The 253,955-nt window shown below is 42.7% G+C and overlaps 3 protein-coding genes and 3 long non-coding RNA genes across 20 annotated transcripts; 2 read left to right on the forward strand and 4 right to left on the reverse strand.

Moving 5' to 3' along the window:
* Nucleotides 1–6,026: 6,026 nt before the first annotated feature.
* On the reverse strand, nucleotides 6,027–94,078 carry HIVEP1 (HIVEP zinc finger 1). Of its 9 annotated transcripts, XM_083518917.1 has the most exons (11): nucleotides 88,404–89,195; nucleotides 87,193–87,276; nucleotides 86,608–86,700; nucleotides 85,617–85,746; nucleotides 40,097–40,150; nucleotides 27,063–32,965; nucleotides 21,826–21,956; nucleotides 19,681–19,856; nucleotides 17,311–17,412; nucleotides 8,926–9,440; nucleotides 6,027–7,825 (listed from the first exon to the last, which is right to left on the reverse strand). In XM_083518917.1, exons 4-11 carry the CDS (start codon nucleotides 85,660–85,662, stop codon nucleotides 6,632–6,634), a joined length of 8,121 nt encoding a protein of 2,706 aa, XP_083375043.1. In that variant the 5' UTR covers nucleotides 85,663–85,746; nucleotides 86,608–86,700; nucleotides 87,193–87,276; nucleotides 88,404–89,195; the 3' UTR covers nucleotides 6,027–6,631. The 9 variants fall into 9 exon arrangements, with proteins under 9 accessions (XP_083375043.1, XP_083375049.1, XP_083375047.1 ...); XM_083518923.1 differs by lacking the exons at nucleotides 87,193–87,276; nucleotides 88,404–89,195 and adding an exon at nucleotides 93,960–94,076; XM_083518921.1 differs by lacking the exons at nucleotides 87,193–87,276; nucleotides 88,404–89,195 and adding an exon at nucleotides 93,187–93,534.
* A 2,104-nt stretch (nucleotides 94,079–96,182) lies between these two features.
* On the reverse strand, nucleotides 96,183–129,356 carry LOC310714403. Its single transcript, XR_014529706.1, has 4 exons — nucleotides 129,239–129,356; nucleotides 109,191–109,359; nucleotides 99,591–104,282; nucleotides 96,183–98,661 (listed from the first exon to the last, which is right to left on the reverse strand). It is a non-coding gene; the product is annotated as an uncharacterized lncRNA (long non-coding RNA).
* A 185-nt stretch (nucleotides 129,357–129,541) lies between these two features.
* ADTRP (androgen dependent TFPI regulating protein) lies at nucleotides 129,542–145,267 on the forward strand (the record flags this gene model as incomplete). The annotated part of the gene is made up of 6 exons (XM_083519716.1): nucleotides 129,542–129,703; nucleotides 132,857–132,991; nucleotides 136,163–136,264; nucleotides 141,585–141,700; nucleotides 142,876–143,027; nucleotides 144,003–145,267. The coding sequence occupies 6 exons, from the start codon at nucleotides 129,542–129,544 to the stop codon at nucleotides 144,047–144,049; spliced, it is 714 nt and encodes a 237-aa protein (XP_083375842.1). The 3' UTR covers nucleotides 144,050–145,267.
* On the reverse strand, nucleotides 134,740–136,156 carry LOC310714522. The gene is made up of 2 exons (XR_014529864.1): nucleotides 135,976–136,156; nucleotides 134,740–135,296 (listed from the first exon to the last, which is right to left on the reverse strand). It is a non-coding gene; the product is annotated as an uncharacterized lncRNA (long non-coding RNA).
* A 4,665-nt stretch (nucleotides 145,268–149,932) lies between the features above and the next one.
* TMEM170B (transmembrane protein 170B) lies at nucleotides 149,933–181,224 on the reverse strand. 4 transcript variants are annotated; one of them, XR_014529638.1, is made up of 5 exons: nucleotides 180,508–181,224; nucleotides 175,897–176,067; nucleotides 172,952–173,186; nucleotides 150,426–150,674; nucleotides 149,933–150,373 (listed from the first exon to the last, which is right to left on the reverse strand). XR_014529638.1 is itself a non-coding variant. In XM_083519763.1 (3 exons), exons 1-3 carry the CDS (start codon nucleotides 180,782–180,784, stop codon nucleotides 173,056–173,058), a joined length of 579 nt encoding a protein of 192 aa, XP_083375889.1. In that variant the 5' UTR covers nucleotides 180,785–181,224; the 3' UTR covers nucleotides 165,079–173,055. The 4 variants fall into 4 exon arrangements, 1 of the variants encoding a protein (XP_083375889.1); XR_014529639.1 differs by having other exon boundaries at nucleotides 149,933–150,674; XR_014529640.1 differs by lacking the exons at nucleotides 149,933–150,373; nucleotides 150,426–150,674 and adding an exon at nucleotides 157,357–157,612.
* Nucleotides 181,130–238,753, forward strand: LOC310714405. 4 transcript variants are annotated; one of them, XR_014529708.1, is made up of 5 exons: nucleotides 181,130–181,251; nucleotides 184,953–185,078; nucleotides 187,458–187,583; nucleotides 235,611–235,775; nucleotides 238,580–238,753. It is a non-coding gene; the product is annotated as an uncharacterized lncRNA (long non-coding RNA). The 4 variants fall into 4 exon arrangements; XR_014529709.1 differs by having other exon boundaries at nucleotides 184,953–185,033; XR_014529711.1 differs by lacking the exons at nucleotides 187,458–187,583; nucleotides 235,611–235,775; nucleotides 238,580–238,753 and adding exons at nucleotides 187,832–188,014; nucleotides 188,531–188,970.
* Nucleotides 238,754–253,955: the final 15,202 nt, after the last annotated feature.

Raw genomic sequence — 253,955 nt, forward strand, 5'->3', positions numbered from 1 at the left:
GGCTTTGCATGGATTCTGGTTTGCTTTTCTCCTGGAGGCCTTTGACCTTCTAATCCCCCTGAAATAATCCTCCCCTTCCCCCTGTCTGTTTGTTTGTTTTTTCACTTCAGTGCATTTTGAAGAAGTTCACAGTTCCTTCTTGGATAGCCCTAGGTGTTTATAAGCCCTCATTGTGGCTCTTTTGCTCACACTAACTGGTAATGGGCAGGGGTCCATAGGGAGCCTGATGGAAGGAAGCAGAGAAGGCTGTTCGAGGCTGTCTTTGCAAAGCTGCATGTGGTTGAAGTTCTGTACATATGTGGTTTTAAAGGGATTAATTTCCAGTGCTAGTCCTGCTCCGGCAAGTAGTCTAGGAACATTGAACATAGATGTGTAGTGTGCATGTGTCAGATTACAGCAACAGCCCTTCCAAACCCCTAATCTTGTTGAAGATGTTCGTAGACATTGCAGACCCTACAGGTGTATAAACTGGATGGATGCAATTAGGACCCTGTTTGTTTGTTTGTTTGTTTGCTGTTTTGCAGAGTCCCTGATCACATGCGGGGACTGTTTAAAAAGCCTTCTACTGAACATATATAGGGCAGTCTGGGGTCTGCTGTCCTGATCCCAGTCTGCCCCCACCCCTCCAAGCATAGTCTTTTGTCCTTTTTCTTCTTCTTTAGAACACACTTTGAAACATTTTTTTAAAAAAACGTCCAGAAGGCTTTTTATGATTGTCTGCTAATGATGCTGACTTGTTTATTTTGGGTGTATGCTGCCTGTTACCATCTGGTTTGTACTGATTATATTTTATTATCCTAGCTGTCAGCTACTTTATGATTTATTTATTTTTAAAAGAGATAAATATGTAAATAAAAAAAGCAGGGCTTTGGTCTCTTTGATGCCACACCACCACCAATTGACCAGTCACAGGGCTCTGGCTGCTCACCGTGTATTCAGTACTGAGCCCCAAACTTGTGGTGCTCCTTCCCAGCTGCTATTAGACAGGCACTCTCCATGCTGAACTTCAGGCACATGACTTCAGACCCCATCTGCACTATACATTTAAGGCAGTATCATACCATTCCAAATAGTCATGGTTTGCCTCAAAGAATCCTGGGAGCTGTAGTACCTTGGTAAGGGTGCTGAGAGTTCTTAAAGGTAAAGGGGACCCCTGACCATTAGGTTCAGTCGTGACCGACTTTGGGGTTGCGGCGCTCATCTCGCTTTATTGGCCGAGGGAGTCGGTGTACAGCTTCTGGGTCATGTGGCCAGCATGACTAAGCCGCTTCTGCCAAACCAGAGCAGCGCACGGAAACGCCGTTTACCTTCCCGCCGGAGCGGTACCTGTTTATCTACTTGCACTTTGACGTGCTTTTGAACTGCTAGGTTGGCAGGAGCAGGGACCGAGCAATGGGAGCTCACCCCGTCGTGGGGATTTGAACCGCCGACCTTCTGATCTGCAAGCCCTAGGCTCTGTGGTTTAACCCACAGCGCCACCCACGTCCCTTGCTGAGAGTTCTTAGGAGACCTCTATTCCCCTCACAGAGCTGGTTTAATAATCCGTTCCTCTTCCCAGGTAACTCCCAGATACCAGGGCAAATTATCACCATATCATCTCATAAAATCCAACAAAATAATTTAAAACAAATGAAAGACTGCATCAGACAACAACAGAGGTTGCCCCACAGAATTATTTAGCTGTTAAGGACCAGGGTAGAAAGTTGCATCTTAGCAAATGACAGAAACTATTTAACAAGGATGCTTGATGCATCTCTGTGGGGAGAGAATTCCACATTTTGGGAGCTGCAAGAGAGACTGCACTCTCCTCCATGCTGCCCAGAGTGGAGGAATTACCAGGAGGTAATCTGCCCATCTTGACACCTGAAATGGTCCATAGGGAAGGAGGTGGTCCTTCACAAAGGACCAGACTGATGCAGAAGCTAGGGAAGGCCGGTGGAGTGGGGGGGATTCAGTTTTTCTCTCTGTTTCTCATTTTTCCAGTCTTAAATGTGGTTTTCCACATTGGTTTGTGATGTGTTTTTTAAGTCAGTGAAAATCCATCTACAGTTGAGTGTGGATATCTCCTAATATGCACATTTTATATGCAACTTTGCCAAATAGACAGAGTTTTACAAAGTAATTCCCCCTCAATATAACTAGAGAACTGCACTGCAAAAATTTGGGGAAGTGTGGAATTGTGAAGGATGGCTGCGTTTCAGTTCATGTCTTTTTTTGGAAAAGAGCAAATTAAGTAAGTTCACCTTTAAAGGTGACCTGAAGCAAATTTCTCCCCCATCCCTAGTAGATTTCTACTATTACCACTAAATTGTGCCACGAAAAACAGACGAAATGTAACAATGCCACCATATTAACTGGTTTCTCCAAATTTGAGAGAGGGGGAAAAGACGCACACGTGTTCCAGACTGTATCTCCAGCTTTAGACTTAAACTATTTTTTCTGGCTTGGATGCTTTCTGGAGCTTTGTGTTTTGAAAGTTTTAAAAATAATTCTCTCCCAAATGTTCACACTCAAGCCTGCAACTCCGTGAATGAATTTAGAAGGAACCTCTGCTCCCCAAGCAGCTGCTAGTTTCTTGAGTGCTGCAGGGGATCTTATTAAAAATAGTACATTTACATGAGAGCTGCTACTGCGGTGCTTCTTTAAAGGTTTGCGGGGGAAGAGGTTTGTGCTGAGCTTTTTTGAATGACCAGTTATTTCAGTGGCTCAGCTCTAAGAATGACTGCCTCTGGATCCAAACCTCTTTAATGATATTCGAGATCAGCAGATGGGGTCGGGAATATAAGAAACACCAAAGAAACGTATATTTTTGATCTCACACCATCTGAATTGATCGGGTCTCATGTTTCTCAAGCCAGTCATGTCTTATTGGTAAAATAAGTTGACCAAAAAAAAAGAGTTGACAAAATATGAATGGACAACAAATTCCTAACATATAGGCACGAAGAAGTGAGGAACAAGGGGCTCCCAGCAGGGAGTTAGATGCACAAGGCCTGAATCGTATACCACCACATTTTGCTGTCTGTGGGTTGTATTCAATGTATTCGCACTAAGTCACTGGTTCTATCAGTGCAGTTTCCCCCGATCTGGAGCATATATGGGGGGGCGGCACAGGGTGCATCAGTGGGAGGGGGTGATGGTCCTATTGCTCTATTTAGGCAGATCCTATGTTCATCAATATTCTAGGATCAAACACTCATATCACATTCAAAGTTAAGAATCATCTGGATTTACTTGTGCTTCCAACAGTTAAGAAAATCATAAGCTAAGGATTTAGCCTTCACTTTGGCACTACTAGGATATGTCCTGTTCCACCTCCCAAATTATGCTCCCTTGCAGATTAGGCTCCATGCACTCACGCTTTCTGCCCTGCCTTTACATAGAAAATGCCTAAGAAAAGGAAACTGCACAATAAAAAGTTACCAATCAAGAGAACAACAAACATAATATGCAATAATACAGCAAAAGCAAGGTAACAACTAGGAGAACAGCAGCTAAAAGGTAAAGATGTTTACTCAACGCAATCCCTCCAGAATTGCCATCTTCCTTTTTATTTGAGGTGTTTCTCCATCTGCCCTGAAGGAGGTCCAGAGGGTGGCAGCACAAAAGTAGGCCTTTTCAGTGGTAGCTCCCTGGTTCTAGAATGCTCTCTTTAGGGAGTCATTGGCTACTGTTAGATGCTAAGCAAAAACATCTTTTTTCGGCCAGGATTTAGGCCTTTAACTTGGAGAGTTTAGATATTGTGGCCTCTTTTAGTGGATGGGATATGCTAGATTGCTTTTATTTATTAAAAAAAATGTTTTTAGCTTTCGCTTTTAGCTTGATACTGGTTTTAATATTTGTATTATATTGTAAGTCGCTTTGAGTTTACGTTTTGTAAAAAGAAGCAACATGCAAGTAAAATTAATAATAAAAACGTTAAGTCATTATGACAAAAGCAGCAGCTTCTTGAGATACAAGTGACTTCATACAAACTAATGTTACTTACCTCTTTGCAGCAGCGGTGAATCAAACAAGCCTTAACATTTGACCTTCTTGACCAAAACAAACGTTGTATTACAAAATCAAGCTAAGCATGCCTGGCTAATGAACTCATCTCGAGATAGGCTTTTCCTTCCCTGAGTGAACTTTAGGAATGCAGCATCTTTTCCCTTTTTCGCTTCAGAGGGAATCTCTGTGTGAATATTTCTACACTCAGATGCACCAGAGTTATTCACAACTTGCTGGCCAAACCTTGCTGTCTGCCCCCAGACAGACCCATATTAGTGTAATCCTGGGAAATTAGTGGTGGTTCTTTTTTAAAATCTAAACATCTGGTAAGAGTCCAGAGCATCCAGATAAAAGGCAGTTCCACTGGATTTTTGACGTTAGATGATTCACACAGGTAGGGGTGGTTGAATCTATTTGAATACTCTGAGTTCCTTATTTCTCCAACCTAAAATTTGTTGCTCCACATTTCCAAAGCAATTCATGATTTTTGAAAGAAACCATCATGAAAAGTAGTCAGCATTTTAGTGCAAATTTCTCCCAGTAAACAGGTTTTTATATGCAGTTTTTACTAATATAGTAATATATCCATTAAAAAGTGATTTTTCATGATTGTAATGCATTGTTATTTACAGAAATATATGCATTTTACTGCCCCTAGTCTCTGTATTTTTCTGCACATTGTTTGGCTGGAGAACTACATCACAAAATTGGGAGAAGTGTGGATTTCAAAGGATTGGTTTGAGAAGTGGCTTCTCATTAAAATGCAAGCACAGTCACATTTCTCTGCCATCTTTCTTCCTCCTCCATTACTTTGAAGATGGGGGTTTCCTACATATTTTAAGCACTGCAAGTAATGCATGACTGCTGGAGCTATGGGAATAGAATTAAGCAAGGGACCAAAGGCTGCATGCATGAAACTAAATCCATGCAAGAGAGAAATTCTTCTGTTTGAATATTCAACAAGTGCTGGAAGGGGTTCACTCCTCCTAAAAATGAATGGTCACACATTGGGGGTACCCTTCGATCGGTCTTAGACCTGCATTTTCAGACCTCAATTGCAGCCAGGCATCACTTTCTTGCATGTGTGTAATTAGCCTGCATCTTATGGCCTCAACTGTGATGCATTTTTGGTGAAAAGTGTTGCTGCTGTTGCTCTTCATGAAATTTCCAACTTTATTTCACAAAGGCAAGAGGCTGTAACTGCAATTTCTAGGATAATCAAAGATTAGGCATTAGTGGCAGATTTCGCTTATCATCTTTAGCAATTCACAAAGGTTATGTAATATATGATACAGAAAGTCTCTCCCCCCCCCTCCGCTGTCCCCAACTGCAGTTTACAAATCTATATGATGACTATTCACTGTCTGCTCCTTCTGGGATAAAAAGTTGGTGGGAGTACATGCTTCCTGCTGACTTGCATCGCTGAGAATGAAATAAAAAGTGCTTTCAAAAAGGAAATACATTCTTATTGTCTAAAATATTCACCTGTGAAAGGCTCTTTGGAAACTACAGGGGGAGCTTGAGAAGATTAGCAACTGGAAAAAAAGGGCTGAAGCAACATGGTTTTCATTTACTCTTGTGAATGAAAAAAGTGAGACACAAAAGCTATTCTTTTCTTTCTTAACCATATTTTAATTTAATAAAACATGGCTTTATGCTTCTGTTTGACAGCAAACATAAGAAAAATAACACAAAGTTTTTTTCATAGTCACAAATGTAAATTTGCTTTCTTGTGACAGGCAAGCTTCAATTAAAAATAGCTTTAATTTTACTTAAAGAACAGGTACCTTGAATATGAAAATTAGGAAACATGTCCCTTACAAGAAAAGGAACATTTGTTCCTTGTGAATGTTTCTTTTAAAAAAAAAAAATGGTGGAAAGAAGGAAAAATGCCGCTACTGAAACTACTGCTAATAGACAGTTCATCCATTTTCTAAAGCTTTTAAAGAACCTAATGGTTGGGGGGGGCCCTAAGTGGGAAGTTAATTATTTCTTGCTGGCTCACTTGCATGAAGAAGGCACAACTTGAGCAGTGATAAAGTCAGTAAACAAAAATTTTACTGAAATAATTCAATAACACAGATACGGGAGTTTGTTTTTAAGTGTAAAGCTAAAGTCATACACAAGAAAGATGGACAGACCCTTTCCCCAAGACTAATATGGATACAATAAATATGGAGTTGTACATACTCAAATCTGTACACACAAACTTCGCCCCACAGCCATAAAAATTTACATTTAACAGTGCAACATATAATTTAATCATTTATTTCATCCGACGTAAGATTTTTTTATTTATTTTGTTTTACTTACGAAACACAAGTAACTACTTGGTTTTAATATACATATAATATATATATAATTTTGACAATCTGTACAGTATTCTAAACATAAAACTCCAAAAAAAGGCACAATTGTCTATACAACATGTACAAAAATGGCCGGAGCTGACAAGAAACAACAATTATTGGTCAAAAATTCATGATTGCACAAAGATTAGTAATGAGTTTGTGTCAGAAAAAAAATGTGCTTTAAGTAAAAGGGAGGTTTGCAAGAAAACCTGTAAGTGTTACTTTAAAAAAAAACGAAAAACAAACACACACGCACACACACACACAACCCAACGTAAAACCAAAAAACCCTAGGTTTCTATTATAAGTCTGTCCTCATCGTCGCTGCTGCCGTCACTAAACTCCACAGTATTTTGCCTCTCGGGCAACCCTTTCCGCCTATGCGCTTGTCTATCTAGAGAGACAGTCCGATGTCTGGGGCAATTGGGTAAAACGTCAGAATTCACCTTCATAGGAGGCTCTGAAGCAGAAGCCTGTTCGACCTGAACAGAATTGATATTGCACTTTGGTTTCGTATGACTCTGTGAGTCAGGCTTTTCAGTGTCCAGTTTACCCGGGCTATCGTGCCGTTGGTACCCGCTTGAAGGATCAGCCTCCAAACGACTTTCAATGCTGTACTGCTGGTCGGTGGGTCCCACCTGAGATGATGTAGCCCTGGTGACTGGAGCAGCAGCAGCAGCATCGCCAGCGACACTCGCAGGACCCTGATGTGGAGGAGTTTCGGAGGCCTTGCTACTAGAAGCTGGTGTTTCTGGAATGCCCTTCCCATCGGCAGTCACAGGGCTGACCGAAGGGATTAAAGTCGGCAGTGCTATGTTTAATATTTGCAGACCTGGAATGTGCGTCTGAGGGCTTGAGTTGCTCTGAGGGGAAGGGTTTGCAGTCAACACTTGTAGGCCTACGGCATTCAACGTTAATCCCGAAGGGTGTATTTGCGGAGTGATGTTGGTGTTCGTCAGGCCTAAGATGTTCACCGTCTCCATGCTCAACGACGGAAGAGGCTGCAGGGTTGGTGCGCTCAGGCTCTGGATTCCCGGTACATTGATCTGGCCTATTGGGATGCAAGGAACAACGCTGTTCACTTCAGCAACGCTGAGATGATTTGCAGTGCCGGACATTGCACATGCTGGGTCGCCAAGTGCACTTGTAGTTCTGTGGATCACGCTAACGGCGGGAATAGTGAGCTGTACCGGCCCAGCCTGAATGGGGAGGAAAGTCGAGTATGTGGCCAAGCCAGCAGGTACCACATGGATTCCCCCCACTGGAATCATCCCGTAAGGGGTCTTGGTTTGTTGCTGCGAGTGCAAAGGGAGGTGGCTAAACAGGTGAGTCTGAGGAGGTGCTGATTTCATGATCTGTTGCTGATGCTCCTCAGGCTTCTGCGGTTGCATTTCTGGGAAAGGCGAGGCCATTGAAGGAACAACCATGGAGGTTTGTGTACTCCGGTCAACGGGTGGAGAAGGAAGTCTTGTAGAAGTTGTGCTCTAGTGTAACAAAAAGAATAATATTTTAAAAACCATCAGTAAGAAGATACAACCAGTTCAACATTGTCTAGCCTTATTTCTTAAACTGTGAAAGCAGCCAACCACAGGAGAGTTGGGCATCCGCTAAAAAACATTCCTCCCTAAGTGCTGCGGGTTGATTATTTTTGACAGATTCTGCTGGGAGTCCTGTGTTTTAGTTCCATTTGTGGCTCTTCTGCTTTGAACATTTAGAGCATTCTTTGCCCTTGGCAGCCCAGATTGCTTCCTCTATTGGCTAAAGTAGAGCCACCTTTGTTTCAAGTTAAATACAAGAAGGCCCAAACCATTCTCTCCCTTCCTCCATCCCAACACAGCTCAAAAACCTCTTCTCTAAAAGAGGTAAGTTTGCTAATATTCTACTATTGTTAAAAAATTTACAAGTCAACCAGAATGTGCTCTTTCAGTGCATTTGATTTCCAAAGAGTCACATAGGTCATGCGGATATAGAGCAGCTTTAAAAGTACATGGGGGAGCTCTGTTTCCAAGCATGGGTCAAGCCTGGCTGAATAGTAGTTTCTGAGTATTTATACATATATATAGATATTTATGTAAAATACACATGGCTATATAGTTCTACAACAAAGAGTTACATGCAGTCACAGCAGTGTATTTATTGGGAGACTAAATCCCGTTAAATTCACTGTGCCAACGGTCCATGGCTAATGCACAGAAGAAATTGAATCGTGCAGCCCATTTTCACTGAAATCCTTCTAGGTCAATGTACTTAACAGACAAGAACACGGGTAGCATTATTTGCCTCCCAGCAATGAACTTGGAAGTGTGTGTGTTAATCTGCTCTACATGAAGCATGTGTGTTACTCTACCAATGGCTACTAGCCATGATGGCTATGTTCTGCCTCCTCTGTTGGAGGTGGTATGTCTCCGAATACCAGTTTCTGAGGATCAGCTGTAAGGAGAGCCCTGTTGTGCTCATGTCCTGCTTGTGAGCATCCCATATGGGCATTTGCTTGGGTCTTTTGCAGGGTTCAAGTTAATTCTATACTTTGTGCAATTGGTGCACAGATTACACCTAACACAAGTGAACTGAATTATCTGCTCACCTTGGAAGTTACTGTCGTAACAGTAGGAGCAACAGCAGAACTTCCCAATGCTTCTTCTGGGTAGTCCACGTACATCTGATGGCATGGAGACTTGGGAACAGTCTCAGAGGAGACAGCAGGATCTGTGCTTGTTGCTCTGTCTTGCACATTTCCTTCGTTTGCTTCTCCAGGGACAGCTGTAACCAGTGGCCCTGAGCTCCTGCAGTTCGACTGCACTGTACTAAGTACCGTCATCTTTGTGAGAAGTGCTTTGGGCAGGCCATCCATAGAGTCTGTGTGAACCCCAGCAAAGCAGTCTGCAATTCTGATTTCTTCATCAGCGCTTGAGATCTCCTGAGAAACATTTCTAGATGGATGATGTTGTGGGCTGGCTGAAACGGAGGGAGTGGCAGATAAAACTGATTCAGCTTGGCTGTCTTCGTCATCATCTTCATTATCATTGTCATCGTCATCTGGCCCTTCTGAATCCTCTGCATCAAATCCGGACCGATCATAACCCAGCCGCTGCTTTTCACCTATGAGAGGGCAAAATTAAATGCACACATTTAGAGCCTAGTAATGTTTAAAAATTATAACAAGAGGGATGTAGTCTTTTTCATTTCCCAACTTAACTGCATGTTAGTGCTCTTACACACATAGCACCCCATTCAGTAGGAGCTCATCTACTATTAGACCCCTTAAAAATAATAATTAAAAGTGCCCAGCACAAAACCCCTGAACCTAATTGTAATCTGACAGGCTTTGCCAACCTTAGAGAAGCTACTTTGACTGCAAATTTCATTCATGTCTGCCAAAAGGAAAACAGTCATCTTTTTCAAATTATTATTTCCTAGTAACAAATTGGAGGGGGGCAGAGAGGAGCGGGCAAAGCCTTGTTTCGGCAGGGACAGACTCTGAGGCCAGGCTGGCTCAAACAACCCCACAATGCCTTGGACTGAGATGGGCTGCTTCCCAAAGTACTGAGCAGGGGTCCAAACTCTGTGGTCTGTGCATATCCCTAACAGTTTTGCACTCATGCATTTGTGAATATAATTTCTGCACATCGTGTTTTAACTCCCTTATATGCATGAGCTGGAACAAGCCCAAGAAAAGCCCCTTTTCTTGGTCTTCCTCCTCCTGGGTGGCTGGAAAAAAGGCTTCTATGGTGGTCAGCTTCACTTTCCACAAGCCATAGCCTATCATAATGTATGAATGAGAGATCGTGGTTTACAACAAAGTCTGGTTGGTTAAACAACCCAGCTTCATATCCCAATGTTTTCTATCTTTCTATCTTTTTTTTTGCTGAACTATCTGAAATGTAAAGAACTTACAATCTATTGCTGTTAACAGAAAAGTTACTAAGGAAAGACTGAGAACTTTGATCACACAGCAGAAATGCTTTCACACCCGAAGGCCAGGAACTTATAGATTTCAAGTAGGAAGAGAATTAAGCGCAGGTTTCAATGTTTACTTTTCTCCCCTACAGCTTTTAAAATTAAAACCTCACTTTACCAAGAAAGAAAGAAACCCCAAACACCTTAATTCAAACTGTAAGTTTTTATAGTTCCCAGGTGCTCAAGCTCATTCTATACAGGAACCACTCACAAATCTATTCTAGTGACTTTTAAGAGACCATAAAATATGGATATGTAAATGAGGGAAGGGTTGTACGTTATCTTAAAGGTGATTTTCTACAGGTGTTGCAAATTACAACCCAGAACAAGAACTTTCATTTGAATTGCTTGTCCTCCACAGTGTAACATGTGACTGCATTCAACTGACAATCAAAACATTAAGTACAGCAACAGTCTACATGGTTGCTTGGAGAAAACAAGAAGGAATGATAAAATATTTCAATTTGAATTAGCTAGGAGGGAAGTTAAATTACAACAGCTGGGGGGAAAGACACATGGATCCTGCACAATTGAGAAATGGCTACTTATTGCTTACAAACCTAATTCTAAATCATCTGAAATGATGAAATGACCTTTACGTATATTGCTACTTGTATCTGCCATGACAATTCTGAAAATAAGAATAATCCTTTAAATGCAGCACTGTTGGGCAGCAGTAAATTGTGAAGCTCTCTTCTTGCTGCAGGTGTTTCCACTGATGTCTATAATAAGCTGCTAATAATGGTGTTCGAAGACTTTGAAGCCTTTTCTTCCCTTCCCACTGCCAAAGCAACCCTTACAGCAGAGCTAAAAGCATTCTGCTTAAAATTATCAGCAAAACATTAACGGCTTCTGTTAAGCATTAGCAAAGATTGACAAACACACTTGTGTTCAAGATATGGTACGTATACAAATGGATAAAACAAATGGTGTAGTACAGTACTCGCGTCTCTTATATTTTTCAACTATTTTGATAGAGCTAGCAAAGCTTTATTCTGTATTAAGGCTCTTTGCAAACCTCAATAAATTGTGGCATGCTATTTTTTTTAATTAAAAAACCCCATGGAAGTGGAATCAAAACTTTTAAAACACTGTTACCCTCATTTTATATAGCCATTAAAACATAAAATCACCTACAGAATATCAAAATAAAGGTGTACAGCTACCAAGAACTATTTCATTCTGTATTGGTAAAAAACAAGTCCACTGCAAAACACTTGACTGAACAGCAAAAGAGCCGTGAACAAGACAAAAGGAGGATCAGGCAATGGAAAAGTAGTAAATGGCAAAACTATATTTAGTCCTGATATACCCAGCCAAATACAACTGGCTAGTCAAGGAACATCACAAGCATATTCTCTCCCCCCACCCTGCTCCTTCATTAGTTGTATCTATATTATTTAGACCCAACATAGTGCCCTCCATAAGTTGCTGGGCTCCAATTCCCAATCAGCATGGTCAAGATCATGAGCTTATGGATAAGGATAAGGATTTTATTTATGTTTAGTATGAAGTATACATTTTTAAATAAGGGGCAATGATGACAAACTTCCAGAAGAATAAGTCAAAGAAACTTATTAGGCAGCAGCAGTCACATTAGCACCAGCAACAATGGCACCATATTTGGACACTATCCTTTGAGGAGATAGAACTGGACATGGTGTAACGCCCAATTTAGATGATTTTAAATAGGTTGGTATGTCTTCATATCCTCTAGTATAAACAACATCTACTGTCATGGAAAGATCTTCTCATCCATTGTTTTCAGCTTTCAAAGCAGGCCTTATGGAATCTCAGAATGGATACTTTGACAGCCATATCTATTCTAGAGACCAGTTTTGGTAATACAGGAGTCTTTTCTTTCATACACATAATTGACTATACCTAACCACTTAAGATTACACTTACTTTTAAAGCCTACTGACCAAATTATTTATTTTGATATTATTATCTTTATTGCATCACAGACTTATACTGACATCTGCTGGGGAAGCCCAGACTGGAAAAACCTAAAAGCCCCTGTTGATTAATAGGCTTTGATGTTTGCCTTGAAATGATAATAAATAAAGGGCTTGATAGCTGCAGAAACTCTTTTTCATAAAAAGGAGTTTAAAGAGATGTTTGAATGACTCCCTACTGACTGCTCTGTGCAGGCCTGCATTAAACAACCCAAGCCCTTAGTCTTCTCCACCGCTGTCTGAGCACCTGGCAGATACAGATCTCCCCACATAACTGTCTTGGTGGGGAATTGCAGCATACCCCATATCCATATCATAGGCTATTGCTGAAGCTACAAATAAATAGGATTATCTACAGTGGTACCTCTGGTTACAAACTTTATTTGTTCCGGAGGTCCGTTCTTAACCTGAAACCATTCTTAACCTGAGGTACCACTTTAGCTAATGGGGCTTCCTGCTGCCGCCATTTCTGTTCTCATCCTGGGGCAAAGTTCTTAACCCAAGGTACTACTTCCGGGTTAGCAGAGTCTGTAACCCAAGGTGTTTGTAACCCGAGGTGTTTGCAGAGGTACCACTGTACTGCCAGTTCTCTGCTGCTCCTCAAGAGTGTATCTGCACAAGATTATCTTGTAAAGAACAAATAAGGATCATATTCTGTTGATTTAGAGTCCATCTTTATACATTTTTTTTAAAAAAAAACCTGGTCAGAGGGTTTTGTTTAACGGCCGAAGTCCTTTTGTTAATTTACTGCTGCTACCTCTAGATGCCAGTAGCTGCTCCTCCAGGCCTGTGCACCAACTGGCAACTCTTATAACTTGAACCCCCTTCTCATAATGTCACTGATTGCCTTCCCATGTGCATTTACATGCAAAATACAGCTACCTTCATATCCTGCCAGCCATATGTTTCCATTATTCAGTTCTCCTCCTCCATTGGCCACATCCTTCTTTCCTGGCCAAAATGCAAGAAAATGGCTGATTCCACACTCCTGCACTGACAATTTTAGGGGGCGGCAGCAATGTTGAGGTATGATGTAGCAGCAACTCTTTGAAGGTCAGACCATTTCCCCTAGCCTCCTAACCCTGCAATAAATCTATAAAGGTCTTGTGGACCACAATAGGGACACTAAAAGGGCCTGCTAAGTCTCCTGGGCCTTATGTTTGACAGCTCTGCCCTAAACATTAGGAAATCAGTTTCCCTGATAAGCGCCTTTAAGCCGCGATCCTTAACATACTTACATTGAAGAATGTCAAGTTCTACCAAACAGGACATTCCCCCTCAAAAATGTACATAGGATTGGGGCGTTAATCACCTAATTTAGAGGAGCACATAATGAAAACTTGGGCCAGCACTGTGAAAACTGATATCCCTAAGCTGAAGTATGTCACACTGAATGGTTCACCTGGTCTGACAGCATAGTTCAGAAGCCAGCATTCCAAACATAGTAGCCCTGTATTTTGGGCGTAAAGGGCATTCTTTGGATTAGGAGATGAAAGATGCAAGAGTGATTTGGAACATAAAAGGTGAAACTAAGTGGTATTCACCAATACCCAAATGGTGGCAAATCCAAAAACAAACAAAGAACACCACCACAATCCACCCAGCCCAGTTGCCATAAACCCCCAATTCATATAGTGCTGAGAAGCCTCATGGAAAATAAATGGAATTGGTAGAAGCGTTGTTAAAAGAGCTTCACATAAATGCTCTTCACAAGCTATATTTGGCCCCTTCTGCCAATTGTCTCTGGCAAACCCACATTCAAATTCTGTGCAACCTACCAAGTTTAGAATTAAAGCTATTACACTATACTGCCTTTGGCAGTGAAAATCAAACAACAGAAATCCGTGTGTGTTGGAGACAAGTTGATACGGTTGTTTTAATTTCTATTATGGTTTTAACTGCAGTCTGTTCCTGTCAACCCAAAATTTTGCTACTGGGTTAGAACTCGAGAAAGAAGATACTCAAGAGTTTTATGTATCAGTGGATTTTAATTAAAAGCAAAATTATTAACATTTTCATCCACTCTGATGATGAAGTATTGCAGGAGGTCTAAAAGCTTCCAGGATACTTTAAACTATAATTTGCTCAATAAAAATACTGGCAGCAATTCAGAGAATTGCATGTGAGGCAGAATCAGATTGTTGGCTGCGAACAAAGAACAAAAAGCCATTCCATAGCTTACAGTGGGAAAGCTCTAACTATGATCAAGATCCTCATCTTGTCAAATTGTGACCACTGCAAGCCCTCCAATAATCTAACACAGCAAACTTGAGAAGGAAGCTAGTATTTTTTTCCTTTAAGGTAGAGGTCTCCTTGCAGAGACATGAAAGTGCCTAGTGGGATACTTTTCAGAATGCACTGCTTCTATGGTTTGTCCACTTGTTTTAAACTACAGTGGTACCTCGGTTTAAGTACTTAATTCGTTCCGCAGGTCCGTTCTTAACCTGAAACTGTTCTTAACCTGAAGCACCACTTTAGCTAATGGGGCTTCCTGCTGCTGCCGTGCCGCTGGAGCCCAATTTCTTATCCTGAAGCAAAGTTCTTAACCTGAAGCACTATTTCTGGGTTAGCGGAATGTGTTAGCGGAATGTGTTACCTGAAGCTTATGTAACCCAAGGTACCACTGTACAGGTATCATAGTGACACTGTAGCCAAGGAGGAACAGCTGCTTGCACCTGACACCTTGGGATACAACAGGATACATGCACAGGTATTTCCCGCCAAATCTCACAGGAAGTCCCCAAACCATTAAAAAAGATATGGAGAGTTAAACAGCAGTCTCATAATTCTGTAGCACAACTGTCTACTGCATCAAGTGGAGTACAGTATCATTTGACATTTACAATTTCTAAAGCTAAAAATAAATAAAATAAAATAATAATAATAATAATAATAATAATAATAATAATAATAAAGCCTAATGACCAATACAGCAGAAATCCAATTGGCCCAGTGGAAGTTTTAAAATATATGGAAAGTATTATTTTATGGCCCTTCACCTTTTTGTCTGCAACCTGGGAATCAGAGAAAAATGTTGAAAGTGACAAACATTAATGTAAACAATGTATTGCTGTTCTTGAGCATAGGAGTATCCATCATCTGTTGGGTGTCTCCTCTTTCACTGCCTGATCTATTGTGCTGTACCCTCTCTTCTTGCCTCCATTTCACACACACTCCTCCCTCCCAGTTACCTGCTATTATTGCTGCCTTATTTGTGCTGAACCTCGTAATTGAAGGGCCCATAAATCAATTGTCAAATTACAAAGCATGACTGTTGCCCTATTACTTCTATCAATAAAACAAAGTTCAATTTGCACTGTAAAAAGGTAAAAATTGCTGAGTGCACTAAGAAGTTATGCCAATTGAGAGTACACCTCTCCTACATCTTTAAGAACCGAATTCACATCAATTCATAGTACTCTGCTATTGGCTGCCAAGAAAGACCAAGTACATTAATTTTTTTACCCCTTCTACCTCTTTCAAATAACATACACCACTCCACAATAAACCATTTGACACAAATCAGAAAAATACTTTCGGGGGGGGGGGTATCCCCCAGAACAGAAGCAAAGGTATCATATATCATACTGACAAAAGCACGCACCAAACTGACTACACACTGTACCCATGGTTTGTTCTTGGGGAGGCCTAAACCACAAGCCTGGATTCAGATGACACGCTAAACCAAGGCATGGCTTATCTCAGCACGGTGCAATAGCAAGACAACTAAGGAAGAACAGAGTGGTCAAAGTCTCCACCTTGGAGGCCTAAACATTTACAAATTGTGCTAAGCCATACCTTGGTTGAAAGTTGGTTTAGAATGCAAACCTAATTTTAATGTCCTTATTTTATTTATTGAATTTCAAAAAGGTCAGCAAAATAATGAGCATCTTTTATTACAACCATGTAATAATTTTGATGTTCATACCCCATCGTTATGACAATATAAATTTGAATGAATTAGAATGCATTTTTCACAGATAGGAACTGTGCCACCCAAACAAAAATGTGGTGTGACATGTATCCTCTTACATACTCTATTCTTCTCCAGCATTCTGGGGATTGTGCCAGTTCTCCAATTAAAATTCAGTGCACAGTAAATCCTACAGAAATCATTGCAGATGAATAGTGCTTGGTCTACATGAAGTGGAAGAGTAGACCATACAACTCAAGACTTGAGGTGGACAATGCAATTTTTGAATGCTCCCCTAAGAAAGAAAGAAAATCTACTACCTTGGAGATTGAGACTTATCCTTTCTATGCTAGTTCTTTACTAGCAGGGAAGTTAAAAAAACAACAACAAACCCACAAAGGATAATTCAAAATCAGTATCCCCGCCCTCCTCTCCATCTCCTAAAAGCAAACAAATCTGCAGCCAGAAACAGCTAAGCCCATTCAGTTCTGTTAACTGAGAATTCCACCACCTTATTTGGGGCTTGTGAATAAATAAGACAATTACCTGCAAATTTGGCTAATGTATTCCTCTAGACTTTTTACATGGATGTAATCAGACTACTGGCACTAAAAGGCTGAGGCCCAGTATAAGGAGCCAATTGATACACATATTCCATAGTGCATAGTCCCTCTAATATGTTGTGGGGACATGATCCATTTGTATCTGCTCCAATAACTGAACAGTAAGTGGAATGCATAGGATCTGTTCAGATGTTAATTCTACTCCCTTCCCTTTGAATCTCTGTACATGGCGACATTATTAAGTGTAGAATATATTGGCTGAATTGAGAGATAATGAACATGAGTTCTGTTGTGATTCAAATGAGATCTGGCTTCAGAGGAATCTCATACACGTATATATGTAGGATCTCCTGGTACTGACACTACAGTATATGTGCGTAGGGACTGAGAGGACAGTGGGATCCCAAATATCTTCTAGAACCTTATCATACAGGGAAAGTTAGTAGGTGAGTGATAACTGATAGGGCCTGCTCTGTGAAAGCAATCTAATAAAAGGTTTGAACAGAGGAAGGAAAATATTTAGAAAAGAAAAGCAAATACATGAAAAGTTCTAAATATAAAAAATTGAATTTTTTTACCGTATTCTTCTACATCCTGATCATCTATTGATCCTACTGAGACTCCCAGATCCATGCATTTTTTGCTATGTGCCTTGGACTTCATATGTTTTGTCAAGTTTCCTTAAGAAAAAACAAACAATGCATATTTTTACCAAAACCACATGACCGTAACATTCAGCATGTCACTCTCTGCAGCCAATGACACTTGGGCCATTATTTATCTATTCTTTTATTTAAAAGGTTAACACAAAGCTTTTACAAAGCTTCCAGAGCAGTCACTATAAACATAGTTTATACACACAAAATATATAATAGCATGTTAAAAATCATAAAATTCATTTGAAAACTTGGGAGAATAAAAAATGGCCTTGGGTTGTATCCAGCTAAGTTATTGTATGGGCAGAACAATTTCCACTCATGTGGTGGAAATTCCCTTCTCTCTCCTCCTCCTGGGTGGCCCTGCAACCCCCAAATCTGTTCAGGGTCCCCCCACCCACCCTCTGGAGCAGATGGGGGAGAGTGCGAGGAGGGGAAGTTCCATTGTGTGAATGGAAGACCTGCTTGTGCAATGACTTTGTTGGTTTCAACCCTTTGGCTTTTAAATAAAGTTAATTTAGATTCAGCTCGGCTTTGAAGATGGAACTAAGTGCAGTGGTAGACAACATGTCTTAACACTGAAGGCTATATCAGAGAATGTTGCCTGGTCAAACTATTGTATTCATTCCTAAGAACGATGTATTAACTCTTCTTTTTTAAATGAGGAGTTTCATGATGTAATATAATTTAGGAAAACAAGTTCCAATTTGCATTAAAAAATAGCTTCAACAGATGTTCTGCTATTTTCAACAAAAGACAACATTGTAAGAGTTCACAATGATCTAAGAGACTAATAGTGGTAAAATACCGGTACTTGCTAGGCATTTTCTCTTCTGCCATGCTGCTGTTGAATGAACATATACTAAAATGGCAGAAGATGGATGTGGTAAGAACTGATGTAATGGTGTGTATTGTTTCTCCCATGGATACAAATAGAAGCTCTCAAAGATTTAATATATTTGATATCTTGTTTGGTGACTTAACAATGAATGACAGTATTGTTCAGAAAGTCAGAAAATGACTTTTGCCCGACGGCTGCAACGTCCATTTTGTTAAGTACATACATAAACATAGTAAGTTTGAGCTTGGCCAGAATTTAACCAGGAAGCTAGTAAAGGAAGGCAGTGAAGGCTACATACAAACCATTTTTGTGGCACTTCTCTTTTGGAATAGTTTCATTAGATTCTACTGAGAATGGCAGTGTAATAATTCTAAGAACAAATCTTACAGTGATATGGAATGCATATTAATCTACAATCGTATGAAATGTACAGATTATATTTATGTTACATATATGCCAGTCTTTATTATTAATATTGACATGAGCAAAACGTCATTATGTTGAAGCCCTCATATCTATTTCATCAAAATTAAATCATTTTAATTAATTTTTTAATATTTAGGCTTATAGTTGAGCATATGCACACAAGCATGCCATTAACACCAGTGCCCGCTAAATCTGCTCACAGGATAATCCATGAGTGGAGGCAGAATGATTTAATACTGAGTTCCTAGTATGCAGAAGAGTTGTACAATATTCATGACCTTTTATTTATAAACATCTTAGTAATGTCAGTTCAATGAAAACTAAGAAACAAGGTAAACAGTGGCTTTTCCAAGCCTGAAATAATGAGTATGTGACAAATCTAGAATCTGAACCTATTTGCATAAAAATGGTATCTCAAAACCAGTTCTGAAGGTGTGTCTGCTTAGCAGCTGTACATGCTGCCAATTAAAACACAATGTGTCCTTGAAAAAGACAAACTTTTTCTCTTCTGGGACACATCCTTGTCCCAACAATTGGTCATGCAAACTTCACAGCCTTCATCGGCCTCATAACTATCTGGGTACTTGGGCAAGGCATCATCAGTCAGGACGGAAAAGGGAAGTCAGTCAAATTCACACCAGTATGAAACTCAAAGGTGGAAAATGTTAAAATGCTTTCCTGCAGGATGTAATGTATGCATCTACCACCTTCCCTGCAAAGGGGCTTTTGACTGCTCATTCCCCACCCCGTCCTACCTCCCACCTTGCCCAATCTGATCTAATGAAGAGTTCTGGAGAACTTGAAAGCTTGCATTTGAAAGTGTTACATTTTATCTGGTCTAAAAAGGATATTGCCCTTGCTCTAGGTTTTGGAATATTTCTTATAAGCCAACCCGGCTCTCCTTTTATTTTTGCAATTTGTTTAAGTTCCCACAGCTTTATTTCATACTTCCAACACGCTTATTGGAAAAGCAATTGTCAGCAGGTTGAAAAAGAAAATCTGTGAGTCATGACAAGCTCACTTACCTTTAGTTTTGAAGGAAAAATTGCAATAGTTGCAGTGATAGGGACGGACGTCTGTGTGCGTGCGAATATGTTTCTTCAACATACTGGGCTTTTTACAGCGTATTCCACATTCTTCACATATATATTTTCCTCTTCCTCTCCCACGAACATAGACATATTCTTCATTTGACTTGTATCTAATTTAATCAAAACATACCAAACTATTGCAAGCGACAGTGCATTACAGGTCAGGACAGGTCGCACACTTAATTCCAGGACACAGGAACTACCCACCCACAGCACTTCTGTCTTAACAGGGTTCAGCCCTTCAGAGCCTACAGACCAGGAGTCAGCAAAGTTTTTCAGCAGGGGGCTGGTCCACTGTCTCTCAGACCTTGTGGGGGGCTGGACTATTTTTTTTGGGGGGGGGGGGGAAATGAACAAATTCCTATGCCCCACCAATAACCCAGAGATGCATTTTAAGTAAAAGCACACATTCTACTCATTTAAAAACACCAGGAGGCCCCACAAATAACCCAGAGATGCATTTTAAATAAAAGGACACATTCTACTCATGTAAAAACATGCTGATTCCCGGACCATCCGTGGGCTGGATTTAGAAGGCGATTGGGCCGGATCCAGCCTCCGGGCCTCAGTTTGCCTACCCATGCTACAGACAGTCCAACACCTTAAAAGCCTCTTCTGATTCCAATAGAATGGAGAGAGAGCCACATATCATCAATGTTTTGATGGCGCTATCCTCCAAATCCCTGGATGGCAGCTCCCAAAGGTTTTATATAGATGTTAACTAGCACAGGTAGCTGAACGGACCCACGTGAAATCACACATTCTAAAAGCCGAGCAACAATATCCTAGTACTACTTTCTGGTAGAGATCCTGGTAAGAGCAGAAACCACAGTTATGGTTTGCAGGTCCTGTTTTCTAATCACAATGCGTTCCCAGGAAATTGTTCATTAGGTGAGCATTCACAAAACAAGCTGACAATTTCCATTACAGTGGTACCTCGGGTTAAGTACTTAATTTGTTCCGGAGGTCCATTCTTAACCTGAAACTGTTCTTAACCTGAAGCACCACTTTAGCTAATGGGGCCTCCTGCTGCCGCCAGAGCACAATTTCTGTTCTCATCCTGAAGCAAAGTTCTTAACCCGAGGTACTATTTCTGGGTTAGCAGAGTCTGTAACCTGAAGCGTATGTAACCTGAAGCGTATGTAACCCGAGGTACCACTGTATTTTCCAATGGGAACATTTCTAATCCATGATCTCTCTCCCCTCCCCCACCATGGGTTTGTCCTAAAATGGCTGCAGCCAACCAGCAAAAAGAGGGGAAAACTTATTTGCCTGATCTCTCCTATTCCTTGATGTGTCTCGTTCTCTCTCCCACATCCTTCTCTCCGTGGTTACTGCTTGAAAATAGTTGCCATTGACCAGTGAAGCACAAACAAGTAAGGAAGGGGGCAAACTCTGGTTGTTTGGATATCTGAATCAGCCATGCATGTAGCGATGTTTGGCCACAATTCTTTATGTTCAGTTAATGGAATGTGCAGATATTGAGTGTTCTGATGGCGGGAGCTGCATGTTCCTCCAACCACCACCTCCAAGTCGGTGCAGAAGAACACCACTGCCAATACCATCAAAAGCCACTGAGAGGTCAAGGAGAACCAACAGGACGACACACCCTCTGTCTCTGTCTCGAACGAGCTTATAAATCAGGGCAACCAAGGCTCAGACTTCAGATGGCAACTTACTGTTTTGTTCCAAATCACCTATGGCCTACCAGGCAAGCAGTGATGAACTGGTTTCACCTGGTAAATATTTGTAGGAAATTAGTTATTCAAAACTAAGGCTCTTTGTGTTTTGGTTTCCATTTGGGATATTTGACTCCAAGCTCACTAAAAATTCAGTTTGAAGAATTAAGTGTTAAAACACCAGGAGAGAAAAATAGCTATGTGGATGGGAGGCAGGGAATACTGTGGAGCAAGCAATTTTGAACATACCAAACCATTTTGGTTGTTTGTATGACTAGAATCTGGATCACGATCTAATCAGGTTCACAATAACACCTTTTTCTACTGAGCTACCAGGAGAGAATGACTTCCATACAAAATATTAATAAAATATTGCATTACTTTTAGGGGGGATACTTACCCTCCATCAAATATTTTCACTCTTCTTGGCTCACTTTTGGCTAAGGAATTATCATTATCTTGACCAGTGCTTATTTCAGAGTTTTCTTTATTGCTGAATTCCCTTGCTGCCTTTTGTTTAACTAATGCCCGCTGAAAAAAATGTAAATTGTTACGTTTCTTATTATAAGCAGATTAAAGTATCTACTGAACTAGTATTGCTAGTGAGTATCTGGCAAAATAGGAGTTGAAAATTACCATTTTCAGGCACAGTTGTTTATGTGTTGACAATACAACTAAGTTTTATTTTTGTGACAATTGCTACACCCAATTCAGTATGCTCAATAGAGGGAGAACAGGAAGAGAAAGTAATTACAAAAATGTTTATATGGTTATATACTTGAAAGAACATGTGTGTATGTTTTTGCCCAGTAGTAGCCGTCTGTACATGATTTAGGAGATACGGGGTGGGGGGGGGGAGAGGAAGAGATTCCCCAATGCAGTTTTTCAAGCTTATATCTACTGCCAGAGAAAATTAGTATACCAGTTGTATCAGAAAGTATACTGCATTAATATACTGCATTTAGGCTATACAAATAAAAAAACAAAAACAGTTTGTTCTGCAGCTTTCAGTCTGTTTTACAGTTCTAGATTTTTCAGTCTAGTATCTATCTTGGAACCACTCCCAAGGACACCCCCTCTGAACATGCTCAGTTTCAACCCTCCTCAAGAAACACATTTGAATTGGGGCTACTAGGTAGCAACCACATAAAGGTATCTTACACTCCTTCCCCTTTTGTTTATACTGTCAACATATACTGTAATCTATATATTGGCAGTAAGAATACAGAAGGCAGTGGGGGAAATAGAACAAAAAAAATAATAATAATTTCCTAAATAGGAGGCATTGGTCTAAACCCACAAATTCCCTTGTTTTTATAAATGCAACCTCTCCCTGGGCTTGGGGATTTTGTTTGAATGGCACAGTGTAACTGTGAGTGTTTCTGGCTTATCCAGATGTTCTATCTCCAAGTGTGTCTCATAGACACACCTGAAACAGTTGTACGATCTGATGCAGTGGCTGTGGACTGGCATAATCAATGTGAAGTCTTGCCCAAGGTCATTATTATCACTCCCTTGGGTGTAAGGGTGCTTTTGAAGGAGCATGACAGATAGATTGACAAGCACCACTGTACTCCTGTCTCAATCTGCTGGTCTATTTCTGGCCACCACACATAAACTACATGCTACTCTCTTCAAACAATGCCAGGATGGACTTCATACAACAAATTCAGCACAGCAGAAATTGCATAGTACTGGTAGTACAACCACCTGCGAGCCCAATAATATTCATCCATCCTGGATAGCCAATGACTCCCTACGCTGATAGTTAGGGTGTTCACATGTGCTCTCCCCTCCCCCCCCCCGCAATCCATCCATTAATTATCTTCACCCTCTAAATAACAGAGAATCTTGGTCAGTCACCCGTTTAATCTTTGCGGGATCGATCAGGCATGTGGATAGCAGTTCAATAAGAAAAACAGTTTCAGCAGGCTGAGGTACTGGCTTTGATCTATCTGGCAGTGGAAATCTGCTAAGGGGATCAGCATTATCCAGGGCTTGACCTGGCTTATATTCAAATTTGTAGTCCTATGCAGGCCACGTCAAGCCCATCTCAGGATTCTAGCAGGCAGCACTGGCTTGTTCTCTCCCTGCAGACCCTGAAGAGGTTTATGATCAGATTGTATGACAAAACACCTGCGATCTAGATACGAATGGGATTTCCTTTCAGCAGAAAACACTGCTAACTCTTTACATTCTAGTTGTGAATAGTTTTCTCCCCCTGCTAAGGCCAGTGACCTTGATGCAAACTAATGGAGTGTTTTGATCCAGTAGGCATTTGGTGGGCTAAAAGTGATTCTTGAGAAGAATTGGAACCTGTTTAAGTCCTCCATGCTCCTTATTCCTTATAATGCCCACAAAGGACCTACTTTGTCTTGTGATGCTTTGCCATATGAAGTTCTTGATGGTTATTATAATGGATAAGGATCTTGGATGACTTAAATAGGTTCCATTTTTGCCTTGTGGCCACTAGGTGGCAACCACATAGCATTCTCCTTGATTGACGCCTCCCCCATTTCTCTTAGTACTGGACAAACTCTACACTGACAAGCATTTATCAACTGAAAACTAATCCTTATAATCCCTCCATGACTGTAAAATGGCCAATTATTTGTCATTCAACAAACCTGTTGAAATTAATAGACAAGTAACTTAAATCCATTTATTTCAATGGGTCTAGTCTGAATATCAGTAACACTGGCTATCTCCCCATGGACCTGCTCTGCATCCAGCATCACAAAACTGTTTATGAGACATCTAGTGACAATGTAGACAAGAAATCCTGGTTTGTTGGATTCAGCAGAATAGGTCATCATGGATTTCCATCTTCTGAACAGATAGCAGAAAGATCACAGGAAGCATAAACCTCAAGTCAATGTAGAACACAAACTTTTGATGCCTTGCAGTGAATTAGACATTAAGTGCTAACCATACTGTACATGTTGTATATTTCAATGGTATGACTTATACTGATGGGGCTAGCTGTGAACATCAACTAGGAACATGCTCTTTTTGCTGCTGCATAGCTGATGTCACATATGACATCAGGTTTGGGGGAAATGGTCTTGTGGATTATATTAGGATCCCCATGGGCCTGAGGTTCTCCACTGTTGGACTATACCAACCAATACAGGAAATTTCATGCAACAATACATAAACTTTAACAACACTACTGAGACTTACACATGGTTTCAGAAAATGAAACATCACAAAAAATGAACTGTTCATGTAAATCACCAGTAATGTTCATTTTTACACCACCTTGTTAAGATTCAAGTAATCAGGACAAATATTTTTAGGGGTTACATGACCAGCTGGCTTTTTTGGTCAACTATTCCACATCTCAAATAAATTTGTCTTGAGCATCAATAGCTGATAACTTTTCAGGCCAGTACAGAGGTGGTTATACTCCTTCCTCATCTCTTAAATACTGTGAATGGGACAAAAATTAAATGAACAAATGAAGCCAGGTTTTTTTGCTTAACAAGGATTGAAGCAGGTTAAGGACCTTGGTTAAGTGAGGAACTTAATCTTCGCTTTAGCCAACACTGGCTCCAACATATCCAAAACTGTAGCTAAAGCGTGAGAAGAGGTAACTCCTGATCTCTTACTTAAAGATTATGTCTGAACAAGCTCTGAATACAAAATTAAGATTTTCCCCAAATTCTCTTCTGCATTCATGGTCCATAGCTATACTTTATAACTGGTTACAATGCTAAAAATTTCCCTGTTTGCATTCTGAAAAACCCTTAAATAGTTGCAATGACAACAGATGCACAGTCTTTAAATGTGCATAGTCAGATGTAAGATTTGGAAAGCTTCGCTGCTGTTCATATGCATCAGACTACCACACTTTTTTTTCTGAGGTAGGGGAAATTTATGTTGGATGTGTACTTAGAATCATAGAGTTGGAATAGACCACAAGGGCCATCGAGTCCAACCCGCTGCCAAGCAGGAAACACTATCAGAGCACTCCTGACATATGGTTGTCAAGCCTCTGCTTAAAGACCTCCAAAAATATATGTTTTTCTGATAGTGAAATACAACAAAGGCCCACATTCATAGATACAGCATATGGTCCTGGCAGAAAAACTGCAGGTAGTTTCTGAAAGGAGGTTTTTCTCCATTTAGAGCAGCTGCAAAACAGCATCCTTTATAGATTTATTTGAAGGAGAGCTTAAATTCTCTTCTTCCATTTTCAGACTTGCACTAGAAAATGAACTAATGACACCAATTATCAATAACTGTGTTTTACTGCTAAGATTCACCGGCTCTTGTACTCTGGTGAACATCTAGAGCTTTGTGTATGCAGGGCCTGCCCTATTCTTTTCCAAGTCAATAAATGCTCAAAATGTGCAATGTGAATTTCCTATTGCATTTGTAGAGCATTTCTGGGCTTCTAGACCTTGTGTGAGGTCTGGTCATTCCTTCAAAATCCCTAAATGGCACATCCTACTACAAGGAAATACATAGTTTTAGATGCTACTCCTCATGTTGTAAGATCTGCAGGTGAAGTATTAGACTGGGTCAGAAAATAAGAAACATGAGCGCAGAAGAGAGGCTTATTCAATGGAAGTTCCACAAGTGACAGATTACATGATGTAAATACAGTTACTGGAATATTAGATATTGGGATGAAGTAAATATAAAAGGATGGATGGGGATCATTGGATGCAGGAATTTCTTCTGTGAGCACAAGTGGATGAATGCAGAAAGGGATTTCACTGTCCCACCAGTTTTCAAAACCTAAAAATCCAACTTTGGGTTTTTTTTAGGATCAGGCAGGGATTTCCATTCATCTATTCTACCAGCTTCGAAATTAATGCCCACATTTCTCTGTAAAATAAATTCTATTCAATAATACAACTCCCTGAAAATTCTTCTCTCTTTATACAATTTTTCTTCAAGCCAACGCAGCACAGTACTATAATAAGATGTAAGCTTCATTAAGCCCCAATAATAAAATATTTTAAAGAAAAGCAGCCCATGCATGCTTTTTGTTTCACAGACTCATGACAAAGCAGAAAGTCAATCTTGTTTAAGCTATATGCACAAAATGCCTATTGCATTTTAGTGCAACTAAAACTTTCCTCTTCTCTGAGGTTCATGTAGCTAAACCTCTTGACCCCAATGAAGTGTTCATACAGAAAACTCCTCTGCAGTTCTGACATGACAGAACACTGCTATTCCTAAAGGATCTCAGTTATGTGTCACTGTGTGTAGGCCTTGCCCTGTGGGGAAATGAGCTGTGAAGAAGTATGAGACACCTTAACTTTACATTCCATGAAATTCAATAGAGGCATTTTAAAGAATAATATTAGCTCTTTTGGGAATTTCAAGTGTCCAAACAATATCAAAAAGCTCTTTGCAGAAGCACCTGGCTTTCTGCACAAATTTTAAAATTAGGATATGGCTTTCATGAGATGTGATAAACCTCTAAAATTTTAGGTAGGTAAAGATAGCTCAACATTTATATAGTGATGCAATAAAGCAGTATTAACAATGCACCAACAGAGTTCAACGAGTTTTCCTCCCAAATGCAAATAAGTTATCCTCATTTTTAAGAGCTTACATAAATACTTTAGTATAAACACTTGAATTCCCCCTCTTAAAATAAATATGTTTTATGCATAGTACCTTAAGTAAGTTGTTCTTCCACTTGCTTGAGTAGACCAGTATGTCAGATCTGAAGTTGGTACTTATTGCTAGAGTATAAGATGGTTTTCCAGCTTTCTGTTTTGAATCCAGAAGGGAAAGAGCAAGTTTTGTCGGCAAACCAAGTGGATTGGGATTGTCAGGACTGACAGACCAAGAAGAATAAACTGAAGTCTTTTGGTCATTTTGCAACAGGTGCACAGGCTTCCTTTTTAACAAGTAACACCATGTAAAATTTGTTGTAGTCTTTAGGCTTGGAAAAGATAATCGCTGTATATCATCCGCATTCACGGCGGACAAAGCGGCTCCAGATTTTGCTTGGCTCAAAACACTGGACTGCTTATCATCATTCACTTCTGGGGACATCCTCTCTTGACTGTTATCTGGAACCTTTAGAAAGGAAGTCTGAATATTTAGTGAAGTAGATTCAGCTGACTTTCTGACTGCAAACCTTCCAGTTTCAGAGATCGATGGGTTATCATATTCTAAAGGCTCCTTTATGAGTGAAGAAGCCCCACACTGAGCAGATTCAGCTGAACCAGGCAGCAGAAGATCTGACGAATTACCAGCTCCAGTGCTTTTATCATCTTGATCTAATGAGAAACCTTCTAGGGGCTCAACTGTGCAGATCTGCCGCACTAAGAGTGGCTTTTTTTGCTTGTTAGGTTCGCCAGCCTTTACGGTCAAAGGATGCAGTGACATAGCACCTGTAGTGCAAGCAGCTCCACTTTCATCTTTAACACGCTTCTGGTGTTTTTCCATGGCAATGTCTAAACTATTGGCTGGCGAGAGCATGCGCTTACTTGAGGCTGTGGCTTCCTGCTGAGGGAAAAGTCCACCAACTGGCACTTTCTGAATCATATTTGAGGACCCCAGGGAAGCTGAATTTTTGCTTTCCGTCCCACAAATCAGATTTTCAAACACAGATGCTGGCTGCGAACTTGGCAAACACCTCAGATGATCTTTGTGGGATTTTGGCAGCTGAGTTTGATCTTTGACTGTTGGCACTGATGCAGTGTTTATTTGACAGAGAGACTGGTTTACCTGATCCCGTGTTACCAAAATTTGAGGGAGGGGTGCAACAGCAGCCAAACCATACGATGGAATATTACTGTGAATGCGCACAGGGATGAAGGGCGCAACATGATACATCCCACCACTGCAATTATCGGGAGCAGTTCGTTGCAAGGGTGGCGCCACATATTGCTTGGACACTTTGTCGTTCAGTTTAGTATGTATTTCTAATGAAGACCCAGTCTGCTCTGTGCCAGCTGCACCTGGAAGACCTAAAGGATATTGCTTTCCTATGTGCAATGCTTTAACTTGAAGCTGATATTTGGGAGCAAAACAGTCTTCTTGCATACTATGCTGACCAGCAACCATGCTCATGCTTTTCTGAGTTCCAAGTGCTGATCCCTTGAAAGCTGATTGGGAATACTGACTGAGTGAAGCTTGCTGACCAGGATGATGTAAACTAGAGCCTAAAGACTGTTCACTAGAAGGCAGGTTAAGAGAGTTGTTGCTCTTCACTGACTGCGACTCACGCAAAGGCTTGATGTAAGTCTGGGGGTGCTGAGAACTTGAAGACAATTCCTCGGGTTTCCCAGAGCCCTGCAACCTCTGCAAGGACACTGAAGAAATATCTGCTGCAGGACTTATTTGAAAAGAAGTACTTGACATGACATCAGGCTGGTTCTTTTCTGGAGCAATATTTAAAGATATTTGTCTTACAAGGGGCCCCCTTCTCCTTTCTAACAAAGGTACATGTCCACTGCCAGAAGTCAGTTTAGAAGTAGATATCTCTAGAAGTGAGGCAGGCTTGGATGGAACTGCACTTCCACAGTCAAATGACTTGCTTCTGTAATCGGCAACTTCCATGGACGGCTGGGTGCAGTTAATTTGCTCAGAAGCAGCACGTCGCATTTCTCTGAAATGAGGACCAGGCACACTAAGCGTATTTGAACTTGTAGGAATTGTAAGGAATTCCAAGGATTTATTTGTAGGCTCTGCTTTGGAAGCACTCTCATTCTTAGATACATCATCTTTATCAAAAGAAGTTGAGAAACTAGATGCACGTGACAAGCTACTCTCCCGACTGAGACTTCTAGAAAGCGTAGATTCAAAGCTCGACTCAGCAGAAGAATGTTCCATTTCAGCCAAGCGAATTCTTTTCTTTTTGGGTGGAAGTTTTTCTGTGGGTAGCTTTGATAAGGTTTCACTACGCTGCGGCCAGTTAAATTTTTCTGTCTTGTCCTGATCACTGCATTGGCTTTCCTGATCTCTATCAGGCTCCTCTGTCACCAGTATTTCAGGAACCTGGATGTTATGCTGGCGAACAAGTCTTAGTGGCTGCATTGGTGCACTCTTTTCATGAGAAGTGACTTGACGTTCATGCAGCTGAACTCTTGAGGCTTCTGCTACTTGAGGATGGTGGGAGGCACTCAGGAGAGAATGCTTCTCCTCTTGAGCTATAATGGTACTCAAGGAATGGAGCTTCACAGCTTTGTTAGCATCCTGAAGGGAAACTGGTGATACCCTTTCAAATGAATCTGATTTTTCAAATGAACTAGGTCTGCTTAAGGAGTTTGTGTGCTGAATTACTGAAATCCCGGCCCCTTGTCTTTTCAGTTCTTTTTTTTCTGGTGCCACTGGAACAGCCTGCTTCTCCCCATGCAACCTCATCTTTGGCCCCACAGTCTGCTCTGCGCCATGAGTCTCCAGCTCATCTTGTGCCAGTTTTTGTAGGGAAATACTACGTGAACCTAAAACAGTGGCAGTGTGTTTGGAGACACTGATTGTATTTCCGAGTTTGTTTTGACACTCTGACCCAGCTATGCTCTTTGACAAACTACTACTTGCATCATTTGTCTGCAGTTCATCATCATCATCTCCCACACTTTTCATTTTCCTCCTTTTTCTTATCTGAGATGTCTGCTCCCAGACACCAGTTGAAGTGGCAACTCGATAGTGAAGAATTTGGGGTTGTGTACTGTTCAAGACCGTCTTGTGCTCAGAATCTCGTATAGCTGCCTTGGTTTTTGGTCCATGTAACTCTGAACAATAGAACTTTTTGTGGTTTTCAAAGTTTTCCAGTTTTCTATATCTGTTTCTGCAAGTCTCACACTCAAACATTGTCCCTCGGCCTTGGTGTGACTTTTTTTTATCCATAGTTGACCCTTGGACAAATGATTTGCTTCTTGACATTAAAAATTCACTTGATGTGTTGCATCCATAACTTTCATCTACAGATCGTGTTTGTCCAAAAGTGTGCCCTTCACTGACCGAAGAATCTTCTATTGCTGCTTGCCGAACAAGGGTGCGAGGGTGTCCGCCTTGGAGCTGTGGAGTAGCAGGTCCTGGCACAAAGACATCATCATACAAGGAGCCAATTTTATCATCAAATGACTGACTTCCACGTAGGGGGTGAGGGGGAGGTATTACATTTGTAGGTACAGCTGAATAACTGGTAGTTGGCATAGAATTACTTCTGGTTATAGGTAAACAGTCAAGAGTTGGTACAGAAAGCAGAAAAACCTGCTTTGACTTCTCAGTAGGTGTAAAAGGAGACTTTGGTATATCAGAGCTTGAGCTAGTCCTTCTACTCATAGGCTTTAGGTCAAACTGAAATGAGTCTTTAAAAATGTAGGATTTTGGAGAATCAATACTACCTCTTCTTGAAAGGGATGTTCTCCGTGGCTTCACACTATCCAACTGTTTGTCATCCACTACAGCCTCATTATCAGATATTATCTTTGAAATGCGTTCTTCAAGCATTTTTGTGGCCAGAGGTGGTCTCATCTGGCCAGATGAAAGCAAGGTCTTGTCAGCACAAATGGTTTGCACAACAGATGCCACAGTGGTGCTCATTCGTGGCACACAACTTTTACTTGAGTCTTTTTCGGAAGAAGGCAATCCTTTCATAAATGGAGCTGGTGGACTCATGGTCTGATCTGCACTTTCTGAACGTGAAAAGTAGCCTGAATCAGTGCTACCTAAACTTCTGGGGCTCAAGAGACATTTTACTTGCTGATCCTGAGAACAATCTGTCGCCTGCTGTCTTTGTAGTTGCGCATGTATTGCTGTCCCTACAGGGGTCCCAAGCTGTTCCTCGGAAACGCTTGTTTCAGTTTTCTGATGTTGCTTAGCATCAGATTCATTTACCAGCACATGTGTTAAATTTGGTTTCACATTTGTTACTTTCAAGTCCCCTTGTTGTTGTGTTTTAGAAAGCGTAGAGGTGGGATCTGCTACTTTGGGGCTATCTGGTCTCAAAGGAGATACATTAACAGGGCAAACAATCACCTTGGGTAAAGCTGTCCTTGGTTGCACAGATGAGTCCTGAAATGAGGAGTCACCCAGCACATATTCCGGATTTCTTAAAGAAATGGGACTACCTTTGTGCAATGAGTCAGAATTGGAAGGTATTTTCACTACATGCACAGGTTCAATTTCTAATGATCCTTGGTCTTCTTGTCTTTCATCAGCTGTGCCTTCATCATCACTGTCACCACTTTCTTCCACATCTGAATGGATGCTAAGTGCTTTGTCAGATTCATGGGAGAGAAATCCACTAGAATCTGGCTGGAGGACAAGTCCAAGTTTGATAGCATGAGCATGAGACTTCTTGTGCTTATACAGATTGCTTTTGGTCTTAAATGAAAATCCACAAGTCTCACAAGGATATGGTCGTTCTCCTGTGTGGGAGCGGATGTGCTTTAGGAGAACACTGGGCTTGGCACAAGCCCTATTACAATACTCACAGACATATTTCCCTAATTTTTTAGGCTTCTGGACTTTTAGAAGGTTACATATTTGTTCTACACCATGGCTGACAACTGAAGCTATCTGGGCTGAGTTGTACAAGGGAGCTATAGATAATTGGGTCGTAGAGCTAGAGGGATGAACTGACAACGGAGATTTTGCTACTAGCTGGTTTTGAGAAAAAGCCTGAGTAACAGAGGATTGGGGGCTCATTATTGAAGAGGTTACTGCTATGCTGTATATATTCTGGAGTTTGAGATTTTCCAGGTTCGGCTGTTGCACCAGAGAATTAGTGAAGCTCTGACATGGAGCAATTTGTTGGTTTTGTTGCCCAGCTTTAGCAAGAACTTGCTCTTGTGAGTGATCAACTGAGGGCATCTGTGCTTGTTCACTCTTCCCTGATGTTGCTACATGCACAGTCTGTGAAGTGCAAGGAAGAAATTGAGATCCAGCTACAAATTCTGGCTGCACCAAAGCAGCTTGACTTTGGACACTCAGTGTATTGGATGTGAGACAAGAAGAGGCGCTTGCAGTTTTATTTGGTCTCAGTTTTTCTATTTGCATCCCACTGAAAGGGCACTCTTGTGCTAAGGTGTTCAGCTCAGGCTCCATAGCTTTCAGTAAGACATCGAATGCAGTATTTGTACATGAGGATGAATGACTACAATCAACAAAAGTAATACATTCATTATTGTCAGCCTTGGCTGCACTTGAGCTAGTGGAACCCTTCTTCACTGGTAAGTTTAACTGGGATGAACTGTGGTCTTCTACTGGCCATTTATTCAAGTCCAAGGATTGAGGTAACAGAGACAATTTGGGGTGCACCGAAGTCTCAGATTTGGACGTTTTAATAGCTACCTCACTGCTAAGCATCCCCTCATTTTGTTTGTTTTGTTTCCCATTCTGCGTTGCCAAACTGTGCACTTCTTTTAGGAGCTCTGAAGTATCAGGAAGGATGTTAGACAATGAAGAAGGCTCTTCTGCTTTTTCTTTAGGCTTTGCCCGAGCTGGAGTTCTCAAAGGCGATTTTGGTATTTTCGTCAGGTGATTCTCAGTTACAATCTTTTTACGTTTCACACCTTTAACTGCGTCTGTGCTCCCTCTTGTAACAGCCTTGGAGATTTCTGTCAAACACAAAGAAATAAAAGTCAAATGGTGATTCTGCAAATATTATCAGCATCATTTACATAGTACTTTCAACATATTAAATGTTACCCAACCTTTACCCACACCTTGTTACCTATTTAATGCCATTCCATTTAGCAATATAGGAACTGAGGCAGAAGATAGTAATTTGCTCAAGAGCACCTAAAGTTCGTGAGTCTGAGCCGAGTTTGAATTTAATACAGTAGTGCCCCGCAAGACGAATGCCTCGCAAGACAAAAAACTCGCTAGACGAAAGGTTTTTTCGTCCGCGATTTGCCTTGCAAGACGAATTCCCCTATGGGCTTGCTTCGCAAGACGAAAGCCCATAGGGAAATCTCCGGGCAAGTCTCCGCCAGCAGCGGCAGAGCTGCCGCTGCTGGCAGAGAGATCCGCGAAGCCTGGGCGCGCTGCGCGCAGGCTTCGGCATGCCGGCAAGTCTCCGCCAGCAGCGGCAGAGCTGCCGCTGCTGGCAGAGAGATCCGCGAAGCCTGGGCGCGCTGCGCGCAGGCTTCGAGATGCCGGCAAGTCTCCGCCAGCAGCGGCAGAGCTGCCGCTGCTGGCAGAGAGATCCGCGAAGCCTGGGCGCGCTGCGCTCAGGCTTCGGGATGCCGGCAAGTCTCCGCCAGCAGCGGCAGAGCTGCCGCTGCTGGCAGAGAGATCCGCGAAGCCTGGGCGCGCTGCGCACAGGCTTCGGGATGCCGGCAAGTCTCCGCCAGCAGCGGCAGAGCTGCCGCTGCTGGCAGAGAAATCCGCGAAGCCTGGGCGCGCTGCGCTCAGGCTTCGGGATGCCGGCAAGTCTCCGCCAGCAGCGGCAGAGCTGCCGCTGCTGGCAGAGAGATCCGCGAAGCCTGGGCGCGCTGCGCTCAGGCTTCGGGATGCCGGCAAGTCTCCGCCAGCAGCGGCAGAGCTGCCGCTGCTGGCAGAGAGATCCGCGAAGCCTGGGCGCGCTGCGCACAGGCTTCGGGATGCCGGCAAGTCTCCGCCAGCAGCGGCAGAGCTGCCGCTGCTGGCAGAGAGATCCGCGAAGCCTGGGCGCGCTGCGCACAGGCTTCGGGATGCCGGCAAGTCTCCGCCAGCAGCGGCAGAGCTGCCGCTGCTGGCAGAGAGATCCGCGAAGCCTGGGCGCGCTGCGCTCAGGCTTCGGGATGCCGGCAAGTCTCCGCCAGCAGCGGCAGAGCTGCCGCTGCTGGCAGAGAGATCCGCGAAGCCTGGGCGCGCTGCGCACAGGCTTCGGGATGCCGGCAAGTCTCCGCCAGCAGCGGCAGAGCTGCCGCTGCTGGCAGAGAGATCCGCGAAGCCTGGGCGCGCTGCGCTCAGGCTTCGGGATGCCGGCAAGTCTCCGCCAGCAGCGGCAGAGCTGCCGCTGCTGGCAGAGAGATCCGCGAAGCCTGGGCGCGCTGCGCTCAGGCTTCGGGATGCCGGCAAGTCTCCGCCAGCAGCGGCAGAGCTGCCGCTGCTGGCAGAGAGATCCGCGAAGCCTGGGCGCGCTGCGCACAGGCTTCGGGATGCCGGCAAGTCTCCGCCAGCAGCGGCAGAGCTGCCGCTGCTGGCAGAGAGATCCGCGAAGCCTGGGCGCGCTGCGCTCAGGCTTCGGGATGCCGGCAAGTCTCCGCCAGCAGCGGCAGAGCTGCCGCTGCTGGCAGAGAGATCCGCGAAGCCTGGGCGCGCTGCGCTCAGGCTTCGGGATGCCGGCAAGTCTCCGCCAGCAGCGGCAGAGCTGCCGCTGCTGGCAGAGAGATCCGCGAAGCCTGGGCGCGCTGCGCACAGGCTTCGGGATGCCGGCAAGTCTCCGCCAGCAGCGGCAGAGCTGCCGCTGCTGGCAGAGAGATCCGCTGGGAAGGAATCCCTTGGACCCCCGCCGGACTTCAAAAGAGCTTCGGGAAGTCCAGCGGGGGGCCAAGGGATTCCCTCCCAGCCGCCCGCCTTTAGAAGCGCTCGGGGGAACACCTGCCCCCGCCGCCCCACTTCGGAAAGCTGTTCCGAAGTGGGGCGGGCAGGCGGGGACACCCGCCCCCGCCGCCCCACTTCGGAAAGCTGTTCCGAAGTGGGGCGGGCAGGCGGGGACACCCGCCCCCGCCGCCCCACTTCGGAAAGCTGTTCCGAAGTGGGGCGGGGGGCGGGGACACCTGGCCCCGCCGCCCCACTTCGGAAAGCTGTTCCGAAGTGGGGCGGGGGGGGCGGGGACACCTGGCCCCGCCGCCCCACTTCGGAAAGCTGTTCCGAAGTGGGGCGGGGGGCGGGGACACCTGGCCCCGCCGCCCCACTTCGGAAAGCTGTTCCGAAGTGGTGCGGGGGGGGCAGGGACACCCGGCCCCGCCGCCCCACTTCGGAAAGCTGTTCCGAAGTGGGGCGGGCAGGCGGGGACACCCGCCCCCGCCGCCCCACTTCGGAAAGCTGTTCCGAAGTGGGGCGGGCAGGCGGCGACACCCGCCCCCGCCGCCCCACTTCGGAAAGCTGTTCCGAAGTGGGGCGGGCAGGCGGGGACACCCGCCCCCGCCGCCCCACTTCGGAAAGCTGTTCCGAAGTGGGGCGGGGGGCGGGGACACCTGGCCCCGCCGCCCCACTTCGGAAAGCTGTTCCGAAGTGGGGCGGGGGGGGCGGGGACACCTGGCCCCGCCGCCCCACTTCGGAAAGCTGTTCCGAAGTGGGGCGGGGGGCGGGGACACCTGGCCCCGCCGCCCCACTTCGGAAAGCTGTTCCGAAGTGGTGCGGGGGGGGGCAGGGACACCCGGCCCCGCCGCCCCACTTCGGAAAGCTGTTCCGAAGTGGGGCGGGCAGGCGGGGACACCCGCCCCCGCCGCCCCACTTCGGAAAGCTGTTCCGAAGTGGGGCGGGCAGGCGGGGACACCCGCCCCCGCCGCCCCACTTCGGAAAGCTGTTCCGAAGTGGGGCGGGGGGCGGGGACACCTGGCCCCGCCGCCCCACTTCGGAAAGCTGTTCCGAAGTGGGGCGGGGGGCGGGGACACCTGGCCCCGCCGCCCCACTTCGGAAAGCTGTTCCGAAGTGGGGCGGGGGGGGCGGGGACACCCGGCCCCGCCGCCCCACTTCGGAAAGCTGTTCCGAAGTGGGGCGGGCAGGCGGGGACACCTGGCCCCGCCGCCCCACTTCGGAAAACTGTTCTGAAGTGGGGCGGGGGGGCGGGACACCTGCCCCATCCGCCCCACTTCGGAAAGCTGTTCCGAAGTGGGGCGGGGGGCGGGAACACCTTCTGAAGGCGGGCAGGGGGCGAAAGTCTTTGTCCCCCCTGCCTGCCTTCCCAGGGGCTTTTAAATCGCCCCGGACAGCGGAGAAGTCCTCCGCTGTCCGGAGCGATTTTAAAATGCCGCTCGCCAGCATTTTAAGATAGCCCCGCACAGCGGAGAAGTCCTCCGCTGTCCCAGGGTTTTTTAAAATGCTGGGGGTGGGAAGAAAAGCCCTTGTCCCCCCCCCCCCAGCCTTCAGAAGAGGTCCGGGGACAGACTGTCCCCGGACCTGGTCTGAAGGTGGTTTCCCTAGGAACGCATTAATTGATTTTCAATGCATTCCTATGGGAAACCGTGCATCGCAAGACGAAAAAACCGCAAGACGAAGAGAATTGCGGAACGAATTAATTTCGTCTTGCGAGGCACCACTGTACAGCATTTCACTGAACCGCACTAGTTTTAAGTACATTCTTAATTTACAGAATTTGATTCAGAGACCCCTCCCAAACTTATTTCAGTTCTTGTACATATTAATTATATTCCATTTTCATCATGTTTTCATTACCACTATACAAACCATTTGCTCAGTTAACTGCATTAAATATGAATGAAATTCATTAGGATGAATCTTGGTCCAACAATGTTCCCTCCTCATCTTGTCTCTGGGTGTGCTCAAGAGTAACTCCATTAAAACCAATGCTTTTCACTCACGATTAACTTTATTGATTTCAGTGGGTCTATCTTGAGTGGATAATATAGATACTAGTTCACAGTTTGGACATTCTGGTCCTTGGTCCCCTCGAAAATCTATTATACAGGCCCTAAGGCTGGTGATATATTGATAAGATTGTCCAAAAATGGTTTGAAGTCCATATTGAGATATTGGTTTCATAATTTTTGACCTGTCGATATATTGTGAATCATGAAGTGTGTGGGTGTGGGTGTGAAAAACCGTGAAACCAGCTAATGCCTTTACACAGCTCCATCCTTATTTTGGACATTGTTATATATCACAAAGTTCAGCTGGTGATATATCATAATGTTGAAAACCGTTCACCTCTACACAGTTCCATCCTTATTTCAGGCATCATGATATATTGATATATCACAATGATTAACTGGAGAAATATTGTGATGTTGAAAACCAGTTATCGTCCAGCCTTAATGGGCCCACCTTCAGCACATGGGACTGTTTCTAAGCTGCTCTATTCAAATGGAATACTTCGTCAACAAGAAATACTACGGCAGAGATGGGGAACCAGTGGTTCTCCAGTGTTGCTGGACTCCCACCATCCTTGATGGCTGTGACTGCTGGGAGCTGGTGTTCAACTATATTTGGAAAGCCACATGTTCCCCATTCCTAAGAGAATACAAAACATAATTCTGCAACCAAGTCTTCATTTGAGTCAGGTGGGGAAGGTAAATATCTAAAAGTCATTTGCACTTCTGGCCTCTAGACCTTTAAAATATTCACTTGAAAACATTTGAATGGAAGAGTTTCTTTTGTTGAGACGTACTCAGCAAAAATCAGTGCATTCATGTATTCTTTCTTCATATTTAAGACAGAATTGTCAGAATAGCTTTGAAAGATTAAGTGCTAAATTAAGCACACTCAGTGTGTTTTCTTCTCTATTGTCAAAACAATCCCAGCTCTGCTGGGTCTGGCACCCGTTACTGATTTACTGAGTAGATTTCAGCAGTGAGAGATTTAAAGCATATGCACTTACAAATGTTATGTTTTCTTCAAGAATCATCAGCAGAAATTAACTTCTCCATTCAGACAAGAATTTAAGAGCAGTGATGTTGAATTAGAATCCTAGGTCAATGGTATAGAAATGACTAAGACACATAATTTAGATGGGGGAAAGGCAGCTGGGACTGGATATCAAACAAGTTGCAGGAAGACATGGCCACAGTGAATACAACTGTGGACAACCCAATGCTTCTTCCTCAGGCACAATATGTTTCAGCCTAGAAAACATGTAAAGTTGAGCAGTCAAAGGAATGAGGACAGACTGAAGTGGGGCATCAATATACAGATTCACCCAACAAGAAACAGAATGGGATGAATGAAACCTGACTGAGACAGAAGGAACAACCAGCTTGCTGTAGCCTAGTTACATTGGGTGAACCTGATACCTTTCAAGAATTTATTTTGCTTTTAAAATTAAGCTATGATCTGGGTTAGCAGAAATGGACAACAGTACATATTCATGCATGGAGAAACCCAGTGATGTATAAAATAAAGGATTTGATTACCTAGATACCCTTTAAAGTATGAGTTATCTTTACTGGGCCATCACTGTCAATGTGGCACTAAAATAAAGGTATTGCTGTATGTAGAGGTAGCTAAGGCTTATGTCAGTTGTGCCCTACTAAAAGTGCAAAATAATATAAGTTATTCTAGGTGATGGAGTTTTATTCAGTACTAACAAAATGCTGTAAGTTATATGTATTTGGAGGCAAGGCTTGTATACTGCTGACAAATCACATTGAACTTCCTTATGCAACCTGTGTCAGTGAGAGCCAAGCAATCCAGTGTTAGATACAGAGAGTACATTTTGTGTTTAAACCTGGTAATAATTTGCAATGTAAAAGACCATAAACTAAGGGCTGATTTCACTTTTTGTGCTCTGGGACATATAACCAAGTATTCAATATATGCTGGCCCTTACAAGATGTTTGGAATCAGGGGAGAATGTGTGTCTTAAATTTAAAAGTCCCGAAGCTGTAGATTGAGCCCTTTCTGGCAGCTGCCTCAAAAGGGTTTATTTGGGTGTATGTGTGTTTTTAAAGAGACATATACACAATTCAACACTAATAACCTTATGCAGAGACCTCAGGATGGAGGCCTTAGCTTCCTTCCCTTTCAGAGCTCCGCAAAAAAAAATTCCCTGTGACGATCATTTACCAGTAACAGGTTTTTAGGACACTTGAATGAAAATGGTCAAAATTTAAATTCCAAATCAACGCCCAGGTTTTCAAGACTATTGGATGCCGATGATGGAAATACAGTGGTGCCTCGCAAGATGAAAATAATCCGTTCCGCGAGTCTCTTCGTCTAGCGGTTTTTTCGTCTTGCGAAGGAACCCTATTAGCGGCTTAGCGGATTAGCGCTATTAGCGATTTAGCGGCTATTAAAGGCTTAGTGGCTTAGAAAGGGGGGGAGCGAAAAAAATCGCAAGACTCGCAAGACGTTTTCGTCTTGCGAAGCAAGACCATAGGGAAATTCGTCTTGCGAAGCGCATTGAAAAACGGAAAACCCTTTCGTCTAGCGGGTTTTTCATCTTGCGAGGCATTCGTCTTGCGGGGCACCACTGTACAAAATAATCAGTAAGGAACATGGTAGTAACAACATCAACATATTCCAAGCAGCTAAAAGTATTCCAAGCAAGTTCAAAATGACGCAAATATGGAGAGAACTTTAATAATTATTAAACTAAGTTCTTTCAGTCCATTTAGCAAGAATACTTTGAGGATAAGGTAATAAGATTGCACCATCAACAGCTGCTTAAAATTTAGGGAAGATAAAATTATCACAGTTAGTTATTAGGCATTATAGCTAAGTGAAACCCCCATCTTCTTAGACCTTCTGCTCCTGAACAATTTCTGGGGGACAAGAACAAGAGAGGCATCTGATTGGCTACTGTGGGGAACAGGAGGTCGGACTGGGCTAGTCAACATGGTGCCCTCCAGGTGTTGTTGGGCTCACATTCCCATCAGCCGCAGCCAACAAATCCAATGGTCAGGAATGGCTGGCCACTGTACTATATCTGCAATGTGAGTTGGTGATGGTCTTTCATTATTAGTATTATTTGCATATCAATATTTATTATTATTATTATTATTATTATTATTATTATTATTATTATTATTATGGGATTGCTGGAGAAAGACTGCAGGAAGAGAAACAGTGGTGTGTTTTACCTTTCTGTGAGTCTTCTGTTTCATTAAGTTCTTTTTGTGCTTCTTCAATTTTGTCTAATGAAAACAAAAAGTAAATCAGAAAAAAGAGGGGAAAACATACTTTGATCACAAATGGTTTTAATTTCTTCCCCTCACTTTGTTGAATAAACACTTGTAAAAAACAAACAAAAACAAAAACAAAAAACCCACCACCCTCTTTTTAACATTATGGAACAGTTTACCCACCCTCATATACAATGCGAACACTGTTCGTTGGAGGTGTAAGGAAGGCAACCAAAATGATTGATGAACTGGAACAACTACCCAATGAGGACATTTTAAAAGGCTTGGGGCTTTTTGGCTTATTATTTTTTATCATTTATTTTTATTACATTTCTATCTTGATCTCCCCCCCCCCCGCAAAGAGAGACAAAAGCATAGACAAAATGGTAAGTGGGGGGTATTGTGGAAAAAGCAGGTAAGTACATAGATGTGAAGGCACATAAACAAACCAGGAAAATTGGTTTGTCATCTATCCACCCCAAATTTTCTGGATTATTTTCCAGGCCTTCACATCTTTAGACAGGGGTATGCTTTTTCATCTCTTATACTGCACAGTACTTCTTCACACAACGCATAGTCAAACTATGGGATTTCCTCCCATAAGGTGTTGTGATGTGTACCAACTTGGATGGCTTTACAAGGGAATTAAGACGAGCTCATGGTGGATAAAGCTATTAATGGCTACTAGTCATGATGACTATATGTTACTTCCAGTGTCAGAAGCAGTATGCATCTGAATTCCAGTTGCTGTGAAACATGAGGAGGAAAGGGTTATTGTGCAAACAACCTGCCTATGGGCTTCCTGTGAGAAGAGAATGCTGGACTAGACAGGCCTTTGATCTTATCTAGCAGTGCTCTTATGTTCTTAGGGAAAACCATCCTGCTCCGAAAGCTTAGGCCATGCAGCCCATTTAAAACTACATTAATATTAATGTCAATTAGCGCAGCCCATTAGTGGCTATGCTTCTGGCTACAAGTGTATGTCTGAAGAAATAGGGCTTAATAATGTATCCATGAAAATACTCAGGCTGTAATAAAAATCCAGGAGGCAGGAGTTTCACGTTAAGGAATAATCACAAAGACTGATGCTATTCAAATACATAATGTGGGTGGGATTATGCGGTGCTTTCAGAGGATGTAAAAGATCAGAATGTGACAAAGGAAAATAGGTGGTTACAAATATATGTAGGGTTCAAGCAGTTTGGGATTTCAATCACTGATACTTAAACTACTGGAGTAAAATCTTCAAAGTCTTAGTCCTGAAAATAAGAGGTGTCAGAAGTTAAGGTTCCTTACATCTGGATTCTACAGGAAAATGTTACCAGATGTCAAAATTGCAAGTAAGATATAAACAGTAGGGAAAAGGAGAAAAACTTTAAAAGTTCTCTTCTGCACATCTTTGAAAATCTAAATGAACATAAGGTTTAAATCAATGCCTCTTTTTCTGAGCAAAACAGCGGGAAACGCCTCAAAGAAGTCCCCGTAAATTTACTTGGAAAAGATCAGTAAATGCTAGTATACTTATGATGCCTCAATCACATTTATTCTGGTATTGCCCAGAGTGACCTCAGTATATTAATGTACTGATCTAAACCTTCACGCTGGTACAGCATCCCACTTCAGGTTATGGTATCAGCCTCATTGTAAGCACTTTCTGCCTTGATCCAGAACCTCCTTTAATAAGAAAGTAATATTCTGACCCATCTGTGTTCACTGAATATTAACTGTCTCTTTCCTGGTTCCGATTATGGCAGAGAACAGATATGATGAAAAGTGGGTTAGAAATAATGGTATTATAGAACTGTAAAGTTGGAAGGGACTCCAAGGGTCATCTAGTCCAACCCCCTGCAATGCAGGAATCTCAAGCAAAGCACCCATGAGTGATGGCCTCCCAACCTTTGCTTAAAAACCTCCAATGAAGGAGAGTCCACAACCTCCTGAGGGAGTCCATTCCACTGTAAATAATTAAATATACATACATAAATAAATGGCTACCATTATTTGTTGTGTATGTTTTCCAAGTGCTTCTGTCCCCAAAGGGCTCCCTTTCTCAGTGACTTTTCAGCACTCCTTGTGAAAATGTTTAGCTTTAAAGTGCCCTCTTTCCTATTACAATAAAGTGACAGAAGCTTTGTTTTGATCCAAGCCATGGGGTTTCTAAATAGTTCAGTGAACACTTCTGAAGAAACTTTATTATTCCTTATTATTTGATTTTCTAGTTGCCTTACAGTCCCTGTTCTAACTCATCCCCATGACAACCACAGAGACAGGTTGCTATCCTTTTCATATCACCTTACAGAGACCAAAGAAGACTTGTTCAAGGTCATCCACAAAATCCCTGTCTGAGCTGGGATTTGATTCAAGACCAGGCACTTTTTCTGTATATGTGAGTGTTATAATCTCATTTCCAGAGTATGTTAACACTTATAATTTTTATTATTTAGATTGTGGTAGATTGCAGTAGTGGGGGAAAGACTGTTGAAGATTTGGATTTAACAATTAAAAAGTTTTATGAACAGTAAAAACAGACACACAACCTGTAAAGAAGATTATAATTTGGGATGATCAAATCCAGCAAAAGGAAACCATACCTCAAATACTGATGTCCACTGTGTTTCAATATCATTGCAGGTGTGTAGGGCAGATACAATGACAGTATTACATATCTGTTCAAAACTCCTTATACATCACCAATGATTTCTGATGGCAGTCGAGAGCACAACCCATTCCAAAGTGGTCGTCACTTAAAAACAATTAGGGTACGGGGGAGCCGTTGTATTCTGATACCCAAAAAGAGCTAATTTTACTGTTATTAAGGAAATTACCTGGCCGCTCAGAGGAAACTTATGCTAAACACCTTCTTGCCAATAAAGAACAGGATATCATCAGGCCTGTTGCAAAATTCTGTTTTATAGCACCAAGGACAAGGCAGTTGTGGTGACAGTGATGGCCAGCGAATGAGTACTGATTTTAATCACTGGGATACAGATTTTAGTGAAGGAGTGTTATTTTTAATGTAAATAAGTTTATAGGGCAATTTTAATTACATCTGCTTCTTCATGCAGATGTGGCATAAGTTGTTGTTGTTGCTGTTAATTTGCTGTCTGGTCTTTGACCACAATAAAGATTGATTGATTGATTGATTGATCAGGGGTAAGGGACCTTTTCCAGTCTGAGGGTCACTGTCCCTTCTGTGAAACCTTTCGGGACCACATGCTGGTGGGCAGGCATGAACAGCAAGCAGAACAACAAATGTAATTTTTATATATGCACAAGCTAGGTTCTATACCCTCTCTCTCTCCTGCATTCAAATAATCAGTAAGCATTATCAGAGTTCATTCTAGCCAGGCTGTGGGTTACTTCACCTGGGTTGTGAAGGAAGGCCAATGTGGGGCATGGCCTGGGAAGAGCTCTTTTACTGTTCTTTCGAATAATGTCCAACACTTTGGTACCCTTTACCTGTGTGTGTTCTAGGAAAAGTATATCAACAGTAGAGCAATAATTTCACTTCACAAGTCTTAATAATGATGCTGCTGTGCTGGTATAGCCTTTGTAAGTGTCATTTTATCTCGGCATCATTTTGTCAACTTGCGCTGAGGTTTTTATGTTGCATGTCACCTGTCTTTCTTGCAGACAGTCTGCTGCCTAGTTCGTGATTTGCCATATTATGCTTGTGAGTTCAATTTATTTATCTCAGCTGAAAGCATTTAAAATCAACAGGGGCACATCAGTACAGCTTTCCAGTTTGCTGACATCAGTTTCTGGCTGAACCTCTAAAATGTCAGCACTGTTGAAATTACTTCTGAGTAGCCATTTAGAGGATTGCACCTTCCTTTTTATCCATGTAAGCTCTAGACCTAACATACACCATGATGCTAGTGTTCAAAATTTGAGTTTTTAAGTTTTTTGAGAACGACCTTTGGCAACCTGGCACCTTCCACATCTTTTGGACTACAATCTCCAACAGCCCTAGCCAGCACAGGTTGGTGAAGGCTGTCCTTGTGTTTCCAGCAGATAGAACAAATTACATTAGCAGTAAATAGGAACAGTAAATGAGCAAAACACATACAGTACTTCCAACTTCCAGTGCCCATATCGCCTATGCCGAATTGTAAGGATGACAATTAGCAACAAAAGGTAAAAGATGTATTGGGAACTGCACTTTCAAACTAGCAGACTAATGAGCAAAACAATTAGTCTCTAAATGCTAATTTGTACTGCTGGACAAACATTTGTTATAGTTAAGAACAGAAGCCAAGGAAAAATGTGTCCCTCCTATGTTCCGTATTTCTGCTTGTGACCTTGAATGAACTCTATACAAGAAAACATGTGGACTGCCCACGTAAGAGCTAATTTGCAGCTGATAAGCAAGCATAATCATTCAGAGAGAATTTGAGAAAAGTGGACTCGAAAACTTGACTGAACTCTGAATCGGAAATGTGAAATGTTTTGGTAACATTTTTGTTGTTGAAACAGTGATAGATGAAACTACAATTTCTGGGAAAGCTAAACAGCAACATTTAACAAGTAACTAGTCTCATATATACAAGTTATTTAAAGCAACAAAAACAACCTAAGTAGACCATTGGACATAGGCCAGTGACGATGATACCAATGTAACTATGTTGTCAAAAGAACTGGTCTTATATGTGATCTTGGCAACCAGAACAGTAATTGCAACTCAAGGGAAAACAGCTCAAAATATTACACTGGACGCTTGGTACCACTTACTGTACTCTGGAATAAATCTATAGTGGAGGAAACCAAGCATGATCTGAGATTTTGAAAAGGACTAGAAACTCCAGACACTTTTTATTCCTTTATGACACACACAGCAGAATCATCGTTTTCAAGACAACCCTCGTCACAAGCCTGGCAAATCTGGAACTAGACTTGATGATTTGATAAAACTGATAATCTTTACATGCACTTCATATGCAACTACACACTCTACGTGCCTATTTCTTAGTTTTGTTTCTCATCTTTTAATTTTTGTCTGCTGTTTTAATAAAATGAAAAAGTTATCGAAAAAGGAAAAAGATAAATCACTGCTCATTCTCATTGGTTTAGAAATGGAAACTGCAGCATCTCCCTGAAAGACACTGTGTCTGTGTTAATTGTTTTTTAAAATCTGAGGACAAGCAGCCATTGGGCAAACGACATGGTAGCAAAGGTCACTCGTTGAATCATTAGATTAAGACATCCATTTACAGTACACAAGTAGCATTACATAATGGCTTTACTTCTCATTACTGAGAGCAAGTCTTATTTGTTTCCCAGAATAGGATTTGTTACTATATTCAGTTCAGTAAGATATTAGCTGTGGCAACAAATGTTTTTTATTGATAATTTACTTTAATATTATTTCAATAGTATAAACTACTCACAAAACTTCAAGGGGGGGGGGGGGAATCACACATGATAATGTATCAATCTATCTCCTAAATGACAAGTGTTTGAGAATAATGATATCTGGATGATTCCCAGGCTATAATCATGATTCCACTTGAGCTCATAGGAGTTCTAACATTGATTACAGTAGCAATAGGAATGATTCTTTGGTGTTTAAGAATGCACAACCAGGATGTACATCTGTGCGGGTTCCTTCCTGTGCTTACATTTGCTAACTTATTTTTAATTATATAATAAATCCTATTTGTGAAACTACAGGAATGAATTTCTTGGTGACATTATAGTCTCTCCAAAGCCAGGTAAGCTACCTGCAAAATGTGTAAACCAGCAAAGTAAAAACAAGCAATGTGACTTTTTATACAGAGCAGAAGGTATCAAAATGCACCTACATAGGTCAGGCAGGCATCTGCACAATTTATGATGGAAAAATTCCTACACGTGTACTGGCATATTAATGATTTTGTTAAGTATACAACCTCTGTTACTAAGATGGTCTCATGTCTCTGTGCTTTGAGACTCAAGAGTCTGGTTGAGCTTGTATTCAAATAGCAAGAAGGCTGTCATGATTTCTGGATTCAAAAGCCTTCTCTGTCCTATTGATAGCAGGTTTATCAGGCCCCACATGGATTGGTAAACTCATTATCTTCTAATTTTTGAGGGTTCTAAGTTCTGCCTTATGTCAAAGGTTCTTCTGAGAAGAGGAATAGCAAAAACCTGTCTACCACCTAGGTCTCAAATATCAACTTTTGGTACCTTAATTCTTGAAGATGTTGTCCTAAGGGAGAAAAGGATGTTGTTTTTAAGAACTGCATTAATAGCCTATCTGAAGGCTTAATTATGTTTTTGATGGTGGAGAAAATTAATTAGTACCTGTATAGTTTCAAGGGGAACTGTGTTACAGTTGGCCATGATCACAGTATTATTACTTTTTTTGCCCACCTTTCCTCCTGGAGCTCAAGGTGGCTTACATGATTCTCCCCCTCCCCATTTTATCCTCACAACAACCCTGTGAGACAGACTAAGCTGAGAGACAGACTGTGAATGGTCCCAAATCACAGCTGAGTGGGGAGGGGGGTTGAATCCTGGACTCTAACCACCACACTAAATCTAGATTTGAATTATTTCATACATAATTTTACATAAAAAATAGTCCCCATTGCTGCTGGGTGGCCTTTCAGGTGGAGTTCATTTTCAAATACTAACATGCCACATAAATGTGATATTCATCCATACAGCTTCCCTTTTCCCTATAGAGAAGACAACTTTGCTTTCTAATTTGAATATATACAGTGGTACCTCGGGTTAAGTACTTAATTCATTCCAGAGGTCCATTCTTAACCTGAAACTGTTCTTAACCTGAAGCACCACTTTAACTAATGGGGCCTCCTGCTGCTGCCACACCGCCAGAGCCCGATTTCTGTTCTCATCCTGAAGCAAAGTTCTTAACCCGGAGTACTATTTCTGGGTTAGCAGAGTCTGTAACCTGAAGCGTATGTAATCTGAAGTGTTTGTAACCCGAGGTACCACTGTATTATGCAACTTTGCTTTCTAATCTGAATATATATTATGCAACCTACTTGATAACAATCAAGTGCACAGCACAGACGTATCTTACAATCCTACTAACACACATTAAAGTTACCTTGAAAACTGGCCCTCAGTTCAATTTTATTAGCATTCAAGAACATACACCAAGCAGTCTCCAACCTTTCACATATGAAAACAGGGGAACTCCTGTATTCAAATGAATGGGGCTACAGTATCAGCCCAGTTTAGGCCAATAGTAGGCTGAACACAAAAGCAGGCCAGAGAAAATCCAGGCTTAAACATGCCAAAATCATAAAGTGGGAACTAAACGCACAGACAAGCAGGTGGTTCATTTTATTAACAAAAGTTGCAACCCATGTAATTTGGATTTCATTTGTCTCAGTGGAAACATATGTTTGGGCACCATCAGAATTATAAATATACAGTATCTCACAAATGCTTTACAGAATAGCATGGTAGGCATAGTCAGTTCCTTTGGGGTGCCTGCTTCCTGGGCTTTAGCTACCATGTGTGTTTATCAGTACAAAAAACAAAAATGATTTAAAAATCAACAGGCACTTGGCTTGCTATAGCATCTCCAGGTGAGAAGGGTGGAGAACCACCCTGCTAAAATTAGGCAGAAAGGAGGACCGAGGACAACTGCATGTTGAAGGTGCATCACAAAGAGTCCACCTAGAGCACATGGAAAGAGAAGGCCTAATTCTATGAATCTCACTTATGGAATTTCTTAGGCAAAAAGAGGAAAGTATCAGATTCACTATGATCAAAGTGGCTACCTGGCAAAGCTAAATAGTCCAAATCAAGAATCTGCCAGCTATTCTGTACATGAAATACAAAGGGCACTGACTATTTTGGAGGCTTTTCAGAGGAATGTTTTACTACTTCAGTGTGTGTCCCCCCCCCCCTCCCGGGTAAAATTGTAAATATTTGTGTAAGCTTCCCAGAGCCCTTCAGAATAGCCCTATCAATTAGTCTAAACAAACAGTTGTGTGCACATAAAGCAAGCAAAGGTTTCCATTAATGACATTTACATCTATATCTTCCATCCCAAAATGTTCCAAAGACAGGACAGAGTGAAAGAAAATGGTGCATCAGGCTAATATCTGTAATTTTATTGTTGTTGTTAAGTTATTAACCACCTTAAGTACAGTTTCTGTAGAAAGGCAGAGTATAAATTGTAACAAATTAAGTTATGAAGGAGGAGAATTACACTGAATACATTTCCCTATCCTACTATAAGCATACATAGAAATGTTATTACTGCATTTGGTCCACCCCAGATAGGTCACTTTGGTGTTGCAAACACAGCAAAAACCACAGGGGAGGCAGCAGTTATGAGTTACCAGTCTCTGCAGCCACAGTAGGTGATATAATTCTTCAGTGGTTTGACTTCATCCTCGGTAGTATGGCCGTCTCTCAAGACAGACAGATGCCAACAAAAATTTGATGCTATTCTTGGTAATCCAGCAAGGTGTCAGTGGTCTGGTTTGCACATAAACCATTGGTTAATATTATGTATGAACCTCACCCAGCAAATTAACTATGATTTATTAGCTATGGTTAAGGCTTGCTTGTTAATCAAGGTTTGCTGGTTGATAAACTTTAGTTACAGTTAACCGTAGCTTATCATTTTGAGAACGTCCTCCTTACCTATGGCTAAGGAGCTGTCACCACTCAAAAGCAACAAAAGCTGTGATGCAAGAGTGGGGGGAAAATGATTATTATTTATTGAATTTATATACCATCCTAAACAAGGAGGTCTCAGGGCGGTTTACAGAACAAATTCAAACCACTCTCAAGGTTGGACTGCTCTTGCTACAGTTTTTAATTATTATGTGATGTACAACCTGAGGTTTAACTCTGGTTAATATTAACTACGGTTAACATTTACCATGGTGTTGTTCTGTGTGAACCAGGCCTGAATCTGCTAGTCACCCAACCCTCATTACTAACAGACCATCAGGAGGAGCTTTCTGGCTTAGCATTACAGTCATGTGGCTACCCCCTAGCCACAATGATAATGTTATTTGCTTTAGTCAAATATGCAGGGGTTTCACATCACTGGCCACTACCTATATTTTCAGATGCTTGGTAATTGCAATCTAAACGGAGTATTTAGAACTGCACTTTTAGTGATTTGTCACAGGTTGAGGGGAAACAGATGGGCTCAAACAGATGGTGCTTCAAGAATATCTTGAAACTCTCAGACCGTCAAGATGCATAGGTTCTCTATTTTCAGCAAGTGCTCCCCCATTCAAGGGACTACATAACCATAGTAACGAGCCTGCTGACTAGGTACCACCCAAAGCCTGTCTATGCAAGAGTCCACAGAAAAAACCTTATCCCTCTATTCTTCACAATTACTTAAAACCTTGCACAACGAGCCTTTCCTTTTCTCCCCATTCATTCTAACCGGCAAATACGAATTCAAACATATTTTTTAAAAGGTCCAAATGTCTGCAAAAAGAACAGAAATTGTTAAGCACAAATTGTAAGGGGGTGGGCGGGGAGAACCCTATGGCAATCATCTATTTGTTAAGACTAATGCATTTGGTGCATTAGATTTATGCCTTTTGCTTATTGTGTTTTGTATTTGAATGTCTAGAGCACACAAAGCCAACGTAGTGTCCTCTAGATATGCAACTGACCATGCTAGCTGGCCCAGAGGAGTCCAATAATATCTGGAGGGCAACACATTGTCTACCCCAGGCCTAGGGATTCTTCATGCTTGTTTTAATTCTGTTTCTCCAAACAGGATTTCCTACACCATTGTGCTAGTATTTATATTTTAAAAATCAGAAGATTAGCTTCCCCCCGCCACCAGTCATACATAACACACTGACAAAATTCTGAAGCCTAAACCGGAGATGGTTCACGTTAACCAGAATAATATAACTTGGTTCTAAATCCAAGTGTAGTGTAGTTATTATAAATTAAGACTTCTCCCATGCCTATTGAAGTATTTGAAAAAGTTGTAAACTGCATGTATAACGTGCATGTTTTACTTTAAAGGTAGGATTTAAAGGCTATATTTGTGTACAATACAGGCATTAAAGATGGTATCCAAAACAGACCTGACTGCAGAAACAAAGAAACCTGTACCACCTTAGATTTACCACTAGGAGTCAGCTTTGTACAGGTCAGAATGAGCACCAGGCTGTAATGTACCTAATATATGAAAAATAGTGAATAAGCTAATAGTACTGAGCATTTAATTAGAATTTTTTTGTACACAATTCTGTCGTCTTCCTAGTGCTGTAGAGAGATTATTAGTCTACACTCGACTGAGCTCTCTTTGCCAAGAAAACTCTTAAAGTCCTCATCTGGTAGAATTCATATGCCAATTCAGAAGCAGGTCATGTCCACAACTTAGCTTAAATCTGCTTGAGACAGAATGCACAAAGTTTGCTTTGAGACTAAGTAACTTGCCCAGTCTGGTACAGGAATAGTCCTGGAGCAAAACTGGTTGTTTCAGTTGCAGAAAATTCTCTTTGCAGGGAAGAAAGGGGTGCTTAACTCTCCCCTCTCAGGCATTTTCCCAGTTTCTACTTATTCCTGGCATTAGTGCTATAGATTGGTGCTGATCTCACAAACATAGGTACAGAACTTGGGGGAGAGGAAGCATTTGGGAGAAAAAACGTGGCGGGGATTTAAAAAAAAATCCCAACCTTTCTCTGCAGTGAGAAAAGACTTTCGAGCTAATGCAGGCTTCCTCAACCTAGGCCCTCCAGATGTTTTTGGTCTACAACTCCCGTGATCCCTAGCTAGCAGGACCAGTGGTCAGGGATGATGGAAACTGTAGTCTCAAAACATCTGGAGGGCCAAGGTTGTGGAATCCTGAGCTAATGATTACATGCCCAAACATTGCAATGTGTAGTTTGATTTTGTTACGAATACTGCTGCAGTTCTAATAAATAAATTATTTATTTATTTATTTATTTATTTCTACCCCGTCCATCTGGCTTTGTTTCCCCAGCCACTCTGGACAGCTCCCTACAGAATTAAAAAGCGATAAAATATGTAACATTAGAAACTTCACCAAACAAGGCTGCCTTCAGATGTCTTCGAAAAGACAGATAGTTGTTTATTTCCTTGAAATCGGATGGGAGGGCATTCCACAGGGCAGGTGCCACCACCAAGAAAGGCCCTCTGCCTGGTTCCCTGTAACCTCACTCTCTGCAGCGAGGGAACTGTCAGAAGACCCTCGGAGCTGGATCTCAGGCTGAATGATGGGGGTGGAAACGCTCCTTCAGGCTCTTTAGGGCTTTAAAGGTCAGCACCAACACTTTGAATTGTGCTCGGAAACGTACTGGGAGCCAAGTTCTTGATGGTTACGTTTGACATGATGGCCAGCAAGCTGAGCAAAACATTGGACCTATACTAAAACCCCAATACTCTACAAAGGAGAGGTTATTCCTAGGAAGAACACTCTTGTTCCAAAACCCATTTCCATACAAGTCTCACTAAAGCAGTAAGTTACTTAGCAGCAGCTGTTACATGAGCACACCATGAATATATGTGTACTAGCTCTAGCAGAATCATGGACGCAAGTACATTAAAGCTTTACTGAAAGCATCTCTAGCTCTAACTGCCACCATAAGCATTACCACAGCCTCTGCAGCTCCTTCATCCATGGCTTCAAGGTTTCTCCTCTCCAGGGAACGATGAGCTCTGGCATCATGAACAGATATCAGAACTCCAAACGTGTGCACACATACACAAGCATATATTTATAATGGAACAATAAATATAAAAAACTTTGACACAGGTGGCTGAGCCACCAAGTTTCTGAAGCTGCTCTAACCCTGATCACAGCGAGCAAAGGGAAAAAGGAAAGTAATGTAAACATTTTTTTAAAAAATGCCAGCAGTGTTATGCTTCTTTATACCCAAAAATAAAAATGTGGAATATTGTCTACTAAGTCTTATGAATACTTTGGGATAATGCATGTGACATCATCACTGATGTTGTCTGACATGCTTAAAAAAATGTCAAGCCTGCTAGAGTTGTTTCTTAGAACGGGTGATTTTATTCACACATGAACAGGCAAAAGTGGGGCTCAAAAGCATGAATGGCAAGTAGTATGGTCCAGGACAACGCAAGATAAACTTAAAAATTGTCACAGGCTCTTTTTTGTTTTTGTTCTTGTTGCTATTTTGCCATTTCTCTCTCAATACCAATGTTCTTTTCTATAAGTACATACAAAATGTTAACACTCCCATGCATCTGATGGGAGTGCACAAAGTGTATGAAGAAGGGGATTCTAGTGCACAAAAGCTTTTGCCACAATCTATTTGTGTTCAACGCGCCACAAGCCTTTGTTGTTTTAATATGTCATGGAGAATGCCATGCTAGAAATCTTCTCCCTACGAAGCCCAGCTTGTGTAGGAAGCCTTTTCAAATGGGAAATCGCTCAAGAATTCCAAAGTGGTAGTGAGTCTCCCAAGGGCTGTACCATGCAATTTCCCCCCTCAAAAGTACAGACTGTCTTTTACCGTTGGCAGAAATGGGAAAGAGAAGGAATCGTGTTGGCACTGCGTTTAATTCCAGGGGTGGAAAAGGTAATAATTCTGTTGCAATTGCCACTGAATTACCCGTGCTTCTAGAAGGCCAAGATGTAGCCACTCCCTAGGAACTCCCTTTGGCTGATTAGGTTCCCATGCCCTTTTAAATGTGTTTGTGGGAAGGGATAGGGGGGTTATTTGTGTGTGTGTGTGTTCTTGTTTTTATTATGTATTTTGTGTTTTTATGTTGGGAACCATCCTGAGATCTACGGATGAAGGGCGGCATATAAATTTAATAAACAAATAAATCATAAATAATAGGGTAACAATCACCAAATGGAATGTCTAGTTGCCATTTTGGGGCCAGCTGGCTCAAAAGTCGTATTTTTAATACAACTGAAATATCCCAGATAAGATTCTAAATGATGTGTTGTTAGTGTGTGAAAACAGAAAAGAGTCAAGGATCCCCAGGCATGCACCTCCAGATGGTGGAAATGTCAGGTGCCATCCTGGCACCCGGGAATCTTCACTTGGTTGCAAATGGCCAATAGCCAGGTGCAAAATGTGCCTGGTACCTGGCAAATTTCAAACAGTGTCTCAAAGTGATTGAAAATATAGTAATATAAATAAAATAGTGACAAATATAAAAACAGTTAAAACAATTGCATTTATAAATAGACTTTGAAACAACAACAGCACATGCTTAAAATCAATTCAAATCCCAGTTGGGATAAGGATTTTAAGAGGTTTGTTGAATGAAGAATACTTTAAGCAGGTGCTGAAAAGGCAATAAAAATGCATGTGTAATATGCATCACCGGGGGGGGGGGGGCGTGTTTCCAAAGGATAGCTGCTGTCACACTAAGGGCCTGATTCCGACATCACACGGAATAGACCTCCTGAATAGGATGGTATTTGCAGAATGCCCTCTCTTGCACAAGGCAGCAATCAGTTGTGTGTGTAAGGGATGAGGTGATCTTTTAGGCAAGATGCTAGTGACAGGAGTATCATTCATCCACTAGTGGAAAGGCTCTCCTGATAAAACATGCATTTTGAAGTTTATATCCTACCTTTCTATTTTAAAAAATTAAACTCAAGGCACTTATCAAACATAGAACTAAAACTAAAAACATTCCAAACAAATGAAACAGGAATTATTGGATAATATAGGTTAGAGTCCACCTTAGGGCTTACCCTGTGGTTGCAGTGGAGGCAAAGAAATCCTCCTTCTCTGTCACCATTGTACCTGCACAATTAGCCAGCAGAAGCTATTAGTTGTCCTGTGGACTTTGATAATATGATTGACTAGGAGCTCTTCTTCAGGAAGACATCTGCAAAATGTGGGGGTTGCACCCTAATCTCCTGAAAAGGTTCTTTCCCCCTGTAACTGATGAAAATGTAGGTACAGAATGACCAAATTTAACATTCATGGTTACAAAAGGAGTTAAAAGTAATTGGTAGTCCAGTACATGAAATGTGACAATAGAGTGGAAAACAGCTGGCTATGAGAGTAGATTGAAGGTGCCAATAACTTCCAACTCTTGATGGGCATTTTTATGATCTGGCCCAAACCTGAGTGGAAGACCTCAAGGAAATGCAATTTTCTATTTGATTTCCAGATTACCAAGTAGTAATCTTTCTAATGCAATTTATAAGTGTTACCATTGAAATTTAAGCTTTAGCTGAACAAAACAAATGGCAACAGAATAAAAATATGAAGGGCAACAAAGCCCAAACTGATTGCTAAGCTGAACAGAACAGAACAGGATGCCTGCCTCTATTTAACAGTTTATGCTGAGTGGGTTGTTGTTGTTTTTACTGTCACTTCATTAGCAGTGTATCTATATAATCAGCAATGTTAATTTGCATAAGCAATATATATTTCGTATTAGACTTTTGTATATGTTCACAGCTAAAGCCAAACCATGGCCAGAGAAGATGCCAACTTTATCTGTAACAGTACATATTGGGCTTAAAAAAACCCAGTTTATTACAACATATGTCTAAGTCTTTTCATTACTTTTACATCATACAAATTTTCTCACTCTTCTCCTCCGACTCATTCACCAGGCACACCCAACATGAACTAAAACAGACTGTATATGCAATAAGTATATGATGAAATATTACTTTCAACATGGTTCATCAGATCTTAGTTTTAAAATATTCCAATCATGTTAATCGATTAAGGCACCCTAAGCATCAAGGCGTCTTAACAGCTGTCAAGGCAGAATTCCATAGAGAATGTGCATGGAATTCCCTTCAGACAAGTTTGCAGGCTGGCAAAGGATGGAGAGAACAATCTCTCCCACCTTTACCAGCCCGTGTCTTCTCTCCTGGCCTTGGAGGAAGGGAAATAGAACATCACTGGATTGTCCAAAGAGCAATGGATTGATCTGCAAGTCAGTTGTCAGCTCACTGAGCTTTTATGCATATAAATCAAGTGGGCTACTGAGAAGTGCTCCATGATTCCTCCACCACCCTGTTGTGTTTCTAGTTCAGCCAGTGCCTGCTTTTTACTCATAAGAAGGGCCCACATTGTGATTAAAAAGCAAGCAAGTAAAAAGTGTGCAGCAAGTAATTTGTGGGGGGCTAACTAGCAAGTTCCGCTGATTTTTGGCTTCATCCTCTGAAGTCTACTCTTATGTTCTCTAACTCACAATTGTTTGAACACACACACATTAAACCAACCCACCTTTCTCCAGTCCATTGACCAGGAAACTTCTTCTAAATTGATTAGTTCAATAAATTTATATTTGTGAGATCATTCATACAGTATGCAACTAAATCAAAGACAGGAAAGGGGTAGCAAGTGGTGACAATAGGGGCTTGATATTAGGTAAAATAGGGAAAAGGAGAAGAGGGTTTCTTTTATAAGGCCTTAAAGGGTTGATATACTTGATAAATTGTTCTGTTTCAGGAAAAAAGATGGTGCTACAACTAACAGCATAATTTTACATGTGTGCCTGGAAATAATCCCCATCAAATTTAGTGGATTATGCTGCATACAAAGATGCCTGCAAGATGAAGAATAACTAACACAGAGAGACCCTGGAGTATTGATAATCTGACACGTTAATAAATGTTATTAAAATGGACCAAGCTTCACAAAAGGATAAGATACACTGGTCACAATGTTCATCTGGTTATATAACTTTCTCGAACTCATAACAGATGAGACATGAAATTCCCAGAAGACCCCGTTTATTAAGCTGATCGCTCATTATCTATTTGACTTTATAAAAAATTAGGTCAACGGCCTCCCCAAATGATAATGTAATCTAGAGAAACACCTTGACCAATTACCCTCACGTGGGAGGAGATGGACAGATGGCAGGGAAAGTATGCAGTTCTTATCAACTCTGACCTGGCTGTGCTGTAATTAGACTAGGACATAAAGCATTTTCTTAATTGTTCAATCAGTACCACTCACTCATCATTCTAATGAGTGTTTTTCCTGTTCCAGGAAACAGGAGTTGTACATTTTCCATGTACTTTTTGCTTACCCTATTGGTCAGAGTATGTTATATGTCTGTATTGACTCTTCCCCACCCCTTTTCTTTTGACCAACATAATTCTGGGTCATGAATAAACCGTTGGCATGGATAGAAATGTCAATCTTTATGAGATAATTTGGGCAGCAGTCAGTTGTGGCAATGCTATTTTAATTTAGGGATGCTAACCATGAGAAATTTGCAAATTTCCCTACTATGTGAAAGGCTAAATTAAAAGGACACCAAGCCCCTGTGCCCCACAAGTACCTTGCAAATCAGTAATAAGATCTCCAACAAACTTGTAGTTTCACATGCCCCTGTATGAATTTCAACTCTTGCTAGACTCAGATTTTTAACTACTAAAAATATGTACACTTTCTTCATGTTCCACAGAATAAGAATATTTTTGCTCACATTTTAGCTTTTAATTCACAAATTCTATCAGCACTTTTTCTGAAGAGGCACTTCAGAATTTGAAACTTTGGGGAGTATGTTCGGGGTGTGTGTGCAAGAACTGGATTTCTAGCTTCTTAAAATGGCCTAGAGAATGGCAAGTGCATTGACCCAGGATGACAATATTTGTATGGAACACTAACCAGGCACTTTTTGTTTCTAAACTATAGCAAATAAATTCCCTGTAATTATTTGTTTTTCATTAGCTCATCATGCAGTCTAGGTACAATTTGTTGTTGTTTTTTAATTAAGATGAAGTTCTAATACGTTCTGCTAGAATGCCAGAATTCACAATTTACTATTTGCTATTCAATCTCAATTAGATCTGCAGAACTACCCCTTCAAATATATAACATGGACAAGGGCCTTCTACAAATCCATTAAGCTTCAGAGGAACTTTGGAACTAAATCAGGAGATGTGTCATGCATTGCTTCCTTTCCACAGGAAGTATTTACTGAAATCCTACACTGTCAAAGGTCACTGTCAAACAAACAATTCATTCTTTGCTTTCAGCTGCATAGGCCTACTGCAGCCAAAAATAATTTTAAGGTCAAGTAACACAATCTTGATTTTGATCCATTTGCCAAATAACTCCCATAACCCTAGCTAATATTCAGTCAAAAATACTTAACAAGAGATGTATTCCAAGAAAAGCTAATATCATAGAACCGTGTGTCCTTAACAAGCGTTGTAGTAGAGTATCCTGGCTTTGGAAAATGTTATATTTAAAACTTAATCTTCCAAAGGTAACAATATAAAACAGACAAACTGGAGCTGTAAAAAAGGAGCTAGTCGATAAAAATAAAGTGGTGCTATGTTTCATAGAACTACAGCACAATATCCCCCATCACATCACTGAAGCAGAACAGTTGGATATTAACCTTTAAATAGCTGGAAAGAATTACACCACCAAGCACCAACCCCCACAGTATTTAAAATGGTAATATTCCTAATACTAGTTTTATACTTGAAGAAGTATCTGCAGAAGTGATAAATCTGATTGTTACTTAAGTAACTTGTTGAATGACAAGTAAAAGCAAACATTCTGCTTTTAAAACAATTATCTATTAATAATATCAGTCACTTTGCTATATCATTCCACCATAACCAAACTGTTCCTTCTCTTCTCTTCCATACTACCTAGATCATGAAATATTGCATAACACTGCTGCAATAAATCAAAGAGTTTGTGAGCCACCTTCTTGCTAAGATTCATGCACCTTTGTCAACATTTATTTCATCCTTTTAGAAGTATTGTCTATTAAGATATTCAATATGGCTGGAGTGGCTGGGCAAAAAGTAAAGCAACTTTGAACATTTATTTATTGTTAGATTCTTATTCATCTTCTTTCCAGCTATAAATACCACCTATTTTACCGAGAGAATTTCAGAAGTCTACACTTGTTACTCTCCCTCGCTATATATTACATATACACACTGCACAAATTCAAATAACACTTTTGACATGGAGCACTGGAAGGTTTCGTCAACAAGCAGCATGACACTATTTCAAACAATTTTAGTACAATAAAGTCCTACTAGTGACTGTTTGTATATAGACAGTGGATTAATCTCTACTATGCATTTCACAAAATCACACCTGCACTGTCTACAATATATCTCAATATTTGTAGTAAGGAAAGCAAAAGCTTTCTATATCCAGGATAAACTGTCTTTCAAAGCTAATATGCTTAACCTGCAGTTTCAATCACACTGGGAAAAGATCGGGCGATTAATTGTCACCAACAGGAACAACAAGGTTATAACTAATGTACAGTAAAATGTGCTCTCAAGATTATTGCCCGCCATTCCATACCTTTTTCCATCCGATTGCCACCATTCCATACCATTTTTCATAGGATAATCAGAGGATTAATTTAGTGTTTTGCATTCACTTATATAGCAAATGAAAGTGGTACGAATTTGTCATATGCTTCGCAGGTTATACCCAGGAATGCCCAAGCCACAAGATATAAAGAACTGATTTTGATTAACATCAAAACAATTGAAAAACATTCCTAACTAATTTTAGATACATAAGGCCAGTGTTCTGTTGTTGTTTCTACTGTTACTATTTCAAGAGATAGCTACTGGAGAAAAAGGTTACAGGGAAATAATTCCTCCAGACTCATAATAAATTTGAAGGCAAGAATGTTACTCACAACTGGAGAACTCAGAGCTTTAAAAAGATCTGATTAGCAACAGCTATTCTTGTTCTAATGCCCAGTCAGAGCCCAAGTATATGACTGAAGAATTCAAAAAATGACCAGAAAAACTTACCAAAGCAGACAAAGCCTTCCTCTGTTCCTTCTTCCATTCATGCTACAAATCTCTCAATGACTAGCTCTTGGGCTGGCACAACATTTGCTGCACTGAGATAGTGTTTACTAACAGCCTCCACATAAATAGAGATTTATTTCGGGTTACGTGCACTTATATTACAGCATAAAACTTTCACTATAGGCAATTACCAAATGTAGCCTCTTATGAGATTGAAAACAATTAAACTATCATCGTAAAATCTGCAATTTTAAAGTTTGACCATGTGATAGCCAAATCTATAACAAGTACAAGATAGAGGCGACATAGGTGTGCTCTCCTTTTCCTTATACCCACCACAATATTGCAAACTTCTCCATTTTACCCAAGGAATGCAACATTGTTTAAGAGACACCCACCAACACAACAATTCATAATCCTCTCCCTTTTGAAACTAACTCATATGCACGGCTTTATTCCTTTCCCCATATTCTATTACAATAGAGCATTTGAACAGTCACATTACCCAACAGCTGACAGGTCATTCCCCATTATCAGTGCCATAATACACCTGAATTGCCCTGCCACATCTCATGCTATATTCGGAGAGCAATTCTAAGACGTAATCTCTCACAGGCTTAGGGATCCTAGGAATCCTCCCCCGCTATCTCTCCATGGCAACAGTAGCTACAGTAGAGACGGTCCACCTCTTACGCAAGCGAAAGGAATATGAAACACTGCCAAGAGGCCACAAATGCCAGCAGTCAAAACATTACCCTCACCCCTCCCTATTTAATTGTTGCCTTAAAGAAACAGCAGTCTATTTCTTTTTGTTTTCTTAGTGTTGGAAACGCACACACAAATCTGCATTTGAGCAGATGGAAGAAAGCATACCAAAAGATACTTGCAAATTAGGGCTGCAAGCACTTTCAAAGTAAATAAACCACGTAAAGGGGAAGAACTCTCCTCCCAAAATGCTTCCAGAAATACACTTCCCTTCCTGAAAGAAACACTTGGGTACCAGGCGCTTCAAATCAAATATATTGTATCCTTTATGTGTGATTATATTAATACAATCTGCTATAGTGTGTTAAAAGATTTCAAAGCACAAAACCAGAAACTGCATTTATATTTGAACTTGACAGAACAACACCTACTGAATTATTATTTCACTCCAGATGTTGTTGGTCTCCAGCTCCCATCAGCCCCAGTCAGTGTGTCCACTGGTCAGGGAGTGGTAGAGAACATCAGGAGAGCAACAGATTTGGAAAGGTTGAACTTGCAGACATCAGATGTTCTCACAAGAATTTGCCTAAAATAGAATGTGGAGTGAAAGGGAAGTCCCAATTCACACTGTAATTTACCTACAAAAGATGGTCTGTTCATTCTCACCTGATGAAAATAAACTGCTCTCATCTGGCCACTCATTATCTGACCATACTTTTCCCTATTAGTCATGAGTATTTCGTTTATTTACCACTTTCATTTTTGTGAGGGTGGAGTTGAAGCAAGGCAGTGAAGCAGAAAGGAACAAAACTGGAAAAAGAGAAGACAAAATTGTCCAGTGTTCAAGATCCTATATTCCCATACTTAAGTTGAAATTCTGGGAGTAAGCCCTATTGACTTACTTCTGAATAGACATCAATAGGGCTGTGGTGCTAACCCAACAAACTGCCATGGCACTGACCCACAATAAAGGCCCCGAGGGACGCGTGTGGCACCGTGGCTTGCCGATCGGAAGGTTGGTGGTTTGAATCCCCGCAATGGGGTGAGCTCCTGTTGCTTGGTCCCAGCTCCTGCCAACCTAGCAGTTTGAAAGCACATCAAAGTGCAAGTAGATAAATAGGTATCGCTCCAGTGGGAAGGTAAACAGTGTTTCCGTGCGCTGCTCTGGTTTCGCCAGAAGCAGCTTAGTCATGCTAGCCACATGACCCGGAAGCTGTACGCTGGCTCCCTTGTCCAGTAAAGCGAGATGAGCACCGCAACCCCAGAGTCGTCTGTGACTGGCCCTAACAGTCAGGGGTCCCTTTACCTTTAAGAAAGGTCCTATATGGCAGAAGTGGGGAAGTGCCGGCTTATCAGCACTAAACTGGGCCCGCCATGTCTCGCAATTCAGTTCACAAGACAGTTTTTGACAGGCCACAGGTGCACAAATAGAAATTAAAATTTGAAGAAAACCCATGAAGATGCTATGCATGTGGAATTGCTTAAATGTGATTTAAATTCATGTGGCCACATGATGCAAGGAGCCTTAAAAATGAAATATTTTTATGGCATCGGTGCCAGTACTGTCAATACGCTGATGACACTCAGCAATCTCTCTGTGTCATCTGATTAACAAATTACATGAAGCTTAATCTAAGATCCTATTCACATTTCCAAGGGCTGATCTATATTATAGTTTACTGCAGAACAGGATGAACATTCCTGGTTCCTCAAGAACTGAATTAGTTTCGACTGAAATGGTATGCACTTTCTTGGAATAAAACCCACTGAATATTTCTAAGTAAACCTGGATAGTCATGAGGTGGCAGTATACTTGAGAAGACATGGCCTGGCTAAAAAACTGATTTGGAGAAGAATGTACAATAATTGGAAGCATGTACACCATAGGTTCAGGTGCGGTCAGACTCAAAAGTCAGCTCTTTGTTCAGAAGTATTTAGCTCCTAAATGCAGTTTCCAGCAGCTGGAAAGATATTAGGATGTCGTGGAAGAAAAGTTTGCATACACCAAACCACAGGCAGACACAACATGAATTAAGCTGGTCAACTATGTCAAGCTGCATTCTACCACAAGTAAGTACATAAATATATATAAAAGAAAAACACTTGGCTTTCAATCTGCATCCATCTCCCAAACTACTTGGATACACAAGCATGCCAAATTTTAACAGAAACCTAGAACATCACAGCAAGTTATGTTTTCCTCCATAAGTGAAAGTACAGTTTTGACACTTTCAAGACAATCCTCAACACACACACACATATGTCAACACACACAGAATTTCCTAGAATCCTAGAACTGTAGCACTGGAAGGGACCCTGAGGATCATCTAGTCCTAGCCCCTGCAATGAAGGAATATGTAGCTGTGCCAAATGGGGATTAAATCTGCAACCTTGGCATTATCAGCGCCATGCTCTAAGCCAGTGTTTCCCAACCACTGTTCCGCGGCACACTAGTGTGCCGCGAGATGTTGCCTGGTGTGCCGTGGGAAAAATTAAAAATATTTTTTTTTTTTGTAAAAGTCAAATTAGGTCCTAATCTATCCCTCGAGCGCCCCTTGTCCGTTATTGTGACGCATGAAGCGTGTTCCCGCCCACTCCCCGCCCTCCCTTGCTTCTCTCTCTCTCTCTGTGGCGCTCTCCGCCACTTCCTGCTGGGCATGCGCAGCTCGCCTCGCGCTTCCGCTCCGGCCCCTCCTTCCCCCGACTACCCCGCCGCTCCATTCCTTTCTCTTTCTCGCGTGTCAGAGAGCGGCGGCGCGAGCGCGACGGTTCCCTCAGGGCTGACGGAGGGCTCGAGGAGGAGGAGGCAGGACGTGGAGGCGGAGAAAGCGGGGGCGGCCACCCCCCACCTCCGGCTCCAGGCCCGTGTAGAAAGCTGAGGGGGAGAGATAGAGGTGGGCGGCGGCGGCGGCGGCGGCCACGACCAACCGCCACAGTAGTTGTAGCGGCGGCGACGGCGAGCAGGGACTCCCGCTCTCTCTCCGTCGTGTCTCTCTCTCTCTCTCTCCCAGGCCCATCCGTTGAGTCTCCCGCGCGCCTCGGCTACAAGATGAGCATCGAGATCCCACCGGGTCTGACTGAGCTGCTGCAGGGCTACATGGTGGAGGTGCTGCGGCACCGGCCGCCGGACCTGCTGGCCTTCGCCGCCGAGTACTTCGCCAAGCCACGCTCTCCTTCCTGCCTCGCTTTGCTGCCTCCTCCCCCCCACCCCCAAAGCTTGGAGGTTCCCCGGCGCCGACCCGCAGGTTTGACCCCCTTCTCACATCTGTTCGCGCTCCTTGCACGGAATGGGGCGGATGGGGAGGAACGGGGCTCGCCGCTGCCTCCGCTCGCCCTCCCCCCCTCCGCCGGCGGTCCCGCGATTCTTGGCTTTTTGGCGGTTGGCACAGAAGGAAGGCAAGGGGGAGGGGAAAAAATTGAAACTTACACTTTCATGCGTCCCTCCCGGCGTGACGCTGCGCGCTGACGTCACGGGGCTGTAATGGTGGTGTGCCTCGAGATTTTTTTCATGAAACAAGTGTGCCTTTGCCCAAAAAAGGTTGGGAAACACTGCTCTAAGCAACCAAGCTTGTATGTTTAACCTAAGCATTAGGGTTTACTTCTTCAGTTAAGAAAAATAGTTATGACTGCTGTTACTCTTCAAGTTCACATTATTTCACTTCAATACGACATTTCTTCTGAATTCACCTCTTTCATATTCTGCAGCAAATGCTTAAGCCTCAGTTCTGGGGCAATTAAGTTCTTTGATCACTGCCCTCAGTTTAAACACTAAACAGAGGCTTTAAACAAACACCCATCTTTATACATGCCTCTCACAGAGATAAGGTTAACACCATTTTAATATCACAAATGAAGTTAAAGGAATAATTTCCTAACCTGTGCTCCATTTACCCACCTAAACACTTGTTCCTTTTAACTCTGCCAGCTGTTATAATAACACTGTGCTGCATTTCCCCAGTTAGTGGAAAAATATAAAGAAAGCAGACGGGTATTGCAGTGTGGTTCCTGACCAGGAATTGGAACCCTGTGCTATGCTGGATACCAGATTCTCACTCCCTATCTGGCTTTCCTGCTTCAACTTTGCAGCACTTCTCCATTTACCCAACCAAGGAATTGCAAGCCACTACCATGATAGCTTTGGTAATGGGTCTTTCCTTAAAATCTGAACTTGGGAGAGATTAAAAAGTCAAAAAGGCTGAAGTGAAAGAATACAACCCCCATAGTACTTCAAACAACACATAAGCAAAAGGGCAAGCAGGTACAGTTTACCATAGTATCTGTCAGGTCTGACATGGAATACAGATAATAACAGTATCATCTATTATTATTATTATTATTATTATTATTATTATTATTATTATTTTGTTGAAGTCTATCTTAATGAATATTATTGTAAGGTGTAGAAATCCCATTTAGAATATTTTTTCGTTGTATTATAACTTCATGTATTGACTGACATTGACAGGTTTTATCATCACTAAAGTTTATCACCTTATTATCGAAGATTTCAAAGCTCTCACCCACTTCTGAACGCAAACTGAAAAGAGTTATGCGCTTCTATTCAGATGAATGGTCAAATCCATTAACACACTATTTACATTATCATTTATCCCAAACAGAACGGAAGGTCATTCAACAGGGCCTAATCCTACCAGGCCAAGAACAGATGGTGCCCTCAGAACAGGAAGGCAAAAAAATCCAAACTTCTGTTGCTTCATATTCAGAGCAAAATTTACTCATGCTGATAGAGTCTGCATACCCTTAACTATATGGGTCGGTAGCCTGCTAAAAAATAAAAAGAAATCAATGTTGGTGTTTTTACTCTACTCCCTTTATTACAAATATTAATGTGTTACTGATAAAACCTGCTTTGATTTATTCTGCATCTGTTGACAATTCTTGCATTTATTTGTAATAATGTTCTACTTGCAGGCTTTAAAATATTTAATATATAAAGCTTTTATAAATTTATTTTGAGGCCATGAAACATTGCCTACTCCACACAAAGAACTAAAAAGGTTTTGTGATGCAGAATCAGCAAAGAAGGTATCTTTTACTGGACCAACATTTGTTTGTTTGTTTGAAAAAAATCAGCAAAGATACACAGAATTAAATGAACAATTTTAAAGTATGAAAATATACACATTCAGTCTTGCAACTTTTTTGTGCTAAGAAGAATGTTCATTCTGCCTGATGAAGAGTTTTACCCAAAGATCTTTAAATAGTTGGTTGGCCCAAAGCACTATCATTCATACAAATCATGAAGTAAATTAAGTAGAAGGAAGCAAAAAGCAGACCAGGAGGACTGCACATTCAATAGAAGCATATTTATTAAATTAGATTACATATGTTGCCAATGCAAGTCCAAGATTCATAGCAGTTGTAGGAGGTGATGCTTTCATGAATACATAATAGGTTCTAGTCAGTGTATTGCGTTTTTGGATCACAATTCTATGCATTGCTTAATTGAAAGTAAATCCCACAGGAGTTCAATGATGATGAATCCCAATTTTAATTATAAAGTTCAATGAGATTTACTCCCAGGTAAATGGGACTAAACACTACTGCAATCAGTGGAATTTACTTTGAGTAGACACGCATAGGATAGCACTATCTAAGATAAAATATAGGTATGTCTATGAATTTTAGCATCCCAACAACTCTACATTTTAAAGTAAGTTTTGCCTTGGGCATATACACCTACTTAGCCAAGTCACTCCATACCAAGAGGAACTGTATAATTTTGCTAAATTTCCTTCTCAATTGTTTCCAGCAGCCTTGAAACCATATACTTTTGGTCTTTACATAACTTCTGAGAAGGAAAACAAGTTTATCTTTCCTCGCTATAGCATATGATGATTCATTACAATATTACTTTGTCAAAACAGCTGTTTGGTGAAAATGCCTTCCGGTGAATTTTTGCGTTATCTGCCAATATCTGAACCATACTGGAGGTGCTGTTGTAATCTCTTGCCCAAAAGATGGTGTTAAATTTTCTGCCAATGGAGAGCTAGTATGTGGAAACATCAATTTGTCACAAACAAATTGTGGATAAAGAAGAGGAAGCTGTTACAATAGAGATGAATGAGCCAGTCCAGCAGACTTTGACTTTAGGGTTCTTGAACTTCTTCACCATAGCCACACAGCACACAGCTGTGTCCTAAAATAACCTTAGTTTTCTGCAGATGTCCCAACAGTTGCTGAATATAAGATAGTCATGGGACATTAGAAATATTATTTGGCTCCCAAGATTGAAGCTCAAGAAAATTCTTAAGAATTTGATGGAAAGAAGCAAGGTTTATGAAAGATGAGCCTAGGCTGGAAGCCTGTGCCCCATTCAATCTTGGTGCATGGAATTATCACATATGCAGCTGGGCCCAATTTTTGATAGTCTCATGTAAATACTGTTTCCGCCTATTATGCAAGTCCTTTCTAAAACAGTCTCTCCCTGCCCCCCACAACCTGTATCTTTTAGACCTTGCTTTTATAACGAAACTTTTACTGCAGAACAGCTGTACAACATTTAAGGAGTCAAGTCACTTCTATGGCAATCGCTTGACAGTGAGGCTGCTGTTGACTTCTAAAAATAATAGTCATAGAATTATAGAACTGTAGAATTGGAAGGGACCCTGAGGATCATCTAGTCCAATCCCCTGCAATGCCAGAATATGCAACTGTCCCATACGGGGATCAAACCTGCAACCTTGGCATTAACAGTACCATGTTCTAACCAATTGAGCTATCCAAGCTAGGAGATACTGCATTTTAGCTATTTGCCTTGAAACAGAAGCTCTCAAAAAACAAAAACTTGTTAATAAAGAATATTCAGTTATAAAAAACTAACCACAACCTGATACAAAAGACAAAGTCATACCCAGAAACATCCTTTCAATCTAATATAGACACACTTAGCACTACCAGGAGCAGTTGAAGCTTTAAGATACTGTTCGCTGCTATGAAAGATTTCATGTCTGCAGTACCTAACATTCTATGATTCACAATGACATTAACATTAGGGCTCCCTCAGACTCTCCTCTGAATTAGATGCTGTCATCATCAGGCATTCCAGAAATCAATGGCGGTAACCACATTTGCAACAAGGAGCTCAACTTCAGTGTGCATATATATAGATATATAAAATTACTGAGTACTGTTTTCTCTTTCCCCTCCTACTCTTTATGAAAATAAAAAAGATGGTGCTCCTACTAGTATTTATCTGCAATATTTTAATGCCATTTCTATAGGTAAATCTGTCAAGGCAGTTTTAAAAACTAAAAACATAAAACCACTTTATACAGGGTCCAAGGCAATTCCTTCCCTCCAACATAATGACAGGCTTTTCTAAAGGTCGAAAGTAAATAAAAACCTGTCTGGTCAGTTAAGATCTCTACTATACCAACAGTACATAGCAGTGGGGTGCTTGAGGGGTCTTTTGAGGGGGGTGAACCTTATTCCTCCCCCCCCCCCGCATCCTAGCTCCCACTGGAATATCACTCACCCTCTTTAAAAATCAGGTCCCACCCTCTACCCACTTCTCTGCCTTACATATAAAAAGGGCAGACTGGTGAACAACCAGCCATGTCCACCCCAGAGTCAAATGGAATTTCAGGCCCAGCTATAAGACATTTAAATTATTCAGACACAAAATACTTAAGCTATTAAACATCCCCAAACAGAAATACAGTATACAGAAAGAAAGAATTTGGATTCTTACATTTGTTTTCCATAGTATGGGTCCAAGAACAATAATCAGAAGCTGCATGCTTAACACACTAAGCAAGTCTCTTTAAAGAATATATCACATATTTTAAATATTTCATTCTGCGTTGGCCATCTTTCCTTCAATCAATACACAGAACTTCCCAAATATTTTAATCACACCAAGCCTAGCTTGGAACATTTGATTTGCTAGCAGCATATTTTCTTCTAAGTATAACTTTCTACTTGAAAAAAAAGAACTGTTCATGCAATAAATCTTAAAATTGACACAGAACTGAACACAACAGCACTGAGCGCAACATTTTCCACAAGCTATACAAATACTTGCTTCTCAAGGCATAGGGCTGGAGACTGTTTTGCAAATTTGGTGACAAAACAAGTTATTGCTTTGCAGTGCCCACAGTACTAAGAAATACATTGTAGGTGTGATTGTCTACAATTTTGCCTTTGAAAAGAGGCAAGTTACCGCTTCTAGCGTTCCCTCAGTCTTTAAGTTAGTTTATATTTCCAGTGTAGTCCACATAGTTGAACAAGTTCCCCATTACTCTTTTGCATCTGGGCTGCCAGAGTTTCAGGTGCTACAAGAGAACACAGTCATGCTACTAAAAACAGCTTTCGGTTTTCACCAGCAGATGTATATGTCTGTGTGACATTATATTTTAATTGGCTGGAAGAAATGCTGCCATAAGTACTGCTCCACTACTTCATCTGGGTGACTAGTAAACACTAGTCTAATTGTGTGCTTTTGTCCTTTCGTCCAAATTTCTTGAAAACGAAAGCAGTGATGGGAAGACGTCTATTAAATTAAGATTCCAGTAAAGCTCAAGGTACTCCTCCCACTAACTACAGAAATTAGTATGAGTAGCTTCTACCAAATACCCTCAGGCTAAAAGAACAGGAGAAATCAGTGAAACAAGCCTTGCTTTATAAAACAAGAAATACAAATGTAAGACACTCTCAAATTGCACCAAGGTGATAACTATCTAAGCAAGTGCTTTTCATAAATACCGAGGAGAAAGAGTTATCTGGTGTTTCACAGAAGCAACAGATAATGGAAATAAAGACTCTGCAAAGTGCTATGCCAAGCTCCTACAATGATGTAAAATGCAGGCTGATCCTTAAAAGCAGATACAAAACACAAGGAAGATTGGCAAAGGGCTAAAGCTCAGAGACAGAGCACATACATTATTTTCAGAAGATGTCAGGCTTGATTCCTGGCATTTCCAGGTAGGGCTGGGGAAGACCTCTATGAAACCCTGGAAAACAGCTGCTAGCAAAAAACAGTGAGTTAGAAGGACCATTGGTCAGACTTGCTCTAAGGCAGCTTCTATGTTCCTATGATAAGGTTACCAGATTTTTTCCAATGAATCCGGGGACACTTTTCAACTTCAGTAGGAATGATAGGATTTTGTCAGGCAACTGATTTGTAAACCCGGGGACTGTCCCAGGGAAACGGGGACATCTGGTAACCTTACCCTATGAAGCATATTCCAACAGTTTTGCAGATGACTCATTTGACAGTTTGCAAAATACAAACTATAAGGGTAGATTGCAAAGGTTGGTCAGTGACTTCAATGCTATTAAGAGCTGTCTTCCAGTAAGCAACCCCACAAGCACATGCTAAGTTGAAAAAGTTCACACTCTCAATTTGCATGCATCATAACCCCATTGGATATTGAATTCTTTTTTGTTTGTTTCAAAACATCTGAGTGATGCCGATTTTTCCTCTGCCCTAGTTGATTTACTTTGTGAGGAATTGTGCTACGGCCTGACTTGCACTGTTTTGCCAACAACCTTTTTACCCAAGGTGTTACAAGAATTACCTACGTTTAGATACAAGTCATAATGACACAAACCTTTTGGGTGAATTTATGCAGAACTAAATTTGATGATATGTGGCAAAGATGCAATATGGAAGCAGCCATTTGCATGGAATGCTTCAAGTCCGACTGTACACAGTAATGTGATGAAATCACATTCCATATCAATAATAATAATAATTTTATTATTTATACCCCACCCATTTGGCTGGGAAAAACCAGGAGATGACAAGCTGGAGTCTTGCCAGACACCTACAATGTGGCAATGGATTCAGATGAATGGTCACCGAAAAAAATCCTATGGTGGCTTCACTATCACTACTGCCTGTCTCTCATTTCTTGACCACCAGTAATCCTGGCCCTAGCCTAGAATGTTGGTGCTTAGCTGCCTCAGGAATCAGCTTTGTTCATATTCCTAGCATTGAGTTTGGTAAAAATACTGCAGCGGTGTGAAGAAAGAAATAGTCTGCTAAGACTGCTGATCGAAAGGATAAAATAAAATAAAATTCAGTACCCATGGCTAACAAAGCCATTCTAAGCACAGGTTTCATGAGTGCCCAAGATGGAGCCAAGATGAACAGTAGCATATCCTACGCTCATACTCTTACTAACTGAACTTGGGGAAGGATTTGGAAGGAAGAAAAGCCTGAAAAGAAGCGACCTACTTTGTCAACTTGCAAAATGCTTCAGTTTTCAGATCAAACTACTACAATGAAGAAGGGAAAGTCTGCTCAGGCTCCCAAGAGAGACTCTGCACTTTCCAAATAAAATTAGGTACAAACTCAGTATTATTGCTCCACATACAGAGTAAATTGAGTACAGTGGTACCTCGGGTTACAGACACTTCAGGTTACAGACTTCGCTAACCCAGAAATAGTACCTCGGGTTAAGAACTTTGCTTCAGGATGAGAACAGAAATCGCACGGTGGCAGCGCAGCGGCAGCTGGAGGCTCCATTAGCTAAAGTGGTGTCTCTGGTTAAGAACAGTTTCAGGTTAAGAACGGACCTCCAGAATGAATTAAGTTCTTAACCCGAGGTACCACTGTATATAACAACAGAAATGGAAATGGTTTGGTTCAATAAAGGATCTGTGCAATCCATGAGCTTGCCTAACCAAGCTCAGACAAGTTTCCTGATCTAACAGAGCTAAAGCTTAGGCAGAGTCCTTTTCCATAACTCCCTCTCCCAGATCACCCAACCTTCCTACTATTGCATGGACTTGTAGCCAGACACACAAAGAGTCTATAAAGTACTCTGCCTAAATCATGGTTAAGTCAGGTTGAAAACTTGTCCAAGCTTGGTCTGAGCAGTTAAAAAATCACAATTTTTCTTCGCTCTTATGGGACTGTTCAAGGACTACAGAGTTCCCAGGTGTCTTTAGAAAAATCAATCTTTGGGGGGCTTTTGCTCACATGTTCAGAAACTGGACAGATGTCGTTGGGGGATGCTTTTCAACAACAAAACCTAAAATTAAAAACCAAATACAGTTTTGTCTTAGCTCTACTACACAGGATGCAGGCTGGACCGTTCAGTTGCCCAAGGCAGTGATGAAAAATCAGAAGAACTAGGTTAGGCATTAAAGATAGCATTTCTGTAATTCTCCCAAGGCAGCTATGAACAAAGCATGCAAATGAAGTCAGAATCTTTTCAAACACTTTCAAACTGCTCAGCCTTTAAGCAATTAAAGGAAACTATAGAGGCAAGCAACAGCTCTATAAAACCACAAATACACTCATCCTTGATGTGCTTTCTTTGCAGTTCTATTCAGAATCCCATGAGGTGCTGATCTGTCTAAAGTCACCTAGTTATGAAAAACTGCCCACATGAGAACATTTTCAGCTATGCTATCAAAAGAGAGAGACCATCAATTCACAACAAATACATTTTTTTAAAAATGGACACAAAATAGATTTATCTAATAAAACCCTAGAGAATGCACTTCTGAAAGTAATTTCCCCTATAAAGTAATCTTAAAAAACACCCACTAACATGCTTTCCCTTGTTTTCTGCCATCTTTCCAGCATAGCAAAGGGTGGTATCATTGGTCATGCTTTCCTATATTCTGGTACTGTATCTAACCTCCACACTTGATTACCATGGGACTGCAGTTGAAGACTGCCTAGAATCTACAGGTGCATTTTGTACTACCTGAGATTGGATTGGCTGTTGGGAACATATATTTAACTTATGCTTAAATAGCTCCACAAGCTCATTTCAAAGCACTACTGTTTACCCTTAAAATCCCTAAGCGGCTTGGGATCCAGGTACCTAAAGGACTGTCTGCTTCTACATCAAGCTGGAGAGGTCCTTCTCTGGGTGCCCTTGTGATCAGGGAGAAAGCCTCTTCTGCTGTGTCATCCCATTTGTGGAACTCTCCCTGAGGAACATCACTCAACACCTACTTTGATGTCTTTTCAGGGCCAGGTACAGATTTTTTTTAATTTATCTTCCCTGGGCTTTATCATCCAAGGAGTTTATCACTTGGTCCTTTTTACACGACACTTTTGTTTTGTTTTATTGCATTTCTATTATTACTTTGTAAACTACCCTGGACATTTTAATAATAATGGTACAGAAGTCCAATAGGTAAACTTTTGAACCAGAAGACTAAATAGAGCCATACATACAGTCATGTATGCAAACATGAATAGATTGTGGAGAGCTGCTGTGGAACAATGAAATAAATAGGAAAGGATCAGTGTATATTATGGGTATGCTATTCGCACAGCAGTTAAGGTAGTGAAGGAATGGTGGCCTGTCAGATGTTTTTGGACAACAACTCCAGTTATCCCTGACCACTAACTGTGCTCACTGGGGCTGATGGGAATCCAACAACATCTGGAAGGCTGCCACAGGATCCTCATCTATGGGGTAGGGAGTAATTCACCACTGTGAGCAAAACTGCCTAAGAAACAGCCAATGAAGAGAATATAATATTATTATGGGAACCCCCACACCCATCCTACATTGCTAGCGTATGTAGCAGTTCATGAATGTACCTTCTAATAAAATGTTCACACCTACAACAATATAAAAACCCCAGAGTACTGTACTCTCCATAAAATCGCAGAAAGTACTCTCCAATAAATCCTCAATACATCTACCATATAATTCCCCTAGATCAGGGATAGCTAACCTGTGTCCCTCCTTGTGTTTATTGGACTCCAACTTCCATCAGCCCCAGTCAACATCACCAATGGACAGGAATGATGGGAGTTGTAGTCCGACAGCATCAGCAAAGCCAAAGGTTAGTCACCCAAGCCATAGATCATGGCTGGAGTATAAATATTTAAATTCTCCAGGTCTCCCCAGATTTTATCTTCCTAGTCTTGTGGGTTCTGGAAACCTACTGATGGAAGGAAGAACTGCTACAGCATTGCTTTGCTAGACCAGCATAGTGTCAAAGTGGTTGGCAGATTTTTATCTCCATAAATAAGGCACAAAAAGGCACACATGGACCCAAAAACTCAGACTAGGAGGCAAAGAGAAAAGAGAAATCTTGGGAAACCCATCAGCTGGTATGTAGCATTGGGGGAAATGCAAAGAGCAAAGTTAAATGAGATTTTTTTCCTCCCTTCCCCTCATTCCTCTCTGTTTGCTTTGCTACAAAGTTGCTGTTGCATAAGCTTCTGAAGAAAAGGTCAGGGAAGTTCCACTACTTCAGCTACGAATCATATTCTACAAGGAAGAAAACTGTAATGACTGTGCTTATATGGCAGGCGAAGTTCACCCTTTAGAAAGCAGTACTTAAATGAGTCTTGAGAGAGAGAAAACCCAACTAGCATCTCAAAACACGTCAAACGAGTAACATATTAAGGAGAAAACCAAACTGGTCAACTCTTGAGATTCTGGCCCACAACATCTGGCACCACACTGGCTACTCCTGCCCTGAATTTTTGTATATTCCTTCTATCCCTTTGATTTTTAGTATTTGCTGTTTATCAGCATAGTTTTAAAAGTGTTCTGGGAACCCACACTTCATTTATAATGGAACAGAATCAACTATTTGATTCAAGAGGAACTAGATGTTTAGAGACAGAATTTGGATAATTTCTCAAAAACGCCAAGAGTCTTTCATTTAGAAAAGTCCCACCCCCACCTTGCCATCCTAAACTGTCTTTGTTACTATTGCCAATGCTGAGTTTCTAAAGCCTGAGGGAAAGAACACTGATTAGTTATAGTACTGGCTCAAGAGACACATTTGCAGCAGTGTTTACTAGAAACGCAGGATTCAAATTAACATGCAGGTACAAGTCCATGACTGTATCTAGCTGCCTGTTTCTTAAACTGTGAGGTGAGCCTCCCTAAGGACGTATGAGTAGTTGCTAAGCAAAGAAAGAGAATGAGGTAGAAAAAGGAATAGAATGCAAGAAGCAGATTCCAGAAAATATATAGGGGTGGGGATGGAGAATAACAGAAATAGATTCTCTGCTAAAAGAACATAATTAGGGGTATAAGGAACTGCATTGCGCGGTTGTCTTTCCTCCCCATCAGAGTATGCAACTGACTGCCATTGACTGTTCATGATCTCCAGCTCTCCCATCAACTACTGCCTGATTCTTTTCCATTGCAAATTATGGGAACTGAACTTAGGGCCTTCATCATGCTCCATGTCCTCTGCAACTGGTCTAGTTGCCATGGGGGCGGGGGCGGGTCGGCAACACTTTTATTATTTTGGTAAGCATGAATTAATACACAATTCACATAAGTGACACATTGTTAATAACACATTTTTAACAGAAAATGTTAATACATGTTTAATTTGGTGCTTACAATAAAAATATTGCTACCATACTACAGTATTCAAAGCACTCTACTCTTCATTGTTAAACTCCTTAAAATATTGTCTATCCTTAACATATACTTAGAGGCTTCAAAACATATACATTTCAGTAATCCTTGAGTGTCAGCCAGGTGCAAAAAAAATGGCACCCAAACTTTTTGAGGTGCTTGCAAATGGAGAAACTTTAGGAGCTAAATGCGCCTGGCGCCCTGCTAGTTTCTAACCCTGAATGGGGACTAGGATCCTTGCAGGGCAAGCTAGTTAAGAGGTTCAGCCCATGTTAAGACCTGCTGAGATGAGTAATACATTTCTTTCCATGGGGAGTCCTTGTTTCAGAGTCCCCTTGATTGAGCGGTCATGTCTTGCTGAATGAAGATGTTTCCTGGCTATCTGAGTCTCTGTGCATTTGCTGGAGTAGCCCCTGTTGTCCCCACAGCTAATCTTAAAACCCTTAGCAAGCCCCACAGTAGGCAAAGGATTCCTGCACTGCAGGGAGTTGGACTAGATGACCACTGTGGTCCCTTCCAATTCTATGATTGCATGGACATCAGAGTTGTCAGCACTATTTAAATTAGCCCTGACTAGATTTCTATTTTTTGTAATGATACCCACATTTAGCACCATGAAACTGCCAGTTCCGGATATGTATACAAAAAAGGCTTAAGCAAACAAAGCAAAAGAAAAAAGGGGGAAGCATCCTTCATCTCAAAGAATTAAAAGTCAAGAATTTGTTTTGTATTGTTTTGCTGTTTGGGTTTAATTCTTTACTTGTGTTGTATCTTATATTTTATTCTGTGAACCACCCTGAGATCTTTTGATGAAGGGCAGTATGACTGATTGATTGATTGATTGATTGATTGATTGATTGATACATACATACATACATACAAACACACACACACATTCTGTTTTCTCAAGAATTGAGAGATGGCCCTATGGAATCCCATGGCCAATCACAGCTTTTCCACAAGTTAGGGGGTCAAATCTGCAAAGAAAGATTTAAATAGCAACACATGACATTTCCCCTACGTGTGCATGCCAGGGTGTAGGAGAACATCAGCACAGGGACCTATACAAGCACTTTACACAAGCCTATTTTGCACTCTAGAACTTCGTTTGTCTCAGACACAATGACCCAATTAAAAAATGAGTTGGCAGACACAGACAATCTAATATGAAATCTAACCCCTTCCTATGGAGATTATAGAATTCTCCATACAGTAATCTTGAGGCCCAGAGCTGCCCTTAACCTATAGTGTACCTAGGAATATTGCATATATATTTTTTTAAAGAACAAAATAGAGAGAAGCTCCATAATCAATTCTGGTTGTTGGAGGTGGGATGACTCTGACAGAGACTGCAACTGGGAAGGGTTAACCCTTCCCTCCCCAGTTGCAGAGGATAGCAACTATCTGGGGTGCAACACCTTTCCCACATAAGCATTTAGGAATGAAAGCTTTATTGCTATGGGGGGGGGGGGCACAGAGAAGCAGCAAGGAGGGGAGGCTGTGGGACCAGACTGGCAAGCCCCACAGGCTGCATTCAGGCCACTGAAAACCCATCTCTCCCTTAAAAGCTGCTTAAGCAGCAGCGCAGCAAACATGTTTGTTCTGCTGCTGCTAAAAAGCATAGCAGCAGACTGTGAGACTGTTGCCCAGAGTTGTTTACAGATAGTTAACCTTTCCTGGAATGACATACATTAGGATATTGCGAATCTACAGTCTGGAACAAACATCATCCTAATGCAAAAGCATATTCTTTCCTCAACTGCAGACAGGCCTTTAAGTGGTACCTCTCCCTTGTGTTCTTTTCAAGGGCTTCCTCTTCATTCCTCTCATTTCTGAGAAGGTACAAAACAAAAAGCAAGTGTTTGTAGGGTTTTAGATAGCACAGACTTCTTTTGCTCTACCACATTAACACCAGAACTGAAACACTGATTATTTCGGCTTTCCCATTTTGGAATGAGGGCTTTCCTTTGCTCCCTGCTTTTCTATCCTATATTCCCAATTCAAAACAGGACCACTGTGCTATAATTCTCCAAGCCTCCCAATTCAGAGAGTTTCTACTAGTACAAAGTTTTCCTTGAATATTCGGGGTGATCTCAAAATATACATACTTGTTGACTCTCTTCAATAAAATGACTGTTAGAAAGGAACTTGAGGTGCTTTCTTCGAGCCTCAATGAGGCTTTTGGACTCTTGATTTTCCAAGTTTTCATTAAAAAAAACCCCATAAACTATTATTGGTCAGGAAGTTACTTGGGAAATTTAAATTTATTCTCCGAATGTACTTTTTCCAATTCTCAGGGAAAGTGTTACTCATTATTTCTCCAGCTTCACTACCAACAAAGCCTTTACGATTCTCATGAGGCATGAACTGCAAAAAGAAACCACCTTGTTAAAATTTTGCAAGTGCTTTTTAACTCTTTCCCCAGTGTTCTTGATTAATAAAACCACTGACTGTTTAATATTATACCTCGTTTCATAACAAAATTTCAGTGGAAAACAGAAGGTCTTTGAGACAAATTGTACACAGCTTTGAGAGATATACAGCTTATGCAACAAATCCACAAAGAGTCATAGGGCTAGCCTGCATGACTTCAAGCTACCAATCTATTATTGGGGGCACAAGTCCTACAGTGACCATCACACTCTGCAAAACTGACTCTATACATCATACAAGACACAGGCAGAGATTTTGGGAGATCAATGGCATTACAGGCACAACTGCTTTGACACAACACCTGTAGGGGGAAAAAGATCCTCTCATTTATATAAAATTTTGTTACAGAACCTAAAAGCCTTGAATATTTATTGTGGCATAAAATTTCATAGACTACAGCATCTCACTGGTTTACAAAAGCTTATGCAAAAATAAAAATAAAAATCAGTTTTTAGGATGTCAAAATGCTAAGTTGTTTTTGCTGCAAAAGACGAATACAGAAACCCATCTGAAACTCATTTTACAAGTTATTTAGCATTAGAGTTCCGCTAATAAATATTCTCTACCGTATTTTTTGCTCTATAAGACACACTTTTCCCCTCCTAAAAGGTAAGAGGAAATGTGTGTGTGTCTTATGGAGCGAATGCAGGCTGCGCAGCTTTCGCTGCAGCCAGGAGAACAAGAGGGATCGATCCCTCTTGCTCTCCTGGCTTCAGGGATAGCCGCTGAAGCCAGGTGAGGCGCTTCGCTGGAGAGGTGCTGCGCAGCTTTCCCTCTCTGTGCAGTACCCCTTCAGTGAAGCAGGAGAAGAAATGGAAGGGGCTCCGCTTTTCCTGCCGCTTCGCTGAAGGGGCGCTGCGCACAGAGGGAGAGCTGCGCAGCACCCCTTCAGCAAAGGAGGAGAAACGGAGCCCCTTCCATTTCTCCTCCCGATTTGCTGGAGAGGTGCTGAGCAGAGAGGGAGAGAATATTTTTTTTCTTGTTCTCCACCTCTAAAACTAGGTGCGTCTTTTGGTCGGGTGCATCTTATAGAGCGAAAAATACAGTGCCTATGAAGAAGAAGAAGAAGAAGAAGAAGAAGAAGAAGAAGAAGAAGAAGAAGAGTAGTAGTAGTAGTAGTAGTAGTAGTAGTTTGGATTTGATATCCCGCTTTATCACTACCCTAGGGAGTCTCAAAGCGGCTAACATTCTCCTTTCCCTTCCTCCCCCACAACAAACACTCTGTGAGGTGAGTGAGGCTGAGAGACTTCAGAGAAGTGTGACTGGCCCAAAGTCACCCAGCAGCTGCATGTGGAGGAGCGGAGACACGAACCCGGTTCACCAGATTACGAATCTACCGCTCTTAACCACTACACCACACTGGCTCAATGAGACAAGCAACCCCTCCTAAAAGCTGGACCACTGGCCCATTTAAATGTTTCACAGTCCCAGTTGGCCTTGGCATTGTCTTTTGGAGGAAAAGAGATATAGAAATTTAGAAGTTTAGATACAGAAATTTAAAAGAATGAAGATCTTCAAATCACATGAAGCGTTAACGTTTAAGTATCCAGTCCAGGACAACTTGAATAAGAATGGATGTGAGGTAGTGGCTAGGAGCATGAATCTTGCGTCTCTGCTCAGACATGCACCACTGATCTCAGGGAAGCCACTACGCCTCTCAGCTGCAGCTCTCCAGGATGACAACACTGTTATACACGTCAGCAACGTGTTTAACACTCCAGTGATGCCCATGAAGTGCTTGGAGCTCTTGGTAAAATGAATTATACAACCTGTATTTTTTAAAAAAACCTGTTCCTGTTTTAGCCCTACATCTCAATTCTACTCTTTCTGTTGAGTTGCTATTATTCATTCATAGTGGTGAAAGAGACACCCAGTTCTTCCCAGCCCTTACGTTGCCTCTTCACACACATTCTTCTGGGTCCTGAGATCTGGCCTGAAAAGGCTCTATGAAAACAGTACACACATGTCAATATCTGAAATAAAAATATTGATCCTAACAGGACTAAATATTTCCCTCCAGACTGAAGCACAGATTTTGCAATAGAGCCTAGACCTGATCCATTGCAAGCACAGATGGGGTTGCATCAAGATGTTCTACAGTATGTTCACTCCAAAACTGAAATATGTTTATACTGGAATCAGACTGCCAAAAAGAGCCTCCCTAGCTTTAATATTAAACAACAATATTTTAAAAAGCCCTTGTCTATATAGGCTGCCAGTATACATATATATATTTTCCCATGTCATGACATTTTTTCAGCTTTTGCAATATACATGTTCTCTTTTAGCTGAGTGTTAACGATGCTAAATAAACGTTAATTTCTAGAGGCAAGACTGGCCAAGTAACGTGACCAAAAAACCCTGTTTGGTATACTGTACTGATCAAATAACGGCCCACTGGCACACCTAATCCTTCAGACGATTTTTGCAACCCATTCCACAGTCCTTCCTTTGGTACACAGTGAAGAGCTCAGCCAGTCCAGGATCAGTATTTTTAGTCTAGGCAGCACCATGCCCACAAAAAGGGGCAGCCTTTTATTTTGTTCGGGAAATAGCACTACCCAGATTACAAGTGGGGCAGCAATCCCTCCTGCTGCTTTTAGTATGGACAGTGCTTCTACCAAAGGAAACAAAATATGCACTGTAGAGACTTGCTCATCATTTCCAGCCTGCCGGACACTAATCACAATGCTACAGATGCTTCTGGGTCATTGGAAATGCTTCCACTCAACCCCAAAGAAGGCAGCACACTGCTTCTCAAGAGATGGGAGTAAAGTCCCATGCAAAATGACAACACTGCTACCCTGTTCTCTGCCAAAAGGAGCTGAGGAGAACACCAGCACCACCAGCAGGCATCCTGAACAGATTGGCCTTTGTGCATCCAGCCTCCCAGGCCGTAGGTGTATTAAACTTATAGTAACTATACCGGAGAGGTTTGTGCTACAGTGAAATTAAATTCTGAACGACTGCAATGAATTATTCACCAATAATGGGCATATTCACCTATAAATGCATATTAACAGTGTTCTGGTGGAAACACAGAATTGTAGGATCTGGAAGGGATGCTGAGGGTCATCTAGTCCAACCCCTTGCAATGCAGGAATCGCAAACCTCAGATGGAGGAGAGTCCACCAGCTCCCGAGAGAGTCTGTTCCAACAGCTCTTGCTATCTTAAAGTTCTTCCTGATGTTTAGTCAGAATCTCCTTTCTTCTAACTTGAAGCCCATGGTTTAAGTCCTACCCTTCAGAGCAAGAAAAAACAAGCTTGCTCCATTGCCCATGTGACAGGCCTTGAGATAGCATGGCAATCATATCTCATCTCTGTTTCTTCTTTCCCAGGTTAAACATACCCAGCTCCCTCAACCGTTCCTGGTAAGGCTTGGTTTCCAGACCCTTGGTAATCTTTGTTACCCTCTTCGGCACACATTCCAGCTTATCAATATCCTTCTTAAATTGTGGTGCCCAGAACTGGACACAGTATTCCAGCTGTGGTTTGACCAAGGCAGAACAGAGCAGGACTATGACTTCCCTTTACTGGGACACTATACTTCCGTTGATGCAGCCTAGAACAGCGTTCACTTTTTCGCTGCAGCATCACACTGGTGACTAAAGTTAAGCTTGTGGCCTACTAAGACCCCTAGATCCTTTTCCCATGTATTTGTGGCAAGCCAGTTGTCCCCTATCTTATATTTGTGCAGCAGGTTCTTCCTAAGTGTAGAACCTTACATTGTGCCTACTAAAATTCATTTCATTACTTTGAGCCCAATTCTCTCTCTCTTTTAAAATAAGATTTTATTAAAGCTTTATCAGAATACAATGGGATAAAAAACCTAATCTAAAGGGCTTTTTTATTTATTTACTTGATTTAGGGGGGCACCTGCCGCCACCACCCCAACTACGCCCATGCATCCTTCTCTAAGTGCTCACAGACTGACTGATAAATTATCTGTTCTAAGACCTTTCCTGGTATTGATGTCAAGCTCACCAGTTGGTAGTCACCTAGGTCTTCTTTTTTTCCCTTTTTGAAGATGCCTCCAGTCTGCAGAGATCTCACTCATTCTCTAAAAATTCTCAAAGATTATAGACAGAGGCTCTGAGATTACTTCTGAAAGGTCCTTTAGTACCGTTGGGTGCAGCTCATCAGGCCCTGGAGGTCTGAATTTACTGAAAGTAGCTAGGTGTTCCCTTACCACCTCTCTTCTCCTATCTTTGGCTGCAGCTCCCTCCTTGCCTCCTTTATTCTGTTACCAGCAGGTTGGGCATTGCTTTCCTTTCAGTGGAAGACAGAGTCAAAGTAGGTGTTGAGCAAAGATACCACCAAAGAAGGTAGCATTTTAACAGTTTCTCTTAGCTTTTCTCAGCAGCCCAAATAGTTACCCATTAAATAAATAAATGCAAATCAGTACAGTACATACAAATCAAAATGCATACATCCAAAAGGTTTTTTTAACCTTTTGGGTTTTGGGGTTTTTTTAATGCAGATATAGTAACATAACATGCTAAAGTGAGGACTAACTGAAGATAGGATAACTTCCTGATTCCTGAATGACCAAAGCAGCAGGAATTCTTATTTGGTTGGTTGTTAAGTCTCTTTGGGTTGCCCTGGGCAAAAAAAGCAACTGACAAATTTAATCAATCCATCAATCAATTAATAAAATATTTGCATTGTGTCAGATGCAAATAGCATGCAGTAAAATAGGCAGTATACTACCTATATACAACGGCTGTTAGAAAAGATGACGGTGCACTGTACACTCAATTTCTAATGTGTTTAATCAGTCTGCATTTTTCATATTCCACTGCTATTTCACTCCATGTTTCCATTTACACCCACATGTATATATAACTGCCAGCTTATGACTATACTTTATGCATCTGATGTCATGGACTCTAGTCCACATAAGCTTGTGCCATAATGAATTTGGTAGTCTTTAAGGTACTGCACTACTCTGTCATTTTATATTTGACCTTACAGACCAATACACTTAGTCACTTGTTCAGTCTGCACTTCAGTCAGAACTTTTTAGGCCAGTTAGATTTCATTAACTCAGCAGTTATCTTTAGACCCAAGAAACAGCAAAACAAAACAAAAATACTGCAGGATCTGCAATCATCAATAAGAAGGCTAACAAATACTGGGTTTTGGCTTTAGCAAGAATATTTTGCACAATATCCTACGGCGTACAAATGGAAAATCTGAGAAATTTGCTTTCCTTCAGCTCGGCCAGTATTTTCATAGGGGGAAAAAAGTAAAACTGCGAATGAAGTGGAAAATGAATTGATGGGGGGAAATGACAGCAGAAAATCTTCACTTCTATTTCAAATAAGAATCATTATACAAAAATTTCTTATTAAGTATATATTTACTCAAGTATATATTTACAGAACACTCTAAAAGCAATTTATTATTTTGAATAACTGGGTATTTATATAAATTGGTCTGAATGACTGCATACTATAAATGCTATAATGTTTTCATGATTTTAACACAAAAGGCTTAGGCTATAATCAGGATTATATACCGCATAGAATCTTGAAGAATGTGCAAGAACCTTCTGTTGTAGCAGAATTTACCCTTTCTTAACCTAGCAGTTCGAAAGCACGTCAAAGTGCAAGTAGATAAATAGGTACCGCTCCGGCGGGAAGGTAAACAGCATTTCTGTGTGCTGCTCTGGTTCGCCAGAAGCGGCTTTGTCATGCTGGCCACATGACCTGGAAGCTGTACGCCGGCTCCCTCGGCCAATAAAGCGGGATGAGTGCCGCAACCCCAGAGTCTGTCACGACTGGACCTAATGGTCAGGGGTCCCTTTACCTTTACCCTTAACATTAGCAAGAGATAGAATATTATTGTTTTAATTCTGTAAACTGGAATGGAGGCTAAGGGATAGTGATTTGCCTCCAGCTATGCAGGTAAGCACCAAAAGCCAGAAACAATGGGCACCTCCAAATTTTACCTGGCAAGCAAGATTGCTTCAATAAATGCTGGTGTACATGGAAGCAAGCCTTTGGGATGTAATGGGTTTGAAATTTAGCAAATTTAGCAAACTGACAGACTTCTGATGAAGACCTTATTGGTGAGTGTAAGATATTCCTATAGGATAAGCAGAAATATCCCAAAAATATTATAAAATACTTGCATTCAGAAAGGAGTTTTAGCATCAGGGAACCTTGTAAACAAGTTTTCTCTAGTACAGTGACTATTTTAGTACTTCGTGCAGCCTTCCTATTTTTTTTATATTATTAGAACAAATGCAAGCTAAAAAACAAAATGTTTAAAAGGAAAAAATAGTGTCCTACTGAAGATTAAACAATCCAAGTTTATACATAGCCCACTTACATTCCATTTTGCTTATCTGACACAACTTCAATTACATGTTTTCTTGGTCTCCTCTGATTAATATACCGCACACAAATACAACATAGCTGATGAACTCCCTTCCCAAAAGGTAGTTGCAACAGGCAAGTTTGTTTATTAACATAATATACAGTGTGTAACCTTAAAGCATCATAAAAACTCTTCTGTAGTTCTTAGAATTTTTGTTGACTAAAGACTTAAATCACTTGTTAAAATTAGGAAACTATAAAGCATTGCATCCTTGTTGGCTTAACAACTTTAGCTCAGCAAAATATGAACTTAAGACCTTTTTTCAAGTGTCAAGTTTACACGTTTGCCACTTTAAAAAGCAATGCAATGCAAGTGCAAGACTCCACTGAGGTAGCATTAAGTGTCAACCTGCTAAGTGCCTAAGGGTAAAATCCTAATCACACATACTACAGAGTAAGCACCAGAACAACACAGTGGGACTTACTTCTACGTAAATATAGATTGCATTGCACTGAGTTTATGGAATAATGTCTTAATTCGTCAGCTGACATCATGAAGCATTTGAGACATAAATACAGCATGAGGACACATAAATGTGACACATAAATATTAATGAAAGCAAAGGCTGTTAACAGAGATCCTAAAAAATCATGCAAATCTGCTTATCAGATCCAGTTATCTCAGTTGATCTTCCACAATACACTGTTCTCAGAGTGGCCAATATAATCAGGATTTGAAAAATTCTAGATGCCTCAATAGACAGGTCAACTGGTAATTTGGAAATATTCATTTGACTGTATGCAAGGCTTGTAGCTAAAAATGGTACACTTGCTGCCTATGAAACAGAAATGTTTTCCAGCTCCAAACACAACGTATGTTTTGCAATGTTCCACTGACAGAGCAGACAGTGCCCCACACCCCTGTTCTCTGGCTGACAGTGCTTTTGATCTAAAAGCTAGGAAAAACTGGCCACAACGACCCTTTCCTTTCCTTTTTAAGATGGTGCAATATTCATGCTACAAGTAGGTTCAAAAGCCAAAGAACCACTTCAGTCCCTATTAATATCCCATATGCCCATAATATTTAACTCACAATATATAAGTATATTTCTGAATGGTTCCACCCTAGGGACTTGAGGCAACTTACAGCATATTAACAATAAGGAGTGTGAAGTAAGATAATTAGTTGCCACATAAAACCAGGTTAAAACTACTCCACTGTTGGTTAGGCTCCAATCTTCACATACCAGGCCAAATCAGAAGTTACATCACTTTTAGAAGATGCTTGGATTCAAACTCTAGTAAATGCCCAGTTACATTAAAAAGCAGAGTGCTTGTAAATTGGGGTTGGAAACCCTTGAGAGTTTTATGTAAGCTGCTGGATCCTGTGAGAATTCAGCGAACCACAACTTCACTTAAAACACATGCCTTGCTGTCCCAAATGGTTACAGATTTCAGTATGGACACCTTGCTGAAAATGTTGCCCAGGTGTTGACAGTATACACTGAAGTGAAAAATCCTAATATCTGAGTTACAGTTACACGGAGCAGATGGCATGTCCCATCTTTATCTAACCACAATGTCAAAAATAAGAGATTATACAGTGCATAAACATTACAGTGGCATTAGAGGCACAGAGATTCACAGGTGAAAATGTTTAGAATCAGAGTGCTAATCTCAGTGAACAAATTTGGGCTCAAGTTTATACCAAGAAGATTTGCTCAATTTAATGAATGACAGCTGTAGAGCAGCATGGCAGGAATAGCTTTTGAACATTAAAGGAAGTGACTGAGAAGGTACAGGGAATGGAACCAGTACAAAACCAAGCTTTGTAGATGATTTTCTTCCATCCTCCAACAAGATTTTTCACTGCAGTTACTTAAATCAACTATCCAAAATTAATTTAAGCTCACTGGCCCTAATCTGGAGAGCTATGTGTGTGATGTACCTAAACACTTAACACATGTTCAAGGCTCATCAGCCAGACCAAGAGGAAGAAGGATCTAATTTAGTTCCCACCCATCCAAACAAGGAGCTGTGTGCACTGTCAAAACTGACAGTACTGGAGATCTGCAACTGCGTGCATGGCTACTAAATCCAGCAATGGGAACTGCACATGTAGCCAATCACTGCTGAATGCAGGGCCAGGAAATCTTATAAAAATCCAGGTGACTTTGGTGGCATGTGTCCTATCATCTTTGACTGTTCCTTCAGCACAGTTTAACTGAAAGCTGGGTGGCTTCTGAAAACAGCAAAATCTATTTCAAATGCCACAGATGCTTCAAGAAAAACCTTAAGAAAGCTTATACTCAGTAAATGTCAGGCCACATACCTGTTTGGACTTTAGCAGAAACCTGTGAAAATTTGGCACTCTAATAATTACGCTTTAATAAAAAGAAGTTATATCTTATCACCAAGACCAGAGAAGTGATAAACTATCCCATTATCATCAGTGCAGTTAAACAGAACCTACTTCATTAACATGCATGGAAAGTTTCTACCAGTCTTCACAAATTTCAGGCTACTTACTATGAACCAGCCAATAGAAATACAGAAGAACCAAACAGATAAGGGAAAGAGAGAGAATTGGTATTTCAACTACCTATCATCCATGTGTGTAAAATGCTATGAAACTGAAGCTGGATCTAGGAAAAAGCCCATGTTGAAAGTTTTGAGTCTGTGTGTTTGAAAGAAATGGAATTTGGATGACACTGCTAAAATGTAATTTAAGTTATTTAAGCCCACTGATTTCAATGGGTACACTATGAATATGTCTTAGATATCATTCAATGAACATTTCTTCTAAATTATTTTAAGTACAATGATCAATACAGTATATGCAAGCACTTCTACACTGTACTTTAGCCTGCATTCACCAGGCAATTCACATCAACACAAGAAAAGCAATCTAATTTGTTAAGGTCTATGATGATTTGATTTATTATTATTATTATTTGTGTATTTTTATCTTACCAAAGCAGAACTCTTTTCTTACCTCTCAGATTTCTAGGATTTATTTGTTTTGTTCGAGGCATTCTCATCCAGTCATAGGCGGTTTTCCAAAAGTGGAGAATAGACCGAAAGCAGCTCCATAAACATGCCAATGGGGTCAGTCAATCCACATACTGGGGGGAAAGATGATAAGATTAGGCAAGGTCATAAGCAGCAGATCTAGAACTATCATGTTGATTTAATGAATTTACCATGGGCTGCTATTAATCACATTAGACTGGGTTAAACTTTTTACACACACAAAAGTCACTATTTCATACTCACAAGTTCAGACAGAATATTAGTGGTATGCAAAATCATTTAGAAATATATATCTCAATCAACTATCCCCCTCCAGTAGCATACAAACATTTAGAAATGCCACAAAATGACTAAAAATAGAACTATGGCATTATTCTAGCTTTACCACTTAACATGCTTTATTTATAAATACTAAATCACCCGCTCAAGTCAGGACCATGGTTTAAAACCACACTTGCAACTTACCAAATACATTAATCCTGACTTACTAAAATCAATTATTTAGAACAATCCCAAACTGAGTCAACTATTTTGGTAAGAACTAAAATAGTTCTACTTGTTGCAATTCATAAATAATGTAGTATCTGGATAGGCTAGCCTATTTCCACTGTCACTGAGCTATGCCTTGGCCTTCGAAACTTAACAGATGCAACTATAATGATGCTAAAAATGTAGTAACTCCCTGCTCAATTGGACCAAAGGGTCATCAAATCTAGAATACTCCTTCCAACAGGCATCTGTTTGACAGCTTTTGGAAGCTCCAACAGGGCATGAAGGAAAAGTATTTCTTACAGCATCTAAAATGTTGTGGTCCAAATATTTAGTATATAGACCTAATGAGGCATCCAACTCAATCATACAATTTTGTCTGGCTACTGTTTTCCAGCATCTCACACACTATCCCAAGACAAGAAGTGCTGACAACCAAATCCAGATATTCATAGATTGCATACCCTATTGAGCTACAGCTTTTCCTTTAAAGTGCACATGCGATAGGTGACAACCTGAGTCTTTTTTCTCTGGCAGGGTCCCTGTGCCTTTAAGAGCTGCAACAAGAGCAAGAAAAAGGTGTGATGGAGAAAGGTAGATCTGAAGAACAGAATACCCTAGAGATAACAAGCTGACAAATGAAACAAGGTAGGATGAATTCACTATATACATTTTGAAAACAAATAATTTTCAATATTTATATACCACCTAATAACAAAGTTCTGAGCGGTTCACAAAATTTTAAAACATAAAATACAATAGGAAACAAAAATCTATCACAGAATAAAACTAGCAACAGAGAATGACATAAGTACAACAAATGTAAAAAAAGCAGAAAAATAATATTCATGACTGGAAAATGTTGTCATCTGGCACCTAAAAACGTCATCATGTAAGCACTAGGCAGACCTCTCTGTGGGTGCAAACCCTGAAAAGGCACTCTTTTATAACTTAGAGCTAAGCAAATATTTGCTTAGACACACATTCATTTCTTGCTTAATACAAATACTCATTGTTTTGAAGAAGGAATACTACTCTAACCCCCACACCATGCCACAGAAACACAGGAAGAGCCTGCTGCATCAGATGGTCCCTTCTAGTCCACATCCTGCTCTCACAGTGGCTGATGATACCTGCAAGCTGGACATGAGTGCAACAGCACTTTGCTCACCTGCAATTATAATACAGGTAAAAATACAACAGCAACTGTGTGTAAAAAAAAAAGTCACAGGATCTCTGCTTTGTGAATTGCTAGGCTCGCCCTACTGGTCTTTGGAAAGCATGTTACAAAAAGTTAAGAGGGCTCTATTTATGGGTAATAAGTTGAAACAGGAAGATCTCAGAGGAAGACAGAATGTCCTTTTTTGTTTTTGTTTTAAATGAATGAGGGCTATAAGCAGTCAACCGGAAAATAATGAAGCAGGATGCCCAATGTCTGCACCTAACAGGCACACTGTCACTAACATCATGCAACATTTATTCATGGAAAGGACTGCAAATATAACATGTATCAGACTCCTTTCTCTTGGGTGCTATTCTTTTTAGCTGGATGAACCATTTTTATTAATCTGTAATGCTTAGGATAGTAAAATCTTTACAAAATGTTTAGAAAACTGGGTGAATGAATAATGAATAAACTGAGGACCAGCAAAACCTCAAGGGGGAACTCAGTGTCCCTTGTTCCCTAAAACAACTTTTGGGAGGCACAGCTCCCCAATCATAGTAGTGCAGGGAAGAGAGAGTGGTTTTGCAGCTGGCTGCACAATTCCCAGTCTGAGCAGTATAGTAGGAATTACTCCTTTTTCCTCCTCTTGTTGAAGGGGTGAAGAAAAAAGCCCTGGACATGTCAACTGTTCACCCTTTCAATGTTTTAACTGACTGGAATAGTTAAAAGGTGAGTCAGTTATTCAATGTTATTTTCCTGGGGCTAAACTGCACTAAGTTCCCCAAACTCCCTTGATGGGACACTCTCTCTCTCTCTCTCCTATTACTCTGTCGACTGAGCAAGCCCCCAACCAGGAAGACTCCCATCTTGTGTATGGGTAGATCTGAGGGGTGCTATGTGATGTCAACAACCTAGAACAAATAGCAATGCCTACAAATTTCAGTCTCCTACTTAACCTTCAGTACCACTGGTTAATCAAGCCCAACTACTGGATCACCAGCAATTAATAATAAGAACTGGCATATGCTTGCTTAACAGTAATAATTCAGGGGTGTTTGAATACAACATACAAAAAGCACATTACATAATATTTACACTTTAAAAGTAGTACTTCCGTCGGCCACCAGCAGGATCCTCCTCCCACCTTCTCTTTTCAGACTCTGGGAAAGCATAGCAGGCGCAAGACAAACAATCCTTTTAAATACGAAGAGATCAGGGATCTCTTTTTCCGTATTCATTAGTTGGGGGAGGTCAAAGGGAAGGACGGGAGAGGAAACCCTGCTTTGTTTAACAAGACAGTGTTACGGAAAAGATGGAAATGAGAACGAGAGAGACGCAATGACGGCGGGTAGCCCTGCGAGCAGTACTGTTGCAAAGGGAAAAACATGAATGAATAAAGAAAGAGGGTGGAGCTTGGGAAAACCCCTCTGCAACGCTGCACTGAACAAAGCACAGCACACATGCCAGGAGGTGGAGGAGAACGAGTGCAAACCGGGACCGACCCAAGGGAGGGGAGGGATCATCAAGAATGCCTTCTCACCACAACACAGCAAAGCCCAGGCGCGAAAGGCTACCTTGCAGGATTTGCAAGCGCCAGCGAATACAAACGCACGCAGCCGGGAAAAGGACAGGAGCAAACAGGAACGTGCACGCAAATGCAAGCAAACACAAACCTCGCCAGCCGGAGCCGCCAAGGCAGGCTTCTTCCAGGGCCCATCGCTTTCGCCACCCATCCCCCGACTCTCCCCTGCCCCGCAGCGCTCCTTATTAAGGGAGACTTCGTGGTGGGCTGCGTCTGCCCCCGCCGTTGCAAGCAGAAAGGGCTCAGGAGGCGGCTCTCCAGTCTTATAGCGAGGATGTTTGCACAGCGTGCGTGCGCGCCCGGGTCCCTTCTCTTTCTCTCCCCCTACCCCGCCTTCCACCACCCTTCCTGGATCCCCCAGCAAACCTGCTCAGAAGGCAGCCGGAGCTGCTGCTGCTCTTGCTGATGGCGGCGGCGCTGGCGCGAAGGAGCAGCGGCCGCGGCGGCGGCAGCAACAGCAGCAGCTGGGAAGCTCGGCGACCCCTGCGCGGCGGCGGTGGCGGCGTCTGGGATCCTCCTCCACTTGACAACCTCCAACACAAACATGACCCGGCGCTAAACCCCCCTCCCCAGCATCCTCTTCTTCCTCCCCCCCCCCCGTCTCTCAGACACACACACACAGTCTTCACCACAACCTGATTCCGCACAGACACAAACACGGCAGCGCCCCCGCCCCCACACGCGCAGGAGGAGCACCGAGATCCCTCTCTCTCCACGCAACTCTGGCCCCAGCCAGCTCCTAAGCATGTCAAGATGGGCCAGCGAGACGGCTGTCCTCGTGAAGGGGCCTGGAAGTGGGCGAAATCTCATCCCCGGCAGGTCCCCGAAATCTCCAGCCAGCCTCCAGCCCATTGTTCACCCTCCACACCCGGTTCTGATCCGGCGTCAGGTGGCTGCACCGCGGGGCCAGCTCTGCCCTCTCTTTCCTCGGCAGCCCCGGGGCCCTCGCCAAAAGCGGAGCCGTCGAGGAGAGCTTTCATTCTTCCCACGCCAAGTCCCACACCTTTCCCCCCACCCCCTGCGTGCCAAGCGCCACCGATTCTCCTCGCACATTCTCACCAACCAACCCCCCCCAGCTTCTTCCTCCGCTTTCGAACCTCACAGTCGCCGCCTGCCTCCGTTTCCCTCACCACATACACACGTTCAGTAGTGTAACGCGCGTGTCAACTCGGCTCCCGCTATCTACACAGATAACAATCCCTGCACCTCGCTCCCCCTGAGGAACGTTTCAGAAATTAAGTCTCTCCACACCCGAATACTTTTCCTTTCACTCCACACAGCGTCAAGTGCGAGTGCACCCACTAGTGTTTTCCTCCCCTCAGAGAGACTCCGAATATCCCGCCATTTCGCAAATACTCTACGCGGCCACGCTTCGGTAGAAAGCCTCCCCCCGCCCTCGTTCCCAACCTTCCTCAGGGAACTTGTAACTCCTCTGTGGGGTGCCCTTTGCCCAGCCCCACAGCGCTGACCCCCCCCCAAGAGGGGACTGTCCCCCGCCTCCTCTCTGACAACGCAAAACCACCACACACCGTCGCCGCCCCCTCGCTTCCATCCTTCGTCTCCCCCAACCCCAAATTACTCAAACCCACCTTCCCAGCCCCCCCAATAAACCTCTTCTCCTCCCCCCTCAGAGAAACCCTGAGATGTGAAAGGGGTGTGTGAGAGGGAGTAAGATACTGTTGTGGGGGGGGTCACACTTAGGCACCAGGTGAGAAGCAAGTCCCTGATTACAGGGGCCGGGGGGAGAGAAGGTGAAGAATGGGGGGGGGGGCATATGTGGGGCAGGCACCGTGTTGCGGGCGAAATTAGGGTCTGGGCACCCGAGTTTAAGAGATAAAGGGGAGGAAGGCGGTTGTAGGGACGAACAAGCTGGAGTAGTTGGGGGGGGTGAGATGTGGGGCGTTGAAGGAAGGGGTCAATGGGCGGGGACGCGCCGGAAGGCGAGGGGGGCTGGGCAGGTCTCTCTGCTGCTGTTTCCCCCTTTTTTCTTTCTTCCTCCCCCCCCCCGCCCCGTCTCTCCGCGCCCCCCGCCACCCGCGTTACAAGGAGGGAAGGGAGGCGAGCGCGCGACCGGCGGCTGCACCTCCGCCCCCCTCCCGTGGGGAGGGGGGAGGGGTGAAGGGAGGGCGAGGAGATAATTGGAAAAGGGGGTTGCTTTACCTTCCCTCACTTTCTATTGCAGGAAGCGGGCCGGGTGACGTCAGCGGGTCTCCCGGGCCCCGCCCCTTTCGCCCTGTCTGCCTCGCCGAGGAGCGAAAGGGGAGGGGCTTGGCGGAGGGAGGGGGAGGGGTCGCCGAGGGGGTTTCCTTGTTTCCTCACTCGGGCGCGTCGAGAAAGGGTAGAACCGAAACTAAAAAGGAAGAAGAAAAGTTTATGACAGGAAGGAGGGGGGAGGGGGGAATTCCTTCCTAGCCCGTCCACTTCCGCAACGCAGAAAGGTTTCAGAAGCTTCTAGCGTTTTCACAGCCGCGCGCCCCGACGCTGGGGGAAGGTCTGGTTAGGAGGGTTGCTGAGCACCTTCTGGGGCTTGCAGTGCCCTCTGATCAGGTGTCTTGCGGCACCTTCAGAGTGATCATTGGCGTCTATTTGGGTTAGTATCCCAATCCCCCCCCGAAAGTTTTTATTAATTGGTTCTGGCCGCCCTCACATCTTTTCAACAGGTATCCCCGAAGCAAGTGTTCGTACTGGAGATTTCTAAACGATAAAGGCATTAAAAAAACCCAACAACCTGCAAACTAGTTAAAAGAACATAAAGAGTGTTTTGCTAGATCAGATTAAAGCCCACCATTCTCTTTAACAAGAAAGCCACCAGTCCACAAGTGTGAACTACAACAGTGGGGAGGGGTGATTGTTTTACATGCATAAAATCTAGCATAGCCTTGAGTTAAAAGCATAGGATTCCACGCTAGATTTTTCAATGTCAGAACACAGGGAAGAGCAAAAGATCGGAAATTGTGGAAACAATGAAACACCAGTAGTAGGTGCCAGCGTTGGGTAGCTTCTGCTGTTAACATCAGTTATGTCTAGCACACTAAAAATATTGTAACTCACCTTGAACGTTCAAGAAATGAGTGGGATAGAAATCAAAATAAGTAATAAGCAAGTATGTCATTTTATGCATTATAAGGAAAATGTTAGGATATATAGGGGTAGACAGCAGGCTAATCACACAACCCTGTGAGGCACTTATATTTGAGTGAATGCTCCAACCAGACAGCTGAACCAGGAAAGGATACATTTGTGAAGCTGAGATCAGATTAGGCCAGCAAATATAGATGCCAAGTTTGTTACCTGTAAGGCCTTGGTGGACAGAAATTCAGAATCAAGGTGAATTGTGTCAGACCACAAGACTAACTCCCATGACTCCTGACTACTGGCCAATAGGAGTTGGAGGGCACCATGTTGGCTAGCCCTGAAAGTGAGAAACTGTGTCATGCAGTACCTAAATGTTTATGCAGGTGACCCCTTTATCTTAAAACATGGAACAGTCCTGCCCAATGACAATTTTGAAACCTGTGCCAAACTGCAGTGTCTACACTGCAAGATTGTCAGGTTCTGAAGGGAGAGGCACCTAAACTTTTCTCTTAGATCAGTGTTTCCCAAACTTGGTTTTCCAGCTGTTTTGGGACTACAATTTCATCATCCCTGACCACCAGTCTGCTAGCTAGGGATGGTGGGAGTTGTAGTCCAAAAACAGCTGGAGACCCTAGTTTGGGAAACCCTGTATTGGATCAAGGGCAGGCAATCTGTGGCCCTCCAGATGTAGCTGGACTCCAACTCCCATCAACACTAGCCAGCAAGGCCAATGGTGACATCTGATGGGTACTTTAGTCCACCCATTTCCAGACGGCCACCGGTTCCCCATTTGTGTGTTCAACCATAGCACTCCGGAATATGAAAAATATTCTGCAAAAGAAAATACTTCCCTTCCAGTTTGTGTTGCTATTGTTGAAAGGGGAGGGCGCTTCCACAGGCTTTTAATATCCTGCTATTAGTGCCTTCCAATATTTATTCTGCGTCAGCCATATCTTAGAGACAGTAGAGTGGACCATATTCTGTTGCAGATGGTGCTAGCTTCAAATACCACAACAGAGTGAAGTCAGATAAGGCATAATTTCTGCAATTGCCACTGCTTCCCATTGCGACCACAATAACCAATCCCCTTCACACAGAGCACATGGCATGGCATTGACGTAACCAGAATTTATGTTTGCGGGCGCAGGCCTTTTGTTGGGGGGGGGCAGAACCCTGCTATCTGTGACTTAATTGGTCAGTTAGTTAAGGATTTTTATTTACCTGATTTAGGGGGTCAGCTGCTGCCCCCTTTGCACCCCTCTGGCTACACCCATGTGGCATGGCACGTTTCCTCCAACCAAAGTCTAGCTGCGCTCCGTGGGTCTCCCTTCCCGGCCCCAGCTAAGCGGGCATAGGATCGTGCTTCGGAGACCCTGGCAAGTGTTCCTAAAGTGCACCCCCTCAGCCAGGGAAATAAAGGCTTGAAGCAGTCAAGGCAAAACCTATCTTTGCCTAGAGATCGCAAAAGAGGGGGGGGGGAGGCGGACGCAAAATCACCCAGACAAAACTCGACGGGCAAAGTTCTTCCCAAGTAAACGGAGCCTCCCGCGCAGATGCCCGTCGCACGCCCCCCTGCCGAGGCCCGTCCCTCCAACGCAGCCACACGCGCACCCTCCCATGTATGCACATAGCTGGGGCTGTTGCTGCTGACGCGGAGATCCCGGAGGTTCCTCCTTGTTGCTGCTGGCGGGTCATGCAGGCTGCGTCCCTCCTCCTCCTCCTCGCCGCCGCGCCTCCTCCCCCTCCTGCTTCCTCTTGCCCTCGCTGGGTTTTCCCGTTCGCTCCCAGCCACGCTGAATCCCCTCCTCCTCCCCGTGGCAACAGACCGAGCAGGCGGCGGCGGCCAGAAATACACACCCCACAATGCAAGAGGGCGCCTCGTGGGTGAGGGCGCGCAAAGCCCGGGGCCCCCACCACCACCGCCACCCAACCCCCCTCCCGCTCCCCTCCAGCCTCGCCCAGCCCCGGGCCGCGAAACGCAGAAATAAACTCACCCCGGGAACAAAAAAAGAGAAAGGGAAAGTCCGCGCTGGGTCTCGCCGGGGAAGTTTTCACAGAAAACGAGCAAAGCCGAAGGCAGTCCCCTTCGCGCTTGGAAGTGGGCGTGAGAGGAAATACGAAGGGGAGGCGCCTAAGGCTCGCTTTTCTCTCTGGCTCGCTCCTACCCGCGCTTGCTCCCCTTCTTTGGCCCTGGCCGGGGTTTCTTGGCTGCGCTCCTTTGATTGGTTTGTACCCTCTGCTGTTTCTAGGGTTGGAGCGAGTCGGGGGGCATCTGGGGCGGTTTCTGCGGCTTCCTTCCATGGTAGGAGACGAGGGGAGCAGCAGCCACGAGAAGTCCTTGCTAAGCAGAAAGCATTGTTATTTTTCCAAGAGAGGATTCCTGCAACGCGTGGCCTCGGGTTTGCAGCCGACTCGGTTGCATGATGCTAACGGTCCTAGCACTGTTTTAAGAGTCATCAGATTATATATGTGTGTGCGTAGAGAAAGAGAGAGTAAATTAATGCTGGTACATTTCCAAACAAATCTCAAAAATTACTCCTATACAAGGGTTTACATTTCCCCCCTTTTAACTTGCTTAAAATATTATTTTATCCTGTCTTTCTGTAAAATGGCCAAGGCAGCTAACAGCACCCAAAGCCAATAAAGGGATAATTTATTTCAAACTTTCATTCTGCACAGATTTTGCATGGCATAATATGATTTATTTGTGCCACCCCAATCTGAGTGGGCCTAGATTGCAGGGGTTCCAGCTGCTTACCCAGGGTCCGTGGGTTTTTTTTGGAAATGAGACACAGTGGAGATTGTGTTGTCTTTAGGACAGTGTTTCCCAACCTTTTTTGGGCAAAGGCACACTTGTTTCATGAAAAAAATCTCGAGGCACACCACCATTACAGCCCCGTGACGTCAGCGCGCAGCGTCACGCCGGGAGGGACATGAATTGCTAGCAAATTACATAATCACCTCCTTGAGGGCTGGCTCATCTTCTCCAAAGGCAGAACCCCATTAATTAACAGCACAGACTCACACCATAGCCAAGACGAGGGGGGAAAACCTCAGTCATGCACGGTCATGCACATGTGGGGGCTAAATGAGGACGAAGACCGGGCAGAGAGCAGGGTTCAAATCACCCCACCTGGCCAGGACAATCCCTGGGTGCTCCCTTGGGCCACTCGCCTGACCCACCTCGCAGGGCTGTTGTTGCGAGGATAACACGGGGAGAACCACGCGCGCCCCCGGGAGCTCCTTGGAGGAGAAAGCGGGTGATGAATGCAATGCACGAAATATATGAGAGGCGACCAGGTTTTGCAGGTGAGGGGCCCCCGCCAGCCTCCGCTTCCAACACCCGGCGCAACGACGCCGAAGTTTCCCCCCGGGCTCGGCTCGGGGAGCAGCGCTGCTCCCCCCCGGCTCCCCTTCGCCCTCCCGGCTCTCTCTGCCGCCCACTGGGGACCCCCCTCACCTGCCAAGTCCGGAGCGCCGGTGGAAGTTGCATGCATGCATGCAGGGCGCCGCGTTGCCATTGCATTGCACTGCACTCCATGCAACGCCTGCACGCATGCATTGCCTTGCACGCCCGCCAAGGGGTCTCCCCGCGGTCCGATGCGTCCCCTCCGGCGCGGATGCAGCATTGCAAAAATAACCCCCCCCCGACGCAGCCCTGCCGCTCCGCCTCCGCGGGGATCCCCGGGCTCCATCCTGCCGCCCGATCTCTGCGGGGGCGCAGGCAGGCTGCGCGGGGTCTGCGCGGAAGAGCCCCTGCCCGCCCGGCCACCGCCGCTGCGCTCATTCCATGGCCGGGAGAAGAGCGCTTCAAACAAAACGCCCGGCCCGCCAGGCCACGCTGGGAAAAGTAGTTCGCGCACCCCGCGCAGGCGCGGAGCCCAAGGGCGAGGGGACTACGGATCCCGGCAGCCCCCGCGCCGGGGACGGAGGGGGAGAGGCCGGGTGCATGGATGGAGGGACGGGTGGGCGAGCGAGTGAGTGGCAGCCGCCAAGCCTTGGCCGAGAGCCAGGAAGGGCCTCCCCGGAGGAGGAGGAGGGAGGCGCAGAGCGGGAGGGAGGGAGGGAACCCCAGGGGTCATCTAGTGACGGCGCCCCAATCGAAAATTTGACTTTAAAAAAAAAAATCTTTCGAATTTTTTAATTTTTCCCGCGGCACACCAGGCAACATCTCGCGGCACACTAGTGTGCCGCGGAACAGTGGTTGGGAAACACTGCTTTAGGATACACGGTTTATTTACACATGTATACATCCTGAGCCTACAATGGAGGGGTTCAAAGCATTACACTCCAAGAGGGTCCTGTGTCTCCTATTGCTGCAACCTCCGATTCAAGCAGGCAGCTCACATTGTGCTCTGGTTCCCCTCTCCAGCTTGCTGCGTTTAACAGACTGCCACTATTTTTCCTCCAGCTGCTATCATCCTCGACTGTGATCCTAGGGACTACTACTCTCCTGCCAAGTCTAAAACTCCACTTTAGAGGCCTTTGTCTTTCTAAGTTATTCTAAGTTAAGGGAGACCCTCTCCCCATTTGCTCTCTGGCACAGAGACCATTACCAGGCTGGCTTCTGGCTTGTATTTTAACATGCTTGAACCTAACATGCAATTCTGAATCTTTCCCCATGCATTTGCATGATGGTAGCACACCTCTTGCAACCCACCTTGGATCAAGCCACAAGTTAAAGACCATTCCGTTGTGGACAATACTGAGCTAGATAGACAAATGGTCTGACTCAGTCTAAGGCAACTTCCTACAATAACTTGCAGTGATTCCCAGGATTTCAGAAGGTTCTCTCCCACCCCTCTCTAGAGAAGTGTGATTTTTTGCATGCAATGTTCCACAACTCAGCTTCCATGGCCATTCCTGACTAGCTTCTGAGTAGAAATGGTTAGGATTGCACTGTAAATTAATTATATAGCTATTATAAATAAAATAAAAGTGGATATGTACCAGATTATCTCTGGTTAATGCATGCATGCTGGTGTTATCTTTAAAACCCTCTACAATTAGGGTCAGTCATCTGAAGGATTCCTTCATATAAGTCTGCTCCTACATTAAAAACTTTGAAATCCCTGCTTGTGGACCCATCAATACTATTGGTTAGGTTGGTTGGTAGGCACAAGAGGCAAAGTCTTTTTTAGTGGTGATCTCCCACTCCACCCCGACTTTGGAATTCCCTCCCTGCTGAATTGTGCTGGCCTCTTCTATATAAGCCTAAATGGACCACCAAAACTCATCTCTTCCAAGATTGCTTTTACTTAAAAGATTTTAGGTGTTCATTTTTGAAAGTGCTTCTGTTTAAAATGGTTTTATACTAACTTACTGAACTGTTCCTGGTTATGCTTTTGTGTCTGCTCCAATCCTGGAAAAAAAAACCACCTTAATTGTACCTTCTCTATATAGGAATATAAGTTTACCTAGATGGGTAGAATAAAACCTGTCAGTTTCAGACATCCCATAACATCTCAACTCTCATTCTCTGGTATTTTGGACTGACTGAATTTTCCTGATACTGTACAATTAAGTAACCTGTTGCCATCAATAAATGGGCCCAATCACAACCGTAAAGGTCTGTTTTTGTCCCTGTATAGAGAGCCAAGCTCTTGCCTTTGTGCAAGACCCAGCTCAGTGTTTGCATTAATCATACAGGGGCTGCTGTATTCTTTCTCTTGTGAGCTAAGCCATTTTCAGGTGCTCTACCTCATGTGAAAATCTGTCGCTGGTCACATTACAGTTGGCATGCCTGCAGCCCTCTGCGTGCTCAATCCCAGCTTTTGCAGGAGCGAGCCCTTTCTACTTACGCAGCCCCCCCCCCCCCCGCAATTCAGAACCAGTCTCCCAGGGTTCTGAATTGTACAGGGAGCCTCCACAAATAGAACAGGCTTCCTGCTGCAGAGGTTCAGCCCCAATGCATAGAAGGCAGCGAGAGCAGCCCCAATGACAGGATGGTGGAGCGGCCAGGGAGTATGCTTCTATTCTCATTACGGTAATCAGGCAGGAGGCGGGTTGGGCGGGGGGAAATAGGCCTCAGTCTAGTCATGCTCTTTTCTGTTTTGTTGGGGAACATTTTATACACTGATAATTGTAAATCTCAAAAGTAAAGAATGAGTTCTACAACATAATTCCGTTTATTCAAGAGGCTCAAGAGATTTCTCAAGGCCTTCACATGAATAAAGTAGATTAGGATTGCTCTAGACATACGATTTGAAAAATACTTCCATTCACATTTTTTGAAGTATTATGGCATTGAGGGTAAGCTTCGTGTTAGGCAGCTTTGAGACTGGAGGCGGGGAAAACATGAGGTTACAGCAGTTGGAGGTTATCGTTTAGGGGGAAAGACAAGGGGACAAGATAGAGGTGCATATTATTACACATGATGTTGAGAAAGCAGAGATTATTGTTGCTGGCATTTGTCGATCTTGAGAGACAATGGAGTGTGCCTCTGGGGGTGAAGTCAAACTGCTGTGTTAGCAGCACCAAAATGACCTTCCCAGGACGCAAGCCTGGGCAGTGTGTATAGAGGTCCTGGGCTGCCCAGATGACAAGACCCCCCTCTTTGCCTCATTGAGGTGGTCCAAAGGAAAGCAGAGCAAGACGTTTGGCAACAGCTTGGCTGCAGGAGATGCTGGAATGAGGGACTCTACTTCAGATTTGTGTACGTTTTACTCCTTAGTCTTTTCTTCTCCCCCAGCCACTCTTGACCTAAGGATCTTTTAAAATGGAAATGCAACATTAAAAAGTACACAAGCATTGGAATGCGGGTAGCTGTGTTGCACTTTACTATAACGTCAGAAGCAATATTGAAGACATTCCTATGAAACATAACCACCAGCCATACAACATTCACAGCCTCAATGGATGCACTGGATCTCTGAAGGATTGTTTTCTCCCCAGCAACAAATTTAGAGATGAGTGCAACAGGCAGTTTGATTTATAATTAATTTGGCATCTCAGATTAATCTTCTTGATGTCTGCTGGACATCCAGAAAATCAATCTAGGATTTTGAATTAATTATGAAATTAGGTCAGGCTCATTGAATCTCAGGGCTGATTCACACACAAATGTATCATCACTCGATTGCCCGTATCACAGGGAAGGTGGCATCAGCTGATACTCAAACTTCTGTCTGCAGTGTTAGCTTCACAGTGACAAGTGTATGTGGAAGTCACCTCTTGGTGTTGCAGTTAGTAAGAGAAGTGCGTATGTGAACTATCTCAGAGATTACATTTGCTTGTGCCCAAGCCTGAAGGCATCTCATCAAAAACTATCTTTACAACACAGACCAACCTATTCTTGACCCCAGTCCCACGGTTTATGGAACATCTGATGCCCTAAGAATGAAGTAGACCCAAGCATTACATTAAAATATACATTTGTATTCCTTTAGTATTAATGGCCTGTTTAAAAAACCCAAGACCTTACACAGCATCATTTTCCCCTGGCAAAATTCAGTCGTGTGTGGAATTCACATTTCTTGTTTTCCAGTGTTTTATATTTTATCTCTCAGACCTCCACTGATTTCTCAAGGTATATAAACTAGATTTCCTCTGAACTTTAGCTTTTCCTTTCAAAAGCTCACATTTCCGTCTGTATTCATGCCCATATAGCATCTAACACAACTTACTGTACTTTTTAGCCATGGCATTTGTCTGGCTTTTGTTTGTTCAAGTTACTCAATCGACAGGTTCCTCAGCAGGTTTTGTAGCATTTCAGTGCACTCAGAATGTATCCAGTCCAATCATCCACAGTCTGTACCAAAAACATTAGTATTGAGATGATAATGTATCAGATAGAGGAGAGCTGGGATGCCCAAATATTGCTATGACAGGAACAATTTAGATATATTTTCCCCATGATTTTTTTAGAAAAATCATTCTGTGGCATTAGCTTAAAACAGTGTTTTAATGCTATACTTTGCTTTCATCTCTTGACCAGACAAACTCATCAAGTGCCCAAAGATAAAATCATTGAGCGACTCACAGAAAAGCCCCAATCAGTTCCATAGAAATCTTGTGACTTCAGTAACCCATCAAGATCAAAATCTTTTTTTCCCCACAGCATTGATTTTTCTTCTGCATGTGAACAAGGACAATGATTTTAAAGCTGTAGCAGGGGCAGGGGGAAAATGGCTAGACTCTTCTACCATATTTGTAATTTTCATTAATCGGGCACTTAACATAGTTGTGATAATGGAAAACATAAGGCAATTTTTAGTAAACGCTCCTTGTGAAATGCCAGACATGCAGAGAAAATGTATGTTTCCTGTTACAAAATTAAATGTTAGAAATGAAAAGGTTTGCAGCCTATCTCTCTCAAAGTGAAATGCAGGCCCTAAATGGGTGTCTTGCTGTGGTCTGTCAGAAAGTGGTAATAAGCTGTTTTGAAGGGCTGAGCCTGCATGTTTGTGCCATTTCCCACAGTTTGTGTTATAAAGCTGCTAGCTGGTCTTCAATTAGCTAGAGAGGGGGAGTATTAAAGCACCGTACAAGTGTATGATTTCATTTCAGACCATCTTTGCATCCCTTTCTCCGTAACTGTTAATTTATTGCAATGATTTAGTACCCTGACAGTTTTACTACACCTAACATTTGTTACTACACCAGTAATACACTAAGCATTGTAATGGACACAGATGAACCCCACCATCCTTGCCCTTTAGGCTTCTGAATCTGATTCAGTACTCCGCATTGTTTTGCATTGTATTTTTAATAATGGCTGATATTCACCTGCAAGCAGAACAGACTGCAAACAGATTGAGGCTTCCCTTTTCTTTCTTCCCTGCCTTTAATCTCCCATGTGATCTCCCAAAACCTGTTCTAGGGGGTTGGGTGCCTTCTGGAGCAGAAGCAGAAGCCCCATTTCATGAGTGGACTTCCACTCACATCATGCTGGTTATCTCTCATTCTATTTTATACTTTTTGTTTGGGTGAACTGCCTAGAAAACATGTTACTGGGCAGCCATACCTATATAGTATGTAAGTAATTTCCTACACACCCACGCCTTTTTTTAAAGTTAGATTGGCTCTCAAGTTCAGTTCTGTTAACAGACAGGCAGTGCCCCTCTTAAGTCAATAGGGGAAATGTGTAATAAACTTTCACCAATGCCAAACCGACCTCCCCACCTTAGCTATTCAGTTGCAGAAAATTGTGCAGCCACAGCAAAGTGGGCAGTCAAAGCAGGAAGCAATGCCCCACTTTCTATAAACATTCCCTGTAGACTGGCTAGAAATTCCTGAACTAGTTTGGCTACCAGAATACAAGAAGGGTTCCCATAGGAGCCAGGGCCGGCCCATGACATTTTGCTGCCTGAGGCAAAGGACAAGATGGTGATTCCTTGCCTGGTACTCTGCCCACATATACATTCTATGGGTAGCATCATCCAGCACACCTGTGTGAAGCATGTTACTTAGGGGGCATGGTCAGAGACGTAGCTAGGGGGGCAGGAGGGCATACTGGGCATCACTCACCCAGGGGGCTTCACTTACTGTGGGGCCTGCAGTGCGCCCGAGCCCCCCGTCTCTCCTGGGAGTGACACAGTGGCTCAGGCACCTGCAGGCTCCGTGCTGAGCGGGAGGCAGCAGGCGGACTCCATGGGCCCTGCCTTGGGTCCCCTTGCCCAGTGGGTGGCTTGCCCTGCCCCTGGGCACACGCACCACCCCAGGCACCCAAGTGGCTTGCTACACCACTGGGCATGGTCGTAGCCACGGTTCAAGGGAGGCAGCTGTCCCCCTCCAAATTAATAAATAAAAATGCTTAACTAAAAGTAGAAATAATCAGAATATTTGAAATGTTCTCTGAGGTCACTTAAATGATGGTGCGGCACATTCTAGTGACACAACTGACAACCCAACTGAGCAATGGGCATGGCTTCCGTGAAATGACCAATCGTGTCACAGGTAGCTGAGTTCTGGAAGTTTATCATAGTTTCTGGCATTTTCTCTTAAGAGTGTGCACCTACAGGGTTTGTCTAGAAATGACTGTAAGTTTCTCACAGCCTATTTATACTGCAAAAAACCCTCAGACCTCAGCCGATGATATAGTTCAGTTTATTCAAGTTCACAATTTGGATCAGTGCAGAGCTCATAGCTAATGTTTGTTGTGAACCAGTGTTTTATTTCATTATAGTGTAGTTTCCTGGCTATCATTGGTGTTCAAACTCCAACCATCAGCCTACCTAGGACACGCCAATTGTTTAGAAATGGATATAAAAACGTTGTTTACTGCCTCTCCCAACATAAATCCTGGCTGCACCTATGTTAGGGGTGCAAGACAGGTTGCGTGGCTCATACAGTTCTATCCTACAAGAGAGAGGGAATGCCCAGGGGACATGGGAGAAACAGGCAGGTGGCTGCTGCCCCTGCCCCACATTACCTGCCACACGAGGCAGTTGCCTCTCTCTGCCAAATGATACGGCTTGCCCTGACAGAAACTGATAGAAACGATAAAGGGCATGATGTGTTTGTCCACAGACAGCTTTCCAGGTTATGTGGCCACATGACTAAACCGCTTCTGGAGCAACGGAACACTGTGGGTTAAAGCATGATGAGAAATTGAACTCAGCATATAAGATCAATTTAGAGAAAAAGTGTTCATAACTTAAGTCCTATGTTTCATTTAGAAGCTGTGAGTGGGAAGTGGAAAAGAAACTACATTTGCCACCCATCCCTTAATTTAAAATAAAATGAAATCAAAGGACAGGACAGATTGCATAACAGCAGCAAGCATACCAGACGAGGCAGTAAAATAACCTGGAAATTCCTAGCGGAAATACAGCAGGTAGAATATTTAGGAAGTCAAAACTTAAGTAAAACCAAAAAACGAGCTAAATTCTCCCCTCGGCTTTACCTTTATGTGTCTCTGAACTAATCACTGTAATGAGCATTAGGAAGCTCATTTTAATGTGTAAGCTGAATCAACCCACTCAATCAGTATCAGAAATATCAAGGAAGAGGAATCTGTGGGCAGGAAGAAAGCGTTTATGTTACGTCACCCTTGTCTTATAAAACTGTATGCATGCTTAGAAAGTTCATGTATTTGTAGGGGACTGGTTTGGCTTTTGGGGAAATTCCTGGTGCCCATGATGTTTAAATTGTCTCATGAGCAGACCAATAAAATTTCTGACATTTTCAACTCTGCTGGTAATGACTATTTAGAATCAGCCAGTAGTCTTTTTATAGAATAAAGCCAGGCTAAACAATTTTCCTGCAACAACTCCTGTTGGTACCTAATGCTGAGCAGGAGGAACAAGTTACACTGCCATATCTTCAGCTGAGCCGGAGTTGAGCTGAGCCAAGTCAACTCAGATGGAAATCTGCTGTATCCTAAGCTACTCATCCCAGTGGATCTTGCCATGGGATTGCTCCCTGAGCCTCTGAGAAAGCTCCTCTCTGGATGCTCATCTACTGCCACTTGGAAAACACTGAAAATATAGTGAAAAGATGACATGACTACATGCTGGCTTAATAGCTGTCAGTATGTCAAATTACTTTGATGCCCCTTCTAGGTGTGCTCAGGACAGGAGCACCTGTTACCCAGCCCTCCTTACATTTCTGGTCAATGGGATCCTGTGGGACAGCTTAACCTGTTGGGGCAGAAGTGGCTGTTCCACAGTCATTAATACAACTTTCCACGTGATTGTAACATTTTGTAGAGTTATATTTTGTTTGGGTTTTTTAGACAGAGGAAAGACCTTAACCAACCATTCTGTGACCTTATTATGTCACATGTATAGAACTGGCATTGCAATGCATGTCCCCTCCCCACCCTCCAAAATGAACCAATGGTTTTAGAAAATCGAAATCATGAATGCTGAGAGATAGGCACTTATGCCTGATTCAAACTCATCTTTTCCCAATACAGCTAAGTGCTATTGGGTAACAATAACTTCTACCATGGTTGGAAATTTCCACAAGTGTATGGAAAAGCAGTAGGTCACACAGCAGAGTAAGATCACGTGCAGAGGTTTGGACAGAGGTTGAATATTATGCAACCACAATTTTCCTTATTGTACATCCATAACTGCCAGTTGCATACCATAACTGTAGTAATGATGTTGGACGACAAGCAATTGCTTTAACTGTGCAATTATGCTCATAACCACGTGAAAATGTTTTACATTAATAAACTGTTAATTAAAAGCAGCAGAGGGAACTGCAGGATACAACTTACATGAACTCATGAAAATATGTAACCTTTGACAGCTATGTTTCTAGGGCTGCAGCAATTTTTTGCCTAAGACATTTTTCAGGTTGAAAGGGAAGCTTATGGCGGACAGAAAATCTTGTGCACCATGCCCTTTGCTTGCTTGTAGTTTCTCCTAATAAAATACATTTTTAATGTTATGTTTACTAATATATTCAGTTTTAGGCACACTTCCCCCAATATTCTTTTGTGAAACATTGCTTGGCTAGAGAACTACATTGCAGAATTCAGATAAGTGTGAATCCAGAGGGTATGGCTGGATTTCAGGTCATATTATTTTGCAAAGTGCAGATTTGATAGATTAGGCTTTAAATGGGAATTGAATTGACTTTCTTCTCCATCCCCAGTCATGACAAACTGAAGTCTGTTGATTTCAGTGTGCCTCCTTTGAGTACGACTTTGCCAGATATTGTATTGAAATATTTCCCCATTAACAAGCATGGTGTGTAAATAGTTAAGTGATTTAACAACATGACCGACAAGTAAAGTCTAGAGTTCCATTATGTCATCCGCAGAATATTCATTTCCAGTTTACTCAATTTACATTGACTATATGGTATATTTGGTTGGAGCTATTACAATTTGTCAGTTTAATCATACTGGTTTGCCTCTGGTTTCCAAAAAGACATCATTTCTGGAGTATGAAACAATGCAGATCTCAAGCGTAATTTGGATTGGTTTGGAAACCTGGCTGAAAATTAAAATTAAAAAGTGCACGCTGTTTTCCACAGATCATCAAGGATGTTCAAAATTTATCAAAGCCGTTTAGCTACAAATGTGCTTTCCTATAAAATTCTATACCATTGCAAACAGTGTCATCCTAATTGAACGGTGGCAGCCCAAGCTGGAACACAGATGTTAATGGGAGATGGTGGCCAAAAGCAAGAGAAGATAATGTTATCTGTCTCTCTCCCTGGTAACTTGTGATGTACAAGAGTTTTCCTGCCCCTGTGTTGCTTCATGGTGTGCTGTTTGTGAAAAAGGGAAACTGGGAGTGTGTTGATGTTGGGTGTTTTACTGCGTATTGTTGTGGGTGGTGGAAGGGTAGATGAGAAGATGTGGGGCTGATACTTTCTGGTTTCACCCTCAGAATGGCTGTACTCATGCAACTTACAAATGCACACCAGTGAAGGGTGTACAGTAGCAATTCATTAAAACACACAGCTACAAGAATGATGCCAATGTGAAAAACATTAATTAAGTTTAGAAATACATAGAGTGGATGCAAGTGTTCACTAAACACCTGGGGAAGTAGATAATTTACATCCACAACCTCAGCCGCATAATAAATCCCCCAATTCAAATCTCTTTAGACTGTGACTCTCAATAGATTTCTAAAAATGTACACTTACGGAGTAAACAGAATGCCTAATGGCTTCCAGCAGCACATCAGATTTGTTACACTTATGGGAGGTCTGGCTATCAAATATTCATGCCTGCAGCTCTTATGCAACACTAGGAACTTTTTCACTTGTGAAATAAATAAAAAAGTTCACCAGATGTAGGAGATAAAGGGATTGCTTTATCTGACATGGATGACCAAGTTTTCATATGGATTATTAATGTTGGGAAAACTCTGAAGGCATGAGCTAGCAAACATTGCTCTTACAGAAGTCCCCATAATGAGGATGTGAAGACTCCTTGGCAGGTACATAAAGTTAAAGGGACCCCTGACCATTAGGTCCAGTCGCGGACGACTCTGGGGTTGCGGCGCTCATCTCGCTTTATTGGCCGAGGGAGCCGGCATACAGCTTCCGGGTCATGTGGCCAGCATGACTAAGCTGCTTCCGGCGAATCAGAGCATTGCACGACAACGCCATTTACCTTCCATCTGGAGCGGTACCTATTTATCTACTTGCACTCAGTACATAACAGTGAGGTTTATAACTACCACTTTATTTCTGGCAAGAAAAGGCCTGCAAAGAAAAGCAGGTGGAAATTAAGCAGCAAAATATATCCATCATCTTATTTTCCTGCCATTAAATGAAACTTGAGCCTTCCCGTAAAAAGAAGTGGCAACTTTCCTAAACCAGCCTCCTGCTGAAGCCAATGCATGAGAGCCATATTGGGGAAGAGGATCGTGCAACAATTTCCACAAAATAGTTAACACTGCAGATCAGTAATCCTTCCATAATCTGAAATATTGGCTCTGTGCCAAACACTGTGCTTTCATATACCTCTGAGGAAATTATGGCCTTTCAGTTTGTGGAAAAATAGAAAAGCTTTCTTCCCCTCTTTCTTTTCTTTAATAAGTAAAATATCAAGCATTTTGCACAAAGCAAACTAATCACCTAGAAGAGAAGGCAAAGTATGCAAATAAACCTTTCCGCATGGCTGGGCAGGTCTATTCAAGGTACAGTTGGGGACAAGAAGTTGATTTTGTCAGAATGTATAACTATCTCATCCTCTCACTTTTCCTACCAACAATTCAACATAAATGATATGGTATCAAAAGCACAAAAATGCATTAATCTGTGCATTAACAAAATAAATCCAGGAAATAGATAAAAAGTAATGCTTTTAAAGGAAATCAGCCCTGAGTGCTCACTGGAAGGACAGATCGTGAAGCTGAGGCTCCAATACTTTGGCCACCTCATGAGAAGAGAAGACTGGAAAAGACCCTGATGTTGGGAAAGATTGAGGGCACAAGGAGAAGGGGACGACAGAGGACAAGATGGTTGGACAGTGTTCTTGAAGCTACCAACATGAGTTTGACTAGACTGCGGGAGGCAGTAGAAGACAGGAGTGCCTGGCGTGATCTGGTCCATGGGGTCACGAAGAGTCGGACACGACTAAACAACTAAACAACAACAAAGTGCTTTTTAAAAACCAGGCAGGATAATATATATACTAGCATTGTCAGGATTTTAAGCCTGAGTTGTAAACATTTGGTTTTACCAATCTGAAATAAAGCTTCAGAACTCTAAAGATGTATATGCATATATGTAAACACACACACACACACACACACACACCTCTGCAGATTTGAAGTTTTAATTCAGTTTGGTGAAATCAAATGTTCACAATCAGAGCTTTTTTCCATCCAGAACTCACTGGAACTCAGTTCCGGCACCTCTCAGGTGGGTGCCAATGCCATTCTAAGAGAACAAGGGAGGTGTTCATGGTCAGTTCTGGCACCCTTTCCCCCTGAAAAATAGCACTGTTCACAACTCTGGTTACTAGAAATCCTGGCATTTCCTAAAAATGAAGATCTTAAGAAGTAAGGAGACCCTTCATTTTTTGTCTAAAGGGTCATGGGTAGGGGAAACCTATGACCCTACAGATGCTGTTGGCCCTCCCATTATCCCCAGCCAGCATGCAAAGGCCAGGGATTATGGAGTTGTAATCCGACATCTGGATAGACGGGTTCCTCACCCTGATGCTGCTGAACTACAGCTCCCATCAGCCTCGGCAAACATGGCCAATGATCTGGGATGATGGAAGTTGTAGTTTGGCAACATCTGGAGGGCCAAAGGTTCCCTACACCTGCTTTAGGTTAATTGAGGCCCTGCAGCATGAAATAAATTAATAAATTTAGATACACACAAAAAATGGAGGAATCCCAAAATGGCTGCATGTAAGGAATGGATTAGTTGACTATGACAAATAGCACACATGAAGCAAAAATGTAAGGTAATGTTTATTCAGCATTCTTTGATTGCTCCTTTCAATATATTAAACAACAGAACAGGCATGTATAAACTATTTATTTTGCAAGGCAGGTGGCCTGATTCATATCTCAGTTGTGGCAAAGTACTTGGATTTATGCAGAGCAAACCTATTCTTGAGTTACTGTGCCTGAGGAGGCATAGGTCTTGCCTCCAGTGTAGCACTATGTAAGCCTCCTGTCAGCACAAGGATATCTGCTTGCACAACAGGACTTTCCTCCTCTCTCCTTCCCCAGCGTCACCCCTAAATCCGTTCTGGGGTTCCCCCAACCCTTTAAAGCAGGCATAGGCAAACTCCGACCCTCAAGATGTTTGGGACTACAATTCCCATCATCCCTGACTACTAGTCCTGTTAGCTAGGGATGATGGGAATTGTAGTCCCAAACATCTGGAGGGGTGGAGTTTGCCTATGCCTGCTCTAAACCACATTTGGGAAGGTTGCAGAGGGAAGAGATGGAGGAAACGCCTGTTGCACAAGCAGGTATCCTTGCGCTAATGGGATGAGGGAGCTGCACACTGCCCATAGGCCTTACTGGAAGCCCCACTATGCTGGTGGAATGCAAGGTATGCTTCTGGCACAAAAGGTATCCAACAGAACACTCCAATTTGCCAGTGGAACACTCTGTCAAATTCCGTCCCATTCCTCTGTCCAATTAAAACCCACTTTGCTGTCTGGGCAGAAGGCTGGGACTTCCCCGCAAATGGCAGAGAGGAACAGGTGTGGGTGGAGGTGAGAACAGAACAGTGACTCAAGAGGGGAAGCACCAGCGGCAGCTTTCTGACACTGTCATCTACTTTCAGGAGGTGTAGACAGAGCAGACATTTCCCAATAAAAAATAAAAATAAATGACCATATTATCTGAAGAGTGGGAGCTGGGATAGCCAGAAATTTATCCTATAATACACTAAACACATCTGTGGGCCTAGACAAAACAATGCAGCTGTCCAGTGGGTTAGACAGCAGTGCAAAACAACATGTGAAAACAATATTTATCAGCATTTGAAAGGCAATTGCTACTACAGCTGGCATTACTCTCATACTATTGTAGTGGCTAGAGTGTGACCTTGTGATAAATGCTGCTCTTTGTGTTCTTCCTCCTACCCGCAATCACTTAAGAGGCGAAGGCTTCTCCTCCCTTCACTACCAAGGTGACCACTGCGGAAGAGGAATTTGAGCTCAGACACAGGCAGTCCACATTTGGTGCAATGTTTCTAAGTTTACCCATCTCCCCTGCCTTCACTTTGGAGGGGAACGAAGACCACGAGGAGAGGGATTTGGACCAAAGGGTGTACTGCCTGAGTAGTTAGGTTCTCCTGCCTCCCATGAACACTTCAGAAGGAAGGAGAGGGCTTACCGCATTTTATCTCTGAGGCAGTAGAGATGATTTTGCTGGTCTTTACATTGGCTGAAGTAAGCATTCCCTGATGGTCAAAGTAAGGCACTTGTGGGGCGCAGGCCTCCTTATATTTTCATTTAATGGTAGCAGGTAGAAATCTTCTTCAACCATTCCTTCATCCTATGTACTAAACAGAAAGGAAGCTATGAATAGGATAAAAACAACAACACTGGGGCCCATTTTTCTTTTTTATTTAAGAAAAAAATAGCTGGCATTTTATCATAAAAAATACCAAACAAAATCTCAAAGCAATATACAAAACAGAAACCAATCTGATGAAAACCTATTTAAACTATATTTTACTGTTCCAAAAGTAAGTGACAGAAGCCCAGGATTATCCTTGTGAGAAAGGTCTTCAACAGGTGCCAAATTCTTCTCTAGAATGCTAGAACCTGTTTAAGCTGTTATTTGTGGTCACACAGGCAGGGCTTTTTTTTCAACAGGAACTTGCTGGGCACCACTGCCATTCTAAGAGAACAAGGGAGGTGATGTGAGCGGATGATGTCAGCATGCCGAGGCAACATGCTGACGTCATGTGTGCACCTTGTGCACAGTGCTCCCCCCATGTGCACACGCCGCATGACGTGTTGACGTTAGCCACACGCAGACCGCAGGGCGGGTGCAAGTGACATGGGCACACTGCGCAGGCTGCGCTAATAAGGTAAATATGTTGTGCAGCATGCACATCTGGCTGCTGCAGATTTAGGGGAGCTGGTTGAAAATTTTGGGCCCCCGGTCACCCTAGATGGCGCATATGATCAGGTGCAAAGGAGGAGAAATAATTCCTATCTTTGACACCTGGCTGGAAAATAAGGAGTGCAACAGGTACAGCTTTTTTCACCAGCAAAACATGAATGTGGGAAGCACACAAGCAGGACAAGCTGAGCACAACAGCACTCTCCATCCCTGCGATTCTCCAACAAGTTGCACTCGCCAGTGTTTTTCTTTTCTTTACAACTACTAAAAGCTCTGACCCTTGGCCATGCTGGCTGGGGCTAATGGGAACTGGAGTTCAACAACACTTAGAAGGTCACAAGTTCCCTATCCATGTTCTAGAACGAGAAAAGGGGGGGTTGGGACACAGAACAGACAGTAAAAAAAATTAAACAGGACATTTCCATTTTGCAGGCTGGTGTCAGTGGCTTACTTTGGGCTCTCAAATTTCAGCGGCGCTCTGTGCAATGCTAAAATTCAGCCCTCCATGTCCCCCGCTCCATCCTACAGCATCGTGGAGCCCCCTTCAGTGTGGCGCCCAGTGCGGTTGTGCTACCCTAAAAGCGCATCTGCTGGTGTTAACTCTGATCTGAAAATGACTGATAACATGTTAATAATTGGCAAGGGAAAAGTTCAGACTCCTGGGTTCCTGCTCCAGCATATATTTTTGGTGTGCAGCATTTGAGTGATTAAGTAATCCTACACCTCAAACATAAAATGGGGCTATCGGTGCCTAGTCTCACAGAGGTAATCATATTCATGGGATTCATGCATTGTGGCCGTACGGCTACTCAAGCTGAGCGCCAGATACAGACGCTCACAAGGAGTAAGGGCAGAGAGCCAGCGGAAAGCTCTTATTACAAACAGGTGAAACCCAGATTTGTTTCAACATGAGAGGAAACTGAATTCAGCCCAGCAGTAAGTTGTCCCAGTGAACTTTGCTCAAGGTGCAGCAACCAGGGGGAAACACAACACCAGTGGAAATCCCCTCTCACTAAAAGGAATGAAGGCTCTTTAAGTGTTTAACCACAGTGCTGTGTCAGAAAGAGGAATGTCCCAACTTAGCCGAGAGGATCAGCTCCACCCGGCGGTGTGCAGGGAGAATTTCAACCCTAGCTTTGGGAAGCTAGGGACCTCTGTGTGTGAAATCCCGTATCAGGCAGCTTGGCAAACTCCAGAGAGACATCTTGGGAGACAAACAAATGGCTACAATTCAGCAGAAGTCACAAACATCTACGAGGGGGATTTCGCGAAATAAGAGCATGCCTGACAATTTGCTGACACAATCTTAAGAGACATTGTTGAAGCAGAACTGTTACAAACAAAACTAAATGCTATGGGTTCGTATTTGAAAGCAAAATAAAATTTAACAAATAACCTCATCTCTTTTCTAGGTGCAATTATAGCTGCAATGTTTTGGCAAATGTTTGCCTATCACTGTTAAATGGCTGTAAAACTATTAATATTATTATTTTTAAGGGCTTTTTAAAAGGCCCTGTACAAAATAATAATATGTTTAAAATATGTATTTAATTCTAAGGATAGAACACATTACAATAAATGTAAGAGAAAATACTGCAAATACAAGATTTCTAAGGCTAGTATCTCTAAAGCACTTTCAAAGTAATTATTATCTAATAAAAATGGTCTCTGGGAAGCATTGTACAGCACATCATAAATAAACAATTAAATCATAAAACTATGAAATACAATTTTTAAAAGCAGCATTAAGTGGGTGGGTTTCCTTAGATTATGATTACTGATTAATGTTGAATATCAGCCTTAAATTAGTACTGTGCTAAAAATTATTCTGCATTATCCATCAATTAATGAGAAAAGAAATTGATTTAAAAATTATTAAAAGGGAGAGAAAATGCCAGTGAAATTTTCATGGGTGGCTGCAGGGAAATTTCACACATACTTCTGAAGTGGCCAAGGGTGTTTGTTTGTTTCCTAAAATGTATATACTGCTTGATTGTAAACAAACAAACAAACAAACAAACTTTAAAGTGGTTTACAAAAAGATAAAACAAATTCACACACAAAAAAATCACCAGTACACTTTAAAACATTCAAAAGCTAAAATACTAAAATGGATTAAAATTACCTCAACGGTAAAGGTAAAGGGACACCTGACCATTAGGTCCAGTCGTGGACGACTCTGGGGTTGCGGCACTCATCTCACTTTATTGGCCGAGGGAGCCGGCGTACAGCTTCCAGGTCATGTGGCCAGCATGACTAAGCCACTTCTGGCGAACCAGAGCAGCGCACGGAAACGCCGCTTACCTTCCTGCCAGAGCAGTACCTATTTATCTACTTGCACTTTGACGTGCTTTCGAACTGGCAGGAGCAGGGACCGAGCAACGGGAGCTCACCCCGTGATGTGGATTCGAACCGCTGACCTTTCGAATTGCTAGGTTGGCAAGAATGTTTCTAGCAAGCACCAAAAAGAGTACAGTGAAGACACCTGCCTGATCTCATTAGGCAGGGAGTTCCACAGGTGCCATCACACTAAGCAACTGAGTTCTTATAAATGTAGAACAAGTGTTATGTGACACTAGTGCCAATTCATTCTTTCATTTCGCCAATTGAAGTGGCCGAGTGACACACGCAGGGTAAGGCAATCCAGTCCTAAAATTTTTAGGTATACCAGTCCTAAGCTGTTAAGAGCTTTATATGCTAACAGTAACACCTGGTACTTGGCTCAGTAGAAAACTGGCAGCCAATGCAACTCCCTGAGCATAGGTGTTATATGCTGACAGGGCCTCACTCTTGTCAGCAATTGCGCTGCAGCATTCTGCACTAACTGTGCCTTCCGTATCAAGCACGAGGGAAGCCCTATGTAGATCACACTGCAGCAATCCAGTTTTCTAATTACCAATGCATGAACTATGGTGGCAAGACTTTCCTGGTCCTGGAATGACCGTAGTGTCTATCTTTACATCCATTCAAATATGCCACCATTGGCTGAGTGGGACGTCAGACCAGCTGATTTGCAATGGCTGCAGAAGAAGGAGAACAGGGAGCAAAAACAAGAGTGCCTGTGGTACTTATAAGGAAGTGACAAAGACTTACGTGCCTGAAGATGAAGTAGATGTTCTGGCAAAAAAGAAGGTACTGTATTTTAATATGGTTTGGACAGCTAAAGTTTCAAAATGAAGGACTTTTATGTAAATACTGTCCCTAGATGCCTGTCATTTAAGGACCATATTTACCCGAGTCTAATGTGCCATTGAATCTAATGTGCACCTCAATTTTCAGAACCTTGAAACAAAAAAAAGTATTTGCTGGTGAATGTAAATGTGCCATTGAATCTAATGTGCACCTTTCACGACATAATTTGGCCAAAAAAAAGGTGAGCATTAGAATCGAATAAATACGGTACTTAACACCCAAACCTAAACAGTCTAGTTTCTCCCCCTTCCATTTTTCCAACAGCATGTTATCAGCTTTCCAATTGCACATACAGTGGTAGCTCGGGTTAAGTACTTAATTCGTTCTGAAGGTCCGTTCTTAACCTGAAACTGTTCGTAACCTGAGGCACCACTTTAGCTAATGGGGCCTCCTGCTGCCGTGCAATTTCTGTTCTCACCCTGAAGCAAAGTTCTTAACCCGAAGTACTATTTCTGGGTTAGTGGAGTCTATAACCTGAAGCGTCTGTAACCTGAAGCGTCTGTAACCCGAGGTACCACTGTATTTTTCATCAATGGCCAAAGGTGGATTTAGGGGAGCATGACCAGTGCTGAGCTGAGAAGGTGCCACAGGGGCCTCTGCAACAATGACTTAGAACGGGAGGCGAGAGGCAATGGGGCATCAAATGTGGGTGTTGCACAGGGTGCCGCTGCAATTTTATAGCCCAAAGCCCACCACTGCAACTGCACACTCAAAAAAACCTGCTTGTGGACTTCCCATGGGTTGGCTACTGTGAGAAGAGGATGCTGGAGTAAATGGACCTTTGGTCTGATCCAGTAAGTTATTCTTGGGGTTTTTTTGGTACTCAAAATTTGGCATTGCCACTGTGGTTCAGCATCCTGGATTAGAGCTCTCATTGCACCTGAACCACTGAACAGCTTTCATTGGAAATAAACTAAATGACAGGATGTTGTTCTTAATCCCTGACTCCCACACATTCACTTGCGTTGCTGTGATCATTTCCTGGGGGCGCTCGGAGGAAGCACTTTGGTACAATCCTCTAACCACTTTGAGCATCTTTTGTATGATTTTTAGCTGTGACTCACACACTCCTAAAAGCGTGTGGGGGAGGGGGATGTAATGCAACAGCATGTGTATGTTATTGACTCTATTTTCTTGGCATGAGAATTGCAGGTGAAGAGACTTAATCACCAACTATGGGGGATTCGCATAACAAATTTGCAAAGGAGGAGCGAACAATCAAATTAAGAAGATTTCCTTTTTCTTTTCTTCATGAGGAACATATTCAAGAGGTTGCTGGCAATGCATTGCTGTTCCACTTTCCCTTCCATAAGTAGGAGAGTGCTCAAATGCTGCAAACTTCTTGTTGTTGTTTCAGTTCTGGTCTTCTCAGATCCATTTCCCTTCTTTTTCACCCCCACAATCCTCAGCCTCATTTGCTGATCATTCTGATTGGCTGTGTGACAACAAGACATGCAATTTTGTCAGGGTCACCACACCACTACACCCAGCGTGAGAGCCAGTGGTGGTGCAGTGGTCAGAGTATTGGACTAAGACCTGGGAGACCAGGCTTCAAATCCCCACTTAGCCGTGAAACTCACTGGGTGACCTCAGACCAGTCACTCACTCTCAGTCCAATCTACCTCACTGGGTAGCATAAAATGCTGTGAGAATAAAATGGGGAGGAGGAGTACTATATATGCCACCTTGAACTCCTAGGAAGAAATGTAAAAATAAAGTAAAATTTTATTTTAAAAATTGTCCATGACACTCAGAAAGAAAATCACAGCCAACTGCATTTAACTGCAGTATGAGCAAGCAAGGCTAGGGAAAGTGAGGCCAATGGATAATGGCACCACAAGGATGTGAAGAAGTAGCAGACAAAGGAAACAAAATGAGCAGAACAGCCTTGAAATGATTAATACTTTTCAGCATTTTGTCCAAATGTGCTCCTTCCCGAGCAGCTATCAAAATCAGCGACCTGGCAGACCCATGCCCCAAAACATTTCTGAGTTCCCTTTTGGCTCTGAAGGTTTCACTAGGCATTGCCCACATAACTAGAATATTTGCAGGTCTAGACACTTGTTTTGCTTCTTCTAATGGAAGCAGAGATTTGCTAGATGCCGGGATCAGTGTCAATTATTGTGCTTTTTCTGCAGTTGTGCAGTATTACAGGATACATACAGTCCTGCCTTTGGCCTACAGGGGAGAAGGAGCAGTTCCTGGCAACGCACCTCCGTTCCCATTGATTCACAGATGTTGCCTGGTGGATCTGGTCACAGGTGTGATACAAATTTGCCGTGATGTCCAAGTGCTACAAACACTCTTCCCTCCTGGCTTCGTTCTTATAGCAAAGAGGCTGTTAGGCTATTGCAATCCCGACTTCGTGTTCCATTTGACCAGACAGAATCATCTTTGACTCTTCTGACAGCTTGCCAGTTTCCAGAGAACCACACAAGAGCAAAGACATTGCTGTATTAAGTGACCACACTCGTCGGTCCAAACACAAGCTGGCTGGCAGGTTAAATTTTTCAGCTGTCTCTGACAGGGCCACTTTAAGTTCTTACTGCCTTTGTCGGTTTGCATCACAGAGCTAGCATTGTTTAAATGCAGCACGTTATTTCTGGCTTGTGTGATTCAGAGAGCCCAGCCATTCACACAGAGAAAGCTACAGCATGCCTATGCCACTGCCTCTTATTTTCATGGCATGGGAATTGCCGCTGAAGGGGACTAATCATCAGGTACAGCAGATTTGCTTCATAAATTTGCAAATTAGGAGTAAACGATCAAATAGCTTCTTGCAGCTTTAAATCGCATGGCTCCTGCTGACTTTAAATGGGAGTTTGTGCCATGAAATAATAACGTTCCTACAGTTGTAGAACACCTTTATGCGGGAAAATAATCAAACAGCGCCGCACGCTTAACTTACCAAGTTGGCAGACTATACAGGCTTCTGTTTGCCTAAGAAAATAAAATGTCGGGGGAGCCCATGCATAGGCATTTCATATTTGCAGGAGTGAGGGTAGTACCTAGGCTATAAACCATTGGGAAACACATAGCTACACTACCACACGCTCCCACATTTCTCTGATGAAAATAGGGATGTCCTATTCAATAATAATAATAATAATAATAAATTTATTATTTATACCCCACCCATCTGACTGGCTTGCCTCAGCCACTCTGGGTGGCTTCCAATATATAAAAACATAAAACACAAAACATTTTTTAAAAAATTCCTCCACAGGGCTGCCTTCAGATGTCTTATAAAGGTTGTATAGTTACTTATCTCCTTGGTTTGGGGGGTCACATAACTCCATACCCTCCAACATTTCTCTGATGAAAATAAGGATGTCCTAAGGAAAAGCGGGACATTCCTGGATCAATTCAGAAACTAGGACAGCTTCTGTAATTCTGGGACTGTCCCTAGAAAATAAGGACAATTGGAAGGTCTGCACGACAAACTTAAACTGAGTTAGCCGCCATGCTGTCTTTCAATAATAAACTTAGGGAACTGTAGCTCCATTTGGATAGCTAGGGACCTCTATCAGAGAACTCAGCACCTTCACTGAACAACTGTTCAGGATTCTATAGGGAAACCATTACAGCTAAATTTATAGAAAGCCCATGTAAGTCTTATACATACTGTATATGCCCACCAAAAGTCTGTCCCACTTGATGCCTGCCTGATTTACACAAAAAAGAATAGTGCAATAATTCTGTCGAGCCATGCTGAACCCCACACCCTACTCTCCTTGTCCGCATTCTATTTTCGGCATTTGCATGGAAGTTAATACTTCAGAAACCAGGTACTCATTCACTGCAATTCCCTTGATACAGCCTGCCTTTTATGAGGGCAGAGAATATAGTGCACAGTGTACAAAATGCATGGTATAGTGTCCCCATGCTCGGTTTGCATATAGAAAACCCACGTTAACATCTCTGCTCAGCTGTGAAGCTTACTAGGTGACCTTGTGCAAGTTTCTATCTCTCAGTCCAACCCAGCCCACAAGGTGGTTTTGAGGCTGAAATGGTTTTCTATATATTTTGGAGGAAGACTGAAATATAAATGAAATTGTCAGGTAAATTCTACTTCAGGGGTAGATCATTTCAGCTGCAAAAATAAATGCAAAGTGAGGGCACATTCTGTAGTGGTATGTAAAGTAATGCTTAATACAGACTTGCTGAGGAACGTGCAGCTTTTCAGCTGCCACCCAGTGAATCCATAGCCAAGATGAGTTTTGACTGAAATAATTCTACACTCAGCATTCAGTCCAGTAGGCACTCTAGGTCTCCAATTAATTTATACTTAATAAAATGGGAATTAAGAGCAAAATGCCCCTTTCCAACTGTAACTTTAATCACTTCTAATTTGACTGCAGTTATCACTGGCTATATTTTCTCTGGGCATTAACTTCTAAAGCACCTCGCTTTCCCAGATTTCACAAAACAGTGGATACAGACGGTTCAAGATGGAAAGGGAAAGCAGCTCAGCAGCCAAGGAAATGCTGTGCAACTCTGGTTCTGGTTCTTGGGAAATCAATGATGGTCACGCATCCTCTTTGAGGCATCTACTTTTAGGAGTCCAGCTCTTTAGAAGCTGCAAATAAACAGCCAAGTGAACTCAAATTACATTTTTTTAAGGGGGTGGGAGGGGTGAAAACAAAGTCTTGCCAAACAACCCGTGGTTCATTTTCTCCTTGGAGAAAAAGGAGGCGGGGGGGAAGGGAAGGTGGGAGCAGATTGCAACATAGCTATGAAATTGCTTTAATAGTCTCTGAGGAAACAACTGCAGTAAAAGGGGATTTCTTGGAGGGCCAAAAAGCTTTATAACTTTGGCTCTGTCCAAAGCCTCCTGAGTGGATATGGCTCTCACTTCTTTGCTGCAACATTACAAACTCACATTTCTATGGGGGCACCTTTGAAAAGTTGGGTTTGAGTAACTGGCCTGAGGCTGGAAGCTCACTTTGCTGCGTTTTGTGAAAATCATGTCCTGCCTTGAGTTGACAAATACTGAATCACAATGAAGTTTCCTTTGGTTACTTGATTTACCCCTGCCTTGCCTGGCACCTGATGTGGAATGGATTCAGATGACCATCTGAGAGTTAGTGCATCCATAGTTTGTGCATTTGCAATAACCCTGTTCTCACACTGAGGGTTCTGGAGATGGTTCTTGCCTAGCTTGTAAGTTGCAATCATTTGTTCTGCAACGGCCTGTCCTTCACTGGAAAGTCTGCCTGTAAACTGACTATAACAGTTTGCCCTTAAATAAAATACTTAAATGTTTCAGCTCACAAAGGATCTTGCTGTACGTATTACAGAATAGCTGAGACTCTGCATTATTGATGGCAGTTAGGGGAGCATAGGAGGAAAATAGTGCAGCAAGCACACCAAACAGCCTTATATTATGTCCCATCTAGCCCCATGGTGTGTCTACACTGTGACTAACAGTAGAGCTCTAGGGGTTCAGGACTATTTCCCTTGTCCTCCATGGAACTGAAGCCATGAACTGAACATGGGACCTTCTGCATACGAAGCATGTGCTCTGCTATTGAGTTACATGAATGCATGTACAGTGGTACCTCAGGTTACATACACTTCAGGTTACATACACCTCAGGTTACAGACTCCGCTAACCCAGAAATAGTACCTCAGGTTAAGAACTTTGCTTCAGGATGAGAACAGAAATCGTCCGGCTGCAGCAGGAGGCCCCATTAGCTAAAGTGGTACCTCAGGTTAAGAGCAGTTTCAGGTTAAGAACAGACCTCCAGAACGAATTAAGTTCTTAACCCGAGGTACCACTGTAAATGCATGGCCACTGGAGTCAAAATGCATCTGCACCCCATTACTCAATTTAACAAGGAATGGGTGGAACCATCTGGTTCTGTTTTGCAAAGTTCTGGTGGGCGGGAGCAGAATGAGATCATTCCACTCCAATGAAATTCTGGAGTAGACCTTAGAATCAGGACTGACTTGAAATTCACTCTACATAAACATCTTGCTGCCTACGTCGATGTCTGACAGAGTGAGGAAAGGTATGTTCTAGCATATTCAGGAGCTATGTTAGACCCTCTCCCATACAATAGCCAGATATATTGGCAAGAGAGTCTCCTTTAGGGTCGCCACTTGCTCATTTGAAAGCAGCCCTGTACTAGGAAGTTTTTAATGTTTGATGTTTTGCTGTGTTTTTATTACGTTGGAAGCCACCCAGAGTGGCTTCTGCAACCCAATCAGATAGATGGGGAATAGGTAATAAATTATTATTATTTATCAAAAAATAAAGAAAATGCATTCTCCACAAAGGATCAGGTCAGGTCAGGTCAGGTCAGAAATATCCCAATAAGTTTAACATACATAATTATTAAATTAATATTTACATAAATACATGCATATTTTAAATAAAATGTTTATTTGTTTCTGCCTACCCAAACCATACCTTTACTCTTTTACCTTTTCTGGTTTACATTATATATATTAAAAATCAATATTGCAGCAAACCCTTTTGCCAGTTTGGTAACAAACCAGTGTAAAGTTGTTTGATTTTAAGAGGGTCAGATTAGCTCACAATTTCTACACTTTTTGTAGTACGCAAGTGAACTTGTAAGCATTCTTACTTTTCTCTTAAAACGCATCTCAGAATTGAACATGAAAGTACAATAAGTACAATAAGACTTACGGACATCAAAGTTTAAGGAGACCCATTTTGTTTTGGCCTTTTGTATTCCTACTGAGCTTCATTCAAAGATTTAAATATATTATCCCCTGCATGGGCACAGCCAAGGGGGCAGGGAGGGGCAGCTGCCCCCCATCAATTAAAAAAAAGACACAGCAAACTGAGGTTCTGCTCCCCCCAACAAAAGGCCTGCCCCCCCAAAATCCAGGCTAAGCCCATGATCCCCTGTGTAGCTTTGCATTGATACAACAGCAGATATAATAAGCGCCACTCATAAACCTTTCCCTATCTAGCTGGAGTGCTTTGATTCCCTTGGCATGCTTATTGCAAAGAACTAACACTGCTAATTCATTAGGTGGCAGTGAAGTTCTTTCTTGCTGCAAGGAATGCTGTGGATAAAAATCTTTTTTACAGGCCTTCCTAGGTCATGTATCTCCGCCCCCAAGTACAATGCAGTTAGGTAATTAGAGCCTTTGGACTTAATAGCCTTATCCGCTCTTCTTAATTTTAGTTGGCAACATGTATTGCATCCTTTCCTTTAAAAGGTGGTAAGCCAGCCCTGGTGTGTTCAGAGACTCTCCTAAGGTGAACCCAGAACCTCTGTCCCAAAGTACTGCACTGATGGCACCAATGCACACAAGTTCAATCTAGCACCAGTAACACCCTCTTCTAGCCCTGGATAAGAGTACAGTGGTACCTCAGGTTACATACGCTTCAGGTTACAGACTCCGCTAACCCAGAAATATTACCTCGGGTTAAGAACTTTGCTTCAGGATGAGAACAGAAATCGTGCTCCGGCGGCACGGCCGCAGCAGGAGGCCCCATTAGCTAAAGTGGTGCTTCAGGTTAAGAACAGTTTCAGGTTAAGTATGGACCTCCGGAACGAATTAAGTACTTAACCCGAGGTACCACTGTACCTTGCTACAGGGGATATGGTGCCTAATGCATTTTTTTAAAGCCAGAAAATACATGAGTCCAGCTCTGGAAAGGAGCAAAGGGCGCAATCCTAAACCCACTTACATTTGTCTTACTTTTGAGGCAAAAGGCATAGAATTGTGCCAGCAGCCTCTACCTTCTCAGTAATGACACCCACCCTGTGGAACGCCTCCCATCAGATGTCAAGGAGATAAATAACTATACAATTTTAGAAGAAACCTGAAGGCAGCCCTGTATAGGGAAGTTTTAAAAGTTTGATGTTTTATTACACTTTTATATCTGTTGAAAGCTGCCCTGAGTGGCTGAGGCAATCAGAAAATGTCCCAGGGCCAACACAAAGATTCATATATTTGGAATTTCCAAAGGAAATATTTTTGCCATGTTTAATCCACTTTTGAATTTTGGATAGAACAACAGTTTGTGCAAGATGTCTCTCCCTTCCTTCCAAGGTCTTGGGTACTGATCACAAAACACACACACACACTTGTGGGAGTGAAGTGAATGTATGTTCTATGATTCTATTGGAGGTTCTTATGGCCATCTGTCATGGATGCTTTAGCTGAGATTCCTGCATTGCAAGGGATTGGACTAGATGACCCTTGGGTCCCTTCCAACTCTATGATTCTATGTACCTGTAATGTTGACAACCATGCATTTGATGAAGTGGACTTATTAGTTTTTGAGGTGTCACACAAGACTTTGTTGTTATAAAAGTTAAAGGGCTTTTGGTGCCATTTTAAAGGAAGACGCAACGTTAAGCAAAAGGTGCCAAGTACACAGGAAAACTAATTACTGGTGCTGCATAATCTTGCATAGTACAGTATTGTAAATACAGAGCTTTAAAAGAAGTACTGGTCAGAGATGGGACTGCAGTGGACACAAGGGGCACCAATTTGTCGGCAGAGTTGCAGCAGGACACTATTCTTGCTTTAAGATATGCTTCTGAGAACCACAAAAAACAGATATGAGACTTGTAGGCCAATAACAAATAAGATGCTGCATCACATGACATAAATATTGTTTTTCCTAACCCTTTTCTAGACTTGGTAGTGAGATCCTCAACTGAAGATGCCAGTAACTGAGCTAGAGCTTCAACTGGTCCAGACCCCGAATCTACCTTCGACTCCCGAGCTGCATCACGGGCCTCCCTTTCACATTGGATTTATACTTAATACTGGCAGTAATGCATGTTATTAATCCTAAAATAGCAATTCACTGAGCAATATACATAGTGTTAAGTCAGAATTACTACTAAATGAAAACCAGTGCTGCAACGTGGCAGGAGAAAGGCACAAGCATAAGATTGGTCAGAAATATGTATCTTAATAAATAATAATAATGAAAAATATATGCCTTTCTCCTACCACATTGAAGCACTTGTGGAAACTGATAAAATGAAGATCTCCTCAGAACACATCCTAGTCTAGACACACATGAACTGCCCCTTTTCGGTCTGGTTATCTGAAGCTGGAATCCATTCTTCTTTGGCGATTAATCGTTGCCGAGTAAGATTGTCTTCCATGAAAATGGTCATCGTAGTGAGTCCATAAGTGACCGTGGAGGCCAGCTCTGGATCCACACATCTTTCCACAGTAGGGAAATAGGTTTCCGGGTGGGAGTTGATCATGGTGAGGGTTTGCCAAACGTGCCTTCCTCCTAGCTCATTTCTCCTTTTTGCCCTGAGTTCATGCTTCTTCAAAGTCCACAACATCTTTGGTAAAGGCTGTTCTCCAAGTGTTTTCCAGTTATCAGTGCTTATACTACCCTGTACATTTTTAAAGATTTGCCTTGAGAACATCTTTAAACCTCTTTTGTTGTCCACCATATTTCGCTTTCTATTCTTAAGTTGGGAGTAGAGTAGTCGCTTTGGAAGACAATAATCAGGCATCTGAACATGACCAGTCCAATGAAGTTGATGTTGATGTTGAAGAAACATTGCTTCGACACTGGTAATCTTTGCTTCTTCCAGTACACAGACATTAGTTTGCCTGTCTTCCCATGTGATGTGTAAATTTTTTTGGAGATACTATTGATGAAATCTTTTGAGGAGTTAGATGGAGATGACGTTTATAAGTGGTCCACGTTTCGCAAGTGTAACGTTGGTAGTACAATGGCTTTGTAAACGTGCATTTTGGTTTCCCTGTGAATGTCCTGGTCCTCAAACACTCTGCACTTCAGTCGGGAGAAAGCTGCACTCACAGAGCTCAGGCAATGCTGGATTTTGCCATCCATGTTGGCCCTTGTGGAAAGATAACTGCCCAGGTAGGAAATGAGGTCGACATTTTCCAACGTTACACCATTAAGTTGGACTTGCGGCGCTGCAGAGGGGTTGTTTTGTGGTTGCTGGTGTAGCACTTTGGGGTTTTTTGGATACTGAGCAATAGGCCAAGCTTCCGTAAGCCTCTTCGAAGATATTTAGGATGGTTTGGAGGTCATCCTCTGAGTGTGCACACACTACATTGTCATCAGCATACTGAAGCTTCATGATGGAAGTTATGGTAACCTTACTCTTTGCTTTCAGCCCACTTGGATCCTAGTCTACACATTCCTTATAGTGCCCTTTTTTGGTCTGGTAATCCAAAGGTGGAATACAATATGGTGGAAAACAGCTTTGCTCTGACCCACCTAGTATGGGCTTGTGATTCACCTGCAGGTCACAACTCACTTGCTGAAGACCTGTGAAGGGGGCTTGAGCATGAAAAACATACCCCAGCACTAAGAAACAAATAACTTCTACCTCTAGCCCAGGACTGAGTATTGTGACTGGCAGTGATGCATTAGGGTCTCAAGCAGAACCTTTCAACTAAAGGCCACAGGATGTGTGTGAAAAGCATGTGCATCATAACTGAGCTATAGCCTTTGACCCGTGAAACAAAAATTCATTCCCAAAAACCGACGAAAGAAACTTGTAGGACAAGTTTGCTAAGATCAGGCTCGCTGCTTATTGAGGTCAGCTGAGAGAACAGGATGCTTAAGTGGAGCGCTTGAACAAATGAAGAGTCAGGCTGTTTTAATCAGAAAGAACATGGGAGAATTCAGAATGGCTGAGGAAAATATTGATTTGCTAGCCCTGAACAAGCTTTCTCCTTTGATGATTAATTCAGTGACTAAAAATCTATAAGAACAGCCAGAATTTGCTGGTAGGAAGAAATCTGAAGCATGTGACAAAGAAATCTAGGAATCTTTGAATGCTGCACAGGATGGAATTCTTTGCTGGGAAATTAAGAGAAAATGCAAAAGAAACTTTTTAAAAAGCCAGCCTTATTCCAACATCAAACAGACCACAATTACATGGCCAACAAGCAGGGTAGGCAGCTGGTTGCCAAATCAATCTTAAGAACATGCTTAAGAACAACCTAATCTGTTGAGATAAACAGTCAATGTGCCCTAACATCCAGGTGTGCCAACTTGAATAAAACAGGGGGGCAGATGAGCCCCACCTTGCATAATCGATCACATGTTGTGGCACATGCACACCATTTGAATGGCAATGCCCATCAACTTTTGTTTTTTTGTTTAATTATTGACTTCAGAAAATTATACAGACAGCAAAACGAAGAAGCCTAAATTAACATTGCCTTCTACCAATAAGAAATAATAATAACTATTAAAATAATGAAAATACTAAAAATACATTTACTTCCCCTTTTGAACTTCTATTCTGGTTATAATAGTATATATTAATAGTAATATATTACTATTCTATAAAAATTTATTATATCCTTTGCTGTCCCATATATTACTTTGTATTTCCTATATTCAACCTAACCCTCCCCTCCTCCCCACTGCTTCCCTTCACCTGTGTGAGATCTTCCCATCATAATATTTCTTTCTAGTTGCTTTAATAAAATAGAGTAACATGAAAACTGTTAAATTATAATTACTTCTTTTGTCCTTACACACTTAACAATTGCCTATTAAGAGTTCTGCTTTAACACCATATTTCTTCATGTATTCCCCTATGCATTCCCATTCTGTATAGAATTTTTGATTGGAGCAGCCCCTGATTGATGCAGTCATTTTTGCCATCTCAGCAAACTCACAAATCTTAACTTGCCATTCTGTCATTTGTGGTACTTTTTCTCATTTCCAATATTTTGCCATAAGTATTCTTGCAGCTGTGGTTATATACAAAAATATATTCCTTTTGTCCTTGGGTGTAGTGATCAGGTGGGATTGCTATGAGGAATTATAACAAATATAGAGAGCCAGTGTGGTGTAGTGGTTAGGAGCGGTAGTCTCGTAATCTGGGGAACCGGGTTCGTGTCTCCGCTCCTCCACATGCAGCTGCTGGGTGACCTTGGGCTAGTCACACTTCTTTGAAGTCTCTCAGCCCCACTCACCTCACAGAGTGTTTGTTGTGGGGGAGGAAGGGAAAGGAGAATGTTAGCCGCTTTGAGACTCCTTAAAGGGAGTGAAAGGCGGGGTATCAAATCCAAACTCTTCTTCTCTTCTCTTCTTCTTCTGTGTCAGCAATGAAAGCATTGCATTGACTGGGTTGAAACTATTTTGATATGATTCTTCAATCCACACCTCTGCATCCCTGTTCCATTTCTCTTTCTTGACCAGTCACGTACACTGCCAGTTGCTTTGCCAGGCAGGCATCCTGGGTCATCAAAGACAGTGGGCAGTTTCTTTGATGTAGCTTTTCTGATATGTTAATCTTAGGATGTTAATCTTAGGGCTAGGACACAGGTCTCACATATAGGTGATAATGATCGCTGTCCTCCTGGCCATCCTTCTTATCACGTTTATCACCTCCCGGGGTTGCCAAATGCACTCCTTTGCAGTTCTGTTTTATTTACCCCATGCTTAATTAGTTTTGGTAGTTTAACTTTGTCTCCACTTGGGGTTTGTTGAAATGCTCAGAAGAAATCTGATTGGTTCTTACGAACACTCTGTAAAAAGTTCTTTTGTGAATAAAACAACCTGGGCCGAGGAGTAGAGAGAGAGAGATTATTATACACACCCTTCCCAGAGTCTTGCTGGTTCAAGCCTCTGTGTGTATTCTTATTAATCAGAGTTCAATCCTTCCTTTACTTTGAGAACGCCTCACTTGGGTATGTCATTTGTTAATAAACTCAATAAGTATGACGCTGGTTTTTTTGAAATAGAGCTCCTGAGGATCTTTTTGTTCTCCTCATGGATCTCATTCCAAAACTGTCTTACCACCTTACATCCCCACCACATATGGTATAATGTCCCCACCTCTTTCTTGCACTTCCAGCAGATATTTGGATGCTTTTTGTAAATTTTTGGAGTGGGCTCAAATATTTTACTGGGGGGAGGGGGGCCAAAGGGACCTTGGTCCCTAGGAGTTGACTCCTATGCTAATGTGTGTACAGTACATCCTGTTATTAAAGATAAAGAACATAAGAATAGTCTGCAGAATTACTGAGAAACCAGAAACCAGCAGAGCCATGAAGTACTGAAACGAAATGAAATTGCATGATTGACTGTGGAATCTAATGCTAGAAATAACTCAGCACTGAAATGAAAACATGGGACTCATTCTTGCATGTAAATGCACTGGCTGCATTTAGACCCTATGATGCTTCAATATACATGTGAAGTAAGGGGGGGGAGTTGTTCCTCTGAGCATCACTTTACTTCCCCCACCCCTAGCCCCACATTGAACAGCATTTCTCATTGTAATGCCTATTCATCAAATCTGAAAGGCTTCTTTTGGAGCTCCTTGCAACCTTTTTAAAATAACTTTTACCATCCTGGACAATTGGGTGTCATCAGCAAACCTGCCCTTCTCACTGCTCACCCCTAACTCCAGATCATTTATGAGAAAGTTAAAAAGCACCACTTCCCTAATGCAACTCCTTGGAGAAACCCATGTCTTAATATCTCCTTTGCGAGAATTGTCCATTTATCCGTACACTCTGCTTCTTGTTATTTAACCAGTTACTGATCAATAAGAGGGCACTTCCTCTTATTCCACAACTCCTCAGCTTACTCGGAAGTCTTTGGTGAGAGAGCTTTTCGAAAGTCCAAGTACTGTACTGTGTTACTCCATCCACGTGCTTACTAATACCATCAGATGAATCTTAAAAATTGGATTGCAGCACTGCATGAGAAGTGCATTTCATAACAGCATTCTTTGCCTTAGCAGAGAGCAATCCAAACTACAGTATGAAAGTTCTATCTTTCATCTGCCCAGAATCAGCAGGGAGGGGTGGCAATGCATGCTGGCTTTGCACAAGCTCCATATGCAATACTTATTATGTGAACCACCCTGCGATCTTATGATAAAGGGTGGTACAAATATAAATAAATCAATAAACACAATGGTGTGTAGGAGGCTTCCTTTGCCATATTTAAGCAACCATCCGATAACTCCACAGTGATATCTATGAACATACATATCCTTAGCTTATGTTAAGGATGTGTGAGCTATATCTACAAGTTATGGATAAAAAAGATGCTTGACCCTCACATCCAGGAAATTATCATGCTTCTCACAGCACTTCCACATGAGATGAAAAACTGACACTTGTTACGTTCATAGCTCAGCACTAGAAAATCCCTTAAGCTGGGCAGTTGTATACACTCAAATCTCACTCAAATCTCAAAACCACAGCCTCCATTAGGTGTGTATGGACTTACGAGGTATACAATGCAAACAGTGTTAGAAATTCAGATATATCAGCTAGGCACAAATGCCCCCTTAAGCCAAGGTTACAGTCGCCAAAACATAATGTCTAGTTGCCATTTTTGGGTAAGGCAGCTCTAAAGTCTTATTTTTCAAATGACGTACTGACTGTAATTGATTCTCAGTTAAACATCTGGCTAGTTCAGATGACAACCTTGGGCGAGGTTAAGAACTTTGAGAACTTAAAGAAAAGTCACTTGATCCAAGGTCAGTCCACATATATATTGGCCTATTCCTACTTCTTTTTCTTAATGGCGATACAGACCATTCATAACATAAGAACATTCTTCACAACTGTGAGTGGGGCAATGGTGTGGCGTGAGTGAAAACAAGATACAACAATTAACTAAAGCACAGGATGCACAGAAAAAGCATTTTGGTTCCTGAAATTCATTCCAACCATGCAGATAAAATATATCTGATAGAATTCTACAGGATGGAGTATTAGTGCGTCAAGACCCAATGATCCCCAGGCATGCACCTCCAGATGGTGGAGATGTCAGGTGCCATCCAGGGTCCTGGGCATCTTCACTTGGTCACAAGTGCAAAATGCGCCTGGCACCTATCTAGTTCTGAACACTGAACACAAAGGCTAACATTTTTTTGGGGGGGGAGCTCTGATAGGCTGCATGCTCTGTTAGTCCTCTGAAAAAGTCACAAAGCAGTGAATAAATGCTCCTGGCACAGAATGGGCATAGTAGCGATGGCCTGCTTTAGAAAATCTTTGTATCAGTACAATGTGCAACTGATATTATCTGGAGCACTCCTGTTAGCCGTGGGCTGCTTCTCTCCACATCCCCCACTACAACTATATTCCTCTCTGGCCACAGTGTCTGGAATTTAATGTGATTAGACAAACAAGCGTATAAGCAGCAGCTCAGAGGAACACCTAAGCTCCGTTACCCATGACCTTTGTTCCTTCAGCCTGCTCTTTAAGGTTTACACCTGCTTGGCACATTCTGAAAATGTGTTAATATAACATGCCAGCATGGATGGAGTCCGAGGAGAAAGCTAAGCAAACCAGGCACCAGGCGCCCACATGGAATATTGAGAGTGTCGCTCTGCACGTTTCCTGGATGCCAACTCGAATAAAATATGAGGGGGGTGGCCAGGTAAGCCCCACATAATCAATCACACAATGCAACCAACGCACACACCATTTGAGTGGCAACGCCCATTAACCTTTGGAGGGCCCTCAAGTAGTTTATGGGGGGGGCGAAGTCCTCTGAGTCCCACTATGTGGCTCACTTTCAGCCCAGCATGCACAAGACCGCAAACCCTGGAAGTGTTTGTGAAAGCCCAAAGCTGCAACAGGTCTGGGCTGCTACTAGTAGACCTCAGGTCTTCATTCACCATATCCAAAAGCGTGCCTAGACCAGTGGCTTTCAATCGGTGTGCTGTGGGATCCTGGGGTGCCTTGAATGATGGCCAGGGGTGCCACGGGCAACTCTGGCCTCTGTCCCTCTTTCTTTCCTTCCTTCCCTCCTCCGATGCCTTCTCAAGTCTCCCGAAGGCTTGCACAGCTGTTTGTTGCAGCATCCCTGGCCATAAGCTCTGGCAGGCACCTCTCTTTGGGGCAGGGCTGGGGGGGGGGTGCAGCTCGGAAACTAGGGGCGGCAGCAGCAGGCCAGAGGACTCCCAAGGAAAGGGGAAAGGAGGCTGAGGGAACACTCCACAAAGGAGGGTGTTTGAAAAAGGGTGAGAGTCTGCTAGCTCTGCAGGCAAGGGTTGGCATAACTGGGTTCCTGAGCCCCACAGGGATGCTGCAGAAAGGAAGTTGGTCAAGGGAGCCGGTTGAAAACCTCTGGCCTGGGCTACTGTCGCAACAGAGACTCACGAGGCGGGTGGTTGTTGTTTTAAGCAAAGCACCTCAAAGGAAAACTTCGCCATGCCAGTAAGCACGCCTCCAGCTCCACTCCCATCCTCGAAAACATGCGAAAACTTATGCAACTCGGGCCCTTAATCTCCCCGAGTAATCTCGAGGGAGAGCATATAAATCCAAAGGTCGAAGCCTGGCCTCACGTGAACGAACGGCAGCGGCAAAGGAAAACGGGAAGGGAAGCCAAAACTTCGGCCGCTGCTGCCAATGTGATGCCCGCTGACTAGCTTCCCCGTTCGGCTTCCCGCGGCGGCGAAGGAGGAGCCGCTGCCGGTTCCCCCACCGCGCGCGCCATGAAGGTCTCTTCGCTCTTCCTCTTCCACGGCCTCGCTCTCGCCTGGTACGTGTTCCTCGTCGCCTTCATCAGCAAGATAGGGAAGGGACCTGGCGAGAAGAAACCGGACAACATCGTCGCCTACGGCGGGCCGTGGAAGTTCCTGACCGTCCTCAACCTGGTAAGCGGCGCGCGCGGAGGCCGAGCCAGGCCTTCCCCTCTCGCCTCGGTCTGAGGGGAAAGAGGGGGCGGGTGCTTTCGCTTCCCGCCATCGGCGCTTCAGGAGACCGGCGGCGGTCCAAGGGCAGCTTGCGCCTGCTGAGGGGGTGGGAATCCCCACGAGGAGGGTCACGGGGGTCCCCACGGCCACGACCCCCCGACCTGGGCTAGAGTTATACGTTTCACTAGCCTGAAGCCCCTTAGCCATCCATTGAAACTAGGGGGCGGGGGGAGAGGGGCGGGTTTGAAATACGTACAGCGTGGGTTGGGGTTGCCACCTGTATAATACAGGATCGTCCCGCATTTCCAAGTGAAATGTTATGTCCTGTATTTGTTACAGTTTTGACCTGTATTTCAGGTTTGTTCTTCTCTCTCTCTCTCTCTCTCTCTCTCTCTCTCTGCCAAGTTGGGAGGTTCCTTTTCAAATGCATGCATTTGAAACTCTGTGTGAAAGGTCACTGTATTTAAACTCTGTGCAGCAAAGCAGAGGCAGATTTGCAATTTCATTGTGTGGGGGTGTGGGTGTGCGCGTGTGCATGCCTGGGTGACAAATTCCAGAGGGGCCGTCCTGTTAGGCTGCAATAGATTGCAATGGGTTGCTCAGAAGTCACTTCAGCACCCTGCCCTGCCGTGTATTTTGCCAGAGCAAAGGTGGCAACCCTAGCAGGAAATAATAGAATTGTAGAGTTGGAAGAGATCCCCAGAGTCATCTAGTCCAACCCCTTGTAATGTAGCAATCACAACTGAAGCATCTTGTGATGGGTGGCCATCCAACCTCTGCTTAAAAACCTCCAAGGAAGGAGAGGGAATCTGTTCCACTGTGGAACAGCTTTTACTGTCAGAAAGTTCTTCCTGCTGTTTAGTTGGAATCTCCTTTCCTGTAACTTGAATCCATCAGTTTGGGTCCTGGCCTCTGGAGCAGGAGAAAACAACAAGCTTGCTCTATTTTGCATGCGACAGCCATGTTGGTTACAGCATGGTGCTGGTAATGCCAAGGTTGCAAGTTTGATCCCCGTAGGGCAGTGGTTTTCAACCAGTGGGCCGTGGCACCCTGGGGTGCATGGAAATGGTGGTCAGGGGTTGTTGCGAGCAACACTGGCCTCTGTCCCTCTTTCCATTCCTCCCTCCTCTGATGCCCTCTTGCGTCTCTGCCTCCCAAAGGCTTGCATAGCTGTTTGTTTCAACAGCCCTGGCTACAAGCTCCCCAGGCAAATGGTGTCTCTGGGGCTGGCCAGGGGGTGCTACCTGCACAGCAGGGGGTGGACTAGATGATCCTCAGGGTCTCTTCCAACTCTACGATTCTATGTGGGCAGGGAAACAGAACGCTTTTCCTGCCTGTGGTTTCCCACCAAAAAGACTTTTTAAAAGCCACCCCAGTACCTTGCATGAGTTAATTCCAGTGTCAAGAGACCATCGGGGGGGGGGGGGGGAATCCACTAAGCTATGGATAGTGTGTAATAGTAGTAGTTGTGCAGGAGATGTGTTGAATCCTCCACCCCATGCTGCAGATTAAATTATACATACCCTCCACAATTTCCTAGGGATTCAGAAGCGTACCTGGCTGGGTCTCTCTCTCTCTCTCTCTCTCTCTCTCTCTCTCCCTCCCTCCCTCCCTCCCTCCCTCTCCATGGGTCTTTGGCCATCAGGTCTAATTTTCTCCCAAAGTCTGTGTTAATGCTTTTGCTTATGTTCATCCCTTGCTGTGCAGGTGCCTCTGCTTTTCCTGGGCAGTGGTCAGGGATAGTGTCATCATCTGGAGGGCTATAGATTTTCCTCCCCCCCAAGTAAAGTTTCAGAGGGGCCACTGTGTTAGTCTGTTGGAGCAGGAACAACACTGTCTTGTGGCACCTTAACAGATCAACACTGAAAAAGCAGATTGCTTTCTGTGAAAGCAAATGCCATAATAAAGCTCTTAGTCTTTCAAGTATCACAAGACTCATTGTTGCGGATTAAAAAACAACAACACTGAAACGCAATGTGTGATATGGTAGGGAGTCCAAAATCTGCTGTTCAAAGGCGGGGGAGACGCAGACTCCAAGACACAGGCATACCTAAGGCAGCTCTTTGTGCCTTGGCCCTTTTTCTGCTGTTGGATTGATCATAAAGTTAGGAAGTCTCTGCTAATGTATACCCTACGCTACTATTTTTCTGCAGTTGAACACTTTGCAATTGACAACTTTTTTTACTTTTTCATACATGCATAAACCATTAAGCCAGATTTGTGACTTAAGCTAAGAGGACAAAAACATATTGCACCCCTTCATGCAGTCTGTGTGGTTTGTTAAGGGTGTTAGGAGTTGTAGCTCTGTGAGGGGTAAACTACAGTTCCCAGCTTTTTTAAGGAAGGCATGTACTTTAAATATATGGTGTGGATGTGACTGTCAGTGGAGGCCTACCCATTGGAACACCTTACTTTATGCTCCGGAACACGAGTGGCGTAAAGACTAAACTTGTCCTCTCTGAAATTTCACGTATAATGTTGTTCCTTCATTTATTTATATTGCGGTCTCTTAGTGTAACTTAGAATATTTTATTTTCTTTGTGACCTCTGCTAAGGCGGTGTACACATCACCAGCTTACAACACAGTTGGCCATTTCCCCCCTCAATTCCTATTGAAGCTGGTTTGGCGAACAGCACATCAAAATGCAGTATTTTCTAAGAAATGACAGGAAGGAGCTGGATTGTGACTAACATTGTGTGTACACCACTTTTCAAACCAGAAGTGGGATCACACTGGATGCAGAGTAAATGACAGTGTGTACACAACTTTAGAGTCTGTCTATAGCTGTATTGCTACCTTGCAGATAAGCTATAATTCCTAGAGGTGATTTTTAAAAAAAAATAGTGGATCTTTGCACATTTGCAGATCATTGCTAACAAAGCTATTTAGTTCTCATAAAACGTTATATAAGTCTATTAAACAATACAATGTTAAAGTTTACCACCCAAACTAATTTATTAAAACACTCTCAGTAAATAAGATAGATATAGCTAGTGGCGTTTTCCACAGTGCTGATTCATGGTTCACCCTGAAAACTGCCTTCCTAAGAGTTCATTGAGGTGTGTACAATTAAAAATGGATGAAGATCTTCTCATTAGCTGTAATTAATTTAGGTTCTGCAGGCTGTTTACTTCGGGATCTCCTTGCTGATTGACGTGCTGGTACTAATGAAGCAACTGCGACTTGCTAAGTCCATGTTCCCCTTCAGAGACTTGATCTTTGTCAGCCTGGCCTTTCCTACTTCCATGGTGAGTTTCAAATACACATAATCATCATTATTATGCCACTATTAGAAGACAGGCACTAGTTACTTTGGAAGGATTGTTCTGCGCCAACGATGCTTTGAGTAATGATAACTCATGAATGATAATACATTATTACCAAAGAGAATTCATTAAAGATAGTTCATTATTACTATTATTTTATTGATACTGTAATAGTAGCAGTATATATAAACAGCATATATAATTGCCTGAAAGACACTTAGTGTGTTATAGAATACAACTGCTTCATGTTTTCAAAAACCAAGCAAGGCAACTGAAACAAAGAAAGAGGGTTTGATTCCTGACATCTCCAGGTAGAGCAGGCAAAGGCCCCATCTGAAATTCTGGAGAGCTGTTGCAGATCATTGCAGACAATATCAACCTAGATGCACTCTGTATCTCTATATCTAACTTCCTATTTTCCCAATGAATATTACCTGCTGCCTTATCAGGGAGTGGGTGGTGCTGTGATCTAAACCACTGACCCTCTTGGGCTTGCTGATCGGAAGGTCAGTGGTTCATATCCTTGCGACAGGGTGAGCTCCTGTTGCTCTATCCCAGCTTCTGCCAACTTAGCAGTTTGAAAGCATACCAGTTCAATTAGATAAATAGGTACCACCGTGGCAAGAAGGTAAATCGCATTTCCGTGCACTCTGGCTTCCATCACGGTGTTCCGTTGCACCAGAAGCGGTTTAGCCGTTCTGGCCACATAATCTGGAAATCTGTTTGTGGACAAATGCCGCCTGAAGCGAGATGAGCGCCGCAACCCATAGTCACCTTTGACTGGATTTAACCATCCAGGGACCCCTTTTTACCTTTTTTTATCTGCCGACTTCCAAAATCCAGATAAGCACCTTAAGGGCCATTTAGCATCTTACAACATGCAACAGAAGGGATATGTGTGGGTGTATTTATACTCACACTTCTGTTTTCTGCTGCATATTGCCAAAATATGCGTGAACTGAACCTCAGCCTCAGTTAAACACTTGAAGCGTTCCATGTTTAGTATGAAAAAATAATTCATGTGTAGCTATGTAGTAGAGTAAGCATCAGACACTAATACTCCACTTTAAACCTGTGAAAATGCAAGCAAGGAAAGTCAGGTAAAATTGAGACAATTTCTTTTGGCGAAAAATGAGCAGAGTGTACTGTTTCCAAAGCCATTTTTTCTACTCCCGTAGAGGGATCACCAGGTGTGAGGGATCACTAAGTGTAGAGAGGGACTTGCTTCTGTTTATAAACAATGCTTACTATTTTTAGTAGGAGAACATCCTTTCTCAGCTCCTGTGTCCCTGGTTTGCTCTAATGTGGACTCACACTCAGCAGAGAAAACAAGGCCAAGAAAACACAACTGATGCTGTAATTATTTTTCTTGTGTTGAAATGCACCCATTGAGAAAGATTTCTCAATAGCTAATATTCACTTTTTCGGCTTAAAGCCTGTTCTTAACGAATGAGGGCGATGTTTGTCATTAAGCCGCTTGGAGAAGCAGAAGGTAGATCTGATCATCATCAAAGACAGAGACTGTCCTACTGTTAGGCAAAGTGAGGCGACTGCCACAGGCAGCAGTTACAGTGGGACGGAGGCAGCAGCAACAGCCCCCTGGCTGTCCCTCCTACCCCCCTCCCTTCTGTCATTCTCCTCTGTGGAAAGACTGGCTTGGGTATGCTATACAGCCTGTCTTGGCCCTTCCAAACTAACCTGCTGCCTAGTAAAGGACACTATTCCGTCACCAGTGTTGAAATAAGTTTAATTGGCTTCTTTGCATAGAACAGAGATGGGGGAAATCTTGTCCTTCACCTTATGCAGCAAAAAAGCTCAGGCCATTTCTGATAGAAGGGCTGAAATCACAGTTCTCTTTCTCCCCATCTGGTTATTGTTCATACTATAAAGACCTTACTGGCTTTCTCACCCAGTGGAAGGGCTCGTTGCTTGGCAATGGTGTCCATGCTTTGCATCCTTGGCGTCTTCAGTATAAAACAGATCCCAGACAGACCAGCTGAAAAAGTGCCACTGTATATGAGGTCTGAATAGTTTTCACTGGGCTTTGTGGATTTTTAGCCCAGAAAGCAGCTCCTGGTGGTCTTCACGGCTTTCCCTCTTTCCCTGCTCATGCCAGTCTTTGCCAAAGATAACAGTTGAAGAACATGGCTTTCCCTAAGGAATCCTGGGAAATTGTAGCTCTGGGAAGGGTATACTACAGCTCTCCTACTTTAAATGCATGTTGCGGAGGTAAGAGAAAAGTAACAAAATTCTTCCCAGATCGAACATTGCGAAGGAGAGAGCATCCCTAGGAAAAGTAATTAGACAACTGCTTGCATAGGTGTTTTTTTTAATGGCTAGTGTGCTTTTAATCATACAGCACTCTTTGTACCCAAACAGAAGGCAATCAATATGATTTTATAAATGCATAATTATTATTAGTTGTAGTAAACATAATCTGAGCACAGTTCTTGTATTTGCTCTGAATTTCAGGACTTTGGGGAACACTGAAGTTTTCAGGAAGCCTGTCTGTCTAGTGCTGTATATGTGTTAACTGGCTTTGATTACCCAGTGTAGGAAGAGTAACCCTCTGGACTGCTCAGGGGCACTTGATATGGCCAGCAGGCAGAAACCCCTCTCCGCCCTCACACATTCACTGAGCATGTGGAGAAAGTCATATGAAGATTCATGTTGCCTTTTTTTTTTTGCTACAGGGGGCAACCATGTAAGGTGCATCCAATTGTCATACGGCCGCCAACACATGGATTCTTTTGGGCCCAGAAGAGGGAGGAATGTGGTAGGGGAGTAACAGGGTGGCGAGGGCTTATGCACACTCTGCCAATGTGCGCGGGGGCCAGGAACAGAACCCCCTCACAAAATGGTTGCCGCCTGTACATCACATTTTCCAGGACTAAAGGCTTATGTAGGTTCTGTGGCCCAGAGCTGGTTACAGCACTAAATGATTTCTAAAATAATAAAATACATACTGCTGTGATACTGTTTGAAACCTTGCATAAGTGAATCCCAGCCCGTCTTTTCACAACTCATTATTCTGGAGTGCTGTGACAGGAAGAAGCTTGCCACAGTACTCTATCTGATAGAAGTGGATAGTACTTTGTTAGATGCTTGTGTTAGATAAACTCATCACCTTTTTCTTTTAATACTCTGTTTCAGACAGTGTTTACGTTATTTTGGGCACTATACCTTTATGATCGGGAGGTTGTTTATCCCACGAGCCTTGATGCCCTCCTTCCTTTATGGCTGAATCATGCTATGGTGAGTAAAATGTAAAGCAACAACAGCAAAATGGAACAAAGGCAATTTGCAATAAATATTCAAACATCGCATGATGGATGCAAGGGAAAGCAGACATGATCCAGCCAATTATGCACTTTTAATTCCTACTGATCTCGGTGGGAGAGTCAATATATACTTAATCTCTCTCATCAAATTTAATAAGATGTGCTTACGGTAACTTTGGCAGGAACATGCCCAGATTCTGCAAATTTTTATTTGTAGCTTCCTTGCTTTTTCTTTAAGCCGAGACGGGCAATGAGTGGGCATGTGAATTGCTAAAGAAAGCCTTAAAGCATAGGGGAAAATATCAGTGAATTGTTGCTTGCCAAGTGTAAGTCAATTGAAAGATGTGAAGTCATTAAATGGGGTGGCAGGATGGGGTGGGGAGAGAGAGACACTTTCTAGGTTACTGCAGTGCATATAAAAGAATGAGAGTGCTGTTGCTGTAAACAGAGTGTTACACAATGCAGAATGTCTGGGAATACAAATGAATGTTTGGTGGTTTTTAGAACAGAGTAAAAGAATCCAAAAAGGTATGTAGCAGGAGCTCTCCAGTCAAGCAGCAAATGTGAGTAGAAACAACAAGCAGCAGTGCAAAAACGATGGCTGGCTGACTCCTGCATCTTACATTTTAAATGTCATTTTTAGCCAAAAACAGAAATGAAAGGAAATGTGTGTGGGGGGGATCTTTACTGCTCTGGGCAAAGATGCTACCAGTAAAATAGAAGCTGTGTGTGTGTGCAGAATTCACAACATGTCCTCTTGGGAATAGGTGGGTGAAAAAGTTCAGTATGAATCCTAAGGTCCTAAATGAATGAAATAACCATCATATTCAAGACGCTCAAGCTTGATTCTATCAACCTTCCGTAGTGAATGAGGCTACTGGCTCTTACTCAGGACAGTGCTACGAAAAGATCAATATTCCTTGCAGTGACAACCCAAATTCTGCCTTTATTGTCTGTACAAATGAGTTTGTTTGCATCACTCGCTCCTCTGGAATGCTAGTCATGTGGAAGAAGGGCAATGAGTCATAAGAACCAAAACAAATGAAACAGCAATCATATCCAAGACTCAGCCTAGATTCCCTACTCAGTGTCATTATAGGCTACTAACATAGATGGGTGCTACATAAAGACCCATTTTTATGATCTGACCTCTTGACACCCTATAATGTTAGTTTTCTCTAACATTATCCTCACACCAGCAGAGTATGGCATGGTGGGACTGAGCCACTTCCATTGGCACATGTGGAAAATCGGTGCAGGATAGCAGCCACAAGCCTTATGAACCTGTTTAAACAAACAAACAAACAAAAAAAGGTCATAGCTTAAATCTTTTATGTTTCCGAGAAGTTAGAATGAGCCCATTTTTCAGAAGTGATGTGACACTCGCTCAATGGGCAAATCATTCTGCATGAATTATTCAACCTAGGCATGGAGCTAAATGATGGATCCCTTCAGCTAACATTTGTTCTTTCCGTGTTTCCTAAGAAAACCAGAAATTTCTAAGCAATTCAAGTTCCTTTATGAACAAATCTGTGAAGTTTTGAAGGAGGCAGAAGAGTTGAGAAGAGCTGAGCACCATCACATTGCCCCCAAACTTGCATTACTAGATAACCGCCATGTGCCAGTACAGGGAGAAGGAAGGCAAAACATATCCCCACGTACGCTGGAACTTGATTCAACAGAACTTGTTCACATCTGTGGATAATCAGTAATATTTGTATGGGGAGGGTTGGGGCAGGGCAAACCTTCAACCTACTGTGATGCTGTCCTTTACTTGCTAACTGTTTACCTACTTCATCTGTAAGAAAAGGAAGTTTCATACCTACCAACACCACCCACCATGGATATCCAGGGATGGGACCAGGCCTCCTCCTGATGCGACATTTGCATGCCAGAGCCCCATCCCAACAGACATGGGGCGGGCAGGCTGTAGAGGCCTCAGCCCCATAGTGCCCCCTAGGGAATGTTGCATGCATTGTAGAGTGCCCTGACTGTGAGCGATGATGGTATGGCTCATCAAACCTGGCCAACACTCCATATTAACTGACTGTGTGCCACTTCCCAGAATCCTTTGCAGCATTCAGGGGTTCTATAGCAGACCTGCAGATACACCACTAGTACAGGCAATTCTGTCTGGAAAGCATTCTCTAAGGGTTGGACATTTGGAACCACTGCCTCAGACAAATGTAGATTCCCCCAAGGAAACATTTTCCATTCAATATTTATATATACAGTGGTACCTTGGGTTACAGACGCTTCAGGTTACAGACTTTGCTAACCCAGAAATAGTACCTCGGGTTAAGAACTTTGCTTCAAAACAAAACAGAAATCGCATGGCGGCGGCAGGAGGCCCCATTAGCTAAAGTGGTGTCTCAGGTTAAGAACAGTTTCAGGTTAAGAATGGACCTTCTAAAAAAAGAAAAAAAGAATGGACCTCCGGAACGAATTAAGTTTTTAACCCGAGGTACCACTGTAAACTGAAACTGCTAGCATCATATTATGCCATCTCAGTAAGGGTGGCAAATTAATATGCTTTCCCCTCAGAAAGCAAAGCATTTAATTAACTTGTATCAGTAAATAAATCAAAACAAAGTACTACAGAACTCAAAGTAAAAAAAAAACTTTCATAAGCAGTCGGAACGTAATACAGTATTTTAAGCAACCCATTCATTAACAGCAAAATCATTACATACAGCTTTTGTTCAAATTAGTGGGTTTGGGGTTTGGTTTGGTTTTTTAGAGTGAGGGAGGGGGAGGACTGAGAAATAATGCCTTTTCTCCCCTTTCTGTGATAATTGTTTTCCTTTTTCAGTTTCACTTGTTACAAGTGAAGCTGAAAAGAAAGCTGTTAATGGAAAATACAAGAATGAGTCACTGTTTCCAGCCATTTTTGCCAACCCTTGGAGATTGGTGTCAATCCAGGCCTAATTATTAAGACTTGCTTTTTAAACAGGTTTTTAAAATTATTTGCTTAAAGAACAAAGCTTGCATTTATTTGAATGAATGCTAGATTAAACAATACATTATAGTGGCAATGAAGTTTAATTGCCTTTAATGACTCATGGTGTGTGGTGTGACTAGAGTCATATTAAAAATTGCTATGAGTAGGGACCACTTTGCCTGAGAAAAAACCAAAATGCATTTAAAGGGCTTTCAACTAGTTTTAAGTTGCAGTATATGGTCCATTACTAATGCCATTGCAGCAGTCAGCTTTCCATTGTCTAGTAAAAAGAATTCATTTAGAGAGCTAATTGAAAGCCAGTGGCAAATGGAAAGCTTTGCAATAACTAGTCAATCATGCAGTACTTCTGTGTTTTGCAATAACAGGCAAAACATACAAAGGTTCTACAATCGCCAGAGCCAAGTGAACCTAAAAATATAGAGCATGCACTGTGGAATGACAGGATATTATTATTATTAAAATGCACCATCTATCTATATCTGTACAGCGGTACCTTGGTTCTCAAACTTAATCCGTTCCGGAAGTCCGTTCCAAAACCAAAGCATTCCAAAACTAAGCTGTGCTTTCCCATAGAAAGTAATGCAAAACGGATTAATCTGTTCCAGACTTTTAAAAACAACCCCTAAAACAGGAATTTAACATGAATTTTACTATCTAACAAGAGCATTGATCCATAAAATGAAAGCAATAATCATTTTACTGTACTATAAAATAAATAAGACAGTACTGTAGATGATAAAAAAATTTTTTAAAAAAAATTCTTACTATACCGACAATAGTCATTGTTTGGATGGGGGGGCTTTTATCCATTTCCGCAGTCACACAATCAATCAGTAGCTGAACTGGGTTCCACACAGTCACAAAAACAAATTAACCGAAAAAGCCTCAAAAGCATAAATGCAAAATAAATAGCAAAAACAAAAGTGCCAAACTTAATCCGTTCCGGAAGTCCGTCTGACTTCCGAAATGTTTGAAAACCAAGGCGCAGGTTCTGATTGGTGCAGACGCCCGGAAACAATAGCTGACAGCTGCATCGGATGTTTGGCTTCTGAAAAACGTTTGAACACCGGAACACACACTTCTGGGTTTTCGGCATTTGGGAACCAAGGCTTTTTAGAACCAAGGTACCACTGTATAAGCTAGTTCCCTAGCCTCTACTATTGGATCATGGTGACCTTAAGTGAGACGTGCTTTCCTGTTTTCTAGGGGAAGTTACATATGAAGTTGCCTCTAGCTCAGCATTGTTCCATAGGTAGCCAGTGTGATGCTTTCCAAATATTGGACTTCAGCTCCCATCAGCTTCAGCCAGTATGGTCAATGGTCAGGGTTGATGGGAGTTGTAGTCCAGCAACATGTGCCAGGCACCACATTGGTTACCCCTGGTCTACACTAACTGATGGATCTTCAGGGTTTCAGAAGTGTTTCAGCCCTACCTGGAGAAGCTGGGGTTTGAACTTGGGACCTTGTGCATGCAAATCACATGTTCTACCACTGAGCAACGGCCCTTCTTCCTTGTACATGCTGAAAAGGTGAGAGCAAGATACGGCTATAGCAGCAGTGCACACATTAAAACTCTTTACTGTTGCCTTGCCCTAATAGTTCTGAGGCTAGGGTATGGGTGTGTTAGCTATTCCCCGTCCCTTCCACCCACTGTTACCAAGTTGGCAGGATTGCCAAGGAATGAAGGCACTCAGCATAGGGTATCCTGACTGTCAAAAGCAAGGGTGGTGCAAAAGTCTAGGTTAGACCAGGGGAAAGGGTTTCTCCTTTCCTTGATGCTATGGGACACAGCCTCTGATATCAGGAATTCCTCTGGGAAAGAGCAGAGGTGCTAAAATCCAGGCATCTGCCAGCTTCATGAACCCCATCTCCTTTCTTCCTGAAAAAGACAGGCCCGGTAGTATATAGGACAAAGCAACCCTCTAAAGCAGGGTTTCTCAGACTTGGGTCTCCAGCTGTTTTTGGACCAGCTCCCATCTCCTAGCAGGACCAGTAGTCAGGGATGGTGTGGATTGTAGTACAAAAGCAGCTGGAGACCCAAGTTTGGGAAACACTGCTCTAAAGGAAGGGATATCCCTTAAAATAAGGCATCGAGAATCAATAGCAGAGTTTTTGTTTTAATCCTCTGGTTGAAAGAACAAAAAGCCCATTGTCTTTGCCCCAGAACGTTACCACATAGAACATTCAGCCAACAGCCAATCAGGACATTGGCTGAAAGACTTGCGTTAGAAAGGCCAGGCCAAAGCTCTGTACACCTTATTGTAAGCAATGGTGAGTTTCATAAATTCAGCACGAGTACAATTTTGTGTGACGCACTGTATTTTCTTCCCAGCACACTATTATATTACCGTTGTCCCTGATGGACCTCTTGATTACCCCACATCGTTCTCCATCAAAGGGAAAAGGGATCAGCGTATTAGCAATTGGGGGTGCTGCCTATGTCTGTTGGTAAGATCTTTGTTTTTTTAATGAAGAAAGTCTCTTTCACATGATGCTTTGGCATCCCTCTTTAACAGGCAGGAAGCCAAGAGGGAATGCCTTCTCTCACCTAGTTATTACATGCAGCCACAAAGTCCTCTGTTGAAAAGACGGTCCTTGCTTAACCCTGCTGAAAGAAATCCCGACTATTCAGCTACAATAGACTCCTGATCAGACTTTAGAGAAGCTTTGGAACTGTTGAACAAGTGCATTATACAACCATACATTAGGCCTCATGAGGGGCCTTTTTAGCCTAATCAGATCCTAAACTTAATGAGATTATTCATGCCGCTTATTGAAATTCCTTTCCCATGCACGAGTTTGCTTGCTGTGATTTGTGCTATCTATTAGTTTGGCTGTTATGAGCATGGGGCAAGGCCTCTTCGAGATTCCCCCAGAAAACTCGCTTTTAAAAAGGTGTCCGTATTCCAGAAGGAATGGAACTTCTGGCCCATAGGTGAAGCTCATCCTAATGCAATGTGGCAATGTGATCGGGGGGGGGGGGGTTGAATGTTATCCTCTGAACCTGGATGGAAGGCCTTGAATATTCTGAGCCTCTGCTGGTGCCCAAGCCGCCTGCCATTCAAGTCTGGTGTTGGATCCCAGACAAGAGTATTTAGGGGATGAACTACCTCCTCAGAACTACCTCTTTACCCCCCACCCCTTTACCTAAAATTTTACCATGTCGGACGACTTGCATTTGTGTTTTTGCTGTTTTCTTTCACTAAATGGTGTTCCCACATAGAGATCTGCATAACAAAACATCTGGCTACCCCAGGCAGAAAAAAAGATCTTTTAGGCTTTTGTGTACCTGTGAATAAATGCAGGTGTGTTTAAAAAAAACCAAAAACCAATAATCTCACCCAAGCTATTGGCCCCTTAAAGTGTCTTCAAGGGCTAAAAGCAGCTGGGGCAGGGTAATGGAGGCAATTTTGGGAAAGAAACTAGAACACCTTCTGAGCTAGAAGCCCATGACTGCATTTCTTCTTCTTCTTCAATGTACAGTTCGAGCAAGCCTTTTAAATTTTTGTCCTAGCTTGTACTTTGGCTCTTAGATGCCACATTCTTCCCAAGGAAACGGCAAGCCCAGCTGGGATGCTATGTTCTAACTTAAAATGTCCAAACTAAAATGCATTCTTTTCTAGGTTTCTGTGGATTTACTCGGTGACTGGGAAGTGGGTGTACCCTCTCTTTGAAAATCTAAGCGCACCCGGCATAGCTGCCTTTTTTGTGGGGAGCACTTTCGTCACTCTCTTTTGCTACAACACAGGAGAATTCCTCGTCCGCATGATTTGGGGTGAGTCCAGTCTTGTAAACAAATCCTCGAAAGTTACCATTTTTAAAAATTAGTTTGCACACGTTCTTCTCTTACACATTGGTGGCACATCGAAAGGTTAAAAAGGGAAGGGAGGAAAGAAAGAAAATAAATTCCCTTGGCTTCTCTCGGTTCCCTTCCTGGTCACTTGATTCTTATTCCTCACAGTTAAATCAGGGCTAGTAGAACTTGCACATTCACTTGCCAGGCCCTAGTTGTAATTTCCCCCCCATGGGTGGTGGGTGGGTCCAGTGCTATAAATGATAAGAAGACATTGCACTGAGGCTAAAAGCAGAAGTGAACTAGCAAGCAAGGTTAGTAATAAGCAGAAAGCCTATAGTCACCATGCAAGCAGGTGCATATGTGAAAGGGCAAGTTCCGGTAATTACCATTTTCAGAGGGAGGCTATCCCTGGTCACGTGTTCCTGTATGCATGACAGAGATAAGATGCATGGAACAAACTTCAGTCTTTCGCATGGTCAGTAAATGTGCAAAATCACCCTAAAACTAGATTATTATGGGCCATGTGCCAGGGAGTTAATGGGATCCCCCCAACCAACATGGGGGTGCTGAGGTAGATGGTCTGTCTCTCAGTTGTGGATCATATTGCCTGTTCATGGGGGAAGTGAGACCCCCCACACACACACCTTGGTTAGCAGATAATCTTGCTGCAGAGCTACTCTGAAAAGGGAGCAAAGGGCACTGCCTCTTCCAGTCTCTGGTGCCTCACTAGCACTTTCTCCTGCAGCTCACTCTTACTTCTAGTTTGGCAGTGCAGAGAGTGGCTGTTAGCTCTGCTCAGGGGCCAGATTTTGCTCTGGGGCTGTCAGCTGCTGGCCCCGAAGTGAGTTCGCTTCTTTTTCCCCAGTATGGAACAAAATCAAGTTGTGTTTGGATTGTTATCGTGCATCTCACCAGTAAGCCATTTTTTCTTCTTTTGCTTATGCCATTTCACAGGTGACTCCGTAGTAATACTTGACATTTACAAGAAGAAAAGCAAATGAAACTTGGATGATGCCAGAGCAAAACCTAGATGAATTAAGAATGAAGCCAGCGAAGTCAAGCAAGAAGATCTCTCCATGCGGAACCTTCTTGTATGCTTGTTCAACACTTTGTGTCTTCCAACGAATCTAGATTCTAAAAATAACTGGATTCTGGGGATGGATTTGAGGGTCTGCCTGGGCGGATCCCTTTCAGGATTCCAGAGGATTAATTTGATTCCAGAAAGCTTAAGATGGATCCCCAGGCACATCAAGCCACAGGTGTGTTGTATGCCCATTAAATAAGTGGTACATACCTTAGGACAGAATCTTCCAAGGCTGCTACAAACTGTCTGGAGTGGATTGCGTCAGTCCTATCAATGAGCCTAAACTGCACTGGGAGAGCCACAACCAGCTCCTGAGGCCTTGGACCTTCACACTTGTGTGTTACATTGTTATGGAAGCTGCAGTCATCACAATGCCGTGCAAATCTAGGTGCCTGTTGCAGCTCTTCTGGTGGAGACTGGGCCCTTCTCCCCTCTCCTGCACAGAGAGAGAGATGGGGAAGAGCCTACTTTGAGAGGAGTGCTGCAGACATAGGAGGTTTTTGGCTTGTGAATGACTGCACCAATGTGATCAAGACCCTTGGAAACCCCTGCATAGGAAAGGCTAGACTCTAGGTCCTGGAAGACCTGATTCAGAGCCAATAAATTCAGACTGACAAGGGCTGCCTATCTTTAAATGAATCTTTTGTACTATATCATGAAGACTAACCTGATGGCATCATTTCAGATGATTAAGGAAAAGAATTTACAGTTGCAGATTAAAGAAATGCATAGCATCCGGTGCTCAAGCTCAATGCCATAGGATAAGTATTCATCCTTAATGATCTAAAGAGTGGATCTGCTAAGTGTCCAGTGAAATCAGCATGGCTGCAGCTTGAAATCCAAGTTATTAATAGGCATTTACAAAAAACAGTAAAAAAAAGTTAATGAGATTCCTGACATTTACATGGTTTCCTCTTTTGAGTTTTAGATGTGGCACTCCTGAATCAAAATAATGTAATTATGTTTAACATTGTGTTAACATGAGGGTTAACACAAATCTCTCTGCCACATTTTCCATTCCTTTACTAATCTCACTTGCTAGTTTATTTCTGTTATTAGCCTCGGCGTCTTATTAAGTCTTATAGAACTGGAGCAATTATTTGAAAAGGTTAATAAAATAAATAAATGAACATGACCCATCGTTTCCTTCAGTGGTCAGCATTCTCAAGCATAAAAGGCAGTGCTGTTATTTTAATGGTGTGGTGATTGTAGCTTTTTCTTTTTTGTATTAGCATAAATGGGCTTGTCATGGTTGTGCCCAGCAAACTGGGCACAACTGTGATCAGGGATGTAAAAAGGGGTACTTTAATGACCTGCAGTTTCTTTCCTGCCTTAGGAATGTGATACCCATCAGAATTTGGGAACAGGCACCTAAAGTCTGTGGCAGCTTTGAAAATGAGACAGACAGACGTAGAGACAGCTGAGGAAAATTTTTGCTAGCCTGGAAATTATGGGGAATACACTGTTGCTTCGGAAAATCTGGTGCAGAATCAGCAGTTTAGCTGTCTCTTTTCACAAGTCTGCTTGCTTTCATTAGGCTCTGCTGGTATAATTCCAAATAAACCAAATACGCCGTAAATATCCACTATGCTCTCTCTCCCCTCCAAAGGAAGTGAAACCATGAAGTGTTGCCCTGTATTTCTCACCTCTTAGGTAAGTGGAGAATACGTAACCATATTGATTTTGTTGTGTGTTTTCTCACCGTGTGACAGTAAATATGTAAAAATGCACACACACACACACACACACACAAAAACCCTGGACCACAAATTGGCTAAAGTCACTGGAACAATTCAAAAAACATTCAGTATCTCTACTGCAGCAGAAAAGTAGGTGGATCTGAAAACATATTACAAGAGTTTCATCCAGTTCCACAGGATTTCACCAGGAGGGGACGGTCAACAAAAATAGCAAAGAGATGCCATAAGAACAATAACATCAACACTAATAAAAATAAAAAAAATCAGAGAAGTACCAAGAAAGTCCAACCACCATTCAAGGGGTTCACATTGTGAATCAGGATATTCTTCAAGAAAAGCTATAGGGTGGGGAAGATCTAATTATAGACCACTAATATTATCGTCTTCTTTTAATCAGCCAAACAACAACTAAAGTTAGGATTCAGAATTTGCATCAGTTCTGCACTTCTTTACATTTATTTATAGCTGTATTCTCTCTGTCTAGGTGTGGAACCCCTGTATAAATTAGAAGTTTTTATTGAACAAATGCCCCCCCACAGCCCAGAACTGGGCATGAATGCTTTCATGATACTTGACTGCTGCCTACAGTATGAAATCTGAGAATTAAAAAAACCGCTCAGTAAATAAATTAAATTGAAAATGAACAACATAGAAACTTAGGAAGTTGCCTTATACTGAGCCAGAACACTGGCCCATCTAGCTTAGAATTTTGTCTACACTGACTGCCAGTGACCTTCCAAGGTTTCAGACAGGACTCTTTCTCTACCCAGAGATGCTAAGGATTGAACCTGCGACCTTTTGCATGAAAAGCACTTGCTCTGCTACTAAGTCACAGCCTTGCCTCTTCTCATTACCTGAACCCAGGGCTTTTTTAAAGGTGGTGAAAGAGGAAGCGTTGGAGCACCAATTATGGAGGGCAGGTGGACAGGCTCCCTGCTTTTCTCAGACCATGTAGACTTCTCCTTCTGGAATACCAACATTTCTGGTTACTATGATGTATACAACATGCCCCCACCCAAACAAATGCTCTTAAGAGAGTGGTGCCATTTTGCAATGTACACGTGAACATTGAATATATAATGAAACACAGGCCTTGGATTTTTGTTGAAAAGAGCCCCCCCCCCACATCTCTTTGTCCTTCTCCTGAAAAATCAGCAAGGCCTTCAAAATGTCAACACAAAATAATTCTGATATAAACAAAATGTAATGGCGTGAATATTATGAAATGAATGCTGGGGGAAGCAGAGTGAGTCCAGCAAAATTATTTGGCATTATTTAGCACCATCTTCTGGTGAAATGATCGTATTGTGGGGTTTTGGTGTGTTTCTTTTAAAGCAGAGACATCCTATTTTGCTCTCAGGCTATTTAAATGCAGATAGCTACTTAGGCCAGGGACAGGAACCTGTGGCCCTGCAGCTGATGTTCAGCTCAAACTCTGCCCCAGCCAGCATAGCCAATGCTCAGGTGATGGCAGCTGAAGACCAACAACATCTGGAGGGGATTAGGTCCCCTTCCAACAGGCTAAAAACAGCACAGTCCTAACCTGGTCTGAAAGAAGGAAGTCCTATTGAATACAGGGCTGGTATACTTCCAGGTAAATGGGGGAAGGATTACAGCTTTGGACACTTTATACTCCCCTCCATGAATCATATAATCTAAGAGCAGGTAATAGTCACTTAAAATAATAAAGCAGCACATCAAAAAACAAAACAAAAGGGAGAATTTAGAAAGCTGTGCATTTAAAAAAAAAAAGCATGCCTGCTATTGTTTGCAGACAAGACTGCTGTTAAAAGCAAAGCTTCAACAACAACCGATGGGAAAAGGCTGGATGCATCTTTTCCTTTGGACTGATTGACATGGAAGTAGGGGGTGTGGTGACAGACAGCAGACAGCAAAATGTCAGAAAAGCCCGCCTACCAATGTGCTTCAGTGCATCCAGTTGAGCAATACCTATAGACAAACCAGCAGCTGCTTTCACACACCAGACACCTCTAACAATTTCCCAGCACATAGTGCTTGCTAGAGATTGCTCCACTTCTGGATTATGCTTTATCTTGAGCTCTCCTTCCTCCTTTCCTCTTTCCCTTTTATTTCTCTTCTTCCTGGTCTCCCTACCTTCTTTTCTACCCCTTGCTTTCTCCCCTCTCCTCTCCCTGCATCTTTGCAAACACTGAGGGAGGAGGGCAGCATGTTTCTTCTTCTTCATTGGCGACCACTCCTAGCCAAGTAAGATTGTCTTCCATAAACACGGTTTTAAAAATGAGTCCATAAGTGACTGTGTAGGCCAATTCTGGACCCACACGTCCTTCCACAGTGGGGACATTGGTTCCTGGGCAGCAGCTGATCACGGTGTGGATTTGCCAAGCGTGCCTTCCTCTTAGCATGTTCTGAGTTTGAGTGTCTTCAAAGCCCATGACACCTTTGGTAAAGGCTGTTCTCCAACTGGAACACTCGCATGCCAGTGTTTCTCAGTTGTCGGTGTTTATATTACATTTTTTTAGATTTGCCTTGAGACAGTCTTTAAACCTCTTTTGTTGACCACCAGCATTACGCTTTCCATTTTTAAGTTTGGAATAGAGTAGTTGCTTTGGAAGACGATAATCAGGCATCCACACAACATGACCAGTCCAATGAAGCTGATGTTGAAGAATCATTGCTTCAGGCAAGTCTGACCTCTGCAATAGAGCCTGTCACTTTTGTAGGTGGGATTCAGTCCTATGCTGGCAAGTTCCGGTTGTGTAATTATGGTTGTTTGTGAAGAACTGACCTGGACCCTGCAATCATCACCCGAGGCCTTGTTTGTGTGCCTCCTCCACAAAAGGCCTGGAGGGCGGCAACACAAGAAGGGGCCTTTTCTGTGGTGGCTCCCTGCTTGTGGAATGCTCTCCCCAGGGAGACTCACCAGGCACTTTCATTGTAGATCTCAAGGTGCCAGTCTGTATAAGTGCCTGCCGTCAGGTGATGACTCCAAAGACAGCTGATCATTCAATAAACAAAAAATGCTATTCTTCAAAGAAAAACACTTTTTAAAATACAGCTACATTTATGTAGTCATCATCAGAACAGTTTCAGAAACTAAACAAGACTGCTGTTCCTTTGCAGCCCCAGGAGCTGAAATGCACCTCCTCACCTAATGGCCCTCCACAATAAATCAAGAGCTTTAGCTGATTCATCTGCTAAGCAGGGCTTCCCAAACTTGGGTCTTCAGCTGTTTTTGGACTACAACTGCCATCCTCCCTGACCACTGGTCCTGCTAGCAAGGGGTGATGGGAGTTGTAGTCCAAAAGCAGCTGGAGACCCAAGTTTGGGAAACACTGGTTGAGACTAAAACCAGACCTGGCCCAATAAGAAACATCTTGGACGTTCACAACAGCTACATATTCTAAACAGCGCTCTGCTGCCAGTAAGTGGAACAATGGCCCTTGTGCCTAGCTCAGAGAGCTGCCAAAACCAATATTTAGTGCTAATGTGTGTGCTCCCACTCCTGGCTCAGGGACAGCTCTCGAAAACAAAAGGCTTCTAGATCTGGGTAGTCCTTTGTATGCCCCACCATCCCGTGCATCTTAATCCACACACAAGCCTCTTTTTCAAAACCCTGGTTATAAATATTCACAGAAGCAAGGGGGGTGGGCAGGGGGAACAAGGTGACAATCAAAAACCTGTAAGAAATTTATTATATTTATACACACACACACAAAAACCACACACACGCACATATATATTTAACACAGAGAATGCTCGGCTCACAAAGGCCAATGGAAATGCCTTTACTTGGCCCAAACAATTCTGGTCTTGTGCTCAAGCATATGCAGTCATTGCCCTGCCTACACAGTAACTTGGCACTTGATGCTGCGGCCTCCGGGCTGAGATCTGCACATTTAATCCAGGCAAGCCTTAAAGCATTTGTGCTGATCCCAGGCCACGCAGAATTCCCTGAAAATTCTGATGGCAGATGGGAAAGATAGGAAGCTGCACTGTCCATTTTCTGACTAGTGGCATAGCATGGGTTGGCCACAGGGGTGGTTGCCTCAGGCACAAAATGGTTTGGGGTGCAATTGAAAACAACTTCTCCATGCGAACCAGGAAGTGACCTCTCCAGACAACCGAACGACTCTTCTTTTATTATCTCTGCAGCTACAGTCTTCTGGGTGACGCAGGCACCATTAGGCAGTTGAATGCACATGCATAGTCCATCCGTTCCCCTCCCTCTCACCCCTACTCTGCACAGCTCCAGGCGCTAGCAACCCATGCTATGCCACTGACTACTTGTCCACTTACTCCAGTATTAGGGGGCAGGCATGAGCCCCACCATTTGCATTGTATCTGTATGGGTGAGGATTTTTTTAAATTAAAAAACTAGATTGCATCTGGTGTTCATTCTACTCAGAACAGACGCACTGAAATGAGTTTATGTGACTAAATAAGTAACAGAGGCCTATGAGTTTCAATGGGCCTGCTCTGTTTGTTGGTGGCAACACATAGGTCTGTTTCTGAGTTGCTCTGTGCTCTCTCTGTGTCTGAATTTTGGGCTTTGAGCCTCCCTGTATAAAACAAACCTCTGCGTTCTGTTATTCGCTATAATGGGAAATATACAAATGTCTAGAATTCCCCCACCCCATTGGCCAAAGTGGATGAAAGTCCAGAAGACGAGCCCTGTCTGAGTCATTCATTCTTAACCTGAAGGTTCATTTCCACTGGAATGTGCATGGTCGTCCTTCAGATACGTCTCGGTGTGCGAAGCAGCTTCTTCCTGTTTGAAACGGTCACCATCTGCTGTTGTGGAGAAACATTTCCTGCACGTTAGTTCCAACCACTTGAGTTCATGCAGTGCTGCCTGCAAAGCTAAGCAAAGGGGAAATGCTTTTGAGGAAACACATCATACGTCATTCCTAGAACGTAGTGTCATCTGTGATGGAAATGAAGTTCTGGCCACCTGCAGATAAAAGAGTATTCCCTAATTTTTTTAAAAAAAATTTTTTGTAAATAAACCTTCCATTCCACTGCCAAGGATGGAGAATGCTGCTGGACTCCCATCAGCCCTAGTCAGCAAGGTCAATAGTGAGGGATGATGGGAGTTGTAGTCCAACATTCAGATGCACCACAGATTCCCTATCCCTGATTTAAATAAAAGATGTTTGAGGCTGCAGTCCTATACCTACCTACCTGAGAACAAGTCCCACTGAACACAATAGACTTATTTTTGAACAGACATGTATATTGCAGCAACAGGGGGACCACACACACCCCAACAGCCCAGGGGCATGACTCCTGGGGGCTGAACCCCATTGAACCCTCTGATATTTGTTAGTGGGGGGCTGAGACCCCTCAATGTTTGTCTAGGTGTCAAGCACAAGGTTCCATGGAGGAGGAGAAGCCCCTGGCCCGTGGTGGCGGCAGGAGGAGGAGATGGAGGAGGAGCCACAAGCCATGAAAGCCGAGCTGCTGTGTGACACCCGGACGTCAACATCTGGGCTTCACACACAATGTTGTGACATTGTGCATGGCACCCGGATGCGATGTAATGATGTCATGAACCACTACCAATCTCTTTCCTGAGTCGGCGCACCTGCAATAGCTTATGTGCTCTCATCTGATGGGTTGTCCACAAACAAGCTGAGGCTTCTCCTACAGAGAAGCCGTCACTGCTCTTTCCTCTTCAGCCCCTGCTCTTTCCTCTTCAGCCCCCTCCTACGAGATAGTGGGGTAGGGGATGGGAGGGATTTGATTGGCCCATCCCTCACCTGAACAGACTCCAACACGTCCTGCTCACCCATTTCCAACAGCTCTGACCATTCCTCTTCCCCTTTGCCCTGGCTCCTGCCTCACGGCTGGCACCAAACCCCATAAATAGCTGGCCGCCTCTCCTGGGTCAATTCCCAGGCCTCCTGCCTCTGCCACATGCTCCTCAGAATCACTGCCTCTTAGCCTAACCTACTTCACAGGGTTGTTGTGAGTATTAAATGTGGAGGGGGAGAGCCATGTACACCGCCTTGAGCTCCTTGGACAAAAAGGTAGCCTATAGATGCAACAAATGAAGGATATACAGTAAATAAATAACATGACTCAAGGCCAGAGGAATTATTTTGGTGCCTGAAGCAGAAAACTCCGGAACTATCTCTTCCCCTCCCAGTAAAAAGACAACAGCAAAATATGAAACAATTAGCCATTTTCTGCCCTTTCGTGACACCCAAACCAGCCACCTGAGGCAGACACAGCACTCTTGAGTAGGATTGGCAAACCTACTTTGCTCAACCATTTTATGTTCCCCCCAAACATTGCAGAAAACTGTTTGCAAGAGGATTGCATGGGCAGGATGTGCCTTGGCCCAGTATACCTGAGGAAGCGTTGCCGCCCCCATCGTTCAGCCTGGACACTGAGGTCCAGCGCCGAGGGCCTTCTGGCAGTTCCCTCACTGCGAGAAGTAAAGCTACAGGGAACCAGGCAGAGGGTCTTCTCGGTAGTGGCACCCTCCCACCAGATGTCAAGGAAATAAACAACTACCTGACTTTTAGAAGCCATCTGAAGGCAGCCCTGGTTAGGGAAGTCTTTAATGTTTGATGTTTTGTTGCTTTTTAATATATTCTATTGGGAGCTGCCCAGAGTGGCTGGGGAAACCCAGCCAGATGGGCAGGGTATAAATAATAAATTATTATTATTACAATTGCAGGCGCTCTGGTGAGGTAGTGCTATTCACCTGACCGCCATGTTGTTGTTGCTGCTGCTTACCGGGAGATAGCGGGAAAGGCAGCAGCGAGATTGCCTTTGCTGGTGCATTGGCCCCACCTTGGCCTCCATGCTACCCTGCCCCTCCCCTTCTACCTCCCAGGAAGCAGCATCAATGCATCTTGATGGAGGTCCAACCGCCCACTTACTGTGTGCCTGTAACCGTGCAGTCAAACTACTGCCCCTGTGCATTTCAGTTGTTGGGAGTGTGAACACTAGTGCAGATAGTCTGAAGATCAATCGAAACATTCACTGTCTGTTCTCGCAGGGTGCAATTCGGGGACCCGTTTGTTTATTTATTTTTAACCTGGGCCCATCTGCTGAGCAGGTTGGGAGAACAGATTTGCGACCAGAAGGCTACATTCGCATACTCCTTTGAGGCCAATGTAAATAACGCAAGGCCTAAGCAAAATGCATCTAGCTATCCCTCCCCTGCCCCCCATAATAAAAGGAGAAGTTCCTGTCATTTTGCTTTGCTTGCCTTGGACCCCAGGACTTCCATTGTGTTTGGAAAAAATCACAGCATTCCAGCACAAAGAAACAGAAAGCTGCCGAATGCCAGCCAAGTCTTTCAACAATCCTCTGCAAGAGACTTGCTGGCAGAAGTCAACCCAAGGAGCTCCCCCTCTCCCCTCAGGTTTCCTGCCATTGTTATTGCAGAGAGACTGGAATTCCACCTAAATGGATTTGACCCCTTTGCTAAACAGCCAACACATATTTCCCTGATTACTATATTCCCGTTTTACGAAGGGGACACGCTGCGTGTGGAAGAGGAGGAGGCGGAGGCAGGAGGGAGAACCATAACCTTAGTATATTCTTAGACCTGGGCTTTTCCAAACAGGTCATTGTTGTTCTTTCTTCTTTGCATCAGAAGAGCAACAGCTCGCCCATCTGGCCAGGAGGAAAAATTTCAGCCCGCCTCTCAACAGCAGACCATAATGCGGGAGTCCTGTGCATGGTGGAAAATGCAGTGGCCCTCGAAGTTATGATCATTGGCCACAGTCCTGAAAAACAGAAGCACCTGCCCATTGATTTCAAGGGGAGAAAGCTAAGCAATTGCTTACCTACTCTCTGATTTTTAAAAAATTCAGTAGGAAGTATCCCCCCATTCATATTTGTGTCCCGGCTTTCTTACACCATGGAAACATAGCAGGAATGGATGGACCTGTCAGTTTCAGTTAGTTTCTTATTTTCCCAGCCTTAATTCAGTTCTCCATATTCCAGAGGTTTAAAAAAACAAATCCTCATGAAAATTCATCAGCCTTTCAGTACAAATTTCTTCTCATAAACACATTCTTGTATGATGTTTTGACTATGATGCACATTTTTGCAAGCAATTTTCCCTAATCGAACACATTTTTGTATGCTATTCTCACTAATATATGCACTTTTGTGCATCAGCCTTTCAGTACAAATTTCTTCTCATAAACACATTCTTGTGTGATGTTTTGACTATGATGCACATTTTTGCAAGCAATTTTCCCTAATCGAACACATTTTTGTATGCTATTCTCACTAATATATGCACTTTTGTGCACATTTTCCCCAGTAAAAACACTTTTCATACATATTGTTTGGCTGAAGAACTGCCTTGCAAAATCAGAGATGTGCAAATTCTTGAAGGATAGCTGTATTTCAGTTCATGTATTGGTTCGAGAAGTGCAAACCAAATTAAATTTGGTTTTCATTAAAAAACCAAAATGAGTTTTTCCTCCATCCCAAAACCTGAGGAAGTTGATTCCCAAGCGGTCTCCTGCACTGGTTCAAAAGACTACTTGCTGGAGGTGAAACCACTGCTTTGCCCCCAAACTGAACCCCTCACTGAACCCCCCCCCCCATTAAATGCCATTGCATTATTAAACTGTAGCAGCACTGTTATCTTTTTCAGAAGTGTTGGTTCAAGAATCCAAACAGCTGAAGTTGTAAAGGCATTTCAATATGAGGGAAGTGTTTTAGATTTATGGTATGCTCACCCTCAAACTGGCAATGAGAACCAGAAAACCAACCGAAAGGGTTTTGTGTGTGTGTGATAATGCTGATATCCAAGTGAAACAAAATGTAAGGGGTCAACAGCGAGTCATCGCACAGCATGAAAAATTCATTCTGAGGTCGATGACCATTTTCTCCATTTCCAAGGTTATTAGTAGCATGGAGAACACATGTCAGAAAAACTGGTGCTGCCAAGTCCCCTTTTTCTTCTTAGCCCTGCTGAAACCAATAAGATTGCAGCGATAAAAATCTGGGCCCTTTAAATAAATTTTTAGAAGCTATTTTCTTGTCCAGCTGGTGGAAGGGATAACGAGGGTCACGTCCTTTAGATTCTCTTTTATTTTCCTTTGGTACAGGATGAGTTCAATCAAATGTGAAATATTCAAACATCCCATCCAAGGAATCTGAAGAGCCAACACAATGCACTTTGAGCCAGAAACAATGCTGCGCGTCCGTCTCTCGGGTGCCTCCTCTCTCCACAACAAGCCTCGTTCTGTCTTGGCAGGGCGCACCCTTGCAACTCCCTTGTCAGAATGTCAGATTACATGTCGCTACAGAAATAAAACTTGATTCAGCCGGCCAGATGGTATACTGGCCGCAACAGTCCCATGGTGCAAGCCCTGCCAAGCTAAACTGACAACGAACTTTCTCCTGTCCTCTTTCTCTGTAGTGTGTGCAGTGAAGCTGCCCCTAATGCGTTTGCTTGACCTGGTGAATTTCGTAATCAGGTGATGGCTTCCTGCAGATGCCACCAGAAGGTCTCTTCTGCTCAATGGAGCAATTGGGCCTTCAGTTCTGTGGCATCTGCCCTTTGGAATTCCCTCCCCTTGAATAGCAGACTGGCGAAATCTCTGTGGGGCTTTTTTTGGCACCTCTTTCAACAAGACTTTTAAATTGAGATCTTCCCCAGCCTACCTCTGTATTGGAATTATTTTTTTAAAAAATGTTTTTATTTTTTTAATGCTTGTTTGCCACCCTGAACTCCTTTGGAAGAAACGGCAGGATATAAGTTCTGTAAGGAATCCTAATCATTAACCTGTGTGGAAGTAGCTCTTAAATCTGAACGGTCTCCCTCCCCATTTAAGAGCAGGCTAGCTGCAATTTTTCTCCAGTGTTGCTGCGACTGCATTGGTCAGTCTTAGCCTGTGTTTGGAAGAAGGAGATCTCCTCAACCTTCTCCTCCTGCCTCTGCTGCACTCTGCGCATGTGTGAAATTCATCATTGTCTCCCCAATAGTTCCAAAACCAGGAACATAAGCCTTTCCCCTTGCGTGTCTTGAACTGTGCGTGCATGTGTTTCACTAAAACTTCCAAAAACGAATGCCATTCTTCTTTGCCAGGCACCACACAATGCTTTCCTGAGCAGAAGGGATTTTCTCTCCCCCACTTTTCAGCAGCTTGAATCTCTGAAGGCAGAACAGGATGTCAAGAGGACAAGAACTCAAATGGTGCTGGCTGGTCAGGAGAGGCTGTACAAATCAAGAATGAAGTACCCCCCCCAACCCCCAGGGAAATTATTTACGCGCCTGGACCATAGGATAAACCAAAGGCCTGGCTTTAAGCAACTGCAACAACAATGGGTCACATTCCAGAAGAGCCAAAAACAAATGCTGCAGCCAAAGAATGAACGGATGAAAATACACTCAGGCATACAGGCAAGCGATCGAGGATCTCTGTCTAGTGATCATGTTTGGCGCAATCCAAGAAATGAAACCTAAACCCCGTGCCAAGCCTTCCCAGCAACTGCAGCTTTTCAGTTGCGTGTGGCAAAGGTCCCAGCACGGCTCAGCAATTTGTAGCCTCCACGTGCTCCGCCCGGCAGTGAAGGAGAAAACACAATGTTCAGAAAATCTTCAGCATCCTTGGAAAACCTGGATCACCCACTCTTTGGACTATTTGTGTTCCTTTGGTCATGTGATGCCCATTGAGTATTAATTTCCAAAGGGGAACAAAAATATTTTTGGGTTTGTTCCCATCCTCCAGGAAAGGGAAAGAGCAGAAACACTTAGAGGTAATTAATGTAAACTTATTTTTCACTTCTGGAGCTGATCTGCGGTATCTCCCTTTTAACATTTCCATCTCAGTTTCTTTTAATGGTTAATCCATAACTTCTGCAGATGCCAGCTTCCTTTCGTTGATTATCTACATGCTTATAATAAACAAAGGCTTGATTCCAACCCAAGCTTTTTCTATTTTCATTATTGCGAAAATTATTGAACACCGCTGCTTCCCTTGAGCATGCAGACTTGGATGACCTAAATCAGAGAAGGCCTTCTGGACTACAACTCCCATCATCCCTCACTGTTGGCTATGCTGGCTGGTGCTGATGGGAGTTGGAGTCCAACAAGATCGGGAAAACCACAAGTTTCCCTTCCGTGACCTAAATCAATCATCTGTGCTGATCTTCTCAAAGCCTGTGATTCAAGAATATAATGTGGTTGCCATGTCAAATCGCTGGATAATTATGCCTCAGTATCTTGGAATGGGATTGTAGGACTTGGCTAGAACATAACTTGTCATTTAGGAGGTCAGCCTCCAAAAGACTCCAAAAGACAATCTATATCCTGAAGAAATTGATTGTTCTGGAGGATTTACATGGATCATAGAATTTTATGAAAATATGTTGATGCTGTAATTATCAGCATCACAGTAATTGTTACACCAATCTTGTGTCAGAATTGTGGCATCTTGCTTGATACAACATATTCAAAAGCATCCCATCATTCTATTGATCACCACGTCCCTGATGTAAAAAAACTGTTAAGAATTTCTCTCTTTCACTACCGGGAAAGGAAAATCATTACTAAACACCTGAGCCTTTTGTCCCTTTTTATCTTTATTGTTCGCTTTCTCAATGGAGGAGAATATTTTCCCAAAGTGAAGTGGGTGAGTTCACCATCTACTACACTTGGTGGATAATCAAATCCATTCAGAGTATCGGAAATTCTTCCTGAAGAGCTTTAAGCACTCATTCAGTATTATAAACATATGGCACAATTGATAAAGCACGTGTGGTTTCCTGCTGCTCTTACACAGGTCATCCAGATGTTAGGGAACAATTGCAGTCATCTGTCGAAATGAATGAATGAACATTAAAAAATACCCCAAAACTGCGGGGCAATGGCAACATATTTCTGATGCATGAAATTATTATTTTCTTGCACGTGGCAGCAGAATCTAAAAGGCAGAAAGCAACCCATGTGTGCTTCCCTGAAACATCTGGTCGGTCACTGTAGGAAACAGCATATTAGGCCAGATGGACCTTTGATATGATCCGGGGGGAGGTTTGAAAGGAATAGGTGTCACAAACCTGTGCTAATATTATCCAAGACTTTAGTCCAGGATAGCAACACCATAAGTAAAATACTGTAAAGGTAAGGTAAAGGTACCTCTGACCATTAGGTCCAGTCGTGGACGACTCTGGAGTTGCGGCGCTCATCTCACTTTGCTGGCCAAGGGAGCTGCCGTTTGTCCTCAGACAGCTTCCGGATCATGTGGCCAGCATGACTAAGCCACTTCTGGCGAACCAGAGCAGCAGACGGAAACGCCGTTTACCTTCCCGCTGGAGTGGTACCTATTTATCTACTTGCACTTTGATGTGCTTTTGAACTGCTAGGTTGGCAGGAGCAGGGACCATACAACAGGAGTTCACCCCGTTGTGGGGATTTGAACCGCTGCCCTTCTGATCAGCAAGCCCTAGGCTCAGTGGTTTAGACCACAGCGCCACCCACGTACGTGTACGATCGTGCAAATAAACCTTCAGCAACCATCTCTCAAGAAAACTATTCAAATTATTGTTGTTCTATGGTGTCTGTTTCTGTGTGTTATATGCTTGCCATGAAAAAAGGATGATCCATTCCAAATCAGATTAAGATATTTATATGATTAGGGTTTTCTTGATGATTTATTCATTCTATTTTCCCCCATTGTAATGATGATGCAATATGACTGACTGTTCCCCCTTTCTGCCCAATTTCAGTTCCCAGCTTCCTAACAGAGGGATGGATTTCTTGGACCTTCAGTCATGTGGGTGGGGTATGTGACAAATCACCCCAGACAAGACTTCTCTTCCACTCCTGTCTGATATTTTGTCTTATTGGTAAGTTGACCATAACTGACATCTGACTTGCTCCTGCCTGATGGTCAGTGTCTGGGCTGTGAGAGCTTGTGCTTCTGAAGCATCCTTGGCATATGACCAAGCAAGATGGTAAATCCAGCCATGTCCCCCATTAAGTAACATGTTTGTGACATGTTAAGATGGAAAGAGAAGGTCAGCTTTCAGTTCTTATTCTATAGTTGTCAGGAAAAGATCAACTAGTTTGACCCGGTCATGACCCATCTCCTGTTTGCAGGAAGTAATTGGACAGATAGTATTACAGGCATTCCTGCTTCCACACAGGTGTTGAGCCAGCTGCTGCTGCTGCTCCCCATCTGGCAAGGGGCTAGCAGACTCAAGTCTGAATCACCCACTACAGAAGTTGTTATACCTTAGGAATTTTTTATATATATATATTCTCTTCCTATTAGGACTGCAGCAAGAACTGTGGCTTAGTATAGTGGCCAAATGACACATTATAATATCAGGGAGAGTCAATGGGGTGCCCTCCAGTTGTTGTGGAACATCTATCGTCCCTGACCAGTGGTCATGTTGGCTGGGATGATAGGAACTGTAGGCCCACACAGCTTGAGGACACCATGTTGGCTGTCCCTGCATTGAACACAGCCATGTATGGTATATATTTTATCTGTTTCCTTTTTCCATCTGAAAGCAGACTCTGATGTTTGTCTCAAAGTTGTCCCTAGCAGCTGATATTCATATCTGGATAACCCTCTTGAGACTGTAGAAGCTCCAGAAAGATTTGCCCATAAAAAACCAGTACATTTAAGAAGAGGGCTCTGGGTTCTTGAACTCCCTTCTGTGGTATGTTTCCTTTCCATGGAGAAATTCTTTCTTTTCTTTTCTTTCTTTCTTTCTTTCTTTCTTTCTTTCTTTCTTTCTTTCTTTCTTTCTTTCTTTCTTTCTTATTTATTTTTACACAGGGGGCTTTCAACAAGGATTGAAATGGTGCAGAAACAGCAGAGCTGTAGTCCACAATATTTCTGATTGTGATGGGAGATTTATTGCGAGTGTATTTGTGACACAATCATACTGTATGAGTGGGGGGTTTATTCTGCTTCAGTTTGTTCTGCAATGACGCCCCAATGCTACAACATTATTGCTGCCTGGAGAGGCACCACAAAAGCAGCACAAAAATAAACCAGGACTTGCTTTTGTGGTAATAAAAAATTACAGGATTTCAGCAGAAAGTGGAAGGATATGCACAGATTGGAAACAAAGCAGTGTGACTGTACCAAAGCATCTGAAGGCACAAAGTGTATTGAAAGTGGGACAGTGTGTGACCATCCTGCTAGCATCGTGAGCACAGATCACCATGGATAAGCAATAAAAAGGGACATATGGAGAGGTCCTAGCTCTCAATACTGAATTGATGCTTCTCTGGGAGTTCATTGGAAACAAGCCTCAAGTGTGCCATGTCAAAAGAGAAAACACCTGGAAAATCACTATTTCCCATTCAGATGGCCTCTGTGGGGGGGTTGGGTCCCATTTTTGTTGCACTTTAGTGCAAGAGTACTCCTCAATTGGGCAATAAAGCGATAACATTAGGGAAGCATTACAGAACTAATAAAGCAGAATGTGTGAACAGTCCAGTATAAATCTACCATGAATACATTTTCGTAGTACCAGTGATATGTTCCAGAATGCACCTGCAACCCCACCCACACCAAAGAACAACAACCTAACAGTGTGAAGGAAGCACACTAGTTTCCAGTGGCATCAAACTGGTTTTCAGCGGAAATGAACTAGCTTAACTGGGCATGAGTTGTAACATCAAGCCTCACAGAACAAGGCTTGGGCAATAGCTACCTGTTTGAATACAAAATGTTCTGTGAATCTCATTGTCTTTCTTATCATCATTATTTAAAAAACCACTACATTAATATCCGACTGATGTTCTGAAGTGTGCCCCAAAGCCTCATTCAGAGAAATGATCAAGAAAGTACATCTAGATCTTGCATTTCCCAACTACCAGCAAATGTTGTTCTGAAATTGATAGGAAGAGTCAGCCCTGTTCTTTTTGTTACTTGACAGCAGCAAGACCTTGCCAGATCGCCCTGGGCTTCCCTTGGAAGTTTCCACAGGAAACTTTAATGATGTTTACTGAACGGATTCTACAGGTCGTTCTGTCCAAAAAGTTAGGAGCAGGGCTTCTGCAAGTGCATGTTTTTATCGGAGTCGTAAGGAAATATGTCAAACTTCCAAATAATTCTTTTTAAAACCATCTGAGAAGAAACGTGAGTGGGAGCAGCAACAGCTTTCTGTAACCTGGAGCACTTCTGTTCTGTTCTGAATACTCTATTCCGTTCCTCCTCACCATTCTCCATTCCTTCAAAGACAGCATCCTGCATCCAGTGAGCATGCTCAGTCCTCTGACGGGTCCCTCTGCTTAGTATCCCCCCCCCCCATTTTTGTTCTTCAGCAAACCTGGAGGTTTCTCCAAGCCAGCAGATGCCTCACATCTAGCATGCAGGCGGTGCTGCGTGGGCTGCATAAGTTTTTGCACTAAGAGGAATTAAGAGTTTGTTACTGGTATATATAACTACCCAATTAGATATGATAAAATGAGATGTGGTGATAAGCAGTGCTTTGTTTCTTTAAGAAAAGAAGGTGCCGGTACTCTGGGCAGTTGCCCTGGGTGCAAAATTTCCTCAGGGTCAGGAAAAACAATTACATGCAATTACATGTCTTACTGGAACTTCATTAAGATCTGGCCATGCTTGCTGGGGTTGATGACAGCTGGAGACCAACATCTAGAGCAGTGTTTCCCAACCGGTGTTCCGCGGCACACGAGTGTGCCGTGAGACATCGGCTGGTGTGCCGCGAGATGCCTGGAGGGAGGCGGGCGAGTTGGGCGGCGAGAGGCGGGGCGGCGGCGGCGAGGAGAGGCCGCGCCTCCTGCTGCTGCCTGGCGCTCCTCCTCGCAGCCGGCAGCGCTGCCTGGGCGCCTCCGCGCGACTCTGCCTCGCTGGGTTTGGTCTCCCAGCAGAGACGGGTCACACGCGCACCTCCCTCCCTCCCTCAGCCTGCGCGGAGGGAGAGCCAGAGAGAGGCATCGCTCCTGCGCGGCGGGAGAGGGAGCAGCCGGAGCGATGCCCCAAACGAGCTGAATTCCGAGCGAGGGACTGAGGGGGGAGGGAAAAAACTTTCACTTTCGTGCGTCCCTCCCGGCGTGACGCTGCGCGCTGACGTCACGGGGCGGGGCTTTAATGGTGGTGTGCCGCGAGATTTTTTTTCAGTAGACAGGTGTGCCGTTGCCCAAAAAAGTTTGGGAAACACTGATCTAGAGGGCACCACACTAGTCCTGTCTAGCATCATCAAGAACTGCTTGGAGGACTTCTGCTGGCTGAGAGGTCAATGGCTCTGAGGAAGAGGACCCCCTCTAGTGGTGCTATACCTGTGGAGGTCCATGCTGAAGAAGGCTGCTCAGACCAGGACACTTACAGGTTTTTCACAGGCTGTTAAAGATTTCTATTGGTTCATTACTAATGGAACTTATTAGTCACTTTTACACAGTCTTTTGGGTGAAAAAGGAAGCAGCTGATAAGGGTGGGTGTTCCATCTGTTTCAATGACTCCTCTGGGCTTATTCCATTTTAATATCTGTTAAGAACCTGTTTATAGACTAAAACAGTGGGATGTAAACTGCAAAGCCCTTGAGGTATTTTGAGCAGGTAGGGTTTAATAAGAAAACACGTAAAGAAACAACAGTTATCCTAGGTGTGGAGAATAAGAACATATAGCTCAGTTGGTAGAGCATGAGACCCAATCTCAGGGTTGTGGGTTCGAGGCCCACACTGGGCAAAAGATTCCTGCATTGCAGGGGGTTGGACTTGGTCCCTTCCAACTCTACAGTTCTATGATTCTAGAAGATGAGCCCTGCTAGATCAGGTCAAAGACCCATCTAGCCTAGAATTCCATTCACATTTGTGGCTCCAAGAAGCTGAGACAGTGGCCACACCCCAGGAGCAGCTTTGACTGGCCAGCTAAATCAGGTGAGGGTAGCCAATGTGTCTCAAACCCTCAGTGAGTTAGGGACTTTCTCTGCATGTGAACACAGGCTCTGGAAGATTGAGCGGACGAAACCAATAGGGTCCAAGAAAACTGGTCTCGTCAAGAAAGCTGCTGTAGAGGGAAGTGAGGGGCAGGTGGGGCTCTTCAACCTGGGAAGGTAGTCCATCTAGAAGGTAAACTCTGGTCGTAAACCTCCACTGCCTTGAGGGACATCTTCGGGAGAAGAAAAGGCTAAGGAGTAAACCCTACACAAATCTGGAGTGGAGTCCTTAAGACAGCTTGATGGCGCCTTGTACGACTCCATCCAGCAACTCTTGCAGCTAAGCTGGTGCCAAATATATTGCTCTGCTTTCCTCTGGACTACATCAGCTAGGCCGAGGGGTGGGAGGGGGGTCTTGTCATCTGGGCAGACCAGGACCCCCATGCACACTGCCCAGGCTTGTGTCCCAAAGTCACTACAGTGCTGCTAATGCAGCGGTTTGGCTTCATCCTTAGAGGTGCACCCCATTGCCTGTTGAGACAGACGGAGGCTGCCAAGAGCTGGATCAGGCCAGTGGTTCCTTTAATCCAGCATCCTGTTTTCATGGTAGCCAGCCAGGTACCTATGGGAAGCCAGAAAGCAGAACCTGAACACAGCAGCACTTTCCCTACTTGCGATTTGCAGCAGCTGGTATTCAGAGGCATACTGACTCTGACAAGAGAGGTAAAATCTAGTAGGGCTCTTCTGATGAAGACACAAAACTTGTTGAAAAAGATGAATCACATTGTGACCGAATCCTGTAGGAGCACTGTCACTACATAACATGCAAACTATTCAAATAAGCTATGAGATGAATAGAAAGTTCACTGCCATGCATTTGATGAAAATGAAGAGGCAAAGTGCACCACCTAGTGACAGATCTCCAACCCTACAGAGCAAAATGCTTAGTTAAACTGATCAGTTGAAGCTAACAGGTCCTCATCATTTTTATTATTCAAATTGCCCACCAGGCATGTTATGTACCTTTGTGTAAAACATCTTAATAGTCAAATCAGTTTGTCATCTACACTGATGCTCTACTCAAATGTAGACTCTTCCACATAATTCCAGTAACCACTACTTATGCTACTGGAAAAAGATCCCTACCTGCCAAATTGGCTGTCCAGCCTCTGTTTATGTGCTTTCATTGAAGGAGGGTCCCCAACTCCCACCATAGACTACAGTGGTACCTCTGGTTACAAACACTTATGGTTACGAACTCCACTAACCCAGAAGTAGCTGCTCCTTGTTGTGAACTTTGCCCCAGGATGCGAATGGAAATTGAGCGGCAGAGGTGTGCGTGCAGCGGGAGCCCCCATTAGTGAAAGCACACCTCAGGATAAGAACGGTTTCAGCTTAAGAACGGACCTCCGGAACAAATTAAGTTTGCAACCAGAGGTACCACTGTATTCCGAACAGGAGGAACTGCTTGACAGTGGGCCTTTATCTCAAAATTTTATCACAATCTGCTTCTATGCTATTTCCACCCTTTACTTTTAATCTTGCCTTCTGAATAGAGAACAAATCTGCTCCATCTTCTTGTTTTTCCCCTATTTTGAACCACTATCAAATCAGTGCCACTCACAAATGGCCGTTTTGTTCCAGAAGTCGATGTAAAACTGGGAATTTGGTCTGTACAATTTTTTTGGAACCATGTGATATATTGAATGAACTCTGCATGGAAAGAAAGAGCCAGTATATCCCCACTGCGATAATGGTCCTAGATCAGCTAACAATCAAATAATGGACTGGCCAAGACATGGGCTGAGATTTTGTGTCATGGTACCTGCTTTATGGAACATTTCCCTCAGAGCTGAGGCCCTTGCTGGAAACGTTTAGGTAGCAGGCAAAGACTTTTTGGGAAGATGACACATCCTTTTGTTCTTTTGTATGTGAATTGTCCTTGGCTATTTTTATTATTCATTGCATAGATTATTAAGGTGTAATATGAACTCCCCTTGAGCACCAATTATTAGAACTGTGTTTAAATGAAGTTAAAAGAATTTAATGTGTAATACTATAAGATTTTTCAAGAAAAGCAGCTTTAGGTCACCTGGCACACTATACATTTAAATTACACACTTCCAAATCCTGGGAACTAGTTTGTTACGGGTGATAGGAACTATACCACTAGAAGGGGTAAATTACTATTCCCAGATTCTTCTGGGGGGTTGATTTAAATGTATGGTGTGCATATTGCTTGGGGGTGGGGTGGGTTCTCCACCCCCCCCAATCAATTTCAGGGAGTGAGCTTGGGGGGGGGGGTGTTCCATAGTGCAAGCGAAGTCCTTGCACAGGGCTTCTGCTGATGGGTCTCCTTGGGTGAATCCTGCCTATCATAATGGAAAATACCAAAGCAGTTCCTTCAAAGTAAAAAAAGGAAACATTTCAATGGAAAACATTTATTGTTCAAGAAGTTATTTACAGGAAATTATTTACATGGTAGTTTGTACAGACTGAGAAATTTAAAAAGCTGCTTTTATAAAAAAATATACATTTACAACATATTATACACAAAAACGTTTTATCCCTTTTTCTTTAGAGCTAAACTATTATATAAAACATGCAATATACGACAACACATTAGGCAGCATATATCTTAAAAGGATAATGAAAACATTACCTTTGTACAATATAATATTCTACAGAATATGAACTTATAATTTAAAAATGTTCCTTCCCATTTCAAGAGTTCTTACCTTTTGGTCTGACTCCACAATTCTCACCTGGGCAAACAAGCATAAAAGCCACATACTGCATGCACTTCAGTACACACCAGCACACCCATTCATTTCAATGAAGGAAACAGCTCCTTCCATTGGATCAGACCCACACTATTTTATCTGTGTTTTACAAATGCAAATGAAGTTTCATTCATGTATGTTTTTCCAGTTGGAGCAGAAGAAAGGGAAACATCCTCATTCGTTTCACTATTCCTAGACACACAGATTATTATTTTAACCGTTACCCCAGAAGTCACACTCTGTTTTTTGTGCGCTCATTTTTTGCCCGGGGGGGGGGGGGAGAAACAGGTAAAGCAAATTAGAAGCAGCCTCTTTAGTTGGGCCACATGCTGCAAACAAATTGTAAATGACAAATAGGAATTTCCACGTTTCCTTGAGGCTCTCCAAATATACAGCTAACAGACTGATGCTTACTTGACAGAACAATGTCTTAAAGAAATATCACTTCCTTATATCAAAATGTGTTCAGCATAAGTGACCAAGGCTTAAGTATCTTGTGGCATGTAAAGCACACACACTCCCAATGCCATTTCTACACAGAAGTGATGCAGGGATATAAAACAGCTGTATGTGCAACATATTTGCCTTCCCCAAACTTACATATTGTTCATTTGTCAACTTGCTAGTGCAAGATGTCAGTTAAATAAAGACTAAGGCTGTGCACACACATTACTGTTTATTCTGCATCAAGTGTGCTCCTACTGCTAGTTTTTGAAGCCACATTGCCCACAATCCTTATCTATCCTGTAGCCGATTAAGCAATGCTGTGCTTTGATACATTTTCCCCAAAACCAGCTTTGATCAGAGTACTTTCCATCAGCTACGGCAGGTGGTCCAGCCATGCCCTTATATGGACAGGGATAGCCTAACTACTATCCTCAATGCTCTGGTAACTTCTAGGTTAGATTACTGCCATGTGTTATACTTGGGACTGCCTCTAATGATGGTTTGGAAACATCAGCTGGTGCAGAATTCAGCGGCCAGGTTGCTCACTATGGCAACATGATTTGAGCATATACCGCAATTCCTGGCCCAACTACACCGGCTGCCAATTAGTTTCCTAGCCCAATTCAAAGTGCTGGTTTTGACCTATAAAGCTCAGGACCACAGTATCTCAAGGATCACCTCTCCTCTTATGAACCAACCCCAACCCTGCGATTATCATTCAAGGCCCTTCCTTGTGTGCCTCATTCATGAGAGGTCTAGAGGGTAGCAATTCAAGAATGGGCCTTTTCTGCAGTGGCTCCCCACTTGTGGAATGCTGTTCCCTGGGAGGCTTACCTCAGGGGTTTGCAAACTAAGGTCCACAGGCTGGATCCGGCCCAATTGCCTTCAGGATCTGGCCCACAGACGGTCTGTGGATCAGAGTGGGCCGTGGGGATTGTTCATTTTTTTATGCACCACCATTTCCCCCTGCACATTCCCACCCCCCCACAACAGCTATGGACTTGCCCTGCGGCCCGCCGAGGGCTACCAGGCTATGGCCACCACCCTGCCTGTGGGAGCTCTGGGGAAAGAACGTGAGGAGCCGCCGCCGCACTACAAGTGCACCGCCCGGTGAGCTCCAGCCCTGCGGGATGGGCTGGGGGCGCAGTGAAGAGGTGGAACTGGAGGGCAGCTGGGCGTCCCAGACTGGAGGGCCAACTCCCAGTGTACCTGAGCACAGCCTGCTGTCAGAGGCAGCACCCGGCGAGAGTCATCGAGGCCAAAGTGCCGGGGAAGGGCTCCTGCTTCCCCTTCCTGGGAGAGGGGGAAAGGGCCAGGGGTGCTCAGATCACGGGTCTGGGAAGGTAAGCGCAATGGCTGGGGAGGAGGACTACTTGCCCCCCTCGCCTCTTTTTCCAGCTCCCCCCCATGCCGCTTCTCTGGCCTGCCACAAGGTCTGAGGGACAGTGGACTGGCCCGCGGCTAAATAAATTTGCCGACGCCTGGCTCACCTGGTACCTTCATTACATATCTTTAGGCACCAAGCAAAAACATTCCTCTTCTCCCAGGCCTTTGGCTAACTAAACAATCTATGGCCTTTAAAACTTTGGGGGAGTGGGGTTACTGTTTTTGTTTGTTACAATACTTTTTGTGTTTTTATATTGTAAACTGCCCTGTGATTTTCAGATGAAGGGAAATACAGAAATTTTATATGAACAAACATTTTTCCTCCATGACTGAATCACTAACTCAGCAGCTTATAATGCACAGAATGGTATTTTCTCCTCACACTGCAAACATTTATTGCAGTTGTGTGGGGAAAAAATTCACTTGATCATTGTGTTGAGCAATCACATACAGAGCAGGGAGGATTTTAAAGCAGCTTATAACCAGAATGTCATTTCATGTGCAGAGGCTATATGATTAGCCTATAATTTTCAGTGCCATATGGAATTGAACAGGTGTCTACGATGCACCTGACCAACATTTTCTGGGATCATTTAGAACCTCTCAGAGAAAGCTACAAGGTTTTCATTCCTTTCTCTCCAAGACAAGCACTTCTCCTCCTATTAGGCAAATTTAAGGGTCTGAGAAGAGAATTGTTCATAAGCATCATGGAGCAAAGTGGCAGATTCATGCTCTTGTAAACGAAAGGGCACAAACTACAGAAGAAAGCCGTATTTGAAAACATTTAGTAGCAATTGCCAGACATATGATCCAGAATGCCTTCAGCATTGCCAATGATCACTTTAGAAACATCTTAGCAAAAACTCAAAATAAAAGAGTTGGCCTCAGACAGGTAATGTCCCCATTTCAAACTTCAATAATTTTATATTAACTTAAAATAAGTTTTAACTTTAAACTGTGTTCATCAAACCTATGTGGTGGTTTCTCAAATGTGTCCGGACACTTTTCTCTCACAAATCTTTGAAGTAAATGTACCAATCTGATTTGCATAGAATAAGGAAGAAAACCTGCAGTTTGTTATATGTTGGGAGCTTTCTCCAGCTTGCCCCACATTCTTATATCTCCAGCTTTTGTAGTAGACAGAAAATTAACTATTTCACATATTTTTTGCTTGTTACCTCTTCACTTGTTCACCTTCATTAATCTGAATGGAAGAGGAATGCACTTGCCTCAGGAGCCATACAAAAAGCCATTTTTTCCAATATTGTGGCCCCTATTCATTGTCTCTGCACCTTCAGTCACAACTGAGTGCTAGTTTGGAAAACCTGGAGTTCTACGAAGCATTTTTTTCAGAACTAGTTTGTGTCTCATGTTTGATCGGGAGCACAAGTACAGAACATGCAGTTCTAAGGCTGCAATCTAGTCAAGCTCATAAGGAAAGAACCATATAGCATTGAGGCTTCAAAATCTCTCAACTACCCACAGTAGCAGTAAACATGAGGCCTGAAGTAGCATCATATTTTTGAGGAGGAGAAGTTGTATGTGCTTGTTGGATCTGGATCCATATTTCTCTTATTTGCTATAGGGTTGAAATCAACGTGTCTACTCTAAGCATAACTAAGTCTGGATGTAACCCATTGTGTGCAATTATGCAAGAATTTGGATAAAATGCTTAAAAACAATGCCTTAAAATATTAGGCTTAAACGTATGGGGGGGGAGGCTTAAGAAAATTGACTTATCCATGCAAATGGATAATAAACTTCAAACATGACTAATTTTAAAAATCCATTTAATTATGCTGAGAGCTGATTGCTTGGTTATACTACAATACAACAAAAATATGCAAGCTTCAAGTAAAAATAAGTTTATCATACTGAAACAAAATATAGCAAAGTGCAAAACTGAAGAGGAAACACTACTGCTTTCCTCAGATTTAATCAAGAAAAATATATTTAAAATGCTATATTACAGATAAATACAATGAATACTTAACCACCTCTTTGGTCCATATGTTAATAAATTAAGCCAACATAATGTTACCTGTGGTTTTGAATAATGAAAAGTTTTCTAAAATGTCATTGCTAAATATGTTAAGAGATCAGTTCATGAAACTTAAGCTGCCTTAAAAATAAAAAAAAACCTGCAGATTATCTGGAATTAAAAAAACAACAATGAAATTTTCAACTGCTCTCAAACAGTAATTCAGTTCATGGTCAAATACTGGTGTTGCATAAGCTTTACACTGGATTCTTTTTAGAATGCTTCTAAGTAGAATGTTCAATCACTTCCTCAGATAAATTTTTGAATATTGGTGTAGATTTCCTTCATTTCCTGTAGCAGCTGAAGGTATTATTTTAATTCTATTCATACAAAGGGCATTTCACCCTTAAGTAAAGCACACCACTCTAAACTTGCATGAAAGAAGAAACCCACCCTTTTTAGCATATGAAAAAATGGCCCTAGTAACATTACACTTACACATTACTTTCAAAACCGAATACAGAATATTGCTATCAGAAACTTTCATTTGTTATTTCATTGTTTTTTTAAAATATAAATTGGTTTTAAAATGCAATAAACAACTAACTCTGCAATCGCTTCAAAATACAAATGTTATGTATTCTATTCAAAGGCATAGTGCCATACTTATCCTTGGCTAAAGCACATCCTTTTAGTATTCATTACCAAACAGAGACTGAAAGAGAAGATTTTATTTACCATTTTTGATAGAAAAAGAGTCATTTTATACATTGATCTACCGTAAAACACAACTCATTAGCTGAGTTCAACGAGTCATGATCCAAGATTGCTTCCTGTTACAAAGCGGTTCTGGGCAGACCCTTTTCTAGATGGCCACTCAGAACCTGCTGTATTGTTGCTGCCCAATGAACGTGTTGCAATATTTAACAAAGTGCATATCTAGCCTTTAAGTTATTCCTAACCTAACCTTAATACTGATGGGATTTGTTTCTCATGAAAAGTGTAAGTTTTGTCAGAATGAGGCAACCACAAACAACATAGGAAGCATCTGAGCCTCCAGTACAGAAATACATTTCTTCATATAGCCCTAAAGTCAATCGACTTAGAAATTTACATATATAGTCTTCATAACTACTTCAGTACTGGGGCCTGAGAAGTGTTTGCTTTGCAGCTTCATTACACCACTACACAAAACACTAGACATCAGACAACTTCACATACAACATTCACAACAGTATCACATACAGCATGTTCTGATGCTCAATAAAATATGAAACCAATATGGAGTTTTATAACTCCAAAGGCTTGAAGATACAGTGCTTAATATTTAAGTCAATAAAAATTATAATTAAAAAACAAAAACTTTTCTGCATTGACTTGAACTGGGGCAGGTAGCACTAGTGATTTCTCCAAGTTTTTTCCCCTATTATTCATTTTAACACCACTACCACAAGCTATCATAAAATGCAAGCTAATGGCAGAGACAAAACAGGAGTAAGTTGACAATGGACTAGAAAATCCCTTCTAACATATACTCAAGGCACTATAAATTAAAATAGCATTTTATACTAGTGTAGGTTTAGAATGTGCCTTGGCATTTAAATTAAATTACCTGAAACAAAGAACAAAATATATCAATGTTTCTTTAAATACCTCCTAGTATTAATGCTATTTCCTTTCCCCTATGACTTTGATTTAGAGTCTTGGGTGAGCACAAAGCTTCCATCTTTCGGTATGGCAAACAAAAGTCTGCAATAACACAACCGTGAAGAAGCTCCAGTTATACATAGGTCCTTGTAGGATAGCAGCCTATCACTACAACTATAAGAATGAAGACATAATAATAATGAATGTCTTAAGTGTTATCTCTAGACCAAAGTAGGCAAAATAGCCTCTAGTGATAATTTATTAGTATATACAACTACAAATTGTGATTTTGCCACAATATTTAGAAAGGTTGTGGAACAAAGCACTGTGCTGTCAAAGTGTTATTGCTGCAGTTATGATTTCTGTAGGCATTAACTTCTGCTGTCATGACAACCTGTGGTCATACACCCAGAAGGAAGGTAGAGACATGTATAGACTGCCAATTTTGAACAGAAAACTAAGGGCTAATTCACACATTGCACTCTGAGTGAAGGAATACATAGAATCAAGCCCTACAACACCTGTATTAGAGCAGCCAAAAGTAGTAGAAAAGGCAATGTCAGCTAAAGTCGTCCTCTCTTACTGCATATGCCTTGTTTTTCCCAAGTTCCCAGCAAAGGGATTCTTGGCTACTGCCACTCTACTTAAAGAAGAGCACCAGCAGCAGAGTGACCGAGGTGGTGTTGAAAAAGGTGCAGTGATTGAGCAGCGACAACATCTAGCAATTTCTGGTAAATGCAGAATTGGGTTCTCCAGCCACTGCCACCTGCACTGGTTTCCGGAAGTAGGGAGCCTGCTCCCTCTTTCAGCTCCTAATACAGGCATGTTTGTGCATGCTGATTACATGTGCATACTCACTGAAAGGACAGTGTGTGAATCAGCCCAAAGATACAATTAATTCACTCCTTCCCAATACTTACATTTAGATAGTGCCTTGTAGTTTCTCTCTATTCACTTTATAACATGTTTCAGTAAAGACATTACAGTCACACCACTGCTGCTGCTCTTGCTAAAACAACACACACAGAACAGGTCTACTGGAAGCTAAGCATATGAAAGTCACATATAATCACCCCCAAATTATCTCAAGGTTGGGAAATAGGAAGATTTTTAATTCTCTCCCTTTTGATACTGATAATCTACTAGAATAAACATTTGTTCAGAATCCTGGCATAATCACATAGAAAAACTGCATTATTTCCCCATCTATCTTTGACTTACTTTAGATTAGACCATACTGTAAACACATACTTTTCAAGACTTGTGGCTCTTCCTGGTCTTAAAATAGCATTACTGAATGTTTCAACAATCAAGGTCAAAGCAAATATATTTTCGGAATAATGTAGGATTCCTTTTGTAACCTTTTTTAGACATCTGACCCATACAGCCTTTGTTCCAATCTGTAACCATGAATTTGGGACATACCATAACTTGATAAAATAGCAAAAGCATAACATAATGTTACTGAAAGGCTGCTTTTAGTGAATGTGACATATCCTAATTAAATCTTTTCATAAGGAGCTCCTATATTGGATCAATCACATTCATGTCCTTACCAGACTGTTGTTTCAGTCACTAAATCCCGGCAATGCTAATAAATTAAATACTCAAGCAGCTTTCTTCTCCACAGGCTTGATAAATTTCTGCATTGAGATGGAGTTAGTTATTACAATAATAAACAAGTGCCTTGTTGGTATAACCTGAAATTTTTTTGAACTATGTTTGCTGCACTCAAACACTACACATTTAAATGGTCACACTATCAATATTTTTTAAAAAACAAAAACAAATCAACTTTGCATTTGGCACATTTATGATCCATTCTTCAGAAATGCCCGTGTATTTTCCCCAATACTGTTACAAACAATGATCACATCACCATTTGCCCGATTAGCAGCTTCACAAGGTGCTTTATCTTGCAGCTTCTCCTAAATTGATCACACCTTGCCTGTGACAGAGGCACATTAGGTGCAGTGCAGTAATGTGTCATTTTTGGACTCTAGAGGGAACTCCTTTCTAAAAGGGCGGAACCTCTAGGTTTGAAGTCTACATACCAAATATTTCTCCTTGCAATTCAAATCCAGCAGCTACTGGAACAACTTCTGGGAAGCTTCACTGCAGACCATTTCCTTTTAGAAACCAAGTTTTCACAGAGGTTTCAAAGTGTAGCAAGAATTCTCGAGAAGGATATAATTAGTGTCAGTACAGTCTGGCCAATTCCAAACACCAGTGCTTGTAAAGGAGCCATGCTTTTTCCAGCAACTCTGAAAATTCCAGCTACTGCTGCACCTAGAAAATCACAAGGAAGGGGAGAAATATGAAGTTACCACAAAAAAATAGTAAAAGGTTTTTATTTTAAGACATTTTAGGACCAAAATTTTCAAATATTACTTTTTAATTACATTCGGCCTGATCCCGCTAATATTAAGGACTTGTAAGTCCCATTGAACTGAATGGGAGATAAGTATGTTTAACTCACACATTCAAATTAATGGGTCTTGAAAGCGCTTATCTTTAGCTAGATTGTGTCCAATATTTTGTTGTAAGCCTGACCAGGGGGCTATATAAATGTCACAGACAAATAATAATCAAATAAACCAGTAGTTTACATGTCCTATACAAATGCTAGTATTTGCAAGGCTGACACACTGTGAAGCTTTAAGTTAAGTCAATAATGTGTTGGACTTTGTTCTCCCTGAACTTTCCTAAGAGAGAACCCACTTCTACAATGAACATTGAGGGTGCAGTATCAATAAATTTATTTAAAAAATTTCCAGTAGCACCTTAGAAACCAACTAAGTTTGCTCTGGGTATAAGTTTTCGTGTGCATGCACACTTCTTCGGATGCATGCACACGAAAACTTATACCCAGAAAAAACTTGGTCTCTAAGGTGCTACTGGACAATTTTTTTATTATTTTGACTGCGTCAGACCAACACGGCTACCTACCTGAATAAATTTATATATACCCTGAACCACCAGAAACAGACATTAATCCCCTTGCAGTGGAGGTAAAACACAGCCATCATGGTTAGTAGCCGTTGATCACATCCTCCTCAAAATTTATTCTAACTAGAGATGGGAATGCCATGGGGGGGGGGGGGGAACCCCAGGAAATTATATATATTTTTCTCCTGTTTTTTCTTCCAGGTGACACTTTGGGTTTGAAGGGGCAAAAAGGAAGAATAACATTTTTATGCAAGGCATTAAAGAATGCTAATTTGTGCATACTGTAGTCATATACCACATTCAAATCCAAGATGTGTTTCTGCACCTAGGGTTCAGTATTTTCAGTGTTGTATAAAGTTACGCTTTGTATTTAAATATGCTGCTATCCTTTAATATTGAGACTAAATGGAAGTTTCTGTCCAAATGACACACAATTGTTTTAGCAAACCAAACAGTGTTTCTGTTTTCAACTCCCTGCACCCTTCCCAAACAGGGGAAAAAACCACACTATTATATATTTGCTTAGTATAAGGTGCAGCTCTAATATTGGGTAAATTTTATGTTTTATTTGTAAAAATGGAATGCCTTTATACTTTCTACCCTAATTATTTGTGTGCTTAAAGGTAAAGGTAAAGGTACCCCTGCCCGTACAGGCCAGTTGTGTCTGACTCTAAGGTTGTGCGCCCATCTCACTTAAGAGGCCGGGGGCCAGCGCTGTCCGGAGACACTTCCGGGTCACGTGGCCAGCGTGACGAAGCTGCTCTGACGAGCCAGCACCAGCGCAGCACATGGAAACGCCGTTTACCTTCCCGCTATAAAGCGGTACCTATTTATCTACTTGCACTTAGGGGTGCTTTCGAACTGCTAGGTGGGCAGGAGCTGGGACCAAAAGACGGGAGCTCACCCCGCCACGGGGATTCGAACCGCCGACCATACGATCGGCAAGTCCTAGGCACTGAGGTTTTACCCACAGCGCCACCCGCGTCCCCATTGTTTGCTTACCAGGGAGTAAAGTCCGGTAAACGTAAACATGCTCTGCAATTGCCATAAATATGCCAAGTTTTACAACGGTAACTAAGTTAAAAATGATGCATTTTATATTGCTTAAAAAGTAAATTAACTTTGTTTGATAATATATTCCAATTTTCTCCAACATTCCCCCCCCCCTTCAAATGTATGCCTTTTTCTCAAGGTTTCAACATTTCTGGAAATTTTAGATCTTTAATTCTGTCAAACATTAAGCACTCACATAATGTTAGACCATGGTTTGTTTAACAAACCAGGAGCCAACAATAAATTGATCTGCAGATAACGATAATAAAAATTATTTTTTTAAAAAACCACTAAAAAACACACAAATTGATCTGCAGATGACCAAACAAACCATGATTTGATTTGTGAAAGCTTTGTTGATTTCCAGAGGCTCTTGTCTCAAGCCTTTTGTAACTTAATGGGAGTCTGAGCTGGGTGGCCAATCAAATCATAGCTTGAGAAGGATTTAGGTAACACCAAGCCATAGTTAAGACAAACAAAAGATTGTAAGTGAACTTAAGCCATGCCTTAGAACAGAATTAGTTGGCAATTAACAAGCTATAGTTAACCTCCTAAGTTCAGGGTTCAAAGAATCAAACAAAACATGATTTAAATAAATCACAATTTCATAAACCACAGATTAGCATTATGTGCTAACCCGGACTTAAGTTTCCACAGCTACCTGTTAACAAGCTCCAAACAACATCTGACAGAGGAGTTAAGTGCTGCAGATTTAAAAAGCTTGTTTTAGAATATCACCCTGCCCCACCCTGGGAAGAAGAAGTGACACTACTACTAGGAGGCTGGCTCTGTGGTAGCACCCTGCTTCTCTTCCTCCTAAAGCTGAGACATATGAAAAATCATGGCTGCCAGTTTTATATGGCCCTTCCATCAGCCACTGAACAACCCCAGCAGCTGTAAGCCTCACAGAACTCCAGTGTAATGAACCAAAAATCATTTACTACAATAGCTAAAAAATAATATTCAAAAAGAAGTATTTGAACATTTTAAGACTTACTGGTTATCATAGCTCCAGTTACAGAACCCAGAAATCCAATGCTGACTGCAATGATAGAGATTAGTCTCCCTTGTCTATGCCTCTGCAGCATCACAAACATTAAAACTCCTGCAGCACCGTGGACAAAGAGAGAGGAGAAGAGAGCCCAGAGGAAAACCCAGTACCACATTTCTGGAAGAAAGCAATCAAAGAGTGGGTTAACGTTTGAGAAAAAATGATTAAATCAAAGAGAAAAAAAACCTTGCATATTTTGAGGAATTATAAAGAGATACAAAAGCATGCAGACAGAATACTTATTTAATAACTTTATTCTACTTTCTATGATGCTGTCCACTGCCCATTTCTCTGCACACTTAAGGTCCCCCTATTAACAAACTATTTTGAGCAAATATTAAACGCTCCAATTTTTTAATCTATGTTATACTTATAAACAATTTCTGACAGCTAGCCAAAACAAATTACCTTACAGGGAGCAATAAGTAAATACTAATCCCTTCTGAAATTTTACTGGTCGTTCACCTTTAAACATGTCAGCATCTCTAAAAGTAGCAAGTTGCCAAACTAAGGGCTTTTTTCCTGATGTTGCCAAGAATATTTAAGTTACGAATACATTGCTTCCAATTGTTATCAAAGTGGAAACAATATTTAAACCCTGAAGAATGAACGAATGCTACATAGCAGCTATTCAGACCAACTTGAAATTGTGAGGAAATTCCAACAATAGTTTTTATCACTGAATGTCCTAAATAACCAAATTTATCTTTCTAGGACATATTGTACACATGCTGGATAAAAATAGATTTTGTCCTTTAGTGTTAAACGCAACTAGCACTGAGAAAAAGTGTCAAAGTTGTGAAACCAGTGCATGCTCTCAAAAGGAGACAGAATTAGCTGTATAAAAGGCAGAAATCTTTCACCAAAGGAAACAATTCCTAAAACTATGTATTGCATCACACAGAGACTTAAGTTAGCCAAATGCTGCTTTAACAAAACTTACTTCAGATCACACAGATAGTTCTCAAATTTAAGTATTATATTATACTGCATGTATCAATTTCTATTCCATTATGAACTGCCCTGAGATCTGCAGATGAAGGGTGGTCTACAAATAATAATAATAATAGTTTATACTATGTCTGGTTTATTTAAAAGTAGTCTAAATATATCCCTCATATCTCTTCATTCAAATAACCTTAAAAGATAAATAATGTAAAACACACCAAACAAAAACAACATATTTGCTGAATGCTTCCTTGGCAATCAGGCAGGGAAATTTTCCGAAAATTTGGTTCCCCGCCCCCCTCTTTTAGTTGTTGAGGATACAGTTAACTAACAGATAAAATGTAAACTAGCACTAAAAATTTGCAGTTATTTCCAAGAGAGAACCATGGAGGGTTAGCTAGAAGTACTGTATATCAAAACTGTTAACAAGTGTTCACCTTTGTGAGCTGGAGCCATAGAAGCTGAAATCCTCAGGTCCCGAGACCCAGTGTGGTATAGTGGTCAGAGTTTTGGACTAGGGCCGGTGAGACCAGAATTCAAATATGCAATCAGCCATGAAACTCACTGAGTGACCTTGGGCCAGTCACTGCCTCTCAGCTAACCTACCCCATAGGGTTGTTGGGGGAATTAAATGATGAAGAGGAGAATCATGTACACCACCTTGAACTTCTTGAGAAAAATGCTGGGATACAAATGCAATAAGTAAGTAATGGTGAATCATGAGATTTAATTTAGAAATTAAATGGTACCCACTGAATCCTTTATAATCCTGACCATGTTGCAGGCTGCTGTGGCTGCAGCATGCACTGCCAGTCTTCATATGTCCAGACTAGTTGATTGGACAAGAAAATAGAAAACAATTTCTAATAGAGTATTTGCATGTTGACAGCAACAAAGAGCCTTTTGCCATCTTAAAGCTAAAAAAAAATTATAACATAAGATTTTGTGAACTATCATCCACATATCAAATGGAATGGAAAATGAGAGTCAGGATGCAAGTATGTACTAGGGCAAAGAACATGTGAAGTTCATATATACGCTAATGGAATCTAAATTGGCTATAGCCACACAAAATAGATATTAGAACTGTAGTGGAAAGCTCAGTTTGTGTGCCAAGGTAGGAAAACAGGACAATTCATCAAAATAAATTAAAATTGAAGTAAGTATGTTGTGTACCATTTATGAACAGACAATATAATGTTATTTTATTTAACAAAGTGTATACATTGCTTCCTAGATAGAAGACTTCTAAGTAGTTTAAAGAAAAAAACCCCAAAACCTTCATTAAAAAATGATAAAGGCAAAAAAGGTAACATATGTTTAAAAATATTAATCAAACCAGTAATTTTAAAATAATATACATAATAAAATTACATGTTTGGGTAGGTTTGCTGAAGCAAAAAGTTTTCAGCAGGCACCAAAAACAATAGTGAAATGCCTAATATAAATGAACAGGGAGTTCCAAAGACTATGCACTGCCTGATGTTGTGGTAAGTAGTGTACTGTACCAGTAAAAAGAATGACACATTTTGGTTGTATACACACTTTTACCTGAACACCACATCTAATCCATTGTTTTTTGATCAGGGCCACTGTATTCTGTGAAACAGTACTAGAATCAGGTACCCTATACTTATGTTTGTTAGTTTCCATAAGTGAATCTTCTTTTTACTAAGAAAAATGCTTCAGATATGATTTATTATGCTGGCAAATAAATATCTGTGTCCGACGGAGTGCTGAATAGCTAGATGCATAAAACTTATACAGCACTTTTACTAAGTGCTCAAAGAGCTTCACATAAATTAGATCAGTAATCATCCTAACTGCACTACCAGAAAGACTGGTATGATTACAGATGGGGAGCTCAATCTGAGACTGTAAGAACAGCCCTGCTGGATAAGACCATGAATCACATTACTGTGAGCATCCCAAGCAGATGCTTTCAAAAAGCCTACAAAGAGGGAATGAGGGCCACAAGCTCTTCTTCACTGGTGTGGCAGTCGGAGGCATCCTGCCTCTGAACCCTGAAGTTCCACAGTTAAATATCATTGCTCATTGTTGATGGACCTATCCTCCAGAAATCTGCCTAATCCCTTTGGCCAGTGGCCATCAACACATCTTATGGCAGTGAATTTCATGTAATTATGCACTGCATCCATCAATCTACAACTCTAAAGGGTTCCCATTCTGTACACCTTCGACCATGCCATCCACATAGCCTTTTACACTGCAGAATTTAGAAGAGAAAATTGTTTATATGGTTCGCTCTATGAATGTGCAAAGACACTAGGTAAAATCACTTAGGTTTACAGTTTTGGGATTCTAGCCAACTCTGTACAAGCTGACTTCTGCTCACACAGAATCTCCTATGCTTTCCCCACTCCTTAAATCTGGAACAGATTTTGAGGGTGCACTGGGAGCTGTAGGACAGAAGAGGAAGCCCCACCATGCAGGTTAGAGTTTGTTCTGCTTGTGTAGCAGTGAATGCAATTCTTAGCCTACAACTGTGAAACACTTCTTTTGAAGTCAGTCCCATTTAACAAAATAGGATTTACTTCTGAGTCAACAGAAAAGTCAACTACCAAGCAAGGCTTGGTAGTTACTGTGCAAGGCAGTGTTTCTTTACAAGATAAAGAGCAAATGTTCATGCTCTTATAACTTCATAATTTTAACTGAACACATTAGCAGTCTGGGTACTTGGAGGGCATGAAATAAGAGCAAAAAATGTAGCTTTTCTAGATGAAGAAGCATAGCAAGAGGAATGTCACCAAATTGACATTAAGCAATTAATGATTAAATCAGCATACATTTTAGTATGAATTAAACAATAGTTGTGAAGAAATATATATTAATATTTTTGATGACACATATATGCACTGGAATCTTAAAACAGGCTTTCACTTGCTGTGTAACAAAACAAGGTGTACACATCTTCGAAAGCTATGCTTGTCAACTAGAGTTTAAGTGTTTGTATTAAAAATAATGTATATTTTTACAAAGTCTGTTGCTTCACTAATGGGGGGGGGAGAGAAAGGAAATACATTTTTAAGTGCCCCAAAAGTTTTTAAATTGAGGCAACATTTAGTTGATCAGACAGCATAAGCCCTGTACCTGTTTGGTACGTGGTCCTGCAGGAAATACCCGGATCAGATGCCACAGATCTGAACAGCAGCATTTTTTCAAAAAGGCCCAGGGACATCCCAGCAAGGAACATAGGAAGACAGGTGCACAGTCAAGTCCCTTGGGTTATCGGAGCACCTCATAGATCTAAGTCAGAAACTGCAGCTACTCTGACCTCCAGCGTGCGTATTAAGCTCCAACCTAATGCCATCCCTTACTCTCCATTTATGATGCCACGCACGTTTTCACCTGCCCTTTTGAACCAGAAGCCACTTTTACATCCACACGTTCCCGGGTACTATTTTCTCTGCCCTGCTCGAGTGTGTGTGCACCCCCCAGCTCCCCCCCCCCCCAGCCTCTGGCGACACCTGGGATGGGAGTGCCTGGAACGTCTCCTCTCCCTCCGACACAGAACACAGGCCGCTTTTCAAACCTCGCCCGCCCCAGCCTCCGAACGCCTCCCCCGCCCGCCCTGCGCCCGGCCGTTACCGGTGAGGTGCCGGAGCGAGGTGCCGTGCGCCCACAGACTCAGCACCTGCTGGACCGACAGGTTGATCATGCTGCTGTCCCCCGCCTCCGCCTTCATCCCCGCCGCGCTGGTGGAGGAGGCGGCGGCCTGGCCGGCTCCGTCGTCGCTGGGCCGCCTCCCGGCGAGTCGCGGCTGGCTCCGCCACCAGTCTCGGAGAAGGCGAGGCCGGGCTCCCGAGGGGACGCTGCGGGCCGAAGGGGCGCGGATGGGGTGGGCTCCCCGCGGCGGGGGAGACATCGAGGACGGCAGAGGGACGAGCCAGGAGGCGGCGGCGGCCCTCGCTCTCCGCTTCTCCAGCGGCGGGACGCGCGCCGAGGCCTCCCTCAGGGCTGGCAGGTGCGGAGAGCCCCGCGGTTTGGGGCCGACGGGAGGAAAGGAGACGGAGGCAGTTGCCGGGCGGCGGCGGCGGCAGCAGCAAAGGCCATCACCGCCCCCTTCCGAAGCCGCCTTCTCATGGCCTCCTCAGCTGCGAGGGGAGCGCGAGAGGGGGAGGTACCCGCGCGAGGCGCCAACGGGCAGCAACCGCCTCTTTTCCCCCACCCTCACAGGCCGGACGGCCGGCCAACGGCTACTCGGCGCGTGCTTGAGCACGAGGCCCCACCTCCAGCCAGCCTCCTCCGCCTGACGGGACACGTGCGCGCGCGCGCGCCACCATCAGCGAAACAGCGCGCGAGAGAGAGACGGCTCCTCCTCTCCCCAACCAGGCGAGTAGGACGCACGCGTACCAGCCAATGAGGGAAACAGGGCGAACTGACGTTGGTCGGGCGGGGCTATTCGTTATATAGTCAGTTGGGGGTGGGGTTTCGGAGGGGGACAGAGACGCAACCGGTCTCAGGTTTCCTTTCAGGCGCTGTCATCTGTAAGCCGCGGTGTTACCTGTCATCACCGCTCGGAGCAGCCGCCGTTTCCCGTTTTAACATTTCGCCTGCCTGCCGTTTGACTTGCCCTGACGCGAATGTCGTCAGGCAGTCAGAGCTCGTGGGGCGGACGGTCGTCTCGCGCGCTGCGTTAACGCTAATGGTGCATTTCTTGCCCCATCCCCCCCTTCCAGTAACTGTCAGGATCTCCTCCTGCTTCCTCACAATCAGCAAATCAAGTTCTCGAATCCATCATCATGAAGCGAACCATTTCGCAGACTGTGATCCTCTTAACACAGCACTTCGTCTCCCAAAGGTTGACCAGCCAGGCAGATGCTGTGAAAATGCGATCTGTGCAATAAGGATGCTGCCTTGTTTGTCCTCAAGTATCCAGCTATCAGATTACACTGCCTGTAATCATGAAGGCTCCATGCGGCTTATCATATCTGATATGGCAAATTGATTAAAATAATTTCTATATGCCTCCTAAAGTTACCATGGCTGTGTCCAAGAACAATCTTTAATAAACATAGTACATGTGGCCCAAAGGAGCTTCAAAAGGCTCTTCCATCTCTTTGATTTTTATGTGACCCAAACTCATAGCTTTCAACTTTCAGATTTGAAAATAAGGGATCAGCAGCCTCACCTGTCCCGGGGAGCCTCGAAAATAAGGGATCAGCAGCCTCACCTGTCCTGGGGACAGTCTATGGGATATCTAACAATCCCAGATAGCAGTGGGAAGCAGCAGGAAATGGTGCTGGAATAAGGGAATTTCCCGCAAAAAAGGGAAGGTTGATATCTATGACAAAACTCTAATAACAGAAAGTAGCCTAAGGGGAAAGTTTGAATATATCCCCCTTCCATGGTTGCTTGTGTAGGGCCTACTTGGCCTTTTTAGCTAATCCAGGGATCAAGGGCAGTGTGACCCGTAAAACTGCTGAGTTTTGAACATTCTCTATTAATGAATTACGGTATAAGACCACTAAAAGCACAGTGTTTAGTATTTATAAAATTCTTATGGAAGCATATTTTGGCCATGTTTGATGCCTTAAGCTTCTATGGGAACAAAAGTTGGAACAATGATTAGAGTTCACTGTGGGATAAGTCCTCTTTCCACTCATTTTTAGTACAGTACAGTATAGAGAAATCTTGCTGAAATTAACACACAGGTGGTACTTGATGCCACTCACATTGTCTTATATAACCCATGGGTTCTTCCTGCTGTGCTGGGGGAAGCTGCCAAGTAGCAGGCACAAGTGGGGCTGCAATAGTTAAGTGTTGAATACTCAAGGAAATTGAGGCAATAGTCAAACAGCACATCTTGCAATCCCCAAATCTAGCCCCAATGAATTTTATTGATTGATTGATTGATTGATTGATTGTAAGGATCAGAGTATAAGGAAATGTTCATATGTTGATAGTGGCAAGGCCTACTATTGCAAGGTTTGGGAAATATTTACTAGGAATAGTATTCTACTAGAATAGCACTTGCTAGAATACTGTTATTGTATGGTGTGGGATACAGCTTTATTTTAAAAATGGATGTATAAACTGAGGGTTATATGAGGTCAAAACAAGTTAGATAAGTTTTGCAGTTTGATTTAATTTTGTAGACTACATCAGTAGAAAAGAACATAGGCAAGCCTTGCCACCAGCACACTAACGAAGTTGGTTGCAGTATTAAACTTATTTCATCCAATATGGTAACTCTGGTTTTGATGAGCCTTCTGATTTTGTGTCTCTTCCCATCCTTGTGAAAAAGCATTGTATTGATTGGAGTATGTTTTGTTGTGTACACCTTTAACATTGCTGATTCTAAATATTCTTGGAATTCTTCAAGATTTTTCCCGGCTAATTTTACTTTATTTTATGTTTCTGATATATCTAATTTTGCTTTAAAATGAACTATTGTTTATATTATTTTGCTTAGTTTATGTTTAAGACAAAAAAAAATATTGTGCCATATGTTAAAGCCTAATTTCTTTATTAAAATAATTAAGATAATCCATTAAAATGCTTTAAAGACCATCGGAGTATAAGCATTTATATTTGCCATATCTAAGGAACAATAAAAACTGTGACATCATATGAAACACCCAGTAAGGCCTTAGTTAATAGATAAGGTTTTATTGTCCTACAAAATAGTCTGTTGATAGACATGTGTGCTATCAATTTGTCTAGCACTTAAAAAAACAACAACCTTATTAGCTACTGGCTATCTCCACAAGTTGAAGCAAATTAATCGTTAAGCAATATTTACTTTTGCTTGCCTGGGAGTTAAGATGGGATAAAAGGTGCAAAATCATGATGAGACTGCTTCTCAATACACCTTTTCACTGATTTTCAGAGCAAATAGACATTATCAACAGAATTTTACAGGCTTACCCAGAATGTTATCTTGCCTGATTGCCAAAGCCAGAGATGCAAGGACAGAAAAATAAATCTAGCTAATATAGTTTTGCACTTAGTGCAGATTTGTGATCTGCAATAGCACAGGGCTGGTGGTGGCATTTGTAGTGTGCCATGCCCATGTGCATTGTGAATGTGTGTGTATAAACACTGTGTAATATCACAGATGAGACCAGTAGTTTGACCCATTTTTTTACAGTGCAATTGACAAGCTTGCATGTGGGTGTGTTGGTTTGCCAGGTGCTATGCAGATTCGCAGGGGCGTAGCCAGAGGGTGTGGCAGGGGGAACTGCTCCCCTAAATCAAGTAAATAGATAAGATTACTTAACTAATTGACCAATTGCAATGCAGATAACTTAGTTCTCCACCCCATAACATAAAGCCCCCCCCAATAAATCCTGGCTATGCCCATGCAGATTAGCCAGGCCAGAACAAAATCCAAGTCTTTCTCCCTGGGTTGAATGACTTATTGCTGTATCTCAGGTCATCTAGCAAATAGTTCAAATGACTCCAGCAGCTTAAAGTCTTGACAGGCTCTGGAAAAAACACAAGCAGGGATGGGGAACCTGTGGATGTCCAGATTTTGTTGGACTCCAGCTCCCATCAGCTCCTGCAGCATGGTCAATAATAGGAGTTGTAGACCAATAACATCAGGAGGGATAATGAGAGTTATATAGCAATATATGGAGAGCCACAGGTTCTGCACCATTGTTCTACAGCTGGAATGAGAAAAGAGGCAGTCACTTAAGTGTGTGGCAGGAATAATTCTTACATGGCCAGCTGCTATAGGATGTTAAAGACTATTAGACAGTGTTTGATTAATGGCTTTTGTTTTCAACAGAGGGTCAAAAGTTGAAAAATAGTGCTGCAGCACATTGATTAGGTGTCTCCTACTCTGAGCACTGTGACCCCATAACCCAATACTAAATTCTACTCCCACTGCCAAAAGGGTGACATAGTCAAAGATCCAAATCTGTTTGTGTATAGTTACTGTTATCTCACCTGTGTCCTTTACAGTGCAATATTATGTACCAGCTGGAATGCTTTCATTGCAGCTACCTATACACAGGCATATCATGGAAATATGCCACTGCCAAAGATTTGATACATAGATTTATTTATTTTTTTACCTTTTACAGAGATATGCTGAGATACGAGTCGGGCTCCGAAAATGAAATTTCACTTGACAATGAGGGTTGGAATTCTGTCTAGTTTTAAAAGTGAGTGGAAGTGCCACCAATAAGGCGATGGGAAGACAAATCCTGGTAAGTAATAAGAGGTTTAAAATTGAACTACATGCTGAGAAGAAGTATCCTGCAGACTCAGTTAGATTAAGCCATGGTTGGTGCAAAAAGATCTCAGATTGCACTAGAAGTACAGGGACAGAGAAGTATTGTTCTCTACAGTGTAACCTGGAACTTGAAACAGGAACATCTTACATTGAGAGTCAAGATGCATAATGATCTAGTTTGGAGGCAACAGTACATGAACATGCCTCCATGGGGCAGCCAGTGTGACACCTTCCGGGTGTTGCTGGGCTCCAGCACCCATCAGCCTCAGTCAGCATTGTCAATGGTCAGAGATAATTGTAGACTTGTAGACCAGTAACATCAGGAGGGCACCAGGTTGACTACCCCTATTTCATGTATTTTCACTCAGTAGTGAAAAGAAAACATCTGATCTGAAGCAAATGAATAAAGAGTTTGTCAAGGGCAGAGTTAGGCTGTTAATGATCTCTACTGAGACGCAAACTATAAACAAAGTGCTCCCAAACAAAATCAGGGAGAGAGTAAATTGCACTAATTATTCGAACTGGGAATAGATTGTTAAAATGTTTTGACTATATGAAAAATATTCTGCACCAGTCTCTTGATCACTTTAAAGATATGCTATGCAGTCACTTAAAATAAAATAAAAACATCTCTCCTGAAACAGCACATATTACAACAGCACATGCTGTAAATTTTGTATGCAGTTATCAGCAGAGAACAACATCCATCAGGTACCCATACAACTCAGGCAACCATATTCCACACAACAACTTTAATGGGAACAAATGTACAACTCAAGCTCTCATTCATTGCTCCCAAGTGCTAGAGAAGAAGAATGTGGCTCTACCACACTAGTTGTGGAGGGATGAGTGGCTAGGTAGAGGAGAGGAGAGGAGAGGAGAGGAAAGACATTCAGCATATGTTCTGTAAAACCTTTGTGTCAAACATTTATTGAGCTAGGGGAACCCATTTTGGAAAATTAATTTGGGTGGCAGAATCCTCTGTCTCTGCAGGACTATGGGAAAGAAACACCTCCAATGCATTAGCAGTGGGGAAAACTAATTCATAGTGATCTTAAGGGTGTCTGGTATCAAAGCATGGGAGGACATTTTCCTTTTCCTAAGAGGATGCTGGAGACCTTTTCCCTCTCTTCCCAAGGCTATGTAAACAGTGGGCAATCTCAGGGGAGTTATCTGCTGTCATTATATAGGGTCCATTGTCCCTTCCTTCCCTTAAAAGCAGCCTGCAAAGGAGTTTTCAGTTGGACCTGTGGGACAGTTTAGCACCCCCTGCAAGCTTTGTGGGGTGATTCACGTTGAGGAAGCAACACCAGGGAAAGAGCTAATGCCACCCTTCTGTCAGTGCCACCACTGCAAACTAAAAGGGAGGGGGTGAAGGGAGCTTCTAAGGAGATCCAATCCTGGTTCCCTCATGGGACATCTAGTTTTTGGTGCTGGTCTGCTATCATCTGCCTCATCTTCCATTGGACTTCAGAGACCCTAAGGGAGATGTGAAGGAAATAGCATTCAAAAGAAATAATTGAGGGGTAGAGATACACACTTTATTTAAAAAAATGAGTTAGTGTTTCTGTTCCTATGTGCATCCAGAAAGGTGTTTGTTGTGGGATTTCTGCCCATGCATGCAGTGTCCTCATAATGTTGCCTATCTTCGCCCTGGCCCAATTTAATCCAGATTTGCTCTTTGCATGAAAAATTGAGTAAGTTAAAATGACAACAACCCAGCTACTAAAAACCCATTTGTGATACCTGAATGACCCATTTGCTGTATTAAACCCCAGTTTGGAAGTAACAGGTGACAGTATTTACAAATATACTAGCAGTACCTAATGGAAGCACCTAGGCATTCCTACAGCAGACACCATAGCCACCAGACTTGCATTGAATTCCCAAGGAGAGCTACTGCTCCACAGAGATGTTTCAGCCAACCCACTGCTCTCTCCTAATTCAAAACTGCATGACTCTCAGAACCACACATTTAACTGACACTGAAAGTCAAGCCAAGTTGTTGGTCACACAGTAAATCACATATTGGATACATAACTGTTTTGCTGGCTACAATTACATTACAATCTTTCTGGCATCAGGTTACAAAATGTTTATTTACCCAGTGATTATGTGACCTCTGTTCAACTTCAGTTTTGTTTTGGTCTTTTGCTGCCTCTCAATCTTATTTTTGTTTAAAGGATATTATGTTGTTTTCTTAATAAAAATATTTTTAAAAATTAAATATATATATATATGTACAAATTAGAAAACATACATATTCACAACAACAAAAATACAAAAGAAAAAGAAAATACATCTAACTAAGGAAAAAAATTAGAGAATATTTTGTCTCTTTTCATATTTACAGTTATTTATACCTCTATAAATTGCTATTCACAATAAAGCAGTGGAATGAAAGATAAGATATCAGAAAAAAGAAAAAAGAAAAAATAAAGAAGTAAAAGAAAAAGATCATAGGTGAAAATTTTTAAAAGTAGGTAAGTACTCACAATACATAGCCATTTCCCATCTATATTTATATTCAATTGTATAGTTTCATCTTGTCCTTATCTACCTTAAATAAAGTGTTTTTCTTATATTTTTATGACTGGACACTGCACTGGAATCCATTAGATGAGAGGTAGTCTAGAATTGTTTTAAGCAAATAAAATTAAATTGCTTAATCCATTTGAAACCTGTGACAACTACTATTAAGATGAGCAAGGTTTATTGTTGAGCAAGGTTTCTAGGCAACCGTGACACATCCTCCATTGTGACACTGCTAGATGATTTACCAGAGGCCTTTGGTAGGAGTAGGCCTTTGAGGGGGGGGGGGAGAGAGAGAGAGAGAGAAGGAGAAAGTGTGTTACAGAGCAAGTTGGGGAGTTAACTCATTAAGGAGTTATTGCATGAGAGTGTTATTATGTAAGTTACAGAGTCATAGTATTAAGAGTGTTGCAGTGTTAAAGAGGGAAAGTGATACAGAAAAATATCTTTTGAAATTTAGGTAGGATTTCTTAGTGGTTTCTGTACTCTGGTTCTATAACTATCCATGAAAACTCAGAATCAGATGAGACCATCCTTTTCCTGTCATGGCTGGATTATTTTCAAAACATTTTCCTTGTGACCAGTTTAAATGCTTCAGGTAAATTGGCTTGCCTTGCCTTTTCTTTAGTGGACATACTCGGAACAAGGGCATGTCCATGTTTTGGAGGGGCTTTTGACAAGAGGTCCTCAGTGTGTCTAACTCCTTGCTGCATTCTCCACAAGCTGCAAATGACAGGTAATTCATTAAAAAGCTTGAAGCGTTAGGTGCATGAACACACTGCAACCCTTCTCCCTGCTCTGTCCTAAGTTGCCAAAGCTTTGGAACCTCATAAAAAGCAGCATGTCAAGGACGAGTCCTCCAAACTTAGGAGGATTTCTTTCTTCCAAATAAAGAGCTTTGCAAAGATGGAGAAGAAAATCAATTTCTGGCATTGCTGCTGAAAGTCCATCTCTTGGCCCGTATGTTTGAGCCCAAACTCTGTGTCGGTTTTGAGTGACCCAATGCAGCAGGAATGGAAAGAACTGGCTCAGATTCCTCAGGTAAGGAAGTTAATTATGCTGATGGAGATTTGTTGTAAGGGCAACAAGAATCTGCCTAATTGGGCAAGGAGGAGGCATATCTCTGATTCAAGAAGAGTTCAGAATACTTTCACTTGGCTTGCCATGGAAAGAGGCAGAGAACACTTTCCTCGCTGCCTTTGAGGTGAAAGCATGGCACTTAGTTAATGTGGTGCAGGGGTCTCTAATATGAACAATTAGTACATTAAGCACTAAACAAATTGAGGTTACAATGCTATAAGCAAATCACTGCTAGTGTACCCAATGACATGCTTCTTCAGCAGTAAGTGAGACTTCTGAGTATATAAGTGCAGGATGGGTCTTTGGTTGCATGGTTTTAAGAGCAGTGATAAACTGTGCCATTAGATGGCAGTGTTTTACATTCTATAGTAGTTGCATCTATGCTGAGCTTTTTTATTTTAGAGACCCATAGCTTTCTTGACTTAAAATAGCATTCTTCTTCTGGTATTCATTATATGGAAAATCTCAGCTTTAAAGTCTTTTTCCATCTTTATAGAAAGTACAGGCAAAGATTTGTTCCAAGGGTTTGGGTCTATTTCCCCACCTTTATGATCGTGTTAATCACTTTAAAATTAATATAGTAAACCTCAGTTCCATGCAAGTACATTATGAAACCTGTTGGCTTTAGCAAGAATGGGGGTCATGGGACTGAGCTAATAAAGTAGGGAGGAAACCCTTGCTTCATACTAATCTGCTTTGGTAGAGTAGAGAATAAAGGAATGGAGAAAGAGATGGGAACAAAGCATATTCAAACATTTTGGCAATAAATTCTATTGCAATTCCCTGCTGCCATGGAGTTCCTGTTCTCTATAACTTGAATGGTGAAGTGAGTGCTCCTTCAAAGGGAGCAAATGACCAAAACATCCAAATGTATGTGTAAGTTGTGGGAAGATGCTCCTTTCATGCATGCTGTGGGGATTCCAGCTTGCATATGTTGAACCCCCTCCCCTGCCAGTAGATTGTTTTACATGGACAGAATTAAACACCATATGAACATCACTGGTACACTATTCGAGTGTTGTTGCTGTGCTATAGAGAAAGTCAGAAGTGAGGAGAGGTTCAGCCACAGTTATGTCCTTTTAAGACCCATCTGGATATCTCAGTTGGTTAGAGCGTGGTGCTGATAACACCAAGGTTGCAGGTTTGAACCCTGTATGGGACATCTGCATATTCCTGCAGTGCTGGAGATGATCCTCAGGGTCTCTTCCAACTCTACAATTCTCCGATTCTATGATCAATGGAAAGGTAAGAATGTGCTTAAGAGTGCAGTCCGAAACACACTTATTAAGGAATAATCTCCACTGGACACAAAATATCTCTCTATCTCTATCCAGGGTCAGGTAAAAAAATGGGTCAGGTAAAGCACATCAATTAAACTTATAAATACAACAGCCAGTTGGGACAATTTCTGTAAATTTACAGTGGCCATATCCAGTCAGTTTACAAGGCCCAAAGCCAGAGTCCTAATCAGCACTCTGAATTGTGCCTGGAAACAGACTGGTAGTCAATGAAGCTGTTGTAACATGGGAGTCGCATGCTTCCTATAATAAGCCCTGGGCAATTGTCCGGCTGTAGCATTCTGAACTGACTGAATTTTCTGAGTACCCTTCAAAGACAGCCTCATTTAAAGGACCTTACAAGTGCTTTAAAATCCAAGCAAGTTATAACTAAGGCATATGTCACTCTGGCCAGCATAAAAGAAAGTTCACCACCTCTTTGTGTCAAATTTGGTCCTGTCCAGTATCCATCAATGACAATAGTGCCATCAGGAGCTTTAGGATGATAAATGGGATGAATATCACACCTCTCCACCCCCCACCCCACATGATCGCTAATCATGCAATTAATTCAACTTAAAGTTAAGACCTTAATGTGTTGGCATCCTGAGAGAGCAAGCAAAGCATCAATGATGGTAATACAGTGGTACCTCAGGTTACATACGCTTCAGGTTACAGACTCCGCTAACCCAGAAATAGTGCTTCAGGTTAAGAACTTTGCTTCAGAATGAGAACAGAAATCGGGCTTTAAATTAGTTAGCCCTTTGGCCCATTCAGCAGATTTTTTAAACTAGTCTTTTCCCTGATTGTTTCTAGCCTGAGAGCAATAAGTTAATCAGTGTTTGGCTATTTCCCCCTGCTATTTCCCTTCCCTAGTTCCCTTAATCCCAGAAATATTAAGTTTAATTCTATCATTGTTGTCACTTCATCTTCCCCCTTTTTTTGCCAAATGCCCACAATCTCTGTTATTTATGCTTGGATTTTAATTTACTGATAGGACAAAAACCTTTTAGAGCTGTACTTAACATTTTTTATTGATTGCAGGCTACTATATGGTTTTAATTTGCATTCCAGGCATTTTTAAAAACAGCTTTAACATGCTCTTGAATTCCTGTCATTCCGTTTTGTTTCTTTTCTACTTGAAGGTGCGATCTAATCTTTTCTGCCTTTGTCCTCCCCAACTAAATGATTGAAGGGGGCACTGTGGAGATGTCTAATTTGGAAGCCCTAGTTAAAGGGCTTGTTTATGTTGTTGATTTAAACCATTGACAAGAAAGCCCCAGGACCAAATTCTGCCAGCAGCTGAAGAGGAAATTGCTGATTTCCCCAAGTACCTCTAATGAAGGAGAAGCCAATATAGTTATCTGGTTCTTTTCATTGTCCACACCCCTCTACAAAAGCACAGAATTTTAAACAAGTTCCCTATTACATCCCCACTGGAGGTCAAAAAAGCATGACTAGCAAGGTTATTTTGTTATGCAACAAAGCTACATTTACAAAATAATTTAGGGTTCAATTTTAAACTTGTGAGCCATAGATTAAGAGGCTGTCAGATTTGGTGGAAGCCCTGCTATGCTGACAGTGGCCGATCTCATATGCATATGTGGCTTCCACATATGCATGAAGGAAGCCTTCAAGCTGGGCATGAGCACATCAGCACCCTGCTCACCACTCCGCCAGATACACCAGAGGAATGACTAACATACGGTAGAGATGTGGGTGAGACATGGGTGGCATAGAGGAAGGGCATATTTATACCATATCCTAGCAATCATCCAGGACATCCTGGGCAGCTTCCACTGGGCTCTGCTTGCTTAGGCATGGGAGATGATGTCTCCACCTAGGAGCAAATACATCTGAAGGCTTAAAAAACCTGACAGGGCCTCCCCTTCTAGTGGCTCTGTCTCCTAGAAAGAGCTGTATGCTGTCCCGGTCTGGTTCATGGGTAATCAAAGTCCTGGCTGGGGATGTCGGGACCGGGGACAAGATGGCGGGGTGGGAGCAGGAACGGGACGCCAGGAGCCAGGAAGTCAAGGGTCCGAGGATCAAGAAGCAAGGAGTCATGAAGTCAGGGGGTCCGAGGATCAAGAAGCAAGGAATCATGAAGTCAGGGGTCTGAGGATCAAGAAGCAAGGAGTCATGAAGTCAGGGGGTCCGAGGATCAAGAAGCAAGGAATCATGAAGTCAGGGGTCCGAGGATCAAGAAGCAAGAAGCAAGGAGTCAAGGAACCAAACGCAACAAGGCAGGGAACGAGTTGCTGTGGCAAAGAGCCGAAGGGAAATGCTGACCTTATATCCTTCCCAGCTCTTGCTGTGAGTTACCAAATGGCCTCACCTGTGCAGCCACGCCTTGCCTCTTCAGAACAAACTTAGGAAGGCCCCAGTCCTGCAAAGTCCTACTGGTCACAGGGCCTGGCTCCTGCACGCGCTCCTCACATATGCTGCCTTTAAAGTCACATGTTCTTGCATGGTTATGGAGCAGGGGAAGCTTTTGGGGAGTCATTCTCAGATCTGACGGTGATGAGAAAGCCACACCATCAGGCTAGGCACTGCGGTGTCAGAGAGTGGCAGTAACTAGTTCAGAATCTGGGTCCACTTCAGGCAAACATTGGGGCCCTATCACTAGGGATGTGACAAAAATGTATTCATGGAAGTCTAATACAAGAATCCTTGAACAGAAGAGAACCAGACAGTCATTTTTTCAGTGAATATATATAGCCAGATTATTTTCCTCCCAGCCTTTTATTGCCTGGTCTTCAGACCCACAGACAGGACCACAGACTTTCTGAATAGATTACAAAGGGGAAATGTCTCAGCACTTGCCTTGGTCAGACAGAAGCCTGGAGCAGGGAATGATGTAAACGATTGGTCTCTCCAATCGTGAGGTGTGTATACATTCTATTCAGTTCACCTCATAACTAAAAAAAGAAGCTGACAGATCTGGAACACAAAGAGAAGGAAACAGCCCAGATGTTCTCATTATGGTTACTATTTAGGAGCAAACCATGATATAATGAAGTTCATACCAGCCAAGATTTTGCAAATAAAAATAGGACCAGGCTTGGAAGAAGCATCCCAGTTTTCATAACAAATATCACCCCCCTCCACATTATTAAAGACTCTTCAGTGCCTGATGTACAGTGTATAGACAACTCTGAGCCCTTAAGAAACAGAATACCTTTGCGTTCTGCCCCTTTCTCCTTGCATTTCCCTCTGCTTGGTGCTTTAATATCCTTGTGTCTATAGGTCCATATATAAGCCTTAAGAAGAGCCCTGCTGGATTAAGTCAAGGGCCCATCTAGACTAGCATTCTGTTCTCACAGGGGCCAACCAGATGTCCATGGACGCCCACAAGCAGTACCTGAGTGTACTCTTCCCATGTGTGATTCCCAGCGGCTGATATTCAGAGATAAGACAAGATCAGAGGCAGATTTAGGGCAGTGCGACTGGTTCTTCAGCACTGGGTGCCAAGCCTAGGGGGCATTGCAGGGCATCACAACTATGAACTGAGCATAACAGAAGGCAAAAGGCATGGGGGCGCTAAATTTTGACCTCACACAGAGCACAGTTGAAAATTGAAAGACCAAATGGTCAAGTCCACCCTTGACAAGATGCATCCTACTATCCACTGAGGCATTTGACTTTTTCAGACCAGGAATTTACCAGGGATAGGGACAAAACCTAGGCTCTCCTACAGATGACCTATTTATTGAATATTCATCCTGATTTACTTGCACGAAGCTTACACAAAGCTTCCGTTACATTGGTTTTGATTTGTTTGCAGGGCTATTATGCAACAATTCATCCTGATTTGTTTGCGTCTTGCTAGTAGTTCTTTGTTCATTCCACAGTTCTTGGTGCATTTCCCCATCACTTTCCTAACTGAAAGAAGTGGATTTGTTGTGCTAGGGCAAGAGAGCCACTTAATCCACCATAATTGTGGAAACTTAAACTTCCAGTATGTACCTGAATCCTTCCCAGAAAATACTGAAGTCTGCAGGTGCCATAGGAACAACCCCTGTGAGGAAGCTAGGGACAGTTTGAACTTATGGAAGCAGTATGCATGTAGAAATTTTCTTAAATTATTATTACAGTGGTACCTCAGGTTAAGTACTTAATTCGTTCCGGAGGTCCATTCTTAACCTGAAACTGTTCTTAACCTGAAGCACCACTTTAGCTAATGGGGCCTCCTGCTGCCGCCGCGCTGCCAGAGCACGATTTCTGTTCTCATCCTGAAGCAAAGTTCTTAACCTGAAGCACTATTTCTGTTCTCATCCTGAAGCAAAGTTCTTAACCTGAAGCACTATTTCTGGCTTAGTAGAGTGTGTAACCTGAAGCATATGTAACCTGAAGCGTATGTAACCCGAGGTTCCACTGTATTATATTTCTCACATATATATTACTTTGCCTCCAAATGGAGTTTGGGGAGGTGGGTGTGAGCAAACCATTTATTCAGTAAACTGAATAAAAAGGAAAATAATATTTTACAAGCTTTGTACTTATTGCATGATACATTTCTGTGCAGTGTTTGTTGCTGTTAAGCTTGCAAAAACTGTGAAACACTGCAGTGCTTCATTCTTAGGGTTGTATCCAACAAACTGGATACTGGAATTTGTATCCAACAAACTGCTACTGGAAGGAACTTTTTTATTTTGTATCCAACAAAGTTATACACAGAGTAGACCCACTGAAATTAATGAGCCTAAATTAGGCATGATCTACTCTGAGTAGGACTAGCATTGGAGATACCCTTTAATATCAAGTGGCCCTTTTTATATGACTATTCTCCAAAAAAGGCAGTCAGTTGTAAATTGCTTTAAACAAACAGGCCTGCTGGATTAGATTAAATTAGATTAATTATTTCTAAATTTGCATCTCTACCTATGCATTAGTATATGCAAGTTTTATGCAATCTGTATCCTCTTTTATTTCCTCTTATTTGATGGTGTGTTGAGTAGTCAACAACATGGTGATGCTTGGAATAACCAAGCAGCGTTTAATGACTCCTTCTCCTGACAACTAGGCAGAGGCCAGTCTTAGAAAGATATGAGGTTCCTCAGTGTTCATCTGGAGAATTTCTACACTTGTGTTGCTTGGAGAAAGAGCTGTTGTGCTTGCAGGAACTTCATGTTATATCCATGATCATAGAATTGTAGAGTTGAAATGAACCCTGAGGGTCATCTAGTTGATCCATTTTGCTCAGATAGGTGAGAGCTCAAGGATGTTCTCTTCATAGGATGAGAGCATTCTCCTCTTTCTCCCATACATCCGAGGACTATGCCAAAGAATGAAACAGATTCTGGAGGGAAGCACTGCCTGGCAATATCAGATTTACTATCTTAAATTATAGAGGGGTTGCTGTATTACAGCAAAGACAACAGAGATTCCTATACCACCTCAAAGGCTATTTGGGTTATCCACGAAAGTTTATGCCACAGCAAATCTATTAATATTTAAGTTCTCTCCGGATTTTTTTTAATAAATTTTTTTAGTTAGTTTCTGTTTCATCCTTGTGAAAAAGCCTGAAAATTTGATTGCCGTGTGCAACAGTTGTTCAAACAGTAGCTTGGATCAAAAGCCGCTCTTATTTATTTTGGAAATGTGGCACTGGCATTAATTGCTGTAAGTGAAGTGTTGAGACCAAGAGGGTGGTCCTTGGCTCTTCATGAAGGATGATCCTGACTGCCTAAGTAGAAACAGCGGAAAATGTTTGTACTCTCAGTGGGGTGATGTCAAGCCATCAGTCACTCTCTCAACTGTTAGCAAACAGGGGCCCAGCAGCAGAAAGAACTAATATATAGCAATTCTTATTACTCTTTCAGAACACTCTAATTCATATTAGCTCTGGGTTTAATTTTTAACCATTTGACTAAAAAAACCCAAACCATCTCTGCATAGAAATAAGAAAAAGAAGTCGTATTAAAATGTGTGAGCGTGCCAGTTGATTTTCCCTGGTAAGATTTATCAGGAAGGCAGGCTAATGAAAAGCTTAATAGGTTAGATCAGTAGTTCCCAATTAACTAATTACTGAGGACCCCCCAATTTTTGGCTTTCAAAAGCCAAGCCAATTTTGAAAATGGTAGTTTGATAACTCTATGGTAGTTACCTCTGCAAAGCAATTTTATGTACAGAATGTGAGGTAGCCCCTAATAAGCAAAGGATTTTAGGTATACTAAAAAACAGACTAGGGCTGAGCGATACCTGGTTTTCAACATCATGACATATCAGCAGCTAAACATTGCAATATTCTGATATATCACAATGCCTGAAATTGGAGATCAGGCGTGGATAATGAGGGAAGGAGCAGCCATGGAGATCGGATGGTGGGAAGGAGAAGAAGCAGAGTCATCTCCACTGAATGGTTTGGGTGGGGATGGGGATGAGGGGTGCTTCAAGCTGCTGTCAGCAGGGCAGCCAGCGAAGATACATGTCCACTGTGGCTGTTGCTGCTTTCCTGCTGACTGAGAAAAACTGCTCTGCCTCAGTGCCCAGGGGAAGGTAGTGCCACGGTGCCATGAAATGAGGGTGATCAGCTGCCCTGTTCTCTGTCAGTGTGAGCGTAAGGCAGCACCTCACAATTGGCTTCCCTAGTCTCCCTCAGTGTGGGGGAAGGCAGCTCAGATCAGCAATGTTATCAGCTTAGATCACGGTGCCTTGAAATCGGCTGCCCTACTCTCCCTTGAGTGAGGAGTGATATATTGCTGCATATTGCTGGGTCAAAATTGCTACTGCAGTGTGATTTCAAAAACAGATTTTGGCCAATCTATTGAAAAATCGCACCGTGCTAAAACAGAGCATAATATTTGTGATACTACCATGCAAAAATGATTAAAAAAATTAGATGGGGGAAGGCAAGGGATGGGGCTGCAGTCAAGTCACCTTGAGTACGCTCTGTGGACCCCCAGGAGTCCCCAAACCTCTAATTGGGAACCACTGATTAGATGAAAGGTAGCTGCTGCTCTTCTAGTAGCCAAGTTTAAGTAGCACAGGAAGATCAGCCTGCTCTGGGTGGCTCCTTATTACTAACAGTGTTCTCTTGCGAGAAGATCTTTTGATGTGCCTTGTTCTGTCAAACTCAGTAACCTATTCATATGATACTCTGCAGCTGCTGTAACTTTTTTCTCTCTTTTAAAAACCAAACCACAAGGGTTTTGTTCACATCTCCCCATACAGCTATTTTCCTTATTGGCTAGAGGAGAAGAGAGAGGGTCAGAATCAAAGGCCTCAACTTCAGTTGGTATTAAGTCTGTAGAAGTCCAAAGAGGTTGCATGTAATTAACACCAAAGATGGGCAATGAGGCAAGAACAATATGCCTTACACTGCTTTTCATCACTGTTCAGGATTGACATTTATGCAATATAGATATAATTAAATGATATTTATAACAGTTCACCAACCATGGGGTTATCCAAATACAGTAGTACCCCGGGTTACATACGCTTCAGGTTACAGACTCCGTTAACCCAGAAATAGTATCTCAGGTTAAGAACTTTGTTTCAGGATGAGAACAGAAATTGTGCTCTGGAGGCGCGGCAGCAGCAGGAGGCCCCATTAGCTAAAGTGGTGCTTCAGGTTAAGAACAGTTTCAGGTTAAGAACAGACTTCCGGAACGAATTAAGTACTTAACCCGAGGTAGCACTGTATTCCTAGAAATCTTTCAGAGAACAAAAGGACAGGTCCCTGTTCTGAGGACTAAATAATCAAAACTTGTCCGAAAAATGGATAAGGGAACAGAAGTAGAGACACCATGGCTAAAATGAAGTGCAGTTATTTCAGTTACACATTTTTAGTTACAGCAGACTGCAGGATTTTGATCTTCCTCCTTATTTCCAGTGATATAACTGGCTCTTAAACCAAGAAGAAGTTCTAGGGAGGTAAAACGCCCTACAACCAGACAGAGCCAGAGGTTTGGCATCATAGCCCCCAAAATGCTTACCTAACCATGGAAGCTGGGAAGGACAAGGGCAATAAGGGAGTTCCTAGCCATGTTTCTTATCTGCTTCCCTAGCTGGTTTAAGGACCTGCTCTATTCCAATTTTCTTGTAATGCCATTGTTGACTAGCTCCAGTCTCGACATTCACACCCTTATGCACACAGCAGAACATGGTATTTTGTGTGTTTGTATGCTGAAGGGATACAAGAAGAATGGCTGTAGATAAGTGGTAGAGCACTTGTAAAAAGTCCCCAGTTCAATCCCTAGCATTTCTGGGTAAGATTGGGAAAGACAGTTGTCTGAACCCCTAAAGAACTACTTGTCAGAAACAAGACTGAGTTACATGGACCAAAGGTTATTTATCTACTGAATTTATATACTTGTTCATCATAGTCATTCCAGTGTATTTTGCAATGCAAGTTAAAACAACAGAAAGAGCCCCAATGATAATTAAATTCAATATACAAATAGCACCATTTAAATAACCATTAAAACAACAGAGAGAGATTCATTTTTAGAGATTAAAATACATTATCTTTCTAACATCTAAAATGCCTAAAAGAATAAAAATGCCTTAAGCTGATGCCTAAAAGATAGTACAGAGCATTCCAAGCAAGCCTCCTTGGGGACAGGATTCCATAGATGAGAAAGCCCTCTGCTTTGCTTTAGTTGTTTGTTTGCAAAAATTTCCATGCTTCCAGCATTAAGAAGAAATATCACGGCAATGAAAAACATAAAACCAACAGTACAAAATACAACTTAATACATTAACATAGCTGGATCACCCCTCAGGGAAAGCCTCTATGCACAGCTGAGTTTTAAGGCAGATTCCTAAATGCCAATACTGTAGGTGTCTGCCCTATGTACCTTGGAACACTTTCCAAAGGCCAGGTGCCACCACACTAAAGGCACTGGTCTTAATGGACATAAGACAAACCCTGGTACCTGCTTGACCTCAGATGGTGGTGGCAGCCTGAAAAGAGCAGCAGTAGAAGATCCTGGTGTTCAGGCAAGTTGATGGAAGAAGGCAGTCCTTGGCTACTGAGTTGTGAAGCGTTTTAAAGGTCAAAGCCAGCACCTTGAATTGGAGATAAAAACTAATAGGAGACCAGTGTGGATTTCCAAAATGGTGGTGAGATATGTTCTCAGCAAGCTGTCTGAGTCAAACTTCAGGCTGCTTTATTTTGAACTAACTGTAATGTCCAGACTGAATTCACGGAAAGCCTCATGTACAGTGACTTACAGAAGTTAAAGCAGGATGTTACCCAAGTGTGGATCACCATTGCCAGAGTCCGTGTTTGAAAATAGTGAGAATATGAAAAAACCACAAATGCTCTCTGTTTAGAATCAGGATTATCAACACTTATCACCTGTTAATGTGGCGCAGCAAGCCCTAACCAAGTAACTACACCAAGTAATGTGGTCTACATCTGGGATTTCCATCATGGACAGCATCATTCAGCACCTCACAGGAGGAGAAAGCAGGGCACTAGCCTATGTGAAAACAGCCTAAGATGAAAAGGACCACGGAAAACAAGCAAAATGGATAAGTGACAGACAAAACCTTTGCACACCCCTGCCACTGTTGTTTGCCATCACTAGGGATGGGAAAGAAATTTGATTTAGTTCACATTTAAAGGGGAACCTACCTAATTCACACATTCCAAAACAGGATGAGAACTGAAACACAACCACCCTGCAAAATTCACACAACCCCAGATTTTGCAGTGCAGTACTTCAGTGAAGTTGTGTGTACATAAATCCATTTACTAAAGTAACGTGTGCATAAAGATGCATACATTAGTGACAACAGTATACAAAATGCATCATATTAGGGATACATTAGGCAAAATAGCGTACAAAGCTGTGTGTTGCACCCAATAATGCACATGAATTTTCACGAGGACTTTTTGAAATTTTTCCAACAGATGTGGAAATGTAGTGAAATGAACTTAAGACCAGAAGAATAAGAAACTTAAATTGACAGATTCCCCCATCCCCAAGCCTTATATAATCATACTGTGGCAGTGCTCGCTCCAGGATTTGGGGGGCCTTCAGACGTGACACCCTAAATGCTTCCCACAGATTTGAAGAGTTGGGACATGCAAACTTAGGATTCTCTTAGACTGCATATCTGATTTTCTTTGATAGTTTTTACCAAAGTAGAAATGCCACCATAGGGTGGTGATGGTCTTGGGAACTTCACAAAGGCCTTGCCACCCTCTGGAGCTGGTTCTGCTCCTTGAAGTCACCTTCTGTATAAATATCACCATGTTTTGTTCAAGATCATAGTCAGTGATTAATTATTCTTTGCAAAAAGGAATGTAGAAAGCTGCCTTATATTGAGTCAGACCATTGGTCTAGCTTAGAATTGTCTACACCATTGTTTCCCAAACTTCGGTCTCCAACTGTTTTTGGGCTACAGTTCCCATCATCCCTGACCACTGGTCCTGCTAGCTAGGGATGATGGGAGTTGTAGTCCAAAAACAGCTGGAGACCCAAGTATGGGAAACACTAGTCTATACTGACTAGCAGCCCTACCTGAAGGTGTGGGAGTTTCAATCTGACACCCTCTGTATTCAAAACAGATGCTCTGCCATTGAGCCACAGCCCTTCCAAAGGACGCAATTTCCTTTTAATTTTATTTTAAAAATTCTTCTCTTGTTTTTGCACTATTTGGCTATTTCTCAACTGCTTACTGCTACACGGCATTGGTAGACCTCATGGAACAGATGGAGAGCTGCCTTGAGGTAGGGTGGTTTTTGGCTGCAAAGTATAACAATTAGGCTCTCATAAAATTAGTGTCTTACTTTTAGGGCTGACACCTGGCCCACATAATTCACATCAGCTTCTTGAAAAGAGTAATTGGATCAACCTCTTGATAAAGACATCATCAGGTCCTGCTGAGCCAGAGGCAGCCTCAGCCCATATCCATGCTGCCTTGAAATAAACCGCCAGGCTGCATATTATGTATCATAGAGCCTACAGCTTTGTAAAGCCTGGGTTTTAGAAAAGGGCCAGGCAGGTGTAACCAGACAGATTATGTTCCAGCAACATCAAAGAAAAGAAACATTTATGGAATAACCACAGGCTGCAGACGTTTTCCTGAAGCCCTGTCTTCTTCAAGGTACTGTGTACAGTGGGCTATCAAATTTCAGTTAAGGGTGGTGGGAGGCCAGCTCCCAGTGATGTCACAAGGAATTTGGCCTGTGATTTTTTGTTAAATGAACAAGGTGCAGGCCAAAACAGGCAGCATGAGAGATCAATGGTTTCCACTGAGAGCAGCAGCCTCAGCTTTCCTTCTTGCCTCGGCTTAGTAACATCTAGTTGCAGAACATAAGAAAATACCTTATACTAGATCAGTCTGTTTATCCATCAAGCTCAATACTATCTACTCTCTGGGTCATATGTAATGATGTCCCTTGCCTCGATGGAAGACATCTTTGATCCAGTGGAGATTTCCACCTTTGCAACTGAGACGGAAGTTATTTAAATTTATTCTCCTTCCCTCTGCACCTTCCAGGCCATGCCCCCACTATTTTCTGAAGGGTCCTCCTGCCCTCTGGAGTACATGGGAGGGGCAGGCTGCAGGGAGAAGGTGGAGTTGCCCAAAATCCCTATTTTGCTCAAAAGAGCATCCACTCAAAGAGCCTGCCATCAGTGTGAGGGACACCATTAGAAGGGCAGTAGCTCTCTAGGGTTTCGGACAGAGGTCTTTCTGAATTGCCAACAGATGCTGCTTTTTTAAAAGACCAACCAACCAACCGACCAACCAACCAAGATGTCTGGGATTTGATTTGGGGTCTTCTACATTGGAAGTGTGTAGTCTAACAACAATACAATGAATAATAATTTATTAGTTATATCCTGGTCTTCTACTAATAGTGCTCACAGCAGCATGGAGCATAATCACAAAACCACATCACAGAATCAATGTAAGTATAACTAACAGAACAATTTTTAAAAGCAACCACAAAGAACACACAATAATACAACTGAAACTTAAAAACAACCCAACAGTATCAGGCTTAAAAGATGGTATACATTAAAACTGGCAGCAATGACAGTGTTAAAAGCCTTTCAAAACAAAATTGTCTTCAGTTTCTGATGTAAGAGGAAGACCAACGCATTTCAGTTGGGAAATCGTTCTAGACTCATGACCCCACCACTGAAAAGGCCCTGTCTCTTTTCTTATTATCCAAATGTGAAAAAGAGCAAGTCCTCTGATACTGATCTTCATTCCTAGGCAGTTGTATTTGAAAACAAGTGGCCCTTAGGAAAACTTTGTCCTAAGCCTTTCAAGGGCACTTTGAACTCAGAAGGAAACCATGGGAATTGACACAAGATGGGGCATATGTTCTGACCTGCAAGCACTGGCGGAGGAAGGGGGTGCCTCTGCCTGCAAGCACTAATACATTTTGGATAAATTGGAGCCTGTAGACTGGCTTGCAGCCCCATGTAGAATGCAGTAATCCTGTCTAAAGATAACTGAAGCAGAAGCTGCTAAATTCAAGTTTGTGTAGCAATTGAAGCTGATTCAAGGCACTCCACACAATCTCCTCCACCTGAGCATCTAGGGAAGTGATGGATCAAGGAATGACCCCCAAGCCACATACCTTCTCCTTCAAAGCAACTGCTGTCCTATGCAGAACATGTTGATCCACCCTACCTAGATTGCCAGTTTTCTTGACAAATAGTGTCTCCATCTTGCCTTGTAAACTGTCACCCATCCTGGTCTGACTCCAGATAATTGTTTCTCACTTCCACTGCATTCCTGGACCAGTCATTGGGAACAAGAGGAAGATGTGTGTGCCATTGCCTACTTGTGACATCTCATCTAAAACCTCTGGATGACTGTACCCAATAGTTTCATGGAGGTATGAAAAACATGGAAGACAAGGTGAAATCTTGTAGTACCACACAAGCCACAGGTCTACCATTCAGTTATCACCCCTTCTTGGGTGGAAGAAGATGTGTGTGTGTGTGTGTGTGTGTGTGTGTGTGTGTGTGTGTTGTGAAGATATATCACACAAATTTTTCACTAGACCTTCATGTGTTGCTGCTCTCAGGCAACCATGTAGCCCTAATAACATCTTGTTTGACTCTCAGGCTTCAACTCAAAGTACAAATATGTTTGCTAATGTTCTGAGTATTTTTCATGCTTGTTGACAACATGAGATGAAAATGCAGAGGCTGTTGATGATATAAAATCTTATGCAAATTCCACATTGGTTTACCAAGGGAGTACTGTATAGCAACCTCGTGATAAGAATTGAAGGGCAAACATATTCCAGCATTTCTGTGTGTTTACATTCACTTCTTTACAGATATGCTTGAAATAGCAGGCATAGTTAGGATTCGTCATCAAGTATTTGGAAGGCAAATATTTTCACATTGCCTGAGATGGTCAATCTGATTCTGAGCTGCACCACTTCAAACTAGGTGTGGGTGTGTTTGGCCCATACCATTTCAGAGGACGCTCTATTAGCCCCAAATATCTCCAAAGCAGCCCACTTTGGTTTGGGATTTGTCCAAACCAAATGCATACCCCTGGTTTGAAATGATACCACTCAAACACAACTTGATCATTCCAGGTCTAAGTCCATATTGCATGGAGTTTCCTCAATTCTTTTCCCTGATGTCCCCCAAGCCACCCAAGAAAAATAAGCTATGTTTCACATCAGTCTTCCTCAAGATTCTAGCTTCTGGTGAGTGGTTTTTCTTGGGGGGCAGGGGGAAGAAAACCTTTTTGAAAAGGAATCAAGGAACAGAGGACATGTAGTTTGGTTCTCAGTGAGAATTTGGTCCAGTATTATTGGCCAGCAAAAAATGACCCTTCACAATTTCCCTGCAGTACACAGAGAAAAAGCCAATGCAAGGATGGGAAACTTGTAGCTTCCAGCCAGCCTTCAAGACAAATGTTCAAGGGTGATGGAAGTTGAACATTGAAGGCAACAGGTGCCCCACCCCTGCCTGAGTACTGGAGAAGCAAGCAGAAAATGTTCTACAATGTAAATGCTGCTATGTAAGACAGCAACTATGTAGTTCAGGATGAACCTACTCATTGTACCAGAAAACTGATGCATCTCAAACACATGATTGCAGGGTGGGAGGGGGTGTTCAGCCCTTCATTGTCAAACCATGCACTCACTCAGGCTATGTCTCTGTCTCTCCTAATGCTGAGTTTCTTCTAGTTTTGGAGTCCAGGTGGGGGAACAGTTAAACACACATGTAGTTCAGCTGCCCTAAGTACGTATGTCATTCACCAACTTCTGGCTTCTAATGCTGCCTACTTTTGGAGATGTTTGCAAAATAGATAGTTCTACTAGTAAAAGTAAACATCTTTAGAACAATGGAAGTATGCTTTCATTGTAAAATCCTAAGCACACTTAATTAGAAATATTAAGTTACAGGCTTGGAATTTCAAATTGTGTGTAGCGACAGATCCAGAGCTATTTGTGTATATCTTTTCTTACAAGGATGAATCTTAAGGCTTAAGACGCATGCAAGTGTTGATTAAGGCTAGTTGTTCATGAATCTTTTCCAGTAATCAGGTACTCTTTGAAGACAGGTACTCTGTCTCAGCAATGAAACAGACACAGTACAAGTTACAACCATTCTTTTAAGTACAACTAGCACATTTCTTAAGATACAAAGAAGCCTTTAAAGCTATGCTCTTCCTCTGGAGATTATCATCTATAAACCTGGGCTCATACTTTCATGGTATCTTTACTCTTCCTTCCTTTTCCAAAACTGAAATATGTTACATTCTGTTTTCTTTGATTCCTTCTTTTCTTCTGTTTGAATGCAGTGGCTAGCAGGCATCTTGCAACTCTTTCCTATAAAAATGTTACGCTGAACCGAGCCCATCATAACATTTACAAAACATAGTGGGTGAATGGTAAGTTTATACTAGGAAAGAGACATGTGACATATGGAGATGACATGGAACACATTTTTTCAGTTCAGACATTCTTCTGTTTCTGAGAGTTTACCAGGCGTTGCCCACATGCTTCCAAGCATTTTCTTCAGAATGCTAAGCTGAGAGTCTGAGGAACCTGAATCTGGCTCCCAGTATCACCTCCTGCATTTTCTCTGCACTAGCCTAGCATCACAGCACAGCCCTGACCATGTGTTTAATTCAGAGTTAGTACGGTATAGTTCACTCCATCAGGTCAGGAATTATTTATGGGAGTGAGTGTAATGTACGCATTTAAATTTACAGCTTCAAATATGCTGCCTTTAAGTCTTCATGTAAACAAGTGCCAAGAGCAAACAGATGCAAGCACGAAATCCACAAACCTATGTAATCATCGGGATCAAACACAGTGAATTATGTTGTTACTGCGAACAACGTGCTCCATCAATCACTGCTGCCTTCAAAGAAACCTTTGCCATGACCTCAACAGAGCACCTGTTCTAGCTCTGACGAGATGAAAAACGGTCATTAGATCCACAGCTATAAACTTCTGTGTACTATTTCCACCCCTGATAAATTCTGACCACATAAAACAATCCAGCCTGTCAAAATGCTAATTAAAGAAATGAATGGAAAGCTCTATATCCTGCCCCTAACACAGCTTTCGTCTCATTCCTGTCGACCCAATAAAAGTGATGTTAGCACCATAACCTTTCTTTGAAATTATACTTAACACTACATCATCTAATCCACCCTAAGTTACTGCCTTGTGATATTTTAATTAAGAAATAAAACGCAACTACCCACACATGTGCACTAGCATTTTACAGGCAAATATACATTTTGGGCATGACCAGAAATCCCACCTTGCTCAGTCTGGAATTTACTACATTGAATAAAAGGGGAGACTTCTGCTCCCCCTTTCAGATGTGTGGCTCTTCCAGTTTGCAGACTTAACATTCCTTAGTGCCACTTTGATTCTCTCCATCCCTAACATACAGAAGGGTTCAAGTGTGTGAAGGAGCAGAGGCGGATTTAGGGGAGTGCAACCGGATTGGTTGCATGAGTTCAGAGCCTCGGGGTGCTTCAGGGGTTGCCACAACTATTATGTAGAATGGAAAGCAAAAGGCAGGGGTTGCCAAATTTGGTGTTGCACAGTGCGCTGCTGAAATTTGAGACCCCAAGGTCCACCACTGGAAGGAGGCATTTTTTAATTCATTTTGTTTATAACGTTTATATACTGCCAATCTAACTAGCTTATAAGCTTATAAAAATGCAAAATACCACCCAAACATTTGAAAATAAAAACAACACATATACAATAATGCAAGTCATGGATTAATGTAGATAGATACGTTCAGCCAGCATAAACACAGGAGCAGAACATCAATTTAAAACCAGTAAGGGGAAAAACCTTGTGTGACAGCACCTTAAATATCCTGGTACCCAGGGCTTTTTTCAGCTGGAACTCACCAAAACTCAGTTCTGGCACCTCTCATGTGGGTGCCATTGCTATTATAAGAGAACAAGGGAGGTGTTTGTGGTGAGTTCCAGCACCTCTTTTTCTAGACAAATAGCACTCCTGGTACCCCTGTGGATCTGGCAGTGATTGAAGTTGACTCCAATTTATCAATCCAGCAGGTGGCAGCAAGCAGCACCTCTGAAAAACTGAGACTTGCAATTCCCGATCCAGCCAACAGGAAATGCAGAGCACAAATCCAGCTGTTAGGATAGCTTGAAGCATGGGTAGGCAAACTAAGGCCCGGGGGGCCGGATTTGGCCTAATCGCCTTCTAAATCCGGCCCACGGACGGTCCAGGAATCAGCATGTTTTTACATTAGTAGAATGTGTGCTTTTATTTAAAACACATCTCTGGGTTATTTGTGGGGCATAGGAATTGGTTCCCCCCCCCCAAATATAGTCTGGCCCCCAACAAGGTCTGAGGGACAGTGGACCGGCCCCCTGTTGAAAAAGTTTGCTGACCCCTGGCTTGAAGCCTCATTTCCTGCTTGAGCAGAGCTTTGGGTTTCTGTTGACAGGGTTCCAAAGAAGTTCAAACACTGGGGCTATGCTTAGCATATTAGTTGAAATATGAGACTAGTGGAAGCCAGCCTGTTTACTGAGATGAAGTGTAATTTGAGCCAATGATAAAATAGGTTCCATCTCTGATGTAAGTGGTTATGGTAACCAATCAGAAATTATTTAGAAAAATAGTTCCTAACATATCTGAACTTCCATGACAATAGCCAGAAGAGTTGGTTATTGTGGAAAAGGGATTCAATTTATAAAGTAGAATGGATCTAAAACCCTGTTCATTTATTTCCAGCAGGGTTGCAGAATTCCAGATATCTCAGATCGTGTTGTTGGTCTGTATCTAATCTAGTGCTTCTACAGGTAGCTCAAGAAACAAAACAGGGCAAGCAAAGAAAGAACAATGCCCATATTTCTCATTATATTTTTCCAATTCAGAACAACAAGCCCATATTTCTCATTATATTTTTCCAATTCAGAACAACAAGCCCATATTTCTCATTATATTTTTCCAATTCAGACAGGCAGGGCATGCCTGGTATTTGCTTGTCTTTGCTTCTCATGGAGTCAGGATGGAATCTGATCGTATATTGTTATATGCTGCCAGGACTGGTACCAGGAACCTTCCATTCCCGGTGCACCTTCTCCAATTGGTGAGCTAGCTGCCCTGGAAATGCCAACTGACCATTGAAGGGGGAGGTACAAATTTCAGAATCAAACCACAGTGTGGAGAATCTTCCTGGCAGTGACTTTGAATTGGTACCACCCAACCAGGTTGGTCACCAGATCCTCCTGGACAAAGACCATAAAAGGCTTTCTGTCTGGGCTGGGAACTTCCCTGAGCAACAGTGTATTCCTGGCTCTGGTGCACTTCAGTTTTCTGATGCTGGATCACCTCTGCTCTGACAGCTATACCTTGACAGATATCGCTCAGGCCTTCTGAGCTGAGAGTGGCATCAGTAGCAATTGGTTCAATTCTGAAGTTGACTGGCTGCTCAGTCACTGATATGAATTGCTTGCTAGAGCATGGTCCTGTGGGTCAGAATAATAAAGATGGAGAGCTACTCTATATGCTTGTAGTGCAGCAAATTTAGACTATATGTACCAACCATGGTGCACATATTTAGGATTAGAGTTATAGATGTGCCCATTCCTTCTTTGTTGCTATCTGTGTCCAAGTGCCAGATAGGGAAACATTGGACCTGCAGGGCTGAATGCCAGCTTAGTTCTGCCTCTTGATCTTTGTTTTTCTCCTCCTCCATACAACCCACCCTTAAAAGATCAGCTTGCATAATCACAGAATCATCCAATTGGAGAGTTGGAAGGGACCCTGAGGATCATCTAGTCCAACCCCCTGCAACGCAGGATTCTTTTGCCCAATGGGGACTTGAACCCACAGCCTTGTCAGGATGCTGTCAGTGGCCCCCGGCTGGTTGCCCAGGAAAGTATAAAGGGAAGGGAAGGTTTTTTACAGGCCTTTTTTATTTCAAACTTTACAGGGAGAGGCTATAGAACAGGGGTCAGCAACCTAAGGCCCACGGGCTGGAAGTGGCCTGCGGAGATCTTTTGATTGGCCCACAAGCCACCCCCGAACTGAGTTGCCCACTCACGCGCTGAGCTAAACTGGAGCAGCACAATGTGGGGACTCGCTTCCATGGCACCGAAAATTGCACCTGTGCATGCGCAGACGCTGGAAATCGTGGGCACGCGCACTCATGCGCATGTGCAATCCAGCCCACAGGGGGATCTCCGTGGGACCGATCCGGCCCAGGCAAGATAAACCTTGCTGACCCCTGCTATAGAACCCAGTCTCTTGGATAATGGTGTTGTCCCGATTGAATCTCCACTCCCCCTTCTCTCCCACTTCCTCATTCGTTGTCATCATCACCTCCTCTACAGATGCTGCTAAATGCCCTCTGTCTTCGAACTCCTTGCTCTCTTACTTTTAAGGCTCACTGGGTTCTGGGAGATGGTGGGTCTGAAATGCTTTTTAGTGACAATGTGTCAGCCAGCTGCTGCTCTGGCTCTGCCTATCCTCCTCCTCTGATTCTTTCCTAACTTTCCCCCTCATCTGCCTCTGAGCTATGACCTCCCGCAAGCCACTGTTGTAAATCTATACTGTCTTTCTCTTCCTCCTCCCTGGAAGGGTCAGGGTGGGGAGGCGGTTTCCACCACTCCCCCTCCTCTGCCCAGCCCCTGACATCACCCCCATCTCTAGTGTCCTTCTCCTCTCTGCCCAGTCCCTGACAGGCCCGGAGATTAAGAGTCTCATGCTCTACTGACTGAGCTATCAACGGTAAGAGAAACCATATCAGCTTATACCGTAGAACAAACAGGCGATCTGTCTGAAATGCCTGCTACAAGGTGACAAGAAACATTCAACAAAGAGACACACCCAGACAGCCCAAGCATGTAAAGCACCATACAGGCAAAAGTACAAGAGAGCGAAGTTATCTTGTGTTAAGGGGAGCTTCTGCAGTGTTTGCATTCCATATCTTTCTTGATTTTGAAAACAGACTTGGTTAAGTGTTTGCAAACATTACTTTATAGCAGGGATACCCAGTATGGTGCCTTCCAGATGTTGTTGGACTTCAGTGCCCATGAGCCTCAGCTAGCACAGCCAATGATGCGGGATGATGGGAGTTGGAATCCCACAACTTCTGAAGGGTACCATGTTCGGCCCCCCCACCCCCGCTTTATAGATCATGTGCAATCAGGACAAAACAGCATAACATTTAGTAGATTCCCTAAAGTGAATTAGGCAATCTGATTTTCACACAGATTGAATGAATGTAAGTCACAGGGCAGAGCCTGCTTCTGCAATGCTCTCCCCCAGTCTTGCTTTTTCGTGTTCATGATGCACAATTAGAATAACTGAGCAGGGCTCATAGAGTCTGTGAAGATAACACATAATATTATTTGCAGGTAATACATGTTTACAAAAAAACCAATCAGTTGCAGTGCAAGCCATGTATGTAAGTATGTAAGTGCAAGTATGTACTGTGGGAAAAAAACCCCTAAGTGAAATGGGGCTTAAGCACAGGTAGGTGGGCATAGGATTGCAGCCTAAATTATCTTTAAGGTGTTCATGAGCTTCCTAGATGACAATCTCAGTTTTCTTATTATTCCATCATACCCATGCTGAGGGATGCTGCCAAAGAATGTTAGCGCTTAACAGTGCTGCTAGATATTTGTACATACAGTGGTACACGGGTTACAGACGCTTCAGGTTACAGACGCTTCAGGTTACAGACTCCACTAACCCAGAAATAGTACCTCGAGTTAAGAACTTTGCTTTAGGATGAGAACAGAAATTGTGTGGCGGCGGCAGCAGGAGGCCCCATTAGCTAAAGTGGTGCTTCAGGTTAAGAACAGTTTCAGATTAAGAACGGTCCTCCGGAATGAATTAAGTACTTAACCAGAGGTACCACTGTATTTATCTGGGTTTGTTAAAAAAATAATCTTCCAACTGTTGCCTGTGTAATAAAAAAAGTTAATATGTGACAAAAGATTTGGTGAGGGTTGTTTCCAGAGATGGTTTTGTGTGTGTGTGTGTGTGTGTGTGTGTGTTTGTGCCTCTGTTACCATCCTGCTCTCACACAGTAAAACTAAGCTAAACCAGATGACTTTTTTGGGGAGGTGTACAAACTGACCTCATAAGCCAAAGGGAACTCTCCTCCCAAACTCTCTTTGAGGGAAACAGAAGATGGGACTGACTTTCAGCAGGCACAGCATGGAGACCACACAGGAGGAATGGGCTGAAGACAAATGTTGCTCTGGTTGCACAACTGGCAAACGTGAGATCCTTTGGTACATGTGGAGAGTGCGAAAACAGCTTTGGCTCTGTGGAATGTGAAACTGTTGGGCAGCTTGTGTTCTCCATGTATACCATATGGTTGTAGATGTCTTCCAGGACCATGGCACTTTCCAAGGAGGCAGGATCCTTTCTAAACAGCATTATAGTCTGTGAACCTGGACCTTGCAGATTGTATTCTGCCATACTGTTATCATGCTATGCTGCAAATACATTCTCCAAGTTGGGATATCCACACATGAGACGGAGGTCCAAGCAGGCTTGGAGAAGTAGTTAGTCCTGTTGTACTCAGAGATTTTACTCAGAAGTATGTCTCTGACTGGATTTGGTAGGCTAAGTCCCATGGGTAGAATGATCCATGTGCTGTCATTTCAGTAGGAATACATAGGATGCTGCAGAAATCATACTTAGGTGTTTAGAATACTTATATCCCTCTTCATAGCCCCAAGAAACTCTCAAAGTGGCTTACGAAAGACAGTTATAATAAATATATTCAAGTCTGGTATCCAGAACAGAAATAACAAGGTGTCCCTAGGGTGCCAGGATTATCCGAGTTGACTGGCATCTCCTGTCTTCATCTTTGGTCTTCCATGTCATTGCCCTCTGGGTACTACTGCTGAGTGGGATGAACTCTGGGGCCAGAGAGTGGGTCTGAATAGCTGGAACTCCCTCAGCCCACGATGGAGGTGAATCTTCCATGGCTGGCAGCTGCCAAGCAACAGCTCTCACTGAGAAACAAATCAGAATACTTCAGAAGTGCTGCTCAAGCAATGCAAAGCAAAATAGCTGGAGATGTTAAGATTAGGCCAGTGGCCCAGCTGGTGCAACAACATCTTCTCACAGTGGTCAACCAGATGCCTGTTTTGTTTTGTACATGGCTCAGTTTTTTGTGATATATAGTTGTGTTTTGGTTTTATCTGTTTTTTATCCATGTTATGTGAAATTTTATTGAATGTTGCTGTGTTTTCTCATTTTTGTGTAAGCTGCTTGGAGATTTTTATTTTCTCAAGCAGTACATTTAAGAAAGAAAGAAAGAAAGAAAGAAAGAAAGAAAGAAAGAAAGAAAGAAAGAAAGAAAGGAAAGACCAGCCTGTTGTCACCTTCTCCTAGCTCTTTGCAAAGATCTGTGGGACTGGACCCTGGTCAGAAGATTCCCTACCCAAAACATCCAATCAGCGGTTGAGGTGGAACACAAGTTCTGGAATGAACTCTTGGAGGAAGATCAGAAATGTCCCTCTTTCTCTTTCTTAATCTTTTGATAGCTATGGAAAAAGTTTAGGAATGCCTTGGGAAGCAAATGCTGTCTTGCTATGTGGGTTCCCTTTTTGCAGCTGTCTTGCAATTCTTTTCTAAGTGGATTGGTTTTTATTAGGGTTCGAATGTGAGGAACTACAGATTCCATTATAATCTGCCAGCTCCCTTAAGCGCTGGAGAAGCAGACTAAAAAAAAAACTTATAATGCAAGTAAATAAACAAGTGCTGAATAGCCTGTTCCAGTTATATTAAAAAACAGCATTTGGGAGACAAGGTTGCAATGTGCTTGTTAATTTCACCTGCATTTAAGGTTTGGTGCTGTTTTACAAACACAGGGTTTGGGGTTCATTTAGCTAACCTAGGAATCCTTGGGTCTGTAAAAAGCACATAGATACAGTACAAACTGTATGGAGGCACACTCATTTCACCCCTCTAGCTCAGTATTGCCTACACTGGTTTCTGACAAGGAGCATTTCCAGCTCCACTGAGAAATGCCGAGGATTGAAGTTTGGACCTTCTGCCAGTGGGCTTTGTCCATTCCCCATAGATTTTCTCCATTCTGCAGTTCTGCATTCCCGTGTATAAAAAATAGCAGAGCAAAGCAAGAGCTCCTGCTCCAGCTGTGCACTACAACCAGGTTGTCTACAGGAAGTGGCAACTTCTCCAGCTAAGAAGGATGTTGGCAGCTGCTTCCTGTTTTCAGACACATGTTTAATAACGCACTTGACAAAGTCATCCATAAACAAGGCGAAATGATCAGGGATGATCTGATGCAAAATACTTTCTCCTCTTTCTCTGGTCTTCTGGACCCTCCCTCTTTCTCAGCTCCTATAATTTATTTACTATTATGTAGTGCACATGGGACGCGGATGGTGCTGTGTTTCCGTGCGCTGCTTTGGTTCGCCAGAAGCGGCTTAGTCATGCTGGCCACATGACCTGCAAGCTGTATGCCGGCTCCCTCGGCCAGTAAAGCGAGATGAGCGCCGCAACCCCAGAGTCATCCGTGACTGGACCTAATGGTCAGGGGTCCCTTTACCTTTACCTTTACATAGTTCACACTGGAGACTTAATGGAAAGCACAGAGTCTATGTTGATCTTCAAAGGAGGCTTCAGAGAGATGTTGCCTTGATGGGAGAACCTTTTTGTCAATAAATGCCTTTGAGGAAGGTTATCTTCAGGTGAAACACATGGCACTGCTTTAGATGTTCACAAGAACTATATTTGGTGAAGACTGATTTCGTAGCACCATTCTGAGTTCCCATCTCTCCCTTCCCTTCCTTCTAACCCATTTGTAGCACATTTGTGGTTTTTCTCAGTCTGGAATTGCTCATCCTAAGCATTCTAGATCAGGGGTCAGCAACCTTTTTCAGCTGTGGGCCAGTCCACCATTCCTCAGACCTTGTGGGGGGGGGGCGGACTATATTTTTTTTGGGGGGGAGGGAATGAATGAATTCCTATGCCCCACAAATAACCCAGAGACACACTTTAAATAAAAGCACACATTCTACTCATGTAAAAACACCAGGCAGGCCCCACAAATAACCCAGAGATGCATTTTAAATAAAAAGCACATTCTACTCATGTAAAAACACGCTTGCTGGATTGAGAAGGCAATTGGGGCGCATCCTTAGGTTGCCTACCCCTGTTCTAGATCCAGCCATCCACAAGGTTATGGTGTGGTTATTTGGCATGCATTTGAAAACCAACCTCTTGGTTAGGTTATCCATGCCTTTTCCTCCCTGTACAGGTGAATGAAGAAGGGAGTGGTGACTGATCTTGGTATACACCCACCCACATCACTGGGCAGGTGTGAATATAGCCCTCATTGCCAGGACCAACTACATGTGTTTTCAAATGGACATCCTGCAGGGTAATGCAGAATCGACCTGCATTGATTATTTCTGGAATGAAACCAGTTTCTCAAAAAGTTTTTTTCAGGAGCAAAAAATATGCAGAAATATTGTGCGTGGGCTACGTAGAAAAAACAAGTACTTCTAGAAGTAATGTATGCAGCCCAAATCCCCATTTTGCTGGGATAACTAGGTGAGAATTTCTTTTCTTTCTTTTTTGGATGAGGGAGAAAATAAAGATGGGTATTCAATACCAGCCAAACAGGATGTTGTAGATTACTATGATATGAACTTGGATCCTTTCTAGTACAGAGAGGGATTTTTTTTAAAGCTATGGTCTGTTTGGAATGTTGAAATTCAGGCAAATGCTAAGGATGCCAGATAGATTCCTGAACTCCCTGAGCACTAAGGCTAGCTTAATTGTTTATGAATGTGTGTGCCCCTCAAGATGCTTGATGGTGGATTTGCTCAGCGCTAGTTTATTCTATATTCTGGCAGATGTCTTGTTTTGGTGGAGGCAGGAATCACTGAAGATGAAATATAATTCTATAATCTTGGATCAAGAATTAGCATTGCAGCAGAAAGCATTATTAACTGACTTTTTTAAAAAATGGAAAGAACACAACACAGTATATTGCATGTTGACTACAGCCTGGAAACAAAGAAGCGATATGCAAAAACCACATTCATGCATAAATGTGCATATGCACACACATGTTCATTACAGGACTGCCCTGAAACAGTTGCAGCAACAGAAATGTTTTGCGGGTGGCACCTAAGGTGCAAGGTGGATTTCTAGTGAATTGTGCCCCACATGTTAAAATATCTGAAAAAATATAGTATATAATAATGACAGGGGTCCAGCAATTGGGGGGGGCAGAGAGGGGATCCTTGTTTGCCCCCCTGCCCCTCCCTCTGGTGCCACCCATTTCTTGAAATCTAAAAACAGAAATAAAGCTTTTGACTTCAAATCTATATTTAAACATTTGCCGCAACAGCGTCAAACAGACAGAACAGAAACACCCAAACATATTGAGAAGATAGCTCAATTGGTAGAGTATGAGATTCTTAATCCCAGGGCCATGAGTTCGAGCCCCATGTTGGGCAAAAAGATTCCTGCATTGCAGGGCATTGGACTAGATGACCCTCATGGTCTCTTCCAACTTTACAAGTCTATGATCCTTCCATCTGTGCAAGCATTTCTGCCTGCCAGATGGGAAGATCCCCACTCCTCGCCTTGTGTGATGTTCTGGGGGTGCTCCTGAACTTGGGCCTTTCCCACCAATATTCTCCACTCCTGTTTCACGTTAGCCAGGATAACAAAATAGAACCTCCATCAACAGAACCAATGCACTTCTGAACATCAGGTGCTGGGGAGAGACGAAAGGGCAACATGTTCAGGGCCTGCTTGTGCAGGTCTTCATGATCTGCTTGCAAGCATCTAGCTTAGATCTCAGGTGAGCTGGTGAAAAAGAGGGCAGGGCTTCAAGAACTGTGTAGAAGAGGGGACTTCAGTAGGTTTGTACCTTCTCATGCAAGCCAAACCTTCTGAAATCCCCTCTTGCACATGACTGTTAAAGCTGTTACAGCCATCCTTTTTACCTGCCCACTCTAGGTGGGACTTTTGGAAGCAGTCCAGCCTGCAACAAAAGTGAAATGTTCCTGTTCAGGGTTCCAGCTAGCTAGCCATGCACTTTTCCAGGATACTCCATGCCATTCTCCCTTTCTGCTGGGGTTTCTGCTCCCTTTTCTCTGCAACACTCTGTGGTCTGTGGCCACTTGCTTGCTTGCTTTAGCAATCACTTGTAGCTGAGTAAGATTGTCTTCCATGAATATGTTCTTAACAGAGGCCACTAAGGTTGCTATGCCACCCACTTTTAGGGTGTTTTACCCCTTAATTGTGCTTCCACAAACTCAAGCTTTGAGTTTACCCCAAACTTGGTAATGTGGCTCCCTGCTTGGGCACAAATGCTGCTGCTTTGGCTAAGAAACATGATGGACTGATTTAGTGACCAGGGTTTGGAATGAGTGAACAAATGTCAAAGCACAAGATCCTGCTGAGGACTTTGGCGCCATCCGGCTTCCCCTTTGACTGTCCTGGTTTTTTCCCTTTTCTTCCCACGGAGAGACAACGGAGGGGCATTGATACTGTTGGGCAATCATACAACGTTAGTGTAGTTCCCCTATGATGGAAGGTGAAAGTTCTAAGAAGGAGACCCCGGCAGATTTCCGACAAGCCACTCATTGTGCGAACTGGGATCTGATCTGGAAATAATTAGATGCCCTAGTCAAAGGTTAAACTGTGGAGGTTAAGTTGCTGTATTGCTGGGACAGAGTGCCATTTGCGGATACATTTGGAAGATACTGTAGTTGGGATAGTAAATAGTGATTCCAAGCAGGTAGGTTGTGCATGGTTTAAAACCAGCTTCCTGAATTTTAAATAGCACCTTCTCATTTATTTTTTAATTCATTTTATTGCAGGGATCACTGGGTACCAGCAGCATCCCTAGGGAGTGGTTAGAGTGCTGGACTTTGGTACTGGGGAGACATTTGGGGGCACAGCTGAGGAAGGCAGCAATAACCCTTCGCCACAACACACCCACAATGCAATTAGGCTTAGGTGGGGAAATCCCTATTAGATCCAATAGTATTTTCTAAAAGCTTAGACGCAGCATAGGAGGCTGTCTTTCAGAGGCTGTTACAGAGCCTGGGGCTGGGAAGAAACCCCATTTGGCCATGCCTACTTTTGTTTTGGCCAATCAGTTTGGGGCCCCTAGAAGATTGGTGGGAATGTAGCCCTTGGCTTGAACAAGGCTCCCCAACCTCAGCCATGGAGAATCTATTGGAAGTGTTGCACTGGAGGCTGATTTGTCTGCATGCGAAAGAGTAGAGACAGGTACCTTCAGGTTTCCCTAGACTCTCTTTCTGACCTAAAATGTGCTAACTCACCTTTCCTCAGTTGCTAGATACACTTAGGGCTGCTGACCTCATTTCTTGTTTCCTTCTTCATCCTCACCTCAGGAGAGGAGACGACTTTGGGTCTCTCCTACTGAGATGGTTCAAGACATCTCTGCCATTTGAAAGAACTGGGGATCTTTCCTATCCAACTTGCATTTCCTGTACTAATCATAATTTTCTCTCTCCCCACCCCCCAAATTCAGAGTCTCTCTGTGATTATATCCAGGGTAAAATGTGCTCCTCCAACATGAATTCAATACAGTCATACCTCGGGTTAAGAACTTACTGGTAATTCGTTCTGGAGGTCCAATCTTAACCTGAAACTGTTTTTAACCTGAGGTACCACTTTAGTTAATGGGGCTTCCCACTGCCGCCACACCGTCGCCGCATGATTTCTGTTCTTATCCTGAAGCAAAGTTCTTAACCCAAGGTACTACTTCCGGGTTAGCGGAGTCTGTAACCTGAAGTGTCTGTAACCTGAAGCGTCTGTAACCTGAGGTACCACTGTGTTAAGTTCAACTTCTGCTGAGTGTTTTAACACCAACAGGATGGGCATCCATTTTATTTTATTAGCCTCAAAGACCTTCATTACACAATTTTCTTTATGCCTTTACTTCTTCAGAATCTTTTAAAACCGCTGGAACAGTTTGGCCTCCTGTCGCTCCAAATGCAGACAAATGGGACTTTGAGGAGGGTGGGGAATTACTCAAGCAGGGGAAAGCTTAACTTGTTCAGTTTTATTATTGTTGATTGTCAAAGTATGTTTAGGGGCATTGCAGCCCATTGCCAGAGACCCCAGATATACCACACTGCCACATGACTGAGGATCTGTCATTATCCTGGAATCTTGAATAATGACAAATCCTCAGTCATGTGGCAGTGTGGTGTATGTGGCATTGCTGGCAGTGGACTGCACTGTTCCTAAACATACTTGGACCTAGAAGACAGTAATTGTTCAGTAGCTACCCTCTTGTAAGCGAATGACAAATGATCCCCCGTTCTCATGTTCACCAAGCTATCCATCTTCTGGTTTTGTTTTATTTCAAATCTCAACATGGTAGCGGTTATATTTTTAGGATTTGTTTTTACCCTTGGTGGTTTGATTTAGGATCACATACCCATGACATTTGAATTGGTGGTATTAAATGTACAAATTGCTTCCCCAAATCTACATGCTTCAGAGGGATGGTTGGTTGTTTCTGAAAAAAATGACAAGCATAGGAGTCCTAAATTGTTTGTGACAACTAATCCTGCATATTGAGTGCTTTGAATTAAAATATGGGCTCTCTAGCAGTTTATCACATTTGTGATTGAAGAGTGCCATTTAGGTTAAATGTTTGCATGAAGTGACCTTATTAAGCAATCCAGTGTGGTGTAGTGGTTAGAGTGTTGGGGTTTGATGTGGGAAGCCAAGGTTCAAATCCACGCTCAGCCATGAAACTCAATGGGTGACCCTGAGCTAGTCACTGCCTCTAAGCCTAACCTAATTTACAGGATTGTTGTGTACATTAAATGAAGAGAGGAAGAACCATGTATGCCACGGTGAGCTCCTTAGAGCAAAAAGTAGGATAAAAATGCAAATACAGTGGTACCTTGGGTTACATATGCTTCAGGTTACATACGCTTCAGGTTACAGACTCTGCTAACCCAGAAATATTACCTCAGGTTAAGAACTTTGCTTCAGGATGAGAACAGAAATCGTGCTCCGGCGGCGTGGCAGCAGCGGGAGGCCCCATTAGCTAAAGTGGTGCTTCAGGTTAAGAACAGTTTCAGGTTAAGAACAGACCTCCGGAACGAATTAAGTACGTAACCAGAGGTACCACTATAATAATAATATTTCCCAGAAGGAGTGACAGAGGCATGGTTAGCCTCTTGCAGCAAAAGCAACAAAGGAGTCTTGTGGTGTCATAAAGCTTGCAACATTAATTTATTATATATTATCTATAAAACCAGTGCATGTAGCTTATGCACATATAAAATGAACTAGCATCTTATAAGAAGACTATAGTAATAATATTTATTTTAATTTTTTATTGAATTCCTCCCCACGGAGCCTGGGGCAGCAAACAGATAGACACTTTAAAAACAGAAACAAAACAGAAACATTCTAAAACAGATTAAAACTTTCTAAAAACAATGACAATTAAAAATATTTTAAAGCAGTTACCATTAGAAACATACTTCAACCCAACTATCTGGAGGTTGCCAGGAACAGTATTCTTCAGCCAATAAATGCCTGGGTAAACAGAAATGATTAAATAGTAAATACAATAGAAATTAGAGTAGTAGTAGTAGTAGTAGTAGTACTTCTTAATTATTTGTTTATTGCATTCATATACCACCCTTTTCTCCAAGTAGTGACTGTGGTTCTCCCCACTCTTCATTTAATCCCTACAACAACTCTGTGAGGTAGGTTAGGATGAGAGTGAGTGACTGGTCCAGTAAACTTGATGGCTGACTGGGGATTTCAACTCTGGTTTCCCGGGTCCTAGTCCAACACCCTGACCACGACATCACACTGACTATCTGTTTACCTACTTACCTGCCTATCTTACTTTTTAGGTTTTTCAATATAGCAGCATTCATGGCATAATAAGCTTTTTCTATTCACTAGACAGTTTCAGAAGGTACTTTCTTAAAATCATTCATAAAAAGCATCACATTTCTTCCTAAACAAAGACCCCCCTGTCCAGTAATTGTTAGTCAATTCTCTTACATAATCTTGCTTGATGTTGCAAGCTCCTTTGAGTTCACCAAGGGCAAGCAGCATACAAATAGATTTTAACACCCGCCCACGCACTTCTCCGTCTTCCAGCCAAGAAAGCAAGAGGCTCACAGCTCAAGGACAATTTCCTGTTAGGCAAAATGTCTTGAGGAGGGTGCAGAGCAGAGCTGGTCAAGGATGAGGCTTGGGGAGAGTCCTAAGGGCCAGATAGAAATCTTTGAGGGCTGCACCTGGCCACTGAGATACACCACCTCAGTTTAGAGGTAGGATCTGAGAGATAGTCATCAGTGGTGTACTTAGGTGTCCACATTTGATGGTTTTACTGCAGGCTCCCTCTCTAGATACCACATGCATTATTTCGCCTCTGCTGTGCCCTGCCGTCCCTGCCCCAGCTTGTTGCTCATTCTGATGACCCAAAGCCCTGAGAGCACCACCATAATCCATTGATACACAGTGGTACCTCGGTTTTCAAATGTCTCCATTGACGACTATTTCAGAACTCAAACGCTATAAACCCAGAAGTAAATGCTTCGGTTTTCAAATGCGCCTCTGAAGTCGAACTGGAAACGTGGCTTCCATATTGAGTTTTCCATATTGAGATTTCTGTTTTGAGACTTCTGTTTTGAGTTTTGAGTTTTTGAACATTTCGGAACTCAAATGGTCTTCCGGAACGGATTACGTTCGAAAACCGAGGTACCACTGTAGATGCTCCTAAAACATAATTCTATGTGGTCTCAAACTCAATGTGTGGGCCAATCCATCTCCCCTTCCAGCTCTCTTAGGTGGTCAGCTAGCAACTATGGCCTCACCCAGAAGTCTAGCCTGACTAGAAGTAACTATTGATTTGGCCTCCCTGGGTAGAAACATCTCCTTAAACTTTAGTTGTCCATGGTAGAAGATCTCTCTCCATCACCCCTGCCCACCAGCCACATTTAAGTCCATTGATGGTAGAGTCCTAGTAGAGCCATCAGAGGACTTGCGTTCTGTCTGGTAGTTTCTGGGCAGTAATAATAATTTATTACAATTAAGGTGTTTGCCACTGGTTGCTAGGATCAAATGACAGTAGGGTCAGTAACTGATCTCCAGGCAGATTTGTGGGGCGGATTTGGCCTTTGAAAGAATGGCTTCAGCGTACAACATAAGAAATTATGGGCTTCCCAGCTTTACAGTGAATATAATACTTTATCTATGGATGCAGTTGCACATGGGTTAATCCCTCTGGGCTATTAAAGGCTAAGCGATCCTTTGAAGGCAATCAGGTCTCAAGCACACGATGAATTCATGGAAAGCTGCTAGATTCCAGGTGGCTGGTTATTTGATGGGGGAGGGGTGCATTTAAAGGATTACCAAGGATTGCTAGTGGAAAATGTACACTCAGTGGAGTTTTGGAGTTAACAGGGATGTTTATATACACATACCTTCAACTGTTAAGACTCTTCCTATTTGCTTTGAAGAGTTCCTCTCCTGCTGTTTAGAACAGGGGTCTCCAACATGGTGCATGTGGGCACACAGAAGCCTTCCTTGGAACCCACAGGGCCCCCTCCACCACCACCAAAACATTCTGTTGTAGGAATAGGCTGTGGCATGTGCTTGGCTGCCCATTTTGCAAGTATGCTCACTGGCCCCCAAAAGGTTGGCAATGTCCCTGGTTTAGAAGCAAAGCAATTTTGTGGAATATGGCACAGAAATGTTTGGGTGAAACCATGGCATTGTAGGCTGGATACTGGGAATCATTAAGTCACATACACAAAGGGGGGGGGGAGGGATGGAGTTCTAACAGAATCACCTTCATAGGATGGGTAAGAAATACTATAAATCATATAATAAATAAAATATTCCACTTCTTCAAAAAAGCGGAAGTGTAGCACTAAGGACAGCTACACCTGTGGTGATTGCACCACTTTGCTTTTTCAAACAAACAAAACCAGATTTTCTACAGGCTGAGAAAATATGGAGGAAACACAGGGAAAGCACAAGAAGGTGGCAGTCGATTGACAGGGCACCCCCTCCTCAGGGTATTGCTATTTTCAGGATGGATTAATTCCCATAGTAGCAAATTCTGGTGGCACAAGTAAAGTTGATTTGATGCTCTGGGGCAGTAAATCTGCTTTCCTCGAAAGGGTGCTTTTTTGCTATAATGGAAAAATTATGGGGAAATGCAATGGAAAGTATGGGATAACAAGTGCACCATATAAAACGTCCCTACAAACAAATCAGAATGAATGCCCACTGAATAGCCGAGGCCATCTAAGCCCCCTGAAAACTTTGTGCAAACAAATTGGGGGGGAATGGTCAATAAACTGGCCCTCTGCAAGTGACCTATGTAGGTGCCCCATAAGAAGTGAATGAATGAAGCATAGCAAATCCAAACGAGATGCTTAATGTGCAAGCACAGTCAGTGAAATCAGCCACTGTTTTTTTCCCCACCTACCCGCTGACAATCAACACAACTACTTGTAACTTTCATGCCTGTGACAGGAAATGCAAGTAGCAGAACATCATCTCAACATCTAAAAGCAGGAGGATATAAAACGTCTGTGGTTTCCCTTTTACATTTTTTTAAAAATAAATGCAACAATCCATTGGCCTCTGAAAATGAAGTGTAAACATTGGTAGATTGAAAGGCTAGATCCCTCTCTGCTTCCACTACTACCCTTATAGTCTCTGTGCAAGCCCTGGGGATCAGTTGTTGTTTGGGGCTTGTAAAGAACTGCTCACTGAACAAAGGATGAACAAGTTAAATCTGTTATGATTGATTAGGCAAGAGATGTGGGTCACAATATAATGGTGGAAGATTGGGAGAGGTTATGGAAGAAAGGGGTTAAGTTCACGGCATGTACTGTATTAAAAGAAAATATTATGAAGATGATGTATAGATGGTACTTAACCCCGGTGAAACTAGCAAAAATCTTCCACACTAATGATAATCTATGCTGGAAATGTAAAGAGAAAAAAGGCACTTTTTATCATATGTGGTGGACGTGTCCCAAGGTGAAAGACTTCTGGGAAAAGATTTATAACAAATTAATAAATGCATTTATCAACATTCTTTTTAAGAAACCAGAAGCCTTTCTACTTGGAATAACAGGACTGGAATTCCCCAAGAAGGATGTCAGAATGTTTTTGTATGCCACTACAGCAGCAAGACTTTTATTAGCCAAAAATTGGCAATTGCAAGAAATACTGACAATAGAAGAATGGCAGATGAAGATCTTGGACTTTTCAGAGCTGGCTGACCTGACTGGAAGAACCCACGACCAGAAAGAAGAGGAAACACAAGAAAATTGGAAGAAATTTAAAGAATATTTAGTGAGATATTGTAATATAAAATAATTAAGAAATTCCTAGAAGTAACAGATTAGGCTAAGGGATAGAAAAAGATAAATAATAATGATTATTATGGATTACAATTGGAAGTAAGGAGAAGAAGTCTGTAATGAAAGAGGATATTGATGCTATAAATATGAAATTGGGAACTGCTAAATATGTGTTATGATGAAATTCAGATTGGAAGGTGTCGAGGAAGTCTTTTAGCAATGTAAATATACCAGGGAATAAGAAGAAAAAATTCTTCTTTTATTTTTTGTGTTTTTATTGTTGTTAAGTTTGTATGTTGTGTCAAATGTAATTTTTTTTGGTGTGTGTTTATGTCTTTGTGCTATAAGAGAAAACCAATAATTTTTTGGGGGGGGGGAAGTAAAGGACTGTTCACTGCGCTATGCTAACCGAAAGAACCATTTGATTGTCACTTGCAAAAAGTCTTTGCAGTGCTTTTAAGCCCCCTTTGGCTCAACTGTAGCTCCCCCACACCTGACATCACATATGGCTTGGCCAAGATGGCCTAGCAGGCCAGATGGGGAGGGTTGGCAAGTCTAATATCAGGAACTGGAGTCAGGTGTAGGTCAGCAATAAACAAACGTGATGTCAGTGAAGTTAACTCTTCATAGAAACCCAAACAGTGCAGGCCAAGTGATCCCAGCAACACTTCCCAGTAGGACTTGCCCCACGAAGGCAGTTGTGACGACTGAAGGTCCCCGCCTTCCCACAGCTGCCTAAGTCCCCTCCTCTTCATGGTTCCCCCCCCCCAAGCATTCAGAGACTGTGTCTGCATGCAGCCAATCTCTTCTCTGCTCTTTTCATTTCTTTGCATGTTCTGGGAGTCTGATTGTGACATGAAGGGGAGATTCCCTTCAGCAGCCTGCCTCCACTTAGCCTCTCCCCCCCCCCCGCTTCTGCCTCTGAATCAGAACTGTGCTCTGCTACAGCCTCTTTCTGCTCATTAGACCCTGTTGCCTCTGCAGCTTGCGACACCTCCTTCTCTCAGTCCTCTCCTTCTTCTCCCTCTGATCACTCATCGTCATCCCACCACCAGTTCCCTGGCTCTGAGGCTTTTTCCCTTGGGGGGTTCCCCAGCTGATGCCTCCCACCACTCCTCTCCATCCAGCCAGTCTATGACATCTAATCAGGTTAGCAGGCAAAGGTTCTCCACCGCTGTAGAGTTTGTGAACTGGTGACTTAAAGCAGCCAAAGTGAGCACATGGCTAGGAAGGAAAGAAATTAAATGGTGAACAATTAACCCCAGCATAAGGGGAGTCTTATCTGTTTTGTTGGTTAATGGTGCAATAGTGAGATTTGTGAGAGCTTTTCCTCTCCTTGCAGATCTGCATGTGCAATGACATTGGGAGCAATCTCGCTCCCCCCTCCCCTCTCTCACACACCGGCTATTGCCCTGATCCTGCAACCAAGATCAGTGCATATGAGCCGAATGTAATGGTCACTGGCAATGTGAATACACACACCTATCTCCATAGGGATGCTGATTTTTGTTTAACTGTCTGGATACATCTGTTGATTGATAACAATTTGGATGTGCCTCTACATTCAGGGCCAAGAGTTATTACATGTGACTAGTTGCTCATGGTTATAGCTAGATCAGGGCCCCAGGAATTTTTTAAAAATAATTATGTTGTTATGAAAATGCATAGATAGACTGTTTAGTGGAAGAAAATCTGAAAAAGTAAAACAAGCCAGGGTTAAGTTTAAGACTCTGTAATTATTTTCTCCAGGCTGGTAAAATGTCATCCACTTCTTCCACAACCAAATGCCCTCCAGATGTTTTGAACTCCAGCTCCCATCAGTCTCAGCCAACAGAGCCAATGCTCAGGGGTGATGAAATTGTAGCCCAAAACATCTGCATAAGTACCAGGTTAGGAAAGGCTGCATTTGACCTTTGGGGTGCACCATCAACCCCTTCCCCTTGTTCATGTCACAACAGTACATAAATTACTTGTACTGCTGCTGTCCTTTGTAAGATTGGGGTGCAGGGCAGCAGGGTGCAGGAAGAGACAGAAATTAAACCACATAATAACATTTGCAGGCACATTGTTCACGACTGCCAACATCTGAACTGTTGCCTTGATGTGGGATGATCACAATGGAAGGGAATGCAAATCATAACAGTTAATAAGGTGGTGGTGGTGGGGGGGTTGGTCTTCTTTAGTCCACAAAACTAAATAAATGTTACGTTTTGTTCCCTGCAACTAAACATATAGCCGATTATGATAAATGTGCAGCTCACATAAATGGAATGCATGGAATCATTGACAGCAGGAAGAGTATAAATCGTTTATACAATATTCCCCGTGCTTTATTGTTCTAACAATATACATTCAGCAGAGCATTATGAAGAAAACTCAGAAGTCTCAAAGATGTATTTACAATTCCAATGATTTTTCAAAATATGATTTGTTTTGTATTTGCTGTTACCTAAGAAAAACTCATTAATGGTGAATAGTTGTTATTCTTTTTGACAGCAGTACATAGAATGTGGGGCTAGTTTTTTAAAAACTAGAACATGTGGCTAGGTTGTCACCCCCCCCCCATCACACTTTATTTTTGGTGGTTATTGGTTTCTATCCCCTAGTGAATTGTGCAACTCTCTAGATCAAATTGAAATGAAACATTACTGTGGCATAAGTTGAGGGTTATTCACTTTCAGTTATTTTTATTACGAAATGTCGTTGCTATTTTTAATTATATATGTTGTTGTTCTCATTGCGTGTGACTTTCAGCAATTTCTCATGGCATGGTAACATACAAATAAACCTGATGATGACTGTGATGACTAGGGAGTTTCGTGATGTCAGAGACACCATTGCATCCTGACTTCCCCTTCGATGCATATTGAAGTTAGAAACAAGTTTCTAACTTATTTCTCCAGTAACTGTTTAAAAAGAAAACTGAGAAGAAGAGCCTTGGGCCACTCAAAAGTGTCTTAGGAACTGAAGCAATCCTTGGCCCGCTCTTGTAGTATTATTCGCAGAAGGTGGTTATAGTGGTTGAAGTTAAGCTATGCAGTACTTGAGTTACAGGACAACTAGAGAGGCCCTGTCCCCATTCCTTTCGTGAAACTTTCATTAGCTACTGCTTTTAGAAGGCATGAATTTGCTAAAATTGTGGGGAGTTTGAGATGGGGTTTGTGGTTGCCATTAAAAGTTCTCCTCTGCCCCCCCCCAATAACTCAAAGCACTGGCATCACGTGAGAAAATGTCTTCTCTTGGACTCTGCACTTTGTGGTGAAAGCTTCCTGTTGACTTCCCCTAAACAGGCTGTTCTAAAAGCCCACCCACCCATTTTCTCTTATACATTCTGGGCAAAGACTAACATACATTTCTGAGTAGCATGTGTAGCTTTGGAAAAGATGATAGTTTTGGACACATGTCCCAGCTTTTCTCTCACACAAAAACCAGAGACTGTAAAAAATAAAAAAAATAAAAAGGGCTATTATTAAGCTCCTGAAGAGGGTAGTTTCAATATATTCAAGCAGCTGGCAGGACATTCTGAGGCAAAGTCCGAAGGAGCCAGCCTTACTGTGGTTATATGGCTTTCTAACTGTTACATAACAATTTAAGTACCTATTTCTTAAACAGATCTCATGGCTGAGTGACCACATTCAAACCAGTGTATTGTTGACAGAGAGAAAGCCAGTAAGCTGCAGTTCTGAGAGAATAATACAGGACGATTTTACTTAGAATGCTGATGTATGCTGCTAATATTTATATCAAGTCATTAATCGTATAGGCCTATATTTGTGCGTGTGTGTCTTTGTGGAAATTGCATCTGCTGAGAATACACTCATCAGATTCTTCCTTGGAAAATGAAGGAGCCATTATGAATATAAGGGGAGGGAAACATGTTGAGAGATTTTTTAGAAAGGCCAATTTCCTATGACGAACCAGAGGCTCTGTTAAAATATACCCCAGGCTGCTTCAATATGAGGTGGCCACAAGTGGTCTATTTCTGCATGTGGCAACCACAGATCCATTTCCTACCTTGTTGGTAGATTTTTTGATTTCCTAGCCTCTGCTTCCTACTCATCACTGTTATGTACTGAAGTTCTCACCCTGGGCCAGCAGGGAGATACTGTAGATAGTTCAGGTCCACATATGCAAATAAGGGATCGAAAGTGACATTCAGTGATTGGATAGTTACAGAAAGTTGTTACAGTTACATTGTACTGGAGCTCTATATAAGCAGGCTGGCTGAACCCTTCAGTTCAGTTCTGTTCTGACCTGTGAATAAACAAGAACTGTTTGGAGAATCGCTGTGTCGTCTGATATGTTCACCCACAACTTAACAATCACAACTGGTATACTTGCTATATCAGAGCAGCAGATACATAGGAGAAACACAAGTTGATGCCTGAATGGGAAAGCTGATCAATGTACAGTGGTACCTCAGGTTAAGAACTTAATTTGTTCCAGAGGTCCGTTCTTAACCTGAAACTGTTCTTAACCTGAGGTACCACTTTAGCTGGTGGGGCCTCCTGCTGCCGCTGTGCTATTTCTGTTCTCATCCTGAAGCAAAGTTCTTAACCCGAGGTACTATTTCTGGGTTAGCAGAGTCTGTAACCTGAAGCGTCTGTAACCTGAAGCGTCTGTAACCCGAGGTACCACTGTACTTGGTAAAGCTTTTGTTGTTTTAAGGTAGGCAGGGAGTCTGTCTGAAATATGGAGGTTAAGGCTAGACAGATGGCTAAACCAGCATATGATTCACTGGTAGTATGTAACCTGCCATTCAAATTTTGCACCACGGAGGAAGCCAGAGGAACCCACTGTAGGTCTTCTTCTTCATGTCTGTTTTTACCCTGACTTCTACAAGGGGAACAAATGCACTCTATGTGAGGATGGCCAAACCAAGGTCACCGAGAATCATACTTCTAAATCCCTAAATACTCCTAAATTGCCTTAACTACTCTCCCAGTTAGACTCACATCTCTTTCATAAGGCAGGTTTGGGAGGAGACACTCATTTCTACACACAGTAGCCATTGCTATTATTTAACTGGGGAAACATCCAAGGGGAGATTTGGAACGAAAACGTGGCCATGAAAGGCAATAGCGAGGGAAAGCTGAGTGCTCTTTTGGCAAGAAAGTCAGATTTGTACAAGGGTTTTTGCTTTGCTTCGTTGAGCAACACTCGTTTCAGTACATTTAAACCCTCCATTTTGAGAATGGTGGAAAGGCAGTGACTCAACAATGGCATCCTCCAATTGGTTCTGCGAAAATCATGCTCAAACGAGTTATGGTATTCCCTCTTTAGTCTACTTATTTGATGGCTTCCCTTCTCTATACTGAGTGCCTGTATTAGACTAATTCCTTGCTAAATGGAAGCAAAATGAACTCAAGTGACCCCTTTAAATCCAGACGGAGTATTTTAAGAAACTGAATTATTGCTCCTGTGCCACGGGAAGGTAACTGATACATCGTTCAAGCATCCTGAATGTAATGTATTTTGTCTAACCTTTTTGTCTGGCCCAAAGTGGATCCAATTCATCATTTTGGATATAACTCATTTGGAGAGAAGGAATAAACTCTCAGGAGATAGGTGAAACAAGATCGCAAGCAAGCCAAGATTTACCAAAAGGATGTTAAAAATAACTCTCATACTGTATTATGAGCACCTGCATTTAGCGCCCCTCCCATATTAGGTTTAAATTATACTAAGTTAAAACCAGATCACAAAGAAATGATAGCCAAAAAAAAATCTGCCTACTGATTTAATGGGAAATGCTGAAGGCCTTTATGCTTAATATGGTTTTGTTGTTAAGTTAAATTGGCACAAGGCCAACAGACAGTACTGTATAGTGTTTAAGGAATAACTTCCTGGAAAGAAAAATGTAGATACAGTTTATTTGAGCACCAGCCCTGCCATTAGGTAGACTTAGGTGGCTGCCACAAGCAGCTGATTTTGAGAGTTATTAATGGATAGCAAATAGTTAGTTACTTGATTGATGTACTTAGGCTGCAATCTAAACTCCCCTTGTGCCAGGCTGAAGGGGCTTTGGACTGGGTGGAGATGTCAGTATATGTGACAGTATTGTTGTTATTGATTTTATTCTTACACACCACCCCAATCTCTTAGCGGTGTGAGATTACAGAGGACCAGGCGTTTACCCAGGGTTTATGTTACCTTTGGAAATGAGACACAGCAGAAACTGTGCTGTCTTGATTATATATTGTTTATTTGCACAGTTTGGACTGTCCTGTTATTTTATTAATAACAGACAGTGAGGAGGAGAGAAGCATGTGGGCTTTTCTGCTTGGGTGCCAAAATAACTTGGCCAGCCGTGGGTGCTATGCAACTTGATTTGGGGTTTGTATGTGTGTGGCATTCACCATTCTGTCTCAGGAAACAAAATGTCCTGGGAACCTCTGAGCAGTGTCAGGAAATGTAAGGATCAAGGATGGTCCATCATACAGTTTGTACTATTCACAGGGAAAAGGACAAGGAGGCTGGGTGGGCGGCAGCGCTGGTGCGGCTTCAGATTGGCCGCAGGAAGCTCCTGCAGCCAATCTGAAGTCACGCATGCCTCTGGGCGTCACCCCTTCCTTCCCGCTGAGGCGGCCACGTATGGGCAAGAGCCAAGAGGGAGGAAGCGGCGGCAGCGGGGAGACTGCCTTCACCGCCCAGGACCCCTGGCCGAGGCAAAGGACGGTGACGCTGCCAAAGATGAGGCAGCAGGGGGTCCTTTCGGGAGAGGGTGGGTCCAGCCCCCCACATGGTCTGAGGGACCAGCCCCCCACATGGTCTGAAAAAGTTTGCTGATCCCTGCTTTAGGCTTCTGAATACCTCTGACACTCTGGTCAACATCAAGGACCTTGCTCCTCGTTTGAATCATGGGAGGTCAGGATTTGTGGTGGTAGTGATAGCATCACTGTGAACATAAAATCAGGTGGTCTCATTTGGTTAGGAGGCATCTAACATTGGCAGGTTGCTAGCTTTCTTTCTAACTTATCCTACATGGTTTCTAGGAAGATAAAATGAAGAAAATCCCATGGGTTTGTTTGTTTGAATTCCTTAGACCAGGGGTGTGGAACATAATATCCAGGAGCCAAATGCATTTTCTCCCCCAAGCCTCCCTATCTGGCCCTTGGGACAGTCCCTAAGCCACACTCCCTCCACCACCATATTCTCAACTGGCCTGGTTCAAACCTCCATTTAAGTATTTTTGCCTGACTGGAATGTATTACTGAACTCTGATGATGCTTCTTGCTTCCATGTATGATGGACAGAGAGGGGTGTGTTGTGTGTGAGTGTGCATAGAAACCAGCCTATTGAACAAAGGTAATGTTCCACCCATTGCTCCACCCATTTTTGTATCTGGCCCCACTCACCAGCAGCATGTGGTCCCCAGAAGGTTGACTTGGTCTGAATGTGGCCCTTGGTTTGAAATGACCCCCCACCCTTGCTTGTCAGGATGTAACAAATGAAATCCCCAGGCCATGAAACTGAAGTTTTGGGTATCATTGGATCTCAGTTTTCAGATAAAATACAGGCTGAGATTTTTCAAGAATGAGTGATCCCTGTATAAATTCATTACACCAGTTATTCTCCTCTTGTCATTACAATAGACGTAATGGAAAAATTGCTAATCCATTCCCTTGTATTGTGGGCACACGTTCATGAATGAGTCTGCTTACGTAGCTCAGGAAATCAAGCAAGCGGTTTTTACTACTCTGCCATTTCCGAACATGTTCATCTTTCTGAACTTCCTTTCAAGTGAATTTGAGCAAACTTGCTTGCAGCTAACCTTAGCCTACAGTGCACACAAAGCTTTCCTCTCAGCTCACCACCTCCTGTTGCAGAGACGTTTATTGGTCACAGAGTTTTCTCCCCTGATTCAGTTCCTTCAGTGGAGACAGAACATTTTAGAGAGGACAGAAAAAGACCTCCCAAGTCAGATAGGTGCCGTGGCAGAGTGGTATAATGGTTAGATTGGTGGAAATCAGCAATCCAATCTGCATTCTCCAATGAAGTTTACTGGGAGAGATTGTACCTCAGCCTACTATACATCAGTGGCTTGGATCCTGACTAGTCACCTGCAAACAGAAGGTGTCCTTTAATTTACAGGGGAAACACAATGGAGGGTTATCCATTAGAGCAAATGGGGCAGTGCCCCACCAATCTCAGTCTTCCTTCAGCTAACCTTCACCTGCCTGTATGATATCATGGACTGGCTGGATACCGAGAAGTTGTGGGAGGTACCAGCTGGGGAACCCCCAAGGGAAGAATGCTCAGAGCCAGGGGATTGGTGGTGGAACGAAGATGAATGGTCAGAGGGAGAAGAGGGAGCAGACTGGGAGGAGGAGGTGACAGAAGCTGAAGAGGTAACAGGGTTTAGTGAGCAGGAAGAGTCTGTGACAGATAGCAGTCCAGAATCAGAGGCAGAAGCGGAGGCTGGAGAGAACGGGGTCCAAGAGGCAGAGGTGAGTCCAGCTAGTAAAGAGACAAGGGCATCTCCCCTCTCTGCTGTGACTAGCTCCCTTTCCCCCTGGTCTCCCAGGACCCGAAAAGGTATGAAGAAGGCAGAACAGAGACAGATAAGGCAACAGAGTCTCAGATTGCTTGGGAAGAGCCCAGATAGTGGAAGAAGTGACTTAAGGAACTGTGGGAAGAGCTCATATGGGCAAGAGCTACTGGGTCAAGTTGCTGTGGTTACTAGACCTAGCCTCCTGTCTTGTTCGTTTGAATTGAGTTAATTTCATAGATGCCATTTGAGTTATTGCTGGCCTGCCCCTGACACCCATGCCTGACATCTTCCTGCTAACAACCAGTCTAGGGGTGGGCGTGGCTTGTCAGCTTCATCTTCCTTAGTCTCAGCATTGCCTCTGTTCAACTATGAAGGGAGGAGGATGGGGACAAAACCAGCATTAGTTGGCCCTATCTCTCACTGGTTCCAGCTCCACCATTCCCAATGGAGATAGGAAGTGTGCATTCACTTTAAACCAGAGTTTTGTTTAGACATTCTGAACAGGCTTAAATCCAGATCCAGTGCCATGAGCTGTGATTCTACAACAGCCTTTGAAAAGACTGATTCCTGCATTTGCAGAGAGATGCACTATGTGGATTTGAATGGTTTCTTGAGTGGGGGTGGGGGGAGAATCTAGGTTCCAGCCAAAACCGACAGATGCTCCTTTACCTACAGTAGGAGAAATTCCAAGTTTCAAAATCAGTGATTCCCAGTAATCTACAAATTTGTGGATGCATGTGTGTGTAGTAGTCGTAGTAAATGGCATCTAAATGTGTAAATATTTAAGTTTGGAATGGAGATAGGAAATTTTGTTCAAGCAGCTACATTTTCCCCTCAGTTTTTGGAAGTCAGATAAAAAGAAAGGAGGTAGTTGGCTCCTTCCTCCAAATACCAGTCCATTTATCTCTCATGGGAAGTGCAGATTTAGTCTTTTGCATCCAAACAGATGGGCAAAACCTTTGCCAAGCAAACAGTTTTCCTCATTTGCTGGGAACAAGAAAATCAGACACTTTTGTGTGTGTCTGTATGAGATTTACTATCTATAAAAGAATCTACAAATGTCCCAATGCATTTAACAGCATCAACTATAGATGCAAAGAAATGGACAAACTTGGAAATGATTCCTGTTTGTATGTAGGCTGACAAAAAACAACAACCTCGAATTTCATTTGCTTCAAATGTAGCAATCCTAGAACAATTGTTTTCATGTTCTCTATTTCTCGTGTTTTTAATTCATCATTGTTAGGTCTGCAATGTTTAATTCATTCATTGGTGAGATTAATGCACTGAGCATTTTATGTGGGTAGAATTATGTGTTGAATCAAAAGCCAACCAACAACATCTTCATTTGATGGGGTGGGGGTGGGGGCGGCGGCAACGACTTCTGCAGGCTATCAGCACAAGGACATAAGAAGAGCCTGCTGGATCAGGCCAATGTCTCATCAGTGGCAAATCAGATGTCTGTGAGAAACCCACAAACAGGATTCGAGCGCAAGAGCACTCTCCCTTCCTGTGTATTCCAACTGATATTCAAAAGAATTACTGGCTCCAACTGTGAAAGCAAAGCATAGCAATTTGTTGGATCCCCTTTTAAAGTCACATAGACAGCAGTCACAAAATTAAAAGATGCCTGCTTCTTGGGAGAAAAGCAATGATGCTTTTGAATTATGGTGCTGGAGGAGACTCTTGAGAGTCCCATGGACTGCAAGAAGATCAAACCTCTCCATTCTTAAGGAAATCAGCCCTGAATGCTCACTGGAAGGACAGATCCTGAAGCTGAGGCTCCAATACTTTGGCCAACTCATGAGAAGAGAAGACTCCCTGGAAAAGACCCTGATGTTGGGAAAGATGGAGGGCACAAGGAGAAGGGGACAACAGAGGACGAGAAGCTACCAGCATGAGTACTGTGGGAGGCAGTGGAAGACAGGAGTGCCTGGCGTGCTCTGGTCCATGGGGTCACGAAGAGTCGGACACGACTAAACGACTAAACAACAACAACAACGGGCTGGTGTCCATCACTGCCTCCTGTGGAAATGAGTTCCATAGTTTAACTGCACTGCATGAAGAAGTGCTCTCTTTTATCTGTCCTGAATCTTCCAACATTCAGCTTCATTGGAGGTCCACGAGGTCTTGTGTTATGAAAGAGGGAAGAAAACTTTTCTCTATCCACATTCTTCATGCCATGCATAATTTTATAAACTATCATATCCAAGAATAACAGTAGTATTTGGGGGGCGGGGGAAGAGAAAGGTAGACCTAACTTCTAAAAGCTAAGCTGTTTTATAGACATCTACTGTGTTCTTCTATTAGTCATTCCCATTGAGAAAAAATGGAAATTACTGGACAAACTAATAATGAGCAGTAGTGACCACTGGTGAGCTTTTCTCCAGTTCCACACATAATAAATAAACTTAGGTAACTATATTACTTCTTGCAGTCTGGGCACTGTACTACTGTTGATGCAAATTAGAATTGCATTGACTTTTTAATCTGCTGGTTTAAGTTTATTTTATGGCCTGATTCTTCCTACCTATGTACAGAACTTGACATTATCAACTTTGAATTTTTTTTCTTAGTTTGGGCTCAATTCTCCATCCTATCAGGGAGCTGTAGTAGTGAGTTTCCTGCATCATCTCAGGGTTAGACTACATGATTCTGAAGTTTCCTTCCAGCTCTATAATTCTTTATAAACATGATTATTCTGTGGTCATTATAAACTACTTGATGTTCTGCTCAGCTTCCCCATTGATACATTAAATGGCTGTTTGGCCCATAATTTGGCAGACTTTAAGATGTTAGTAAGGTTTGAGGTAGGATATCATTTGAAGGTGGGAATAAGGAAGCCCCCTCTGTAGATTCAACACAAGTTGATGACTTGCAACTGGCAGAGAAGTTCAGCAGTGAAGTTGGCCGTTGGCTGTGGCAAGAGCAACAGAGCAACAAAGGCAGAGCAAAAGATGTCCATCAGCCATCCCAAGGTCTCAGGCTACAAGAAGATGAAAAGACATAAAGAATTCTGCTTCTGTGATATCTGAACCAAGGAACCCACCTGTGGGAAACCATATTGGACTGACTAGCAAGAAGAACTAGCATGATCCCATGCAGAAATGAGACAGCTGTCTGAGGATTCTGTATCCAGAAATATTAGGTACTGGGAAAGTTTAAGCCTCTCTTTCAAAAGCTACTGAATGATTTCAGGTCTCTGCAAACCAATTTATGTGGTTTTACTTTCTTCTTCTTAAAGAAAGTTTTTTTTAAATTTTTATTGAGTTTTACATAACCAGTTTGAATTCAAACATTGTACATCAACATCATCATTCAGGATTCCCTGAACCCCTTGACTCTCCTCCGCTCTTCCATGGTTACCATTATCAATCTTTTTTTCAACTGCCTCCCTTCTTTTCTATATTTTTTAAAAACAAATAATCTATTTTACCATAGTTCTTCATATATTACAAGCATTACTCAAATTCTGCCATCTTAAAGAAAGTTTAATTAGGCTAATTGACAATAATACACAGCATAGGCACCAACTCCAGGGGGCTGAGGACACCTCAGCGCCCCCACGTTTGTGGGGACGGGGCTGAGCCTCCCCAATATTGAGGGGCCAGATCTCACCAGGCCACCCCACTGCCACTGCAGGCCTCATGGCCTCCTCCCGACTTGCATGACGAGCCCCTTCAATTTCAGGCAGAACTCAGCACCTCAGCTTTAGATCAAGCCCCCCCCCCAAACAAAACCCCAAGGCTGGCTTCAGGTGCATTCACACTGGTGTTTCGTTTGATTCAGGGAGATTTCAACCTGTGGGTAGAATTTGGGCTAGTTTTGAAATGAAAGAAACAGCAACATTTTCCAGCTTTACACCTACAGAAGACCGGACAAATCCTCACAGACAAAATTAGGACCCTGCCAGGTCAAGTAGGGCCATAAGCCAGAGGTTGTCCAAAATTTTTATAAATTATAAGATTTCAAAAAATAGCAAAGCTGTTTGCCATTTCAGTCTTTGAGCTCATAGAGCAAAGTGCTGTCTTCTTTTCAACACTCTCATTCCTGTACTGACGGATGGCAAACAAAGAATGAGTGTGACAATGGTTTGTTTCTAGGCTCACCGTAAGTCACACATTGTCCCAATATGTAGGGGTAACATTCCCTTGAATTGGCAGCCACACTAGCTGAAGGGAGAAGCCCTTCTTTTAAGATCTTCCCTGCATCTCTGCAAGAATGTTCAGAGAATTTAATCTGAGTTTTAAATGCTTAATTGGCCAAGAAGCTTTTCCTTCTCTGAGTTAACAACTGTGTTCCTCTGAACCTTTTGTTTCAGAGGCCAAAGGAACATTCAGAAGAAGGAAATCCTGGATAGGAAACTAAATGTCACCATAGGAAAGAGCAGAAAAGTCTGCCAAGAAGTCTAAACTGGATTTACTATCATGACTGATAATCGTCAAGAAGATGCAAAACTACAGTGCTTACTGCATATTGACCAATTGTAAGTAGGACACCTAGCTTTCTGAGAGCTGGATAAACTATATTTTGTTTAATTTTAATTAATCCCAGCAAGGAAATATTCTGTCCCCAAATTACATGCAAAACAAGTTGAAATGCCAGTTAACCTAATCAGGGATTCTGCTTATGGTTCTGAATAAAGTAGTGAAACAGCAATGAAGCAGGCAAAGGCTGCCAATACTGAGCCATTTCTTACTCATAGTTTGGCCACTGCAGGAACACATGATTCGTACTGTACATTCATGATTATTTGGGTTCCGATGCCATTATAAGAGAACAAGGGAGGCGTTCATGGTGAGTTCTGGCACCTCATTTTCTAGAAAAATAGCACTAGTTGGACCTACTATTGGTCTTGTCTGCTCAATCTGCCGGAGCCTGTCTTCACATGCAGGGGAAGCCCCAAACTCACTGAGCGTTTGAGACCCATCGGCTACCCTCATCTGGTTTAGCCAGCCAGTCAAATTCATTCCTGGGGTATGACCGCTGTCACATGCTGACAGCTTCTAGAAGCCACAGGTAAGAGCTGGGTGCAAGGTGGGGACCAAACGTGAACAAACTACCCCAAAAGAAGCACAATGTGTCGTCCCCCACCCCAGGTACTACCCCTCCCCTAACACCCCATACAGCCCAAAAGAAACAATATTGTCTGTTTTAAAGACTGATCACCTTTTTCATCTTTTTCTCAAAATCCAGCCCAGTAGCTAACTGGTTAGGTTGCTTGAAAGTGGGCCAAAGAATAATGCTATTATAATTGCCTGGGCCTTCTCCATAGAAGGCTTTCTACCAGTAATTATCCTGAGGCCTCCTTATTCTTATTTAAGCATTGCTGCTGTTTCAATGCTTGGAAATAGTTACTGACCAAAAAAACATTGACAGAGCTGCATTCCTGGCTCCAGCGCAAACCCCCTTGACTTAGCTGTGGGATTTTGTGTGAATACGACTGGCGTACGTGAGCATTTCTAAGCCTCATAATTATATATCATCAGTATTGCATAACATTTGCCCAAATGAGATCATTTTACCAATTAGGACATCGCTGGGGAATGTCTCAGCTAAACTTTTTTGCTCAGCCAACCTTCAGATGAGGGTCAGGTACAACTGGTCCCTTTCAAAGATGTTTGGGAGGGAAAGAGAGAGGAATAAAATGCAGTGGCATAGATAGATAGATAGATAGATAGATAGATAGATAGATAGATGATAGACAGATGTGTTGCATTGATGCATCCCTAAGATTTTTGGTGATGTGGACAAAGTTAGCAAATAGTAACCATATATCTGTCTTCTTATGGAAGCAATTCAGAGTGCATGTCTGACCTACAAGATTCATAGAATCATAGAACTATAGAGTTGGAAGGGACCCTGAGGGTCATCTAGTCCAACCCCCTGAAATGCAGGAATCTCTTGCACGACGTAGGCCTCAGACCCATGACCCTGAGATTAAGAGTCTCATGCTGTACTGACTGAGCTATAATGATTTGGAACAATCATTTTAAGAGACTGCCTATATAAAAAAGCTGAGGTGTGGAGTCCGCGACCAGAAGGAGTATCAGGAAGAGAGGAATAAATTTAATGATTATCTAGTTAAATTTGTTAAGTTAAATTAATTGAAAATAGCTTGCAGATACTAAATTGCCTTAGGATTTTATTTATGTTAAGTGATGAATTAATATGTTTAATTCCATAAGGTGGAGATTTAAGGATGTTAATGTTTAAGTTAAATTTCATAAGAATTGGGATTTGGAAAACCGTTAAAAGGACATGCAATGAAATTAAACCAAGGGGAAGTGAGGAAGTCACTTAACAAAGTTAATAAGTGTAATTTTCAATAAGGCTATGATTTATGTTTGTTTGTCTTGCGTGTTTGTTTGTTTATAATATTGTGAAAACCAATAAAATTTTTGAAGAAAAAAAAGCTGTGAATTATATAATCTGTGGCCTTTTTTCAACTTGAGAAACATTTATGCTGCTGCTATTATTATTTTATAATAACAAATTACACAGCACAATAAAGATAAAATCAATGGTTATGAGAGGGAGAGTTTTAAAAACCAAATGGGAGTCTGCCCGAAGAAAATAAAAGCAAAAGCAAAATAAATTGCATTCAGTATAATTTGAATAATCAAAAAATAATTTAACTAATCTGACCAATTTGTAATCTTGAACACTTGGATGTGGCCTTTGGCAACCTCTTCATTATGCTGGAACAGGAATGGATAGACAAGGCTTTGTTATACTTCATAACATTCATAGAATCAGAATTGTAGAGCTGAAAGGGATCAGAAATTGTTTTCTGGACATGGACTCATGATAGGGTTCCACTGCAGTTCTAGGAAATGAGAAAGTTGTAGGTTCCTCATATGACATTTGGTTCAACTAGTGAATTTGGAGCCACTTGCTGGAGAAGCAGTGGAGCTAGAAGAAAGCAGCAGAATCCAACTCCCACCTTGTGAGTGAAATGATCTGGTTTCTGGATCACCTTACATGATAAGGGACCATAGTATTGGATACTATCCAAGAGATTTTGTCGTCTCTTTCCAAAGAAAAAAAGAGAGGCCTCTGCGCACACTTTCAGAGCCTGAAAGCCTGATCTGAAAAGCTGAAAAATGTAATATAAAGTATAGCTCAAACACGGCTTGCCTTAAGTCATGTCATTTACATGATGAAAACCTACTATTCTGTTGTTATTGGTTTTTGTGTGTTTTTTTAAAGAAAATATCTTTTATTGATGTAAAGAAAAAAATTTTGCAGCAAGAGGCAATTTAATGGAGCCAGGAATTTTATTGAAAGATGCAGATCCCCTGGGCTTGTCTGGAAAATAAGAAACATGTTCAGAGATGATGCGTCCTGCAGGCCTTTGAGGTTCACAAGAGAAGGTCTACCAGGAGGTTTGTCTAGACTGAGAGTTAACCTTCTCGTTTGAAATGAGGAAAATAGCACCAGCGTTTTGCTTATGAATGCATAAAGTGTTCTGTGTTTGATTAAGGATGTTGGGTGGGTGGGTGTTTTTAGCTCAGTGACACCACAGAGTGTTGTACTGTCAAAGAGGAGTACTGTCAAATATGTACAGAAAATAAACAGGAGATGTAATGCAGCAAATGACCTCTAAACATATGAGAGGGTTTAACAACCCTTGGCGTCTTCTTTCCAGAATCCAAGAAACTTTGATATATATATTTTTAAAAATACAGTTACGAAGGTTGCACGCTACCCCTGATCTCTGCCGAGTGGTAGCAAACTTCCAGGAGGTTCCAGATACTTACTCAAGGTCTTGTTTCTATTGGGAATCAAGGTGTGGCGAAGACTGCTAGGTCTTTAAGAAATATCGTTTATTAACACATATTAACACTGGAAGTTTTCGGTGGAGGGAATGCAGAGTTTACAGCATTTACATTCACATTTCAAGAGGGGCTTGTTCTCCACAGCTGTGCAGCATCAGATTCCAACACATCTCTGTACCTCTGTCCCTTCAGGCTGACTTCAGGCTGACCTCTGACCCTCAGTCCCTGCATGGAGCCTTGGCTCCACTCTTCTCCATCCCAAGAACCTTTGCAGAAAACAACTTTTCCCACCTCTGTCTGCTGGCACCCCTTATCCAGAACACTGTTTTTTCAAAAGGGCCCATTTTTCCTGAAGGACATCTCTTGTATCCTCCCCCTCACTGGCAGAGAATCTTTTGCCCTGATGATGGTTTTCACTGATGTGTTAATGCAGTGGTTCTCAGAGTAAAACAGTGGTTTTTCAGAGTAAAAATTTGCTCACACCTAATTTTTAATTGATAAGAAATACGTTGGAAAACAAAAAGAAACAGCTCCTAGCAGTGCTTGATTTATGACACATTACACAACTACTTTGTAATAAAATCATGGGACATCTAGAAAGTATCAAACAATGCAGCTACATAGGAACATGAGTCATTCCCAAAATATAATATTGATTGTCCTTGAGAGCCAGTGTGGTGTAGTGGTTAAGAGCGGTAGTCACGTAATCTGGGAAACCGGGTTCGTGTCTCCGCTCCTCCACATGCAGCTGCTGGGTGACCTTGGGCCAGTCACACTTCTGTGAAGTCTCTCAGCCCCACTCACCTCACAGAGTGTTTGTTGTGGGGGAGGAAGGGAAAGGAGAATGTTAGCCGCTTTGAGACTCCTGAAGGGGAGTGAAAGGCGGGATATCAAATCCAAACTCTTCTTCTTCTTCTTCCTGGCACACTTGCCATCCTCTCCTGCCACACCCTCTGAGAACCACTGTGCTAATGACTTGCTTCCAGCACCTTTTGTCATTTTTAGTACCGTTGCAGCAGGAAGGTAAGTGGTGTGCTGTTGCACCAGAAGTGGTTTAGTTATGCTGGCCACATGAACTGGAAAGCTGTCTGTGGACAAATGCTGGCTCCCTCAGCCTGAAAGCAAGATGAGCGTTGCACGCCATAGTCACCTTTGACTGGACATAAACATCCAGGGGTCCTTTATCTTTACCTTTACCTATCCCAGGTGAGGCCCTGGCCTGGCATCTTCCCTTCAATACTCCAGATACCAGCTAAATTCTACCCCTTTACTAATTTCTAATATTCACTATGTCCAGCAGTTATGGGTGCCCTCGCACTCCTAAACTCTGTTACTCTAGATCTGTAACAATACTATTGGAATATCCCTCCCCCCCTCCTTGGTTCCCAGATATACTCACTGATCTGGTTTGCATGACTTAGTAAGCCAAACTATGGTTTCCTGGATTTGGCTTAGCACAGGGAAGAGGTGGGAACAGTGGCGTAGCGTGGGGGGTGCAGGGGGGGCCGGCCGCACCGGGCGCAACATCTGGGGGTTAGGGTTAGGGGGCGCAAATCCATGGGTTAGGGGGCGCAAATCCACGGGTTAGGGGGCGCAAATTACTTGCCTTGCCCCGGGTGCTGACAACCCACGCTATGCCACTGGGTAGGAATAAGATGTCCTCAGTTCAGTATATATTTAGGCTTAGTTTCAGTAGCAGCTAGAGGGTTTTCAGAGCAACTGCCCTCCATTACTGTACAATCTCTTGAATAATAAGCATTCCATATGAATCCAACTTTAGGCAAAGTTTCATCAGCTTTTGGTTTCATTGTTTGCAATATGAACCTCTTTTGCACAGATCACATACTCTCCAGCATTTCTCCAATGAAAATAGAGATGTCCTATTTAATGCTGATGGTGGTGGTGGTAATTTTATTATTTATTCCACTTACCTTATACCCTTTATAGCCTTACTAAAATCAAGATACACTATGTCCACAGCATTTCCATGATCCACCAAGTTTGCAATTCCATTAAAAATAATAATAATCAGATTGGTCTAGCATGACTTATTTTTGAGAAACTCATGCTGGGTCTTAGTAATCAAAGCATCCTTTTCTAAATGCTCACAGACTGACTGTTGAATACCAGGACCTTCCCTGGTATTGATGTCAAGTTCATCAGTTGGTAGTTACCTGAGTCTTCCCCCCCCCCTTTTTTTTAAGATGGGGACAGCATTTGCCCACCTCCAGTCAGTAGTGATCTCAGCTGTTCTTTAAAATAATGCAATTAAAGGAAACAAGAGAGGGTCAGCCAAACAATGTTGTTTTTGTGCTCCTTTGTTCAGCACTTCTTTGTTTACATGGCTCTGTATGTAATTGTGTGAGTCTTGATAAAATCATACAAACATTTAGCAGGACCACACCTTGCTCGCCTGGTCCCTGAGTAGTTGCTAGCAGCTCCCCCAAACTCTTTCTTCTGCACTTTGGCCTAAATGCCAGGAAACAAATCCAATAGGCAATAAAACACAATGGCAATTATCATTTTTGCAACCTGTTTCTCCCCAAACAAATGCTCTGTAGAAGAAAAGAACCGCTGAAGCCTTTTAATGAACTGTTTGAACAAACAATGGCTGGGGCCCAGGTGCTTGATCTAACGGGGATGCAAACTCACCAGGCAGCCTTTGCTGGGTGTTTGTTTCCTCTTGCAATTTGTACAGCTGCGGAGGGAGCCAGGGAGAAACGGGCTCCATCAGGAAGCCCTGGCTGTGGGGTGGAGGAATGCTACTGTACGTAGCATCTGGGCCAGAGGTACGGTATCCAAAGCAGCTGCTCAAAAATCCAAATGGTCCCGCAAACTTTAAAAGGTTGGTGACCCTCACCCCATTCATTTCAATGGGATTTCTACTGCATTGCTAGGTTCTTAAAGGACACAGGGCACAGTTCGCACACACTGGTGTAAAATCTCTGTATGCTATTATCTATGTATCGATGACTCTGGGAAATTTTGCCGGCGGATGCTGAGGTCTCACCGTGCCCATCTGTCCAATAAGCAAAGTCCAGAAGAATTAAATGGAGGAAAGAGCAGGTCTGCTTCAGAAGACCAAGGGCTCAGGCCCCATAAGCCAACACCTAACAATTCCCCAGCTATCAGTGCAGAAAGAATGGGGCTGGTTTGCTCTGTTTCATATCATGAGCATTGTTTTTATTTTGTAAAGTGTTGGAACAAGTTTATAAGTTGAAATAAAATATAAGTGTTAGCAACAGGCCTCTTCATTTTTCTTTTCTCCCTCCCTCTTTTCTCTTCTTGTCAGTAGTACTTCAAAAGAATGTAAGATCTGGTGCTCTGAAACATTCTCTTGTATGTGTGTTTTATGGATTTTCCACTCTCTGATACTTCTCAGCTGAGATCAGGCCACCTAATAGGTTTTGGGAATTGACAGCATTCTGATGCAAGAAACAGACAGAATAAAGTTCAAAGGAGAAAATATGCTTCTTTGCTGCTTATTCATGTGTTTTTAAAAATAGGATGTCTGCATTGTATAGCATCAGCATGAATAGTATGACCCCGCCTGCTTAATGAATCAGAATGGTGCAAGGTCTTTTTTGGATGAAGTAGGGGAAAGAAGGCTACCTTTTTTGCATTAAAAACATCCATTAGAATACCAGGACCACACACACTCTCTCTCTTCAAAATATCTCAACTTCAAATCAATCAGTAATCAGAACATGGAAACCTCCTGCTTGCATCCCATTCTGGCACTCAGAAGCAAGGCATGCCTTTCTCTCTATATGTAACTATATGATTAAGAGAGTCATGGAATCGTGATTTGGCTTTCGGTGATATTTGGTTTTCAGGCAGTAGTGGCTAGTCCACTGCAGATGTGCCTGGAGGAATCAGATTATCTAGATCCTGTTTCTGGTTTCAGGCCCTGGAACAGTTTTAACCCTAGAACAGCCTTGGTCGCCCTGATTGGTCACCTTTACTGGGAGAGAAACAGGAGGAATGTCACGCTGTTGGTTCTCCTGAATGTCTCAGCAGCTTTTGATACCATTGACCATGGCGTCTTTCTGGAACAACTCAGAGTTGGAGGAACTGTATTACAGTGGCTCCACTTCTACCTGCAGGATGGCTATCACAAAGTAGCACTAGGGAATGGTTGCTAAGCCCCATGGCTTTGGGGCTGTGAAGTCCTGAAGGGGTTTGTTCTGTCTCCCAAGCTATTCAACTTCTATATGAAACTACTGGGAGCTGTCATCTGGGGATGTAGAGCACAATGCCATCAGTATATTGATGACGCACAGCTCTATCTCTCCATTCCATCTGAATCATGAGAGGCCATGAAGATGTTGGACTGGATGGAAGCAGTCAACAAACTGAGACCAAAAAGATGGAGGAGGCACTGTAAGTGTGTGGTGTTGTATCTGGGAAGTAGGTGGATTACCTGCTCTGGGAGAAGTTGTGCTACCCTGGAGTCCCAAGTGGCTTCTGTGGCTAGAAGTGTTTATGCCCAGCTTAGGCTGTTTTGCCAGCCATGACCACCCCTGGAATGGGATAGACTGGCCTCAGTAGCCCATACTCTAGTGAGTCTGGTGAGAGGGTCTGCCCAATGCGCCATGTAGGCTTCCCTCATGTCCTTACATTCTAGATTGGGGCAACAGTGCAGAAGTTGGGCATACTGTAGATATTGGAATAGTTAGCAGCACCAGCCTACACAAGTGTATACCTTCTTCCCCTGATGTTGGCTGGATACAAAGGGCACAATTGTGCGCTGAGCCTCTGTATGGGAATGTGAAGATTCTGTTCAGCCCTTCAAGTTTGTTTTGAGTGGCTAAGTTAAGCATCCATTCATGGGTGGGTAGGAAAAGCCTGAGGCTACAGATTATCATGATGTTTTCTAATTGGGACCAAGTTAAAATAGATCTAAATCCCTAGCGCAGACAAAATATGCTCTCATACTTAGTGTCGGATAATAATTATGGTTTCTCATAAAAGCTGCTAATGACAGCTTGCTGTTTTGTGACCCAAGGGAGCATCTACTTTGAGTTATTTCATGCACGCTGCCTAAACAGCTCCAAAGAGACCACCACAATGTTGGGCTGTCTCCTGGCACAGGGAAGTTCTTTTGCTCCATCTGCCTACTATCATTAAAAAAGAAAGAGGAAAGCATGCAATACGAATGGACAGCCTCCCACCTGCTTTCGGCCAGCCTTCCTCCCTCTCAACCTCTTCCTCTAGTAATGTTTCTCACTTCCTTCAAATCCTTCTTTGGGACAAGTTGTGTGTTACTGGGATAATGTAGCACCCATTTCTGCCCTGGCATGGCTGGATAGCACTCAGTTCAGTTTGATAATGTTTTTAGGAATGAATGGTGTCAATTAGCAACTGATTTGAATGCTGCTCAATCCAAACATGTCATTCCTCTTAAGGCTTGGCAACAGTGAGATCAAAGCATGACATCACTTATTTAAGGGAGTGGGTGGCGCTGTGGTCTAAACCACTGAGCCTCTTGGGCTTGCTGATTGGAAGGTTGGCGGTTCGAATCTGCACGATGGGGTGAGCTCCCGTTGCTCTGTTCCAGCTTCTGCCAACCTAGCAGCTCGAAAGCACACCAGTGCAAGTAGATAAATAGATACCACTGTGGCAGGAAGGTAAACAGCGTTTCCGTGCACTCTGGCTTCCGTCATGGGGTTCTGTTGCACCAGAAGCGATTTAGTCATGCTGGCCACATACCCCGGAAAGCTATCTGTGGACAAACGCTGGCTTCCTCAGCCTGAAAGGCGAGATGAGCTCCGCACCCCATAGTTACCTTTGACCGGACTTAACTGTCCAGAGATCTTTTACCTTTACCTATTACTTATTTAATACTATATGCTGCCATCTGATAAAATATCAGGGTGTGATCAATGATAAAACACCGTTAAAAACAATACAAATAATAATTTTAGTGATTATTTCACCCAGTCTACGTGGCTCCTTTCTCCAAATGCTATGGGAGCCCCTAAAAGATGGTTTCCATGTGTTTCCGATGTCATATTGCTCAGCTTTCTCCATTTCCCCAAGAAATTAAATGTCTAGGGGCATTGCTACAGTTTTTCACTTCCTTAGGATGGGAGTGCAATGGAGATATCTATTTTATCTATTTTAAAATATCTATTTTATGAGCATATAAGCAGAACAAAGTGATCTTCTGCAGCAGGCAGCAAAAAACACTGAGCCTGAGTCAGATCCCCGAAGCAATGGTGTGGACTCCCACAAATCTCTGGCTTCCAGGCCAATTAAACTCCTTTCTTTATCTCTCTCTCTTTCCCTTCCTCCCTCCCTCCCTCCCTCTCCCCTCCCTCCCTTCCTCTCTTTGCCCAAATTCTAAGAGTAATCCAGCTACAGCTGACAGCTGACATGCAGTGGTGAAGCTGCATGCTCCGGCACTGGGGGCAGAGAGCAGGCGGGGGCGTGGCTGGCGCGCATCCCGGGGGCATGGCACGCCATCCATGGGGGCGTGACATGCACCCGGAGGTGTGGCATGCCACCCGCAGGGGTGTGGCACACGGTGGAGGGGGTGCGTGGCGCGTGTCCATGATGGTACACCCCTCCCTGATGGTGCAGGGGGTGGGGCGTTCCCCCCGCCCCTCTCTTCCTCCGCCAGTGCTGACATGAAATAGCATTTCATATTTGGCTGTTGACAGCCTCTGTGAATTTTTGTTTATTACCACCTGTCAAAATTTAGATATGCAAGAGATGCTAATAAACCTAAAGTGTTTGAATTCCTAATTTCCAACTACTTGTAGCAGCTGAATTCACAATGCCGAGCCAGTATATTTCACATTCCACCATTTTGCAAAATGTGATTTCATCTCTGTCCTGGAAGAAGTGGCCCATCCCTGGAGTACAGGTGTGTGAAATAATAATAATAATAATAATAATAATAATAATAATAATAATAATAATAATAATTTATTATTTATATCCCGCCCATCTGGCTGAGTTTCTCCACCCACTCTGGGCGGCTCCCAATCAAGTGTTAAAAACAATTCAGCATTAAATATTAAAAACTTCCCTAAACAGGGCTGTCTTCAGATGTCTTTTAAAGATAGGATAGCTGCTTATTTCCTTCTGAAGGGCAGGCGCCACTACCGAGAAGGCCCTCTGCCTGGTTCCCTGTAACCTCATTTCTTGCAATGAGGGAACTGCCAGAAGGCCCTTGACACTGGATCTCTGTGTCCGGGCTGAAAGATGGGGGTGGAGACACTCCTTCAGGTATACAGGACCGAGGCCGTTTAGGGCTTTAAAGGTCAGCACCAACACTTTGAATTGTGCTCGGAAACGTACTGGGAGCCAAAGCAGATCTCTCAGGACCAGTGTTATGTGGTCCCGGCAGCCACTCCCAGTCACCTGTCTAGCTGCCACCAGTGGTGTAGCATGGGTTGTCAGCACCCGGGGCAAGGCAAGTAATTTGTGCCCCCTAACCCGTGGATTTGCGCCTCCTAACCCGTGGATTTGCGCCCCCTAACCCTAACCCCCAGATGTTGCGCCCAGTGCGGCCGGGGCCCCCCTGCACCCCCCACGCTACGCCACTGGCTGCCACATTCTGGATTAATTGCAGTTTCCGGATCACCTTCAAAGTGAAAGCTTTGGCCCATCAAGTGTTACTGAACTACAGCTCCCACCAGCCCCAGCCAGCATGGCCAATGGCTAGGGATGACAGAAGTTGTAGTTCAGCAGTGTCTGGAAGTCCCAAGGTTGCCCACACCTGCTGTAGTATTTATTAATGAATGAATGAATGAATGTGAATGTGTTGCAGATTTCCAGTGGTTCTCCAGTGGACATCTCATTTTAAAAGTGGTGCCTGATTCAAGTGTTCATGAAACACATGGCCTCTGCCTCAGAAGCCATTTCCCCATATTAGAAATGCATAGGGTTGCCAATAATAATAATAATAATAATAATAATAATAATTGTTGTTGTTGTTGTTATTTCTACACCCCGCCCATTTATTTTAGGACCAACTTTTTCTCAGTGTAGTCACATAGCACAATCACTGTACGTAAAATAAAGTTGTAGGAACTAAATTTATGACTGCAATATCACATGCTTTCCCTGCCTTTCTGTTGATTTATTTTCAACTCTATCGTTCCAGGAAGCTGTGTGGTGCAATAGCCCCTATGTCTGTGGGTGGGGAACCCATCAAATAATTCACCACTACCGTATTTCCATTCTCAAATGGGTGGAGGGTGTTACTATAAATAGGTGGAGGAAAGCAACTTCTCTTATTTCTCACATCTGTAGGTTTTATTGTCAAGCGATGAGAGGAAAACAATGATGGATGTGGAGGACTTTCCTGTGAATAAAATGGGGAGAAAGACGGGGAGAAAGACAAATATAGAGAGAGATTGAACTCTTGAATTAAAACCATGTGATTTCGACCTTACTTGAATCCATTATGGGACAGCGTTCCAGGCCTATGTGACAGCAAATATATTCAAGAGGGAATCTTTTAATCCCCTGAAAATATTTGCTCCCACTGCTATGATGGCCTTGGAAATGCTGCGATGGAAGCATCTCCTATGGCATGGGAGACTGTGATGGGGAATGAATTGAGGGTGCATGTATGCATGTATGCCCCACCCACTGCTAGCTCTAGCCACGCCCACTGGCATGTGACTCCTGCCTGCCCTTCCATCACTGCATGTGACCCTCCGGGGGGGGGGGGATGGTTGCTCACCCCCTCCTATGCAATTCTTCTGAGCCCCTGTGGTTTCTCCCACAAATAAACCCTATAGAGTGGGTGGTGACTGTAGACTTCGCCACAAGCATCATCAACATTACAAACAGATAAAAGAACTTTATTATTACTATTACTATTATTTATTAAATTTGTATACCACCCTTCATCCACAGATCTTAGGGTGGTTCACAACATAAAATTACTATATAAAACCCACAAAATGCATAGTACCATTAAGAACAACAAACCAATAATCCCCCCTCCCACAACACATTTAAAAGGGTATCAGATGATAATCAGCCAAAGGTCTAGCTGAAGAGGAACATTTTTGTCTGGCACCTAAAGGCGCCAGGTGAACCTCCCTGGGGAAAGCATTCCACAAGGGGGGGGGGCACTGCAGAAAAGGCCTGCTCTCATACCCTCTAACATTTCACCGATGAAAATAGGGACGTCCCATTCCATAATGATAATTTTACTATTTATACCCTACACATCTTATTTGTTGCTTAGACTCCCTGGAAAAGACCCTGATGTTGGGAAAGATGGAGGGCACAAGGAGAAGTGGACAACAGAGGACAAGATGGTTGGACAGTGTTCTCAAAGCTACCAGCATGAGTTTGACCAAACTGCGGGAGGCAGTGGAAGACAGAAGTGCCTGGTGTGCTCTGGTCCATGGGGTCACGAAGAGTCGGACACAACTAGACTAAACAACAACAACAAGGAAATGCGGGACATTCTGGGATCAAATCAGAAACTGGGATGGCTTCTCTAAATTAGGGATGTCCCTGAAAAATAGGGACGCTTGGAGGGTCTGTATTCTTTGCTGCCACCCTCCAGACCTCTCATGGAGAAGGCACATGAGAAAGGGCTTCAGAGGATGATCTCAGGGTCTGCATAGGTTCAGTTTTCTGCTCTGTAATATAAGGAGGGGCATTCTAAAATCCCTAGCGGGTTTCCTCTATTCTTTTGCAGAACCCTAGATCAATATTCTTTTCTATGGTGTTTGAAACAAGAATATCAGAACTAAGCAGCCAAGCCTCAGCAGAGAGTCAGAATGGTGTGACCGTGTTGGAGCACCAGAAAGGTCATGCTTTCATAGCATCGGTCACTTCCTTTCACAGTACAATATGATTGTGAATGTGGAGGAAAATGTTTATTATCCTGTTGTATATTCCCACCTCTTCCTCCCTCTTTTTCTCTCTGTGTGCTTTTTGAATATAGCATAAAGTAGCAAGGTAGAAAAGCCATAAATTTTAAAAAAAAAGAGAGGAAGGGATCTGTTTCCTGCATTGTTAACTTTGAACTATGTGTCTGCTTCATAAAATGAATGTGCATTTCAGAAGCCCTGGGAAAAGGTCAGCAGATACTTCAGGGGTTGAAATGCTTATTTGCACTGAATCACTTTTTGCCGTATGTCGCTGCCTTTTGCTGAAGGGAGAGACAGGAAACTGTCTATATGGAAGATAAGAAAGTGGGAATAGGATGGAGCAGGTTACAGAGATTTTAGGGTGTAGAGATTTCTGGAGCTTAAATATTACAGAATGCATTGAGGAAATATTTATAAGCAGGCTAGGAAGGTCAGAAGGTTTAGACTGAAGCTGCAATTTTATACACACTCAATGGGGAGCAAGTTCCATTGCATTCTGTGCGACTACCTTTTGAAGTGAACAGGGATAGGATTGCACTGTTTATTTAGAACTTAAAACAATCCACTAAAACACACTAAGCACCATTTAAAAAAAGTTATCACCTATCACATCTAATGAGGCTAAGGAAGGCCTGAGTAGAAATTTACAACACACCTAGAAAAGAACTGTACACAAATAAAGACACTCGCGGGACTGAAATAGACCTCATAATCATTCATTTTGGATTTAAGAACATTGAAAAAATATATTACAATTGGAGGATGTATATTTAATGAAATTTTGAATAGTATTACTCCATAGTATTAAGTACACATAGAATGCAAACATGACAAATGTGTAAATATAAAGAAAATATAGAGAAACCAGAAGGAGGGAGGGAAGTACAAACTTGTTTAGAGTTAAAGTATTAAGGTTAAAAGGAATAAGATATGTATTATGTATTATGATGGTGAGATTTGTAAAATCTGTTAAACCAATAAAACCAATAAAGATGATTTTTTTTAAAAAAGGAAGGCCTGAGTAAGCAGGTACGTTTTTAAAAATTGATGACATATCAGTTCTGTCAGCCACATAGATAGTAAGATCTGTGCTTTTACTATGTATGCTTTTATATAAGAATTTGTGGAATTTGGAAGTACAAGATGCTGCTCAGCAACATATTTTGTTTTATATAATGGCTTACTATATATTCATAATATTGTTCTTTATATTTTCTTATTGATGTTGATTTATCATGGATGAATTTGGTGTGGTAATAAATGCTGTCATGTAAATATTAATAACTCCACAATTATGTTTTGTTGAACATAAGTATGCACTTTATCATTATGCACACTACCTATTAATGTAATGTTGAAAAAATGATTATTATTATTATTTTTAAAATCGTAGAAAGGCAGCCTGGATAGTTATCACGGCAATTTTATCTCCCTACCTTAATGTTGGGGCCATTTTTGAGAATACTGTATAAGATAACCCATTTAACAATCAAAAGTTGCCATATATTTGGAGGGGGGGAAGGTGATCCATAATAGTATTTTTTCTCCATTACAGTAACACAGTAGAGAAAAGGTGGGATATAAATGTAATAAAAATAATATGTAATTAAACAACCTGCAGCTAACACTACCATTACTCCTTTTATAACTTTCATCTCATACTGATCAACTTTTTTTTAACTTAAATGGGAGTAAGAGAATTTCACTGTAATAATGACATTGTCTCTCTCTCCCTCCCCCCCTCTCTCTCTCCACACACACACACAATTCATGCAAAAAATTGCATAATAAGAATTTTTTTAAAGTCCAAAAGTTGCTAGGAAAATAATTGCCTCGATGCCGTGAGCCGTGTTCTTGTGCCATGAAAAGAGCTGCAAAGTTCAGCCATTTTGATCCCCTTCTCATTTACTCAGTTGTTTTCAACCAGTGTGCCGTGGCACCCTGGGGTGCCTTGAATGATGGTCAGGGGGGCCACACTGGCCTCTGTCCCTCCTTCCTTACCTGTCTCCTCTGATGCCCTCTTGCATCTCTGCCTCCCAAAGGCTTGCACAGCTGTTTGTTGCAACAGCCCTGGGTACAGGCTCCCCAGGCAAATTCTGCCTCTGGGGCTGGATAGGGGGTGCTTGCCAGGCCCCTGTGGGGCAATGTGAGGAGGCACCTCTCTTTGGGGCAAGGGGGGGCAGCTCAGAGACCAGGGTGTTCAAAAAAGAGTGAGAGGCTGCCAGCTCTGCAGGCAAGGGGTGACATAACTGGGCTCCTGAGCCCCACAGGGGTGCTGCAGAAAGAATGTGCAGTGGTACCTCAGGTTACATACGCTTCAGGTTACATACACTTCAGGTTACAGACTCCACTAACCCAGAAATAGTGCTTCAGGTTAAGAACTTTGCTTCAGGATGAGAACAAAAATCATGCTCTGGTGGCGCGGTGGCAGCAGGAGGCCCCAATAGCTAAAGTGGTGCTTCAGTTTAAGAACAGTTTCAGGTTACGAACGGACCTCCGGAACGAATTAAGAACTTAACCCAAGGTACCACTGTAGTTGGTGAAGGGAGCCATGGACTCAAAAAAGTTTAAAACTTCTGATTTACTGAAACACTTCAGCGAAGCTGCTCTGATAAATAGTACCATTAGATTCCATGATTGCCTTCCATTGGGGCAGTTCCCAAGGGGCTCTGCCATTAGAGAATGAGAATGAAAAGCCTGCAATGGTGGCATTGTCAAACAAGAAAGCTAAATGAGGTCAGCCAATGAAGCAGCAACAGGGATCTTTTGGAGGATGAGTGATCATCACTAACCATATGAATGGGAAGCAGAGAGAAAAAGACAAGCCTGACCTTTCTGTCAGACCCCGAAGCAGCCATACACACAGAAAAGCATGGTCACCAAAGGAGAAAAAAGTCACACACCATTGTAACTCCAAAGTCATTAAACACAAAACAAAAGTGCTTATAAGTATCTCTTCTCTACCGAATGGAGAGTAAAGCAAAGATTTACTCAGGGCTGGTCCAAGACATTTTGCTGCCTGAAGTGAAGAAAAAGATGGTGCCTCCCCCCACCCCACTTCTCATGTACAAAAGCCTACAGGCTACAGTTGAATTTTGCTTTGACACTGACAATGCGATTATATCCTCCGCCCAGCTTAGGAGGCACAGGCCAGGTGCATGGCACACACAACTCGGTCAGCTCCTTGCACCTCAGTATCTGCTGCCTGAGACAGCTGCTTCACCCTGCCTCATGGTAGGACTGGCCCCAGATGCACCTTCCCCTCAGGGAGGTTTGGAATCTGAAAGATGTCCTAAAGGACATTGCTGTTGCTGTGAAAGTGGACCGGTGGCCACCTATCACATGGAAATAATAGGAGGTGACATCCCTGAGTGATCTCTATCTGCTAGCACAGAACTGTGTTATTGTCATACCATATTAAGTTAAATTTGCAGCTCTTGAACATATGACACACCTTTATCTGCCTTCCATTGGGCAAAATATTCCTGCAACTCTACAATTCTATGATTCTAACAAAAATAAATGTTTATAACATTTCTGTGATTCTGACCCAAAGGCAGAAGTAGCAATCAAATACAGTACTCATATCAGAGTTAACTGCACTTTTTCAACCTTTGTGACTTCTTTCCTTTTCTCTCTGCTTATTTACTAAATCTTCAGCTTGCATGTATTCTTGGTTGAAGAAATTTGGGATACAGTTTGCAAGTGGTATTCTCAGGTACAGTGATACCTCGGGTTAAGTACTTAATTCGTTCCAGAGGTCCGTTCTTAACCTGAAACTGTACTTAACCTGAAGCGCCACTTTAGCTAATGGGGGCTCCTGCTGCTGCCGGAGCACGATTTCTGTTCTCATCCTGAAGCAAAGTTCTTAACCCGAGGTACTATTTCTGGGTTAGCGGAGTCTGTAACCTGAAGCGTCTGTAACCTGAAGTGTCTGTAATCTGAGGTACCACTGTATAGTAATCCCTCATTTTACCGGGGGTGGTAGCTCCAAGGGTTATGCATATACATAGTCAGACCCTTGGAGCTGTCCCACAGGTAGCAGGTGAAGAAGAAGAAGAAGAAGAAGAATAAGAAGAAGAAGAGTTTGGATTTGATATCCTGCCTTTCACTCCCCTTCAGGAGTCTCAAAGCGGCTAACATTCTCCTTTCCCTTCCTCCCCCACAACAAACACTCTGTGAGGTGAGTGGGGCTGAGAGACTTCACAGAAGTGTGACTGGCCCAAGGTCACCCAGCAGCTGCATGTGGAGGAGCGGAGACGCGAACCCGGTTCCCCAGATTACGTGACTACCACTCTTAACCACTACACCACACTGGCTCTCAAGGAGAGAGTGCCAAAAGATTAAAACAGGTATAGGCAAACTCGCCCCTCGAGATGTTTTGAGACTGCAATTCCCATCATCCTTGACCACTGGGCCTGTTAGCTAGGGATGATGGGAGGGCCAGGTTTGTCCATGCCTGGCTTAAAAGCTCTTTTCATGCTGGATCCACTTGGCTTGCCTTCTGGGCAAGGCTTGCTCACTGCATCGGCTCTGGAAGGCTAGGGGTGATAGCACAGGATCTCACAGGAACTTGGATTGTTCCATTATGAGATCTCACAAGAGTATCCCAGAGCCTTCCGGAGCTGGTGCTTGCCCGGCAAGCAAGTGGGAGATCTTGAAAGTTCTTTTCACAGTGAGGACTCTTCACAAAAGGAGCTTTTAAGCTCTCCTCTCCACTGTGATGGCCTGGGATTCCGATTCGGAGGATGAAACAGAGGAATCCCAGCCTGCACAAGAGTCCCCGCCTCCAGGGCCGGCTGAACTGGGGCAAGGCCTAGATGCTGAAGAACCTGCACCTGTGGCAGTGCATCAGGAGCTGGCCCCAGGTGAAACCCTTCTGGCCCCAGAGAGGCTTGACGACTCAGTGGCCACAGGTGAGCCTCCTCCAGGGCCCAGTAACCCTTCGGCCTCTCCTGATCTGCAGAGGCTTAGGGCAGAGAGGCGAAGGGAACTGGTTGCCCCCAGGAGGAGTGCTCGCCTTAAGGCCAGAGG

Source organism: Podarcis liolepis (assembly GCF_965112155.1).
Source record: "Podarcis liolepis genome assembly, chromosome: 8".
NCBI lineage: Eukaryota > Metazoa > Chordata > Lepidosauria > Squamata > Lacertidae > Podarcis > Podarcis liolepis.

What these genes read in the sequence shown, in the direction of transcription:
- TMEM170B (XM_083519763.1), bottom strand. Translation starts at nt 180,784, where the DNA reads ATGTCTCCCCCGCCGCGGGGAGCCCACCCCATCCGCGCCCCTTCGGCC. An exon ending in CTCGCTCCGGCACCTCACCG is followed by an intron (nt 176,068 to 180,507) that starts GTAACGGCCGGG and finishes GCTTTCTTCCAG; the next exon opens with AAATGTGGTACTGGGTTTTC. An exon ending in AACTGGAGCTATGATAACCA is followed by an intron (nt 173,187 to 175,896) that starts GTAAGTCTTAAA and finishes GTGATTTTCTAG; the next exon opens with GTGCAGCAGTAGCTGGAATT.
- HIVEP1 (XM_083518922.1), bottom strand. Translation starts at nt 85,662, where the DNA reads ATGAGAATGCCTCGAACAAAACAAATAAATCCTAGAAATCTGAGAG. An exon ending in AAATCCTAGAAATCTGAGAG is followed by an intron (nt 40,151 to 85,616) that starts GTAAGAAAAGAG and finishes TGTTTTCATTAG; the next exon opens with ACAAAATTGAAGAAGCACAA. An exon ending in TTTTTCCTTCAAAACTAAAG is followed by an intron (nt 17,413 to 19,680) that starts GTAAGTGAGCTT and finishes TTTTTTCTTAAG; the next exon opens with GAAACTTGACAAAACATATG.